The following is a 243,793-nucleotide window of genomic DNA, read 5'->3' on the forward strand; positions in this document are numbered from 1 at the left end:
CTGGGCCTCAGTTCCCTCATAGATCAGATGGAGATAATGATCCTTACCTGTCTCACAGGATGGTTGCAAAGGTTATTAGCCGATGTTAATGGAGCACTCTGAAAATAGAAAGTGCTTTATAGTGCCTAGATCCTGCAGTGATAAAATGCCACAGAGAGACAGGGCCTGATTTTAAATCAGGTTTCCATTCATTCCAGGCCATCCTTAGGTATACGCAATATAGGCAGCTGGGTAGGGCACCTGAAAATTTGGGGCACCACTGGGTCTTAGTGTCCACACTTCTGGCTTTCCTGTCCCTGTTCTGACCCTTCCTACAGGCTCCCACAGCTGGCTGCTGCAGCCTGGTGAGTCTTCCTCCGGAGGGGATCTAGTAGTTAAAAGTGAGAAAGCCTTCCTGCCTGCCAGACCTATTAGCACAACATTGAAACTGTTAAAGAGCAATTCAAGGGGTAATGAAGCCATTTAACAGGTATTTGCCAAACCCCAGGTATATACTGCCAGTTTCTGAATTTACTGACAAAAACAGTTGTGCATTACTGTAATATTTACTCAGAACATGTCAGTCTACAGGACCTTAGTTTAAAATTTGCTTGAAAAATATTTCATTAGTGTGTTGGTGAAGATTATAAAATCACATCTCTAAAAAATCTTTGCATTGATTTTTAGATGCACAATCATCTTTACCTTTAAATGCTTGGATCTTCAGACATATCATTTTTTAAATAAATCCTTCAAAATACCACCCTTATCTAAAATACACATTTTAATTACTATAGTAAAAAAGGGTTCAGAGTAACAGCCGTGTTAGTCTGTATTCGCAAAAAGAAAAGGAGGACTTGTGGCACCTTAGAGACTAACCAATTTATTTGAGCATGAGCTTTCGTGAGCTACAGCTCACTTCATCGGATGCATCCTGTCATTAAAGGGACAAGTTTCAGAGTAGCAGCCGCGTTAGTCTGTATCCGCAAAAAGAACAGGAGGACTTGTGGCACCTTAGAGACTAACCAATTTATTTGAGCATAAGCTTTCATGAGCTACAGCTCACTTCATCGGGACCACACTCCTTTCCTTCCAGATAGCTGGACAAAGAGTTTCCCTTTCTTTACTTCTATCTGATTAACTAGTTTTAAGAGAACCCTCTAGCAAAATCAGTACCTTAATAAGATAAAATCCTTTGTTATGCCTAAAATCTTTGGAAACATATTTTTTAAAGTTGGTGAAATTTCATAAACGTGTCTATTGTTATGGAGATCGTGCAAAGTAAATTAGTGTTTCCTTTTTCTAAAAGCAGTGAACATTGAGATGAACACACTAAACCTCTGTGACTGATAAATTTTAAATAAAGTCTTTGTTTCAGTGAGTTAAATATGTAGTAATCTGGAATGATTACTTTATGAAGGTTTAAGAGTACATTTAAAATATAATATCAGCTTAGAAATACTGATTAAGAAAATGTAAACCAGAGAAGAGCTGCCTCATGTATTCCACAATATTTAATGTTGTGTTCAGCAGGGCAGCTGACTCATCCTTCCTACAAAGTTTTTGCAAATAAATGTCTGACAGACGTCAGGGCATATCAAAAACTCTGTGGCAGGCACTTTTTAATTCCCAAGTTTAGTGCTTTTAACTAGGTACCTTCTGCACGTCCATTCTGCATGAGGGAGAGGGTCCGGGGGTCTCTGCGGGGAACTGTGACTCTCTGCCAGAGTGAGGCAGGCCGGGCATCTTGTTATCCTTTGCTGCCTCGTCCCCCCCACCCCCACCCCCTGCTGGGCTGCGTAGGGCCCCAGACATCCTGAGGACGGCCCTGCATTCATTGATTGTGCCTCCAAATCTGGTATTTGGATGTGCAAGTGACAGTGCACCCATTAATGATTACAGGTGCAAAACTGCACGCACAGTTTCTCCAGGTGCTTATGTGGTCCTCATCATAGTCGTTCCCCAGGATATTAGCTAGGTGTAAAAATGGAGACCAGCTTTTAAAAACTAAGCCCATCGGTCCTAAGCAGAAACATTATTACAGATTAACGCTTGCTTAGCCACAGAAAGTGAGACTTGAGTTAGCAGCATCTTTGGCTCCCCTAGGCACTCGGTGACTTCCAGCTGGTGCTTTAAACGTGATTTATTTAGGTCAGCACATTAATTTAGTGCTCCCTGGCCCCAGTCGCTGTGGAACCCTGGCCAGCCAGGACTGCCGAAGCAACATGAATAACCCAGAAGAAGGAGTAGGGGGGTAAGGGGATCAGGGTGCCTTGTAGACCCAAAGTGCAATATTCATGGGTCTTCTTGCCTTGTCCAGGCATCCATGGCTTCCTGGCTGTGACCTCACTGCTTGAGGGAGGAAGTGTGTGTGCGTGTGTACACACACAGCAGGGGAAAACATAACCATCACCTGGGCTTTAATAGGTATGGGACACAGAGAACTCTGGGGATACATAAACAAACTAATGATCTCTAGTATTGTCAACTCTAAACATTTAAGGATCATGAACCGGCTGCCCAAAGATTGGTTTACAAATCATGAGACTCAAAAGTGAACAGATGGGGGGTTCTTTATATTTACTTTCAGGAGCTGCAGCGGTTAGGGCTCATGTTTTCAAGCTCTTCTCCACAGTTGGGAGAACTCGAAAGTTACTTTTTCTTTTAAATGAAAGCTGAGATTCTCCTGGAATAACCTGATTCCAGCAGCTCAGGCTTTAGGGAAAACACCAACTATCACGGTAAAATCTCAGGAGCTGGCAATGCTGGATCTCTTCCTCTATTTAACATCATGCCCTAAGCCAATGGGTCTCATTAGAAACCACAGGGCACAAGAATCGACCTCCTAAAGGAGCCCTTGACCAGAGACACCCTTAGCACCGTTAACATTCCTGCCACCGTAATCTACATCCTTGCTGGCTGTTCAAAGGGGATAGGATTTAAACCCAGCATGTGTTTTAAATACATTAGTGATGGAAAAGACCCAGAAGGCGATCCCAGCCATCCCCCTTCCAGCGCAACATTATTCCCCTTGGTACGGTCTTCAGTCATTTTCTCCAGTGCTGTTTTAGATCTCCCAGAATGAAGGGGTTTGTACCACTTCCCTTCCGAGCTTGTCCCTGCCCGACATCTAAACGCTGACCTGAAGGTGGCAGCAATTCTGTACTATTAGCAGAGCTGCATTAAAGCTCACCATTAAAGCATGCCTCTTTTGCGTTGCTCAACCCATCATTATTATTCACAATAGAAAAGGCTACACGATGACACAGAAAAGCCCCTTTGGCAAATCTCGCAGCTCTTCCCTGCAAACACCTTTAATTCCACTCACTGTCCCCTGGGAAAAGGCAGCCTCCCCAAAGCAGAGCCAGCATAGAGGCTTGACAGGCGCTGGGTCTGGGACATCTAAGGGTCACAGACCACTCAGGTGCCGGGAGCTGTGGCTGAGCCGTGAGAGTGGATATGGGTTGAGGGGTTAGTACCAGGAAGATCATGGGGTGTCTGAGGCTGCGCTGTGCCTCACCATGTCTGACGCCGGCTCTCGGGATGGTCCCGACTGCGGCCTTGTTTGTCTTGCACCATGCCCTACATTGTGGGTTTGAGTGTTACACCATTCCCTCCCCCACCTCTATACCATCTGCTGGGATGTGCAGGGAAGTGACCTGTCCCCAGAGGCAATTGTTCATGCTGTCCCAGCAAAGGAAGTGGCCACGCACTGCCTGTTTGCACACAGCCCTAGGGGTGCAAGACACCCTGGAGCTGGCAACCTGAGCTGCATGACTGGTCCCTCCGGAACCTGCAGCAGCTGGATGTTTTCAGCGTCCAGCAGGCGCTGTATGGACCCCTCTGCTGCCAGACGGAATTAGACTGATGCTCCAGACAAGCCAGTGTCCCATCTCCTGCTGCCATTAGCCCAGCCAGCTGATGATATGAAGAGTTCCTCCTATGTGTACGGTCCAACTGGGCCATAGACCACAGAACTGGCAAAGGGAGGGGTAAATTAGATCCCCAGTGCCAGCTGGCATTGCCCTTAGGAAGGCAGGCATGTTTCTGCTGCCACCTTCCTTGGATTTCTCTATCACAGGAGCCACAAATAGCATCATTCCCATCTGCCCCAGCCAGGCCTCCTTCCCCACACCTACAGCTGCCCATCAGAAGGGGGCCTCCCCCTCTGGCCACCTTTCTGCTGCTCAGACTCTGTGCTGGGGTTTACAAGGCCGAAGCTGCAGGAAAGCCCAGGATGAATGTAACCTCGGAATCAGCAGTATCAAGCTGGTGCATGACAGCTTGCAATGCTGGTGACTTGATTGTTTCCCACCTGCACTTTGGTTTGGTTCGAGAGCTCATCCGAGTCGGCAGTCGATGAGCTGCAACTTCTGCTTTCCTGCTCGACTCTGTTCATTGTGTGACCTCCTCCGCCCGCCCCTCCCTCACTCCATGCATCTGTTTTATCCTTCTGTGGTGTCTTGTCTGACACATAGTTTGTCAGCTTTCTGGGGCAGGGACTGTCTTCTTTGTTATTTGGCCGTACAGCGCCCAGCACAACGGGGGGCCGGGCCCTGATGACTGTAATTCAAATAACAAATAATAATGGTGCATTTCGGCCCTTCCCCACTCCCTACCCTCACAGAACCCTAGTTTTTCAGGATAGAGCCCAAGTCAGAGTAAAACCAGCCCAGCAGGCTCAATGCTAGAGATTTGTGAGGCAGAACCCGTAGTTCCTGGAGGCTTGACCAAAGAAGTGTCTTGCAGTCCATTCTAATGTGGCCAGGGCAGGCAGACACACATTTTTGAATGAGTGAATTCTTGAGTGGGGCAGGGCACTGGTGAGAAAGCCCTGCCCTGGAGACAGATATCTGAAGCCCTGCAGATGAGCTGAGCTGGGGTGGCAGGTCAGAGAGAGACAGGTAGTCCCTTGGCCTTTGGCCACTTATGGCTTTGCAGAGAGCAAGCCGCACCTCCGGTATCACCCAGAAGAGAGCCAGGCAGCACGTGCAGGCTGGGGAGCATAAGTGTGATCTAGTCTTGCTGGCCTGCCCCACTCAAAAGGTGAATGCTAGCAAAAGCTTCTCAATGGCTGCCAAGACCCAGAAAAAGCCCAGCCCTCAAACCTGTAGGTAATAATGATGCAGACAGTCACCATCCGCACACACTTATACCTCTTTCGGTTGGGGGATAGTTTTATAGCCATACTGACATAATTGCATCCACACGGGGCTTGTGCTGCTTTAACTGTCCTGCTTTCTAACCCAATGTCCTTAAAGGGGTACAAAAACTGTGTGTAGACAGCAGGAGGGATCAAGGGCAGAGAACAGAAGGCATTTTTAGTTACTGAGGCAAAGGCAAAGTCAAGAGCAGTGAGTCGATTCCTGGGATTGTGGGTCACCTTGGGTTTGTCTTGAGTAGGATAAAAGATTTTTTCGGCACGGGTGAATTTATTATTATTATTTTCTACTTGTATTGCACCGAGGAGCCCCAGTCATGGACCAGAACCTCATTGTGCTAGGTGCTGTGCAAACATAGAGGGAAAAGATGGCCCCGCCCCAAGGATTTTACAATCCAAGTAGTGTACATTCTGAATGGGCTACCTAATTAGTGTGTTCTAAGCAACACACTTTAGAACGCCAATGTAGCCGAGGCAGAATAAGCATATTCGTAAGCATATTGCTGGCATTCTCACCTGTATTGACTCAAGCAAGCTCCCCAGGGGTTCTCACAGAAGGTGGCATTTTCTCCTCTACTGACTCACAATCGCCGCGGGGGTTTCTCATAGAAACTGAACAAGTGGAACAAGAGGACTGAGCTTTGCTGGAGGTCACACTCAGTCACAATGGTCCCTTCTGGCTTTATAATCTATGAATGTGTGGCTTGCATGTCAGAGAGCCTGGGGGAAGGGGAGGTTTCAGAGTAGCAGCCGTGTTAGTCTGTATTTGCAAAAAGAAAAGGAGTACTTGTGGCACCTTAGAGACTAAATTTGTTAGTCTCTAAGGTGCCACAAGTACTCCTTTTCTTTTGAGGGGAAGGGGAGGAGTTCTCCATCACCTCCCTCTGCAAGGAGCCCACTTGAAGGCTGCTTCCCTTCCAAGCCTTGCAGCTGCATCAACAGCATTGAAAGCTGCCGTAAGTTCTAATACCATCAGCAAGGACTCCTGAGCTCTGACTAGCCACCAGAGATCATCACCTGCCCAGATTAATGCCATACAAATGCACAGCCAAGTTTTACACTTAACTGGCTAGGATCCAAGGAATCGGGATATTGATGCTGCTGGAGCTGGCTCACCACCCAAACGCTGGAGGAACTGAACAGCTGGTTCTGGATGTGACCTTCGCAGTTCAATCGCATCAGTGTTTTCAGTATGGCTCTGCCTATAAGGGCCTGTCCACAGCCTTTACGTTTTCCTAACTCCAGGACTTTAACTGGAAAGAAAAATGATCCCTGTAGGAACACAGACAAACACACATGCAGAAAGGCATGCCCACACACAGAGAGAGCTGTACATGCCTGCATGAATACACAGGCATATAACCAGGCACACGCATGCCCTCGGGGATCATTTATCAATGATAAAGAAAAGTAAACAATGCCTGGGGAGGCCTGCGTTTCATTAACAGGGCCCCAGGACATCTCAAGAGGGATAAAGACAATCCCAAGAAGGAGGAAAATAGGCACATTTTAAACAGAGAATGGCTTTAAAAGGATTGTAAATGGTAAGGATTGACAGTGAGTGAGTGTGTGTGTATAACGCATGGAATTAGCTGTTACCACTGAAGAAAGAGATCTCGGAGTCACTGTAGATAGTTCTCTGAAAACATCCACTCAATGTGCAGCGACCGTCAAAAAAGCGAACAGAATGTTAGGAACCATTTGGAAAGGGATAGAGAATAGGACAGAAAATATCATATTGCCTCTAGATAAATCCATGCCTCTAGATAAATCCTATGGTATGCCCACACCTTAAATACTGTGTGCGGATCTGGTCACCCCATCTCAGAAAAGATATATTGGAATTGGAAAAGGTTCAGAAAAGGGCAACAGAAATGAATAGGGGGTCTGGAACGGCTGCCATATAAGGAGAGATTAATAAGAGTGGGACTTTTCAGCTTGGAAGAGAGACGACTAAGGGGGGGATATGAATGAGGTTCTATAAAATCATGACTAGTGGTGTGGAGAAAGTAAATAAGGAAGTGTTCTTTACTCCTTCTCATAACACAAGAACTAGGGGTCACCAAATGAAATTAATAGGCAGCAGGAAGTATTTTTTCATACAACTCACAGTCAACCTGTGGAACTCTTTGCCAGAGGATGTTGTGAAGGCCAAGACTATAACAAGGTTCAAAAAATAAATAGATAAATTCATGGAGGCTAAGGTCCATCAATGGCTATGAGCCAGGATGGGCAGGAATGGCATCTCTAGCCTCTGTTTGCCATGAGCGACAGCGAAAGTTTCACTCAATTCCCTGTTCTGTTCTTTCCCTTTGGGGCACATGACATTGGCCACTGTCGGAAGACAGGATACTGGGCTAGATGTGGGGGGCCGTTCTTATGTTCTTATGAACATTCTTTTAAGGTAGATTTTTTTCAGACACTCTGAGAGGCATAATACTAAATACAATAATAATACATAAGAACTTCAACTTAGTCTTTTGAGAATCTCAGAAGACTTTGCAAACCCTTACACCTTTTCATGTGCTATAATATATATTCTGCTTACTGTATTTTTCACTTCATGCATCTGATGAAGTGGGTTTTAGCCCACAAAAGCTTATGCCCAAATAAATTTGTTAGTCTCTAAGGTGCCACAAGGACTTCTCGTTGTTTTTGCTGATATAGACTAACACGGCTACCACTCTGAAACCTTATTGAAGTGTACATTTTGTTCTTAACCATGAATTAAGTCCCACACCTGTGACGTAGGTAACCCCACCAACGTATCATTATCCTCATTTTACAGATGAGGACACTGAGGCACTGCCGGCACATCAAATAGGTGATTGCGCTGGGAATCAAACCCACGAGTCCTGACTTGCAGTCCCCTGGCTGTAACCCCAAGACAGCACTCCCTGTCTGGGAGTGGTAAAACCCCTCACATACAGAGGATGTGCGACTTCTAGATTTTCCGGGAAGAAGTCACCAAGATTGCACACTGCCGTCCATACATGTCTGGCTTGCGTGGGCGGGGGAGCCAGTAGCTGGGTTAACCACACCCTGCCATGGCATCTCATCAGTTAAAGTGAAGTCTTCTCCCCTTGCACTGAAGACCTGGGAGTTGTTGACATACTAACATGTTCCAACACAACCTCGTCCTGCTTCAAGTTGATTCTCTTCTCACTGTGGCCCAGAACCACTGTGAATATTGCGTGAAAGAGAAAAATATAAGAGAATGCCAGAGGGGGTTGTTTCATTAGCAGTAACCACAGTAAAAGCCAGGGGGGAATTCACAGAGGGCAAAGTGTGGTCAGAAAGCGCACAAGGTTCGCCGTGCGTGCACTCTGCCTGCTGCGGGGGAGTTACTGAAAGCCACTTACCCTCAGCAAGAACCATTAGTGTGTGTGTGTATCTGTGTGTGCGTGTGTGTGTATTTTACCCTTGAGACTCTCCCAGCTGAAATCTGACTTCTCCCCGGCTCTCATTACAAGGGACAAGGGAATGTGCCCTTCATTCCCAGACACACCCTGTTATTATCGGGGCCAGTAGGTCTCTGCTGTAGGAATGAGGAAAGATCTTGTGGGGAAGCTATCAACAAGGGGTCTGAAGTGTTTAGAAATGTGCAGTCTGGTAACGGGACCTCAGCCGGGGTTCACCCCAGGAAGGTGGTGGATATTTAATCAGCATCAGATCTTTGAGCACCATTGTCAAGTTGCTGCAGGCAACCAGCGGATGCTATGATTCATGGGGCAGAAGGTCTGCTGAACAGGCTAGCTATCAAACGTGGCGGTGGTTCCAAGACAAGACCTAGATTTGGATCCAAATCCCAACTTGCCAAAAGTTTGGGGTGTTCACAATTGAGCCTGGTTACAGGATTCTGGGGGACCCCGGTCCTCAGTAAAGAAGGGATCCACTCCTGCTCAGATCCCCACTCCTCACACTTTGCGAAAGTGGGCAAGTACTGATATTGTTCCCATATGGGGAAATGATGGCACAGGTCCCTGGAGCAATTTGCCTGAGGTGACACTGCACGTCAGAGGTGCAGTCAGGAATAGAACCCAGGTATCCAGTGTCTCAGTGCGTTGAGGTAGCCACCAGCTGGCACAGCTTCCTACCACTGCTGGTAAATACACTGAAATCCCGATGCACCCCAATAGACTCAATAAATCTCACGCAGCAAAAAAGGAACTGCAAATCAAGTGGAATGATTATCTTTGTCCAAAATCAACAGAGCTCTGCCTCATAAGGACATATGGAGTTAAAGAGGGAACACAACTGATGTGGGATCTGCAAGGAATTTCCCGCAGGGCATATTGGCAGGGCCGGGCCAGTGTGCTGACAGATCATTTTCTTGCAGTTGAAGAGGCAAAGAGAGAGATGAGCAGAAGCTGGTTCTTGCTCCCCATTCCTATTTAATATCCAGCAACCCAAGCCCCAACATCTAATACTAATTGTTATTGTGACGCACCTGCAGGCAGGAGCCTACCCCCAGCATAACCCATAATATGCATCGGCTCTGCTGAATGATCGACGGCGTTGTGTGCCCACCGTCTCCAGTGAGAAAGTAAAACAAACTGCAGAGTGCTCAGGCAAATGCATCTGGTGTTGTCCAACTGAAGGAAGCCCTAGGTCCTGGTCTGAGCAATCTGTTAATCATTACTGTCCCATGAGGTCTGCCGTGGTACTCGCGTTTTGACTCTGGACGAATTATTGACGTGTTGCGTCTGAGTCAACAACTCGTACCTTCCTCCAGTTTCACCCACCCACACCCTTACTTGTTGGGGGGGAAAATGTGTTTGGCCTCACAGTCAAGCAAACAAGTTTTGACAGATCCCTGGTGCTTCAGCTACTCCCCCAGGGTTGCAAAACCATCCTTTGTGGCTTCACGTTTGAATCAACTATCTCCATAGATTGTAACAACCTGGGGTGGAGGTGGGAGTTAAAAAGGGGAATGTCCAGGACAAAATGGCCCTTGATCAAAGCTCTCTTGCCACAAAATAAGTACAGCATAGACCAGAGATAGACCAGGGCCACTCTTACTGACCCTCCAAGCAAGATACACTAATCTTCAGAAGTCCGAGAGCCAGACTTCAGCCCCAAAGGAGGTGCCTGCCAGGGCTCGGGGCTTCAGCAAAAGTGGGGCAGAAGCCCCTAACCCCACCGTTCTGCTGCAGGGCAGAAGCCCGAGCTCCCCTTCCCGGTTGGGTAGGTGGCGAATGGGGATGTGTGGGGAGCTCCACGAGCGGCATTTTAACTGTAAAATAACCATGTGTGGCTTGTAAGCATCAGTTTGGCCACCCCAGGTCTAGACAGTGCAAGTGTCCTGCAGTCACACCAGCAATATGCCAAAAGACTGATGGAGGGGACAGAGAAGAAACCTGACTCTACCCAGCCATGCAGTCCATGGCCTGGCTACTAGGGCTGGCCACAGAGAGCCTATTAGTATTAATTATGATGCAAGTATGTGTTTTATTTGAGATGGTCCAGGGGTGAGGGCACTAGCTTAGGACGCGGGTTCAATTCCCTGCTTTGCCATAGATTTCCTGTGAGACCTTGGGAAAGTCACATCAGGCCCAGAGTTTTAAAGGCATTTAGGCACTGCTGCACTCAGCGTACAGCGCCTACGTGATTTAGGCACCTAGGTCTCTTTTTCAAAGGCAATTTAGACACTTAGGAGCCAAAATCCCTTTGAACGGTGTGTTCAGCGGCGTGTTGTGTATTGGTGGGGTGTTGGCTTGGAGTGTTAGGGGTGTATTTGTGACTGTACATTCTGTTCCCTCACTGAGTCACCCTCCAGCATGTACGCCCCCCGCTGAGCCCCTCGGAGGGATTCAGATTGACACAGTTGACATTTCTCCACACCTGTGTTGCAGTGAGGCCTTTCCCACCCCCACCCCCCATCTGCATCTGTCTAGCCTCCGTCTGGGCCCTACTGCACTAGCTTCTCCTCTATCGATAGTTCTAACTAGAGTACCGCTTAGCTCAGAAACTTCCTGTTGGACTACACTACCCAGAATCCTCCACTGCCCAGGGTGTGTGTCCTTGTTTGCATTGGGGAGATACAATTATTGTTGATAGTGAGCAGCTAATCTTTCCTTGCAAAACACAACCCCTCCTGTGTGCAATACACCACACATGAGGTAGCTGTCTGCCTGGATGTTACTGACCCTAGCAATGTCTCCGCCTGCAGTTTGGGGTGCGGCAAATTCATGACATTCCCAGTTCACCCAAAGCCCTGCACTTTCATGTACAGGAGGCTGAGACAAGTGCTTCAAGTGAGCATCTGAGTCAAATGCAGATGGGAAAGAAACACCTACGGGATCTGGGCCTATGCCCAGCTAGCTAACAATGTCAGCAGCTGGGGTTTTGATTGGGCCTTTGGACAACAAAATACAATGCTATGTTGCCAATGCACTCTCACAGCCATAGCAATTAAGGGTGTGTAAAAAAGGCCAGGAAGCACATTTCCATACTTCCCCCACTGCCCACACACACACACAGAGCCCTAGCTGTGCCTTGTTCATAGGGCCAGATTTTTCTAAAGACCTCAGCACATTGGGTCTTGAGCTTTATTGAAAATAAAAGCCATCAGTGTTGCAATGGGAGCTGATGAGTGTTCGGTATTTCTGAAATCAGGTCTTTCATTGACAGTGGGTGCTGACACTTGGAAATCTGGCCCTAAGCTTTTTTGAAAATCTGCCCTTAGAGCTCATCTCGTCTCCTTGATCCAGCTCTTTGGTCAGAGGATTGGTGCACCAGATGAGTGCAGCAATGTAGTTAACATGCATGTATTTGCAATGCTTCGCTTTCTTGATTATCTAGTCATCTGTCTCGTCTATCAGAGGGTTTTCTATAGTTCCCATCCCCATAGTATCTAGCCACTTCCAAGGGAGATTAGCTTTGATTGGGTCTCCAGTGGACTTAATGAGTCTTCTGTTCTCTTCCTTTCTTTACTTGCTTGCTTATTTCTTACCCTCGTCCCATTTTCCCTCCCGCATCCATCTGGTTTATGGCAGAAGTGCGTGGTCAAAGAGGAATGTTGTGCTGCGTGCCATTTAGGGGATCTGGTTTTTAGCCTGATATCCCCAGGAAGCTCATTCCACAGTGGAACCACCTTGAGCAAGTCTGAATCTTGGTGAACCACATTGTCCCATGGAGCTGATGACGTGAGTCATGGGTGGAGATGTGATCCCTGATGGAACTGAATCACAGATCACTTATGGCCTTGAAGATCAGGACCAAGGCCTGCCACTGGGCAACAGAAGCTTCTTGAGAGCTAGCAGAGGGATTGAAGCCCAGGGTTTAGGAGAAGGCCATCCCATGGAGTAGGTTGGCAGCTGCTTTCTACAGAAGAGTGCCTTATGGATATATATTTGCAAAAGACGAATTATATCTGTACATAGTGATGTGGCATAAAGCCTTCCTATGACCAATTAGGGGCCCAGAGCTGAAATCAACCATTGTTCCAAGCAGAATTAGACCTAATATCCCACTCTATTTTCTCCCTTTGTCACCACCACAAGCTGTGGCCTAGAGCGCTTGTTTGTTGACGGTGCCTGGTGTTGTGTTTTCTACCTGGTCTCCTGTATGGAAGATGTTGCTGTTGGTATAAAATGTCAAGTGTATCAATCAACATTTAAAAAAAAAAATCTCAGCGAAACAAGGTACGGTTGTCTGAGTGAAATGCTGTCCCACGGAAGTTCTTCCACTTACTAAAAGGGAACAAGCACTCATCCCTACGGAGTCACGTCAGAATTTCTAGTACATGAACATCTGTTTGGAAAAGATCACGTCACTTGCTGCGCACACCCTGTTGTTACTACGCAGCACTTCGATGCTTTGCATAAACGGGCCCATTAGTCTTCAGCTCCTGGAAGACGCAATGCAGCTCTGCACATGCCCAAACCACCTGTTTACGGGCAAGAATGACCCTAGTGTTTGGGGGCTCTCTGAGGAAGACTTTGATCACAGCAGTCTCACGGTAAATTGTGGTCTGCTGGTGCAGAGATGAAGGAAAACAACATAAGCAGATGAAAGCTGAAATGTGGGGTTGGAGAAGCAATCCTCTCAACAGCATTCAGTGGAAAGCACTGGGCATATGAAGCATCCAGACCAACCTCACTGCTGGGGCAACTCCATTAGGTTGGGTCTTCACTAGGAAACCGGTGTATTTAACCTGTGTTTTACTACCCCGTGTTAAAGGACCCATGCTGAAATCCTAATGCAGATAAGGTAGTTTCAGTTTTAATTAGAGCCGGGGAAGAAAATTTTTTGAGACATTGAGGAAAATTTCAGTCCCAAATTCGGATGAAAAGTGAAAATCTCAATAACAAAACAACAACAACAAATTGTGAACTGAAAATCCAAAAATATTCTCAGTGTAGATCAACCAATCTGTTCCCTTTTGATAATTTCAAAACATTTCATTTTGATTTTGACCTTTCCTTTTTTTAGCCTGTTTTAGTCTAAATTTACTAACATTTCTAATCAGAAAGTCATTTTGACTCGAAAAACCAAAACTTTCCTGTTCAAAAATGTTGAAATAGGACATTTTGCCAATTTCAAAACATTTCCCCCCCAAATGTATTCAAGGCAGAATATTCACCCAACACAACCCTGTTTCACAAACAGTTTCAGTTTTGACAAATCAGGATTTGTCAGTGAAAAAAAAAATCAACAAAAATTTACCAACTGGCTGTAGTTTTAATCCAGACTACCTGGTCTACGTAAACCCTAAACTCCCTCTGGGGTTTATCTTGACCCCCTAGCATGGGTTATAACTACAACTGCCTTGCCTTTCCTAGAATTATAATACAAGTTAATTTAACATGGGATAAAAATTCACCTTTCTCTTTGTGAGTCTAAGTAGAATTAGAAATAGAAATAGAATTGATTTAGTTGGGGATTGGTCCTGCTTTCAGCAGGGGGTTGGACTAGATGACCTCCTGAGGTCCCTTCCAAACCTGATATCAACCACTTGGTGATTCCCTGTTCTGTTCATTCCCTCTGGGGCACCTGGCACTGGCATTGTCAGAAGACAGGCTACTGGGCTAGATGGACCTTTGGTCTGACCCTTTGTGGCCGTGCTTATGTTCTTATGTTCTTAAATAGACAATTCATTATGTGTGTGTGCGGGGAAATTCCCCAGCCCTGGCTTCAGAAAGAATAATTTTATACCCTTCTGAGCAGCAAGTAAAGAATCATTCTGCAATCTCAAAAGATCTTTCCCAAGATCTGTTACCAACTTTGCCCGTTACTTTGGGGTACGCTCATTTATTAGGGTTGCTCTTCGGGGCGGGGGGAATCCGTACTTCTGTTAATGTCCTGCTTGTGTCACTTGTGTTCTCAGAGGGAGCTCAACTTCTCCCTGCTGCAAGTTTCCTCCCAGTGGAGCTGCCCTGTAGGTACCTCGGTTCCCCAGGGCTGGGTTCTTCCAGCCCCAGAATTAGACGAACGCACACACATTAACAGAGCGTGTCTGAAAGGACCAGGTTAATCAGCACTTCCAAGCTGCCACCCGCATATGTCCCTGGTTCAGCACTTCTCTATCCCCACTTTTACATTACACTTGTTCTGGTAGCCACTGATGAGCCACTGGATGAGCAAACCCCACAGGGTTTTTGGGCACTGCAGGGATCTTTTAGCTTAGGTACGAGGAGCATTGCTGCAGAGCAAATGAGGAAACAAAAACAAAAAAACACCCACGAGGGGGAGAGAGAGAGAGAGACAGAGAGAGAGAGAGAGAGAAGCAGCCAGCTTAATCATGAAACTTATTTATTGGCAGGTAATAGCCATAGGGGAGCCAGACAAACAAAACAGATACTATTAAATCTAACCTAAATTTGATTATAAAAGTCAGGTTTGGAAAACTATAACTGATCACACAAGTCAGGGTCAGAAGGCTATATCGAGAGTGAGAGAGAACTGGGTTCTCACCACTCGCTGAAGCTGGAATCGATCGGGTGTCCCAGGTGGTGGCAGTAGGTCAGGGTCCGGAGTGCTGGAGACAGGCAGAGCCCCCAGCACGATCAGTCAGGAGAAGATGAAGTCCCAATGGAACTGATACAGATTTTGGATCCAGGCATCAGAACACTTGAGCATGGGTCGGGGTTTTTGTAGAGAAACAACAATGGTTCAAGGGAGAACACGAGATTTGTTTGGGCGTAAACAAGGGAGAATACCAGCTTTGGTTTGATCAGGCTAGACATGGGAGCTGATCATTCCTGGCTTTGGGCGGTGTTCCTTTGAGGGAGCTCACAATGCAATTAGGGAGCTTCACTATTTTGGATACCAATGAAGGATTTATTACTAGAATTGGTCTGATAACTACTGAGCTGGATGTGTGCAGGCATGGGTTCATTAACATCTGGGGCAGAGATCCCCCAGGATGCAGTGCTTCCCTGCTTTTCTGGTCCCAGAGTTACTTGTGGTTCTTGCCTTGGAATCTCTGCTCTCCATTCTGTATGCTAATGGAGATGCCTCCTTGTCCTATATTTGATGCAAATGACACTAGGGGAGTTTCCTTAATTCTGACATCCTTATCCCAGGGGTTTAGGGGTATCTCCCACTGCCTTTTCATTGCTTTTTTTAAGTCTTTCTTCTGATGCAGATTTGGTTCAAGCAGAGCCTGCCCTTTCATGAGTCAGACAGGCTGGGTACTGTGCCCTGGTTCCCCAAGAACACAGAGCTGCTAGGTAACGGATCACATTTTAAAAAGTAACACAAGGTTGATGTGATAAAATGTGGTTCTGTTGGCAAAGAGTTAAACTTTGAGCTGCTGTGCTTTTAAGAAGTAAGGCATGAAAGCTCTGTTTTACAGGGGCCCATTTGTCCTAAGAGCTAACATAACATCTGCACTCTAATGTCTTTTCACTCTTATTTAACCCCAGAATGGCAGTATTCTCAGACCAGCCCTTCCTCATCCCCAGAGAAGCTTTGCAGTGACCTCTGAGCCCTCCCACACCTCATAATAGCTGGCCAAGGACAAACAGCTGCATCACCCCCGGAATGAGGCACGGGTCCTAAAAAGAAACCCTGAGCAAAGACTTGGAGATAATTTTCCTGAATGAGTAGCAGAGGAAGAACGAAAAAGCAGCCTGCAGGGAAGCAGGAATGCTATTCTAAACACTCCCGTGACTAGGCAAGGTGAACAATGAACTAAGATATCATCACAGAGAACCCGGAATTGCAACATTGACTCCAAACCACCATCCACCAGCACCTTGGAAAAGTTCAGGTCCAACTGGGGCCTGATTCTTTGCTCTCTTACAACAGGTTTAACACCAATGTATCCTGGCACACAGCTGATATAATGGAACGGAGAATCAGACCACTGGCTCCTTCCAGGAACTCTGATCTCCGTAGCCCCTGACTCTTCCTCTCTCTTTCCACATCACCCGCTAATATCCTGGCTCTAACCAGGGAACTGGTCTGCCCTTAGAAGGTACATCTAAACTGCAGTCAAAGACCCTTGGTATGGCCATGGGTGGCGTGGGTCCGCTAACTCCAGCTTGCAGGACTTGGGCTGCGGGGCTATGAAATTGCAGTGAAGACATTCGCGCTCAGGCTGGAGCCTGGTCTTTCAGGATACATCCACACAGCAATTAAACACCCACAGCTGGTCCAGGTTCACTGACTCAGGCTCTCAGGGCTCTGACCGAGGGGCTAAAAATTGCAGTGGAGACTTTCATGCTGGGCTGGAGCCCGTCATAGAATCACAGAAGATCCAGGTTGGAAGGGACCTCAGGAGGTCACCTAGTCCCACCCCCTGCTCAGAGCAGGACCAATCCCCAACTAAATCATCCCAGCCAGGGCTCTGTCAAGCCAGGCCTTAAAAACCTCTAAGGATGGAGATTCCACCACCTCCCTAGGTAACACATTCCAGTGTTTCACCACCCTCCTCGTGAAATAGTTTTTCCTAATATCCAACCTAGACCTCTCCCACTGTGAAGACTGAGGCAAAAAAAGGATTGAGTTCTTCAGCTTTTGCCACATCATCTGTCACTAGGTTGCCTCCCCCACTCAGTAAGGGTCCCACACTTTCCCTGACCTTCTTGTTGCAAACATACCTGTAGAAACCCTTCTTGTTACCCTTCACATCCCTTGCTTGCTGCAACTCCAGTTGTGCATTGGCCTTCCTGATTACACCCTGGCATGCTCGAGCAATATTTTTATACTTCTCCCTAGTCATCTGTCCAAGTTTCCATTTCTTGTAAGCTTCCTCTTAGTGTTTAAGCTCCCCAAAGATTTCGCTGTTAAGCCAAGCTGGTCGGCTGTCATATTTGCTATTCTTTCTGCACATCGGTATGGTTTGTTCCTGTGCCCTCAATAAGGCTTCTTTAAAATACAGCCAGATTTCCTGGACTCCTTTCCCCCTCATGTTATTATCCCAGGGGATCCTGCCCATCAGTTCCCTGAGGGAGTCAAAATCTGCTTTTCTGAAGTCCAGGGTCCATATTCTGCTGCTCTCCTTTCTTCCTTTTGTCAGGATCCTGAACTCAACCATCTCATGGTCACTGCTGCCCAGGTTGCCACCCACTTCTCTTCCCCTACCAATTCTTCCTGGTTTATAAGCAGCAGTTCAAAAGGAGCATGGCCCCTAGTTCGTTCCTCCAGCACTTACACCAGGAAGTTGTCTCCAACATGCCCCAAAAACTTCCTGGATTGTCTGTGCCCTGCTGTATTGCTCTCCCAGCAGATGTCAGGGTGATTGAAGTCCCCTATGAGAACCAGGGCCTGTGATCTGGAAACTTCTGCTAGTTGTCTGAAGAAAGCCTCGTCTACCTCATCCTCCTGGTCTGGTGGTCTGTAGCAGATGCCCACCATGACATCACCCTTGTTGCTCGTGCCTCTAAGCATAACCCAAAGACTCTCAAGAGGCTTTTCTCCAGCTTCATACTGGAGCTCTGAGCAATCATACTGCTCCTTTACATATAATCCTCTGGGACTCTCCCCCATCACGGGGTCCCACCTGGTCCCAAACATCGACACTGCAATGAAACAGCCCCACAGCCTGAGCCCTGTGGGCCCAGGCCAGCTGACACAGGCCAGCTGTGGGTGTTTCATTGCAGTGTAGACGTACCCTGAGACCGCACAAGGGGGAAGCTCCAGCCTGAGCCCAAATGTCTACACTGCTATTTTACAGCTCTGTAGCCTGAGAGTCCAAGTCAGCGGACTGGGCTCTGCGTGTTGGCACCACAGGCTGTTTTATCTCAGTGTAGACATGCCCAAAGGGTTCAATAAATAGAAGGTGTAAGTGAAAAGTGTCTGTACAAATAGCTTTGCTGCGCTCCGAATATACTTTCACTCATTGTCAGCCTTGTTCCCTGTTTCAAGGTGAAAGATGCTTTGGCAAACTGCCAGGGCCACAAATTCAATCTGGGGTCTGGAAATCCAAGTGATGAGCACAGAATAAAAACACCAATAGAGCGATATAAAACCAAGTGTCCTTTCCGCCTCTTTTCACCAGGCTAAAGATTGACCCAGGTAATTATAGGCATGCCAACCTGACATCAATTCTGGGGAAAATAATGGAATGGCTGACATGGGATTTAATAAAGAATTAAAGGAAGGAAATATAATTAATGCCAATCAGTATGGGTTTGAGGAAAATAGATCCAGTCAAACTACCTTGATATCTTTTTTTGATGAGATTACAAGTTTGGTTGATAAAGGTAATAGTGTTGATGTAATATACTTAGACTTTGACTTTGTACCACATGTCATTCTGATTAAGAAACTAGGATATATAAAATCAACTCAGTTCACTTTAAAAGCATTAAAAACTGGCTAACTGATAGATCTCACAATATAACTGTAAAGGGAGAAGCATCATTGATGAGTGCGTTTCTAGTAGGGTCCCACAGGGATTGGTTCTTGGCCCTATGTCATTTAATGTTTTTGTCAGTGACCTGGAATAAAACATAAAAATCATCACTGATTTATTTTGCAGCTGACAGAAAGCCTTGGGGAGTAGTAAATAATGAGGAGACCAGGTCACTGACTGAGAGTGAGCTGGGTTGCTTGGTAAACTGGACACAAGCAAACAATATGCATTTTAATAAAGCCAAATGTTAAAGGAGACATCTAGGAACAAAGAATGTGACCATACTTACAAGATAGGGGACTTTATCCTAGGAAACAGTGATTCTGAAAGCTCTATCAATGACTATTAGCCAGGATAGGCAGGGATGGTGTCCCTAGCCTCTGTTTGCCAGAAGCTGGGAAAGGGTGACAGGGGACGGATCACTTTATGGTTCCCTGTTCTGTTCATTCCCTCTGGGGCACCTGGTATTGGCCACTGTTGGAAGACAGGACACTGGGCTAGATGGACCATTGGTCTGACCCAGTATGGCCATTCTGATGAAAACGATTGAGTGTGGAGTTGGCTAATCAGCTGAACAGGAGCTCCTAGTGTGATGCTGTGGCCAAAGGTGCTCATGCGATCCTTGGATGTATAGAGCGGGGAATCTATTTTACCTCTGTAATTGGCACTGGGCAACTGCTACTGGAATACTGTGTCTAGTTCTGATGACCACAATTAAGGCAAATGTTGACACACTGCAGAGGGTTCACAGCAGTAAGGATTAGAAAACACGCTTTACAATGAAAAACTCAAGGAGCCCAATCTAGTTAGCTTATCAAAGAGTAGGATAAGGGTGACTTGATCTAGTCTATAAGTACCTACATGCATGGGCAGTGGGTGCCCCTCCCCCCCCCGCCTTTGGGGAGGCTAGCCCTCTGGCCCTGGCCCCCTGAGCTCTCCCCCAGCCCACTCTGCTGCCGGAGCCCCGAGCCGCCCCCCCACACTCCGCCCCCACGGCCGGAGCTCTGAATTCCCCTTCCTGCTCCCCCCCGCCCCACAGCTGGAGGAGCCCCAGACCAGTCCGAGCTGCCCCAGGTGGCCTGAGCCCAGCCAACCTGAGCCCCCCAGTCATGCTGCACCTCCCCTTCCTCCTCTGGCCTATTACACCTGCTGCCTCTGCCTCCATGAGGAACAGAAGGTTGACAAAAGATGGCTCTTCAATCTCGCAGATGAAGGTATCACAAGATCCAGTGGCTGAAAGGTGAAGCTAGGCAAACTCAGACTGGAAAGCAGACACAGTGTTAAGCAAGGAGGGTTGTTATGCGTTGGAACAACTTACCAAGCTTTGTAGTGGATTCTCCATCACTGGCAATTTTTAATCAAGATTGGATGTATTTTTCTAGATCTGCTCTAGTTCAAACAAGAATGAATTCAGGGAAGGTCTCTGGCCTGTGTGATACAGGAGGTCAGCTCACATGATCACAGTGGTCACTTCTGGCCTTATAATCTATGAATCTATTAATTCTGCACTTAGACCTTTGTTAACAAATGCACAGGGCAGAAAAACATCCTGCCTGCCTCCCACAAGCCCTAACAGGAGAAATATCTGGTGTTTACCAGTACCAGGTATGACTTAATGACCCACAGAGAGCAGATCTGTCAAGTCACAAGTTATCTGACTATGTGAGCTGTAGCTCACGAAAGCTTATGCTCAAATAAATTGGTTCGTCTCTAAGGTGCCACAAGTCCTCCTTTTCTTTTTGCGAATACAGACTAACACGGCTGTTACTCTGAAACTTATCTGACTACAATCACTCCTCTGAACATAACCACACTCGAAGGAACTATGTGACCATAATATTACACAACTGCTCAGGACAGATTTACTGAAAAGAGATTATGAGTCATCTGGAAAACCGAGAGTGGTCTTGCATTGTCTCTGAGTAATGTAATACTCTCTACTGTCAGACACAGGGGAGATACATAGATGAAACCTTTGGGAGTTCTGGCTTTCTGAAAAGTTTCTGAAGGTATCGGATTTTTTTTAAATACTGTGATTCCCTCTTTATCTAGCTCTCTTTTGCGGAGCAGCCATATGTGCTCTCAGACACACACACGGCTTTCTCATTGAGGATCTCTTAAATTTGTTTACTCTTGCCGTGGTTTGTTTGTACACAAATCCCAGGGGATGGGATGACTCCTTGGTCCCGCTGTATTAGATGCCAATTGTTGTAGATGATGGATCATGCTCCATGTTCTAATCCCATAGGGTCCATCACAAAGTCCAGGGGAAAAGGACTGAAACAGTAGTAAACCGAAGCTCAAATGGATGCGCTCTGCATACACAGCAATGGGTGGTTGCAACCTGGCGTAGGGACACATCAGTTAAACTGCAGTGCCATGATGCATAGAGTTTAGGGTGACCAGGGATAAGACCATCCAGCCTGATTTCTAGTGTAGCACAGGCCACCAGTGCCACCCAGCACCTGCCCGCTAAACCCAACGACCACAATTAGCCCAGAGCATTACATCCCAGAGGAGACTAGACTATTAAATGCCAGAGGCAGAGCATAGCAGGGACCGAGGTGCACCAGTGCTTGAGGTCCGGCAATGGCAGGGAAGTGATTAAATGAGATACACCCAGATAATCCTGGCAAGTGACCTGTACCCACAGCCTGGGGAGACTTGGTCTCTTGATACGCACTGCAGTCTTTTCCCAGGGCCCCACACCGGTGATCTGGACTTGTCAGAGATTATCCCTTCCGCAGGCGTGCACTGCTGGCATACACACCTTCGTGATAGGTTCCCTCCTGGTGTGAGCTGGGGGGCTCCACACCTGCATTCCTCGAGGCTTACGAGGAAGTCCAAGCTCTTCCCATGCACAACTCTGCTGCCCCTCCAGAGCCCTGAAGCCCTCTCTGCTCAGGCCAGTATGATAGAATCACAGAATATCCGGGTGGGAAGGGACCTTAGGAGGTCTTCTAGTCCCACCCCCTGCTCAAAGCAGGACCGATCCCCAACTAAATCATCCCACCCAAGGCTTTGTCAAGCCGGGCCTTAAAAACCTCTAAGGATGGAGATCCCACCACCTCCCTAGGTAACTCATTCCAGGGCTTTACCACCCTCCTAGTGAACAAGTTTTCCTAATATCCAACCTAAACCTCCCACACTGCAACTTGAGACCATTACTTCTTGTTCTGTCATCTGCCACCACTGAGAACAGTCTGGATCCCTCCTCTTTGGAACCACCTCTCCGGTAGTTGAAACCAGCTATCAAATCCCCCCTCATTCTTCTCTTCCGCAGTCTAAACAAGCCCAGTTCCCTCAGCCTCTCCTCATAAGTCATGTGTTCCAGCCCCCTGATCATTTTTGTTGCTCTCTGCTGGATACTTTTCAATTTTTTCACATCCTTCTTGTAGTGTGGGGCCCAAAACTGGACACAGGACTCCAGATGAGGCCTCACCAATATCGAATAGAGGAGAACGATCACATCCCTCGATCTGCTGGCAATGCCCCTACTTATACAGTCCAAAATGCCATTGGCCTTCTTGGCAACAAGGGCACACTGTTGACTCATATCCAGCTTCTCATCCACTGTACCCCCTAGATCCTTTTCTGCAGAACTGCTGCCGAGCCATTCGGTCCCTAATCTATAGCAGTACATGGGATTCTTCTGTCCTAAGTGCAGGACTCTGCACTTGTCCGTGTTGAACTTCATCAGATTTCTTTTGGCCCAATCCTCTAATTTGTCTAGGTCCCTCTGTATCCTATCCCTAACCTCCAGTGTATCTACCTGGAGGAACCAACTAGGGGCAGAACTCTTCTTGACCTGCTGCTCACAAACCGGGAAAAATTAGTAGGGGAAGCAAAAGTGGATGGGAACCTGGGAGGCAGAGACCATGAGATGGTCGAGTTCAGGATCCTGACACAGGGAAGAAAGGAGAGCAGCAGAATATGGACCCTGGACTTCAAAAAAGCAGACTTTGACTCCCTCAGGGAACTGATGGGCAGGATCCCCTGGGATAATAACATGAGGGGGAAAGGAGTCCAGGAGAGCTGGCTGTATTTTAAAAAATCCTTATTGAGGTTCAAGGAACAAACCATCCCGATGTGTCGAAAGAATAGTAAATATGGCAGGCGACCAGCTTGGCTTAACGGTGAAATCCTTGCGGATCTTAAACACAAAAAAGAAGCTTACAAGAAGTGGAAGACTGGACAAATGACCAGGGAAGAGTATAAAAATATTGTTCGGGCATGCAGGAGTGAAATCGAGAAGGCCAAATCACACCTGGAGGTGCAGCTAGCAAGAGATGTTAAGAGTAACAAGAAGGATTTCTTCAGGTATGTTAGCAACAAGAAGAAAGTCAAGGAAAGTGTGGGCCCCTTACTGAATGAGGGAGGCAACCTAGTGACAGAGGATGTGGATAAAGCTAATGTACTCAATGCTTTTTTTGCCCCTGTCTTCATGAATAAGGTCAGCTCCCAGACTGCTGCACTGGGCAGCACAGCATGGGGAGGAGGTGACCAGCCCTCTGTGGAGAAAAATGTGGTTCGGGACTATTTAGAAAAGCTGGACTAGCACAAGTCCATGGGGCTGGATGCGTTGCATCCGAGAGTGCTAAAGGAGTTGGTGGATGTGATTGCAGAGCCATTGGCCATTATCTTTGAATACTCATGGGGATCGGGGGAGGTCCTGTATGACTGGAAAAAGGCTAATGTAGTGCCCATCTTTGAAAAAGGGAAGAAGGAGGATCCTGGGAACTACAGGCCAGTCAGCCTCACCTCAGTCCCTGGAAAATCATGGAGCAGGTCCTCAAGGAATCAATTCTGAAGCACTTAGAGGAGAGGAAAGTGATCAGGAACAGTCAGCATGGATTCACCAAGGGCAAGTCATGCCTGACTAATCTAATTGCCATCTATGACGAGATAACTGGCTCTGTGGATGAGGGGAAAGCAGTGGACATGTTGTTCCTTGATTTTAGCAAAGCTTTTGATACGGTCTCCCACAGTATTCTTGCCAGCAAGTTAAAGAAGTATGGGCTGGATGAATGGACTATAAGGTGGATAGAAAGCTGGCTAGATTGTTGGGCTCAACGGGTAGTGATCAATGGCTCCATGTCTAGTTGGCAGCTGGTATCAAGTGGAGTGCCCCAAGGGTCGGTCCTGGGGCCGTTTTGTTCAATATCTTCATTAATGATCTGGAGGATGGTGTGGATTGCACCCTCAGCAAGTTTGCAGATGACACTAAACTGGGAGAAGAGGTAACTATGCTGGAGGGTAGAAATAGGATACAGAGGGCCCTAGACAAATTAGAATATTGGGTCAAAAGAAATCTGATGAAGTTCAACAAGGACAAGTGCAGAGTCCTGCACTTAGGACGGAAAATCCCATGCACTGCTACTGACTAGGGACCCAGTGGCTAGGCAGCAGTTCTGCAGAAAGGGACTTAGGGGATACAGTGGACGAGCAGCTGAATATGAGTCAACATTGTGCCCTTGTTGCCAAGAAGGCCAATGGCATTTTGGACTGTATAAGTAGGGGCATTGCCAGCAGATCGAGGGACGTGATCATTCCCCTCTATTCGACATTGGTGAGGCCTCATCTGGAGTCCTGTGTCCAGTTTTGGGCCCCACACTAAAAGAAGGATGTGGAAAAATTGGAAAGCATCTAGCGGAGGGCAACAAAAATGATTAGGGGACTGGAACACATGACTTATGAGGAGAGGCTGAGGGAACTGGCATTGTTTAGTCTGCGGAAGAGAAGAATGAGGGGGGATTTGATAGCTGCTTTCAACTACCTGAAAGGGGGTTTCAAAGAGGATGGATGTAAACTGTTCTCAGTGGTAGCAGATGCCAGAATGAGGAGTAATGGTCTCAAGCTGCAGTGGGGGAGGTTTAGGTTGGATATTAGGAAAAACTTTTTCACTAGGAGGGTGGTGAAGTGCTGGAATGGGTTACCTAGGGATGTGGTGGAATCTCCTTCCTTAGAAGTCTTTAAGGTCAGGCTTGACAAAGCCCTGGCTGGGATGATTTAGTTGGGGTTGGTTCTGCTTTGAGCAGGGGGTTGGACTAGATGGCCTCCTGAGGTCCCTTCCAACCCTGATATTCTATGATTCTATGATTCTATGATACCTCTCCTCCCAGTTTAGTGTCATCTGCAAACTTGCTGAGGGTGCCATCCACACCATCCTCCAGATCATTAACGAAGATATTGAACAAAACCGGCCCCAGGACCGAGGAATGAAGCCTGTAAAAGATGCCTTGGGAGTTTCCATTCCTCAAACCAAATTCACAGCTGGCGTTACTCCGCTGGAGTCAGGGGAGTGAGGCTATCCTGTGCCAGTGGTGAATTTCTGAGATCGAGGGCGACCCGGCTCAGTGCTTCCAGCCACGCAGCTAAAGTCCAAATGCCACTGCAACCCTACAGTGTAGAATCAAAGCAAGTGGTTAAACATCAATGGTCAAATCTTTCCCTTCCGTACCAGGCAGAGAAGGAGTCCAGTTCCCCCAGATCCAGGAGCAGCAGAGGGAACCCCTACCGCTCCAGTATCCCCTATCCAGGGAAGGGAGTGGCCCAGGGTTCTGCACAGGATGCCTCTACTCATCCCACCCTCCCAAATCTCCTGTAATCTGGAACACGTGGAACCCCCCTCCTCCTCCCCACCAGCAACATACCCATGGTTGCAGACTCATGTTGTAAAGTCTCTGGCTTCTTTGTACTCTGCTTAAAAAGACACACGTTCACCCCCGCCCTGTCTTGATCTGTTTGCTGTTCCTCTTAAGCAACGCCCTAAGGGTGTTTTGCTTATTTTGAGAACAGAAAGGCAGCTGCCTAGCACTATTGGACCACCAGTGGCAGGTGTTTTCATACCAACCCAGACTTGTTTCATCTTTGTCCACTGGTTTTTGTCCCTCTGAACCCATCCCTGTAATTGTGCAAGGCTGGCCAGGTAACCACAGGTTTGCTTATTTTTTTTTGCACGTGAAATCCTGCCAGTCGTCAGAAGGCAGCAATCCTGCTGTCCAAGCAGTGCTACGGAGCTCGCACGGCGCCTTCAGCTGCTCTTATCACTTGTTTATTTCAGGGCTGAGGAATTACACTCCGGACAACTGGCCACTACCTCGGTCTGGCTGGTGGTGGATTAAGGCAGCCTCAGCCAGAACTTCAATGCTCTCCCTTGAGTCTACAAGGAGCAAACATGTTTCTTCATCTTTGACCCTCACATTCTCCCAGTGATTTTGGCTCCTTGTGGTGTGATCAGTTCCGATGTTAAGGCCCCAAATCAGTCGGTTTCCAAATTAGGGCTCAGCAGCAGGAGGAGTGTTGTGGTCAGGTGGATAAACAGAGCTGGAAGGCAGCCAGGAGACTTGGGTTCTGCCACTGACTGACGTCACCGTTTTGCAAGTCATTTAACCTCTTTGTCTTCTGAGGCACCAGGAGCAAGTATCCATCATCTCTTTTGTAGAACTTCTGAGAACCGCTGGGGAGAGTGCTGCATCTGATAGCACAAGCTATATCCCCTTCCGCTATCCTGCTCCAGTGAAATTTTCCAGGCCACAAACCCCATGCCCCAATGAGGCCCACAGAATTTCAAGGCAATCTGAACAACCACTTAGAACCGTCAAGCTTACGAAAGCTGGATCTGCCCACTGTACATTCTTTATTAAATGCGAAGTCCAAAGCTCAGAATCCAAAGATTTTTGTTCTGGGAAGCACATGTGTGTTGATGATTGATGGGTGCTGGCTGGCCTGGCTGGATGCCTTTTGGAATACGTATCTTTTATTTTTATTCTCACGCCAGATTGTTTCCAAATACAACTCAGATGCAGTCCCCACCTCCAGTTCCTCCCTACTTCATTGCATGGCAGTGGGGGGACGGGGAGGGGCTGAGGCATAGGCAGGCAAAGTGACTGACCCAAGGCTGCTCAGGGAGTCAGTGTTGGGACTAGAACTCAGCCCTTTTTGGCTCCTAAGTTCACTCTTCTAGCCCCTGCTGCCTCAGTCTAGCCTGCATTTGTGAGGCCCTCAGGAGATTCTGATACTTTTAGTGCCTAATGCAAACCATAGTCATATGTTGAGTTTTTCTGCCTGTATATCCTTGATCTCTAGAACGTGGATCATAATGCCAGCCCCAGAGTGGTGTGCCTTTATTGACGAATGCCGACAAAGCGCTTTGAGAGCCTCATATGGAAGGTGCGCTAGCAGCAGCCAGTATCACTGTGAGATTATTTAGATGTTTCATTGCTTTGGTCGGCATTAGTCATCCTCTCAGCCACCGTTGTTGCTGTGTTCTAAAACCACAGGTGTGCAGCGAACAAGGTGGAGTGTGAAACAATAGTATCTATCATCCACACTCTGCACCCACTGGTTCATGAGCTGTATCAATACACGCGCATTAAACAAGCTGATTGAACAGGGGAGCAAGGTGCTGGAGAAAATCACCTGTTTTCCCACTGAAATAAGTCATAAAAGTCACATGTTCACACGACAGGAGGGGAAACCATGCCTGAATTCTTAATAATTCCAGAGTAATCAGAAGTTTCTCCTGCGAGCTGGGAAGTCAGGTGAAACCACTAGGGGGCGACGTGAAGACTGTACTTTAAATTGCGATCCAGACATGCTCTGCCCTTCATTCAGGTGCTTTCTCAGCCAGCACCACTGATGCCTCTTGCTCCTGGATTATAAAAGAACTGAAGGAACGGAAAGGCTGTTTGTAGGTTATTCACATTGCTGTTACTCTTACTAAGTGGGAAGCAGGCAGATCAGTTGCAGCATTCGGGGTCCTGGGCAGCTCAGTTTAATATCCAGGGACCCTTTGGAGACTTTGAAAGCTATCTGCAAGCAATAGCCTTGTTTGGCGCAGAGATGGCCAGCGGAGGTCTGCAGCTGCTGGGATTCGTGCTTGCTTCCATAGGCTGGATCGGCATCATCATCAGCGCAGCCCTGCCCCAGTGGAAAATGTCCTCTTATGCTGGGGACAACATTGTGACAGCTCAAGCTATCTATGAGGGACTCTGGATGTCCTGTGTCATGCAGAGCACAGGGCAGATGCAGTGCAAGGTGTATGACTCCCTGCTCAAACTGGAGGGTAAGTAGCAACTGGAGGGTTGTGAACTGCACTGTTCTTATACCGGTTGGTTCTATGTTTTCACCCTGGCCAGGGGAAGCGTTGCCAGGAAACACAAACACTTCTTGTATTTTGTTTTCATTGTGGTAGATAAGATTGAGCTGGTGCCACTGGAGGTGCAGATAGGTCTTTCCCGACACAATTGTATGTCTCAATGGGTCTGATTCTCTTCTCACATGATAGTAACTACAGAGTTGCTTCAGTCAGATTCACAGTGTTACTCCAGATAAGGCCTGGTCTACATGCAAAAGGTTTTTTTTTTCAGTAGAACTAGTTTTTTTCAGCATAAGCTGCCTTCAGTCCATGCATGTGCGTTCTTTTTTCAATTTACCTGGTGTCTGCTGCTTTAACTAATCTATTTTGGAAGACAGGGGGAAGTGAAGGGAGAATCTGCCACCATGATTCGCTGCCTTTTCCTACTTGGATTTGAATTTTTCATAGTTTGGGTTAGTTGCCAGAAGATCAATGTGTAAAAGAAACAATTTTTTTTTCATAAGTATCTAATATGAATCTGTAAAGAGTTCAGGATTGCTGTAAAGAGTTCCTTCCTCTTATCCGAGTTTTGGTTTGATTCTGAGGGGCAAAATAGCCCATTTCCTGCAGATTCTACAGGACACCTTGGTTGCTACTGTGGCTTTGAGCAGTTCCTTTGGAGTCTAAGCAATCGCATAGCTCAGGAGAGAGGGCTGGTAGAACTTGGTCTGTGTCCCGGACTTTGACAAAGGAGTCAGAAACAGGAGGTGGAAAAGCAATAATTAATGAATGAGCTCAGTGAGTGAAACATGCCAAGAACAGAGAGATCAGCGCTTTGGAAAACAACTGCTTCATACCGAAAAATTCAGCAAGACGGAATTAGTGATGAGCCAAGGTGGGGGAGGAAGGAATTCGAAGCTCTGGAGGAATCTGCTCAAGTTTTACTGTTGTTTATAGTGTTCTTCATGTAGGGAGTTTCCTATTTATAGCAATCTAGGAAAAGGAGCTTTAAAAACTCCCTACATCAATTGAATGCTATCAATTCTCTAAGCAGCTAAGATAACGTGCGAGGAGACACACTAAAGGCTGATTTCAGAGTAGCAGCCGTGTTAGTCTGTATTCACAAAAAGAAAAGGAGTATTTGTGGCACCTTAGAGACTAACCAATTTATTTGAGCATAAGCTTTCGTGAGCTACAGCTCACTTCATCGGATGCATGGAAGGCTGAATCCCTCAGAGCTGTAAATCTGGAGCAGCCCCATTACACTGGATTTACACCTGCATGGCTAAAAATTAGAATCTGACTCTAAAGTTCTTCTAACCATGAACAGAACATTCTGTGTCAGTTACAAATTTCTCTCCATAAACAGCCTGAGTTTATGTGATGGCAGAGAGGGGTGTGATCCTCTGGGAATGTTCAGAGGAAAACAGTTTCTTAATCCTTTCAGATGCAATCACTTGTGGTCACATCCTTGTGTCTGTCCTTACCCCTCCATTGGGGCCTGAGTCAGCAGAGTGCTGAGCCCCCCCTGGGAAGCACTGAGCACCCTCCACTCTCAATAAAGTTAGGGCTAGGCTGGAGCTTTGTCAGTTTCACTACCCCAGAGTGCTGTAGCTAGATCCATCTAAATGTTCAGTGTAGACCACAGCTCTCTTGATGAAATACAGGCTGATCCAGGGTCCCTCTTTTCAGGAAAAACTCCCACTGACTAAAGGCTTGTCTGTGCTACAGGGGCTACACACCCATAACTACGGCCCCGAAGCTGTGCCACACTGAAACCACGCAGTACAGATGCAGCCTACACTAATGGAAAGGGTTTTTCCATCAAGAAAAGGAGGATTTGTGGCACCTTAGAGACTAACAAGTTGCATCCGATGAAGTGAGCTGTAGCTCACGAAAGCACATGCTCAAATAAATTGGTTAGTCTCTAAGGTGCCACAAGTACTCCTTTTCTTTTTGCGAAGACAGACTAACACGGCTGCTACTCTGAAACCGGTTTTTCCATCAGTATCGGAACACTAGCTCCCCGAACAAGGCCAGCTCCATCAACGGGAACATTCCTCTGGTGACATAGCTGCGTCTACACCAGGAGTTAGCTGCTCTGACCCAGGGCAGGGTTTTTCACACCCCTGACTGACATAGCTAGGTTTTAACTCTAACTTTTTAAGTGTAGACAAGCCTGCGAAGACTGTAGCAATGGAAAGGGTTTTTCTTTCACTGTAGGAGCTCTGTCTCCCTGAGTGGCTGTAGCCAGGTGGATGGAAGTATCTTCCATCAGCCTAGCCGCATCTACTCCAGGGCTTAGGTCTGCATAGCTACGGCCCATAGGGGTGTGGATTTTTCATACCCCTGAGTGACTATAGCTGGGTCGAACTAAATTTGTAGCATAAACAAGATCTTACCCTGAGTTCTACCTCCCTAAGGCCTGAGGGCTGGAGAGAGATTTGTCTGGAAAAGAGGGTGAAATCCTGCAGCCCCACCCCTTTGATTAGCTGGAGGTGAGTGGATCTGTTTATATAATCGGCTGACAAATGGCCTTGTGTTGTTTTGCTAACAGGTGATACTTTCCAACCTTTGCCCCTTTATGCACAATGTTTCCAGCCTAAACTTTTCACAGGGGTGGGAGGAAACTGCAGTAATTTGAGCACTTCTGTCTGTTCCCACAACTCAACATCGGCTACAGAAATTACCAGAGCTGCTGCACACACTTCTATGAATTGGGGACAAAACTTAGTCGAGTCATTAGTCCGATGTGATTCTTATTCTTTGTACAGAAAACATTCTTTTAGGACCATATCCTGCTCCCGATGAAGTCAATAGAAAATCTCCAGTTGCAAGCAAGATCAAAAACAACGAGGGGTCCTTATGGCACCTTAAAGACTAACACATTTATTTGGACATAAGTTTTCGTGGGCTTGAACCCACTTCATCAGATGCATGAAGTGGAGAAAAGTAGGGAGATATAAACATACAGAACATGACAAGATGGGAGTTGTCTTATTAAGTGGAGGTCAGCGCTAGCGAGGCCAATTCAGTTAGGGTGGACGTGGCCCATTCCCAACAGTTGACAAGAAGGGGGTGAATATCAACAGAGGGAAAATTACTTTTTGTCGTGCTAACGAGGCCAGTTCAATCAGGGTGGACATGGCCCATTTCCAACAGTTGACAAGAACATCTTCTCGCCACAAGGACTCCTTGTTGATTTTGCTGATTCAGACTCACACGGCTGCCCCGCGGAAACCGGGCAAAATCAGGCCATTTGACTGTGTGAGCAGAGATTATTTTCTTCCACAGCAGGGGCTCTCACCCTTTTTCTTTCTGAGCCCCCCCACCCCCATGTGACACAGTAACTCGTTTTCTGTATAGAAAAGCCAGGCCCGGCTTTAGGGGGCAGCAAGCAAGGCAGTTGCCTGGGGCCCTGTGTCGCAGGGGCCCCCACAAAGCTACATTGCTCAGGCTTTGGCTTCCGCCCTGGGTGGCGGGGCACAGGACCCCAGGCTTCAACCCCATGCGGTGGGGCTTCAGCTTTCTACTCTGGGCCCCAGCAAGTCTAATGCTGGCCCTCCTTGGTGGTCCCCCTGAAACCTGCTTGCAGCCCCCCAGGGGGCTCCGGACCCCTGGTTGAGAACCTGTATTCTACAGCACCAATGCAACCCCTGGTGCTTAAAATATAATCCACGATGCTCTCCTTATGAGCGAGTACCCGTTCCTTTGGACACTTAGCTATCATGACCCCGATCCTACAAAACAAGTACATAGGTGTGTGATTTTACACCCATGATTAGCCCCATGAGATGCTTCTTCACTAGCTAGCTCTAAACTGGAGTTAGCTACAAGGAGGTAAGATCCTAATGAAGACCAGAGTAGTTGGTAGTTTCCCCAGGAGTTAGCAGGCCAACCCACAGACTACGGGAGAGCCTAGGGTTTACCCTGACCGGCTCACTTGTGATAACAAGTCTTCACTAGGATTTTACCCTGGGTCTATCTAGACTGCAGTCAGAGATGTGCCTGCCACACGTATACACACACCGGAGCTAGCTTTAATGAGTCGTAGATTCCAAGGCCAGAAGGGACCATTGTGATCTGACCTCCTGCATAGCACCGGTCAGAGACCTGCCCAAAGCTTCGTTCTCGCTAGCTTGATCAACAATAGCAGCAAAGACAACGCGGGCAGCAGCAAGGGCTGGATAACCCTGCTTGGGGACCCTGAGTAGTTGCTCCCGGGGCTTGCCCATGCTGCCGCGCCTTCGCTGCTAGCTCGGCTGTATAGTTTATGGTCACCTCTGATGGCAGCGTAGCTAACCGGCCTTAAGGACACACCTTTCCTAAGGAAGCCAAGGCTGTTGAATTCAAGGGGCCTATTCCCTCGCATAAAGCCATGCGCCTATAGAAGGGCCTGGAAGGTCAGGGCCTGTGGTTGCCTTGCTCCCTTGCTGTCATTTGCCTTAAAAGCTGAAGAAGGAAAAATAAATTCCTAAGGACTAGCCTAATGGCCTCCTGTAATCCCGAAAGACACAAGGCGGGTGAGGTAATATCTTCGACTGGACCAACTCCACCAACAGAAGTCGGTCCAATCACAGATATTATCTCACCTGCCTTGTCTCGCTCTTACCCTGTGACCAACATGGCTACAGCAACTCCTTTATACTGACCCCTCTACCCCCCACGCATTGAAAACCATGGAAAGGCTCCCATTGACGTCAGTGGCTTTGGATCCGGCCCTGTAGGGCTCCTTACATTCCTTTCCAGCTGTGATTAACCCTGTGAAACACCATAATAACAATGCCAGCTTGTCATCTCGGCCAGGAGCCCGCATGCAGTTTTCCACAGAGACTCTATAAAGGGATCGTTAGAAATGCTAGTGCAGGTTTATTGGACTCAGTCAGTCACCACCTCGCTCCCCGGGTGCTGCCACTGGACACTCAGGCTTGCAATGACCCCCCCTAATTACTGGTATCCACCGTCCGTTGTGAACTCAGCTTTCCTCTGCCCTGAGACCCCACCCCCCACCCCACACCATACGGTGCATATTGTACAGTCGTTTACTGCTGTGCATCGTGGGTAAATGTGCTGTCAGTCTGATGGGCAAGTGGGTGCAGGACACTATTCTAGCTCTAAATGGCTCCCCTGGGTGTGGGGCAGCGGAGAATCGGGGAGCGGCTACACACCAACCTTGGGCTGGTGTCACCAAAATCCGTTTTGAAATCAATGTTTGGTTTGGTTTGGTTTGTGCATAGATGAGGCCTCCGACCCTTTATATTTAGCTCCCTGGGGACAGGGGAGGCTAGTGGGGTTTGGGGATTTTACAGACTCCTGGAAAGATTAGATTTCCCTGAAAGAACTAGCTTGGATTTACCCCATCGATTTTGCAGGAGGATTTAATTTAGAGTACACGCATCGCCTGACTAATGACTCCTTACAAGCTGAGTAACGACCACAGGATCCGGCCCAGTTATTTGTAACTAACTGATGATTACTGCTCTGCAAACAATGGTTCTTCTGTGACAGTGGGGGATGCTGATGCTTTGCAGTGCCAGGGCCCAGAGCTGAGCCCTCAGTGTCATTCGATCACATGATAAACCTATAACGGGCGGCCCTACAGGCCATACTGCAGGGAAACTCCTCTTGCCCCCCAGAGTCCTTGACATCATTGGGATTTTCTCCTAAATGAGGAGAGCAGGATCTAGCCATAAGGTCCTTTCACCTGTTCGGTGCATGCTGGACTCTGCTGGAGAAGGAAGAGCGCCCTTTCTACCCTCCCCGCACATACAGGCCAGCCTGTGGCTGAAGATAAGCTTGGCAATGAGGCAGGGTCCATTGAACAATGCTGGGCAGCCTCTGAGCTGTTCCAACCCGTACCCGCCATGGGTCGCCGTGCCCAGCTCCCAGTGAGATAGGCAGTGCTCCTCTGCTGCCAAGATGGCACTCTAGAAGTCAAGGGCCGGAGCCGCCTCCAGCCTGTGGCAGTTTTATTCTCAAGTAGCCCCATTGCCTTCGGCGGAGTGAGCCCTGCTCTGCACGTGGGTCAGAGCTGGGAGAATCAGCCCAGAGCATCCATGAAGTGGGACACCTGGCACAGTCACCTGCCAGTTCTCGGCCGCACCTACGCACTCTCTCGCTCTCTCAAAGCAGAGCTCCTCCTCCGGGGTCTTGTCGGGACTGTTCCCGTCCAAGCCATCCATCACCCCCTGTGGGGTGTTGCCGCTGGGAAAGGCACCGCACTTCAGGCAAGTGGAGACTTGGCGGCTGCTTAATTGCTGAAGCCGGGTGGATTCCCCGCCCCATCCCAGAAAATAAACAAGGGCTTGCATGCTTTCCGGGCCCAGCTACGTTATTCCCGTGTGAACCCCCCCTTCCTGCATCCTCGCTGAGGCTGTTCCCTGGTGGAGCGGGGGGGAGTTTTCACTATCAGGTCACAAGTGCTGCACCATGATACTTGACTGGGGGAGCTGCAGGACTGATCCTAGGACTAGTAGCAGAAGCAGCCGGGTTCTAATCCTAGCGCTAACACCAGCGTGCTGGATGGAGTTAGACAAGTCACCCACCTCTCTGCTATCTTTAGCTATGGAATAAGCAGGTGCAGCTCAATGGGATTTGTGCTTTCCTGTGGTTAGGGCTTAATTTGCCCCAGTGTGTCTCATTTCCCCCCTCTGTAAAATGGGGATAGCGTGGCTGCTGTGGGGACTGGTTAATGTTTGCACATTGCGTTGTGGAGATGAAGAGCCAGACGGAATCCCACTGAGACCACCTGTGGGCGGTGCGGCTGCAGCAGAGCAGGCTGAAATCTCTGTCACATAGTATTGGCTTGACAGCAGAACCTGCCATAGCAACCGTCTCCTACGTGGCCGTAGAGGTTACGTGCTCAGTGTTCTTAAGCCTGCAGGTGGGGAACAGTTTCCAGGTTTTATGGAGGAAATGTCTCTCCTGAATCGCCACCAAGCCAGGTGAGAGTTTGGCCTCAGAACAGGGCGGCGTGGATGGGCTGGTTCAGGAGGGAGGCTTTCTCTCTGATGCTGTCACTGAGGGATTACAGCGGGCATTCCTACCTTCTCCCCTGCTTCAGGGCAGGCACAGTATAAAGCTGATCACTGTCCTTATCTCTGTCTGTATTGAACACACCTTGTGGAATTGCCAGCCTTCACCTTTCAGTCGCTAACTAGCCCCCAGCCCAGAGGATCTCCTCACCCTTTTCTAGGGTGCTTTTAATAGCACAATGTCAAATTTAGGAATGGACTTTTCAGAGGTTGGAGGGGCGGCTGGCTCCGGCCGGGTAAGAGGCTTGCCTAGCCTTTCGCTTCCGGCTCACTCACTCAGTTTTGGCCCAGATCAGTGTGAGCAGACGTCGCTCACGCGTCGGACATTTCTTCATCTGGTGATCTTTGTGGTTGCTAGTGGACAGGTGTCTGCATCACATCGCTTCTCGGCCTTTTGGCTGAGATAAAGTGTAGTCTCAACAAAAATCACCATCATTAATCATTCCTTTTCAGCAAGCAGAGTCCAAAACTATATGTGCCCTGGATATTTAAGTACCTCGTCATTACTAGAGGTGGTATTCTTCTGACTGGAGTTGTTAGGTTATGCACCCACATCCGGTGGGGCAGCCTGGGTAAAGCTTCCACTGCTACCACCAAAAGTTTGTGGGATCTGAGACAGAATTTCATTGGCCTGAGTTGCCAGTCTGGATCCTTTATCAAAGACCCTTTTGATCGGAGTTCAGCACCCATCCCTTTTACCTGGGTGAATCATTTTTTAGTGTTTTGCCGTACGTTAGATGTTTATTCAGCATAAGACAAAATCCCTCTCATTTTTTAACCTGCTTGCCTCTGAGGATCCTCCCTGTAGACTGATCTTGTCACAAAGAGAGGCTTTTGTCTGATCTTAAAACTGGGGGGTTGTTTTTCCTAAGCATCCCTTGAAAGGCAATAATGAAAGGAAAGGAGAAAGTTCATCATCACCAGCACGGGTACAATGGCACAACAGCAAGGCAGGTAAGATGGGCCTCGCTGAGTGAATCATTCTTGAAGGTTTGGCATTGGTGGGTAGCTCTGACTTCTGTCGAACCCCAGTAGGAAGTGAACACTCCTGACTGAGCTGTTTGGAGTAGCTTGAGTAACATGTTTCCCATACTTCATGGGCTGTTTGTGACTCATGAGTAGTTACTGTTCTCATAAGAATAGGGAGCAGTGTAGCACTTGTCAGTTTCACCTGCATTCCGCCATCCCTGGGCTGCATAAGCCTTGTAGGGCCTGGTAGCAGGAAACTGACCAGTTATTGTCAGAAAACTATTCTAGCTAAAAATATGCAGACACGTCAGCTGATCAGCAACCCATCAAGGATTGGGGCTGGTTGTGTGGAGAACCAGCACAAGATAAATGTGTGTGCGCACACACAGAGCCGCGAAAGGGAATATGCTTTAAAAGTGCAGGGATTACAAAACGAGCACCAGTCACTTCCCTAACATAGCTTTTATTTAACATGAGGCATTAACAAAATCCAGGCTGAAATGTGAAGGTCTAAAAGAAATCCCACACTTACTCCAGTGAAGCCTTTCTGCTGTCACACCACTTCATATGATTATTTCTCTGCAAGCCACTGATAGCCATGGAAAAATCTTATCTAGGCCGTCGATGAAATTGTACATCGTGTAGTTCATATGTCCAAATCTACGGCCACAGACAAAATCAAATTCCCTGCAGCAGAGAGTTGGCATATTTTGTAAAGGATGTTGCTTTTCACATTTTAAATTCAGCAAGAGCACCTCTAGCATTTGCACGAAGTTACAATATTTTAAATGTAACCCTTCCCAGCAGTAGTCTTAAGACCCAGTCCAATACTTACTTATTATCTCCCATCACTAGGAAATGTTTGCAGAGCTGGTTCGTTATTACTAAACGGCAACAAAAGCCCTTCACTTCTGAGTTAACAATGGATAGTAGAGACCAAATCCTGGTGCCATCTGATGGCTGTGGTTTGGTATCAGTCCAGTTCTTGGTGGACAGCTGGGTAAGGTCAATGTTTTCAAACAAGGGTACCTGTGGTTAGGCTCCTTAATCCTTAGTTGGGCTCTTAAGTAAAAGTGGCCTGTTTTTCACAGGTTCTGAGCAGCTGTACCTCCATTGACTTCAGAGGAACTATTTGCATGAGCAAGGGATTGAGAAACAATCCCTTATTTCTCTAGTAAACAGAACATGTGTCCTAGAAGACCAGTCATCACGGACTGTCACTGGCCTCTGTTTTCTAACCTCTCAAGTGTGTGCAGATTTAGATAATCCTGTATTGAGCCGTCACCTTGGTTATAGGGTAGCTACACACCCGTGTGGTAATTAACCACTATCCATGTACTCTGCAAAAGGGAGGAAGGCACAATCACAGAGAGTGACAGGTAGAGAGACAGAACCAGAAGCATGTATTAAGGAGGGGTTTGAATGACAAGTGGGTGTCATCACAATCAGACCACATCTCTTTCAGCTGTTACTGCTGCCCTGGTTATTCCCTCCCACTGAGCAGCTGGGTTTGAATTCTATCCCCCCCACCACATGGGTCATTGTACTTTTTTTTTTTTCAAATGAAATCTCATTTTGTTGTTTTCTGCCCATGCTTCTAAGCTCACCAAACAACTCCTTCTAGTTTAGTATCATCTGGGAGCTTCCCTGGTAATACTACTTCCTCTTCCAGATTGGGAAGACGTTAAACAAGGCTAGATCTAACACTGATCCATCTGGTACCCAACCAGTTAACTCCCCTAATCTATTGCTGTATATTGTTGCCCTTTGCAATATCCAAGGCAATTTCGGAATTTTTTTTTTCTAGATTTGGGGAGATTCAACTAAACTACTAATAAATGCAATCTATATGAATAGGCCGTGCTACCCAACGGGCCCATGTGAGTAAATACTTTGCAGATCCAGAGATGCTAGATAATTGCCCAGGTTCGCCACAAGGAAGATGGTCCACGGACTCAATTTTGAACCTCAGCTAAGATTAGCAGATTTTGCAGAGAAGGAGACGGGGAACAAACAGTTTAATCATTTCAAGTCACTGGAGCAAAATGAAACAAACGGAGTGTGTCCCTGAGAAATTCTCCATGGAAAGAACTGGAGATAATGGCTTGAAGGTCTTTCTTTGTGGCATTGACCAGGATGGCAGCAAACTCACATCTATTCTATGTAGATTCTTAAACCATGCTCTTCACTGTAATAACCAAATCCTCCATAGCTTCATGCTGCTCCTGCAGCAGGAGGATTCTTTCCTAGCCAATCATAGCCCCTGCAGGGTAAGTGTCCAAATCTGGCTGATGGAGTTTCCCATCAGGAAACCCTTAGCCTGTACCTGGAGCAGTTAAAGAGACACCAGGAGCAGATCTATTGAGGAAGAAGGTGCTATTTTGACACCATTTATTTTCAAATTCCAGCTGCTCTTTAATCATCATTACACCGATCCCTTTCCCAGCCATTCTAGGTCTTTCCCTTTGTCTTTTTATAGAGTCTTTGGAAGATTCCTTCCTTAAAAGCCAGGGAGAGTTGGCCCTGACTAGCCCATCGGCAACAAGGGTTCAGTATTGTTGCATGAGGACAAAAAGGCATCAATATCTTAAGGCAAGTCAGAACCAGACTCTGTGTAAATGTTCAACTTCTTAATGGTGTAGGAGTAGGTTGTGCCATGCAATGAAAAAACAAACAGATCCAGATCAGTGGGAACCGACACACCGTGCACAAGAAAATAAATCTCTGGTCTCTTAGGGGATTTTCACTTTCAGAGTGGTAGGACTTGGCTGGCTTGTGTTTCCCTGCCTTTCCTTAAAAGGGAAATTGCCCATCAAAGCAACACAGATGTTTTTCATTGAGTTTCCTTTGTGTCACCATTGGTCATGGCTTGCAAGCTAAGGATGCAAGTCTCCTCTTGCTTACAGCAGTGTAAATCCAGGGTGACTCCAATGACATCAATGGAAGTTCACGGGTGTAAGGGAAATCAGAATCAGGCTTTAAATGTATATTATTATGCTATTAAACAAGCAGAAAAATTCATCATCTGGCTCAGTGATCAAACATGGGTGATTTCAAACCAAAAGAATATTTTGTAACACTGTTGCTATTGGTCACTTTTTTGTATTTGTCAAGTTATGTTGAATCATTTTTAAACTAATATTTGTCAATAGAATATAGCTTAAAAAGACTGACACAAACATCAGCTTGCATTAGGATACTCATTCCGCAATAGTATCCAAGACCCCACACATGTTTCATGCTAAATTTTGCAACATGTCAGCAGCTTTACAATGGCCAATAGATGAGTGTATAAACTGTGATTTTCTTTGTATGTGAGGAAAGGCTGTTTGTCAGATGTGCTGTGACCATATGTCACATACAACATGTCAGGTCTATTGTGCATAATTTAGGCTCATTCTGATTGTGAAAGAGATGACCCTAAAGGGAGAGAGGTTTTGAAAGCAATGAAAGCGTTTTGCAAGAGGTTCAGAACTGCGGGACGTAATCTAAATATTGGACAACTAGGAGTAAAAGCCCAGTTACTTGACACAAGGGGTAATAAATATAGGAAATTAGTTACAGGGTGAGGTATTTGACAGAGAGGAGCTAAAATGACTTTAGAAGACACTGAAGGTAATTTTAGTACTAATCAGAGTTACAGCATTTACTTCTGCAAACCTTAGCTGATTATCCTCTTGAGATCCCTGCAGAATTGGTAAACCAGGATCACCCTCCAAACTTCACAGATGGGGAACCAGAGAAATCACAAGATTTTCCAAAGCCCCACAATAAATCAGTAACAGAACATGGAGTTAGATGTCAAGGGCACGTGATACCTAGTCAGCGGTTCATTCCCCTAGACCACACAGCTGCCATAGCTGGGGGGAAAAGAGGATCAAGGCATTTAGTAAAGGAGGTGGCTGCTGGGACTAGGTTCAGGATTGTCTGGCTGAACGGACCCAAAGAGTTTTCTGTTGGTCATCAATTATCTGATAAATGAGGAAGGAGCAGAGTGCTTTTACCTGGTCTCTACCTAAAGATCACATTTGATAACGACACTTGCCCGTGAATCTTATAGAGCTCCATAGGAAAAGCTGCTGGTAAGGGTCAGAATTAAGGTTCATGTGTTTGACTTTTCAGCATTTAGGACTTTTGAACTAAAAACTTGCTATTTCTTAGCTTTATTGTTATTTTGTTCTGAACAGCATTTACAATTTTAGCTCTGTCTTAACGAAGGGTGTGCGTGAGAGAGCGAGAACATGGAGGTGGGTTGAGGTTTTTCATTCCTATGTTTGTGTTTGCCTGTGAATACCAATACTGTAGGGGTCTGCTCTCCTCCCCTCAGATTCCTCCTGCCAAAGTGTCCTCATGCTCTTAGCTCTGGAGGTCCCTGGCTCAAACTATGGCATTGTAGCAAATGTATTCTTTTGTAATTGGAATTAAAATGGTTAGGGAACAAAAGTTGTTGAAGATCAAATCCTGCAAGGAGCTGAGCTCTCTGAACTGTCAATTGACTTCAGAAGAAATTTTGTGTGTCCACCGCTTTATAGGATCGAGTTGATGCATGACAGTTCTTCATAGAGTTTAAGGCCAGAAAGTAGTACCTAACAGAGGCCACAGAACTTCACCATTACCTCTATATTAAGCCCAATAACTTGTGTTTCAACGTGTGCCTTGGGTCCTTTTGTGTTTCAATGTGTGCCTTGGGTTCTTTCCAACACACTGATAACCTCATGGTAACTCTAACCCAACACAACGCTATCTTTGTCCTTGCAGGCAGTCTGCAGGCTACCCGGGCACTGATGGTGGCTGGCATACTCCTGGGACTCATTGCCATATTTGTTGCTGTGACTGGCATGAAATGCATGAAATGCATGGAGGATGATGAGGTGAAGAAGATGCGGATGGCTGTCTTTGGGGGCGTGATCTTCCTTATTGCAGGTTGGTAACATTTCAAAGACCAAACACACCTATCGGTGTGTATTTCTGGATAGTATTTATTTTGCAATCGGGTATTTTGGGTGAGAGGAGAGTATAATGTGCTTTTACCAGTTAGTTGTGCTGGAACATCTGGAAATAATTGTTGCCTTCACGTATTAATCCTTTGGAAACTGCAGACACACGTTGCATGTCCTAGGGCCAGTCATTCATTTGGTTGGCCTTTTCCAAAATTTCCATTGTTCAAAGGATTACACTAACTAGCTGGGCTGGCCCCATTCTCTAGTGTCCTGGCATGCTGTGCCATGGGTTGAAAAGTCCCAAGAGTGCTGAGATGCCAGGTTTTTGCCACCAAAGGGACCAGATGGCAGCTGTCCCCGGTGCAAGGGTGCTGAATTAACCAGAGTGGGGTCCATGGCACTGGCCCCTCACCCATATCTCCCATCCAGTGCCGCCCTGTGGCTTCAAGTAACAATTTGGCTTTGAGTTGTGGGTGCTCAGGACCTCTCAGGATTGCAGTTCCTCAATGTACTAATCTTTGCTGTGACCATGTCATCTCTTTGGAGGCTTCCCTATTAACTAACCAGCCATTTAATTGTCTGAATTTCACTGGCAGGTTTTGCCGTCTTGGTGGCCACATCGTGGTACGGACATCGAGTGGCTCAGGACTTCTACAACCCTTTCACCCCCGTCAACACCAGGTAACAGTCAGTCTTGCATAATGACACTGTACCATAAGGCAAATGAGCATTGCAGTGCAGGGTCTGACCCATCTCAGTCAATGGGAATTTTGCCATTGATTTCAGCGGGAGCAAGAGTGGGCTATCATGATTACTGGTGCCCTGCCAGGGTTTGCTTGAAGGAGTTTCCCAGCCCTTGTGAGACTTGGGTGATTGTCCTATGACTCGTGTTAGAAGGGTTAAATCTGACTAATGCAACCGGAGCCGTGTGACTGGATCCTGACGCCCATGCAGATCCTGTCGCAAGAGCAAGGCCTAGAGCAGCATGTTGACATCAGCCGTAATTTCTGTGACTCTCATAAAAGGTCGTGGGGCCCAGCTGCCCACAGCCCTGCACTTTGACATCTGTGCAAAGTGAGGGCAAAATGCTACCCAACTGGAATGGTAGCGCTGTTCACTCGCTCTGCACAGCTATCCATGCCAACACGTGGTTCAATGGTGAACCAAGCCCTTGGTCTCTCTCACTCCAACCAGCCTTCTACTGAGTAAGCCTCCTCCGTGAATGTTTAGGTATTTGGCTCCGTCCAGGCCCCGTGTAGTGGTGGACAGCTTTTTAAGTTGTTTGAAACCATGGTTTCTCCTCTCCTGCTGTACCACAAACCCCTTTTGCATACTGGGACCCTCCTCTCACCTAGCTGGGATCTAGCCGCAACCCATTTAGCAGCATGGGAAGGCCAGGCATGAGCCCCATATGTGAACAAATAGTGAAACAGCATTAAATGATTGTAAGCATTTTTTTTTTTTTTTTTTTTTGGTAAAGTGAGTATTGATTTCATAGAATCATAGAATATCAGGGTTGGAAGGGACCTCAGGAGGTCATCTAGTCCAACCCCCTGCTCAAAGCAGGACCGATCCCCGACTAAATCATACCAGCCAGGGCTTTGTCAAGCCTGACCTTAAAAACTTCTGGGGAAGGAGATTCCACCACTTCTCTAAGTAACGCATTCCAGTGTTTCACCACTCTCATAATGAAAGTTTTTCCTAATATCCAACCTAAACCTCCCCCACTGCAACTTGAGACCATTACTCCTTGTTCTGTCATCTGCTACCACTGAGAATAGTCTAGAGCCATCCTCTTTGGAACCCCCTTTCAGGTAGTTGAAAGCAGCTATCAAATCCCCCCTCATTCTTCTCTTCCGCAAACTAAGTAATCCCAGTTCCCTCAGCCTCTCCTCATAAGTCATGTGTTCCAGTCCCCTAATCATTTTTGTTGCCCTCCGCTGGACTCTTTCCAATTTTTCCATATCGTTCTTGTAGTGTGGGGCCCAAAATTGGACACAGGACTCCAGATGAGTCCTCACCAATGTCGAATAGAGGGGAACAATCACGTCCCTCGATCTGCTGGCAATGCCCCTACTTATACATCCCAAAATGCCATTGGCCTTCTTGGCAACAAGGGCACACTGTTGACTCATATCCAGCTTCTCGTCCACTGTAACCCCTAGGTCCTTTTCTGCAGAAGTGCTGCCGAGCCATTCGGTCCCTAGTCTGTAGCGGTGCATTGGATTCTTCCGTCCTAAGTGCAGGACTCTGCACTTGTCCTTGTTGAGCCTCATCAGATTTCTTTTGGCCCAATCCTCTAATTTGTCTAGGTCTGTCTGTATCCTACCGCTACCCTCCAGCGTATTTACCACTCCTCCCAGTTTAGTGTCATCTGCAAACTTACTGAGGGTGCAATCTACACCATCCTCCAGATCATTTACGAAGATATTGAACAAAACCGGCCCCAGGACCGACCCTTGGGGCACTCCACTTGACACCGGCTGCCAACTAGACATGGAGCCATTGATCACTACCCGTTGAGCCCGACAATCTAGCCAGCTTTCTATCCACCTTATAGTCCATTCATCCAGCCCATACTTCTTTAACTTGCTGGAAAGAATAGTGTGGGAGACCGTGTCAAAAGCTTTGCTAAGGTCAAGGAACAACACTTTCCTCATAATTTTTAATATATTAATTTTTTAATTTTAAATTTAAAACAACTTTTAATGTCGATTAAAATGGGGTGTCCCTTGATGTTAAGCTAAAATTATAGGGTTTTACAATTTTTGCCATGAAAGAAATATATTCAGTGTGGCTCTTACATGGGGCTCTTTGGCTATAGACCTCCAAGTGCTTTACGAAGCAGAGCCAGTATCATTACCTCATTGTACATATGGGGAAACTGAGGCAAAGAACAGTGACATGCCCACCGTTGCACAGCAGGTGAGGGGCAGAGCCAGCACTAGCTTCGCGGCTTCTAGCACAGTAGGCTAGAAACGTCAGAACAATGAGTCTCGAGAACAACTCTTTCAGTATTCCAACAATGCCACACAGAAGCTTTTCGCCTTTGATGTGCACTTCTGTGATGCTTATAACCTCGCTGCTGCCAATTATTTCTAACAAGCGTCCATAGGTTTTGCAAACTGATGTTTTAAGCTACTTTGCTGTATACCGTATTTTCTGGGCATAGAGAAGGTGATCTGGATTCTTCTAATCTGTTTTGCTGTGCCAAACAAATGTCTAAAACTGAGTGATGAACCAGAGAGGCAAGATTGGTAATTTGTAGTTAACAGTGAAACGTAACTCATTCACAAAGTCTTTTGTGATAAATTGCACTTTGAAATCATATGATGGGGTCAATTTTATGTCTATATTTTCACCACAAAACCCTGTCTCCACGCCAGCGATTTTACTTTGTTCACTCTATTTTGAACTGGTTAGCATTTGAAAAAAGAGAGTCAGATACAGATTTTACCATTGTGCCATATACACCCCTGGTGTAAACAGTGCCCTGTTAGTGGCATCACAGGGATTGCATGGGTAAGAGCGAAGGAAGAATTTAAGTTGGTGTCATTACACTGTCTTCTTTACTTTTATCTTTTGGTTAAGCCTTGCAGAATTGGACTGTATGCCATTCCTGGGAGTTAACTGTGACAAGTAATTATTATTATTTGTATTATTGTAGTGCCTAGACGCCCTAGTCATGGGCTAGGACTCTACTGTACTGGGTGCAGTACAAACATAATTAATGCTTGTAATTCAGAGGGAGTCGTGCCCAGTGGTTAGAACACAGGCCAGTGAAATAAGGGTCTGGCGTTCTATTCCTCGCTCCATCACTGTGTTTGCTGTGTGATCTGGAGCAGAGCTTTGATCCTCTTTCTGTGCCCCAGTTTGTCTGTCTGTAAAATGTGAGAAATAACCCAATGTAGTTGTGAAGCTGAAAAAATGAATGTTTGGGAAACACTTTGAGATCCTCAAATGAAAGGCACTAACAAAGAGCAACATACACATGGTACCAACGATAAGCCAGTCTATAAACATATTTCAGAGGAGCAGCCGTGTTTGTCTGTATTCACAAAAAGAACAGGAGGACTTGTGGCACCTTAGAGACTGACCAATTTATTTGAGCATAAGCTTTCGTGACCTACAGCTCACTTCATTGGATGCATAAAGTGGAAAATACAGTGAGGAGATTTATATACACAGACCATGAAAAAATGGGTGTTTATCATACACACTGTAAGGAGAGTGATCACTTAAGATGAGCTATTACCAGCAGGAGAGTGGGGTGGGGGGAGAGAAAACCTTTTGAAGTGATAATCAAGGTGGGCCATTTCCAGTACATTTCCAGGAGTTAACAAGAACGTCTGAGGAAGGGGCGGGGGGTGGGGGGGTGGGAGGTGGGAGGGAATGAATAAACAAGGGGAAATAGTTTTACGTTGTATAATGACTCAACCACTCCCAGTCTCTATTCAAGCCTAAGTTAATTGTATCCAATTTGCAAATTAATTCCAATTCAGCAGTCTCTCATTGGAGTCTGTTTTCAAAGTTTTTTTGTTGAAGAATAGTCACTTTTAGATCAGAAATCGAGTGACCAGAGAGATTGAAGTGTTCTCCGACTGGTTTATGAACGTTATAATTCTTGACATCTGATTTGTGCCCATGCAGATGTGCCACAAGTACTCCTTTTCTTTTTATAAACATATTGCTTTTATTTGGGGCGGGGGGGGGGGGTCACTAACCCTTCCCATACCGATGGCATCTTTGTTTCCAGAAGAGTTGGTAAGAGCTAGTTAGAAAATTTTCAACAACAACAAAAAAATCCATGAAAAAGAGAAACAAAATGTGTCATGATTCCTTCCCCTTCCCCCCGTCATTTTCCAACCAGCTTTAGAATTAATGTAACTCAAAGGGGAGAAATCAGAGGGAGGCTAAATAAACAACACCCCCTGGACCCTAACAAAGTAAATCAAATATTGGGCATAGATAAATTACGGGATGGTTTGGGGTGATATAAAGATTTATTATCACCTGTTTGGAAGACCTAATATCTCATCTCTTATTTAAGAAATTGCTACATTATAATGGTCCCAAACACGAGGGTATTTCCATTGTAAACAGAACTGTTTTGAGCCATTACTATGAAACACCCTCATACTTTGTCCATAAAATGTGGTTCTGCTACTTATGGCTCCTAGGTTTTGTTGCTGACCTGCACCTGCTTTGTTCTTTCATTTATTTGATTATACTTAAACTCCAGCTTAGCACATGACATTAAATAACCCCTACCTGCTCTACAGTACTTTAAATAGAACACAGCCTCATGAACATTTCTACCTGAATTGCCATTGGGTAGCAAAAGGGCATCCCTTGAATATCGAGGGTGGATGACAGTTTGAGCTCTGATGTATGAAATCACTGGAGTGTGACTTTCACAGACATTCTAGTCATGGGGGAAAACCCATAAACCCAATGGGGACCTAGGTACTCAAAATTAGTTCACAGAGCTGCCAACTCTCATGGTTTCAAGTCTCCTGATAGTTGGTGTTTTTCTTAAAGCCCAAGCTCCTGGAGGCATGTGATTAGGTGAGAATCTTGGCTTTCACTTTCTTTATAAAAAGAGTAAGTTTCTAGCCCTTGTGGGAGAAAAGAAAAGCTTGAAACTGTGACCCAGATGTGACCAACAGGCTTAGAAACCAGAAGGCAAGGAAAAGGAGCTCAATGTGTTTTCTATTTTTAAATTGCATGATTTTTTAGCCAATCTTGTGATTTTGGGGAACCTGACTCCATATTTTTAGGACTGGCAATGTTGCTCTACTGAACAAGGATTATGCTGCATGTTGGTTGGCTCTCTGGCCAGAGTTTGTTGGGGGTCTTTTTTGCCTTTGACCCTAGGATTTTTTTATATTTATTACTATTTACTATTTCTCCCCAGATTTGAATTCGGACAGGCCCTCTTCATTGGCTGGGCAGCAGCTTCTCTCACCATTTTGGGAGGCGCCTTCCTCTGCTGCTCCTGTCCACGAAGAGAAATTTCCTACCCACCAACCCGCGCCTACCCAAAGAGTGCCCCCTCAGCAGGAAAGGATTATGTATAATCGAGACGGGGAGGAGCTACCTGTGTCGGCGACAAAGTTCATTAAAGAGAGGATGCAGAGACCAGATCGGAGCGGAGTTCGGACCTTCTGCATACTGCCTTCTTTTTATTACAGCAAATGTGTATATTTTTATAATCCTTTTCATTACTGGACATGAATCTTCCTTTCTCTCCCATCCCAAAGAGGAAGACTAGCTTTGTTCATAGATATTCTCATTGGAAAGGTGCAGCCTCCAATCTTGTGTTAATCTTGATCCTGCAGCTCACTGGGAGAAAAAGGGAAAGTGATACTTTTTTCAGACAAATATTTGTGCTTTATATAAAAAAAAACCCAATTAGATGGTAATAATTCAGCCCCTTTATCCCATTAAGCTGGAGTCCAGTGTGGTGTGTATATTTTTTTCTATACAAAGTGATAGAAAAAGTAGTGTTAGAAGAAATCTCCCGACCGAGGGAAAAGACCTGACCCACAGTACCTGTTCTAAGAGGGTCGCATAAGATCTTATGGTTTTGCTGTGGCTTCCTATTTTATCCCTCATTCTTCTATGTACAGATCAGCACACTAAAGACTGGAGAATCACAAAAATTAGCAAACCCCAAAGGTGTGCTGCAGATTTTTTCCTGATTGTATTTACCCTCAATCTGACTTTGCTCAGTGTTACCCTTTACTCTTCCCCATTACTACTACACACAAACAGCTGTGTGCATGCACACACATACACACACACACACACGCCAGTGGACACCACCTTAAACAATTCCTCTACTCCTTGAAGTTTGCTCCTTTCAAATATGAGTGACCAAATATTACATCCAATCCACCACCCACATCCTTCATCATCTCTGAGCTGAGTTGTACATTCTTTCCTCAGAATCCATCTCCTTGGCCTTTTTGTCATTTTCTTCTCTCAATTTCCCTGTCCCCAAACTGTCAGTTCTGGGAGTGAGACGGCAAGAACTATTCACTGTATTCCAGGTACGTTCTCTCCAGTCTTGCACGGAGGGATTAGCGCCTTGTCAATCTACGGCGTGATGCCTCTGCAGATGCAGCACACAATGGTACTGATTTGTGTTTCAGTACCACCCTGCAAACGCCAGTCCAAGCTGCTGTCCTCTATCACCTGTAGTCTTCTTTCAGCATGGCTGCTTTCTGAGTAGTCTGCTTTCTGGTTCCTTCAGTTTAATTGTCTGCCAACTATTCCCCAGATGGATTAACTTGCAAATTTCTAGGTTGGTTAATTCATTTTTAAAGCCTTGCTCTTACTCCTAACCTCTCTGGATTGCTTTCTGATACTTCTCTGGCCTCGCTGCTGTTTGCAACTCTCCCTGACTTAGCATCCCCCCCCGTCAATGAATTAGCATGTGGTTTGCCTCTTCTTCCAAGTCATTCATAAATATGTCGAACCAAACTGAGCCCAGGGCCAGTGCCTGAGAGATTCCCCTCGGATAACTCACACAGACATACACCTTGCTCAGGACACTGCCGTTTTCACCCTGGATTGTTTTCCTCTAGACGGATCCAGCCCATATTCCAAGTCCCAAAGTTTTGAATCCAAGATCACCAAAGAGAGATCCAGAAGCCTGATGTCCAGGCAGTGATTGCAAGCAGGCATATCTGAGGAAAGCAACTCATGGGAAAAGCTTCATGCACCTTCTCTGAAGCAGTTGGTGAGACACAATACTGGACTAGGTGGACCTGCTCTGATCCAGCCTGGCAATTCCCATGTTCCCAAAAGGGCCAAGGCAGTTCAGTCTGAAACACAAACTCAGTCTGAAAGGAAAGAAGTCGGTGGCTTCTATATACAGGGCTAATCATTTGGCATATGTTCAGAGGCAGTCAAATTGCTTGACATTCTGGTGTGAATAGGGGCAGCCCTGGGGTTGAAATATGTAAGAAGTATTGGTGGGTTATTTGATTGTTGCAAGCTAGGGTTGATCTGACAGCCACCTGTCCTCCAAGGAACACTGCAATAGTACAGCCCATTGGTCAGCTCCAGGTTTAAGTCAGTGCTGGGCCCAGTCCTGCAGCCCTCCCACACCTACAGCTTCCAGACGAGTCGCGTCCCTGGTTTGACAAGTCAGCAGCCCAGGCTGGATCTGTCAGCAGCAGAGCGCAGTTCTTACATATTCAGGTCTGACCCAGAGCAGAGGGAACAGACTTTTTCCATGGGGGACTTGTATAAAGTGTTAAACAATGTTTTCAATAAATGGATTTTTTTTTTAAAGAAAATCCAATTGCACCATTCATTTTTTACCACAGAGCAATAACCACGGGGCGGGGGATGGAAGAGAGAAAGAAGCAGAGATCAGGCCCATGGGATTCAGGCTGACTGAATAAGACCTGTTGTACTACAATGCGTCACTGAGTGGCTGAGGCCTGTTGAATGAGTCGGGCAGATGGAGAGTGCAAAGGACTCTCTTCCCACCGGTGTGGTCTCCTTGGGTATGTCTACACTGCATACTAAGTGTGGGCTTTGGCTCAGGTTTGAACTCCAGCCCCCTTTCCAGCCACACACAAATCAGTCTGACTCAAGTCAGGAAGCTCTTAGCACCTGGGTCCTAGGACCCTGGTCAGGGGTTGGTCAGAGCCCAAGTCCTGCTGTGACTCGCGTACAAACCCCATCATTTTGCAGTGTGGGTGTGCGTCAAGCCGCAGCGCCAAGCCAGAGAGTATGTGGAGTGCAGTACGGATGTGTTAGACAGCTGTGAGATCCAGGTCCAGCCGTTGTTAGCCCAGTGGGGATGCTCGAACACGGGCTTGGAAACACCAAGTCCAGAAGCCCAGGTCCCAGAGACCTAGGTTTAGAATGCTGTGTAGACAGACCCTATAAAGGCCAGGTGCAAATGCAATCAGAAGGGCACAATGGCTGCTCTGGCCTTAATGCCCTGAGGGCACAGTGTGCCCCAGAAAGGGCAGGAAGGGTTGGAGAGAAAGCGGTTTGATGCACATGAGCACACAGGGCATAACCAGCAGGAATGGGGAAGGGAAGGGGCATGGCACTGGGCACAGCGCTCCTGCCGTTAGGGGAGCCTGTGGGTCTGCTCCGCATCGTAGGGCTACCAGAAGAGACGGGAGCAGTGCGAGCTCTCTGCCTTAGAGGTACAACTGAACCCAGAGGAGTTAGAGACCATCCTCCTTTCTAATGGCCTGCCACCTGCTTTCCTACCATTACCTGAGCGATGGGCAGCTCCCTCCGAAGCATCTTGCACTGGCCACTGTTGCACCAAGCCAGCCAGATGGTTGATCCCGTCGATTATTATGTACTTGGCTTATGGGATTGCCTCGAGGCCAGGGCCCCACGGCGCGAGGTGCTGGGCAGCTGCAGTAGTGCGAGGGCCTCTCCGATTAGCACCATGCTGGGAGTATTTCCCCTTGCCTCTAGTTTGGGAGCTGGGTGGTTGGGCTCTCACATCTCGGGAGTCTTTTGACTCCACACCCCTTGCTGGGCTTTTATTGGGTTCATCTGCTTCTTTTATAAGACTCAGTCTCTGGTGTTATGATCTCTGGGGCGAGAAAGTCCGTCCATGGCCGAGACTGCAGGGATGGAAAATGGCTGCAGCCTTCTCTCATCCCGGGACTCATCAGGCTCCGCGTTCCCTTGGAGCCCCAGCTTTCCGCCTGCTGTGTCAGACTCCCCCACAGAGACAGCAACGTTTACCCTTTCTGCTCCCGCTCGAGGCCAGAGCAGGCACCCTGGCTGCATCGCCAGCTCTAATGAGTCTGTCCTCATGCTTTTCTAGCCACAATAGACGATGGAAACTAAGAGGCTGCAGGAGAATCTGAGCGTATTTAATTTTCATCATGGTTTTTTTTCCCTCCCCTTTACTTTTTCAGGGATATATAATGGGAGGCAAACTCTGTGCTCAGTGTTTTGTTCCTTGCTGTCAGCAGAGAAGCTGTCTTCTTTGCTCCCTTTCTGCTCACTGACTATTCACTTAGTGCAGGAAACAAAAGGAATAAAGCTAATTAGGGACCTGTAAAGTAGGCAAAGCAAAGCAGACAGGCATGCTGTTGGCTGAACTAGCTTGAGCTGCCTGGAGCAGACTGTTTCCTTGGCACAGTTTGGGGTCCGGGGTTATCCTCATTTCAGCCTGTCAATTAGTCAAGGCTTTTATTGAGATTAATTTTTTCCCATGTTCTCCCCCCTCTTCAAGGACTTTTTAAGCTCAGCTGAAGTTTCCTGTGAAGACAAGAGCCTCTCCAAGTTCTTGGCAAAACGATAAACAAATCTCCCATCTGCACACAAGGCTGAACTTGCTGATGCTTGCACAAAGGGCCAGGCAGGGCTGTGCGCTTCCAGCAAGATGTCAGATTGTGTTGCAAGACTGGAGAGGAGGGAATTCGGCCATGACCTCTATGCCTGCTATGACTTCACATGATCAAACAGTTCTGCCCATCCTGCAGCTCCAGGCCCAACTAGGAGAGGTTGTAAAATTTCGTGTGATGTTTGCTGCTCAGCCTGATACCTACCTGGAGTGCAGGATGAAGTCCTTCTTCAGGACCACATTATGATCTTACAGCTATGTAAATTGGGTGTATCTCCATGGAAACCAGTGGAGTTACACTGTTGTGGCAGAGGTGGGCGTGAGATCCCTGTGAAATCAGGACATGTTTTCCTTTCTCATGATCCTAGCTGGGGCATATCTCACATTCCTCCTCGCCTTCTATGCAAAAGGAAACCTCCACCCCTTGCTCCCATAACTCCCTCCACAAAGACATAATCAGGATCACATCTGGGCATATTTTCCATGTGTCTTTCCCCACCCCCCACTTTTAGTGACACGGCAAAGGAATTTGGGCTGGGGTGGAATGATGAGGGAAGGTTTCGCATGGGAGCTCAGCCCCCTGGGTATGTGCCACCTACAAGCAACTTACCGGGAAACCCTACCATTTGTGAAGCCACTCAACGTAGGAGATAGTAACTTTGGCTACTAGTCTGGAGACTGGCTGACAATCAGTCGTACTGATATCAGAGTTGTTATACCACTGATGAGATGTGTCTGATCTCATTAGATGGGAAACTGCTTCCACTTACTATTCATTGTTCTCATGGCACCATAGCTGTTTATGGCATTTACCAAACCTTACTGCCACATGGAATATTAAGTTATAATCCAGGCTAGCTGGTGACTTTTCAAGCAGCTAGGAGTTGAGGTGTTTTCTGTAAATCATTAGATCTTTGGTTCTCTCTGCCTCTGGAACTAAATCAGAAGTAAGAGATTCTCCATGTTGAGAGCTTCATCTCATTCTCCGGCTCTTCATCTGGCTGGTGATGGTCATATCAGTGGGTGTGATTTAGATGTTAGATTCACACACGTAAATACACTGAATAGGTTTCACACTCGGCAAAGGGACTCAGCTGGGATATTCAACTTCTGAGGCCATACAGATGGTGACAGGGAGTGCTGTCAGTTACTGGCAGAGCACTGAAAATGCTGTGGAGAGCGAAGCAGAACCAGGCAAATGCTGAAACCAAAAAAGTCATGAACGTTCATTCAGTCAGGAAGCACAAATTCACTTTTTAGCAGGGGTCACAGCCTTTTTATTGCTACCGGTAAAACACGGCATCATGAGGTGGTTGCTGTTTACAAGAATTCACAGTCAGGGAAAGTATCACAAGTAATGCCGTTAATGAACACGCATGAGACTGGTCATTGCATAAGTGAATAATCCAGGCCACCTTCTGTGTGTAAGAAGTTTCAGTCATCCAATCAGGCAGAAGAAGCAAGACCATGTGACTTAGCTGGCCTATTGCGTAGAACTGAGTGAATTATAAGTGATTCATACTGGAAACAATGATCCTGAGGAATAGTTAACTGGTAGCCCACTCTTTTCTGTAAAGCATTCATTAAATCATACTGAACCATGAGCAAATTAATAAAAATAACAATCTGTTCACAGGCAACAGAGAATGGGGCCACTTTTGTCTTATAAATTGTTCCCTGTTCTACCTTTGCCCAACTCCAGAGCAATTTCCAAGTTCAGTTAAAAGGAATAACACATTTTTGTGAACATTTTTGACATTTCCCCCCATTTTGACCAGCAGTGTTAATTACTTTTCGCCAGTGTTTGCATGGCACCAATGTCAAATCTTTTCCAGTTGGCTTCCATAGATCATGAGCCACGGTGCCATACATAAAACATTTGATTTTTTTTTTTAATTCTTGCTAGATACCTGGGTAGCAACCCTCCCTTCAGTGCTTCTCCCAGACACGACATCATTGCTGAGGCTGGACAAGCCACGTAGGAGAAAACACTTCGCCAATAACCGGAAGTTAATCTTTTTTGGAGGTTCAAAATAGCTTCATTTAATTTTTTTGAAGAGCATTTCCCTATGACTCTTCTCTTCCTCTCATGATCCTGAAGCAGAGCTACTAGCTCAGTGGGGAAAGAAGACCTTCTTGTGGTATTTCTGGCCAAGGGCAAAACCAAGAAGTACTGGCAAGCTTATGACAGAGCCTGAATTAAGCAGATTTTTCAGAACAACCTGGCTCAGATAACTATCAAGACTCAGAGGTTTATATTCCCCTCTCACTTACACTGGTGGGCATAGATTCACAGATTCCAAGGCCAGAAGGGACCATCATGATCATCTAGTCTGACCTGATGTATAACACAGGCCAGAGACATGCCCCAAAATAATTCCTAGAGCAGGTCTTTTAGAAAAACACCCAATCTTAATTTAAAAATGACCAGTGAGGGAGAATCCACCATGACCCTTGGTAAATTGTCCCAGTGGTTAAATGCCCTCGCTATTAAAAATGTATGCCTTTTTCCAGGTCTGAATTTGCCTGGATTCAGCTTCCAACCATTGCATCGTGTTACACCTTTGTCTGCTAGACTGAAGAGCCCATTATTAAATATTTGTTCCCCATGTAGACACTTACCAAATGTAATCAGGTCACCTCTTTACCTTCTCTTTGTCATGCTAAGTAGATTGAGCTCCTTGCGTCTACCACTATAAGGCTTTGTCTACACTGGAACCTGAACGACAAAAATTTCTCGCTCAGGGGTGTGCAAAACCACACAGCTCTCTCCCACCAACAAACAGCGGCTACACTGCACGCCTTTTAGCGGCACGGCTGTCACGGCACAGCTGTGTTGCTAAAAGGTGCCTAGTGTAGACAGAGCCAAGTCATGTTTTCTAATCCTGTAATCATTCTCATGACTCTTCTCTGAACCCGCGGCAATTTATCAACCTCCTTCTGGAATTGTGGATGCCAGAACTGGACACAGGATTCCAGCAGCTTACACCAGTGCCAAATACAGAGGTAGAATAACCTCTCTGCGCCTACTCAAGATTCTCCTGTTCATGTATCCCAGGACGGCATTAGGTCTTTTGGTCACAGCGTCACACTGGGAGCTCATGTTCAGCTGATTAACCACTATGGCCCGCAAATCTTTTTCAGAGTCACTGTTGCCCAAGATAGAGTACCCCAGTACTAAACGTGGACTACATTCTTTGTTCCCAGATGTATACATTTACATTTAGCTGTTTTAAAACACATATTGTTTGCCTGCACCCAGTCTACCAAGCGATCCAGATTACTCTGTAGTAGTGACCTGTCCCTTCATTATTTACCACTCCCCCAATTTTTGTGTCCTCTGCAAATTTGATCAGTGATATTTTGTGTTTTCTTCCAGGTCACTGATAAAAATGTTATATAGTGCAGGCCATGAACCCATCCCTACAGGACCCTGCTGGAAACAAACCCACTTGTTGATGATTCCCCATTTACAAATACATTTTGAGACCTATCTGTTAGCCAATGTTTAACCCTTTTAATGAGTTACATGAGGAAGCCATGGAAGCCAGTGGAGTGACATCTGAGTCAAAACAGTCCATGGGAGCTCAAATTCAGGCCCAGAGTTCTGGCAAGGAGTGGGGGCCAAAGAGAAGCCAAGAAGCTTCAATATCTTCTTCTAATATCTTTGTACCTTCAAGCCAATATCTACTGCATTGAAAGATTGCCTGTAAATATGGTGCAGATCTAGTATAATGAGTTGGCCTGGAGAGAGAGGGTCAGCTTTCAGGAGGGATGTAGTTTGGTAGGACACCTAGAAATCTTTTTTAAGGTAAATTGCATATTTATTTATTCATATATTTATTTACTTATGCATGATTCTTACTCAGTAGTTTCAGGGATTTTTTTTCTCATCATTCCCTAGGTTCTTTCGAAGTTTACTGCTGTTCCTGGATATTGTCTCCTCTTTGTTACAGCACTACTTGCGAATATAAGCCATAAGAATACTTTTCTTCAAACTCTCCCTGCCTAACTCACTTCACCTCCAGTGACATACCAATTCAGATCAGCCCCTTTTGAGGCTCCCCTCTTTCAAATACTCCATGAGAAGCCTGCCCTGTTTCGTGTCTACCTGCAGCATGTTGGGGTCTTTGATTTCACTGGTGGTTTGTAGTTAAAGCCCATGTACTATCATTGAAATCTTTTTTGCTACTCTTCTTTTCATATCAGAAACCTATTTGGTTTCTGTTTATCTTCTTTTCCGTAGTTGTTCTTTCGGATCAAGTGGTTTGCAAAAAGCACAGCTTCTAGGATTCTTCTTGATTTTTAACCACACTGGTTCTGTCACCAGACCCAGACTTCCTCCTTTGCTAGCCCACTTCCGTATCTTTACATTTCATCCTGTTCCTTCAATTCAGTCTCAGCAAAATGGTTTGTGCTTCTCCATATGTAGCCTACCATGGGTATCCTGTTTGGTCTGCACCAAGTGTGGTTGAAGAACGCATCACGAAAATCCTCTCTGCAGCCAGATATTCCTAGTTCCCTTATTTTCTTTGTCATGTTTCTTCTATTTATATTCACACACCATAGCTATAGCATCACCAGTGTAATCTTCTTACCACTGTGTCTGAGACGGTATTTCTATTTCCTGAGGTTGCTCTTTCTCTCTTTCATGTGCTATGTGTTTTTATTATTTACTTATTTGTATGACTGTATGGTGTAATAGCTGGTTTACGGACCAAGACTTCACTGGGGTAGGTGCTATACAAAAACAGAATAAAAATATGGTCCCCACCCCAAAGGCTTAGGTTACATTATTTACTCCTTATCCATTTAGGTTAGCTGCTGCCTGTCTCAAAAGGGCCCCTGTATTTGCCAACAATCCCTCCATTCCATTAGTTTAAATTCCTCCATCCTTGTCAGGTGCCCATTTCACTCTTTCATAGCCCATCAAATCTGCAGAGTCCCCCATAGCTATAAGATTTCCCGTCACTCTCATATCCCCAAAGCCTGCCATTTGCGTTAGCTTTTCAGTCATACATTCCAGGGCCTGGTCATCTCATCAGTTCATAGATCATAGAAATGTACCTGGAAGTTACCTCAAAAAGTCTTCTAGATTAGCCTCTTGCGCTGAGGCATGACCAAATAAACCTAGACCATCCCTGACAGGTGTTTGTCTAACCTGTTTTTCAGAATCTCCAGTGATGGGGATTCCACAACCTCCCTTGGAAGCCTGTTCCAGAGCTTAGTTACCCTGAGAGTGAGAAAGTTCTTCCTCACATGTCTAACCTAAATCTCCCTTGCTGCAGAGTAAGCCCATTACTTCTCCTACCTTCAGTGGACCTGGAGAACAATTGATCACTGATCTCTTTAGAACAGCCCTTCACAGATTTGAAGACTGTTATCAGGTCCCCCCTCGGTCTGCTTTTCTCAAGACTAAACCTGCCCAGTTTGTTGAACCTTTCCTCATAGGTTAGGTTTCTAAAGTTTTCATTGCTCTCCTCCGGACTCTCCAACTTGTCCACACCTTTCCTAAAGTGCAGCACTGGACACAGTACTCCAGCAGAGTCCTCACCAGTGTCAAGTGAAACGGGACAATTTCCTCCTGTGTCTTACATACAACAGTCCTGTTAATTGACATGAGCTCTTTTTGCAACTGCATCACATTTTGAGCTCATTCAATCTGTGATCCACTGTAACGCCCACATCCTTTTTTCCAGCAGTGCAACCACCTAGCCAGTTAGTTCCCGTTTTGTAGTTGTGCATTTGATTTTTCGTTCCTAAATGCAGTACTTTGCACTTGTCTTTAATGAATTTCATTGCATGCATGCAGCTACCAATTACTTCAGCAGGAGGTGTGCACAGCCAACTGGTGGGGTAATCAGGCTTGGCTTTTCTAAACTATCCCTGCACCCCGTCCTGATTGTAGCACAAACCGCACTTCCAAGGATCTACCTGCACTCCAGATATTATGTAGTTTATTTCTTAATTCCTCAAGCCTGTACTTTCAGGTCCTGAAGTCTGCTTGGCATCCATATCATCCATCTGAATATAGCTAGAATATGAACGTTGCTAGGAGCTTATCTTTCTGCCATATGTTGCCTTCTGCCTTGCCCATAATTCCCATAGAAGATCTGAGGATCATGACTGCACAATGCTATCTTCATTTCTAAGACTATGAGATATCTGCCACTACTACCCCTGCCTTTTCCTACGTTCCCCTTCAAGAACAATTCTTCTGGAATCCTTGGATCATCAGGTCCATCTGCCTGTATCTAATACGATCCCTTCCAACCCAAATGATTCAGTACTTAGCCTGCATTTAAGTGATGGGTAAACTATTCCTGTATATAACGCCCGGGCAGGAGTTTTGACTGGTAAAGGAGTAAATAAAAGGCTGCCAGATTTGGCCCCTAATTTGCAAAGGGTTCTAACGTACTCTGAGTTGAAAGGCACTCTGTGTATGTCAAATGTGATTACATAAGGGACACGCAGAAAAGAACATCGCCGTGTCTACGCTCAGTCACTCTGCTCTCCTGTCACGGCAGCCAGAGGGTTGGTTCTGGAGGCTGTCGTGCCACATTACATGATTTAGTGGCATGTGTCCGGTTGTGGTGCGTTGACACTGCTGCTACACTGATTTACTTGTAACTCTTTTTCTCCGGCACCTCCCAATGATACATCATTAGCTTTTCTCTGGGGACAATGAAGGAGAGCCGGAAATGATGTCACTGGTATAAGAAATGAACAACGTTCTCCTGCCAGAACCGAAAACGACCCCATCCCAGCAGGCCCTGATGGGTCCCTTTGCAGGCAATCTCAGCCAGAAGGCCAAGGACAGAATGGGCACAGAGACCACTCTCCCCAAGACAGGCCTAGGGCACGCTGGACGAGCTAGAGGGGCTGCTCCTTCTCTTTAGATGATAAAGGCTTCACTGTCCAGGGACATCGAGCGCAGACTTTTCACCAGCACTGAACTGGGAGGCAGCATGGACTAGTGGATAGGGCACTGAACTAGCTATCAGGAGAGCTTGGCTACTCTCCCTGCTCCACCTTCATGGGTGACCTTGGCAAGTCAATTCACCTCCTGTTGCCTCTGTTTACCCACCTGTAACAGGTGGCTCACAGTGCTCTCGAGTCACAGATTCCAAAGGCAGAAGGGACCATTGCGATCAGCTAGTCTGACTCCCCCCCCCCCCCGTGTTACACAGGCCTTTATAAAGTGTCTTGGGTTCTCTGGATGAAACACTGTAGTGAAGCGCTAATGCTGTTGTTATTATTAATTAGTTATTATTATTATTTGTTATTATTTCATTTTACATCTACTAAGGAAAGTGACTATAGTCTATATTCACCATTCCTACCTGGCCAGCAACTGCTCTCTGCTTCTGCCACCCCCTGAGTAGGTGCTACACACCCATCCTCTGAGCTGCCCCCAATTTCTGCTTCCTACTGCTCTGGAGGAGGGGCACCATCCTTGGGACAGCCAGTGATAAGAGCCTCCCTAGCATGCTGGTCCTGCGGGCCTGTGTTGTGGGGTCATCTCCTGCAGAGGGAAAGATTCTAAAGGGTTTTGGTTTTAATTTGGGGTCCCCCGTCCCCCAGCTGCCTGGGGGAGGTGGGAGAAGGTATGAACTCTCAGCCTGATGGTGTTCTCATAGCCAGCTCCCCAACTAGGACAGCAACCGGGGAGCCGTGAAAACGGACTCGGCCAAAGGAAAAACAAAGCAGTAAATAAAATCCAAATTACCAGGGAAGCTGCATTAACTCTGTCTTTGGGGGATCGATGATGATCCACCTGGATGATCCACCTCTCTGACCACATGTCCTGTGGAACATCCCCCTCAGGTGGAACATCCTAACCGCAGCTGCAAATGATCAGTATTTACCTGTGTGCCTTCATCATTTGCTGCTTTAAGAGCTTCCTCCTTAAAAGCTGTTCCCAGTGAGGGTGGCTAGCATGAGCCAAACACAGGCTTGGTGTAACCCCATTCACCTCAGCAGAGCGGCACCCACGATGAATGGGGACCAGTGAGTCATAAAGGTGAAGTGATTAGATCCCAACTGCTTCTGCTATCAAAGCCCCCAGCACGGGGGTGTTTGCTTTTGCAGTGAAAGGAGTTGGATGCCTCATTTTTAATTGTTGCCTTTTCCAGCTCCACAGACTTGCAGAGCCCACAGTGCCTTTTGCACACACTCGGCAGTTCTTCTGAACGGGCAGTGGCTGGCCAGTTAGTTCCGGGCAGTCAGAACGCATCTGAAAGAGAAGCAGAGCTGCTTGTTTACCCTGTTCCGTGGGGATCTCAAAGCAGGAGCCCTGAGAAGTAGGTTCAGATTCTTATTATCCCCATTTTACAGAGGTGGAACTAAGGGCACAGAAAGGGAAGTGACTTGGGCAAGGGAACTGACAGAGAATCAGTGTCAGAACCACTAAATCCAGGCACCCTGTATACCCTGCCACACCCGCTTTAACCACTAGACAACAGCCCCTTCCAGAGCTGAGAATAGACCCACAAGTCCTGGCTCCCACATTGTCTAGCCACGACACCATGCTAGCTCCCAGAGCTGGGAACAGAATCCAAGAGTCTTGGCTTCCATGTCCTCTTGCTAATAGATCACACTCCCGCCCAGCGCTAGAAATGGAACCCAGGAGACCTGATCACTGGTCCCACACTCTAACCATTAGCCACACTCCCTTATATTCTAAAAGCAAACCAAAAAAACCAAACCCCTGCTTTTGTTTTTCTGGCATTTTGCTTTTCTTTCTTACTGATACAACAGAGATCTGTGTTGGCATGTGTAAAGAATCCACGCAAAAAGTGGAGGGATCTGGGTGTGAGAGATCAAACCCTAGACAGCATGTAGACTATTGTGGGCAGACCTTGCCTGCCTTTGATGGACACCTGACAGGCCTGTCTCTTCTTTAGCACTGTGTAACACTTCCACAGCTTCTCATGCTTGGATTGGATTCAGCTGGGGTGGAGGCAAAGTAGCCTCACAACATATTGGACAGTGTCTCTGTCTTCAGAATCAATCACTTTATTTTCCTTATTTTCCTTCCACTATTTGTGCTAATAAAGGTCAAAGTATAGAGGGACCGAGGCACCCTTCCTGCCGGCCTCCATTCTGTGCTAGAAGCTGTAAAATTCCTATAGAAGTATCAGGATTGTGGACACAGAGACAAACACATGCCTATCCCCTCCACGGAAGGGTGTCTAGGCTAGTGCTGGGGGACGTGGCAACAATAAAAAGACCTCCCTGCCTGTATTTTGCAAGGGAGTGATCTAGTTCAGGCCCAGCTTCAAATTCTGCACTCAAGGGAGTCTCAGTTACAGCACCCTGTAATTTTCTGACGCAGTAATGTGTTTAGCAAGGGGAAAGGGTTCTATTGATGTTAACCAGCAGGTTGTAGTTAGGTCATCCTTCAAAAAGAATGGGTCAGATCCACAGCTGGCGTTAAATTGTCCTAGCTCCACATAACTCACTGAACCCACTGACTTCCACGGAGGAATGACAATTACACCAGTTGAGGCTCTGCCTCATTAACTCCAGATACTTTTAAAAAGGAATGGTCAGGTCTATTTTGACCCCAAACTTTAGGATTGGTTCAAACAAGGCTTTCTAGACGCAGAAATGCAGCTGTAAGATTTTGTTTTTAATAAAATCCTTTGAAAATGGGCAAATCAAAACGTTTCCCTGCCGAGTTTGCAGTCCAGATGTCCTAGCACTCTGCTAGTGCATGAGAATATAAAGAAAATTCAGTGGTAAGGTTACAGGTAAAAGAAATTCAAATACATTAGGGTAAGGAATCATAGAATAGTAGGACTGCATAGATAAGACACTGAACAACTTTCACTCTGCTCTGCAGGGATGAGACAAGGGGCAAAATATGAAAAATGTCTAATGTGTTTTTAAAAATCCATTTAATCTAATCTGGGTCCACAAATCCTAAAATGCCTTGTTCATAATTGTCTGGTTGCTGCATGTCGTCACTGAAGGGCAGAGTAAAGGTTGTTAACTAGAGATAATAATATTTACATACAAACGTCACACAAGGATGCGGTGAGGATCTATTAGTATTTTGTTTGTTACAACGATATTAAAGTCATTCATCATAACACTCTTCAACTCACCCTCTTTCTGTGTCATTAGGGGCAGGGCTGACATTGCATGTTGGCCTTCTAGTTATATTGACTACACAACAGAGAAAAATCTGGTGCCAAAAAACCCAGCAGTCTTATAAAAGTTTTTCTCTCTCTAACTGGGCATTAGGAAGTGAGGGGTGGAGGAGCAGGGCTGTTTCTGCTTTTTGTTAAAATTTACATTCCTGTGTCTTTGACAGATGTCAGGATGAATTCTTGGGTCTGGCAAACTTTAGGTTCCGAGGCCTCTCCCACACCTACCAGTGTTCATGGGCTTTTTGATTACATCACAAATGGGCTACTTTTTTCTCAAAGAGTAACAACGAATGGGCGGCAATCAGCACAACCATCAAAGACCTGACCTTCTGAAGTGTGCTTTGCTTTTTGCACCAGATTCATCAGCATCCGCAGTTATTATTTCTATATCCTTTTCTTTACAGCAGTGCCCACTGTGTGCTAAGCACTTTACAGACATTCCCTTCCTGAGAAGCTCATAATTTAGAGACAGACATAGCAACATAGGAATTGCCCTCTGCATCAGACCAAGAGGACATCTACTTCTATCTCCTATCACTAACAGGGCTGGCACCCGAGGCTTCAGGGGAAGATGCAAGAAACCCTGTAGTGGGTAGTGATGAAATAATCTGCCCCTAGGGAATGTTTCCTCCTGACTCACATTCGTCAGAGGCTGGCTCATGCCCCTGAAGCATGATGGTTTAGCTAAATTATTCTTGTTTTAACCCTTTCTGTTGTATCTACAGATTTAATTATCCAGCAAAATGTTCCCTCATTTTTTAACCCTGCTCAGCTATTGGCCTCAATTATATCCTAAAGCAAAGAGTTCCACACGTTAATTGTGCATCATCTGAAAAAGCATTTCCTTACCAGACAAGAAGGCAGACTTTTGGGAAAGGGGGACAGAAACAGGTAATTTAAATGCAAGATCACTTGATTTGTGCAGGCAGCAGGGCAAAAGTAGGTCTTCAAGAGGGACTGGAGTATGGACAGGGAAGGGGCCTGGTGGATGAGCTCAGGGAGGTTCTATCAAGCACAGGGGACCCTGGCAAGAAGGCACAGAGATGATTGTGTGAGTGGCTGACAAATGGCTGGATAAAGTTGGGAATATCGGCAGAGCGGGGTGGGGGAGAATGCAAATTTCAGCAAAGAAGGATAAGCATAGCGATGACTTTGAAATGCTTCCTCTGAGAGCTGGGCTGAGGGGAAACAAAAGAACACCTAATATTGTAAAGGAGTGTTTAGAGCCCCCTTGAACTGTGGTTGGTTACACTAGTTACACGGAATAAAGGTTCTGAGATTCACAGAGTTTAAAATGAGACGGGACCATTAGAGCATCTAATCTCACCTCCTATGTATCACAGGCCATTAAATTTCCCCCAGTTACCTTTGTGTTAAGCCCAGTAACTTGTATATGGCTAAACCATCTCTTACAGAAAGACCTCCAGTCTGGATTTGAAGACTTTACGAGATGGGGACTCTGCCATTTCCCGTGGGAGTTTATTCCGATGGTTAATCACCTGCACTGTTAAACACGTGTGCCTTTCTTCTAATTTGGATTTGTCTGGATTGAATTTCCAGCTAATGGTTCTTGTTCTGCCTGTCTCTGCTAGATTAAAGAGCCCATTTGTACCTGGAGTTTTCTCCCTGTAAAGGTATTTGTACCCTGCAATCAAGTCACCTCTCTGTCCTCTTTTGGATGAGCTAAACAAATTGAGGTTTTATAAGTCTCTCACTGTCAGACTTTTTCTCTAGCCTTGGAATAATTTTTGTGGCTCTTGTTTGCACCGTTTCCAATTTTTCAACATCCTTTTCAAACTGTGGGTATCAGAACTGGATGTAGGATTCCAGCAATGGCAGATACAGAGGTAAAGTCACCTCTCTCCTCCTACCCCTACTCCCATTTGTATAACCAAGAATTGCATTAGTTTGCCACACCATGGCACTGGGAGCTCATGTTGAGTTGCTTGTCCACTCTGACTCCTAAGTCCTTTCCGAAGTCACCACTGTCCAGGGGACCGTTCCCCTGTCTGTAGATCGGGCCTGCACTCCTGGTTCCGAGATGTGTAACTTTGCATTTGGCTGTATTAAAAAGCATTTGGTTCGAAGGGACCCAGTTTATCCAGCAATCTAGATTACTCTATGACTGCCCTGTGCTCCTCAGCTTTTACCACTCTGCAAACCTTTTTCAGCAGCAATTTTACATTTATGTCCAGATCATGGATGAAAATGTTGAAAAACTTCTGGCCTAGGACTGGTCCCTGCGGATCCCTCACTACAAACACCCTCATTCCACAGGGACTCCCTATGGACAATGACTTTTTGGTGCTATGTGACATTATTGTTATTTTGTTTGCGTTGTGGTAGTGCATAGGGCCAGGACCCTGAGGTGCTGTACAAATACAGAACAAAAGACAGTCCCTGTCTCAAAGAGGGGACAGTCAAGAGGTAATTGTTCTGGCCCCATGGTATGGGGCTAGTTTAATATGCAACATCATCCCAGTAATAAACACACCTCTCAAGTTGCCATTAATAGACGGATCATGTTGACATGGAGCCCATGGAGCCATGGGATTGCTCCAGGAAGTCAGCCTTACCTTTGGCAGTAAGTGTTCACAGGACTAAGACACACACACACACACACAAATCAATTTGCTGATGTGCGGTGTCATCTAGCTAAGGTACTTAGCTGGCTCACCACAGCTTCTGAGCACCTCACAATCTTTAATGTGTTCTCCTCACAACACCCCCGTGAGGCAGGGAAGTGCTATTATCCCATCGTACAGGAAGAGAGTAAGTGACTTGCCCAGGATCACAGGGAATATCTGTGGGAGAGTAGGAGCTGAACCGGCATCTCCCATAGCCCAGGCGAGCACACTAACTAGTGGACCATCCTTTCTCTCATCTTTTGCCTGGACTCGGCAATACCACCCACGCTTCTGTTCAGAAACGGAAGGGAGAAATTAGGTAACGAGATTGGAGTTATGTAACCTGCCATTTGGCTAGGATATCAAGGCTCTTTCTACTCTTTCAAAAGTGTTATAAGTACCTTAATGAACAGAGGTGGTTAAGACCTTCACTTTGTGTTTTATGGGAAAGATGGTATCTGCAGCAGCAGTGACTAATGCCTACTCAATTACCAACACAACTTCATCCACTAACAGGGATCTCTTTGGAGGTCAGTACTTGGAGTAGTGTAACCCTAACCCAATTTTGCAATCCCCAGAAGCAGAGCACAAGTTTGAAATACAGGCAGGATAGAGCCAATACTTATAACTTTAAAAACAAAAATGATACATGCATACAGATAGCATAATCATAACCAGCAAATCATAGCCTTTTCATAGACACCTCACATGACAACCTTTGTACAATATTTGCTGCAAATATATAACAGTGGTTGCAACAATGATCTATACGGTCACAGTTTATGTCAATAACGTCACAGATCTGGCAAGTTGACAGCCCAAGCCAGTAGCAAGTTAATGTTGTTTCAGGTAGAAGCCCTGCTTTGCACAGGTTGCGTGAATCATTTAAGATGGAATTATAACCATTAATTAAAAGAACACTATGAGTAGGTAGGTTCAGAGCCAGCATAACTTGTTTGTTATTGTTAGCTCTTGGCCTTCACATTCCAAACATGTGTTTCTTTTCCCAATCAATTCCTGCAGCACTGAGTAATTAAATAAATGAAGGGTGGATGTCTTGGAGCTCCCAACATAAACAAAGCCTAACCATTCGTGCAGGCTTTGAAAAGGGCTAACATGGGCGCACTGTGAAGTTGGTATGGGACCTAAAGAAATTAAAGCTTTTGTTGATGTTTATAATGACACCCCAGTGATCACTGAAAGTAAGGCTCAGTCACCAATTCCACGGATGTTGGCAGTTGAGGATCACAGCAGTGGATTTGGGTGGTTAAAAGGTACAATAATAAACAATTTTAAACAAGGTTTAGATTGAGATTTTGGCAAAGGTTCAAGCTGCTTCTTAAAATATTTTATCCAGTCCGGCTCACCCACGCCTTGTTTGTTGATTCACTGCCTTTCTAGTTTTCAGATTTTAGCCTTCCTTTTGCTGCTGTTATCCAATTGGGTAATCAAACGAACGTTGCTTGGCTGCATTTATAGCTCACAGAGGATTGTTACGCTGACTGTTACCCTTCTCTAGAGCTTTCCATCAGTGGATCTTCAAGCACATTACACACACGTTTTTCAGAATTATGTATATGATGTCACTGCCTGTGGTTCATTCATGCTTGGTTCTGTACAAACGTAGGTTCAGGCACAAGCCATGCCGAGTGTGTCAGAAGATGAGCAACATGCCAAGGGTGGAAGACACTAGGAGCAATTCAACATGTGAAACAGAGTTCCCATATTTATTAATTAAACGTCTTTGCTCGGTGAGACGGCACCTCACCTACATCAAAGACTGAATTAGGATCTCAGAACCCCCATGTCAGCTGCGCTCCCTGGGACCATGCAGAGCTCAGGGCCCGGCACAAAGCATGTGAGAGCTGCAAACACAGCATTCTCCGTCCAGCAAGTGAACAAACTTCCAGAGGCGATAAAGAGAATGCAGAGTATGTGACCCTCTTTAGAAGACGTTTCAAAACCTTCCTCTTCAAAAAAGCCATTCCACTGTAAGAATGATACCCACAACACTCATCCCCTCTTCTACCTCAAAACTGCTACCAACCACACACAAAAGGAAATTAATAAAATCTAAAACCCCTACACAAGTAGAGTTTTGACCGTGAAAAGAGAGAAAGGACAGCGATGCCAGGAAGTCATGAGGGTCTTTGCTGTTGCTATTGATTTTACAGGGAAGGCGCACAGCGATAGGCAGCACTATAAAACCCTAAGGCAGATAGATTGTTACATATAGGGAAACTGAGGCATAAAGAGATTAGGTCACTTGCACAAGGTCTCTCAAGTGAGTTGGGAATTGTACCAAGACCTCCTGAACCCAGTTCCATGCCTTAACCAAAAGACCATCTATGAAGTATTCTTTTTGGAATGGCCACAAATCAAAGATTAGGTGAAGCAGCATTTGATCTCATTTCATTTTGAAGGGGGAGAAGGATCAGAATGGGTCAAAATTTTGTCAAAATATGGGGGGGGTTGTGAAAAATAAACAATTTTGTCAAAAAAAAGCAAAAAAAATCTTCCCAAAATGTGGAAACCAAACGCTGAAAATCATTCCCCAAACCCAACCCTTTTAAAAGCAAAAAATTCACAAGCACTGAAAAATTTCGGCTTTTTGGCTGAAAACCCTAATACTGTTCCATGGGCAATGCTGCTGAAAATGAAACAAACACAACATTTTCTAAATTTCCTCTGCATAATAATAGGCATTTTTTCCCTGCTCTGTGAAAGGCTCCTTAGCACAAATGTGCATTTTCCCCGTAAGAGCACTGAAGACGATGAAAGACTAAAAGCTCTTTGCTGCTCAGTCTCTGTAGCATTGTTTTATTCTCAGAATGGGTGGCCCTGTGTGTTTACTCAGACCACCGGCGCGTTTGCTAATGAACATGCACAAATGCTCTTGTGGGAGCGGTAGAATGCAGCCAGCCATTCAAACACAACATTGGGGCGAGGGGAGCAGCCCTGGTTGTGAGGGTCAAGAGCAAGTCAGAAGAGGCACCTGCTGGGATTGTGATTCAGTATCCAACCTCAACAGCAACCCTCTTCCCAAACTGCTCCGTGGGGTCCTGTCAGTTGCACAGTTTCATTCTATAATTCACTTTAGGAAGCAGAGCTCAATTTCCTCGCCTAATATTTTCCCTGTGAATTAAATGCTGGCAAAAGGTGCTGGATTAACATTCAGAGTCCATGAAGTCCTGTGTTTATGCACAAAGCAGAGAGAACAAGGAAAGTGTCAGGGCAGCCTTCCCCCTCACGGTCTCGTCTAAGTGCTCACCAGGAAAGAAGCAAGAGGTGGTTGATGCTGTCCATTCAATCCCGAATCCCTGTGTGAGACTAAAGGATGGTTACTGATAGCAGTGGTATCCATGATATAGATACCTCCTCTCTGTGTGTATGTGTGTGTGTGTGTTTGTGTGTGTGTATATGTGTGAATGCATACCCCCATCTATATGTAGGTGTATATATTATATGCAAAGTACTAAAGCATTTGCTAGCAATGGCCAAAGCATCCCAGTTTACCTTTGTGCTGCTGCAGTGTTTGGGTAATCTTTGTAGAATTGTAGGGTGCCCCTTCGGAAGTGGACCGACCCCATCTATTCATTGTAAGAAGGTTTCCAAAGAACATACATCAGATAGTGATGACTTGCTGTCACTTTGGACACTTTAGACGGGATTTAAACTGGCATTGGCAATGGGTCCAAACGAGAACCCAAATCCAACCCACTTCCTCTTCCCCACACAATTTCAGAGAGCGGGAAGAAAGGGGGTGGATTTGAATTCCTGCAACCAAAGAAACGCTATTTGATTGCAGCAATGTCCCAAACCAGAAGAAGCCTATTTTCCAACTCAAGCTAGTGGAAATCTCACAAGTATGGTTGATCTAATGAGAGCTCGTCAGTTTTGAGCTGAAATCTTGCAAATACAGCAGTTGAGATTTTGACACCATCGCATCTGAACCCTAGCTCGAACCCAGGCTGTCTAAACCAGAGGCAGACCAAGGCAAGGCCTGGCCAGCCCATTACAACTTTGAACTTCCATCGGATCTTTCAAAGTTGCACGGTCTATGGGCTATACCTCCGCCCCACCCCAGGAACTCTCTGGACAGACCCTTATGTAAATGGTTTGTATATCTAAATGAACAAGCTCTAAGAGTCTTATCTAGAGGCACATTCACTCCTGAAAATAAAATGAACCTAATTTTCCGAGCTCTAAACCAAATGTTTCCCAAGACAAAATTCAACCCTCGAAGTCATCTGAGACCCAGCAAATATGGGGCAGCCGAGGGGACAAACCTCCCATAATAAGAACCATAAGAAAGAATGTTACTAGGTCTCAATCTGACCTCACTTACTGGGTGTATGTCAGGAGTAACTTCACTGAAACCAACAGAGTTACACCACCAGCAATAAAATCGGAATAAGGCCCAATACATTTCAAAGAGGTCAGACTAACAGCATAAACAGCATTGTCTGGAAGCCTTTTTCCCCTTCCTGATGCAAATACCTTAGCATAATGAAAGTGAGATGCTGCCAAGTGTGAGGACAAAATCTGGGTCACAAATGAGGGACAGTCGGGAGCTATGACAGCATCACCTAGTTTTTGAAACAGTTTACTCTCTGTCAGTTACAGCAGTGTGGCATTTTCACTGGCTTCCTACGCTCAGGCAAACTCCGGTTATTCTGCTGGGGTTTCTCCTTCCCTGGAACTTGATGTCCGGAATGCCTGGTTCACCACCCCTTCACGTTCAGGCATGTCTTTAAGCATCTTAGAAATCTGATAAAGCTGTAGCATGCTCTGTTCCTCTCATAATCTTTTTTCTAGCCAAGCAGAGAAAAAATTCACCACACTATTTGCCTCCAAAAGACCCAAACCTTGACAATGCAACGTACTGTAGCAACACTGGGCAATTGAAACTGTCATTTGGTTGCTGATAACTAAAATTGGTAAAAAAAAAGATAATTTTCCAAGAACATTTCCTCACCCACCCCCCTATCTGGGGGGTTTGAAATTTGAAAACTTTTGACCAGGTCATTGAAAAATGGGGGAGAGGGAGAAGTTAATGACAATTATTGTGAAGCTGTGTCACATTTGTTTTACCAGAATCGCTCATTCTTTTGACCACGACACAGTAGAGATCAGATCAAACCAAAGCAAACACCTCTGAATATTGCGAATGTTCAAAATCCAAACTCAGGGCTGAATTTTGCAGCCGGACATTGTCTCCATACTGGGGGTTGAACCATAACCCCAGCTCCAAACAACCCTACAAATTTAGGGCTGTTCAGAATCTGGGTCTTGGTCTGAATTTTATATCCTACAATTAGTGTAACATACTAACCTCATTGGTGATCATTAGCTTAACTCATAGAATGCTAACCACTGTAATTCCCAGATGCAGCATGTCCACCACCTGGTTGACTAGCCATTTTCCTGGGTTTTACTCTCTAATCTAATCTACCTCTAACACACTCATCATTGTGGTATCTGGGCTCCAGATACGCTGCTGGCAAGCTCTGTGATGGATAGGTGGCATGCTGATGGCAGGGATGTAGGGCTGGGTTTGGACCATAGGATGGAAAAAGACCTGATCTGCTCCATCTCCCAGTCCTCTCAATGTGATCTATCTCCCTTGCTTGCCAGGAAATAGCAACTGGGGAAATTGGCTCCATGGGATTGATCAAGCCAAGAGTACTGAAGAACCAGAGTAGCGTGGGCAATGTGCCAGCACAGAGAGACAAGGCTGGTGACACAGTCCTCAGCCTGACAGCAACCCAATGTCTGGCCTCCAGCTGAGACCAGCCTAGCACTAATCCGATTGGCTCACTCAGTGGAAGGCTCACCTGTGGCCTTACCTGCCAGAACTCCTTTCTGTTCTAGGTATGGCCCGTGGCACTGTTCTGGATTCAAGCTCTATGGACCCTGGATGAAGGACTCCAGCTATGGACTCAGTTATGGCTTTAGCCACTGGGGTCAATTCAGAGCTGCACTGCCCATGGGGCAACACCTGGAGTTACTTTACTGAAGCCACAGGAATTAGGGCAGGGGTGGATGTGGCTCCCAATTTTCAGCTGTTCTGCACGAGCTCCTCCCGTACTTTGTGGGAGCAGAATTGAGCTTTCGGGAAGCTCCTCATGAAATGGCTTCTTGTTTCAATTCCTCATTCTTAAAGGGCCAGACTCAGGTTTTGTTAAAGTAAGTCCACTGACCCCAATAACACCAGTAACCCCAATAACCCCCACCCTTGTTACAAGCCCGCTGATGGAGGGGCCTCATCATCTGGCAAATATTTGTCAGCTCCAGCATCAAGACACATTCAAGCTTGGACAGGAGCTAACATGAAATAACAATGGGTGGGGCCTTTTTTCAGTAATGAACAGATCTGATAATAGCTGCCAAACAAGTAGGACCGGACTGTGGAAGCAACTTACTGCAGGGGAGCCAAAAGGCTCAGCAGCAGGGGCTGTAATTATATTTGGCTTAAGCAATGCCATAGACACAGGGAGCCAAACTGCTCCCCAACGTAATTCCAATGGTTTCAGTGACATTACACCGGGGGGAAACTAGATCCAAGTTACCAACATGTTTGTAGCTTTTCATTTTAAAAATCTAACCCACATAGATAATTATGTAACAACGACTGCCAAAGCCCTTCATGTGGCCCCTCAGCAAAGGATAATCGTGCGCTACTGGCATAATGCAGAGGCTGCTTTTGCTGTTAGGGATTGACAGGTTTGGATGCCATCCTTTCCAAAGGGCTGTTTTTAACTGGGTTTGTGCCCTATTTTGCTTCTTCCAAAAAAGTGTATTTCTTGGAGGGGGCAAGGGAGGAGGGGGAGACAGGGAAACTGTATTTGTTTCTTCTTGCTTTACCATAGAAATGTTTGAATGTCACGTCTGTTATTTTCCTAGAGAACTCCTTGGGTGCCTCATCAGATGTGTATTGACAACTGTCACATTTAATTGAAAGGGATCGGGGAACTGAAACTTTAACAAAGACACCTCTTCTCCTGAATGGTCCTTAAGCATCAGAGTTAAATAGATGATACCATATACAAACAACAAAGAGTGTTAAACAGTCTAGTCGGTTTAGACAAGTCCTACTTTTCTAATGCAAGAAAAGGAAAGGAAATTAAAAAGCAAGCAAATAACAATAAAAATAAAACTACAATCTTTCAGGCTTTCTTTATCCATCATAAGGAAGCAAAGGAAAAATAAAAGGAGTACTTGTGGCACCTTAGAGACTAACAAATTTATTTGAGCATAAGCTTTCATGAGCTACAGCTCACTTCATCGGATGCATACAGTGGAAAATATAGTGGGGAGATTTTATATACATAGAGAACATGAAACAATAGGTGTTACCATACAGACTTAAACGAGAGTGATCAGGAAAGGTGAGCTATTACCAGCAGAAGAGCGGGGGGGGGACCTTTTGTAGTGATAATCAAGGTGGGCCATTTCCAGCAGTTGACAAGAACAGTAGGAGGGGAAATAAACAAGGGGAAATAGTTTTACTTTGTGTAATGACACATCCACTCCCAGTCTTTATTCAAGCCTAAGTTAATTGTATCCAGTTTGCAAATTAATTCCAATTCAGCAATCTCTAGTTGGAGTCTGTTTTTGAAGTTTTTTTGTTGACGAATTGCCACTTTTAGGTCTGTAATCGAGTGACCAAAGAGATTGAAGTGTTCTCCGACTGGTTTGTGAATGTTATAATTCTTGACGTCTGATTTGTGTCCATTGATTCTTTTACGTAGAGACTGTCCAGTATGGCCAATGTACACAGCAGAGGGGCATTGCTGGCACATGATGGCATCTATCACATTGGTAGATGTGCAGGAGAACGAGCCTCTGATAGCGTGGCTGATGTGATTAGGCCCTATGATGGTGTCCCCTGAATAGATATGTGGACACAGTTGGCAACGGGCTTTGTTGCAAGGATAGGTTCCTGGGTTAGTGGTTCTATGGTGTGGTGTGTGGTTGCTGGTGAGTATTTGCTTCAGGTTGGGGGGCTGTCTGTAAGCAAGGACTGGCCTGTCTCCCAATATCTGTGAGAGTGATGGGTTGTCCTTCAGGATAGGTTGTAGATCCTTGATGCATTGGAGAGGTTTTAGTTGGGGGCTGAAGGTGACGGCTAGTGGCGTTCTGTTATTTTCTTTGTTGGGCCTCTCCTGTAGTAGGTAACTTCTGGGTACTCTTCTGGCTCTATCAATCTGTTTCTTCACTTCAGCAGGTGGGTATTGTAGTTGTAAGAACGCTTGACAGAGATCTTGTAGGTGTTGGTCTCTGTCTGAGGGGTTTGAGCAAATGCGGTTGTATCATAGAGCTTGGCTGTAGACAATGGATCATGTGGTGTCTTGCAGGTCACCTTTAAGGGATAGATCCTGCTCCCTTACAAGTCAAGGGGAGTTTTGCAATTGAGTTAAAGGAGCAGAAGCAAGCCCAAAGCTTCACAGTGTGTTTTATCCCACATATGTGTAGGAATTGGATTGAGGACCACATGTGAAGTGCAGTTATATTGTCACACGGCAGATTGCTTATATCAGTAATGTCTTTAGGTTCACAAAAGTATTGATATACATAGGACAGCAATACCAAGCTGGTTATCCGTACAGCAGAGACTCATTTTGGATTCATCATGTCTGTGCCATTCCAAACCCAGAGGCTTGAGAGATTCCACCTCAGAGCCAGGGAACTTACCTGTGATTTGTCAGATCAGGACAGTAGAACTTCCTTGCAACATTCCTGAAAAGAACCCAGGGGCACTCCAATTCAGAGCGCGGAGAAGCTAGAAGGGCCGGGAAGAAGAATCCTAGCACATGTCAGATCCAGTACCTGGATACCTAACTGGAGCAGACACAGGGACAGCTTTGGCCTCTGAAAAAAGAAAGACATGGGCCTTGGAAATGGAAAAAGGCAGCCCTCATCAGATCCTGTATGTCTGGATGTAGCTTCCAGAATCGTATCCATCCGATCTTTACCCTTCTGTATTCCTCATAATCTGAGTTCAGCAGTTCTTAACCACACACTGGTGTTTCATTCATTTAAAATGTGCCATGCACCAAACAACCACTGTTTACTTTGTAGAAGGAGTCTGGAAATGTACAATATACCTTGGTGTTATCTAGTGTGATCATTCAGAAGAACAAACATCCTGTATCATCACTGGATAGATGGGCTGGGCAGTTGAGGAAGTGTCTCTTGGAAGCCCTTAGCCCAAATAGATGTAACTATGGCACATGTTTGCCTTTAATGTTCCCACAGACAATATTATTGAGCCCTAGAAAGCTGGGTGGAGCCTTGCTAGATACCAGCAGTTAAGTGCTAAAATGAGGAAAGGTCATTTGATGATGACCTGATCTTGGAAGAGTGATGAGTTTATACTGGTTCTGGTTCCTCAAACTGTGGATTTCAGAGGAAATTATGTTCTTAGTGTCCCTGGGTGGCAAACTACAAAATTCAGCTATTAAAATTTGCTTAACCAAAAGGCTGGAAAAGTCTCTGAACTAGCCAGTCATCCTGAGTCTGAAAATTTGGGCAGCGGGTCTCCCCTGAATGGGATCTCTCATGGTATTTTGGAACTTTCTGACTTACCTAATAGAGACAACTGTAACCTGAAGGCCCCAATCCTGGACTGTGATCTGTTCGGGTGGACTGCTGTGCCTGCACAGAGCCCCACGGGAGTCAACCTCTATCTGCACAGATCAGGGTCTGATTTGCAACGAACACACAATATAACAAAACAAAGAAAATAACAGAACACCACTAGCTGTCACCTTCAGCCCCCAACTAAAACCTCTCCATCGCATCATCAAAGATTTACAATGTATCCTGAAAAATGATCCCTCACTCTCACAGATCTTGGCAGACAGACCAGTCCTTGCTTATAGACAGCCCCCCAACCTGAAGCAAATACTCACCAGCAACCACACACCACACAACAGAACCACTAACCCAGGAACCTATCCTTGCAACAAAGCCTGATGCCAACTCTGTCCACATAATGACAGGTTTCAGAGTAGCAGCCGTGTTAGTCTGTATTCGCAAAAAGAAAAGGAGTATTTGTGGCACCTTAGAGACTAACCAATTTATTTGAGCATAAGCTTTCATGAGCTATACTCAAATAAATTGGTTAGTCTCTAAGGTGCCACAAGTACTCCTTTTCTGTCCACATATTTATTCAAGTGACACCATCATAGGGCCTAATCACATTAGCCACGCCATCAGGGGCTCGTTCACCTGCACATCTACCAATGTGATAGATGCCATCATGTGCCAGCAATGCCCCTCTGCCATGTACATTGGCCAAACCTGACAGTCTCTACGCAAAAGAATAAATGGACACAAATCTGACATCAGGAATCAAAACATTCAAAAACCGGTAGAACACTTCAACCTCTCTGGCCACTCAGTGAAAGATTTAAGGGTGGCAATTTTGCAACAGAGAAGCTTCAAAAACAGACTCCAACGAGAAACTGCTGAGCTTGAATTAATATGCAAACTAGATACCAGTAACTTGGGTTTGAATAGAGACTGGGAGTGACTGGGTCATTACATTTATTGAATCTATTTCCTTAAGTTAAGTATCCTCACACCTTCTTGTTGTCAACTGTCTAAATGGGCCATCTTGATTATCACTACAAAAGTTTTTTTCTCCTGCTGATAATAGCTCATCTTAACTAATTAGCTTCTCACTGTTTGTATGGCAACTTCCAACTTATCTGTATGTATATAAATATCTTCATGTTCCATTCTATGCATCCGATGAAGTGGTCCGTAGCCCATGAAAGCTTATGCTCTAATAAATTGGTTAGTCTCTAAGGTGGCACAAGTCCTCCTGTTCTTTTTGCGGATACAGACTAACACGGCTGCTACTCTGAAACACAGTTTAGAATTGCCATTCTGGAAACTGCTCTTTGATCCATCTAGTCTGTCCTGCTACTGGCAACTGCCAGTACCTGATGCATCGTTAGAAAGTAACAACCCCTTACTCCCACCCAATTTTCACACAAGACCATTGTGCAAAGCTCTAAAATGCCGGTGATTGCTTTGTGCCCTGAAGCAAGAATGAGCCTTCATTATTCTTATCATCATTATCTTAAAGTTCTGTGTTTAATTTCTCTGGGAGAATTCCCACTGTCAGGCCTGCTGCTAGAGGCAGATCTGACAGCTGGACCAGGAAATGTTAATTACTCAGATGGTTTATTTGTATCATTAATAACAGGAAAGGTTGTTGCAACCCTTAATAGAACAAGGCAGGTTTACAAGATGCCCAGCACGCATGGAATGAGGCAAATTCCATGCTTCAGAGAGAGCTGGCAACCAAAATGAGACAGGACTAACCCAGAGGCAAGATAAGACACAAGATAACAATAGTTCAGGGGAGGGAGGGGGAAAGCTGGTTGTTAATGAAGGGAAGAAGGGAGGAGGGATTGGGAGGAGGTTGGAGAAGGATTCAAAGGGACAGGAAGGAGGGCACTCGGCAGATCAGGATGGGGAAGGTAGGGAGTAGGAAGAAGGAATGTAGCTGAGAATGGGTGAAGGAGATACAGGGAACAGCAAGTGAGAGGCCTGGGAAGAGTAGAGGGGCTGACAGGGAGCTGGGGAGAGCAGACACATAGCAGGGGGAGGCTGTGAAGGGCCTTGTTGGGGAACACTGGCAGCTGGCTAATAAGCAGTAAGAATTAGATGCCAGTGGAAGGATTCCGAGAGTTGGTAACATTAACAGCAGCATTTTGGACAGACTGGAAGTGGGGAAGGGAGAGGCTGCCGTGTCAGAAATGGAGTCAAAGAGCCTGTCTACACAGATATTTTCAAAGTGCTGGCTCAAGCCCCAGTCTGTTGTCCCGGGCTAGGAGGCTCATTTCCACAGGCTGTGTCGACAAACCCTAAGGGTATGTCTACACTGCAAAAAGAGGTGAGTTCTTAACTCGACTTAGCTAACTCAGGCTAAAATAACAGTGAAGACACAACAACTTGGCTTCCCTCAAGACTTTAGCTTGAGCTGCTAATCTGAGTGAAAAGCAAGTTGCTGTGTCTTCACCGCTATTTTAGCCTGAGTTAGCTAATTTGGGTTAGCTAAACTGAGTTGAGAACTAACCTTTTCACTTTATATAATTTTTTTTCTTTTTGCAGTGTAGACATACCCTTAGCTGAGCTCCCACCTCAAGTTAGCCCTTCTCTGGATCTGCTCCTGCTCCGTAGTTGGGTTTGTGCCAGATTGGCATCATGTCCACACTGGGTGCCGACCCTTCAGAATGGACAAAGTGAAAACAGCGATGCTTTGTACAGCTCTGTTCTGCATGGGTTACATTCCGCCCCGTTCTGCACCAGGAGAACGTGAATGAACTAACCGAGTCTCAGGATTCACCATAGGACACTGGCCGGTGCTGACAGGCTTTATACCCATCAGGCTGAGCCAGTTTCCAGAGATAAGAGCCTCGTCCCGGAGGTGCTGTGGCGAAGGAGAGGAAGGGTCTGTGGCAGCTTAGAGGAGGGCCTATGTTGGGGTGCCTGGCCTGAGCCATGTCTGACACACCCTAGCTCCCCTGTTCCAACCTCAGTGCAACCTCCTGCTCTCCTCAGCCTGCCCTTGCCACTGTATTCCGCCCCCTGCTTTGTACAGCGTGGCCGTACCAGGGAAGCTGGGCCTATGGGCTGAGACCGCTTGACACAGGACCCAGGAGTGGTTTCGTCTTGACAAGATGGCGGGCGGCTCACCATTTGCAGGGAGAGGGCTTGCTGGAAGTGCGTGTGAGGAGGCAAGGGGGGAGCAGAGTCACCAAGGGCGTAGAAAGAATTGGCAGAGCTTTAGTGGATCTGGCCCTCTGCACAACACTGACCAGGCTGCTTCAAAACCCCGGAGGGAAGTGTGGAGGGGATCTTCCCTGGACTCTGCACTGCAGAGATCTGCAGCAGGAAGGCTTGTAAAGAGGGTCCCCAGCACTGCATGCTAACAAAAAGCAGTGCAGAGCCCTGGGCCAAAGCCTGCTCTCTGGTTCACAGGTGCCAGTCCTGAATAACTCAGTGTGGTGGATGGCAGTAACAACCTACTAGCACTGTGTGATTCTTCCGAGCACTGGCAGTTCTGAAAAAAATCAAAGAATTAAAAAAAATTCATTTCAGGTCAAATAAAACTTGTTGGTTTAAAAAAAAATTAAAATAAAATGGAGGGAATTTTCCAATTGAAAAATCATTGTGAATCGAAAAATCAAAATGTTGCACATTGAAAATATTGAAATGAAAAGTTTCCATTTCTTCCTATTTTTTTTGTTTTGTTTTGGACCAAAACAATTTGGCAAATAGGACACAAATGAGTGAAAAGTTTCGGTTGGCCCAAATGTCTTTTTTTTCCAAAAACAGGTTGGCCTGAAAAATTCCGCCCAACTCTACTCACTGCAGACCAATGCAGCTGTAGCTGAGAGCAGATTCTGTCCTTCCTAGTCTTCCTGATTAATTTGCTTTCAATCTCCCTGCCAAGGATTTAGTGGCCTGATGCTTTGGGGCTGCTTTCAGATGGAATTCCACTCGAAACGTGTCTCCTTCCAAAGCAAAGGTGAAAGTGTCACCATCTGAGCATGTAGAGAACTTCACGTTAGCAAGATAAATCGATGCACCCAGCACTGCACTTAGGGAAGGGATATACATGGGCTACTAACAAATCCCCAGAGGTTCAGTGTCGGGAGAAGCAGGCGTTGATTAAGCAAAGGGTCCTGCTGGAGTCTTGGCTTCTGAGCCCGGTGAGGCAGCAAGAAACCAACCCCCAGATTGACTCCCTAGTTTCTGCTGCACAAATGCATCGACTTCAGTGGGCTTGATGCCTGCTTAGGCCAGGCCTGAATGTTGCTGGAGTTGGGGGTTGGTTGTGAGGAGAACATCAGTGGCAGAAGGCGACTGGAAGAAGGAGTCTGTTGCACAGGGAGTGGAGAACCCCAGTGTTTAGGTGGGTCCCGTCTCTGAAATTCCCAGCTCTGGCTCATATCTACAGCAGGCAACGCAGCAAGTGGATGTGGCCCCCTCGGTTATCGGACTGTCCCTCCCCTTGCCACCTTTCCTTTCTATAAGCCGGATGGCAGAGGATGGAAGTGACCGACCTGCTCTTTCATCCCTGCTGCAACTTTGGGCAGGGTGACGCTGCACAGGGAAAGGTGTTCTCACGCCCCCACCTGCAGGCAGAGAGGGTTGACTCCAGAGCCTTGAATGACTGAAGCAGCCAGCAGCACTGGAGGTCAGAGACCCTGGGATAGATGCAGGTCTGACACTTTTCAGAGGAGGTGTCTTCTGGGCAGATAGAGCGCAGCTCAGCACCCGCTTCTACTGGCCAATTCATGGCTGGAACCAAGTGCCCTCACTCTCAAGGCCTTTCCCACCTCTGCCCGTCCTGGCTGTTCTCTCACTGTCCCTGTTTGCCTCAAGCCCTCGTCGACCCACTTCTCTCTCACCCATTGCTGCTCTTTCACATTCCACCCGGCTGGTACCGAATGCCCCCTGTGAACTGGCCTGCAAGGCTCCTGCCCTGCCCACCATCAAATCCCACCTCGAGATACAACTCTGCTAGGATGCATGTGAGAAATAAACTGGCTAATTAGTTAAGAAGAGAGGAAGGGCTGCCCAGTGGTTAGGATACTGGCCTAGCAGTGGGGAGTCCTGGGTTCCAGTCCCTGCTCTGCCACCAACTTCCTGTGTGACTTTGAGCAAGTCAGTTAGCCTCTCTGTACCTCCATTTCCCATCTGTACTGTGGGGATGGTAGCATCACCTGCCCTCACCGGGGTGCTGTGAGGATAAATACGTTAAAGACTGTGAGGTACTCAGATGCTGTGATAAGGGGGCCAGCTAAGCATCTGAGAGGGGTTGCTTCTATTTAATCAAATATTAAACCCTTTGATTTTGTATGTTATGGCTCTTCCCTTCCTCCCTTGTTTGTCTGAGTGAGCGTTCTTTGGGGCAGGGATGCGTCTGCCTATGGGTGGACAGCACCCACCGCATTGGGGGCAAGGCAATGATACATGAATATTGCTCATAGCTTTATTCCTCTACTTGCTATTTTCCTTCCAGGGAGTCCTAGAACTATTTCTGGACTGGCCCCGTAACTGTGTGTGTTAACAACTGATAGCATGCTAGTCAAGGATGGGATTCAAGCCAGCCCTGCAGGGTCCCACCAGCATCTCTGTTAGGTATTTATAAAGTGTCTGTCACCTTGATATCCATGCGCCAGCCATGTGCTGGATCTTATCAAGCCCCAGCTGATCTCCCATCCTGCAACTTGGCTCAGGAGAATGGTTATATTTTCACCTGCTTCGCCATCAGAACTCTGCTTAGGACCCTGTTCTCCTTCCAGGTTACTGGGATCTTCTCAAATCAAGGTGCTGAGACTCAACAGCAATGTACATATATCTGTGAGCATTGCTGGTTGAGTACTCCCGCAACTCTCACTAAACTCCTGAAGTCTTCTCCCAGCATGCTTGGGACTCATTGAAAAAGGATGGTTGTGTTGGCCTGAAACAACCCCATCGTGATAGCAGGTGCAGGTGCTGCAGGGAAAGGGTTAAGTGGGGTATGGTGATTCACTGAGGCAGGTGGCTCATTAACCCCCCCAGGTAAGATAGAAGTGGGAGTGTCTCTCAGGAAAGATGGGATCTAGGGTGTGGACTGAGTAGCCCTGAGGAAGGAACCTTTAGCAGCCTGTGCTGGCCCTTTAAGAAGCTGATGGATCCAGCATTACCCTGCTCCTGGCTTCTGTTCAGCGGTGAAGCATGCTGGGAGTTGTGGACTGCTGCAGCAAAGCATGCTGGGAGGGGAGCTAGGAATATAAACAGCTCACTTCCCTCATGCCAGGGACAGAGTGGGAAGAGCTGTGGGGCTCTCCTAGGCAAGAGCCTGACACCTGGATAAGAGACCTCAGAGAGGAGACAGGGATGTTTCAGGGACACTGACTCAGCTCTGCTGAGGAGGACAGCAGCCAGCGACCCCAGAGGGAAAAGGAGTTGTGTCAGCTGAACTATATATCGGGAGTTTTCTACAAGGAAGAACCTGTGACCCAAGGGAGAATGAGGTGGAAGGAGCTCTCAGGCTGTGGGTGGTGGTCCTTAAACAGACTGCCTCAGTCACAGGGGACAGGTCAGGTTATAGGTCAGTATCTAGAGGAGGGAGAGTCAAACGTGGCCAAGCCAAGAGACAATGGCAATCCCCCTGGGTTGAGATGGAAAGAAAGCCTGAGCTGGAGGTGATTGCGTTGTGTTCACTATTAATAAAAGCAAAGTTCAGGGTGGGGGATGTGTTTGGACTTTGTGTCCTGAGTGGGTTGTATTGGGAAAAGCTCCTGCTCTCACAGATTGGCTGGATTCTCTGGAGGCAGCCTCTTCTTCGGTTGCTCCAAAGTCCTGCTGAGATGTATAGAGGTAATGCCCCCAGGATGCGACAGACCTGTGTAGAATATATTTAGAGCTGCACTAGACTCTGGAAAGACTGAGCAGCAAGCAAATGAGACCTGCCCATCGTGTTGGTCCCTCCCGGGCAGGACTGAGGCAGTCTGGCCAGTGTTTTCCCCAGGAATTGAAATTAGGGGGGTGTTTGAATACACGGGGTGGGGGGAGGGAGAAGGAGGGCCAGTGAGGGGTGAGACTGTGAGGGGGAAGATAGGCTATATGGCACCATAGTAAAAACTAAAAAATGTTTCACAACCATTTTATTAGATTTAACTCATTTTAAAATCATCACAGAAATTAAAGTTGGCTACTCAAGCCTTCAAAGAAGCACTATATCTACATTCTTCTTGGTTTCTTCTTGTAATTTTGCACAACTCTGTTAATGAACTTCTCAAATGCAATGCATTCATCTTTGGTGGCTTTTTGTGTCTGTTACTTCCAGCCCTTCACGATATGCTCATGATCTGGCAGAAGGTGACTTTTTTCAGAACACAGAATTCTATTTAATGAGGAAAAAGAACACTCAGCTGTCGCTGTTGTGATGGGGAGTAGCAAGAAATGAATTCCTACTTCTTGCATCCCAGGAAACAGAGCACAAAGATCGGGTCGAGCCACTAGTGATGAGAAAGAAGAAGTTGAGGTTAAATCTTCATTCGTTCATCGTATGATATTCCACGCTGTGTTCAAATTCTCTATTCTGTCCTGAGCACATGGCAGCCCCATTGCTGGGAGAGCCTCACTCCACTCAGCTGTCGGTGTTTTATAAGACGTAGAGGTTGAGAAGAATCCGGAAATCACTATTGTAGATTTGTAAGAATCAAGTCTGTGTATTTTTTCAGCTGGTTTAACAAACACTTCTTGTCCTTTTCACATAAGGACTCAATATATGAGCCTTCATTCGTCAACTTCTGGACTAAAGTCTTTGCTTCTCCCAGTATGTTTTCAATGGCTAGCTCTCTGATTGATCCAAGGGTAGCATCTATTGCTGGACAAAGATCTACCACTGTTATAGAAGATTCCTGCATGGCATTGTTTAATGACCCAAGTGGTTTCAACAGTAGACTTACAAGAAAAGTCTTCTCTGAATTTTGTAGCAAAAGTAGTCCATCAGCTGCACTACTTAGATCTGTCCTATCTCAGTAGGCACTTTCCAAAGCCAGTAATAACGGTTACAGTAATTTTAAGACAACAGCCAAGGATCGCTCATGAGAAAGCCAGCAGGTTTTCCCAGGTTGGACTAATTTGAACTTCAGTCTTCTATTTGTTTCCAAGACATTCAGTCCTTTTGGGCTGTTGCTGAAAAAAGAGTATAACAAAGCGATTACATTTATGATTTTTAATGTGTTTTGTAGATTCTGTAGCTCTTACTAGTGCTAGTTGGAGTAGAAGGCCTCTGCAGTGTGTATAGGAGAGATTAGGGTTACACTTTTCTCTGAGCAAAGCTTGTATCCACTATGTCTTCCAGAGAAGTCTGCAGCTCCATCAAATGAACAAGCAATCATCTCTTTAGGGTTCAATTTACAAGCATTTAACTCTTCTAAGATGTCACAGATGCAGCTGTCTTCTGCAACTTGAACATCTAGAATGCTTCTACTGGCCCTGCCATGGACATCAAGATAAGATAAGCAGTGACTTAATACTTGATGCCTATTTGCATCAGTGCATTCATCAGCCATGTACACACATTTTTTGAATGTGGGGAGAGAGTTCTTCACTTTTTCAATTGCTGAGTCTTTCACTGTGACACCGCATGCTTCTAGCCAGCCAGCTGAGTGTTTTGCAGAAAAATAGGGAGCTTTTGCAAGTCTTGTTCGGAAGCAGTGTCCAACTTCAGGATGAACAAGTGACAATGCACTTAACATTGGCCTCCAGTTTGTAGTGTGTGGTATCTCTTGCTTAAAAAGAAAGTATGATGCGACAGCCATGTTGGCTCACATAAACTATGTTGTGTCACCAGCATTCTTAACAACCTTATTAAGTATTTCTAAAATTGGCTTTGGCAGTGACTGGCTTATAAAGCTTTCTGCATGTCAATGCAGTCCAGAGGCATGGTGTTTTGCAGCCTTCTCATGTAGGTCGTCAGTGTTGGCTTGACTGATCAGTCTGTCAAATTAAGCTCCTTCACTTTTACTATATAAATCCGTGGTACACCCACACCTTGAATACCGCATGCAGTTCTGGTCACCCCATCTCAAAAAAGATATATTGGAAAAGGTACAGAGAAGGGCAACAAAAACGATGAGGGGTATGGAACAGATGCCATATGAGGAGAGATTGAAAAGACTGGGACTTTTCAGCTTGGAAAAGAGACGACTAAGGGGGATTTGATAGAGGCCTCTAAAATCATGACTCTCTATGGATCCTTAAACAGGGAATAGGGGCACATCAAATGGCAGGCTTATGACTCTCAGGCAGAGCCCACACCACCAAGCAAAATACCTGTACTCCACCCACTCTCTCTTTCTCTCTGTCTCTCCACTAGGATCTGGCATCCAAAGCCCCTGCTTAGCGAATGCAGTTCAGTTGAGGGTGACCAGTGCTTAATTTGTAATGAAAGAGATGTCGGGGCTCAAGCAAGTTTATTACTTTCATAACTGATGCAGCAAGCCCAGAGGTGCCGGGGCTCAGCCCTGGCAAGCCCTAGCACAAATTAAGCGCGGAGGGAGACCCCCTCATTCAGGAGGGCTAACTGCCCTTTACTCCTACAATAAGGAGAACAACATTTCAGGACCCCCACATTCAGTACTAAAGTGATTTGTAACCCAACACCAGCCAAAATTGGTTACATGGGCAACACAGCTCTGTCTGCTAGCAGAGTACTTACCTAGGCAGAGTAGGTGTGCTCATGTAAATACAGTCTGGTCCTGAAGCGTTCCCCCCTCCCCAGGCTCATCACCACATATCAAGGGAGATCTCATTCAGACCTTGCTTACAAATCATAATTTGAAATTATCAGGTTGGCCAATACAGCCAAAACAAATGTGCCAACATTGTGATAAATAACAGCTGTATGAGGAAGCTAGTTTTTGTTCATACTTTTCAAACCTATATGCTTTCCCAGATTCAAGTATTTTATCATACATTGTATTTGCCTTTAAAGTGTGTATTAATGCTTCAATTTCAATTCAAATTTCCAACCAATGACTACATTGGCAACACTGCATGTAACTGGTTGACCACTGGGAGTGGGGATGTTGGGGAAATTCAGGAGGGGTGTAGAGAAATCCCTCTGGGAAAAGCTCACACTGCAGTTGCTCATAGTCATAGAGTCATAGAGTCGTAATGGTCAGAAGGGACCATTATGATCATCTAGTCTGACCTCCTGCACAACGCAGGCCTCAGAATCTCACCCACCCACTCCTGTAACAAACCCCTAACCTATGTCTGAGCTATTGCAGTCCTCAACTTGTGGTTTAAAGACTTCAAGGTGCAGGAATCCTTCAGCAAGTGACCCATTCCCCACGCTGCAGAGGAAGGTGAAAAACCCCCAGGGCCTCTGCCAATCTGCCCTGGAGGAAAATTCCTTCCTGACCCCAAATATGGTGATCAGCTAAACCCTGAGCATATGGGCAAGACTCACCCGCCAGACTCCCAGGAAAGAATTCTCTGTAGTAACTCAGATCCTACCTCATCTAACATCCCATCACAGGCCATTGGGCGTATTTACAGCTAATAGTCAAAGATCAATTAATTGCCAAAATTAGGCTATCCCATCATATCATCCCCTCCAAAAACTTATCAAGCTTAGTCTTGAAGCCATTCATGTCTTTTCCCCCACTGCTCCCTGTGGAAGGCTGTTCCAGAACGTCACTCCTCTGATGGTTAGACACCTTCATCTAATTTCAAGTCTAAACTTGATGGCCAGTTTATATCCGTTTGTTCTTGTGTCCACATTGGTACTGAGCTTAAATAATTCCTCATATTGTATTTGTTCTGTGAATACACAAGCCTTTTCAGCCTGGTACCTTGCACCGGCTCTGAATACACATTGGGGCTGGGGGTGGAGGGGAAGACCTAAAAAACAAAGCAGCAAAGGACCTACCAAGAGTCAGAGTTTACTGGATTTGTGAGCTTCTTTAAAAACAAAGTGGTCTCCCTAGCTATTTTGTATAGGAGGTGTGCACTGATCCCATTAACCTTCAGACTGGAATGCTGACATATTCCTGAGCACCAGCCAAAGGAACACTTTAAGAGGAAATGTTTATATATCCCCCACACAAGGAATCAGCATGGACTATTGAACTGGGCACAGGACTAAAAGCCAGGATCTCCTGCATTGTAATACCAGCCTTGACACTGTCTCACGGAGTGACTTGGAGAAGTCCCATTGCCTTTCTGTCTCAATTTCTTGCCTGTACACAAAAGGGATCATAATACTTCTTTAACCACCTCTTGGGGGTGCGATGGGGATTAACAAATTAAGGTGCATAAAGTGCTCCAGAATGGTGAATTGTTAATATTGCTGTCCCCCAACAGCAAACAATGTTATTTCACTTCATGAACTGAATACAGACTAGTCTCAGTTAAGAGCTGTTGCTCCCCCTCGTGTGAGTATATGTGAATTGTAGGGATAGTGGAACCGATCTGTGCAAAATTAATATTGACACAGCCCTTTGCACACCAGAACAGAACCAAAAGCTCTCTCAAAGTTTGTAACCACTTCTGTTAGAGCCTCTCCTTCCATTTGGGTGCTAGGATCAGCTGCAGATACTTCTAAGGGGTTCTCAGTAGCACCTCAAATACAGAGCATAATGATCGCCACACAGGACACACATGAGCCAAAAAGCTTTCACATCTGGGGGATTGTGGTAGAACTGTTAGAACATTCTAAATATATAAGGATAAACTCAGTAGAGTTTGTTAATTTCAATTTTTGGATGTATTTATCCTGGATATTCCTATTCCTTAGGAGACTGGCTCACCAAACTTTCCACACTTTTCTTTGCCACAGGTAGCTGGATGAGTCAAATTTTGCAAGCAGTAGATGATGTCCTTTGCATCAGTCAGAAGAGCTCACTAGACACTAACAGAAACATGGTGGAATAGTCGTCATGACTGGAGTACAGGTATTGAAGGGTATGTGCTATTTAGGAAAGACAGAAATAAAGGCAAAGGTGGTGAGTAGCATTGTCTATCAATGATGAGGTAGACTGTACAGAAATAAGAAGTGATGGAATGGATAAGACAGAGTCTGTCTGGGCAAAAATCACATTGGGGAAGAAAGCTACTGCAGCCTTCTCTGGGATAGTGCTTGGAATGTGCTATAGACCGCCGATATGGATATGGATAGAGACCTCTTTAACGTTTTTAATGAAGTAGATACTAATGTGTGGTCATGGGAGACTTTAACTTCCCAGATATAGTCTGGAGGACAAGTGCTAGTAATAATAATAGGGCTCAGATTTTCCTAGATGCGATAGCTGACGGATTCCTTCACCAAGTAGTTGCTGAATCAACAAGAGGGGATGCCATTTTAGATTTGGTTTTAGTGTGTAGTGAAGACCTCATAGAAGAAATGGTTGTAGGGGACAACCTTGGTTTGAGCGATCATGAGCTAATTCAGTTCAAACTGAATGGAAGGATAAACAAAAACAGATCTGTGACTAGAGTTTTTTATTTTAAAAGGGCTAACTTAAAAAAATTAAGGAAATTAGTTAGGGAAGTGGATTGGAGTGAAGAACTTGTGGATCTAAAGGCGGAAGAAGCCTGGGATTACTTCAAGTCAAAGCTGCAAAAGCTACCGGAAGCCTGCATCCCAAGAAAGGGGGAAAACTCATAGGCAGGAATTGTAGACCAAGCTGGATTAGCAAGCATCTCAGAGAGGTGATTAAGAAAAAGCAGAAAGCCTGCAGGGAGTGGAAAATGGGAGGGATCAACAAGTAAAGCTACCTTATTGAGGTCAGAACATGTAGGGATAAAATGAGAAAGGCCAAAAGCCATGTAGAGTTGGACCTTGCAAAGGGAATTAAAACCAATAGTAAAAGGTTCTATAGCCATATAAATAAGAAGAAAACAAAGAAAGAAGTGGGACCACTAAACACTGAGGATGGAGTGAAGGTTAAGGATAATCTAGGCATGGCCCAATATCTAAACAAATACTTTGCCTCAGTCGTTAATGAGGCTAATGAGGAGCTTAGGGATAATGGCAGGATGACAAATGGGAGTGAGGATATGGAGGTAGATATTACCACATCTGAGGTAGAAGTGAAACTCAAACAGTTTAATGGGACTAAATCGGGGGGCCCGGATATTCTTCATCCAAGAATATTAAAGGAATTGGCACATGAAATTGCAAGCCCATTAGCAAGAATTTTTAATGAATCTGTAAACTCAGGGGTTGTATCGTATGACTGGAGAATTGCTAACATAGCTCCTATTTTTAAGAAAGGGAAAAAAGTGATCTGGGTAACTACAGGCCTGTTAGTTTGACATCTGTAGTATGCAAGGTCTTGGAAAAAATGTTGAAGGAGAAAGTAGTTAAGGACATTGAGGTCAATGGTAAATGGGACAAAATACAACATGGCTTTACAAAAGGTAGATCATGTCAAACCAACCTGATCTCCTTCTTTGAGAAGGTAACAGATTTTTTAGACAAAGGAAACACAGCGGATCTAATTTACTTCAATTTCAGTAAGGCATCTGATACAGTTCCACATGTGGAATTATTAGTTAAATTGGAAAAGATGGGAATCAATATGAAAATTGAAAGGTGGATAAGGAACTGGTTAAAGGGGAGACTACAACGGGTCATACTGAAAGGTGAACTGTCAGGCTGGAGGAAAGTTATTAGTGGAGTTCCTCAGGGATCGGTTTTGGGACCAATCTTATTTAATCTTTTTATTACTGACCTTGGCACAAAAAGTGGGAGCGTGCTAATAAATTTAGCGGATGATACAAAGCTGGGAGGTATTGCCAATACAGAGAAGGACCGGGATATCATACAGGCAGATCTGGATGACCTTGTAAACTGGAGTAATAGTAATAGGATGAAATTTAATAGTGAAAAGTGCAAGGTCATGCATTTAGGGATTAATAACAAGAATTTTTGTTATAAACTGGGGATTCATCAGTTGGAAGTAACAGAGGAGGAGAAGGACCTCGGAGTATTGGTTGTTCACAGGATGACTGTGAGCTGCCAATGTGATATGGCCGTGAAAAAAGCTAATGTGGTCTTGGGATGCATCAGGCAAGGTATTTCCAGTAGAGATAAGGAGGTGTTAGTACCATTATACAAGGCACTGGTGAGACCTCACCTGGAATATCGTGTGCAGTTTTGGTCTCCCATGTTTAAGAAGGATGAATTCAGACTGGAACAGGTACAGAGAAGGCCTACCTGAATGTTCCGAGAAATGGAAAACCTGTCTTATGAAAGACTCAAAGAGCTTGACTTGTTTAGCCTAACCAAAAGAAGGCTGAGGGGAGCTATGATTACTCTCTATAAATATATCAGAGGGCTAAATACCAGGGAGGGAGAGGAATTATTTAAGCTCAGTACTAATGTGGACACAAGAACAAATGGATATAGACTGGCCATCAGGAAGTTTAGACTTGAAATTAGATGAAGGTTTCTAACCATCAGAGGAGTGAAGTTCTGGAACAGCCTTCCACAGGGAGCAGTGGGGGAAAAAGACATATCTGGCTTCAAGACTAAGCTTGATAAGTTCATGGAAGAGATGGTATGATGGGATAACATGATTTTGGCAATTAATTGATCTTTGACTATTAGCTGTAAATATACCCAATGGCCTGTGATGGGATGGGATCTGAGTTAGTACAGAGAATTCTTTCCTGGGTGTCTGGCAGGTGAGTCTTGCCCACATGCTCAGGGTTTAGCTGATCACCATATTTGGGGTCGGGAAGGAATTTTCCTCCCGGGCAGATTGGCAGGGGTCCTGGAGGTTTTTCGCCTTCCTCTGCAGCGTGGGGAATGGGTCACTTGCTGGAGGATTCTCTGCACCTTGAAGTCTTCAAACCACGAGTTGAGGACTTCAATTGCTCAGACATAGGTTAGGGGTTTGTAACAGGAGTGGGTGGGTGAGATTCTGTGGCCTGCGTTATGCAGGGAGTCAGACTAGACGATCATAATGGCCCCTCCTGACCTTAAAGTCCATGAGTCTATTCCTCACTCCTGGGGTTGAGCTCAGCTCTTGTGTATTTGGGCTAAAATTGACCGGGGCTTGTTTGAGTGATTGAGACATTTCCATAAAGACTCAACATGTTGTCGATCAATAGATAAACTGCATCAGTCCTCAACGGTGCACAACTGCAAGAGAACTTGGCCCAACATCCTAGAGCAGAGATTCTTGGTGTGGGGGTTGTGGAACCTGAAGGGGTCTCCACCAACTGTCTGGGGAGAAGAGGAGGGTGTTGGGAACTTGTTCCTATTTCCTGTCTCCAATGTTCTGCCAAACTACGTAGGAGAGCCAGCCTTATACAACCAGTGCACTAACCTCCTCAATGTCCTCCTCAAAGGATTATGGGAGGTAGCCAAAGAGCATCTGTTGCACAAGACTGAATACGGAGGGGATCCTGCTATGAAAACAATTTGAATAGAAGCAAGAAAGAAATGTTAGTTCGCTTTTTCTGATTGCAGTAAAGAAGACCACTAGATGTCAGCATAACCTTAGTGCCAGTTTACTGAAAGGCTGGGTGTATTAGATAGGATGGATTGATGCAAGGAGGGCATAAGCGACTGTTCTTTGGCCCATCAGACTGTTCATACAAAGTCTCTCATCGTATATCTCGCTGTAACTCAAAGCACTGACTATACTATTCATTGAGAGCGAGGGGTACAGGACTGGGCCCTATTCTACTAACTGAGCAGTTGGGTTCTCTTAGTCTAAAGGACTTGTGGGGGAGAGGGGTTGGTATATGAAATATGATGTTCAGCTTAAACAGTATAAAATGCTAAGAGGAAAAAAATATACATGTCCAAAAAAAATTAGTAAAGGCAATTAACATAGCTTCCCTTCTTCACGCATACACCCACCAAGGCTCTGATACGGTGGAACTGCTTACAGGGAACTCAGAGGGAATGAGTCTCGGGAAACCCCAAGCTGTGCCAATGCATTGCAATGCACAAGTCCACATAGAGTGAGGCAGTTCTGTGAAAAAGAACAGCTCAGTTCTAATAATTCTACCTTAATTCTGCTTAAAACAGTCAGTTTATGCAGTCCCAGGGAGCTGCTGCCCACTCATTCAAAGTTGTCACCAGTAGAGTCTGCAGAATGATGCAAGGTCACGTCTTGTGACTCATACAGGGCAGGTCACACCAGAAATACTCCCCACGATGGTTTTACAATGGCCTTTCTATTCAATGGATTTTGCTTGCCTTAATGCAAGGTCAAGGTTTCTTATGAATGAAATACATGGACATAACACCTATCCTTTCACCAAAGCAGTATCCTTTCACATTTGACTTTTTTACCTCACTGGAAGCTTCGTGCTTTAATTGGTGTATTATTCTTCCATCAGGTCATTCATTTAAGAGGGAGGGTATCACCACATTTCTGCAGATACACTTAATGTATTCCTTTCTTCTTTTAAAACATCACATATTTAAATGGTCTCTAATGCAAAGCATCAGACTGATTCCTAGCCATGAAAAGTCCCACATCCTGGCTTGCAGCAGCCACTTTAAAGGCAGGTCCCACATTCCAGGGAGCAGGACAGGGGGCTCCTTCTAGCCGTCGCTGTATTTGTGTTGTGCCCGAAGCACACGGAAGAAACACTACTCCGGACTCCTGGTGAAGGGAACTTGGTGTACTGGGTTTGCTGTTTAATTTGCCCGGAGGGCTTACCAAGGCAGGTTGCCACAAGCTGGAGAGGAAACCGGTTTACCCTGGGCTGTAGAAAACATTTCCGTGGGAGGGAGCTGTGCCTAAAGCAAGCCCTGGGAAGGTGGGGGCCAGGGGAATCTAGGCAGAGAGTGATTCGATTTTAAGGAGCTTATGACATTTCCCTCGGCGCTCCTTTCCCCACCTTCTCCGGGTTCGCTGGTGCTGTAAGACCCCGCACTGTGTGGGAAGGGGTGAAGAACCCACCACCCCAGGGGAAGCTCTGGAGGCAGAAAGCTCATAATGTGGAGAGGATCCCATGCTGCTACATCCCTATAAGAGGTGCTATATATTTTCTTCTGCTGCCCCTGGCCAGTTCCTGTTGTAGGGGGCTGAGCCCTGGTCCCACATCCTCTTTGCCACCTCCCATTTGGGGAGCAGCTTCCTAGCAGTCCTGCACTCTCCCAAGAGGGGTAGGTGCAGATCTGGCCGTGCAAGGCCATCTCTTCCCTCAGTACTGCCTTATGCCCAGTGTCTGGCAGGACACTCATGCTCTGGGCCTCATCACGCCTGCCTGCATCCAGCGGGGACTGCCCACTTTGCATCCTGCTGGGCTGTGGGCAGACTGATGCAGTTACTCCCTACTGGCGCTGCTGTCGCATCTGGCTTCAGGTGGCCCTCTCTCTGCTTCCCTGCTAGTGCCAGGCTCACCAGCATCCCCCAAAGCGGTGGCAGGGCGGTGTGGGGAGGAGGAAGGACAGGCCGCACAGGTGGAGCCTGGAAGGGACCAAAAGGGGGGAGCAGAAATGAGGAGGGGGCAGAATGAGGGGGCTGCCTCAGGCTTCCTCTGCCACCTCATGACCCTTTCCCTAGGCTGGCTCTGCCATTCCCAGGAGCCCCCTCCCCAGGCAGTCCCTGCCCCCCACCCAAAGCTCACTCTCCCCCACCAACAACCCCCCCCACTCTGCTCACAGGCCGCGACTCCTTCCAAGCCCCTGTCTCCCTCCTCGCTTCTGAGGCATGCAGAAACTAGACTCCTGCCGCCATTCCCCCACTCTGGCTGGCTGGGGTGGGATGCTGAAGAGATGGTGATTCCTTCTCCTGGGTGGGAGCTGCCCGGAATGTGGCAGCTGAGACCTTCCTTGAAAGCCAGCCCAAGGCCAGTCCTGGACGTTCAGCCTTGTACATCGCTCAGCACTAAGCCACGTGTTCAGTCCCCGCCTCCGTGAAAGGATCCCACTGGAGCAAAAGGCAACGAGAGCTTGGTCTTGCAAACCTGTGATACTCTTGTGAACTGTTCCATTAAAATCAGTGGGGCTGTCTCTGCAGGTTAGGACCTCCTGCTCATCCAGTAAAGGTCCACAGTGGCATCAGGGAAACCACTAGTGATAATGGAACAAACTCGCCTTTCTCTGACTCTGGGCCAGAAGAGTTACTCTGGCAAAACACAGAGGAATAGAACCCACAATGTTGCATATAAAACGACCAGATAATACGTGTGAAAAATCGGGACACTTTTTTTTTTTTCAGGGGTGGGGGGCGTAATTGCATCTATAAGACAAGGCTACTGGTATCGGGACGGTCCCGATACTATTGGGACATTTGGTCACCCTTGTTGCATAGTAGGGACCAAATCCTGGCCCCACTACAATCAATGACAAATCTCCAGTTGATTGGAGTGGGCCAAGATTTGGGCCCAGACCCATAATCTTGCTAATGTTTCACATAGTTGTACTTATTAAAAGCCGTTGATGACATGATGGTCTTGTTAGCATCTGGAAGTCTTCAGAAATGTGCATCACACGTGCAATTAATTTGGGGTCTTCCAGTCTCAGGAACATTGGAGTCAATACGGAGACTCCCAGTGATTGCAGTGAGTGTTGGCTCAAGCCCTAATTGCTTGGCAGAACAAAGTTGTCCAGCCTCATGACCAGTTCTTAGGCCTCCAAACAAAGGTTTAGGATTCCAGGTGGGAAAACAAGCAGCAGCTGAACTGTTAAAGGCAGAAAGGGCAGCTTTCACTCAGGTATCTTTCAGACTAAAACCGTGGGGGTGAGGGGTGAATATTTAATATTTATTTAAATTTTCTTAAAGGCTCTAGGCACTTCCACACCCATAAATCGTGGTCCAGTGCTGCCCATCCCTGATGCCTGCTCAGTGGACCACAAATAGTCTCCTCAGTTCACAACCATTAACGATGCATGTATCAAACGAAAGGCGAAATAGCCCATCCTCCCCCATGTCAACCCCGCCTCGCAAAATATAAGCCACCCATTTCACCCGGGCATTATGAAAGAAAAGAAATGCAGCCAAACCAGAGCCCATCTCTCAAGTCCCCTCAGGAAAAGAGATGTGCATTAAACTGGGCTTTCTTGTGGATAAATTGGAGAGAGTCCAGCGAAGGGCAACAAAAATGATTAGGGGACTGGAACACATGAGTTATGAGGAGAGGCTGAGGGAGCTGGGATTGTTTAGCCTGCAGAAGAGAAGAATGAGGGGGGATTTGATAGCTGCTTTCAACTACCTGAAGGGGGGTTCCAAAGAGGATGGCTCTAGACTGTTCTCAATGGTAGCAGATGACAGAACGAGGAGTAATGGTCTCAAGTTGCAGTGGGGGAGGTTTAGATTGGATATTAGGAAAAACTTTTTCACTAAGAGGGTGGTGAAACACTGGAATGCGTTACCTAGGGAGGTGGTAGAATCTCCTTCCTTAGAGGTTTTTAAGGTCAGGCTTGACAAAGCCCTGGCTGGGATGATTTAACTGGGAATTGGTCCTGCTTCGAGCAGGGGGTTGGACTAGATGACCTTCTGGGGTCCCTTCCAACCCTGATATTCTATGATTCTATGATTCTATGATTCTTGGCCCAAGCTGAGTGAGTTCCAGTCCAGATAAAGCCAGGACGTATATTGTGGCTGCATAGTCTAGGGGACAGAGCAGGAGGCCTGAGCGCTATTCCCAGCTCTGCCTGTCACCTTAGGGCAAGTCACTTCATATTTCTGTGCCTCACTTTCCCATCTGTAAAATTGAGATGACACCTTCCTTTCTAAAACGCTTTGAGAGCCGTGGATGAAAAGTGTTTTATAATAGCTACGTATTGTTGTTATTAGCCATGGCATGGGTGTCATATGTGACACAGATTGCAAAACCCTGCTCTCCGCTCACCCCAGATAAAATGGCAAGTACAATATTAGGTTTTTCATGATCGTCATCACGATAAAGGGCAAATGGATTTTGTCTGTGGTGGTATGTTTCCATGACAGCCTTGCAAGGTTGTATTAGACATAGACACCACTTCAAATAGAAATATTACTCTACGTTTGTTGTAGGATAGCAGGGGCTCTTTAGGGAAATTGCGAAAGAAACCTCTCATTGAGCCTCTTACACAGAGAATTTCACAGAAATCAGAGATGGAACCATCTTGTTAAATGATCTAGTCCTGTATAATCCACCCCTTCCCCACCATTCGAGCAGAATTGTTCCCTATTGTATATACAGATATATTTTATTAGGTTACTTCATCATTTTAATATTCATTGCTGTATTTCTTCAGTTCATGGCCATGGCTGTAGTTACTTTCCTCAACCGTCCCTACAATAAAACGGATCCTATCCAGCCATGAGGTAGCATTCTCGCCGAGTGACCTTGCACTGACTGCGCTGGGTGCCTCACAGATATCGAGGCTATAAAAGAGGCTTTGTGAGCAGTATAAATACAAACACCGTGAGATCACATATTCCAAGAGTCTGCATCCAGTTATTCTTTGGAAGAAAACTGACTCAATGTCCTCTTGGAAAAAAATGGTCAGGGAACACTTCATCAATGTTTCCACAACCCTAAACACGCCAGACATCAGCCAGGCTCCCTTTCGAAACTGGTGCCATTTTCAGAAGAAGAAAGCAATCCCTCTCGATAGCCAGGAGCTGCAAATTACTTGCAAAGCCTCTTTGTGTACCCGGGGCTGGAATATGTCCTTACGTCCTAAGATGTGCTCGGCCCGCTGGTTCAGGCAGAGACCATCTCAGGTGTGGCCCGCAGCAAGTCATTGAGAAGGAGTTTAGGGAAGAGCAAACAATCTGTGAAACAAGTCTGATGACCTCAGTCCAGTTCCCAGGGGGCATGTCACCAAACCCAACATTCTTGCCCTCCTTCTTGGCTGTCCCAGCAGAAAAGCTAGTGACTAAATGGAACCTGGAGCAGGGATTCCCCTCTTCCCAAGCCAAGAGGTTAATAGGATTCAGACTGGCCAAGGGAGAGTGTGGTGGGAGCTGGGCTACACACGTTCTGTGGCTTTGGACTCCAGAGCTGTCAGTCTAGCACCTCCCTCGAGCAGTAGATTTCCATGTGTGTGGTGATCAGTGACGGCTCAGTGCTTCAGGCACTGGCGAGGTTCTGCTTTACTCTGGTTTCGACTGGCTCAGCATCACAGCTTCCCGGCTCCCTGTCTGGAAGCTCAGTCCCTAAAGGCTCAGACCCACAGTGCCGCAACTCGCCCACACCGATTAGCTTTATTTTATTTTATTTTCAAACCCATTTTCAGACTTGTTCGGCAGCTGGAGCATGGACAACCCAAGGAAGGCTCTGAGCAACTTGTCGTCTTCTCCCTTATCATCGTATGGGTATCGGCTGGAGGGCTTCCAAGACTCAGCCAGAGTGAGAGGTTGGTCTAACCAGTCCCGGTCTCTTGCACTGACCATAGGGAGTTCAGATGGGAAGGTGTGTAATGAATGAGCAGGACACTGCAAGAAGAGAAAGGACAGTTTCTTGATTAAGGCAGTTGAAAGTTGCCCTGGAGAAGGGGATGCTGTCCCTGCCTCTGCCACAGACATCCTATGTGATGGGGGGCAAGTCATTTAAAATGAACTGTTCACAGGTATCGCTAATTTTGTTTTCCTCATAGTGATGGTTCTCAGGGTACCCAGGACTGTGAGTCACCTTGTAAGCCCTGCCTCCAGCATGAGGGAGTCTCTCCTGTGTCTGGCGGGGTGTCAACTCTTTAACACCACCAGCCTTTCAGCCCCTCAAGCACTCTCCTATGGGCTATGCCAGCCCTGTCTTCCCCTTCCAGGTTAGCAAGAGGTGCGCCCCAATCCCGAAGTCCCTTTGAATTGTTCCCCTCTGCAATTCAGCTCCTGACACTGACTGTTCACAGAAATCCCAGATCTTCTGCACCCAAAAAGCAGTGCATCCCAGTTTACGAGCTGCACCTTAAATCACTGCTCATGTATAACACACAGTACTTACAATAAAACAAAAATATATTTATTTAAGAAAGAATAGAGATTTACCTAGAAATGAGAGTGAATGTGGTGGAAACAAAAGGTTACAATACAAAACAACCTAAAACGCGAACCTCAGTCTACACTTATTAACTGTTCCCTTTCTTAGCTAATAAAGTAGGTTTTGCCCCCAAAGTTCAGTCCCCTGCAGAGCTGGCTGGCTTCACAAGAAGCCAGAATCTATTTTTTTTTAAGAGAACACCTCATTCGTCAATATGTCTCCTCAGTGAATGGTTTCAGAGGACTTCTATCTCCTCCGTGTTATACCGAAACCGTTTTTTGTTTCTATTCACAGACAGGGTGAACCCCGCTCATGTTGTATTGTGTCTTTTTTACCTTCAAGACATTGCTTGCAGTTGTCTCTGATGGGTTTTCCATTGTAAGTCTTGGGATGGAGCAAAGCTAAGTAGAGTGAGGTGACAGCTCCCTCCCGCCCAAATGGACCATCACCAAGACACATCATCTCCCGCTGACTAATGTCTATTCCAAGTCCATAGAGCAGACTTTCAGTATACATACATTATTCCTTAAATATTACCTGTACATACATCTCACAATGACTAAGAATCTTGACAAGTGACAAGCTTTTTGTAGCTACCTTAGCATGTTACTCTTTATGCATAAAAATCCTGTAAAACATGCTTGGTGTAGAGAGTTTGTCAGGTCTGAGGTAAGAGTTGTTTGCAAAGAACAGGGGACCCTTAGCCTAGGAGCCTCAGTGTCACACACATTTTCTGGGTGCATGCCAGAAGTGCTGAGCACTCATAGCTGTCACTGAAGTCAATGGGAGCTGTGCTTTGAACAGATAAAGAGCTATACAATGCGAAGGACCCTGAAAAATCGGGTCTTTGGCCTCTCAAATTGGCCACCCAGCACTAGCTTGATACTTTTGTCTTTGTGTCTCAGGTCTCCATCTGTAAGGTGGTGGTAAGAATACCCCCTCATCTCACAAAGGTGTTGTGAATATCAATTCATCAATGTTCACAAAGCACAAATACCAGAGCAAGAAGAGCTATAGAAATGCCCACGGGGAAATTAATTCTTCTGTCTTCAGAACAGGATGTGACGAGCCTGCGATAAATAAGACCTGGGCCACACGTTGAACAACGAGGATAAAATGCAATATTGAATAGCTGCGGTAAAAGCCAGCACTGTGCACTGAATGAGGCAGAGTCTTGTGGGGAAAATACCAGGTGATCACGTAATTAATGACTGTCTCATAATTCATACACACAAGGGGTTTGAATTCAGATTGTCTGCACAACACTAATACTGACATTTCCAAACTTTTGAGTCCTTCACTTTGCAACCTTAATAATGTTCTTTAACATAGTTTTGTGTTTTAAATATATATAATATAAATTACAAACGTCTGCCTGCCTACCCAGAGAATGAGGGTTTTTTTGAAAGACAAAATATTTTTTCATTATTTTAGTTCATCCTAGAAATCCAGGACGTGTGTGTGTGTTTTGTTTTTTCTCCATAACCTAATCCCTTTCTGTTACACTACAGACCGCTGTGGCCTGGCACAGCCTTGCTTCCTTGGCCATTGGTTTTGTGTTCTGCATAAAGGAAATGCAATAGGTTTTCTCCATTCTGTTTTTTAAAATGACTGGTTTGGGTCTCTCGGAAAAAAGTAAACAAAGTGCTTTGACAAACATTAGTTGCCCTAATACAGTCATTTCCAAGACCACAATTTGAGTTGAAAAGAATGTAATGAATGGAAAACACCATCTTGTCCTGACCAAACCTCATATGCTCACCCCACCATTCCAATTCCTGGCTGTGTCCCAGAGCTTCTCTTTCCCATGAAGACACCATCTTGGCGCAACAATGATCTTCTTTAGATTCATCCTCTAGTAGTTTTAGCTCACCACCTGGAATAATACCAAGCTTTCTTCTGTCCTCATTCTCCATCTTTAGTTGGTTTTTCTTATAGTGCTACATCTAACATGTTCTCGTATTCTGTGAGGTGACCATTTCTTTCTTCTCTAGTCATGGTTCCTCAAAGCCTTGTGGTTTTGCATTAGTCTGTGAATCTCTAGGATGTTCCTTTTCAGATGCAAGTGGGATCCCTCTTTCAAAATCAATTACCAGCCAGGCCCAATACTGTTGCCTCTTCAGAGCCACGGAATTGCCTCTTTATCTATCTAGTTTCTTGTATAGGTCTCCATCTCCAGAGTATCTGGACACCAAACCCATACAGTGTATGCCATGAGAGGTTTGAATTGATGCTACTTTGTGCAATCTGTCCCTACATAGGAGTTAATGGAATTCCTGTTCCTATATGGAGGAAACATCAGATTTTTATGGTATTTTGGCCCTATAAATGGCTTTTTGGAATCTAGACACTGATGGGTTGTGTTGCTTCGTGATTGTCTCGATGGAGTGGATATTACACTAAAGTCATTGTAAATCTGAAGACTCTGAGCCAGATCTACAGCGGGTGTAACCCCTTGAAGCTGCAAGGACCTAGCCCTGTGTGTAAAGCATTGGTCAGAAGGGCCCTAAAACCATTTGGCTCGAGGTTTCTATCTGAATATTCCTGCAGTGTGAACCTGTCTCTGCTCAAGCCTGTTCTTTACTGGAGTGCATACACCAGCCACACACCTGACTGATTTCTAGCTCTCCCAACCAAGGCTGTAACAAAGGTGTAATGTTGGCACTTGCAATGAGCTCTGAATGTGGCATCTGATTCTGATCTCACTTACACTAGTGTAAATAGAATCAGGCCCATAATGTCTCTAATCATGGTAGCAGGGGGCTCTCAAATTATCCAAACAAAGCTAAAAACAGCCCCCAAAATACATCTACAAAGAAATGGCTGCAACAGCTGAATATCCTTATTAATGATTTAGTCACTAGCCTTTTGATAGCACCTCTCCTGGGAGGCAAAATCTGACTTAGTCCCCAAATGAAACTGAATATACTGCCTCCATCGTGACCCACTGTCCAGTCCCACCCATCTGGCACAGCTGGGAGCTGATGGCAAAATCAGGATGCAGGTTCATTTTGGCTGAACTTTGGTGAGGTGGGAAAAGCTGCCATGGGGCCTATTAACTGGGCTTCCTTCTATCAAGGGCTAGCCCCCATTCGCCCAGGCAAGGCTTCTTTCAGTGCATGTGCTTCATTCAATTCAAAAGTATCGAGTTCCAAATGGATTTTAAACGAGTGCTAAGCAAACCTCAAACAACAACTTTCTTGAACATGAAAGATGACTAAATTCACCCCAAAATGTTTATAGGGGTCAGGGGATAGCCTCACTGTATTGTCTGGGATGAGAAAGCAGATATACCATCCTACTGTAAAGGGGAGTGACATGAACATAAAGGAAAAGAGCCACATTCTCTGCTGGCCAAATGTCACTGATTTTGTTGGCGTTCCCCCAGTGGAGTTTGGCGCACATATTAAAGTGTGTTGGATAAGTATAAAAAGAAGCATCCAAATATTCTCAGATGATTTATAAGATTTCCTACCCGCCCCCCCATCTAATTTCTTCCTTCTTCCCAGACTCCACAAAGTTCTACCATCCGATCCAAGAGTAGATGTTGGCCTGACTTTCCATAAGATTCCACGTCTGGTGGAGGTCTAGGAAATACATCAAACCAACTGAGAAGTCCTTCTCTCCAGATGCCCTGTACAGACAACTAAAAATGACATTAGTGACAGCAAATATGCAATATGATTTTTAAACACCCCCGTGGAACAAGATGGCTTGGAAAACTGGCAGAGTTGAGCGGAGTCTTTCACCTCTAGTTTCACCTCTAGCCTTTTGTCTGCGAGAGACGATGGGAATTGCAGCCTATGATGTAGATCAGTGGTGAGCAACCTGCGGCCCGCGGGCAGCATGCAGTACATCGGGGTAATCTCCTGGCGGGCTGCGAAATAGTTTGTTTACATTGACTATCTGTAGGCATAGCTGCCCGCAGCTCCCAGTGGCCGCGGTTCGCCGTTCCCAGCCAATGGGAGCTGCAGGAAGCAGCTGTCAGCACGTCCCTGCAGCCCGCGCCACTTCCCGCAGCTCCCATTGGCCGGGAATGGTGAACCGTGGCCACTAAGAGCTGCAGTGGCCATGCCTGTGGACAGTCAATGTAAACAAACTGTCTGGCTGCCCGCCAGCGAATTACCCTGACAGGCTGCATGCGGCCCATGGGCCGCAGGTTGCCCGCACTGATGTAGATCGTTTGCAATGTCTCATGTGACTGAATAGTCCACTCCGAGATTTGCACGATCTTTGGCAGTTATTGCAAATGTCTGTATGTTGGCTGTGAGCTGCTTGCTTCCTACAGGCTCTTTTCTCCTCAAGCTTCTGGGGGCCAGCTTCTGTCATGGACTTTGATACCCTGATGGAGACGATGGTGCCGCTTGTTACGGATCACTTGCCAAGATTTCCCACTGGTCAGGATCAATTCCAAATTCCTTCATATCTTGCTTGCATGTGTCTTTATAGCGAAGCTTGGGACGTCCTATTGTTCTTGTTCCCTCTGATAGCTCCCCGTATAGCATGTCCTTGGGCATGCGTCCGTCTTCCAGCCTAGTCAGATGGCCCAGCCAACGCTGTCACAGTTGGTAAATTTGCCCTTTGAAGAACCTCTGCGTTAGTGACTTTATCCTGCCATTTAGTGTTGAGTATGCGGCGTACACAACGTAGGTGGAAACTGTTTAACCTTTTCTCCTGATGAGCATAAGTTGTCCATGTTTCCCCACCAGACATGAGAGTGCTGAGGATGCAAGCTTGGTACACTAACATTTTGGCCTTGAGCTTTGAGTTGTCCCATGCTCTTTTAGTTAGTCTGCTAAAGATGGTGGCAGCCTTTCTAATGCGAACATTTAGTTCTTCATCCAGTGAGAGGTTTGTGGTTACTGTAGAACCTAAATAGCTGAACTTTTGGACTACTTCTAGCTGATTTGTATTTAAGGTAACTGAAGGATCTTGTGGAACCCCTTGTCCTAATACAACTGTTTTCTTGATGCTGATGATGAGAGCAAATGCCTCACAGACAATTGAAAGGCGGTCCATGAGTTCTTGTAGTAGAGCTTCATCTCACTACTAAGTGTAGCAGGAAAAATTTTAGCAAAAGTCATCTTAGTGTGCCTACAACAGCCGGCAAATCTTGTCTACCCTGAATCACAGTACAGATTCAGGGCTGGAAGATCAACTATAGACATGATATTTTCTCTGCAAAAACTCCAAGAAAAGTGCAGAGAGCAAAACCGACCATTGTACATCACCTTTGTGGACCTAGCCAAAGCATTCGACATAGTCAGCAGAGCAATACTAGAAAAGACAGGATGCCCACCAACCTTGTTAAGTCTTATACTTTCATTCCACAGCAACATGAGAGCAACTGTCCAGTTTGACGGGTCCACTTCGGACAGCTTTGAGATGAAAAGCGGAGTGGAGCAAGGATGTGTTCTTGCCCCTACACTCTTTGGAATCTTCTGCTCAGTACTCTTGAACTGTGTGTTTAAGGACATGAAAGATGGAGTGTATCTCTACCCAAGATCAGATGGGAAATGCTTCAACCTGTCCCGACTTAAGTCAAAGACCAAAGTCAAAAAGGTGCTAATTAGGGAACTACTAGGTTGCTGGTGCAAAGCTAACCTAGATCAGCAGGGCCAACAAGCTATTGCCTTCTGATGACTGACTTGAAACCTGAATGAATTGCATTTGCTGGTTTCAGCTCAGTTCCCAATAGACAAATGTCCTTGATCAAAAACCACCATCACAATATGCAGCCTTGGGCACCAACTGACTTTGATGGGGATTTTGCCTGAGCAAGGACTGCAGTTTCAGCAGGAAGGCCAAGGTTTAAATGCATCACGGAGACCACTCTCCCTTTCCACTCTCAGGCTTTGTTTACACTTGGAAAAACCAGGAGCCACGATTTTCTACGGGCTGTAGCAGCAGCCAAAGCTGTAGTGCAGACAGGCTCAGGCATCTGTACCAAGGAGTCCTCGAAACTTACATTGCAGCTTCCACAATTGCTACCATTGCTGCAGCTACACCAGTCAGCACCGGGGAAGAGTCATGGGTCCCAATTTTGCCAGTGAAGATGCCACCTTAGATGTACTCCCTCTAACACAGGCATTGGGCATATTGGCCACCAAGCATGGTGGAAACATACATGACCACTGCCTCTGTTATTGCTACGGGCAAAAGGGGAACTTCAGACTTCAGGGCTGCCCCTGCAGCCCTTGTCAAAAGCCTTGAAATCCCAATGGGTTAGTCAAAAGGATGTATTGTTTGAAAAGCTGGTTTTAATTCATAGCAGCACTAACTCACTCAGCACGAGGCAGCTGCGGATTAGAAAGCAGCTGTAGTTAACAATCCTCTCAGATGCTGCACAGGGCCATCATCGCCAGCCAGCCAGTTGTTAATCCCTAGGAAGTGCCCTACGCCCTGCTCATAAATGCTCAGAAGACCTTTGCTGTGAAATGCTCACCAGCCAGTTGAATGGCTGCCATTTGGAGCAACGCTCTCGGCTTATAACAATTGAAACTGCTTAAAAAGAGAAATATTCTGCCCAGCTAACCATTTGAGCCCAGTTTCACAGAGCCCTTTTCAAATGAATAACAGAGACAGAACCTCCTTAGAGATCCCTGCACCGCGATAAAGGATTTCACATAACTCTTTTCCCATTCCTACCTCTTCTCTCATTAATAACTGTCCCCACGTGAGCCAGCATCAGAATCAAGCCGGTTCCGGAGCCATCGTGAGTTGATGGATTTACACAGTGAAAGATCATTGCAATCCTTTGTTCTTTCTCCCGCTAGGTATGTGTTCTGAAAGCCACCTTTGGCCCGGCATACCAGAAAACCTCACTCCCAACCCCAAGTACCAGCAGTGAGACTTGCTTGCTGCTCCCTAATGAGATTGCAGGGATCACACAAGCAACCACATGCTATAATTCCTAGCCTCTGAGAGAGCCTTTGTGAGGGGGAGCTCTAAAAGCAGCTCTGTCTTTTTATTGTTTTTATAAGAAGTTGCATTCCAATAAGTAGTAAATTAAGAAAGCCAGAGGTCCTGCTACTGTCCCCAGCAATCCTCTCCCCTTTCCCACTTTGTGCCCCTTTCTGGACATGTCCCAAAGCTTATACAATTTGGCAAAATCTATAAGGGATACTAACTGGGATCTATTTTTGGTCACTATTTTAAGGTCAAGTCCTGCTCCCCCAACATCCACACACTGCCAAGTAGGGTTCGAGAGAAACTGATGAGGTTCTGCTGCACAGACCAGAGGAGTCACCCCACCAGGTCCGTTTGCTTGAATGGCACTATGCTGATCACACCAGTCTCAACTGGGGGGGGGGTCTTGCCCTGGAGAGGGGTGTGGTCCAGCTGACAGGCCACTGCAGTGGCATTTAGGAGAGCTGCATTCTAGTTCCTCCTCTGCCACTGACCTACTGAGTGACGTTGGGCAAATCACTTTGTATCTTTGGTTCCTAGACACCCTCAGTATACTTAGATTGTAAGATCTTTGGGGCAAGGTGTTTCTCTCACTCTGTGTGTACAGTGCCCAGCACAACGGGGTCCTGATCCCAGCTGAGGCCTCTAGGTGCTACTGTAATACTGATATTGCAGTCGGTTGCCATGAAATTGGTTTTGATGGCACATTGTATCACCTTAGATTGGAACAATATGGTAAGAGCAGAGAGAGACCCCTCAGGAAGTAAGGGATAGTTTCTGATCTCAGGTACCCAGATGTAAATCTGGAGTCACCCAACTGAAGACACTGAAGTCACTCCAAATTCACCTGGCGGTAACTGAGATAAGAATTTGGCCTGAACACTTCATGCAGTTGTTTCCAGAAATAAGCATCAAGGGGCTTGAGTCTCCTTTCACTCATACCAGTGTAAAGCCAGAGTAAATTCATTGGCTTCACTGAAGTGACTCTGGATTTACTCCAGTTTAACTGAGAGCAGAATTTGGCCACAAGGGAAGAAAAAAACAAAAAGAGAAAAAACATGTGTGTATATTGGCAGAATTGTGTAAGCAGAGTCAGAATGAACTCTACCTTGACATCTGGTGGTGAGCTGTGGAAAAGGACTTCAGGGGCTGATCTCGTTTGCATGGACACACCCACCCTACCTAGCATGATGGACTGCTTGCCCAAATGGTCACTTTGGCTGCTGTGGGATCCCCAGTCTCTTTGTTATTGGGACAGGAGTAATAAAGTGTTGTTATCCTGGTTAAATGAATCAAGGACAGTAGAATGGTACTTGACATTTTATGATGGAGGGACTCGCCCTCAACTAAGGAGCACTCGCTAGGCAAGGGACATGGTTTCCAAAACCCAGTGAACTAAGAGACTGGGGATAGGTATGTGTACTTGGTAGGGTGAGCCCTAAAGACTACTTTGACCTTCTTCCTCTCCGCTGTGTAATAACAGAGCTAATTTTGGTTTCGTTAAGAGTCTTGTCACATGCTGGAAAGCTAAAATCAGGATACCTAGATCAAAGCATTAGACCTACTTTGGACTAGTGGTATGCCAGCACTGAAGCTCCCCTACTGTCAGCTAAAAATCGCTGAAGTTGCTGAGAGCTGTGTTAAGTACGGGGGGGGTGCCTGAAGACAAGTTGGTGAGCGGACAGCAGGATGGCTAGCACGGGGAGCAGAGTGGATAGCCAGGCGGCTGGCAGAGAGGAGCGGCCAGCAGAACAGCTGGTGGAGAGGCATGGCTGGCATTGAAGACTGCAGCAGAACCCCCATGGAGAGGAGTGGCACTCGGCCATCGACCTGAGCAGCGGAGCATGTAAGATGCCCCCCATACCTCCCTTCACTTCCACCCAGGCTGGGAGGTAAACTCTGCAGATGAACTTCTGAACTCTGGGGGGCTGCACTGACCAAGGACAGAAACTGTGTGTCGGGGGGTGACTATTGGGTTGCTGGACCCTGAGGGGAAAAGGACACTGCCAAACTTACTTGTGGGTGTGTCTTTTGCTCATGGTTGGTGTTATGAATCTTGTTTGTGGTGTTTCCCCAACATAATGCCGCATTGTTTCCCTCCTTTATTAAGAGGCTTTTGCTACACTCAGACTCTGTGCTTGCGAGAGGGGAAGTATTGCCTCTTAGAGGCGCCCAGAGGGGTGGTATGTAATTGTCCCCGGTCACTGGGTGGGGGCTCGAGCCGGTTTTGCATTGTGTTATTGAAACGGAACCGCTAGATACTGAACCCGGCCCTTGTTGCTGCCAACTCTGACGGGCAGAAGGGTTACAATTGTTTCCAAACAGGATGTGCTCCATGAGGTGTCAGTGGCTCTACAAACACTCGATATCATTTGGCTGCCATCCATCCATCCCAGAAGGCTGATGAGCCTTTCACTCCTCCCCTCCATGAGGCTATTTGTTCCCTGGGGTGACAGGAGGAGCCCTGAGTAGTACATTCAGATGCCAAAGCCATGTGCCCCAAGCTTACCAAGACAGGTCTATTCCTTTCTGAAACTGACAGCACCAGGTCACCACCAGAGCCTCAGGTCTGGCTGAGCCATGCATATCACAGAACTGAGGTGGGCAGGGGTGGTTTCATGCCCATCTTCATTCCTAGGCACACCTCTTCCTGCCCCTGCCCTTCCCCCTATGCTGCATGGGCAGGTGTTATAGAGGAACTTGTGGGGGACTCCCCAGTTGCCTGTTTCCAGCTGCTTTGTAATGCCTAAGCAGTGCAGAACAACCAGGTTCAGAGGGCTACGAATCTGTGGTTGATACCCTTGGACTCCCTGAAAACAGAGGTTCAAATCCAGGTAAGATTCACTTGGCCCTTCATCCTTCCAGAGTAGAAATACTTGGCCTCGTTCCCCTCACACCAGCGTAGGCAGGCCATTCATCCAGTTTTAAGCTGGACACTCCTGTTTTGTCCCCTGTCCAGACAAAACTGGATGTGATTTTGTCCTGTATCATGCATGGAGGATGCCACTTTGAAGAGCACACTGCTCCACCTCTGCCGGCATGAGCTCACATACATCATGCATGTGTGATCACACCAGCAGGGGTGAGGCAGCCTGCTCTTCAAAATGGCATCCTCCATGCAGCATGCCCTTGCACACATAGTACACGTGAGGTCAAGCCAGGAGGGGCGGGGTCATGCAGGTGGGGACTGGCCCACATTGTTCCTGGAGGTAACTGGAGATGTGTCAATGGCCACCCCCCAGTGTAATTTGACTGGTTTCTGTGGGCGTACTCCTGAATTACACCAATGTGAGAGGGGAATCGGACCCATTGAGTTCTTGGCAGTTTACTGTCTATTGAATAAGACCTTAAAAATGTTGGCCCTGTCTGTTCTCCCCATGGCACTTTCCTTCAGGACAGAAGTTAGCCCTGCTGTCCTTGGTGGGTTAAAGTTTCCTCTTTTCCCACATCTGAGCAGTGTATTATATGCTTGCTGTCTGCCTAGTAGCTGTAGAGAAATTATTCTTGTATATATACAGTTTGAAGAGTATTTTGGGATCCTTTAGGATGAACATTAGTGGCTATATAAAAGAAGCATCTTACTGAAAAAAAATGTTTCTGCCAAATTCATTTAACAATTTGTTTATCCTTACGTTTTCTTTGTGTCCTCCTGAGCCTTCCTCTGCACATGTACAGTAAGTCCAATGACCCGTCTCAGCCTGACTTTGCCATAGTAAAGATTTTGTTTCTGCCCTGGGTTGATCTTTCCATCTTGTATTAGAGGATATAATTATTATGGTCACAGAACAAACACAGAGAAGTTAGATGAAAACATACAATACTCTTGCTGGAAGTCTGAAGTAACACTACTTTATTTCTTAAAATTCAGAAAGATAACACACAAGAACCCCAAAACGGAGAGAGACAAAACAGGCTGCTCCCTAAAACAGAGAAGCACAATTCACTGCACCTTATTCTAGTCTAGACATTCTGCCTGCTGACTGACTGTTGCTAGCCTTGCCAGGCCCAGATCATACATTTCCCTACTGAGTTCCTTGGCCTGCAAGCAGGACCAGGAAAAAAAAACCCTGAGCATTTAAAGCAGGGGTGGGCAAACTTTTGGGCCCGAGTCCACATCTGGGTATCCAAATTGTATGGCGGGCCATGAATGCTCACGAAATTGGCGTTGGGGTACAGGAGGGGGTGAGGGCTCTGGCTGGGGGTATGGGCTCTGGGATGGGGACAGAAATGAGGAGTTCAGGGTGTGGGAGGCGGCTCGAGGCTTGGGCAGGGGGTTGGGGCATGGGGGCGGGGGTGAGGGATCCATCTGGGGCTGTGGGCTCTGGGGTGGGGCTGGGGATGAGGGGTTTGCGGTGTAGGAGAGTGCTCTGGGCTGGGACTGAGGGGTTTGGAGGGTGGGAGTGGGGATCGGGGCAGGGGTGCAGAGGTGTGTGTGATGGCTGTGGCTGGGGGTACAGGCTCTGGGGTGGCGCTGGGGATGAGGGATTTGGGGTGCAGGAGGGTGCTCCAGGCTGTGACCGAGGGGTTCGGAGGGAGGGAGAGGGATCAGGACTGTGGCAGGGGTTTGGGGTGCAGGAGGAGGTCAGGGGTGCAGGTGCTGGGTAGCGCTTACCTAAAGCAGCTCCCAGAAGCAAAGGCACCACCAGGCAGCTCTGCACACCACCCCGTCCATTGGCTGCAGTTCCCGGCCAATAGGAGCTGTGGGGGCGGCGCTTGGGGTGGGAGCAGCATGTGGAATGGAGGCCCCTGGCTGCCTCTATGAGTAGGAGCCAGAGAGGGGTCATGATGCTGCTTTCTGGAGCTGTGCGAAGTGGCCCCCAACCCTGCTCCCTGGCTGGAGCACCGGAGCAGGGCAAGCCCCAGGCTCCTCTCCCCAGCAGGAGCTCATCTGTAGTTTGCCCATCCCTGATTTAAAGTGACAGTTTACATTTTCATAGGCCATAATAATCACAAAGAGCCACTGAGTATTGTACCTCTTAGCTGTAGATCATTTTTCTTATATTTTTTATTATTGCAAAGTAGTAATCCAAAAATAAGGATTTATTTATTTTGGTAGATTTGTTAGAACTGTAGTAATTGGAAGAATGCTGAATCTTGACACACAAATTTTAGGAAACATAAGACATGTTAAATAAATGAACTCATCTTTTCTAGTTTCTCTCCTCTATTTTTATAGAATCATAATTAAAACCAGGAAAGACCTACTGTATTAGATCATTTCCCCTCCCACTTTTTGTCTGTCTTGGCTATTTGGACTATAAGATTCTGATCTGGGACCTCTGTCATACTGCTAATAATAAGCATTTAATCCATCGGTCTCCAGTGCATTGTTCTCTAAAGTACATTATCTAATGCATGTCTAAATTATTTTTAGATTTCCCAAGTGATGGGGTTCTCACTGCTGCCTCCGGGAAACCTAACTGAATAGGTCTCACTGATAGGAAGTTTTCCCTAATATTGGGCTTAAATTTCCCTTATATTCTTTCTGGGTCTTTCATATTTTAAATGTCCCTTTTTCCTCCCACAATCAAAGTGGGATCTAAATCCAGTCGAGAGTTGTGCTGGGAAAGGAAATACTTGCTTTATTTACGAGTCTTCCACTGCTGGGTAATTTGGGGATAAGGGTCGATAGATAAAAGCCTTGCTCTTTTCAGGGTGTGTTTTGGAGTGGAATTTGGAGTCTATTTTAATTGGCTCAGGCGACCCGCAGGTTTCACATGATCTTATTTTTAAACACTGTTTAATTGATGAAGGGCATTTTGGGACAGGACCAAAAGTGACAAAGTTAAAGACAAAGATAATAAATGCACCATGGCAACAGAAATATGAGAAAATGTACAGGAAAAAAAGAAGCCAAATTAAAAACAAACCGGGCCACATTTAGTCTTGGTGTAAGTTTGTTGACTTCCCTTTCAGGGATGGGTTTGGCCCATTAAACATTCTCACCCAGATATACAAACTGATTCAAAACAAACCTCAAGATGTTTCTGAGTATCTTCACCTACTGTCTCATCCCCAGTGCACTAGCAAGGCCTTATTTTCATGGACAATGAGTTGCTCCCATGTGAATCATAGAAGTGAAGGAGTGAAAGGAACCTCAGTAGGTCATCTCGTCCCATCCCCTGCACTCAGGGCAACACAATCCATCCATTTATGAGCTTCCTTGTTTTCCCTCTTTTGGCCAATGTATCCTTGCAGTACACAACCCGTATAGCGTATTACCTCCCTAACAACTTTAACTTGGTGCTAAAATGTAATATCCATTTTATGCCCTGAAGAACGACCTGAAAGCTCCTCTCTCTCACTGACAGCAGTTGGTCCAATAAAAGATATTACCTCCCCCACCAAGTCTCTCCAATATCCACTTTATATTTGTTTGTTCAATATGACCCTGTATGACCTACTCCTGGCCCTTGACTTGTCACTGATAATAACACTTAGTGCTTTGAAGTCAATGGGGCTTTCCTGATTACATCCCCAGAAGATCTGCTCCGTAGATATCAAATCGTGTTACAAAGATACATGAGCAGTATCATCTCCACTTTACAGATCAGGAAACTGAGGAATCCTTGGTCATTCAGTAAATGAGAAACCGAATTGGGACTAAAAGTTTGGTCTCCTTATACCCAGTCTGGTCACTTAGCTACGGTACTATACTGATATGTGGAATCATAGACTTTAAGGTTAGAAGGGGCCATTATGATCGTCTAGTCTGACATCCTGCATAACGCAGGCCACAGAATCTCACCCACCCACTCCTGTTACAAACCCCTAACCTAAGTCTGAGCTACTGAAGTCCTCAACTCATGATTTAAAGACTTCAAGGTGCAGAGAATCCTCCAGCAAGTGACCCGTGCCCCACGCTGTAGAGGAAGGCGAAAAAACCCCAGGGCCTCTGCCAATCTGCCCTGGAGGAAAATTCCTTCCCGACCCCAAATATGGTGATCAGCTAAACCCAGAGCATGTGGGCAAGACACACCAGCCAGACTCCCAGGAAAGAATTCTCTGTAGTAACTCAGATCCCATCCCATCACAGGCCATTGGGTATATTTACAGCTAATAGTCAAAGATCAATTAATTGCCAAAATTAGGCTATCCCATCATACCATCCCCTCCAAAAAATTATCAAACTTAGTCCTGAAGCCAGATATGTCTTTTGCCCCCACTGCTTCCCTTGGAAGACTGTTCCAGAACTTCACTCCTCTAATGGTTAGAAACCTTCATCTAATTTCAAGTCTAAACTTCCTGATGCCCAGTTTATATCCATTTGTTCTTGTGTCCACATTGGTACTGAGCTTAAATAATTCCTCTCCCTCCCTGGTATTTATCTCTCTGATATATTTATAGAGAGCAATCATGTTCTAACTCCCTTTGATCACCCACATTTCAGGGAAATCTCAAATAAGGATTTGTTTTTCTTGAATCACTACTTTGTTGCCATAGACACAAGTAGACTCCCTTCCCCCCACCCCCACGTCAGGCACGCATGTTTTTTCTCTGTCTCTGCCCAAACTCCCTCAAGTTTCTCATGCATATCTCTGAGGCAGTGATTCAGTTCTGAATCTTGTCCCAGAACCATCTCTGTGTTTTATGACAGTTCCAACCTGCCTTCCAGAATCTGTTGCCTATAGAACAACTGCTTGGAGTTAGTGACCTCCTGAAATGGTAGCTCCTTCTTTAACGTATTGATTTCTTCCCCCCCATTGTCTTGGCCTTTGGCCTATCTCCTGAGCAATGGGCAATGTTTTGGGGCATGGGGAGCATTAGCATGAGAAGACATGGATGAGGCAGATCAACCAAAGTACACTGTGAAATCAGTTGGTTCCTGCGCATTATCCACAGTGATGAAGGAGATCTCTCTGTTGCTGTGGGAAGCCAACTGTAGTCAGGTTCACTCTGTGGTTAAAGACAAAGACAGCAGGACAGAAATTTGTGTGAATCCAGGCAAAAGCTTGTACTGCCCAATAGTGGAACATGACTAGAGCATACGCAGCAGCTGCTGGTTGTTGTGGCCACTACCCTTGATTCAAGCCCCAGCAGGGACAGATCCCACCCAAACTCACCCAGGCCAACAGTAACCAGATGTGATTGTTTCCATTTGCATGCATCCAGGGGTACTGGAACAATCTGTACAGTGGAGGTGCTGAGAGCCATTGAACCAAACTGTATACCCTGTATCTGATGGAAACCACTTCAAGCCAGGGGCTACTGCCGCACCCCCAGCACCCCTAGTTCTATGCATGCATCGGCGTGTCTTATACGTGCTGTGCTACCCTATTGTAGGGGATAAACTCGTAGGTGCTCATGGTGAAATCCTACGTCACCAAGCATAAAGCGAGAGGAATCTGGCTTTTTGAGAGTTACAGTGGAGGGACTGGGGCTAACACCACAGTTCCTCTGAGCCACTTGGGCAGGAGTTTAGGCCACTGGCTCTATGGTCGTGCAAATACCACAAGCCCCTTGCAGGCCACATAAGAGGGACCCATTGCATGGCTGCTGGTCCCTCCTCCCCCTCCCTTAGAGGAGGAGCGATGGAGGGCTTGATGCTGTGGTGGGCCTTGGATAATCCCAACCCACCTGTGTGAATTTCATCCTTCGCGCATTGCCAAAACAGAGCTCACTTACTGGCCTCTCACTCCATTCCACTGAACAGACTAACCGGGGCCTTGCCGAAATCAACCCCTAACTCAATGGTGTAGATCACACTCTCACAAACGTACAGCCTGAGCCAGTGTGTGCATGTTTGTGCATATATACGCTTTGGGCTAAACTCGTCCCTTTTGTAATGCTGCTGATGTCAGTGGCATTACACTAGGGATACATTTGGCCCTTTGTGTACAGAATACAACCAAAAAGATAGATAACTGTAGCTAACAGCTTTAGTACAGACAAAAGTTATACAATGAAACCATTCAAGAGCCTCATTAACTCTGGACTATGTATTGAATATATCTGTATCACATGAGTCCAGGAATATATTTTTGCTGTTCCTAGTATCATGTAAGTTTTTTCTGTTAGTTTCTGCAACTTTCTTTAAGTCTGTAAAGCGTTCTGTGACACTAAGGTAGGAAAGGTGCTATGTAAAATGTAGTTTAATTATTTGTTAGCATTAGTAATTGTTAGCACAATAAGTAGCGTGGTGTTTCGGAGTTATTTTAAATCCGTGCTCAAAGACATAGGCAGCTGGCCAACCCCTCCCAGTCACTAGTGAGCCTGTGGTTATGTACTTTGTATGTACTTGTTAAACTTTATTTTTATTAGTTTTTAATTTATAACTGCACTGCAGTCCAAGTTTCTACATAAGCAAAGTGTGCAGGCATTTGGCATTTAATGAAGTTATACAACTGTCTGCACATGGAAACACAGAGAAGCCTCTTATTCATGTTGTTGTTTATTATTAATTATCTATATCTCTATTGCTATCGATATATGGATATATAATTTGTTCCGTGCCAACAGTGTGGTTGATACTGTACAATTCTATTCTCTTGTGTGTAATTTCTTATGTCCGATCCATGCCCCGGGTATCTGAGCACTGCACAGAGCTTGCAGTCGAGATCTAGACACACCCACACTAGCTCCATCACAGCTAGTGCGTCACAAATAGAAATGCAGCTGTTGCGGCGCAAGTGGTGGCTAAGGCTAGCCCCCCTGAGAATGACCCCCCCGTCCAAGGCCCTAGCTGCACACTTGGGGTCGGTAACCCCTCGTACTTCCACGGCTGAACTCCTGTTTTTAGCTATTGGAGCTAGCACAGGTATGTCTACTTGAGCTGGATATTACCCAAAAACACGTCATCAGAAAAGAGGGGAACCCTGGGAGATTCAGAGGAGGGAACAACCCAGAGCTGGCTTTGTTTCTTACTAGGGTATCTTGGGAAGAATTTGGAAGGGGAGAGGATGGTTACTTTGCAAAGTGAGATCTATATGTTAATGCCGCCCTCTTAGCCAACATACCAGGGATTGAACCATGAACTTCCAGAGCTAAAAGCATAAATGACTACAGCTTGAGCTAACAAATCATATCCTCTGTGGATTGAACACAGAGGGGACCTGTAACACACACTTGCCGGTGGGTTACATATGCATACAGGGCAGCCCAGGCACAGGGATGGGAATGGGAGCAATAAATAGAACATGGTCTCATGACTGGCATTGTTAGTGGAACGCAGAGGGTGGGGAAGATGGGTTAAGGGACAACGTCTGAGATTTATACCAGAACAGAGTTGTGTAGGATCTCAAAGGTGAGGACAAGCAGTTTAGATTTGAAATTGTAGGTGGAGGGAAACAAGCGGAAGGGTACAAGGAGCGGGTAGCATGTTCAGACGGACAAGCAAGGAAGCTAAGTTAAACAGGCAAGCTTTAGACAGACTGGAAAGGGTGACATAGGAAGCTGGAGAAGAGATGGCTGTAGTAATTAAGATGAGCAGGGCTTGAACAAGTGTTCAGCTGTCAGGACAGAGAGGAAGTGTCAGGTTCTTGATCGTGTATGTTGTGGAGGAGCAAATGCAGTATTTGATCATGGCCTGCATCTCAAGGGAGAAGGAGAAGTTGACGATGACTCCCAGGGTGACAATGAGGTGTTGTCAGCAGCAACAGAGGAAGGCAGAAGTGAACAGGGCTTGGGAGGAAGAATAAGGAGCTCACCTTAACCAAGGTGAACTTGAGTTGTTGGTGGGGCATCCAGAATGCTACGTCAGAGAGGCTGGAATGCAGGACTGGACAGAGGGAGATGGGTCAGATGTGGAGGAGTAATTTATGAGTCATCAGCAAAGAGATGATAGCTAAACCCACAGGAGTAGATGATGCGGCGTTCTCATCCCTGCTTTTAATGCCATGATGCACCCTGTATTTTCACCTCCATCCCCTCCTGATCTTTTGCAACATGTCATTTTATTGATTTCCTTCTGAGTAAAACAAAGGATACAGAATTAGCAAGAGAGAAGTCATCTTACTGTTCCCTCCCATGCCAATGGTTCTCCCCCTTAGGGGTCTCCAGGGCTTTGATTAGTCTAATTCTAAATGACTCAAGGGGTGAGTTTTCCATAAAAAGATATTCCTAATCTGGACCGCATTTATTTTTGCATTTTGTAAGCTTTGTATTCACCTTGCCTTCATCCATCCATCTTCACCATCACCATTCCTCTGAATACAAAGGGAATTATGATTACAGATAGGTATATGCCACAGAAATCAGATGTTGATTCAGGGCTAGATCCTCAGCTATTGTAAATCAGAAGAGATCCCGTGACTTCAAAAAAGCTACAGTGATGTACCCTAGCTGAGGATCAAGCCACTGCAGTTTAGAAGTATCAGAGCTTACCTGTTGGTTTGAACCTATCTCTACTTACGGTTAATGGCTGCACAGCTTTGAGTGTTTGATTTAGGATTTGCAACGTTCAGTTGTGAATTAAGGTGAATAATCAGGTCAAAAACTGCTAATGAAAACAGAAGGGGAGCTTGACACATGGATCCAGATAAATAAGTTCTACTTAAAATGCATTCTTTGGGGAAAGTTCTTCTTCTGTCATGTTGCCAAATCATCGGGGGGTGTATTTGGGAGGGGAGCTTCTGATGAATCTGTTCATGTAAGAAAAAAAAAACTTTCAAAACAACCTCGCAGGAGCCAGGATCAGCAGCTGCTGAACGCGGGTCGAGTTGTTGCATATTTAGTATTCCTTTCATTAAAGGCTTGAAAGCTGTCTCGGGCATCTTGGGGCCTGGTTACAAATTATGATGATAATTAACTGATATTGGTATTGCTGGAACTAAGGGTGGGATCCTGTTCTTCCTCATTCATACATGTCTTCTGGTCATACAGTGATGTAACTCTGTGGATGGAGCAACGCTGGTGTAAATCTGGTGTGAGATCAGAATCAGGCCCATTCAATGACTAAGGTGACAGGACACGGCTCTAAAATAAGACCTTGTGCCTAAGAACCCTTTTGATTGTTTCAAAAAGATTTTTCTGAAAAGAACATCTGGCTTAGAAAAGGTAACACACTAAAAGAAAACATTTCATTTCACTTCACTCTCTTCCATTCGTTCAGGCTCTGCATTCCTTCCTATTCATGGCCTCAATGCTGACCATGTGCTGTGAGTACTGGTGTAATTGACTTGGGAATAGAGGAAGAAATCAAATACAGCCTACTGATTCTGACTTGTGCCTCTCAGGAGATACAGCCAAGGAGTGGGGGGGCTTTACTCCATCTTTGCACCCCTTTGATTCTGGGACCAATTTGACTCCCAGCATATACTAGAGCAGCCTCATATGCTGTGACTCAGAGATGCTCAGACAAGTATATTGCCCCTGCGTCCACCCATCTTCTCAATATTTCACTACAGACGGGTCGTGCATGGTGTCTGCCAAAAGCTAAGAACTAGCTGATCCTCGTAGTTATTGCAAGATGTTTATATGGGGAATAGTTTGTGAGAGACGTAAAATGTAGACTATTAGGTCTTCAAACTGTTGAAGTGAAACTTGTCCCCTGAGGCAAGGCGGGTCCCAGGGCTAACTCAATCAACTCCAAGAACTGTTGCCAGCCCTGGAGCCAGCCCTAAGTTTACTGTCTGAACCAGGTGCAGGTTTGAGGATTTACAAAGACAAATACAAAATCTGTGAATAGGAGACCCCCGGGGTGGAGGTGGGGTTGGGGGTGGGGGAGAAACAATTGTCTGTAACTGTATTAGAGAAGAGGAAAGGGTACAAGATTTTTTCCATTATGGAGGAGATGCTGCCAGTGGGACTATCTGATGAAAGGCAGATCCCAGCTTCCTGGCCTGGACAAGCACTGTAAGGACTGACCATAGGGTGAAAAACACAGGAAACTAACTTGCTAGTAAATAGATAAGCTATCAACTGTGTTTTATGGTTTTTTTTTTTTTTTTTTTTACCTGTAACCCTATGTTTCCAAACCTTTTAACTTGCTTTTATTTGAATCTCTATCTCAAGCTCTGTTAAACAAACTTTAATTTGGTTTTACAGTAGACACATCTAGGTGCCTTGTGCTAAGGAGAGGCTTGAACTGAGGTGAAACCAGCGAACAGGGGTTGGAGTCCAGAAGATAAGGACTGAGCACTCCAGTGTAACAAAGTGGGGCGTAGCGTGTGCTGGGAAAGGATTGAGTCCTGTACAGCCTGCAGCAGAGTGCTTTTGTTGCCAGCAGTTGAGGAGGGTTTATTCTGGTGGGCACAGACAATGCTCCCTCCTGTTGTGAGCAGGTGGGAGAGAGTCACCCTGAACACCTGGGTTAGCCCACAAAGCCCTTGGTTAACCCCAAGGGAGCATTCAGCAGACCAGAATACCCAGGGCACAATGCATTCCAGCTGTACCCTTTCCCACTCCTATTAAACTAAACTGTAACCCTTTTATATAATAGAAACCATTTCAAGCCAGGAGGTGCAGGTGCAGGTGTGTGAGGAATCAGGATCTGGGGGTTGGGATGGCAGCACCATCACTTCCTCTAGCTGTTTTGGGATCGGCCAAAACTATTTTTGTCAAATACACTGATAGTTTTCAATTGCACTTTTTGTCAAATAAACTATTTGTAGTGAAAGTAGGACAAGAAGTGACTGATTTAATCTGCAGTGAGAGCTTTAGCTTAGATATTAGGAAAAACATTCTAACTATAAAGGTCGTTAAGTTCTGGAATGGGCTTCCAAGGGAGGTTGTGGAATCCCTATCGCAGGAGGCTTTTAAGAAGCGGTTGGACAGGCACCTGCCAGGGCTGGTCTAGGTTTACTTCCATGATTATTATTAAACATTTACATTTCAGCAGCGATCAGTTTGGTGGGCCCATTGTGCGAGGTGCTTTATAAACACATAATCAATAATGAGCCCTGCCCCAAAGAGCTGACAGTCTGAAACTGAATGAGATCCTGGGTTTCTAAAAAAAGGTTCCAACAGACTTTTGCCCAGTCTGCCCTGTGCAGTGAAAGCTTCTTTCCCCCACATCAACAAAACTTCTTTTAAAAACTTTTTTGCTGTCAAGGATTCAACAATATGAGTTGAAATTACAGTTAGATTTTCCCCCCCCCCCTCAGTGTACAGTGCGATTTTTGAATGTTTCATTGAGCTGCATTTGCCAAATACTTCATTGCAAGAATGAGAAGCTTGAACAGAAAATACCGCCTTAAAATGAATCCAAAATGACTAATATTTTGGCAGAGCAGGTGCTGTAGCTTTGGAAGAGGGAACCCTGAAGAGAGAGACCTACACACAGCTGGGAGATGAGGAGGATGCTTCACAGACCTCTCCATTCTGGCTCACTGTGCCCATCCCTGATGATTTATTTGCAAAATTCCTAGAGGTTGGAGGCTTGTGTAGGTGGGAAGGGGGACAGAGAAGCCAGAGACTCAATCCTTTTGTGACACTCTTCAGCAGACTGAAGAGTGTCACAAAATATTTAGCAAATAGTTAGGCAACCACAGGGAAGTCGAGGGAGCAGGAGAGAGGAAAATACATTGCCTGCAGCTGGGAAGTGTTTTTTTTTTTTTTTTTTAATGTTACAGCCATGAAGCAGATCATTTAAGAGGGACTTCCTTGCCTTCTCAACCCCCACCACACCAAACACTGCCCCTGCTAGCTGGGGCATGTAGCTAGAAATCTGTACACAAACTGGGCTTCCTTCCCACAGCACTTATTCATTATCTTCTATCCCCCTAACTCCCCCAGCTCAGCCCGCTCTGACCTATCTTCCCAGGACCCAATGCCTTAAAGGCATCAGAGCGACCCCAGTTTCTTTGCACCAGAGGGGACAGGCTGCAGAGGGGTACTTCTGCAACAAATTGAGGAGACTTTTTGGATTTATGACGAGTCCCTCTCCCCCCCACAACCTAGTCATCAGTTTTCTCCACTTGTGCAGACTGTGAGCTCACTGGGGCAAGGAGGGTCTTTATATCTACACAGCACCTAGCACAGTGGGGCTCTGACCCTCAGCGGGGGCTTTAAATGCTGCTGAACATCTCTTCTTGGGTCGGCTCAGTAGTGACCGGGGCTTGAATGAAGTTCGTGCACCACTTAGGGGGACCCGATGGCAAGGGCGGGCAGTAGGCACCTGTATGAGAGGAAGCCCCGAATCTCAGGACTCTAAAATCGGGACATCTGGTCACCCTGGCGCCACCTCCTATCCGGTAGCAGCTTCATGGCTTCCTTCATAGAATCATAGAATATCAGGGTTGGAAGGGACCCCAGAAGGTCATCTAGTCCAACCCCCTGCTCGAAGCAGGACCAATTCCCAGTTAAATCATCCCAGCCAGGGCTTTGTCAAGCCTGACCTTAAAAACCTCTAAGGAAGGAGATTCCACCACCTCCCTAGGTAGGTCCCTCCATCTTTAAACCTTTCTGTTCTGTTCTGCCCTAGAACCGAACACACCAAACACGGGGATGGCTACTGGCACCTAGTCGGCACTGCCTGAAAGACAACTCGCTGCTTGGCCGGCGACGTGAATTAGAGCCACAGATGGGGCTGGGGCAGCGGGGAGGGGGGGGCGTTCGTCCTTGCTCAGCTGCAGCCGGATGATCTAGTGTGGGCGGCTGCGGGGCCCGATCCAGCTGCCCCTGAAGCCGGCTGGGGGCCCCGCCAGTGGCAGGAGCCGCAGGCTCCCCATTCCCTCCCGTTTGGAAAGGGGCTCGGGCGCGCTGCACTGACCCGGGCCGGCGCTGAGCTCCCGGCTGAGCGCGACCCTGCCCGGCCCCAGCCCCCGGCGGCTCCGATTCCCAGGGCGGAGCCCGCGGCAGTCGGGCTACGCCGCTGCCCGCCCCGCTCCGGAGCAGGAGGGGGGCGTGTGACCCAGCGCGGGTGCCTTTAAGAGCTGCCGGCTGGTGGCCGAGCCCGGGGTGGAGTTTCACGCCCGGGCGGCCGAGCGAGGAGCAGGCGGCGAGCCGGGGAGGTCCCCGAGCAGCACATGGAGCCGGAGCCCAGCCCCGCGGCTTCAGCCTAGGGAGCCCCGCTTGCACCCGGCCCCCGCCTGCCTCTGCCCCGGGGAGCCCCGCCCGGCCGCCCCCAGCGCAGCGCGGATGGCCCCCGGCTGGCGCAGCCGGCTCTGGGGGGCTCTGCTGCTGCCGCTGCTGGGCCAGGCCGCCGGGGGCCCCGCGGAGCCCCCGCCCCAGCCCCCGCCGCCCTTCGACGCGCTCTTCGCCCGCGGCGTGGAGGCGTGTGACGGCGGCGACTACGCGGGCGCGGTGCGCTGGCTGGAGCGGGCGCTGAGCAGCCACCGGCAGCTGCGGGAGGCGCGGCTGCGCTGCGGGCTGGGCTGCCGGGAGCCCCCGGGGCGGCTCGGGCCGGGCGCCGGCGGGGACCTGCCCTTCTTCGGCTCCGTGCTGCGCCGGGCGCGCTGCCTGCGGGAGTGCGAGGGGCGCCGGCTGGGGGCCGCCTCCCGGCACCGCGCCAGCGAGGAGGTGCGGGCCGACTTCCAGCGCCGGGTGCCCTACAGCTACCTGCAGCGGGCCTACATCCAGGTGAGAGCCGGGCCCCGCATCTCTCTCCTCCCCCGGCGTCCGCCCGCGGCCCCCAGCTATCCACCCCCAGCTTCCTTCCACCCCTCCACCATCCACCCCCACATCTCTTCATACAGGGCGTCCTACACCAACTTGTAATGCGTGTACTTCCAGGTGAGAGCTGGCCCTGGCCAGCCCTCTCCACTCTCCATCCGTTCTCCTTCCCACCCTCCCCCCATCCATCTACTTGTAGCAGATGTATATCCAGGTGACAGAGATGCCAGCCATCTCTCCATCCAGTCACTTGTCTTTCTGTTAATTCCCTTCATCCCTGTCTGTCTTCCTCATTCCTTCTACCCATCCCCTTAGCATCTGGGGCCAGATCTTTAAAGGCATACGTGTTTATGAAATCGGTCTGAGTTTGACTCCTCGGTGCTGTTGAAAATCCTACTAGGCACCTATCTGCTTCCTTAGGGTGTCTAAATACCTTTAAAATCTGGCACCTGGAGCCATATGTCTACCTGTGGTGGCATGCATCAGGTGAGACTGAGGCAGCCATCCATTCATCAGGCTCAGGGTGCCCTGTGAAAACAGCTTCAGCAGGTGTGAACCCAAGTCAGGAACTAGCCAGTCCATCCATTCCCCATCCACCCCTTCTTCTGTCTCCCCACCCAGCCATTCACCTGTCTCTACAGTCCCTATCCATCTCATTGGTAACACTATGTACAATGAAGCAAAAATAATGAATGATGTAGGGGGGAGATGAGCCAATGTGAAACCCAAGTGTTTGGCCCCCTAAAGCCTAAGGAAAATTGAAACCCATGGTATTCGAAGGTACTGATAAGTTGGTCCTGGACAATTATCTATGCTAAGACATTAGTTTGTGTCCTGAATTACTATGGTTTATGTCAGTTACATTCCTTCTCCTGTTCTTTGGTGGCTGAGGACTCTCAAACTCAGTACATCATTAAAGCATCCATGTTCTTTCCTCCTAATGAAAGTTTAAAGGGGACTGGGTTAGGGTTGAAAATGACTTGCCTTACGAGGAATGTTTTAAGGAAAACTCAGCAACTGTGAAGTTATGGTACAAGAGGCTTTTTCATTTTAATGCAGCAGTACCTTAAACCCCTGTCACTTCAGTGACACCTCCTTTCTCTGTCCCTGTAGCAAGAGGATACATGATTTCTATTATCATATTGTATCTGCCTCTTGTCTATTTTTTGTGGTATGAAATACTTTACAGTAGAATCAATGTTTTTGTAGCCTCTGAAATCCTGCTGATCTGCCCCTTGTCCAGATAATTGTTCCCAAATCATCACTGTTTACTCTTCATGAAGACTGTGTCTTTAATGAACTTGCCGTGGGCAGAAAATCTCCTGGACAGCTGAGGTTGGCTCTCCTTTTTTTTTTTTTTTTTTTAAATTCAAGGCTGATGCTGTATTTGCTGAGCCACTGGGTACCTGAAAGAAATTGACATTTTATGGCTAACAGTATACAGACTCTTTGGGAAATTATTCTGTGCCAAGCTGAAAATGTAAAACATTGCTGGGACGTTCCCTCTGGACTTTTCCTTATTTAATTGACACAAGGTTGTAGTTGCTAAAGGCGGGTATTAAGTGGAGATCTGCCCTTTCCAATGTAGAGCATGGCTTGGTGGTGGCGATTCTGCGGCAATCCACCAAAGCCAAATGGAGAAGCAAATGTCAGTACTGAAAGCATAAATGCTTGTAATGTATTAACTAAACAGCGACAAAGTGGGTGACAATCATCAATCCCTGTGATTAAGGACCCACTGAAAATCATAGCTGCATTTTGTGCTTTGCTTCCTGTTCTGTAATGTCTTAGTTTGAGGTCTTTGCAATCCACAGGGCTGGAAATGCAAAGGAAAGGATTTACAGGAAGTTAAGAAACCCAGTGTGCATAATATGCAGCTCTAGAACGAAATACCACTGGAGAAACAGGGTTATAGTCTGGTCCAAATTCTGGTGTCATTGAAGCCAGAAGAACTTCCTGCAGTGAGCTCTTCGTGGGTGGATGCCTTCACCTATGTGGAGCTCCACTCAAGTCACCTTCCTGAGAAATATGTAGTTTCAACCTTTCTCCTGCTGAGAAGCAAATCCAGTGACGTTAACTGGGTTGCCTGTGGGTTCAGGGGTCTACCTGCATAGAGTTCACAGAAGGATATGGATTGAACCTATTATGTCTGGCTCCCTTTCAGCAAAATTACTCCATGCTTTAGGGTCTTTTTTTGTGTTTGCCAAATAAGGGCTGCCTTCTATTCCTGCTTCTGCCATCCGAGTCAGTTTTCCTCATTTAAAGGGATACAGTGAACTTGAGAACTACTCCATTTCAAAAAGATGAGCTGAAAGAAGATTCAGATATTCCACAGCAATCTCTGAGCCCCCCCTGCCAATGTTTGTGATTTTACAGCCCCCAGAGCTTATGGCCTAGATCCTCAAAGGTATTGAGGGGTCTAACTCGCATTGAAATCACTGGACATTTAGGGGTCTGAAACCTTTTAAGAATCTGAGCCTGTATTCCTTCTCAAAGCATGTCTATCCCCACCTAATGTAACTGTGGATGTTCTCATTAGCTGTATAAATGTTTGGGTTTCAGACACTGCCTCTGGGGATTTTTTTTTTTTTTTTTTTACTACAGCTATTTTAATTGGAAGTTTTAAAAATCATTTAATGGAAACCTTTCTTCTGATCTCAGGTTTTTCTGCCTTGGCCTCCAGTGAGCCACTCAGTTTAGCACCTTTCTTGCTTAGCAAAACCATCAGTGGAGTATCTGCTAGCTGGAAGAATTTCTCTCCATAACGATGTATCAGGATAGGCCCTCTAAGGTGCAGAGACTGATCCAGGTCGCTTGTGCAAGACTGGATTTGCCTGAGTTGTACTGACCACGAGTCCTGGACGTATGTGTACTGAGAGCCAAATCCTCTTTCTGTGCCAAGTCTGAGTAAACGGGTTTGGCAAATTTCCCCAGGGCATGGGATACACCCCCGCCCACCCCACTAAAACCTGAAGTTGAGGCGGGGGGGAAGTTTGAGGCAGAGAGGAGGCTGGGAAAAGGGTTGATGCATTAGAGCACAACTCACCCCAGCTCTGTCCACCCACACACAGTCCTGTCCAATGCAGCAGACGGACACGGCTGGGGTGTGCAGAACTCCCTCCCCTAATAGCCCCTCTGCACACAGGTTCTGCTGGCTGCTGAGACTTGCACACCTCTCTAGGGAGGGGGCAGGGGAAGGCTTCATTTCTGTTCTGGCAACTGCTGTTTGCAACCCTGTTATCTGTTCGTTCACTTTAGCAAGAAGGGCCTTAAGTTCCAGACTTGCCAAGCACCTGCGGCTGCCAGCGACTTCCGGCTTTACGAGTACAACTCACATTGCACTTGTATGTATGCCGTGTAGTTGTAGCCCTGTCGGTCCCAGGATATTAGAGACACAAGACGGGTGAGGGAATGTCTGTTATTGGACCAGCTTCTGCTGGTGAAAGAGGCCAGCGTTGGAGCCATACAGAGATGAAGCAGAGCTCTGTGTGGCTCGAAAGCTCGTGTCTCTCACCATCAGAAGTTGGTCCAACAACAGATATTCCCTCACCGCCTTGTCTCTCGAATTGCACTTGAATGACATCTGGCGAGAGAGGCAGGCCGACTGTGACACCCTTCTTCCTCCCCCCCCCACCCTAGGTCTCTCTCGTACTTGGCATTTGCATTCCCAGCTCCTTTGTGCCTTTGCGGAGAAGGGTTTATTGGTGGTGGTTGTTGTAATGGACCTGCTGCCTAAACACGTTGCAGACCTTCTGGAGATCCAAGCAGTGTCTTGCTTTTGCTGCTCCTCTCGAAACCAAAGAGGAAATGAGATTAGGTTAAACATCCCACTGTGTACCCTGGACAATTCCTTCCCGTCACTCTGCCAGGAGTGGGTGGGTCACTGGCTGCTGGGTATTTCCATAGATTCCCTTGTGTGGTTGGACGGCAGGATTTGATGTCATTTGCATTTTTAGAGGGAACGAACTGTATGGAATGTGCTTTCTCCATCCCACTCCTAGTGACCTCTCACTTGCTTGTTTAGTTCTCAGGAGGGGAGGGGAATGAACCCTTTGATGGTAATGACAAAACAGAATAAATCAAAAATATAAGGCTTTGCACTTGTACGGTGCTTTACAAAATATGGTGCTGTATAAATACAAACTCATCCACACACTAGCCCTGTAAATCAGGGAAGGCAACTGCTATTATCCCTGCCTTGCAGATGGGGAAACTGAGTCAGAGGGCCAAATGTTCATCTCACATGGCTGTAGCTCTACAGTAATTCCTTTGGGTCAGCACCAGTAAACGTGTGATTCGAATGATACTCAGAGGGCCTCAGTTACAATGGGGTAGCTCCATTACACCATTGTGAGAGCAGAATCTGGCCCAATAATCAATGTCACTTGTCCAAGTCCCTGTAGTGAGTCTGTGGAAGAGCTGGGTTTAGAAACTGAGGCTTTCTGGTGCCCCGTGCTACTTGCTACGCTATCCTGGCCAATTCACTGGAGTACCTTGCCTCTGTCTTTTTAAATATGCGCGGCAAACGCCCCTGCAATGATAGGTGGGGTTTTCTAGGTTCATGGATGATACCGTATAACCCTGTTGGACCATAACCCACAAGCAGATCAGCCTTTAACTCTATGGCAGTTGAGGTAAGGGGGGAAATTCTGGCTTTCGGTAACCCATAAAGGCTTAAAAACGAAACACAATCAAATTCCTGCACAAAATGTTGATACAAGGAAGCATGCCCCAGGCCTGAGCGAACTCCTGCCTGATTCAGAACTGATTGAAGTCAGCTGAAAGCCTCTCATTGGTTTGGGTGGACTTTGGATCAGGGCCCTAGTGCGGGATCTATTTCAGACGTTTGGCCAAGCACCCCAAAGTTCAGATGTGCCCCCTGACCTTCTTTGGAACCACTGAGCTGGAAACCTCCCATGCTCATGCTTCCCCAAGAGATCTCCAGTGTTTCCAGTTGGGCCAGAAATACCCCAGGGACGGCCAGAGACGGCCGTTGCCAGGTGGGCCAGTGTTTGGGAGAACGAATAAGCATAGAGAATGGGGAGGGGGGAGGGGGAGAGGCACTAATGGGAATAAAAGAAGATTTCTAGCCCCTGGAGAAGAGAAGGGTCTGTAGTGTATTCCCAAACGCCCATCTCGTCAGCAGAAGATGCTATATGTTGAACGGTCTGTACTTCTGTTACATACAGGCTGACCTGTCTATTACAGGACATACGGGCTGCTGTCCTTTGAGAGCCTGCTAGGCTTTGGTAGGAGGGGTTTGGGGGATCACTGGTGCTGTTTGCCCTCTGGACTCTGATTTGAATTATGACCCGCCTGCTTTTGCTGCCTTGGCAAGTTTTGGTTTGTGTCTGAATGTAGCCTGGAGGCCAAAGCTTTTGCCCTCTTTAGGGGTTTTCTCTGCTATGCATGTGGGTTGGGGAAGTAGGAAATTGCAAGACATGACCCGGTTACAAACTGCTGAGTCAGTAACCTTGTTGGAACTTGCTGTGGACATTCTGCCTGTGAACAGCACAAGAGAACAGAGCTCCCCATGCCCTGCACGGATTCTCACGAGTCAGGAATCCTTGGCCAAAAATAACTAGTAACTTCCTGGAAAAAACTGACAGGTTGATCAAAAACAATTGCTCCTTCTAACCTCACCCTCCAGCTTTTCTCCTAGCTTCTCATTTCCTCCTTTAGTCTTTTTCCTGTCCCCCTTTTGCCTGCATTGTTTGCCATACGATCTTAATAGCCTTTGCTTCCTTCCACATTTGCTTTTCTGTTTCCAGCTCCTGAGTGCTTGCTACCTTTTTCTAACTATCCATCTCTAAACCATGTCTCTGTCTGCCCGTCTACTCAGCCTCTTCTCTGTTTGCACCATAACAAGCGACACAGTGTAAATCCTATTTCTGTAGCCTGGCACCACTAAATACATTTCAGGTGTAATTCAAGAGAGATTTAGACATAGGGGGTAGGAAGCTCACTGGAGTATTGTCAGGATAAAAAGTGGTTTCTGAAGAATAATAATATCCTTGCCTCTCTTTCAAACACCATAGATCATTAAAGAGTAAACATACATTTGATTTTTAAAACTCTTTCCATTCTATTCTGTTACTTTTCTGCATTTCTTTTGGCTAGGATAACTATTACAGATTAACCAGAATAACTTGTTTCTAGCCAATATTGCTTTGAGGATTTCATGCATTAGTACAATGTGGCTTTCTTTAGGTCACCAATAGAGCAGGAGAAGGTGTTTTTGTTGTTGTTTGTTTTTTGTTTTTTTAAATGAAGTTGCTTCTGTTGAATTTTTTTGTTTTTAAAACTTGAAAAACTTTGTATTGCTCTTCAGTTTTATTAAAAAGGTGTTTAGCCAAATTACAGTGTGTTTACAAATTTGCCCTCGCAATGTCCCTTTAACTACCGCATCCTGCTACCAGTAATCTGCTGTTGTGCACAGATATTACTGTTAGGTTGCTCTTATACTGTATAATGCTCTTCATCCAAGGATTTTAAAACACTTCACAAACATTCCCCAATACAGATAGGGAAACTGAGGCATGGGCAATTAAATGACTTGACCAAGGCCATACAACATAGGAGCAGACGGTTCAGGAAGGGAATTATTATTATTTGTTGTATTCTCATGGTACGTAGGAGTCCCTGTGCTGGGCACTGTATAAACAGAGAATAAAATGATCATCCCTGCTCCAAAGGGTTTTGTAATCTGAGTAATGCAGGAGTCCTGCAGGAGAGTGTGATTAAATCACCCATATAGTCTGTCACTAGCACCAGCGTGAGACTTGAAATGGACCACTTGCAGCCATTAAAGGTCCCCTGGCACTTGTTGCAAGACTAGGAATGTTTACCATGGTCCTTGTGCCAAATTCTTTCCATCTCCTCAAATTACTTTCTGCCTGCCTAAACTTCAAACTGCGTAATTACACTAGGCCAGTTTCTCCTCTCGCGCTGATGTAAAACTGGAATCACTAGATGGAAATCATGGAGTTTTCTTCTGGATTTGCACCAGTATAACAGAGACTAGAAGTTTTAACTCCACACACTACTTTTAATTTCTGGTACTAAGATCGTCTGCAATGTTGCTGTGTGTTCTAAACAGCTGCAGGGTTCAACCTCACAGGGGGATGAATTTCAGTAGTGGAGGAAGTTACCCTTGTGTACTTTGTATATCTGTTGGAGAATATAAAGAACTTTGGGATCATGGTATGACAGAAATGTAAATACTACCATTATGAAAAATCCTAAGTGTACATCTCTGACTGTGATGAATTTGCCAGAACTAGTGGAAAATGCTGTTCTCTTGGTAATCCATTCCCTTTGGATGCCTAGTGGCAGATAACACAAGAAAAAGCCACTGGTTCAAAATCTGTGCTGGCAAAAACGATTTAACTTATTTCTCATTAGAGGTATCACCCACTATGCTCTTTGGGAGGTCTGTCCATTTTGTTTTCATCTGACAGATGCCCTGTATCCCAGACAAATGTTGAAATAGAAATGTACGGTAATAGTGTTAATAAATAGGGGGATGCTTTTATCTTTAATCTTGAAGACTGATTTTGCTCTACCATTGACTAAATAAAGAGATTTCAGAGTTGGGTTCTTGGAAAATCTCTTAATTTAGATTGTCTAAAATAGCACCCCTAGTCCTCACCCAGAGGGTAAACATCTTGGTGGTCAGTGAAGTTAAAATTATTGCAGTACAAAAATAAACAGTATTTGTATGGGATGGAATGCTCTGAGCCTTGTGGGATGGATCTATGAAACACAACTTAGGCCTTCAGCCCTGAAGGCATCATCCCGCTGCCATTGAAGTCAGCTGGAGATGGGAATGTTCTGTCAGTCACATCAGTCCCTGAGTCTCCGAAGAAGGGTAGGAGCTCTGCAAATTAAAGTGACTCGGCCCATGTCCAGACACAGCCCATCCATTCACGCTCTCTGGACAGAGTAGCGATGCAGAAACCCCATGTGGACATGTGTAGAGGGTGCTGAATGACCTTTAAATCAAGGTATTGGACTCTGATCAATTTGTATGAGAAATAAACCTAAATATAAGGACTAGCTCCCCCCTAAATCCATGGACTTAAGAACCTATCGTCTGCTCGCTCTTGATGGCAGTGTCCTGAATGAAAACTACATCAACTCACAGGCCCAGTGGTGCAGCCATGCGGGTTTCTTAGCTCCCCCCATACTGGCCCACTCATGTGTCTCCATGCTGACTTGGGAGGGAGCTTGGAAGGTTAAAAAGGTGACTTGGGTCCTGATTTTCGGATCTCATGAGCACCCAGCACCCGCGCTGACGTCCGTGGGAGCTGCAGGTGCTCTTGGCTCTCAAAATCAGGCCCTTGTTTGAGCAACAAAGTTACCGACAGTGGTGGCATGTTTTTTTTTTTTTTTTTTTTTTTTTTTTATGGTGTGAACATAAAATGTGATTGTTACAAGTTGGGCTGAGACCCACTGAGCTCATTTCACAAAAGCCACTCGACAACCACCAGATAGCAATGACTGGATATGATCCTGCCAGGTGCTGAGACCGTCCTCCGCTCCCTTGCAAGGGGCCTAAGTACCTCCCAGGATTGGGCACCTGGGCTAGATTTGAACCAGGGGCCTGGAGCTGAAATGCTGTAGTCCTCCTTTTGTCAGTTTCAAGGGGAGAGTAAAGTTTCCCCTAAGTGGGTGTTGAGGTCTCCTCTCCCCTCGAAGCCCGTTGCGGGGAGGATAAGGGTCATAATGGGGAGGGGGGGGACAGCTCTGGTAATGATGAGAGAATCAATCCTTTCTTTTCAAGCCAGGGCCCTGTTCCTGCTCCTACTGAAGTCAAAGGAAGCTAGACTGGATCCTAAAGGGGTGTTAATATAAACTGATGTTGCACAGAACTGGTTCCTGTATCAAACCACTTCCCCAAGGAGGTGTTCAGAGGCATTAAGAGGGGATGGGGGCCGATTCTGATTTCTGTTACACCTGTATGAGTTTGGAATGACTCCACTGAAGTCTCCAGAGCTACTCTGCGTTTACATGGGGGAAGGCCTGTGGTCTTTAATAGCAGTTCTGACTGCAGGGAGCACAGCCTTCAAAGTTCCTTGGTTATTCTAGTTTCTGACCAATCCTAGGCAATAATCTCCACAAAGCAAGGACTTTAATTCCTAGGTCTCTGAGGACTGATCTTGGAGAGGGGTCTGAGTGTATACATGCAAGGGGCAGATAGCTAAACAGCATTCCATAGCCACATCATACTGCCCAGCCAAACCACCTCCTCGCCACTGCAACTGGGCATTTAACTGACCTTCCGAGGCTGACGTCCAGGATCGTGGATTCTCCACTGAATAATTATATCAACAAAACTGGTATCTTGATCCCAGATCATCAATGTCCTTTTCTCCTCCCTTGGGTGGGAAGCCAAACCCATGTGTACTAACTGAAATGCAGGGCAGAGTCTGGCTGTGGCCTATCCGATCTGGAGGCCAAATATTTTCTTGTCGCTTCTTGTTCGTTTATATAAGGTTTAAAAAAAAAAAGAGGAAAACATGTTCCTTCGGGCCTGGATAAAAGGACGACTTGTGTTCATAACTGGACTGGAACCAGATGGCTGGCTGTCCCTCGCCCTGAGAATGCCATTGCATTGCTCACCACCCTGCAACTCCACCCTTGTCACATGCAGATGCAGCAGAATTATCTTTGCAAGCTGGTGTGTTCTTCAGCTGCCCCCGGTGTGGTGCGTTTTAAGCTTAATCTTTATTGATGTAAAGCATGCAGATGGGGTGTTCAGAAGTAAAAAAGGGCAGAGCTGACACAAGGCTTGCTTCGTTAACATGATGGGTCTCACAGCAGGTGCTAAGCTTTCAACTTACAACAGGCATGGGCAGGCAAAATTAATAGCATGGTGTTCAAGGATGTAGTTAAAAACAGAAAGCATTGAAGATTGGATGTGAAGGAAGAATCAGACCTACTGGGGCATCATAAGTAACGAAACACATGCAAGTGATGAACTATATGTAAGCAGGGGAATGGTCACACTACTGTGGGAAACTTTCCTGGCTTCTGCACTACCCCGGTGAAGTGGACTAGCGAAAGGATCTGAGTCCTCGCTCCCACTTCCTTTACCCAGAGGCCTCCCTGCCCTTGAGAACTCCCCTTCCACTCTCCTGTCTGGCAGAGTCCTCGTAACCCCAACAAGGCTGGGCCCAGGATTTCTGGGGGGCTCGACCCCCAACCCTGCTGCGGTCACCTAGGACAGGGGCTAGGGTGTCCCCACTCCGGGGTGCTCTCTCTGCACTGGGCACCTCCCTGACCCACTGATCATTACATACAATTTAAAGCAAATGCAAGTTATTTAATCAACAATTAATTAAAAAAAAAAAAGAATAAGGAAAAATAGGAAAGGTGAAAGGAAACACATCACCCCGCTCTGTGGCAGGGAACATCACAAACAGCGTCTCTGGAATGTCAGGGCAGTTCACAGCCTGTGGCCCCTGCCCAGGCCCTGGCTGTGCTACACGGATGCTGCGGGTTGGATGCTTGCAATGGTGGTGGCCACACACCTCTGGGCTTTGGGCGGTGAGACCCTTCTTCACAGTGTCCGCCCCCTGTTGGGTTAAGATCCCCCTCCCAGTCTGGCCTCCAAGGACCCTCGGCTGGGGGTGTCTCTCTGCGCTGGGCCCTTTGCCCAGGGTCCCCCCTTGGCTGGCCCCAGTTGCTCTCCGCACCCGGCTCCAGACTGCTCCAGCCCCAGCTCCACGGTTCGAGCTCTGGCTCCACCCTGCCTCAGCACGGCGGCTGCTGCTCGGCCTCCAGCCCCCGGGCTGCTGCTCTGGCCCCTCTGGCTCTGTGGCTTGAGCCCTGCTCCCAGGCCAGGTCTGCTCTGTGGGCTGCTTCCGTGACTCTGCTCCCAGCTCTGACCTGCGTCCTGGACGGCTTTTCTGGCCCCTCTGGCTGGCCCAGCTCTGCTCCCCAGCTCAGCTTGGGCCCCGGCTCTCTCCTTAGCTCGGCCCCACTCTGTCTGACCTAGGCAATTCCAGCTCACACGGAGGACAGGACCCACCCTGGCCTCCTGACTCCCTGATTAACCCTGTCAATCAGGCTGACCTGGAGCACTGGCCTCTCCCCATTCTTGTAGTACTGGGACCTAGCCAACGCCCCTTCCCCCGAACGTTAGTAAGGGGACGACAGTCCTCTTACATATACATGCAGCCAAGGTTTTTCAAAAACGAGGGACCTGACATCAGGCTCCTAAATCCATATTTAGGCTCCTCAAATAAATAGCCTAATTTTTCAGTTGTGCCTAGTGCTCACAACTCCTGCTGAAGACTGCAGGAGCTGCTGAATACTCAGCTCTTTCAGGCCACTTATTTACATTCTTTTATAGGCACACAGGAGTCTAACGTCCGGCCTCCATTTTGCAAAATCTGAACCCCAGTTCATTGCATGTCTCCTAGTGCGTTGCCCAATGTTTCTGAGGAATGGAGGGCTGGTTTACTGTTGATGGCCAATCCGCTAAGGGTGAGGGGGTGGCTCAGGGGATCCGTATGGATGCCTCCATCACCAGCGCACACACAGTTGTTGGTTTGCATGTGGCCTGGTTCAGAGGTGATGGGGAGTGGTTGACTTGGGATGGCTGTTTGGGGGGTCTCGGTCTGGTTCCTTATGCACAAGTGTCAACATTGTAATAGGATCTCCGAGGAGAGTGCTGAATAGGCATAAACAGAGGCAGTACCACTCCTTTGTGCCTAGAGGTGCCCACATCCCCCTCAAGTCAGGAATTGGGCATTGTGGAGAGACACGTGTGATCCATGCGGTGTATCAGTTCTACGGACTCAGAACTTCAGAACTGGTTTCCAACAGAGCTGGACGCTCACAACTCTAAGTGATGTCAATAGAAGCGGAAGGGACTCAGCACCTCTTGAGACTGGCTGGATGCCTTTTCCCAGGCACTGAAAACAGCATTACATTAACAACATATCTGGAGAGCTGAAATTAGACTCAGAATAATGTTGTGCATAGTATGGAGACTTGAGATGAATGAGCTGGCCTGGCTTTTGCCAATGCACTAGGAGGATTTTGCAGAAGGAAGTGCCAATAACAGAGATGCTGGAGGCAGCTTCCAGGAGTCCCTTGTTATCATCTCCCCTAATTGAAGAGAGGAGTTTAATGAGATTGTGTCATAGTCACTCCATGTATGGCTTCCAACCAGAGAGGATCCGTTCCCAGGGCTCAGACAAATACTTCTGGAGAGCATCTTATTTTACCTTTGGAACATATCAAAGGCCTAGAAAAGCTCTCATTTGAAGAGAGATTAAATAATCCCAAACTTTTCATCTTTGAAAGGACATGAACAAGAGGCAGGGCAGAATAAGATTATGTGAGATAATGAATGGTCTTGAAGGTAGATCAGGAATTTCCCTTCTTCTTGCATTCTAAATCAAGAAGAGCAGGACATCTGGTGAAACACAAAGTTGGGAAATTCAAAACTGATATACTAGGTCTCACCATGCGTAATTAGACTGTGGAACACACTCCCACAGGAAGTTGTTGAAGTCAAGAATTAAAAAGATTCAAAAAGGGATTGAATATATAAATAGCAAGAATATTCAGAATGTCATAATGACAATAAAAATGTTGGCCGGGATATTAAAGCTTGTGACTCAGGACATAAGCCAATCACTAATTATTAGAAATCAGGATGAGATCTAGTGTGGGGGGAGCAGATTATCCAGCATCTACTGCTGTGGGTTTCTTGCATCATCCTCTGAAGCATCTGGTTTAACTCTAGAATTTCCCATGCCCCAGGGCGCTTGAGGCAGCCCATTTCCCCCCCCAGTCTTGTCTATCCGGAGCAAGATGTTTTATCCCATCGTAAGTTGTCCCCAAGATGGTAATATCCTTTTCGATCATCCTCTGATAGGTCATTCTTTGTCCTCCATGTCTTCTCTTCCCCTCTCCAAATGAGATCCCGTGTAAGACATACCTGGTGCTTGTGCCACATGGTAGCCGGATGGCATGGCCAAACCACTGTAGCTGTCTCTGTCCGATTACTGAATCTGCAGTCCACTGACCTGTGTGGTACAACACTTCCACGTGGGTTACACAATCTCTCCTTTGAACTCCCAAGGTGTTTCTTAAACAAAGCTGCATTCAGCTTCCTTTTTATGTACTTCCACCATCTGACATGTTTCCGAGGTATACAGTAGTACTGGGAAGACAATAGCATTGTACAATCTCATTTTAGTACATCGATGTATCTTTCTACTCTTCCAGATGTCTGACAAATGGGAAAATGATCCACTGGCTTTGTCAAGTCTTGCCTTCACTACTTTAGTGAGCTGCTGTTAGCAGATATTGTACTTCCAAGATGGACTAAGTCATCAAATCTTTCATATGCTTCTCCATCAATCACACATCCATTGTTGTTTGACAGCACTCTCTCTCCTAGCTCCATGATCTTGTTCTCAATACAGATATGAAGTCCCATTGTGGCTTCTTTGGCTTTTATGTTCATAAAGAGTCTTCATTCCATCCAAGTTGTCAGTATAAAAATATCTGCAAAATCGAAGTCTCACACTTCTCTTGCTCAAACAATGCCAGAGTTTTCTGCAGCAGCCATCACTCTTCTCATCACAAAGTCTGTAACAGTGCAGAAGCGAAGAGGGGATAGTATGCAATCTTGCCTTGGACCAGTAACCATCTTAAACCACTCAGTGTGTCTGCTCTCTGTCCTCATACAGCACAGGGACTTGTCCTACAAAGCTTTTATCTAATTAACCTCTTTGCTGGAATTCCATAGTGTCTCAGGATCTTCCAGAAGGCTTCTCAGTGGAAACATTTTCATAAAATCAACAAAGTTAAAAACCATCTTTTGCTGGTATTCTAAGTCTTTCTCATTGAGTCTTCTCAAATCTGGTCTGAATACAACCCACCTGATCAAAATCCAGCCAGTTCTTCCCTGAGTACTTGATCAGCATCAATTTTCATCCTATTTTAAATGATAATGCAAAATACTTTTCCAGGAACACACAGGAGTGTCATTAGGGTTACCAGCCATCCAGGATTGTCCTGGAGTCTCCAAGAATTAAAGATTGTCATGTGATGAAACCTCCAGGAATACGTCCAACCAAAATTGGCAACTCTGTCACTGTTCACAAAGAAGCTGGTCCCCCTTTTTTAGGAAGTTTACAGACCTCTTCTTCCTCAGTCTTTAGTACAGTTCTACTTTCCCCAAACCATTCTGTACAACCTGTGCATTTATGATCATTTATGTAATTCACCATCACTTTGACACCAGCTTTTAACATTTCAACCATCTATGTTATCCTATCCTGGTGCTTTACAACTCTATGGTTGGTTTGTAGCTTTAGTTACTTCCTCAAAGGTGATTATTTCCAATGATCTAGGCAAGTCTGCTATCTCTTCTCCTCTCTCAATGTGTGTTAGTGGTTCTGGCTGGTTAAGCACAGCCTGGAGAGGTTCCATCCAACAGACTGTCTTTCTTCTGTGGTTAAAATTGTACCATCTTGAGCCTTCACAATGCCAAAATGGTTCAAGAATTGTGATGTCAGTTGTTTAGCTACTGGAATACACTTTTTTTTAGAATCTCCTCTCTTGTACAGCTCCTCAGCTTGTCTTGCTCTATTTTCCATCCATTATCTCCTCTTAATCGTTTTCAGAATTGGGACCTTCTGACAAGGCAGGAGAACATAGGAACTACCCAAACGATTAAGCACATGAGTAACTTTGCACCTATTGAACTCAACCAGCTAGATTCTGCTCTTCACTACTCCAGTTTCATACTGCTGTAGGCCCAGGGAATTCAGTGGCATTATTCTGCATTTACACTGGTTTAACTAAGCAGAATTTGGCCCAGTGGAGCTACTCTCCTATGTCACGTTATCATGTGCATGAGTGTTTGAAGGATCAAGGCCTTAGTCAATTATCCCTTGTGGAAAAGACCCATGGAGGAGCAAGAAAAACTCTTAAATGTTTTCTTAAAGGAATGTATTACAGGACATTTCTAGGATTAGATACTATTTTAAGGAAACTGGATTTTTATTCCTTTTTTTAAATAGTCAAATTCAAAGAATTCCCCTTTCAATGTGCACTGCAATGCTTCTACCTCCCAACACCGGAGCTCTGGGGGTTCCTCTTGAAACATGGGCTGAGCTCCGAACGTGCAGGGCAGTCAGAGGGAAGTTTGCTTTCAGAACATAAGCCTGCCTCAAACGTGGGCAGCACTGATTCATGGAAAGCGTTCATTTATTCGTGCAAACCTGTTTTATCAATTAAAGCTCTGTCTCACATTAAGCTGAGAATTGTGTAAAGCCTGCTAGTGTTTTTCTTTATCATATCACCCAGCATTACCGCTCCCTTCTATTTCCTCTGCTCCCCAGTAATTAGAGCAGATTGCCCAGCGAGAGCAGGCATATGCTGAAGTCAGAGCAGCCGTGTGTCAAGAATGATCGTGACCTAAATGACTGCATGGTGTGTGTAAACCTGCAAGTGACTAAATCCCTTATAAATCACTATCTCCGCAGTGCCTAAGACCCTGCTTACATGCCTGATCTGTGAGTGTTACCAGTCTAATGCATGTGTGGGCAGGCAGCGAGTAACTGTCTAATCAAGTTAGTACACTGGAAAAGGAGTAACGCTTTATCACAGGGTTGGTACCGTCGATCTAGGAGTTGGGGTTAAGCCATCTCCCTCTGGTTTGGGGAAAGACAGTTGCCTGTCGTCAGTGTGGGAATTTGCAGGGTAGTGGGGTAAAGCCAGCTGCAGGGAATGACTTAATTCTTCCCCCCCCGGCACACTGTAAGACGTACTGTGGCTGGTGGGGAGAGTCCAGGAGTGAAGGATCTCTGAGTGGGCACATGGTGGCTTTCCCTCCCAGGGCTAGGCTGAACCGAACCGTGCTTTACCCTTTGCTTTCGCTTCTGGGCCATAAAGGGACGGGACGGGACATTCTTGGCATTCACCTCTTGCTTCTGCAGTAGCATTCACGCCCTCCCGAGGTGTGGGGGCTCCTTTGCTGCTCCGACTGGCCTGCCTCACCCACGCCGTTGTACCATCCCTGAGACTTATGCCAGCGCTAAAAGCTCCCTTTCCTGCCAGCAGGTTCTTGGCGCTGGCGCGGACGTGGACTGTGCCATCTGCCACTGTGGGGCAGTAGTTTCAGTGGCCGGTAAATCTACGTATTATGGGAAAATGCAGGGCGGGGTGGGGCCGTTTGGCCTCTGGTTCCAGGCACAGCCGGTCAGCAGTGATGAGGGTTGTCGCCAACTGATCGCCGTTGGGCTGTGTGGGATGGGTGCAGGAAGGGCAGGAGTCTGCCTAGTTCCTAATTTCCACATCTCACACACCGCTTTCTCAGCTGGCACTGCATTGGCACCGTTGTAGAGAGATCCAGGACTCGAGAGTGGGCCCTGGAGGCCTCTTTCTGCTATGGGTGGGTCTGTTCGTCCTGGGCTGAGGCATCTTGGCAGGGACCGTTGTGGTGGGCAACTTGTCCGCAGTCCAGCCTGTATCCTGTCTGTGAACAGACAGAGGATGCAAGTTTCCCCAGGCGGTCAGTCCTGCCCCTGTCACCAGAACCATGTGCAGGTAAATGGAAGAAAGGCTGAGTGGAGAAAATCAATATCGCTGTTGGCAGAAACGTGATACTTTTGGGCCTAGGTTCCCTGCGTCCTGGATTTGTAATTCTAGCCCATTTCCTTGACTGGAGGCAGATGTTCTGTGTGTGCCTCTGATCAGCAGCTCATCGCCGGACACTAAATGGGGGTTAAAGTGCTTTACAGAAACTTCCTATGTTGTTCCTGCAACCCCACAGCTAGTGCAGGCCATGTTCCCTGTCCCCACGTCTCCACCCTGGCGTGGCCGCTATGGCCTTTTAAAGATAGCAGTCTGCGTCTCCCAGACATGGTGTAAATAGAGCTGTCACCCACGTGCCTGTTGCTATCAAGGAGGAAACAGGCTTGGGCTTCCTGGCATCACGGCTTTGGAATGTTTGACTCCCGGGGCACAGTGGGTGGCTGGCGCATAAAACCATCATCAGGGCATGTAGCAGCGCACACCAGCTGCACGGCATCCAGGGCGCTAGACTTGCAGCAATGTCCATCTGTAATGGGTAGGAAGCAGCTAGGATTCCTCTTGTGAGTGAGGGAGAGGCAGATCCCCTCCTTTCCTTTTTCTGGCCTCCACCGCCCGGAGACTTTCCAAGGGATTTTTTTCATAGGGATGTTTCTGCTGGGTTATCTGGTCCAGTAGCCCTCAAACTTTTGCCACGAAGAGTCCACAAACCAGCTGAGGATTTTTAGCTGCCCCACAAATCCCCCAGTCCTTCACAGCTGCTAGATGCTTTCGGGTGTGAGATGCGGGGTCGGAATGGAGGGCTGATTTCCCCCTGTCCTCAGCCACTGGTGCTCTCACTTGGCAAAGGGTCAGGTTTTGACGCTATGCCGAAGGATACTAAATGTCTCCTAACATCCTGCAATACCTGTAATCCTAGAGGGCTCAGTCCCATCCTCCTCACATGGGCAGGCCCAGAGGGTGCATTTTGACTAAGCCTTAGAAATCTGAATCCATCCTGTGACCGCTAAAGCTCTGGGAATTGAATGTTCTCAAACTCCGGCCCTGAACTTAGATGAGGAGAGCAACCCATCTCTGGGGACTCATTCTTTGCCTGATTGCTGCATGAGTTTTAAACATTCAGCAGAACATGCTTTGGAAAATGACTTTGCAATGGGGCATGAGGTTATCCAAGGGGTTGTTTTTAACTCCAGTTCACTGTTGTTTTAATCACCATGCTTCTGTTTTGCATGGCTATTTCTAGATCCTCTCTTTGAAATGCTGATGTATGATAGACTTGCAAACATACTTCTTTAGCCCCGTTGAAGTTTTTTGAATTGGAACAAAACTGGTTACGTAGACCTGAATGATCACGTAGGTTAATTTCTGTTCTTGAAAGTTAGAGGGTTTAAAGTTGATTTTAAGTTCTTACAAATCCACGCACTGCCTTAGATCAACAGAAAATATGCAGCGTACAACCATCCCACCCTCCGTGTTTGGAATGAGACCTATTAGATAAGGACTAAAGTTGGGGCATATTTCAGATATATTCTTTACATTCCTGTTTGGGAATAAACTACGAGCAACTTTGAAAATGATCCATGGAGAGCGGAATAAATGAGCACAGTTATCCGAAGAAATGCTCTTAGTTTTTTTGTGTGTGTTTAATATTGGAATGAGCAAAATGTGCAAAAGGAAGTCTTCTCAGATGCATGGGTGACAAGCGCACCCTTGCACATGCTCGGTACGTTTCATGGACCTATTCTACATGTGCACTGAGACTCTTAGAGCCAGGGGTCACAAAGACCAAATTCTCTTCTCACTTGCACCCAGGCTGCACCACTGAAGCAGGAGGGCTTGCTCAGGTTTATTGAAAGCAGAACTTGGCCCAGTATCTGCAGGATTACTTCATCCAGCACTGAAATGCAGCCATCGCTGGGGTGGAGGACAGCAGCTTTGGGAAGTGAAGTATTGAAGTGAAGAGTTTAGCTCTCGGTTTAGCTCAGTTTAGCTCTCTGCTCCCCATACAGGAGTGGTTATAGCTCGCCAATAGTGCTGTAGTTTGCCAAGTATATAAAAGCCTTATTTTTCAAAGGCCAAGTTGGGTGGTTGGCTCAGATTGCAAACTTCCAGCTGAGATTTTTGACTCCCCCGAGGTCTGTGAGTATGTGTTGGGATCTGACTCATATCTAGTTTAAAAACATAAAAAGGACAGGAGGGCTAGTATGTGAAGGGGAGGAAGGAGAAATCCTTTTCTCTTGGATATAGCTACAATTTCCTTTTTCTGGGAGTATCAGTCAAGTCCAAGCAAGGACAGCAGGCCCTCGCTAAACTAGCTCTGTCATTTTCTTTTGCTACAACAGTTGTATGGTAGAGTTAAGCCCCTGGTGTATTCTCCCCTTTCTGCACCAGGAAGCCTGTCTTTGTGCTTATTGCATTCAGAGCTCTCGCTTCGTATTCCTGAACACTCCTTCCTTGGCCGGCTTTTATTTGGACCAATGCAGAACATAACCCCAACCCCACCCCCATCCAATTCTTATCTGGGAACACTGTTTGGCGCAGGCAAAGACTTTGCCCTGCCAGTGACCTATGACAACACCAGGAGGATGTCAGTGCTAGAAAATTTCACTCCAGCCAGACGTACAAACAGAATGCAGCCAGAAATAGCAGTGCCATAGGGTTACTGAGCTGTGTGCTGGGCCCTGGCTCTTGGAGCCAAGGGTGACAAAGACAACAACCCAAGGGGACCTACTCTGGTTAGCTGATATATGACTTCTGAACCTGGTTTTGTAAGTGTTCATTGCCGGGTGCTCAGCTGCGAAACTGCCAGTTTCCTGTGGGGAGACAGATCTCCAGGCTTTGCCGTCTGTACAGTGTAACAGCACCGGTAAATCGGTCCCTATTGTTCTTGGCCACTCAGTTTGAGGGCCATATGTCCCAAAGCTGCTACAGCAAACAGCAGGAGTCTGGCCAGTCCCCTAAGGCTGGTCGGGAAAATGTTTTCTTGCTCCCGCCTGTCGATGGAAACGAAAGCTTTCGTTTGGGTCAAAGGTGTTCCTGTTCTCCTCAAACATTTGAAAAATTTCCCCGAGAATGGCTGTTTTCTGCCAAAATGTCCATTTCGATGAAGACGCTATTTTCAGCCAAAAAATGTCATTGAGCAGCTCTGCAACCCGCCCAGCTGTGAATCCCCTCGGGAAATGGCCGCATCTGCATCCCAGTCCCATCCCCCAGGGTGCCGGGCTTTCCTTCTAAATCTTGCTCTAGCAACATCCTCCCTCCTCGTGCTCAGCTCTGCAAAGTCTAGTTGAGCTGGGCAGGTGTCTCAACCATTTGATTAGCACGCGTGCGTGCGTGTGCATACGTGCGTGCTTATGTACAAGCAGAGTGGGCCATTTGCTGCTGGTGACTTTTTGTTGCGCGCTGGCCTAGCCATTGCTGTTAGTGCTGGATTCAGGAGGGATTCCACAGCATTTGCATTCCGCTCCTGCTTGGCGGTCCTGCATTTTATTGTCTTCCTTTATTGTATTCTCTAGTTAGAAAAAGAAACTGATCTACAACGGCCGCCACAGTTATCTCTCTTTGCACAGGAGTCAGTTCATAGGGGAGCTGAACCTGCTCTGTTACGCTGGTGAAAACCAGGAATAATTCCAGCCAGGTCAGTGGAGCTACATCTGTATGGAAACCCAGATGAGTGAGAGCAAATATTTAGCAGTTCCCCAGTCCTGGATCTTCCAAACAACTTTTCCACCTCAAACCAGACCTATGAGACCCCCTTGCTATTCCAGGCCTGGGACAACCCTGCACTCTACTGCTGTAGTAATGCACTTCAGTCCTCTGTAACACCTATGCTGTTGCAGGATGGGAGAGTCCCCAGGAGCCCTAGATTTTAGTCTTCACAACTTGTTGCAGATTTCCATTCGGTGTGGTGGAACAGACAGATGTCCCCTGGCACTTGATGGAGATCCCGAAACTTATTTCACCTGAGCCATCTATCTTTGCACTTCACTAATTATAGCAGGGAAAATGTATTAAACCATTGCACTCCCGGAAGCCTCCATTCTCAGGCTACACTGACGTGGATTTGAGAAATCCTGGGTCTTGCGCATGCTCACAGCCTTAGGGAAAAAGTCTGTTGGTTGCACTTCATTGAGCCTTTTGGAGTTCCTAGCTGGAGAAGAACTTAGCAACACATGGCTGCCTGAATTTCTAAATGCTTGCTGCTTTGTTCACATTCGCTTTTGTCCCAGGAGGAATGAAGTAATTTGTTTGATTTGCCCTGCTGCTTTACACTGATACCGATGAATGGCAGAAAACAAGACCATGGTGAGTATGTGTAATCTGGGAGCATGTGGTTTTGAAATATGTGATAACTTACACATCAGTACTAGAGTGGCCAGTTTGGAAAACCTATCAGCAAGGCTCTTGAGTAACTTAAGATAATGACTCCTCTAGGAATTATGCAATGTCGTGGAGTGGAAGGAATTTAAAGTAAGCCACTGCTAAAGTCTTACCTCATTGGCCACAGAAAAGCAGCCTGCGATTCAACCGAAAACTTTTCCACACAAAGGTCTGGATTCATCCTTTGTGGGCAGAGCATAGTGTGGTATAGTCTAAATACAAGGTAAAAAACCAGTATCACATATGGATTTGGGTGGGAGCCTTGCTGAAGTTGGAAAAATGCTAGGTCTCATTCACCGATTAAGGCTGTGTGACTTCATTGGAGCATGTATGGAGGAGGAATATTTCGTTGTATAATTATCATAAATAGGAAACTTAGAGCTTTTTTTTATGACTAGCTTTTCTAATGCAGTCACCCATCAGATTTTGCTTGTGAAAGGCCTGCCCTGAGTTGTTGTCAGTTGTTTCCTAGCTTTAAAGAAACCTCTAAGCATCACGTCTTGTTCTGAGGAAAGCTGCCACCTTCTTTTCCTCTTCTCATCTCAGAAATTGTTCTCCCACAAATCCTCAGGGGCTTGCAGTTCCTTCCTAGTTAGATGCCATTAGGTTTAATAAGGGAACATTGACTGAATCAATTGTAGACTCTTTTATAACTGCTGCTGGTGGTGGTAACACAGACCAGAACAGATGCCAAGAAACCAAACACTGTTTGTTTGTTTTTTTCCTTTTGGCTGTTCATCTTTGTGGAAGCCCCATTTCACACTGCAAGAGGGTATGTAGATGACAGCTGAATACCCAGCTGTGATGTACAGATGACTGTTTTTCCCTCGCATTCGCAAAAGAAATACATATGCTGGGTCAGATTGCTTGTGTCATAAAAAGAAAGGGAAGGCTAACCACCTTTAAATCCCTCCTGGCCAGAGGAAAAAACCCTTTCACCTGTAAAGGGTTAAGAAGCTAGGATAACCTCGCTGGCACCTGACCAAAATGACCAATGAGGAGACAAGATACTTTCAAAGCTGTGGGGGGGGGGGGGGGAAACAAAGGGTTCTCTCTGTCTGTGTGTTGCTTTTGCTGAGACCAGAGCAGGAATGCAGGTCAGAACTCCTGTAAAGGGCTAATAAGCAATCTAGTTAGATATGTGTTAGATTCTGTTTTGTTTAAATGGCTGAGAAAATAAGTTGAGCTGAATGAAATGGATATTCCTGGTTTTGTGTCTTTTTGTAATTTAAGGTTTTGCCTAGAGGGATTCTCTATGTTTTGAATCTGATTACCCTGTAAGATATTTATCATCCTGATTTTACAGAGGTGATTCTTTTACTTTTTCTTTAATTAAAATTCTTCTTTTAAGAACCTGATTGTTCTTAAGATCCAAGGGTTTGGGTCTGTGGTCACCTATGCAAATTGGTGAGGATTTTTATCAAGCCTTCCCCAGGAAAGGGGGTGTAGGGTTTGGGAGGATTTTGGGGGGAAAGACGTTTCCAAGCGGGCTCTTTCCCGGTTATATATTTGTTAGACACTTGGTGGTGGCAGCAATAAAGTCCAGGGGCAAAAGGTAAAAAAGTTTGTACCTTGGGAAAGTTTTAACCTAAGCTGGTAAAAATAAGCTTAGGGGGTTTTCATGCAGGTCCCCACATCTATACCCTAGAGTTCAGAGTGGGGAAGGAACCTTGAGATGGTGGGATTAACTTGAAATCATTTTGAGATCAATTTGAGATTTTTTTGAACCAGAAGCATAGATTTTAAAAGGAAATATTTTTTTTCCTTTGGGCTGCTGGAAAGCAAGTTTTAAGCTGAAAGCAGTTAGAGGTTTTTTTTTTGTCTCTGTTTGGGGACCAGAGCAGAGACAAAAGGTAATTGTCTTTTGTGAGTTGGAGTTTTCTCTACCTAAAGGCAGGGTAGTTAACCTCCTGCAGGGAAATTCACAAGTCTTCACAGACTTGAAGTTGTTTTTTACCTAAGAGCAACTAGAAGGGTTTTCTGTCTATTTGCCTGGAGACAAAGGTGTTAGTTTTGGAGGGGGGGGGGGGGTTAAAGGATTTTTCTGTAGGCTGACCATCACGATCAGAGAACACAGGTATCCAGTTACAGCAAAACCTGTTTTTGTTTTGAAAAGTCAAGTTTTTTGTTTGTTTTTAGTTCTAACTCTCGGGTGTAAAGTTAGTTAAAAACAGAGAGGCAAACATGGCAGAAACCAAGGAAACAGCCAAAGAGGCTGCCCACAGGAGAGCTATGGAGGCAAAGGAAAAAGAAATTAAGAAAAAGTAAAAGAATCACCTCTGTAAAATCAGGATGGTAAATACCTTACAGGGTAATCAGATTCAAAACATAGAGAATCCCTCTAGGCAAAACCTTAAGTTACAAAAAGACACAAAAACAGGAATCTACATTCCATTCAGCACAACTTATTTTCTCAGCCATTTAAACAAAACAGAATCTAACACATATCTAACTAGATTGCTTATTAGCCCTTTACAGGAGTTCTGACCTGCATTCCTGCTCTGGTCTCAGCAAAAGCAACACACAGACAGAGAACCCTTTGTTTCCCCCCCACTTTGAAAGTATCTTGTCTCCTCATTGGTCATTTTGGTCAGGTGCCAGCGAGGTTATCTTTAGCTTCTTAACCCTTTACAGGTGAAAGGGTTTTTTCCTCTGGCCAGGAGGGATTTAAAGGTGGTTAGCCTTCCCTTTATTTTTATGACATCTTGTAAAGGGCTTTAATAGGGACCACAGAGATTCTCCTTCAGCAAGGATTTCAACTCTCAGACAGTGGATCACACATGAGCGTTCATAGCTCATGAAATAATTACCTCCTCCTAGCAAGGTTAGCTGAACTGCATTTATGGAAGGATGCTCCGGACTCTGCAGGATTGGGACCTTTAATGCTTTTTGATTTTCATTAAAGTGAATGGGGAAAAAAAGTTACATTTTTTGGACACTAGAATGAGCTCAATTACTCAGCCAAGTCATGACTGGGCCCAGCCTGGCTAGCTGTTAGTGGGTTACAACACAAGGTAGTATGGTACCAAAATGTGTATTAAAAGCACCTATAATTCCAGTGTTACAACACACCCTACATTATATGTACCCTGATGTGTACGTTCTCGGGGTTTGTCATTTTCAGGTTTCTTATTTAAATCCTTGCAAAGCTACTGAATTAGTGTTTTTTGTGCAAAAATGCTCTTTTAAGAAGCATGTTGAGCTTTTGAAAACCATTTAGTTGTTGCGGTGGAAAACTCTCTGGCAGCTGCTGTGGGTTATTATGGAATTTGAGCAAAGTCTTTAGTCCTACAGTCGGGGTATAATGTTTATTAGGAACCTTTTTTTGCTCTCTAAAGGGTCCGTTAATCCCATTAAATTTAAAGCAGCAGGAGGATAGTAATTGGAGAAATTAACTGATTTATTTGTTCAATTCCAGTGCATTTTTTCCTGGAATAGAATAGAAAATGATTGCGTATATTCGTGTGAGGTAAGAAGAGCTGTTGCTAGTGCTCATATTGTATGTAGCCCGTTGGAAGATCGCCTTGGTTAAAGTACGTACATTTCCTTTCATAGCTTTCCTTCTTTCACGGCAGCCATGACTTTTTTCTGGTCAATGAATTCCTAATGTGTAACCCACACTAATCCAGTGTGGATCTTTGTCCCTTGTCTAGTGGCTAGACCTAGTTCCCCTTAGCTCAGTGGCTCATGTTGGATTAATGTGGGTTGCACCAGATGGGAGGGAACCTAAGTTATTTCATTTGTATTTGTCTGGCAAGGTGCTCAGTGCAGTCTCTTGTAGGAGAGCAGTGGTTACCGTAATGAGCGTGTGAACTACTGACCGACTCTAATCTAATGGTGACAGAGGCAGGTCACTGATTCAGAGCGATCTGGATCTCTTGGTAAACTGGGCACAAGCAAACTCCACTTTTTTAATGTGGCTACATGTAAATGTATTATTTGTTTATGAACAAAGAATGTAGACTGCACTTACAGGATGGGGGACCCTATCCTGAGAAGCAGTGACCTTGAAAAAGTTTTGGATGTCATGGTGGCTAATCAGCTGAACGTGAGCTCCTAGTGTGAAGCTGTGGCCAAAAGGGCTAATGAGATCCTGGGATGCATAAACAGGGGAGATCTTGAGTAGGAGTAGAGAGGTTATTTTACCTCTGTATTTGGCACTTGTGATACCACTGCTGGAATAATGTGTCCAGTTCTGGTTCCCACAATTCAAGAAGAACCCTCTCCTGATAAATTGGAGAGGGTTCAAAGAAGAGCCATGAGAATGATTAAAGGATTAGAAAATCCTGCCTTATAGTGATAGACTCAAAGAGCTCGATCTATTTAGCATAACAAAGAGAAGGTTAAGTGGTGATTTGATGACAATCTGCAAGTATCTACATGGGGAACAAATATTTAATAATGGGCTCTTCAGTCTAGTAGAGAAAGGTCTAACCTGATCAAGTGACTGGAAACTGAAACTAGGCAAATTCAGACTGGAAATAAAGTGTAAATTTTTAACAGCGAGAGTAATTAACCATTGGAACAATTTACCAAAGGTCGTGGTGGATTCTCCTTCACTGATTAATTTTTAAATCGAAATGGGATGTTTTCCGAAAAGCTCTGCTCTAGGAATGACATTGGGGCAGGTCTCTGGCCTGTGCTCTGCAGGGGCTGAGACTAGATGATCACAATGGTCCCTTCTGCCTTGGAATCTAGACATCTATAAATAAAGGTGGAATAAATAGGGATGAGGTGAATAGACATGGCTGTGTCACAAATGTTGCCACAGCCCATGTTCACCCGCTGTTGGAAATACGCATTATTCAGTCTGGAGAACAAATACAAAGTCCAAATAAATTATTAGTTATTCATTTATATTTCACCTGTGCAAAATTGTCATGAAGTGTTAGAATTTTAACAGTAGCAAACCAACTGCTTACGGACTGGACTATTTAGCTGTGCTCAGAGTGCTTCTTCATAACTAAGATGGATTCCATTTCTCCTCGTGCATCCTTCACAAATAGTTCCAGTTAGATACACCTCTGCAAACCCACTGAAGGGAATGTGGTGGCACAGGTGTCCCTGAGGGCAGATTTTGCAAATAACACATGGTAAGGAAGGAACCCAGCTTGACTATGAGCCCAGGTTGAATATGCTGCATTGGCAGTTAGGAAAGGACAATCTTTGTACTTGTAAACTGTGCCCATTTGTTACGGAGACAGCAGGCATGGATCACCACATGGTGTTTGTAGAGTCACTTTTCAGAGTAGAACCACTCTTCCAAGCATTGTGATTTAGATGTAATTAGATAACTAGTGCACTTACTGACTCTGACATCTTGGTTAATTAAACTGACTTGAACTGAATTTCTGAGCAGAGACAAGAGCAAGATTTTCAAAGCACACAGCATTGGCCTGATTCTGCTTCCCTTCAAGTCTATGGGAGTTTCACTTATTCAGGGGGAGCAGATTATGCAGACACTGGGTGCTTTCTCTCAGGGCAAATAAACAGTGGTGTCCTACCTGAGGCAAATGACAGACAAAGAAATGAATTTGTCATTTCCTGAGGTGGCGTAACACCGGGAATATTCTCTCTGACAGCTCACATGCTCCATGCTCATTTGGGAAAAAGTTGTTGTACTCTGCTAAATCGGGAAGGCTGTTGATATTTAGCTTCCATTCGGGTTATGCTCCCTGTCTTGGAAACTGGCTGTACGACAATTGCATATTTTCTTGAGGGGAGGGGTAAGGCTCTTGTTTCCCACAGGCTCTGGTATACCCCTTATTCTTTGCTGAGTCAAACATTTGCCATTGCAAAATCCTTTGAGGTCTGACTCCTGGGAGTTTTGTGTATATTCCAGTTTTCCCACCCTGCAAATTCCCCAGCTGGACATGGTGGTTTCTGCCCAGAATAGAACACAGGTCACTGACTGACCAAGAGATATTTCCTTCCGGAGAATCTGGTCTGTACTGTGTGTTCAATTAATGCATGGGACCTGATCAGCCTTACCTAAATGAAGGCTTCTCACCCAAGTCTCTGGCTGTGGGTGGGATTATTTGGGCTGTTATAGCTGTCGGCAAACTCTTAGCCCCTAGCTGTGCTAAGCTAATGGCTGCTGCAGCTGCCACATCTGTGGAAGGGACACTTCTCTTCAGAGTAGAAATAGCAATATAGATCCAGTCTGGCAGGTGACAAAAAAGGCCCTGCCTTCATCCGGATCTACTCAGGCCAAGATTTTAGAAAATGGGCGCTGAAAGTTAGGCTCCTAAATCCGTATTTAAAACAACAGCTGGGAGCGTGCTTCCCAGCGTGGGTGGGCAAGCATGCACTAGCTGTTCTTAAATTAACATGCTAAAAATAGCAACATAGCCACAAATGCATGGCAAGCAGGTTGGACTAGCCACCCCCATAGGTACTCTGGCGGTCAGGCCAACTAGCTCAGGCTTCCTCCCATTCAATTGTGGTCACAATGCTATTTTTAGTCTCTGTCTGCACCGGGAAGCACTCTCCCAGCTGCTGTGGAGACATACCCCAAATAAGTAGCTTGGTCTTCAGAAGCCCTGAGTCCATTAACCTCAGCTTCAGGCTACTAACTTTGCCTTGGCATTGGAGAGATGAACGTATTCTTGCCACACCTCCATATAGTAATGACACAGTCTCGCCCGAATCATAGAATATCAGGATTGGAAGGGACCTCAGGAGGTCATTCTAAACCATTAGGTGTTCTTATGGCTGGTGATAGGTGACCTTATAAAAACCCAGCCAGAGAAATTGTTCTGAGACCCTGTTGTGGGAAGGCCGCAGCGTCATGAAGGTCATCCAAAAGAGAGAATAGTTTTAGGAGAAAGGGTTAGCATTTCTCTCTTCCAGCAGCTCAGTTAGAAGCAGCCCTCCTGGAGCAGACTCTGGAAAGTGTAAAGATTCTTGGCTTGTGTCATTCTTAGTGATGCACAGACTCTTCATTTGGTTGTCAACCTGTCGAGGAACAGTAGAGCCCTCATTAGTATTCCAAGTCACAGAAGTCATTCTAGTCTCCTGAAACTTTTAATCCTTGTACAAGAAGCATGCAGACCGTGTCAGTTCCTTTGCTTTGACTTTATCTTGCCAAGGTGGAGGAGGTGGGTGGGGTAGGGTTACCAGTTTTGGTTGGATGTATTCCTGGAGATTTCATCACATGAAGTTAGTCTTTAATTAAAGACTAACCTTTAATTCCTGGGGACTCCAGGCCAATCCTGGAAGGTTGGCAACCCTAGGTAGGCGGTGGGAAATGATCATCGGTGTGTTATTTACTGATTCATATGGATATTGACTTGTGTGTTCTGGGATAAATCCCAGCACCTTCTGAATGAATCTTTTAGGATAAAAATAACCAAAGAGCCGATGTGAATAACATGATGCAGTTTGCCGATCCCTTGTGCAAAGCAAAGTTTCAGCTAAGACATACCACCTTTTTAAAGCGAGGGAAACGAAAGTCAGGGTTATTGGAGTCCCTGCTGGGGAGCTGAAGACTGGGTGAACATTTGCAGGGATAGGGTGAAATGCAGGCTATGCTGGGAGCTTTGCAACTGCCTGGATGTCTTTTGGGCTAACCTTTGTGCCTTGGAACTAGCACTGCAGACGGACTTTCTAATCCTGCATTTTGAAGGATGCCCATTTCTTCTGCAGCTTCTTTCTTTCACCCACCTCCTCTCCGGTTCCATGTCATTCGGTGCTACGGATGCCAAGGGTTCACTCTCTAAATATCTGCTCTTAACTGAGGTCCTGATCTGCAAGCCCTGGTCTACACTAGGACTTTAGGTTGAATTTAGCAGCGTTAAATTGATGTAAACCTGCACCCGTCCACACGATGAAGCCCTTTATTTCGACTTAAAGGGCTCTTAAAATCGATTTCCTTACTCCACCCCTGACAAGTGGATTAGCGCTTAAATCGGCCTTGCCGGCTCGAATTTGGGGTACTGTGGACACAATTCGACGGTATTGGCCTCTGGGAGCTATCCCAGAGTGCTCCATTGTGACCGCGCTGGACAGCACTCTCAACTCAGATGCACTGGCCAGGTAGACAGGAGAAGAACCGCGAACTTTTGAATCTCATTTCCTGTTTGGCCAGCGTGGCAAGCTGCAGGTGACCATGCAGAGCTCATCAGCAGAGGTGACCATGATGGAGTCCCAGAATCGCAAAAGAGCACCAGCATGGACCAAATGGGAGGTACGGGATCTGATCGCTGTTTGGGGAGAGGAATCCATGCTATCAGAACTCCGTTCCAGTTTTTGAAATGCCAAAACCTTTGTCAAAATCTCCCAGGGCATGAAGGACAGAGGCCATAACGGGGACCCGAAGCAGTGCCACGTGAAACTTAAGGAGCTGAGGCAAGCCTACCAGAAAACCAGAGAGGCGAATGGCCCTTCCAGGTCAGAGCCCCAAACATGCCGCTTCTATGATGAGCTGCATACCATTTTAGGGGGTTCAGCCACCACTACCCCAGCTGTGTTGTTTGACTCCTTCAATGGAGATGGAGGCAACATGGAAGCAGGTTTTGGGGACGAAGAAGATGATGATGATGATGATGATGATGAGGTTGTAGATAGCTCACAGCAAGCAAGCGGAGAAACCGGTTTTCCCGACGGCCAGGTACTGTTTCTCACCCTGGACCTGGAGCCAGTACCCCCTGAACCCACCCAAGGCTGCTTCCTGGACCCGGCAGGTGGAGAAGGGACCTCCGGTGAGTGTACCTTTTAAAAATACTATACATGGTTTAAAAGCAAGCATGTGAAAGGATTGCTTTGCCCTGGCATTTGCGGCTCTCCTGGATGTACTCCCAAAGCCTTTGCAAAAGGTTTCTGGGGAGGGCAGCCTTATTGCGTCCTTCATGGTAGGACACTTTACCACTCCGGGCCAGTAGCACGTACTCGGGAATCATTGTAGAACAAAGCATTGCAGTGTATGTTTGCTGGCGTTCAAACAACATCCGTTCTTTATCTCTCTGTGTTTATCCTCAGGAGAGTGAGATATAATTCATGGTCACCTGGTTGAAATAGAGTGCTTTTCTTCAGGGGACACTCAGAGGAGCCCGTTCCTCCTAGGCTGTTTGCCTGTGGCTAAACAGAAATGTTCCCCGCTGTTAGCCACGGGGAGGGGGGAGGGTTGAGGGGGTTGCCACGCGGTGGGTGGAGGCAAAATGCGACCTTGTAACAAAAGCACATGTGCTATGTATGTAATGTTAACAGCAAGGTTTACCCTGAAAGAGTGTAGCCACTTTTTTATAAAATGTGTCTTTTTAAATACCGCTGTCCCTTTTTTTTTCTCCACCAGCTGCATGTGTTTCAATGATCACAGGATCTTCTCCTTCCCAGAGGTCAGTGAAGATTAGAAAGAGAAAAAAACGCACTCGAGATGAAATGTTCTCTGAGCTCATGCTGTCCGCCCACACTGACAGAGCACAGACGAATGCGTGGAGGCAAATAATGTCAGAGTGCAGGAAAGCACAAAATGACCGGGAGGAGAGGTGGCAGGCTGAAGAGAGTAAGTGGCGGGCTGAAGACCGGGCTGAAGCTCAAATGTGGCGGCAGCGTGATGAGAGGAGGCAGGATTCAATGCTGAGGCTGCTGGAGAACCAAACCAGTATGCTCCAGTGTATGGTTGAGCTGCAGCAAAGGCAGCTGGAGCACAGACTGCCACTGCTGCCCCTCTGTAACCAACCGCCCTCCTCCCCAAGTTCCATAGCCTCCACACCCAGACGCCCAAGAACGCGGTGGGGGGGCCACCGGCCAACCAGCCACTCCGCCACAGAGGATTGCCCAAAAAAAAGAAGGCTGGCATTCAATAAATTTTAAAGTTGTAAACTTTTAAAGTGCTGTGTGGCATTTTCCTTCCCTCCTCCACCATCCCTCCTGGGCTACCTTGGTAGTCATCCCCCTATTTGTGTGATGAATGAATAAAGAATGCATGAATGTGAAGCAACAATGACTTTATCGCCTCTGCAAGCGGTGATTGAAGGGAAGAGGGGAGGGTGGTTAGCTTAGAGGGAAGTAGAGTGAACCAAGGGGCGGGGGGTTTAATCAAGGAGAAACAAACAGAACTTTCACACCGTAGCCTGTCCAGTCGTGAAACTGGTTTTCAAAGCTTCTCTGATGCATACCGCGCACTCCTGTGCTCTTCTAACCGTCCTGGTGTCTGGCTGTGCGTAACCAGCAGCCAGGCGATTTGCCTCAACCTCCCATCCCGCCATAAACGTCTCCCCCTTACTCTCACAGATATTGTGGAGCGCACAGCAAGCAGTAATAACAGTGGGAATATTGGTTTCGCTGAGGTCTAAGCGAGTCAGTAAACTGCGCCAGCGCGCCTTTAAACGTCCAAATGCACATTCTACCACCATTCTGCACTTGCTCAGCCTGTAGTTGAACAGCTCCTGACTACTGTCCAGGCTGCCTGTGTACGGCTTCATGAGCCATGGCATTAAGGGGTAGGCTGGGTCCCCAAGGATACATATAGGCATTTCAACATCCCGAACAGTTATTTTCTGGTCTGGGAATAAAGTCTCTTCCTGCAGCTTTTGAAATAGACCAGAGTTCCTGAAGATGCGAGCGTCATGTACCTTTCCCGGCCATCCCATGTTGATGCTGGTGAAACGTCCCTTGTGATCCACCAGAGCTTGCAGCACTATTGAAAAGTACGCCTTGCGGTTTATGTACTCGCCGGCTTGGTGTTCCGGTGCCAAGATAGGGATATGGGTTCCGTCTATGGCCCCACCACAGTTAGGGAATCCCATTGCAGCAAAACCATCCACTATGACCTGCACATTTCCCAGAGTCACTACCCTTGATATCAGCAGATCTTTGATTGCGTGGGCTACTTGCATCACAGCAGCCCCCACAGTAGATTTGCCCACTCCAAATTGATTCCCAACTGACCGGTAGCTGTCTGGCATTGCAAGCTTCCACGGGGCTATCGCCACTCGCTTCTCAACTGTGAGGGCTGCTCTCATCTTGGTATTCATGCATTTCAGGGCAGGGGAAAGCAAGTCACAAAGTTCCATGAAAGGGACCTTACGCATGCGAAAGTTTCGCAGCCACTGGGAATCATCCCAGACCTGCAACACTGTGCGGTCCCACCAGTCTGTGCTTGTTTCCCGGGCCCAGAATCGGCGTTCCACCGCATGAACCTGCCCCATTAGCACCATGATGCATGCATTGCCAGGGCCCATGCTTTCAAAGAAATCTGTGTCCATGTCCTGATCACTCACGTGACCGCGCTGACGTCACCTCCTCACCCGGTATGGCTTTGCCAGGTTCTGGTGCTACATATACTGCTGGATAATGCGTGTGGTGTTTAATGTGCTCCTAATTGCCAAAGTGAGCTGAGCGGCCTCCATGCTTGCCTTGGTATGGCGTCCGCACAGAAAAAAGGCGCGGAACTATTGTCTGCCATTGCTCTGACGGAGGGAGGGGCGACTGATGACACGGCTTACAGGGTTGGCTTCAGAGAGCTAAAATCAACAAAGGGGGTGGCTTTACATCAAGGAGTATTTCAGGCAGGACTTCACGGAGGGTTCCAATAAGAAATGGTGCACCTAAGTTATTGTTCTTATTGGAACAAGGAGGTTAGTCTGGCCTCTGATACATGGCTAGATTTACCTCGCTGCACCTTCTCTGTGAGTGACTGCAGTGTGACCTAGAGGAATGAGTCCCCTAGACAGGGGAGGAGGCAAATGAGTACAAAACAAATCTGGTCTATTTCTTGTTTTGATCCACTCCATCTATCTTTTATATCTCTGGCTGGCAGCAGATGGTGCAGAAGGACTGCATGCCATCCACATCTCATGGCTGCCCGGCAGAAGATGATGCAATAGGACTGCTAGCCATCCTCATCTCTTGCCTGCTCACCATAAGACGGTTCAATAGGACTGACTGCAGGACTAAAGAGAATGACCTGGTCAAGTCACTCCAAATTTAGTCCCTGCGCCCATGTCTGCCCAGGCGCTCGTGGACGATGTGGCCAGGAGCACTTCAGACATGACGATGACAGCTACCAGTCGTATTGCACTGTCTGCTGCCAGAAGACAATGGGTTGCTGCTACTGTGTAGCAATGCCGTACCGTGTCTGACAGCACCCAGGAGACATATGGTGACGGTTACCTGAGCGGGCTCCATGCTTGCCGTGGTATGGCGTCTTCACAGGTAACTCAGGAAAAAAGGCGCGAAACGATTGTCTGCCCTTGCTTTCACGGAGGGAGGGAGGGAACGGGGGCCTGACGATATGTACCCAGAACCACCTGCGACAATGTTTTAGCCCCATCAGGCATTGGGATCTCAACCCAGAATTCCAATGGGCAGCGGAGACTGCGGGAACTGTGGGATAGCTACCCACAGTGCAACACTCCGGAAGTCGACGCTAGCCTCGGTACTGTGGAAGCACTCCGCCGAGTTAATGCACTTAATGCACTTAGAGCATTTTCTGTGGGGACACACACACTCGAATATTTCTAAATATTTCTAAAAAATCGACTTCTATAAATTCGACCTTATTCCATAGTGTAGACATACCCCAAGAGACTGAGAAGCTATTGGAAAATGCCCAGTTCCCTCAGCTTCTGGTTTCAGTAGAGTTGAGGGCTCTGGGCATCTCTCCGGATCAGGCTCTTACCAGGAACGGTTTGTTTGGAAGGTGGGAGGGTTGTTGTAAATTCCACTCTGATATAGACCAGTTTCATTTGATTTGAAACAAGGTCACATTCCCAGATGTGTATTCTGCAGCTTGCCCTGAAACCCATTCCATGTGTTGTTTTCAGGTCCCTCAGACTGAAAACAAACAAAAAATGTGAAGTGCAACTTGGATACCAAATGAGGTCATCTGACAAGAAAACCCACTTGTCCCAAGCTTTTATTGTAGCTGCTGTTTCTCACCTATATTCTTACCATTGAAGATGCAACTTGTTAGTGGAGTTAGCAAAATAATTTTGCAGACATCTTCCATTACGTCCCCCTTTCTGGGAGGAAACGTGAGGAAAGAGGGTGGTTTTCACGGTCCGTATCATATCAAATGTGAGTCAGTCAAAGGATCCAGGATTTTTAAGTGCAAGTGAGAAGCATAACTGTGAGCAGTAAGTAATAAAATTTCACTTTTCCAGGCCCCAGCATTTCTGGTTGTCCCAAGTTGCTGGACTGGTGGGTTTCTCCTAGTGTGATATCCTCTGTTATTTTGATAAATAAGATTAGTGTCTATTGACATTGAGAAGCGAAGCCAAGCCATTATTTTGATTCCAATGAAATGCAATTAAAGTAACAAGCCTCTTTTCTTTTGTGTGCACGTGCACTTGGAAGATGGTTTTATTCCCCTGGCAGAACCCTCAGGAATCCCTGAGAAAGGAGGAAAGATGCCGAAAAGGGAGCAGATCCAAGAATGAGGAAATGCAGTTGTCGTTACCAGATGGTATCTTGCACAGTGTGTAAACGCTTGGGGGTTTGGGATTTGTTCTGCATGTTTTGTTTGTGCTCAAAGAGGTTTTCTGGACAGTTTGGAAAATTTCTGGGTGCTGTTCCCAGTGCCTTGGTAGAGGGGTGTGTGTGTGTGTGTGTGTGGACTGAGTCACCAATACACAATACATTCTACATACAATCTCCTTCTGGTGTTTTAAGTTCTCTGCAAAATGAACTATGACTCTCTTGTTGTTTTCAAGTCTTCTGCCCTTCCATTGTAGAGCTGTGTAAGAATTTTTTCTCCGCACAGTGCAGTGTTGCATTGGTAGTTGTGGGGTGGTGTGTGTGTGTGTGTGTGTGTGTGTGAATGTGATGGTGAGGGAGGGAGTTACCCGTTTCTTTTGAACCGTCTGCAAAGTAGAGGTAGGGGTGTGTGAGCCCACAGTTGTGCATGAAGTTACATAGACCTGGGGTTGAAAATGTATTTGTAAATCTCTTCGCGGATGAGGAGTGGGTTAAAACTGGTCCTTCCCACCTAGCAATCGTTTATGGATACAGATTGCGGATGAATATGGCCAGTGTTAACATTGACAGAGTGTGCAAGAGGCCATGGGACAAGGCTAAGGGCAGAAATGCTGAAATCACTGAGGAAGTTGCATTGGGTGCCAAAGGATCCCTGAATAATAGCAGGGGAGGCCTGAGTTTTTATTCCCAGATAACACTGACTTTGTTGAGCTTCCAGGACAGATTCCCTGGCTCCCACCACACAGGCCTGTGTGATACCAGGTCCCCACTGAGTGGCAGTTCAGGAACCTGCAGAGGAAATATTGGATTTCTGCATGTGGTATGTAAAAGTGGAAGATAAGGCTGATGTGCCAAAGGGGCATTCCAGAGCGTAGGCTACACATTGTTGGGTATTACACAGCCGTGGTGCCCACCTAAGGCATCTGGCTGAGAAGAACCTCCAAAAGCAGAAAGGCATAGGACTAGATCTCTGATTCAGGACCCAGCAAAATAAGATGACATCACTGAGTCTGAGCTGGCTGCATTCGGAGGGGCTTCAGAACACTATACAGACAGTACCTGGAGTTGAAGACTTTGAATTCCTTAGTGTCTTGCCGAGTTGTCTGTGGTCTCGTATATGTAAGCAAAGTCTTCTCTAGTGGGTAACTTAGAGTTATCTCATCCAGACAGAGGAAGTCTCTCACCATTCTCATCCTCTGAGCTAGCTCGGATTCTTTATAAATTGACTTTATTTAGTTAACTGGAACCTGAGGTTTAGAGTCTGATCTACTGCCCATTGAAATCAGTGGAAAGGCTCCCATTGACTTCACTGGGCTTTGGATCAGTCCTTTTAGATCACACGTCTTTGTCAAACTCCACCTTGGATGATTAGCTTTCTACCGTTCTAAATTCCTTCTGTGTTTTCAAATGTAGACAGCACTGAACTGTGCAGCTCAGGCCCCTTCTAAGCTAGAGATCTTCATGGATAAAACCACTTGGCATTACCAGCTTGTGTGCGGAAGAGGGGACATCCTGTCTGATTCTCCCCAAACTGCCTCACACCTTTAGGAAACTGAGATGGAATTTTCCCCTGCTTCTTTAGGGCCCCCACTACAAAGAGAGGTTGTGAGAGCCCTGAATTCCTCCTGGCCTTATCCTTAAAGCAAGTGATTAATTTGCATTTGCAGATAAATCAAAATGAATGCTGTTGCCTGCTTTATTTCCCCTCTGCCCCTTTGCAGAACAGATCACTAGAATGGATGGGTAATAATTACTAGCATCAACCACCTTGCAGAGCACTGCTTCAAATAGCTTTCCATGTAGTCTTTCTGCTCTGTTTACATGATAAGTTCCCAATGTTTAAAAGTTCTAGTTAAAAAGCTTATCCTATTAACAGCTGTCCACTTTTTTTTTTCTTTTTTTAAGCGTGACGGGGGAGTTGAAGTTCATTTGTTTATGGCTGAGCAGGTTTTGTTGGCCTGCCAAGCAGCAAGGAGTGCTTGGCGGGGTGATGCTGAAAACATTCAGGCCAAAAAATATAAATGTCTCAAAATTAAGGACGTATGCTCTAAATTTTTCTTTCAGTTTTCGTAAAAAAAGTTTGCTTCATATTACAGAGGGAGAGTGGAAGAAGGAATGGAGAAAGACCAGTGTTTCAGACACCAGTTGGTACGAGAAGGGAACCAAAGCAAACACCGTCAATTTATGGCAGTGGCTCTCAACCTTTCCAGATGACTGTGCCCCTTTTAGGAGTCTGATTTGTCTTGTGTGTACCCCGAGTTTCCCCTCACTTAAAAACTGCTTGCTTACAAAATCAGACCTAAAAATACAAAAGTGTCCTGGCACACTGTTACTGAAAAATGGCTGGCTTTTTCATTTACCATATATTTATAAAATAAATCAGTTGGAATATAAATATTGTCTGTACATTTCAGTGTATAGTATACAGAGCAGTAGAAACAAGTCATTGTCTGTACGAAATTTTAGTTTGTCCTGACTTCGCTAGTGTTTCTTATGGAGCCTGTTGTAAAACTAGGCATATCTCTAGATGAGCTGGTTTACCGCCTGGAAGACCTCTGTGTACCCCCAGGGGTATGTGTACCCCTGGTTGAGGACCACTAGTTTATAGCTTCTAAAGATGGAAGAGGTAGTGTAACAGGGCACTGATCTGGGGCATATGCAAGCGACCCAATGCCCTGTTTCAAGGCTCTGGCTGATGAGTTGAGTCAGGTGACAACCTTGAGACATCACTTCCTCTAAGAGGAAACCTACTCAAGAAGGAAGATGGAAGGACCAAGAGGGACTCTCTGCACCAGCCAGGCAGAAGGTCTGATAGGAGACAGAGAGCAAAAATGGTCTAGTGGTTAGGACACTAACCTAGGTCTCAGGGGACCCATGTTCTGCCACAAACTTCCTGTGTGACCTTGGGCAAACCGCTTAGTCTCTCTCTGCCTCAGTTCCCATCTGTACAATGGGGATAACCGCACTACCCTGCACCACAAGGTGCTGTGAGGTTGAAGACATGAAAGATTGTGAGGTGCTCAGATACAGCAATGGTAGGGGGGGGCCCAGACTGATACCTGCAGGAAGCAGTGGCAGAAACCTTAATGGGAAGAGGCTATAGGAAAGGCCAGGAAGGAACTATAGACATTGAGCTGAGAGGGAACTGTTTTGTTAAACATAGAAAATCCCAGCGAAAGGGAGTGAAATCCCTGCCGTTGTTCCAAGCCTTATTCAACATACTGGCCGGGGAGTTGGGCCACCAGCTTGCAAATACCAATTTCACTTTTACCCTACGGGTGTGCTTTGCAGTACGTCCTAAACAGGCATCCAGGCACCATCGGCCATCACTGAAGCCACCTGTTAAACAGGGCGATCAAAGATATTAGAGGATGTTGCCTTCCCACATTGAGGATCATGCCTGGTATTATTTCTGGAACTGGGATTAGCACAAGTTTTCCAAGAAGAAACTTGCTACCCCCATGGCTTTACAACTGTCTGCTTAATTTCATCTTTATGTATTTAAAAAATAGATATGAGATCTCGGAGCCAGCATGTATTCAGACAGTTGTGATGACTGCTTCTGGCATGTTTAAGAGCAAACACCCTGTATCTTGGACCAGTGGCAAGGAAGCTAATGAGGTGTCTGGAACCAGAGTGTGAAAATTTGAAGCTGTAGCAAAGGGCTGGAATTTGATGCCTTTTGAGGTAGTGGAAATTTAGTACTTGGGGGAATAAAAAATATGGATCTCGGTGAAACTGCTTTTAAGGGAACTGGACAGGTCAGGGGATTAGTAATGATCTGTGGCACTTCTTAACCTTAGAGTCCTTCATTCCACTCCTGCTCAGGCCATTGATAATGACTGATGGTAATTTCCACCCAAAGGGAGTTTTGGGGCCCATGTGAAATGAGTTGGGTAATCTTAGTTCTCTTCTTAGTTGTCCCATGTGGTGAAACCCCCATTGCAATTGGCATCATTCCTTGCAGTCTTGCCAGAAAGGAGGTGGGGATCGAATATAGCTGGAGACCGTAACATCACCATCTATAGAGGTGGTATTTCTAGGGGTTGGCATATTTTCAGTGCAGTGAGGTAAAGCTTCCAGAGCGGAGAGGATTTCATTGATCTGGGCTGTCAACCCAGCATGTCTGACAAACACTGGATTTATACAAAGATGTGATACATTTATTCCCCTTCCCACCGAAAGGTTGAGGATTGCCTGTTTTTATGCATTGGCTTAGGGCCTCAGTCTCTAAGAAGAATCTGATTAGGGCATGCGATACGTGTTGCTTGGGAAAGTAGGAGAGTATCTACAGCACCATGCTGTTCAACGGGCTATGAATACGGGCCTATGGCTTCTGTATCCCCACTGGCGGTAATGAGTGCCTGGAAGAGGCTCCTTTACGAGCCGCCCAGTGTCTCCAGATCCTTTCCTTTATCCCAGGTAAGAGCACATAACCCCTCTGCTGTAAGCATCTTGCCCAAGTACATTCACTCATTATCAGGTAGCCTTCCTGTCCAGTCTCCATAATTCAGACTTCTTAAAAACAAGATACCACGGGCTACGCTTGTCTTTGACCTACACCTTTGGTAACCCATATGGGGTTTGGTGTCCGTTAGGTTGCGCCGGTTGAGATGGGGCAGCGTTAGGCTGCACCATCTCAGAATGGCTCGAGGTCCATACTCCATCCTGTCCAACATAAGCCAGGTCTCCGTGCTCTGGGCATTCTTGGCTTCCAGGCTTGATTGTAACAACACACTGTGCTTGGGAATGAAACCAGATACATAAAATAATATCTAGCAAGTACAAGAAGTTGCTGGCTTGTCAGATATGGTCTCTTGTCACCCTAGTTCTCTGATTGCCTCAGTGGTTGTCCATAGTCTAGCGAGTTTAAGATCTAGGTGTTGGTCTTCAGAGCTCTCGGTGTGCTTGGGTTGGGCTCTAGCACCAGACCCCACATCTTTCTCTACAAATCCTTCCATGATTGCTGCACTGCCCAAGAACAATGAGATTCTCAATGACACAGGTAGGACTGGAGATGAAGTCTTTTCAGTGGCTGTCCCATGACTGTGGAACTCCCTTCCACATGACTGAATCCTGGCCATGATGCTCACCCCTTCAGGAACGAATGCAAAATCTTTGCTATAGCTTTCCCATAATGATATAAAATCTTTTACCTGTCCTTGGCGGGGTGTGTGTGTGGGGGGGGGGGGGGGGAGACGAAAGAATTTAGGTCAACATGTGGACCATCCATGTGATTTTATGTTAGTAAGGCATCAGTTGGTACAATTACAGATACAATTACGTAGAAGGATAGAAACAATTATTTTTAAATTTATTCCCATCTTAGTTTAGGGCTCTCACTTTCCCTTAGGATGTTACCGTTCATTATTTTTCCCTTGTACAAGAGGAGCAAGCTCCCTATGTTTTTTTTCTTGCTTTGGCATGTTCATGCCAAATGATGTGTTTGATCTTTAGGGTTTCCTCTGTAGCCTTGTTTCTGGGTCCCATAATTCAAGATGGCAGTAAGATCTCAGAAGTACTATAGATGTTACAGGTAAAAGGAAAAGCTGAATTACGTGTGTGTAATATTTTCTGGGTTTCATTGGCATCCATATCTAGCCTGTCCCACTAAACAGGAGGGCGAGATTCATTCCAGTTTTTAACTAATGTAGAATGTATTGAACTGCCGATGCTTGCTAGGAAAATAATCAGCCTCTCCAGTGGACCTGGCCTCACTTCTGACATAAATGGTCACAATTCCTGCTGTGCTATCTTTGCAGATGGCTTTCAGGGGGCGGTAAACCCTCAGCATTCTCTTCCTTCTGGAGGTCTGGGAAAGAACCAAAAAAGTCAACTGCTAATGTTCTGTATCCAACCAGGCGAGCAATTATTATTAAGAAGTATGGGCTGGATGAATGGACTATAAGGTGGATAGAAAGTTGGCTAGATTGTCGGGCTCAACGGGTAGTGATCAATGGCTCCATGTCTAATTGGCAGCCGGTGTCAAGTGGAGTGCTCCAAGGGTCGGTCCTGGGGCTGGTTTTGTTCAATAGCTTCATAAATGATCTGGAGGATGGTGTGGATTGCACCCTCAGCAAGTTTGCAGATGACACTAAACTGGGAGGAGTGGTAAATACGCTGGAGGGTAGGGATAGGATACAGAGGGACCTAGACAAATTAGAGGATTGGGCCAAAAGATATCTGATGAGGTTCAACAAGGACAAGTCCAGAGTCCTGCACTTAGGACGGAAGAATCCAATGCACCGCTACAGACTAGGGACCGAATGGCTCGGCAGCAGTTCTGCAGAAAAGAACCTAGGGGTTACAGTGGATGAGAAGCTGGATATGAGTCAACAGTGTGCCCTTGTTGTCAAGAAGGCCAATGGCATTTTCGGATGTATACGTAGGGGCATTGCCAGCAGATCGAGGGACGTGATCGTTCCCCTCTATTCAACACTGGTGAGGCCTCATCTGGAGTACTGTGTCCAGTTTTGGGCCCCACACTACAAGAAGGATGTGGAAAAATTGGAAAGTGTCCAGCGGAGGGCAACAAAAATGATTAGGGGACTGGAACACATGGCTTATGAGGAGAGGCTGAGGGAACTGGGCTTGTTTAGTCTGCGGAAGAGAAGAATGAGGGGGGATTTGATAGCTGCTTTCAACTACCTGAAAGGGGGTTCCAAAGAGGATGGATCTAGACTCTTCTCAGTGGTAGCTGATGACAGAACAAGGAGTAATGGTCTCAAGTTGCAGTGGGGGAGATTTAGGTTGGATATTAGGAAAAACTTTTTCACTAGGAGGGCGGTGAAACACTGGAATGGGTTACCTAGGGAGGTGGTGGAATCGCCTTCCTTAGATATTTTTAAGGTCAGGCTTGACAAAGCCCTGGCTGGGATGATTTAGTTGGGGATTGGCCCTGCTTTGCGCAGGGGGTTGGACTAGATGACCTCCTGAGGTCCCTTCCAACCCTGATATTCTGTGATTCTATTGTACCACACCATGGGCCTGATCGTGCTGCTATTGAAGTCAATGGGAGTTCTGCCATGGACTTTGGTGGGAACAGGAGTGGGACATGAGATCAGTACCGCATCACACACGAGGCTCGCAGTGAATAGATATGGATGTTTTGAATGAATGTTAGCACTAATCCTGAACTCTTCTAGTGCGTGTTATGTCAAGAGACAAGCTAGGTATTTTCGAATACTTATCACTACCAGCCTTTGCAGACAAGAATATGACATGATGCCTAACATCCAAGTTCAGCTGTTGCTCTAGGCCAGTGGTGGGCAACCTGTGGGCCGCATGCAGCCCATCAGAGTAATCTGATTGTGAGCCACGAGACATTTTGTTGACGTTGACCGTCCATAGGCACGGCCCCCCGCAGCTCCTGGTGGCCGCGGTTTGCCGTTTCTGGCCAATGGGAGCTGCAGAGGGCCATGCCTGCAGAAGGTCAACATCAGCAAAATGTCTCGTCACCCACAATTGGATTACCCTGATGGGCCACATGCAGGCTGTAGGTTGCCCGCCGCTGCTCTAGCCTGATGATTTGCCCCATCAGAGAGAGAGTAATAATATGGCTAATTTGACTAGAAGCTCCTTGTGCAAGGGAACAGGAGTATTTGTGGCACCTTGTGCAAGGGACCAGATTGCATCGTGTCTCTTATAGAGAACCTGGGACACTGTCTTTGCTTGACAGAACAGTTCCTTTTTGCTGCTGTTGAATAAAAAGAAAACTACAAGTTATCATATCCCTCAGTGTTTCTCAGTGCCCAAGATAGAGAAACCCAATGGAAAGTAATTGAAAAACGCAGAAAGGTGATCAGGATTTTTTTGAATCCCCCTGTAAAATTGAATGGAGAATTGTTTTAGGGGTGGCTTAAAAAAAACCATAGGGAAGGACATCATCGTCTGTTAAATTCTGAATGTATCTGTTGAAGACTGTGCTGTGTTGCTATGCAGGCGTACCATGCTTCACTCTTTCTAGAGGTTATATAGTCTACATTTGTTGATCCTGAATAGCGTGTGTGAATTAGTCATTCTGATGTTTATTGCGCTTCCAAATACGGTTTCAGCACCATGTGCAGCAGATCTGTTGTTCCCATTAGTGTTAGCCAGAATTATGTGTGTAATTCCCTGCATATGGTGCTGAAACATTACCCCTTATCTGTAGGCTTCTTTGACCATAGGAAGTTCATGCAGAAGGTTCAGTGGCCAATGAATTCAACACAAAAGGAGTGGGAAGAGGAATAATATCTCCGATGGATTCTGTTTTCTCTCTGTTAAAAGGGAACCTAAAGCTTTAGGTTCATGTAAATCCTCCAAGGCTGCATTGATGAAAAACAGATCCACACCACACACCTACCTTCTGGTATGTAATACCACTAGATCTGATTGTTCTGTTGCATCTCCTCAGCGTTGAATTAAAAGCTAAGTTAAATTCTTCATTTTACAGCTGCCTCCTTCTTGTCCAGACCTGCGGGGGAGAAAGTGGGAGAGGTGGGGCAGCAGAAATTAATTACAAAGCTGTTTACATGTCAAGCTCCTAGTTTATATCCTGATGATCCTATACTTGCAGAGAGCTGATGACTTAATGATTCAGCCAGCCCTTTCCAAGTACTAGCATTCTGCAAATGTGAGAGAGCCTCTTAACATTTCATTACTTAATTCCCATTGCTTAATTAAGGGAGACTGTAGGCCAAAACTCCTGGCTGCATTACAGGGGCTTTGCAGAGATGGGCTGAGATAAGAGCCATGCAAAACATTTTGCTTTCAAAGCTGGGGTTGAGGCTGATGGATTCTCTGAACGTTGGGGGAACCAGTTCACACAGCTACAGAATTTGCAAGCTCTTCCTCCTCTAGCTCTCCTTTCCCTACCCCGAAAAAGCCCAGAGCACTACCCCTACCCCCTTCCCCACCCCTGCTGTAAATCAGGAGGGATTTTGGCCCAACAGATAGGGCATAGGAGTGGGAGTCAAGAGAACTGAATGCTGATTGACCCTGATGCACTGTGACACCTTGGGCAAGTCAATTTGGCCCAGATTTTAAAGGTAATTAGCCATTGCTGAGCTCAGCGTTGCCATACGTAACTGATTTAGGAGCCCAAGTCTCCTTTAGAAGCCCAAATCCCACTGGCTGAGCTCAGCAATGCCTAAATACGTTTAAAAATGCAGGCCTCTGCTCTTCAGCGCCTTCAGCTCTCTGTGCCTCTGTTTCCACACATGCAATATGGGGATAATGGTACTTGCTCTGCTTGGTACAGTGTTTTGAGATCGAGGGCTGGAAAAGGTGATGTCTGCACAAGCTGGAGGGGGATGTTCTTCAGGGAGGCTGGAGTTTCTTGGAAACCAAACGGTACACTTTGCAGAGCTCTGAATGGTGATCAGTGCAAACCGGAGGTTATTAACAGGTGAGCTCAATAGCTACCTGCCAGCCAGGCTCTTGATAGCATTAACCACCTGCTGCCGTGGGGGCACAAACGGAAGACAAAGATTCAGCATGGAGTTGAGCGGCTGGGCATATTCTCTTGATGAGCTGAGGAGATAAATAGGGTCGGCACCTGTCCCTGCAGGTTCAGTTGATCGTTTACCTCTGTGCAGAGATGCAATGAGACTCCACCATGGTTAAATGTCTGTTTAGGCTCTGTAAGAAAGGAAGGGATATACATACAAAGGGGGAAGCAGATATAAACTGGCTATGTAAGCCCCTGGATTACTCGCAGCCAAGCCAACTGCTGCTGGAATTTGACAATCTACATGTCCCTTGTACAGGAGAATTTCCATTGCCTGAATTACATCATACCCTAACCACGCAGACTTCAGCAGGATTTAAGCCTTTTTCCTGAACATAAATTAATATAAATAATTGCATGTTTCCCAGCTGGGTGAAGGAATGTGAATAGTGGGAAAAGTCACGGAGGCGTTTCTGAGAGAGGCCACTCTAAGGGCTTGGAGAGGCTCTGACTCTCTTCTTAGAGGGTGGTTTTTTAATGGGGATGTGCCTGCTGGCATTGGGGAACAATGGGTACCAAGGGAAGGTGCCATGCAGAATGTGCCTCGTATTAAAGCACTTAATCTCGATCAGGCTGGCTCATGTACATCGTGTGAGATGCAACAGAGGAGATGGTGAGAAATTTTACTGAACTCTCTGTGTGTGTTTACACTTATAGGTGCTGTCAAACTTTTTTAAAGATACTTTTTCAAACATTGAGGTTTCCTCTGCATTGTGTGTGGCCCAGTATTATCTGTGACTTTAACGCAGCTCAGGGAATAGAATACCATAGTTAACATTTGTTCCCTCTTGTGTATGTAGCTGGGAGAGCGCTCCCCACCTGTTTTTTAAGAGCTGAGTAATGAGGAAGTTTCAAGCCACTTACGGTTATTGTGCACGTCATGTCATTTCTGCGTTCCAGGCCATTGTGGCGTGTGCACGTGTTTGTGGTTGTGCTTGTCTTACTCCGTCAGCGTGGTTTGAGCGGGGTTATTCTTAGTTTCAGTTGCAAAACGATCCAGTCTGCCTGCTTCCACCAGGAGAAGGGAATGTAATTGGGGAAATCATCAGCAAGGGCCACTTTCCAACCACCACCTGCCACCGTCTGTGGCTGGGGAAATTCAAGTTTGGGTGAGCTGCGAGATGATGATGAAGGCACTTAATAGCTCTTTATTGGTGAGTGATGCACTCAAATACGTTCAGGAGCTGAAAGCCTCTTCCCTGCCCCCCATGAACCAGAGACAAGACTTTTATTAGGAAGGCAGGTCAGGTCTGGATCTTAAGCTGCGTAGGAGCATCCACTTTGAAAACCATCTCTGTGGTTCATTTATTTACGTGTTGTCCGGAAGGCCAGAGATGCTGCTGTCATTTCAGTCCTGTGAGGGCTGTGCTCGGGAGCGAGCAGAGAACTATTTAAACGGTTCAGATAAAAATCGCTTTCTAACCCCTTGGAGTTAAACTTTGACCGATTGCTGCAGTGTAACCAGGAGCCTTGTCCTGGCGATAGCACCTTGACAGCATCCCTTAGGGATGTGAATTTGGATGTCTGGAAATACCTTTCCCTCTGGGTGATCTGCCCCTACTTGAGTCGTGTTCTCAGGCATTTTCCCATCTTCTGGGATGAGGGGGGTGGCCCGAGATCAGTGGTAGAGGGGGGCGGCTCAGGGTGCGTTCAGTGGTGGATTTGATTGAGGGCTTTGCTACTGGGAAGTAGCCTGGGGTCTAGTGGCGTGTTGGAAGGGCTCGTTAGCTGGAAGGGGAGTGAGACTGAGGAGGCAGGGGTAGGTGGGTTGTTGTGTCCAGGCGCTGCCCATTGCTAGCAACTGAGAGTTGGTGATTCTGGCTGAAAACTTTTGCCTTCTTTCCTCACAACCTGCCTGTGAATTTTGACTTACCGAAGCCGGACTGAGGCAAAGGCCCTCATCTGTCACATTGTGGAGAGGGGCAGGCCAGGTCCCTGCAAAGGCCCTAAGGTTCCCTCTGGATGTTGGCTCACAGGCTGGCTACTGGCCCTCGGGGCTCTAGCCTCCTGGGCTAGTAGGGCTGGGAATGGTGGGGGAGGTAACGTTCTCCAGGCTGGAGCTGTGGGACGCATCCGGCTGTGCTGCTGCCCACCCGCACGGCGGCTCAGAAGGGACAGCAGCCTTGTGGCCTCGGAGGAGTATTTTCACCCCGTAACAACAGCAGCGAGTTTAGTGCCCCGTGCAGAGACACAGCACAGCTGTTCTGAGGAGGCGAAATGGGAGCAAGCCGCTGCCCAGAAGCAGCGAGAGCCTTTGACCCTTCAGATGCGGAGCCAGCCCGAGAGGGGCGCGGTGGGGAGCCTGGAACCTCCAATGAGGTTTCCCTCTGTGCTGGGAGGGGAGTCAGTGATTCCAGCCCAACTCCTACTCTCTTATCCCTGCTGCTCGTCAGCCGACAGACTTGGAGAGGGGAAGGCAGGGGCTGGGGGGCTGAGAACAATGGTGGCTCAGATTTTCCAGCTGTCAGATATTTAATGTAATTAACTCTCCCCCCCTCCCCCTCCCTTCACTACTCCCTGGGGAGCCAGCTGCAGGCCTGCCTGCAGCCAGCTAGACCCAAATCCTGGACCAGATTCCCAGCCTCCCCCGCGCCCAGGGGACAGAGCCTCCGTTGGGCAGGCATCCAGCGGAAAGGGGACTGCTTAGCCGTCTTCCAAGAGAGCGAGTCTGGCAAGGTGTGAGCAGCACCCTGGGGACTCGGGCACAGGGGCAGCTGCGTGCAGAGATGGTCATAGGTGGGATCACTCGCGGGCGACCCCGAATATTTGCCCCCCCCACCCCCGAAATGTACAGCAGGCCGAACAGAAGTGGGGAGAGAAACGTTTCTGTTGTGGGAGCAGGGAAATATGGGAAGGGCACCTCTTCTTGCCGCCTCTGAGTGCTAGGCGCACATGAATCCCGTCCCCTCTGGCTGTAGAGCCATTGTGTAGCTCTAGGAACGAGGCCTTCCTGGAAAGCGAATGGCCTGCAGGCCAGCTGAGAGCCTCCGGCCCCTCAGTGTGCCGGAAAGCAGGGGGTCAGTTCCCCTGTCATGTGGGAGTAGGGATTGCAAAATCCCCAGACCAGACGCCCTGCCTGTTGTCCGGAGGATCTCGAGTTACCCTGTGTGAAGTCACATTTTTCCGAAGCCTTGTTTCATTGCCGCTGTGAGTGGGGATGGAGTCGGGGCGGTCTGCATGAATGCTCTGTGTCCTGGGTATCTACTACCAGAGCAGTGCATAGGCCTGCATGAATTTCAGGCTTTCCTCAGGGTTTGGTTTCCAGCACTTGACTCCCTAAACTGTGTTACAGAATTCCCTTCTGTCCAGGCTTCAAAACCGGTTTTATAACGACTCTGGTTTACCAGCCGGAAAGCAGCTGGCTGCACATTCCTAGAGTCACTAGAAGTCTAAGCCTTTCACTGTTTCATCTTGCAATGCTTCTCTGTCAGGTTCGGCTTCTCTGCAGAGAACTTATCGCTGCTCAGATGGACAGCCCCAGACTCTGACCTCCTCTGGTTACCCACAGATCAGGGACAGCATGGGCAGCAGCAGAGCAAATTGGCTTGCTCGGTGACCTTGGGCTAGTCACATCGTCACTCTGTGCCTCGGTTTCCACATCTGTATAATGGAGATGGCGATATTGACCTGCTTTGTAAAGCGCTTTGAGATCTAGGAATGAGAAAAGCTAGGTATTTATTTTGTTTTATTACCCGGCTGGGCTGGTTTTAAACCAGCTGCCTAGAAAAAGAGCAAATTCCGTCCTCACGTAAGTACAGGTGACTTTTATTGAAGTCAATGCAAGTTGCACCCAGCGATCACTGAGTGAAGGATGGGTCAAACCCAGTTGACATATGGGCTAGGAGCCTTCTCCAGGCCTCCTCCTTGTCCCCTTCCCCTGCTGTGTCTCCGAGAGTGGGATGGTGAAGAGCTACATGGAGCAGTAGCGTGGCCCTTTCCATCCATCCACCCCACCACTTGCTGGGTGCGGCTGGTGCTTTCAGTGCAGCCTGGCCAGCAGTTAGGCTGCTGAAGGCCTGTCTAGACTGCATTAGTCTCAGCGGCTCCCCCTACTTTTTGATAGGGATGAATTTGAGACTCTGGGTTTTTATTCCAGACTGAGAGTATTGCGTTGAGTAAACTGCTCCGGTGGGAGCAGCACATGGCCACTCAAATGGGTCTTTCTTTCTACCTGCGACTGCTTCTCCCCTTTCCCTTGTCCTGGGTGCCTTCTCTGAGTCAAAATGACTGGACTATCTTCAGCCCATGCTGGTAACATGCTTTACTAGCATACTTTAGTGGGGAGCAAAGGTGGGGAGGTCTAAAGTCTGCAGGCTCAGCTCTGACCAGTTTCTTACAAATAGCTGGGCTCAGGTCTCCAATCTTTATTTGTCCACTGCACAAGAATATTTTCCTTCAGGGAGAGTGCCCAGGTGGGGGCAGGGGGAGACAAGAGGTTAAAAACTTCTCTCCCTTAGTTTATTTTTGTTCTTATTTGTTTGCAAAATCTATCTAAAACTTTACATATGTAGGACGTTTTTTAAAATAAAAATAAATACGTCAGGGCTCTCAGAAGATAAAACCTGTCGTCAACCCTACAATAATAAATAGGTGTGTACAGCTTAGTATTCTTGAGCAACCCTACAATAACAAACCATTGTGTGCAGGGCAGTACACTCAGCAGCCCTACAGAAAGAAGCCAGTGTTTACAACCCCGGGTTCTTGTGCAACCCTGCAATAACAAGTTGGTGTGTGCACAGTGCAACAAGAATCTCAGTCATTTAGTTTCAAGGTCCAGGGTGTTTATTTTAAACAGTGTTTGAAGCTAGTTTTAAAAAATGATGCAGAATATCTTGACAAAAATGTCCCCTTTGTCTCCGCTGTTACCCCCCAGCTTTCTCTTATCTCTGTAGTGGCTTAAGGATTTACTGGGTTTGCTACTGCCCAAGGTTCCTTTCGCCAACAGTCACAACTGAAAGGGAGGCAGAAGTTTAAAACGAGTCCTTTAAAAATCGAGATTTTGCACGATTTTCAGAGCCCCAGATGGTTTCTGAGCCATAATCGTAGCTTAAAATACGGCTTCCACTTCTCGAGCTAAAAAGCAAGACATTTTATTGAATGCAGAACTATGTCCAGCTGCCGCTCGAGCTGTCTTTGTTCTTGAAATGGAATTACCAGATATTTTATAAATTCTTCCCCTCGTGGGGGAGTCGGCAGAATGAGAGAGCGGAAAAACACACTAAAAGTCTGGCTGGCTCTTTGAAACTTGGATTTGAGATCCATTCCTGTTTGTTTTAAAGGGACCCTCTCAAATTGGCTTGGGCCCCAAATGTAGACTTTTTATTTAATAATAATAATTAATAATGTTTGTCTAAATAATGTTTGTATATTGCATATGTAAGTGTATCTATATACTGTATATATGTGTATGCATGACTTATCTGAATGTGGGGGGGGTGTCTATAAACACATACCTATGTAAATATCTGTCTTTGTGCTGGTATAAATGACCACACAGAGAAGGGCAGTGGAGAATCAAGCCCTAGGTATCTGCATTCTTTCCCCTGACCTGGCTATTGACAGGCAGCGTGACCTCGGGTGGTCTCTATGGGTTGGAAAGTGCCTGCTCGCATTTGCACACACTTGACATGCAAGTCTGTCTCCCGTGCTCAGCTTGGCAGTGGCTTCCCGGTCAGCAGTGCATGGCCGCGGGTAGGGCTTGGTGATGGGCTGTCCGCGAGAGCCTGGCAGGCTGTGGAATTGCTCGAGGAGCTTGGGAGGTTGACGAGGTGTCTCCCTTCTTCCCTCACCCCATTAAACAGCCGCAGCACGCTTAGACTGTGTACCGAGCTGCAGATTTGCCCCTGGGTGATGAAGAATAGGCACCGTTGACTGTCAGAGGCTGCGTAATCAGGGCTGTTCGATTGCTATCCTTCCCCAGCCTGCTGTCCCCTCTTCAAGAACCTGACATGACTTTGAGGCTGCAGGCTCGAATTCGCCATTGGCGGAAGAGAAGTGCGGAGTTTGACAAGGGGAGTGATCCGAGAATTCCCTTGGGACAGCCTAGTCGCCGACTCCGTGGGTGCTCCGGGGCTCACACAGTCACCGAAAAAGATCGTGGGTGCTCAGCACCGCAAAGCCGGATTAGTCTTTTGTGAGCCCCAGTGCTCAAACCATCGCCCTGCCTGTTGCCTTGCCGCAAGGCCTTGGGGCCCCCTTTGGCCTCTTCACCCCCCAAAGCACCACCTCCACTCGGCCTCTCTTACCTAAGGTCTGCACATTCAAGAGAGCGTCTGTTTGAGGAGGGAGCATAGTTTAGTGGTTACTCTCGGGGGCTCAGTTTCTTGGGTCTTTCACACAGCAAACAGGTGAGAGAAAATGTAAAACTAGAGCTGGTTGAAAAATGCCGTTCCAAACGTTTTTCCCAAAGGAAAATGGCTTTTCAACAAAAACAGAAATTTTTATCCCAAAATTTCCATTTTCACCTAAAATTTTTTTTGTTTTCAAAGAAAATTTTTGACAAAAAAGGAAAATGTTCATTTTTAATCCTCTTTTTTCTTTTTTTTTTGGTGAGGACATTTTTTCCCCACACTAGTTCTAAGCAAGATCACAAAAATTGGCCGGGCTCGGTGCAGGTGTTGAGTCCAAAGTGGGTTAGGGTCCATTTTTATTTTAATATAGGTGGGATTTCAACTTGATACTGTCTCTAATAATTGCACCATAGGAATGGCTCCTGAATATTCTAATCAATGGAGCCATACAGCTTTGTAAAGCAACAGCCCTTGTGATTATAGCAGGTGGGTGTGTACCAGGCTGGCTTCTCCTGATCTATCAGACACATCACATGTGTTTTCTTTTTCAGATTACCTAAGCACAACAAACGCAATGTTTACCCATAAGAACAGCTCCAGAGAAAAGACTATCCCCGTCTCCCGGCTAAACTTCATCCCTATTTGACAAACTCTTTAAGACTGTATTATACATTATCAAGATTAAAAATAAAAAAGCTGCCTAAATACACAGTGACCAGAGAGACCGGAAACGTGGGGGCTTCCCTTAAACAAACACAGAGCAGGAAGTCTCAGTAACCAGGCTAACGTGCAGGGCTTAATTTGTAATGAGAGAGGGGGAGGGGCTCAAGGAATTTTTTTTACTTTCATAACTGACGCAGCAAGCCCAGAGGGGCCAAGGCTACGAACGGCCAAGCCCAGAGGGGCAAGCTCGGGAGCAAATTAAGCCCTGCTAACATGACCTCCTTAACTCTCACTATTGTGCCTCTGGTTTTTTTTTGCAGCAGTTTGAATTATTGGCAGTGTTGGCCCCAGCTTTAGATTTCTTCTCTCAGGATTAGTGGTTTGACTGGACACTGACCTGGAGGGCATCCGATCCTGTACTGTCAGCCAAATGCATACCTGGGTCGGGGTTGGGAAATATTCTCAAGCCAGGCTCTAGGTTCCTTAGAGTTGGCCTTCGCTCCCACGTGATTGTCATTCAGTATCGTGTCCAGCACGATGCGAAGTGCTTCACTGAACAGACAAATCAGCAAAACATGGACCCTGCCCCAAAGAGCTCACAAGCTAAGGCCCCACTCCTGCAAACTCTTACGTGCCCGCTTAATTTAAGCCCAGAAGTAGTTCTGACTGTGACATCAATGGCACTTCTACACAGGGGACGTAGTTGGGTTGGTTGGGGTAGCGGGCACTTGGGGTAGCGTGCAACTTGATTTGCGCTGCAGTGACCCCGTAGTTTTGGAGTGGTGCTCATGGACTCCAAAGCAGCACGCCCCAGTCTGTTGCCATCGACCCGAAGGAAGAGCTCTGCGAGGGAGAAGGCAGAGAGAGGCCACTGAGGGGTGTGTAAACTAACTCCCCTAGTTGATGCATCTAAGCAAGGTCAACAGAAGGATGCTTACATTGACCTAGCTACTCTCGCCTGGGGAGGTGCTGTCCCTACCGCAGTGGAAAACCCCCTTTTATTATTATGGGCTGCGTCCACACCAGTAGCTCTCCATCTTCCCAGACTCCTGCACCCCTTTCAGGAGATCTGATTTGGGTTGCGTACCCCAAGTTACTCTCCGTTCGAAACGACTTACTTACAAAATCAGACCTAAAAATATAAACGTGTTCCAGCACACTCTTACTGAAAAATCACTCACTTCCTCATTTTTACTATATAATTATAAGATAAATCAATTGAAATATAGATATTGTACTTTATAGAGCAGTATAAACAAGTCATTATATGAAATTTTAGTTTGTCCTGACTTCGCTAGTGCTTTTTATGGAGCATGTTATAAAACCAGGCAAATCTCCAGATGAGTTGATGTACCCCCTGGAAGAGCTCTGCGTACCCACAAGGGTGTGTGTGTACTGGTCTACCCTGTGGGGTTATGCCTGCATGGCTGTGTCTCTGCAGCGATGCTACAGTAGTCCCTGGGGTGTAGATGTGGACTAAGGACACACACAGGCAAAGCAACATTAGAGCTGGTTAGAAAATGTTGGTGACACTGAAATTGTACTCTCCCATCAAAGAAAAAATTATTCCAGGGAAGTGTGTGTGTGTGGGGGGGGGGGTGCGCATGTACATATGGTATGTATAAATTTTAGACTGTGTGTATGTTAATTATATAATCACATATATCAAACCATAGACACTGTTCTCCCTTTAATAGTATATGCTGAATTCCTCCCAAGGCCTCTTATTATCTGGTTGAGAGCAGAACCTACATGTCAGTCTGAGGAGGGTTTTTTCCCTCTTCTTTTCCCACTCTCTAATTTAAGTCTTCCTAGGACTTCCTCGATCCAGAGCTACTCCTCTGGCAGTGGCAGGAGAGTGAGTCATGCCTGAGGCCTGTAATCCCATCGCCGGCTTTTGGAAGGCAGCGCTGGGTCTGCTTCAGCAGCGTAAGGCGTTTCAAACAAAACAAACCCATTGTGCCGTGTGTCTTGTGCTGTTGGCCCTTTGACAGGTTCAGCACATTAAAAAGGGGGAGGGAACACTCATTTGATTTAAGGTAATTAATAGCTTAATGAATGCCTCTCCCCTCCCCACCACAAGCAAAATTGCTTGCTCTGTTCAGGTCAGGGGCCAGCCTGTTTTATAACTCACCCCCCTCTATGAGACAGTTGTACTCTGTTGTTAGTTCCAACAAACCCCTTCTGCCTATGCCCCCCTAGATGAAATTATTGTTGTAAAAGTAAAATCCTATGGGAGCCAGGGTATATGGAGAACCTCAGATGCTGTGGGGTGGAAAAGGAAACCCGGTTGTAAGTGAGGATTTAAACTGTGGTTTCTGATTTAGCGGGTGCTGATGTGTGGTTTTGATATCCTGTGAGTGTGGTTTACAGACAATGCTGGTGGCATACTTTTTCATTATAAATATTATTCATTATAGGCCCTTGATCTCTTAGCAGGGACTCTTCCCTAGTACCTTATGCTGGAGTAACAGCATATCATACTTAATGTAGCAAGCAGGCAGCCCACTGATGGCATGGAGCAGCTGAGATCAGAGGATGGGTTCACCTCTGCTCAGACTGCTAGACACAGTCTGAGCCTCCATAGGTGGAGAGGAGAGGCTGTAATATGCCAAGTGAAGCTGTGGATGAATTCTATTAGACTCCTTAAGGGAACAGCACTCAACTTCCCTGGTGCGGGAATGGGGCTATTTTGATTTTTTCCTAGCACCGTAAGGGTATTCATAGAATCATAGAATATCAGGGTTGGAAGGGACCCCTGAAGGTCATCTAGTCCAACCCCCTGCTCGAAGCAGGACCAATTCCCAGTTAAATCATCCCAGCCAGGGCTTTGTCAAGCCTGACCTTAAAAACCTCTAAGGAAGGAAAAGGAGGACTTGTGGCACCTTAGAGACTAACCAATTTATTAGAGCATAAGCTTTCGTGAGCTACAGCTCACTTCCTCAGATGCATATCGTGGAAACTGCAGCAGGCTTTATATATACACAGAGAATATGAAACAATACCTATTCCCACCCCACTGTCCTGCTGGTAATAGCTTATCTAAAGTGATTTCCAGCACAAATCCAGGTTTTCTCACCCTCCACCCCCCCACACAAATTCACTCTCCTGCTGGTGATAGCCCATCCAAAGTGACAACTCTTTACACAATGTGCATGACAATCAAGCTGGGCTATTTCCTGCATAAATCCAGGTTCTCACATCCCCCCACCCCCATACACACACAAACTCACTCTCCTGCTGGTAATAGCTCATCCAAACTGACCACTCTTCAAGTTAAAATCCAAGTTAAACCAGAACATCTGGGGGGGGGGGGTAGGAAAAAACAAGAGGAAACAGGCTACCTTGCATAATGACTTAGCCACTCCAAGTCTCTATTTAAGCCTAAATTAATAGTATCCAATTTGCAAATGAATTCCAATTCAGCAGTTTCTCGCTGGAGTCTGGATTTGAAGTTTTTTTGTTTTAAGATAGCGACCTTCATGTCTGTGATCGCGTGACCAGAGAGATTGAAGTGTTCTCCGACTGGTTTATGAATGTTACAATTCTTGACATCTGATTTGTGTCCATTTATTCTTTTACGTAGAGACTGTCCAGTTTGACCAATGTACATGGCAGAGGGGCATTGCTGGCACATGATGGCATATATCACATTGGTGGATGTGCAGGTGAACGAGCCTCTGATAGTGTGGCTGATGTTATTAGGCCCTGTGATGGTGTCCCCTGAATAGATATGTGGGCACAGTTGGCAACGGGCTTTGTTGCAAGGATAAGTTCCTGGGTTAGTGGTTCTGTTGTGTGGTATGTGGTTGTTGGTGAGTATTTGCTTCAGGTTGCGGGGCTGTCTGTAGGCAAGGACTGGCCTGTCTCCCAAGATTTGTGAGAGTGTTGGGTCATCCTTTAGGATAGGTTGTAGATCCTTAATAATGCGTTGGAGGGGTTTTAGTTGGGGGCTGAAGGTGACGGCTAGTGGCGTTCTGTTATTTTCTTTGTTAGGCCTGTCCTGTAGTAGGTATGTGAGAGGTATGTGTAGTAGGGATGTGAGAACCTGGATTTATGCAGGAAATAGCCCAGCTTGATTGTCATGCACATTGTGTAAAGAGTTGTCACTTTGGATGGGCTATCACCAGCAGGAGAGTGAATTTGTGTGGGGGGGTGGAGGGTGAGAAAACCTGGATTTGTGCTGGAAATCACTTTAGATAAGCTATTACCAGCAGGACAGTGGGGTGGGAATAGGTATTGTTTCATATTCTCTGTGTATATATAAAGCCTGCTGCAGTTTCCACGATATGCATCTGAGGAAGTGAGCTGTAGCTCACGAAAGCTTATGCTCTAATAAATTGGTTAGTCTCTAAGGTGCCACAAGTCCTCCTTTTCTTTTTGCGAATACAGACTAACACGGCTGCTACTCTAAGGAAGGAGATTCCACCACCTCCCTAGGTAACGCATTCCAGTGTTTCACCACCCTCTTAGTGAAAAAGTTTTTCCTAATATCCAATCTAAACCTCCCCCACTGCAACTTGAGACCATTACTCCTCGTTCTGTCATCTACTACCATTGAGAACAGTCTAGAGCCATTCTCTTTGGAACCCCCTTTCAGGTAGTTGAAAGCAGCTATCAAATCCCTCCTCATTCTTCTCTTCTGCAGGCTAAACAATCCCAGCTCCGTCAGCCTCTCCTCATAAGTCATGTGTTCCAGATCCCTAATCATTTTTGTTGTCATTATTGATGACCCATTGCAGACAAAGGCTCAGTGGCAGGTGTGTTTTCCAGGAGTGTGGGTGGGGTCTGCACTGTGGGGTAGGGATGCACCTGGTATATTACAGAGGTGCCGTGTAACTAGTTCTAGCGAGGGTATTATATCATACTGGATCTGGCACTGTGTATTTGTATGTGATCTATGTCTATTGATAAATAAGCTTGTTTTTGCCTGGGGAGGTAGCTGGGTACAGGAGCAGTCTGAGCTGCTTTGCCGCTGGCTGGGGTGGAAAATGTTTTCCCTGCCCACCCCCAGCAGCCAAAAGTGAAAGAACCAAGCGGTGCAGTGGTACTACGCCGTCTGGGAGCCCCTGGAACTGGTCCTGACAGGGTACGTACTACTTGACAGCTCTGTGAAATCGGAGCGCCCCTGGAGATGGCTTCCCTGCATTCTCAGTCCGGGGAGCTTTCCAGTATGCTCAGCCGAGGACTGGCTACTGCTCTCCGGAACGACCAGGGAAAGCAAACACGCAGACCCTTGGAGAAATCATGTTGAGATTAAGTCAATGAAAATGCAAGCTGCTGCTTCCAATAACAAACCCAGAGGTTTAGTGGCGTGTGCATTAAAACTTAGAAGGGAGAGAAAAGTCAAATATTTGTATCCACTCCGGAAGCTGTTCTGAAGGAAGCCATGGTACATTGACTTCTGACCTCTTTCCCCCTGTTTGTTAGCTTTAGATCCAGCGCTGAAGGATCAGAGCTTTGAGACCCTGGCAAATTAAACACAGGGTGGGCGCTGTGCCAAAGCCCTGCGTGGCTTGATTTCATTTTTCATTTACTTTTATTTGTAGACATTTAACTTACTTTCTTGGCCCATGTTGTGAGACTGGGCTCAGACTGAACAATCAGGTAATTATATTAACAGACCTTTGAGTGAACAGGGAACTTTTCTGCCTCCTTTTAAACAATCACAGTAGATGGGGAGGCTGTTTCTAGCGCTTAGTCACTAGCTGGAGGACTTCAGACAGTCATTAAAGTGTGGGTGTAACAGGGGCCGTAGCTACAGGGGGACAAAGGAGCTGGGTCCTAGGGGAGACCCTGTCTTGACCGGATAAAGTCCCTTCAACTCCCACCGCTCTCTGTGACTTCTCAGAAGCTTCTGCTCAGTCCGCTGCCCTCCCTTGCTGTCCCCTCTTTGCACACACAGCAGGCTCATGATGGCTGCGGTCCATGCTAATCTGCCCTCCCCTGTATCTGCTGCCCCCACTTTGTCTACCTTGGGCAGGAGGCTGGGAGAGGAATGTCACTTACCTAAGTAGAATCCTGCCTGTCTGGTCCCTGGAGCTGCTCCGCTACATCTGACCCAGACAGCCAGGCAGGAACCCCTTCCCTCTACTGTCAGTTGAGCAGTGAAGGGAGGGGCTGGAAAGCGGAGAACTGGATATAAAATTAAACTCCCTAGGTGAAATTCTGGCCTTTCAAGTCCACAGGAGTTTGGCCATTGATTTCAACAGGGCCAAGATTTTACCCTGAATTTCAAAGTTGTTTCAAAAGAAAAATGTGGATTTGCTCTATCAATAGTTACAGGGGCAGATCCAGCACCGCTGTAATGGAGTGGTGCCGGTTCATTTGCCCATCGTATGCTGAGGGTCTGGCAAGCTGTTTCTAGACACTGGGGTATTTGCCATCCTTGGTTAAGAAATACCCAGTACATAGGCCATTGTTGCGGTTATAAATTGTGCACATTTTCAAATACAAAGGGGAGAAAAGAACAAATTTCCTTTTCCCTGGTGTGTTTAAAAAAGACAGCTGTACGGTGCTATGGTAATGGGATTGTGTTTACCCCTGTCTCTTAGTGCTGGGAGGAGTCCTCCATCCTGCCATGCAAATCCAATGAAGTCCGTGGACACGAACCTTTCAGCGTGCTGAAGATACAGAGTCCAATTCAGCATTGCTTTGCACCGGACCTCGTCATTCACACCAGTGCAGAGTGGGTGGAAAAATGCCATTGTAAAAGTAGACACCAGGTCCAGGACTTTGTTCCCCTAAGTCTTTGTATCTATCACCATGCTGCACAACATGGCTGTAGGGTTTAAAGCTCATTATCCTGTCTCAAAAAACACAGGCCTCAACCTCTGGATCCCAAGGGAAATCACTATTCAGGTTTAGCTAGGAAGATGCTCTAGAGCTAATTGGAAGATGCTGCTTCATTGAAATTTCAGCTTTTGGTCTCGATTTGGGCCGAGAAATTTTTTCAATATCTCGGAAGTTTTGGTGGGGTGGGAGAATCTTCCCTGCCCAGCTCTAGTGAGCCCCGCAGTGTTAGGCCTCATACGTGCACGTGAGTAATTCTGATTGCGACCAACAGAGGGCAGTGGTGCACATGCACATCACTATTTGCGTGCAATGCCTTGTGCCATGACAGGAATCGTGTCTTCGTAGGTGGTACAGTAACCCACTTGAAAGCACGACTTCATTCTCCATGTTCCCTTAGGTTTATAATGCCGGATAATAGCAATCACAAGCAGTGATTTATGCTTCTGACTCTTACATTTTTATTTTTATTTTTTTCAAAAGTGACCTAGTCCAAATATGAAGGGTTCGAATGTGCAAGGTTTTCTAATGGTTGGTGCCATGTCAGATGTTCCATAGAAACACGACAACTCACAAGCCAGCTTAAAGCACCCAATCTTGGTGCACGGAGGGACAGTGAGACCTCTGAATAGCTTCAGGGGCGAATACCAGTTTTTATGCTGAAATTTCAGCTCCACAGCGGCGTGTGATACAGTCCAGATGCTTTCAGTTTCATAAAAGGCTGTGTATGAGTGTTCCATATGCCTAAACGTGTTCCCAGAGGGCTAATCCAGGCCTGCTGAGCTCTCTCCCTGTGCACTGCGGCCTGATTTCATCCAGGCTACTCAAATCAGTGTGGCTCTATACAGGCCATTTCTGCCTAGCAGTTTCTCAGTTGTCTTGAAGTGAAATCTCTGACCTTTAAAACAATAAGGGACTCTCTGAAATCAGCCCAAGGCAATGCGGATATAGTCGTGTCAACTGTGACATGGCTTCATATTGTCCTAGCTTGTTTCATCGAGAGAAAATATTGTAAGTATTTTTCCGACTTCTATTATTTTCATCCTCCTTTTTTTGTAGTGCTAGGGATTAAAATTCCAGCTAGTCACCTCTGCATCGAGGGGGTTTCACATCGGGCTTAGGTCGCAAGTGCAATGAGTTTCCCCAGTGCTTGAGCGATTAAAAAGCAGACTGAGTAAGGCATTAGAATGTATGTATTATAAAAACGCTTTGAAATGATTAGGACTTTCACATGACAAAACATGCCGTATAGACTCAAGGAGCTCAATCTACTGAGTTCAACAAAGAGAAGATTAAGGGGTGACTTGATGGCAATCTGTAAGTACCCACCTAGGGAACAAATATTTCATAATGGGCTCTTCAGTCTATAATACACTCCAATGGCTGGAAGTTGAAGCTAGACACATTCAGACTGGAAATAAGACCTAAATTTTTAATAGGGTATTAACCCTTGGGATAATTTACAAAGGGTCGTGCAGGATTCTCCATCACTGGCAATTTTTAAATCAAGATGGGACGTTTTGCTAAAACATACAGTCTAGGAATTCTTGTGGGGCAGGTCTCTGGCCTGTGTTACACAGGAGCTCCGACCAGATGATCACAATGGTCCCTGCTAGCCTTGGAATCTACAGATGCACTTGTGCAATAACTAGCATATGAAACTGTGAGATCTGCTGTTTCTCACCCTCCCTCCTCCCCTCTTGTTTGGCACTTGCCTTTTGACTTTTAGATTGGATCATAAGCTTCATGGGGCAGAGACCAGAGGCACTTTGGAAAAGTTTACCTAAGTGGTTTAGGAGCCGACTGGCATTTAGGCACTTATGTGACTCAGGCAGTTCTGAACATTTTACCCCTTGTGCCAGGTGTTTGACAAACAAACAGTGACCCTGACCTGACCTGATTGGTAGCACCCTGCAAATCCATGGATATCCATTTTATATCCAAGGATCATTTTTGCAGATCGTATGCAGATACAAATTTGTTATACGTGCAGGGCTGTACGGATTGGTGCGTTACTGTGATACAAACAATAAGAAACAATCCTGCCCCAGACAAAGAGGTAGTTTAAAGAGGCCAAATTGGTTTGGTTTGGGTTCTCCTTCTCCCCTGCCCCCCGTGTTAATTTCTTTGATTCCTAGTGGGCATCGAACTTGACACTCTGCATAAATAAAGAGTGGCACCAAAAATGTGGTCTGCCTGTTCCATGGCCTGAGAAAGACATGAAAGAAGATGATTTTGCAGTTCCCTCATGGCTTCCATCCAAGGCTCTCAAGGAACTTTACATACATTAATGGATTTCCCCTCTTTCCCTGGGAGGTAGGTAGATTAAGGAGGATGCTGAAATATTTAGTCTTTGTTGTAGGAGGGGGAAGGGAGCCCCTCAAATGGCCGACGCAAGGAATTAGAGTGATCTCCGTGGGTTGCTCCAAGGACCCTGGGGGGTTTGGACACCCCAGCACGCTGGAGCCAGAGGCAGCTGCCCACCCCTAATACAGGCAGTGGTTACAACACCATCAGTCCACGGGTCGCAGAACTCCCTCCAGGCGTTTGACCCTCACGGCAGCCCGTGGAGGCGGGTGGATGCTGTCCCCATTTTACTGAGGAGCAGCGGAGGGCCAGAGGTGCGACGGCCCAAACATTGAAGAGTGGCCTCAGGTTCGTGCCCCTCATGAGGCAGCCTGGTGCACAACACCCCTGAAGGTAAGGCCCAGGGCATGTCATATGGGGCACCCAAAAATTAGAGGCTGCTCTTGAAAACTTGGGCCTAACCAACTTGCGCTGCAGGGTCCGAGAGGGGTAGACTTCAGGCCTTGTGACGCTTGGGCCTGTCCCTCCCTGCTGCCCCCACATCGAATCGCACATTGCAGCACTCCAGCGCACGCGAACACGTCCAGCAGCCCCATGAGTCGCACCCGCTCCATTGACCCAGCCCCAGGGCGGGTTTCGTCCTTCCACCGGGCACTAGCGTGGCACCAAAGGGCTGTGGCCAAGTCCCCTTCGGGGAGGTTCTTGGCAAAGGGGGCTCGAGGAACGTGGCTCAGAGTCGATGCCGAGCGGTGGTGAGGGAGGACCTGTTTGCCATTCGTGTGTGGTCTGGCGACTCAGCCGGCTTCTGCTGCTGCCACTGGAAACCAGCTTTTTGCGTTCGCCTCGCTCCTGGGATGTCTGCCCTGAGCGCGGTCGCGTGTGCTTCACGCCCGTGGCAGCTCTGCCCTCCGATGTCTCCCGTCTACACTGGAATACGTTGCTGAATTGGAGCTTGTGGGCTAGTTATTCCCCAGCTGGGTCGAGCTGGAGCACCGCTCTGGCTCTGGGGCGGTCGCACGAACCTGCTGAGCTACAGAAGGTGCTTGAGGAGAGTGGTCTGGGACTCAGAGGAGTCGGGGTCCCTTCGCAGCTCTGCTGGGGAATTGCTGTGTGACCTTGGGGATGGTCACATCCCAGCTCCGTGCCTCAACTTCTACATTGGTACGGGTGGTACTGTCTTACCCCTGGCTATTCAGGCTTAGTTAGTTAAAGTTTGTGCCGAGGTTCAAAGTCCCGGGTAGTTGTTTTTAAACAAAACCCAAGACAACAGACAAGATGGTGGCTTTACCCCATCACCTGCCTGTCAGCTTGGTATGTACATGCCAGTCTGCCCCATTTTTATGCAGGTTCCCGCAGCTGCTGAAAGTCTGGGGCATCTCAGATGCAGTGACTGAGCAGGTATGGAGGGGAGTCCCCCGACTCTGGCCCCCCTTTGTTAGGCTCCATTAGATCGTCCTGAGGCTGTAGTACCCGGCAGAGAGCGCAATTTCTGGTTCCTGATTGACCCTTCCTGGTTTTGTCTGCACCAGGGGGCACGGGTCCCGAGTGTGCAGTAGGCACCCAGCTCTGCTGCCCGTCGGGGCATCGCCTAGCAGGGCGCTGCTGCCTGACAGCCGCTTCACTGCAAGCACATGTGCTGGGCCCCTCGGGAGAGGCCTGTGGAGTGGGTGGATGTGGATGGAGTTATTGGTTTCCTCTGAGATGCTTTATTTCGAGAGGGTGGATTAGCTCATATTGGTCTCTGCTGTCAGCTGCCATGGTGGGAGGTCCCATGGTCTCTGTCGATGGAAAATGTGGGACACTTGGCTGGTCTCCTTCTGGCCCAGCTGGGCTCTGATCCATCTAGCTCGGGCTGGGTCCCTCCTCGCAAGTACCCCAACAGGGCTGAGCCTGCTCCCTCCAGCTCAATCGGTCTGGACTGGGTTTCTCCTCTGCTCAGTTGGGCCAGGCTTGTCTGTCACAGCCAGCTCTTGGGCGGCGGCTGCTGCTCCTTCTGCTGTCCTGCATTTGCCATGCAACGGTCTCCATCAGCTGTAATGACTTTTGGTGAGCCCCACTGTGGAGACGATCAGTATCTCCTCCATGTCACAGATGGGGAAACTGAGGCACAGGGCAGCTAATCAAGTTGCCCGGGGTGAGACAGAGAGGCTGGAAATAGAATAGACAACAGATATGGTGTTTCTGTGGTAGAAAGTCTTAGTGTATTTTATTAAAAAGAAAAGGAGGACTTGTGGCACCTTCGAGACTAACACATTTATTTGCCCAAATAAATTGGTTAGTCTCTAAGGTGCCACAAGTCCTCCTTTTCTTTTTGTGAATACAGACTAACACGGCTGCTACTCTGAAACCGGTGTTTGTATTGCCTCTTCTCCATTGGTGCTCTGCTCATAGGGCTAAATACAGCCTGGAGTAAATGGGTGTGGAAATTTCTGGGCCAAAGTCAATAGGGACCTGATGATCTAAGTTCTGTGTCACCTACGAGTTGGTCAGAAAGCAGGAGAAAGTGGCCAAGTAAGAGTGCTGTGTGCCCATTTAGCCTTCAGTGGATGTGCAAAAGGAGTGACGCTTACACACAAAGTAAAGCAGGCTTTCCCATGCCATCTCTGGTGCTCCTGGCACCCAATTCAGTCCTGGCATAAGCAGGTGTAACTCCCGCTGACTTCACAGGGAATCGCACCCCCTGCGGCCAGGGCTGAATTGGATCCATGTGGTATGTTAAATTGATGTGTCCGACATACGTGCTTGTGCTCTCACTTACATTGGGGCAAACCAGGGGGAACTCCCTTGAAGTCATTGAATAGCACTACTAACGAGGCAGTGTGGTCTAGTGGGTTTGGAGTCAAGGGACCTGGGTTCTATACCTGGCTCTGGCCTGCTGTGTGACTTGGGCAAATCACTTCTGCTCTCTGTGCCTCAGTTTTCCCATCTGTAAAATGGGGATAAAGACACTTCCACTCCTTTTGTGGACATTTTGCAATTGACAGACAGTGCCATACAAGAGCTAAGTGGTGGCTTAAAAAATTCTGCAAGTTACAGTCAGACCCACAGACTGTAGCATTGGCGCTAGGTACACAACTCTGCTACCTACGCCCCTTTGCCAGCAACTTACACCACCGGGGGGTCCAGCTGAATTGTGCCCATTGGGCTAGGTTCATCCTTGATGTAAACCTATTGACTTCAGTGAATTATGTGAGGGGTGAGTTTGGCGTGTTGTGATTTGCAGGAATGACCACAATATGTGTTTCCAATGTATTTTGTACTAGTTTTTCTATCGTGGCCTTTCCTTCATTTAGAAGGAATCTAGGCTCATTTATTCTTTTTTTTTTTTTTTTTTTGCCATTCCAACAGTAGAATAGGATTGGAACAGACGGACTGGTTTCCAAAAGCATTTTGAAACAAGCAGCCATTGCTCACCTAGGCAAACAAGAGGACTCGCTAAGAAAGGAGTCCAAAGCAAAAACAAAAGAATAAACGTGATATTATGGTGGTATCAAGCATGCCAGTCAGCGGCCTAAATGCATTGATTTGACAGTAGATTGTAACTTACTGAACTCTCCATTTTCAAACTTAAGCTGTCGGTGGCTGGCAGGAAATGTCTGCTTGCAATAGAATATTTTGAAATGGAGCAGGCCCTGTGCATTGTATTCTGGAAAAGGACACGGGGGTACGGGGTTGACAATTCATGAGGTGGTTTGGCTAGTTCTAATGGATATAGCTACGTGCGGCCTTGGGCCTGTCATGAGGCACCTGGCTAAAAGGTAAGTTATCATGCCTTTTTGGGCCGCTGTACCTACCAGCCGTGTTTTAGCCCTAACCGATCACTCAAGCAAAGCAACACTGTACTTGGATGGGAGCCCAGAAATGGTGTGGGTAACTTCTTCATAGTTGATGCCCTTCTCTTTAAGTCATTTCTGAACCAATGCCGGGGCTTGATTTAGCAGATGCTGTGCTGCTGGAGGGACCACCTTTTAGAGAAGATGCAAAATCGGGCTCCTCACTCCTGATGGTCACTGAATATTCTGGGACTACAGAGGTTAGACCTGGTATCCTGGCCAAATTCCAAATTATGTTCTGGCTACCTGAATACCTTTCTGTGTCACCTTTGCATGCCCTGCCCTTCCACAGTTCATCCTGAGCTGGTTCTGCCGCAGAGCCAGCTGTAGGAATCCTCGTGAAATATTGTGGTGATCAGAGCGTTCCAAGAAATCGTTGTTAATATAATTGATAGAAATATTGTCCGTCTTTAATGTCTCTGAAAACTGGTGTGTTTGAGTTTATTTATTGCTATTTCCCTCCCTGAACTATGCTGTGAACAGTGCAGTGAAATTCACGGTACACAGAAAGTAAAATGGATGACTCTGGTTATATTGTTCTTAGCCTTCATCTGATTTACTTTCCCTGCTGTGCTGGCCAAGAAGTTGATTAGATGGCAAACTTATTCTGGCTTCATCAGCCTCAAGTGCTGTTACTGAGCCTGCTTGACAAATTTCCAACAAAAATCTTTTTTGGAAGGAAATTTTGGCATTTTGACAAAACAGAAATTTTTGTGGAAAGTGTCGGAAAACCCGAAAATTGAAAAATTTCAGCTGAAAACTAAAATGTTTTTGCTTCTCGAGTTTCATTTTTTCCACAAAAAGTCAAAATTTTCTGCAGGCTTCCCCTCACCCTCGTTTTCCAGCCTGTTTCAGCTGTTAGGAACAAGGGGAGGGGATTTTCCCTTTTAACTCTCTGACTTTACCTTGGCATCATCTCCCTTTTTCACTGTAAGTATTTCATCTGGAGATGAAATAGCTCTTTGCGCTGCTGGGGACTCCCTCATTGGGGGTAAAACGGGCCCCACCCACACTGGTGACTCTGCAGACAGGCAGACCTTTGTTAGTCGCAGGTCACAGATGTAGGGAAGAGCCACCACTGGCTACAGTTCAGGCTGGCAAAGACAAAACCAGCCTGACCCTATTTGACATCCCCTTGGTGGATTTCAGAGTCTCTCTAAATAGCCTTGTATGGAGTTAGCCATATTTGATTTTCAAAGAAGGACCAGGGCGTGGACAGGAGCAGCAACAAAGAGCCACTTATAAGGGCTGAGTGAGCCCTTGAAGGGGACTAATTAACAATCTTAAGGTCAGTAGGAAATTATTGCAACATCTTAGGCCCTTAAAATAGCATATGAGAGTCTCCAGTGGTAGTGTTCAGCCTCCCAGCGGTCTGGGTCTGTAGGTAAGTGGGTTTTAGACCTATTTAACAGATGTTGAAACTGAGTGACAGGATGGTTTGGAGATTTGTCCAAGAACCCACAGTGAGTCAGAGGCAGGATTTGGAAACCAGCTCAGACTTTCAGGTCCCTGTGCTAAGCACAGACGGCATTGGCCTCTTGCCCAGAGTTCACTCCCCCTGTGTTCTGAATAAAAGCATATACTGATCTTCATTTTCTACGTACCGGGACATCGCTTTGTCCCAGACAGAGGGTAATGTCTCGGTCTTCGGAGGTGATGTCGCAGGAGGGAGCAGCCGTGCTGCACTGAATGAATAGTGGCAGCTTTGTCAGAAATACCAACGTTCATTCCAGGGAGAAATAACCCGGGTTGACATCGCGTGGCGCCTCTGTATTCGGTCGGGTGAAACGCACGCCTTGCTCCCCGCGGGCTCTACGTGGCTGTTTGTCTAGTTCATCCTGGCAACCCACTGGGCTCCGTGACGCAGGACCACGTCGCCTGCTTTCTTCCATGTCCGAGAGAGAAAGTAAAGCAGCAGGCAACTGAACCCTCTTCACTCCTCCCAGTGGCACATAACTCCAGGTAGCCTGTTCCTCCAGCCATTGCGCTCGTGCTGAGAGCCCATCGGCTCTTACAAATTAAGGCGGATAGGAGACCATTAGGGAATGCCCACCACTGACCCTGCTCACGGCTCCTCTCCTGCAAAGGGATCCGCCGGCATGGGCAATGAATGGAGTCCCATCGGCTTAGCCGAGGCCTGGGACTAGGAAAAAGGGTGCTGCTGAAGGAATTGGCAGACGTGTGCGTGTCAGAGCTTGGCTGGGCTTGAGCTGGTTTCCAGCCTGGCACACTGTCTCTCACTTCAGTTAGGACTCTGTGCAGAGTAAGTCTTCACCCTGTGTAGGACCAGGTCCTGAGGGAGTAGCTGTGCCATGTTTGTCCCAGCAAGGAGTATGACGATCTTCATCCCAGTGCACCAGCTCTACAGTGGTGTTCCTTTATCCCACGTGGAAGTCTGTGTAGGGGAGCAATGATCGCAATTCAGTAGCGTCCCTTCCAAGTCGGCACAGAACCAGCACCCCAGCGCTGCTGCTGAAATGAGAGTAAAACCAAGATCCTGACGAATTGGTAATGGAGGGTCCCTTGGCACTTGCTACAAGCATAGTTGACATTCTCCGCTCAAGAAGGCGCCTGGGATAGCAGAGCAGGGTGGGGGCTGCAGGTCAGAACTGAAAGAAACTGCCCACAGCCAGGTGGCTCTCACAAGACTGGAACAGCCTGCAAATCTTCTTGCGGTGTTATGGCTGGGTTAGGTATTAGCAGAGCCGCGCGACTTGCTCAGGACTGGAGGAACTGAAGGTGGAGCCGGTCAGGAATGATGGGAGTTGGCAGAACTGAGGGGGAGCCAAGGCATGGAATAGCAGAGGGTGCCGCAACTCTTTCAAACTTCCTGGGCACTAGCGAGGAAGAAGCTCGCACACGGACTACCCGCGGGAGACCTGCTTGGAGGGCCTAGGGAAAAGATGCCACTTTGGCATTGTGCTGCAGTCTGATTGAGCACTCGCCGTTTGCCGATGGATCTGCGCTACAAGTCCAGCCAGACATTCCAAGAAGAGAGGTCTCTAGCATGGGCAGAGTGCAGTGCCTTATGGTTTTGTGCTGTGGGCTATCAAAAAAGACACAACTGTGGCTGGCTGGCAGTGAGTTTGCTAAAGAGAGGCCCAGGACCGCGCTAGTATAAAAACTCACCTACGCCTCATACCAAGCGACCTTTTGGCTCAGTGTGGTGGTCATTGGCAGTGGAGTAGTTTGAGAAGTGATGTGGCCGTCATGCTATCCCTAGCCTTCTGGATTACCAGAGAGCGAGAGTGTCCAGAAAAGCAAGAATTCAGTCTATGGAAACTTGTAACTTTGCCACCTCTCCAAACAGTGGTATTTTCTTGTGGTATTTCCTAATTTTTTGAGGTGGAAAAATGAGGAAAACAGTCCATATAATTTTCAGAGAACGTCCAACAGGCCGTAGCTTAGTATTGTTAAATGCAACTTAGGCCTGGTCTACGAATGTGTGACAAACTCACCCCACCCCGCTGACATAGCCAAGCGGGCAGAACTTCCAGCGTGACCATCGCTATACAGGCAGAAGGGTGCTACTGTCAGCTCAGTGAACCTTGTTCGGGGAGGTGGTGCGACTGTGTCGGCAGAAAAGCTCCTGTCGGCAGTCACTGGATCTACACAAGGGGCCCTGCTGACGTAGCCCTCCTGGTGCACAGGCTTTGTAGTGTAGACATGCCCTTAGTGGCAATAAACTTAGGATTGCACTGTCCTCTACTGAAACTGAAGCTGCACTGGCAGAGAATTAAGGGTTCCGTTTTTGGTCCCTTCTCACAATGGCTCCCAGCTGGGAGCAGGGTCCAGCGGCTCAGCTTTCCAGGAGAGCAGGGGGCAGCTGGGCTCTAGCTGCCTGGCTTTCTTGTTAGTATCACGGTTCCTGCTGTGAAACTGACACAACGACCAACAGCCGATGTAAGGGACACAGTGTCTATACAGACTCTGTGTCGCCCTAACTACACCGACATAAGCCCTCCGCCGGTCGTGGAGGTGCAGTTATGATGTCGGTGTAGTAGGGCACTTACCAACTGAGTAGTGTAGACCAGCCCCACAGTGTAGATACAGCCTTGGTGGCCACCTTTTCCTGTTGCACAGTCCCTGAAGAGAGTGGCCATACTTGGTGTATGCATGCACAGGAAGAATGAGGGGGCACTTTCATTTGGGTGAAGCCCATTATGTCCCCTGAGGGTAGGGTACAGTAGGGTGGGGTGGGTGCCGCTTTCTTGTAACTGCCTCCGTGCTTCCATAGCTAGTTTTGCCCACCCTAGTCTTGGCATTGTGAGAGCAGGGTTTCACACAAGTTTATCCGTGAGCATCTCTCTTTGTGTACGTTTTCCACCTGCCTCCTCCTTTTCATACCATGATTTGCTGTAGACCCCTTCATCACGAGGAGATTCCCACCCTGAGGTTGACTGGAAGTTTGGAAGGAGGAGATCTCTCGTGCTAAATGGAGGAATTTTCCTCTAGCTCAAGGGATAGAGCAGGTGCCTGTGTAGCCATACTGATTGTATTGTGGTTTAGCAACAACAGAATTATAGCCTTGTAATGCTGTGGTTGTTATCTAACTAAGAATAACCTGGTGAGGCATCAAGTCTTTTTACAAACTGGTGATTGTTAATGAGCGTTGAGATGGTGTTAACGTCACTACGGGAGTGATCGTCCCATGGTGTTCTATTCAGAACATTGTACAAAGAATCTTTAACCTCCCATTGTACTGAATGTCCTAATAAACATGCATTGGAGTGTGGTTGGTTACTGAGAGCCATGGAGTTGGGCGTCAGGACTCTTGGGTTCTACTGCTGGCTTTGCCATTGATTTGCCATGTGACCTCAGTTTCCACATCTGTGAGGTGGGGACAATGATACCTCCCTCACAGAGGGCTTGAAGGGTTTAGCAAAGGTTAATAAAGAACCTTGTATGGGAACATTGCAAAGCATTACAATTTGTTATTCTTGCGTGTTGTGAAGCAAGCCCGGTGCTCTTAATCATCACAGTAATTTGGCCATTTTGGACTCTGGCTGGATTCTCTCCGCGTCAGACAGTAGCAAAGTTTAACTTTGTAGCAGGAGGGCTCGGAGACTGGTGTGCCTCAGTGTCTGAGTCAAAAGCAGGGGGCGTTCTGGACTAATTGGATCCAGGTTCTCAGGAAATGAAAGCCGTCCACTTGGTAAGTGTTTAGTCATTATTACCAAGGCACAGCCCGGGAACGCAAGCAAAGTTTTTGTTGTTTTTTTTTCATTTCAGAAGTAGCAAATCCAGCTGAGATTTGTGGTTCCTGGAGCATGTGGAGGTGATTGTTTGGCCAGCATGAGGACTTTCTTGCTGAAAGCCTGGGCCAAGTTCAGCCCAGTGCAGCTCCATTGAAGTAAATTGAGCTACACCAGGGACGGAGTGGGGTCCCTGTCTGTAACTTGTTGGCAGAGGCATTTCTTGCTGGACACTGGTGCTGGCTCTTCTCTCCTGCTGGTGCAAATCAGGAGTAGCTCCACTGAAATCAGTGAATTGCATTGGTGTAAAACTGCCATATTGAGGGGAGAATCGGGCCCCCTCCAAGGTCCTTTCCTATGCTAGCTTCAGCTATATAGAAACTTGAGCTGATTTATGCCGCTCTGGCTATTTGGTTGCTGTTGGGAGGGAAGGAGAGAGAGAGAGAGAGAGTCTCCTGCTAGCAGACTCTACGGGCACCAGAAGCTTTACAGAAGAAGAGAACACATTAGTGGATCAACTATTTCCCCTAATTGCCCATTGTCCAAGTCCTTCGTTAGATCCCCTTCTGAAGAGTAGTGTGGATTGTTGCTGTGCGTTATTAAACAGCTGAGGTGATGACATTTTATTGGGTGGGGAAAGTGCTTTGGAAACCCTCCGGATGGAAACCACGATATCTATACGAGGGATTGTGATAGGTCTTTTATTCCTGTGAGTCAGCCTTGGCCATAACATTCGTGGGCTGCAGAAAGAGGACCTTTCCTCCAAGGAGTGCTTAGGTTCAATTTTGCATGGGACCATGCACAGGAATCGTTTCAGTGTGAAATCTGCCATGCTGAGACCATTTCCCTCTGCCTGATGAAGCTGATTCCCATCTTCTCCATGCCAGAGCACCTGTCACTCCTCCACCAATCTGAGTGCCTACTCGAGATCAATCTCTTTGATGCTGGTGTGGAACATTCCACTGTGTTTTGGTTTCATGAGCCCTGAACCCAGCTCTTGTCGCTTGTTTTTCCTGGTTTGGTTTCAAAACAATGAAACAACCAGCATGAACTTTGTGTGAAAATCTGCATTGATTTACCCAAATGCTTGTGGATTTCGGTGAAGCTATGGACACGTTTGCAGTTTCACTTCAGCAGTCTGTCTTACTCTGATTCACGCATCTAAACATGTGTGTGCGCGCGTGTGTGTAAGTGTGTTATATTTTCATTACAATCCTCTTTCCTAAAAAAACTATATCGTAGCTTAGCTCTTTACTTATTCCATGGCCTCAGCCAAACTCTAGGGAGAATAATGTACTATAGTGTCCTGGAGTCTTCAAATCCCACCTTTATAGCAGGTAGGGAGTGTCATTTTTTTGTTTTTAGTTTTAAGCGGGAATTCGGGGTGTTCAGTGGAATTCACCCTTCGAGTCAGGTAGAATTTTAATGCTCCCCCTGACTTCAACGTATGTTGCTTCTCTTGCAGTGAGCAAATTAAGGGGGCAGCTGGAGTTCCAGAAGTTAGAGGATTCATGGGATCGGGGTTGAAGTCTCTTGTAAAGAGTTCAGTGCTCTCCAGAAAGAATGATCTTGTAAATTGAGTTAATTGCAAACTCACATCCTCACATTAAGTAGAGCCTTACTCTAGGAGAAATTCCTAGGAACAGCGGTCATAAATCCAGTCCCCTGCTATTGCATGCAAACCCATCGTATAATCCCATTCATAATTTTATCAAGATGAATCTTAAAATTAGCTAGCAGAGATAGCCATTTCCTGCAATATCCTTGGAAAACCCTGTTGAATTAAGTATCTTTAAGGCGCTTAGTTTTAAATGAATGGTTTACATGTTGTTGTGGGCCAGCATTGCATGTAACCTCTCGGGGTGGGAGATGTGACGTGAGGCCTGGGAGGTCAAAGGACTATATTGAAAATGTGCCGGACAGGAATGGACTTTTGAGTCAATAAGTGTTAAGTGCATCCTTAGGTGGAGGTTAATGCAAACGGCCCACCTCTGGTTATGCAAAAGCTTAACCTTTTAAAGCTCCGCCTTGAGGAGCATGTCACTGTCTGCTGATTAACTGTTCCCAGAGACTGGAGATCAAAGGCCCTGGTTTGTATAAAGAAATGGGTGAACTGTCCAGCCTCGGTTCCGGTTCTGAATTGGAGACAATTATGAACGTGTAACCCGGGGTGAAATGCAGTTGTGGGTTTTGAGGGATTTACACCTACCAGCTCCTGAGGGTGGAGCTGGGGATGATCTCTGGTAAGCTTTTTAGCGCACGTGTAGCTTTTTGGAATAGGTTTTCTCTGTAATACTTTCACCTTAAGAATAAATGTACTTGCTTAGAAAGAGCTGTGTGGTGACTAATGCCTGCTGGCAATGACACTGTTCATAACCTTCGAAGAGAAAACAAAGCACCGACTGGCCTGATTAGGCAGTCTGGCTTGCTGGGAATGTCACAGTGTAGGCAGGGAACTCTGCAGCCTGGAAAAACCCTGGTCAGGAGGGAGAGAGACGCAGCTCTCTGACCAACAGAGGTGATGGCTGGGAGCCGGGAGCCAGGAGCCTTTAAGTGGAGGCCCTTGGGGGATGATGGAGCAGGAAGACGGGAAGTTACGCTGAAACTCTGACAGCCCCCATTACCACTACTCTGTCGACTCTAGTGGGATTAGCTGTGGAGTGAGGTATTGTAATTACAATTTTACACAATTACGGGTATTACATTTTGTGTAAAGCAAACAGAATCAGCAGCCTGGGTTAGAGAAGTGTGTAAGTGTGCAGCCTCTCCCGCTCCTCAGCATGTCCGTATCCGCTCTGGACGGCTGCAGGATGGATGAGGAGAGGTTCAGCGATCCAGCCAGGCCACCCCAAACAGAATTATCAGCCCTCTCAAAAATGAATGTTGAAACCGGACCGCTGCTAATATTGGGCCGCCTTTCTCGCTTCCCTTGTTCCCTTCAAAGATCCTGAAGTTGTCTTTTTATTTAAATCCTGTTTAGTTTCTGCAGAATTTCTACCAAATAATGATGGGGGTGGTTATTTAATTAAATCTGCAGTGGCTTTAATGTCTGCCATCCTTGTGTTTTCATGCTTTCAGCACTTGGTAGGCGTAATGAACTGAGCTATGAATCCAGCCCTGGAGGAGCTATTCTGAAAACGCTGTGGCAGGCAAAGCCATTTTCTTAAAGACTGTCAAAGACTCTGGTGGGAATAGTTACATGGGAAGTCTGTTTTCTCTTTGGGATTTTCGAGTTTTAATTTGCCTCTCTTTATTTCCCCCTCTTGCAGGGATAGCATTGCTTGTAGTGTATGCAGAAAGCACCTTCTTTCTAAGATAGCACAGTCCTGTTCCTGGCTTTCCCCTTCGGGTTATTCACGGATTCATTTTAAAAATAAACACTGTTGTTTAAAAATAACAAATGGACCAAACTCACTATTCAGGTCAGCTGATACGTTCCTTGGAAGATAAACTGTCTTTTGTCAGAGAGCCACGTTCGGGCTTGGAGCAGTGCTGGGACAAGCCAATTACAGCTAGACACAAGTCTGTTTTTAAGTCAGAAAAGTGGCTATGGTCTTACTCGCTGGATCTGTTGTGTCTTGGTGGCCTGCGCTTGATGGTTGTAACTAACTCGAGCTCTCCCTTGAAAGGGCATCAGGGAGAAGCAGCTCTTGGAAGTGCCTGGACAATGCTCAGTAATGGCAGCATGCTGGACATTCAGCAGCTCATCATTTGAGTCTTTTAAGAGGTGCTGAGCTGTTGTGGCACTCTGGGGGAAACCGTTCTATTGTTGGAGTATTTCTGGCTCCTACAGTTTTCTGTCTTGTTTTTCTTCCATCTTTTTTTTAGTTACTGCTGGAGAGATTAGCATGAAAACAGTGGCCCTGCTGCTTATCTCTTCATCTGCTCCCACACCTGGTGTCACGCGTCCTCTCCTTATGATGCAATAAACCTCACAAGAGCCAGTGGTTGTGGTGTTTGAAATGGTGTGTTAGGACATTGGATGAGAGACAGGAAGCTCGAGCAGACAAACCCCTCACCTGGAAAGGTCCTGTTTGCATATGTCCTCCCGGAAAGGAAAAAATGAAAAAAGGCAAGAGAAATGGATAAGCTGAGACACTGAGTGAGGATGGTTGATATCAGTGGTCTGTTGTGTCTGATGTATCTTCTGTCAAGGGGACTGTGTTGTGCCCGTAGAGAGACTCTGTGGTCCATTCTCTGACTTCTCTCATTGCACCGTGAACCTCCTAATTAACTCTTACAATACTGCTTTTTGCAGAGATTGCAGGGAGGTGTCAGCGGGTACAGTACAGGCAGAAGAATCCTAGAATCTCAGGGTTGGAAGGGACCTCAGGAGGTCATCTAGTCCCACCCCCTGCTCAAAGCAGGACCAATCCCCAATTAAATTGTCCCAGCCAGGGGTTGGTCAAGCCTGACCTTGAAAAACTTCTAAGGAAGGAGATTCCACCACCTCCCTAGGCAACGCATTCCAGTGTTTCACCACCCTCCTAGTGAAAAAGTTTTTCCTAATATCCAACCTAAATCTCCCCCACTGTAACTTGAGACCATTACTCCTCGTTCTGTCATCTTCTACCACTGAGAATAGTCTAGAACCATCCTCTCTGGAACCACCTCTCAGGTAGTTGAAAGCAGCTATCAAATCCCCCCTCATTCTTCTCTTCTGCAGACTAAACAACCCAGTTCCCTCAGCCTCTCCTCATAAGTCATGTGTTCCAGACCCCTAATCATTTTTGTTGCCCTTCGCTGGACTCTCTCCAATTTATCCACATCCTTCTTGTAGTGTGGGGCCCAAAACTGGACACAGTACTCCAGATGAGGCCTCACCAATGTCGAATAGAGGGGAACGATCACGTCCCTCGATCTGATCGCTGTGCCCCTACTTATACATCCCAAAATGCCATTGGCCTTCTTGGCAACAAGGGCACACTGCTGACTCATATCCAGCTTCTCGTCCACTGTCACCCCAGGTCCTTTTCCACAGAACTGCTGCCTAGCCATTCGGTCCCCAGTCTGTAGCGGTGCATTGGGTTCTTCCGTCCTAAGTGCAGGACCCTGCACTTATCCTTATTGAACCTCATCAGATTTCTTGTGGCCCAATCCTCCAATTTGTCTAGGTCCCTCTGTATCCTATCCCTGCCCTCCAGCATATCTACCACTCCTCCCAGTTTAGTATCATCCACAAATTTGCTGAGAGTGCAATCCACACCATCCTCCAGATCATTCCAGAAGAACTGCTGTACCCTGATAGAAAACCGGCATAGCCTGCTGTTGTGAAGCTCAGTGTGCTCTGCTATTGGTAGGTAGGTAGATCGAACAGCCTATTGTGTACAGCAGAGTTTATTGTGAAGCTCATAGATCTTCCTACGGAACATGTTTCCTCAATTCAACTACACAAGCATGGGTCTGAACTGCTGTTCCATCACAGCAGGAGTCTGCAAACCAGCGGAGGTTCTGTGCTGTAATGAAGAGGATGTTTTAGTGGCCTAGATTTTAGATTAGGATTATATAAGAAACACACATTCCAATCCTGGCATTCTGATCAGCCCTTCATCCTTGCTGGTGTACATATTGTAAATTGGGTTCTGTGCACTTTACATGTCTTTGGGATTAGGCCTTAAAAACTGAGGTCAGCTCTGCTCTGCTTGGACCTTGGAGCCCACAAGCCTTTTAGTAAATGTAGGAGTGTTTCCCGGTTTTCTGCCTGCAAACTCCTTGGTCTGCTTGGTTGCTGCCCCTCATCTCCGAGGAAGTGTCTGCATTTCCGTGGTGGCATCTGAGATGTTTTCAGATCTTTAATGTTGGAAGGTGCGATATAAATATCAAGTATTGTCGTGCTCCCATGCCTAGTGGCTGCAGGGAATACAATAAATGCACAGTCCTGCTTCCTTGTCTTTGTCAGACTTCTATGACGTACGCCACAATTGTTCTTGCTGCACATTAAAATTGTTTTTGCTGCACATTTAAAGCGCCCCCGGGGCTCCCCACAGTGGCTGCAGCCCCCATGGCGCTCCGCTGCGGTAGCGGCGGCCAGAGCCCGGGGCCCTTTAAATCGCCCTCGGGCTCCCAGCTGCCTGTGCAGCTGGGAGCTCCAGGGGTGATTTAAAGGCCTCAGGGCTCCCAGCCGCAGCCGGAGCCCTGGGGCTTTTAAATCTTGATTTTAAAGGCCCCGCCTTGTCCGGTTGAGGCCACGCCTCTTCCAGTCGAGGCCACACACCCCTGCTCAGGACTCCGGAGTACCAGTAAGTCCTTTAAGTTACTTTCACCCCTGGTTTGGTGCTGTATATTGCTGTTCACGTCTGGCTTTAAAGGCAATAATGCCTGGCCACAAGAGACCTCAGAGGCTCAGGAGGTGAACTGGGGTGCATTTGTAAGTCTATTGATCTAGCTTGACCAAAAACTATGTGAAGTGTTTTTTCTTACAAGTACCAAAAGGTAAACTGTTCTTTAGCGTTTCCCAAAGGCTAAATAAAATTCTGCCAGTCCCAATGGGAGTTATGAAAGGAGAACCTTTTGCCACTTACTCATTTGCCATCTGATTTATGTTTGCATCCATTTAAATGCATAGAATACATACATTTTCTTACCAGGCCCAAGCAGGAGAAATTGATGAGGCACCTGGATTGTCAAATTTATAGTGTTTTCCACCACAAGCTCCAGTATAGCTAATTGGTGTCTTTAGCTCCTGTTGATTGATATCTTTTAATAGTAGGTTCTTTGGGCCCAGTTCTACCTTGAGCTGCAAGGGCTCAACTTCGCCAGATGTCCCATTGGCCATGTGTCACCTGGTATGAGTGAATCTTCCTGGTCCAGTACTGCGCTACAAAATAGGGTGGTGGAATTTGCATACTGCCAGATACACCCTTGGCGTGACTTCAGCTTGAGTATGGGCTGCGTGTGTTGCACCTATTGGCATGGAGGAAAGAGTTCACTCTGCACAGCCTTCTGTTTACATCCAGTTTTCAGCTTCAGCCTTAACTATTTGCCAAGAGAGCCAACAGGGCTTGTTCTAGGAAAGTTTTCTTTTATAAAGTGTTATTTAATGCATGACTTAGCCTTCTTCTGAGTGTGTTAAACAGAATCAAATTTTCTTGGGAGAAAATCCCAACGGGAGCAATTTGCATGATCAATCATAGTGAAGGCTCGGTACAAGACCATAAATACACGCAGATCTCCGGCTGCATGCTCCCATGACATATCCTAGGACATATTCAGTGTGTTTGGGATTTGGGAGTGGGAGGTGTTTTTCTTCTGGGAAATGGTTCAGCAAGTAACTTGGGTATGAGTGATGATCCTTTTGCCTGACTTGCTGAATTGTGTACGTGCGAGAGCATAAGGCATGTGATGCACAAGCACAAATATATGTACGAAAGGCTTGATTCTCAACTCCGTCTGAGCACAGCTTAGGCAGCATGGAGAGTGGGGAGCTGCAGGGGGCCAGATGGGGCTCTCTGATTCAGGACTCATCAGCTCTGGTGCAAATCGGGACTGTCCTTGTGCAACCTTCCCTTAAAGCACTGGAGGACGGGGCAAAGCAAATTGTGGTCATACACACCCTAATCTGATCACCCACCACCCCTAGAATGCCCCCAGTGCGCTCCTACTCTCCTTACGCTGGGGATGGGGGGTAGCTAGGTCAGAAGGTAGTACAGTGCTTCCACGGGCCTCACACTAGTGGAGAGTTCCTTGGAACAGGGGTAATTCTCTGATGACCCCCTCCAGCTACTCTGTGGCCACTCTGTGTTGCTTACCCACTACGCAGTGGCCTTATCAGACTGGAGAATCATAGAATGTCGGGGTTGGAAGGGAGCTCAGGCGGTCATCTAGTCCCACCCCCTGCTCGAAGCAGGGCCAATCCCCAATTTTTGCCCCAGATCCCTAAATGGCCCCCTCAAGGAATGAACTCTCAACCCTGGGTTTAGCAGGCCAATGCTCAAACCACTGAGCTATCCCTCCCCCCCCCAAATCTTTTGGTCCATTGTGTATGCACATGAATGTGTGTGTGTGTGTGTGTATATATATACATATATATATAAAAAAACATGGAGATAATCACCCAAGTGAGAGATCCATTAGGACAGCTAGTCTATCTCCCTGCAGCAGATGCAGGATTGTTCCCTGTGGAATATTTTCTCAGAGTTTGTTCAGCCCAGTTATAATTTCCAAAGTAAGGATGCTTCAAAGGGCCACCTCCTTTTGGAGACTGTTTCGAAACCTGATCCAGTCTGGCTCTGCGGTGTCTGCATGCCCATGCCGGTGTGCATACTGGTAAGTATGATTGTGTAGTATGTATCATTTGCCTCTCAAGATAGCTTTTTCAGGACATACCCAGGCCAACCCTCCCTTGTCGTGATGAGCATATATTTGCTCCATTTTGCTCCAACAGAAGCCTAATGTGCTAGTTTGAGACACATTGAAACTATTTAAAAAGGGAACATCCAGAGCAAACTGGAGATTGATTATATATTGGGGATGGAAGAATCTCTCAAAAAAAAAAAAGTTGGGGGGCCTCCAAAGAGTCATAAAGTACTAAGCAGGTTGTAGCACAGAGTCCTGTTGTATATAACCTGAGCGGGTAGACTGCAAATAGACAAGTGTTTTGGGAAGGAAATGGATTTTCACACTTGAAGGCCTATACAGACGTCTAATAATCCAAGACCTATGGACAAAGGCCCCATCTTGGAATATAGTTTTCTAGGGCAAATTTCTCTCTCCAGTGCTGGCATCTCTCTTGAAGTCAAAGCGGATCATGCCTGGCGACAAATGTTGGACTTAGGCCCCTACAGGGTAACTGGGACATAGTTAAAGCAGACTGTCACCTTCTTTTAATATGCTAAAGTCTGGAGTGATATTTTGAGACTGATGTAAAAGAGGAGCTCCTGTCCCAGGGAACAGCAGTATCAATAAGATCATCTCGGACCTTGTGAATATCATCACACCCAGGGCACATTAAATTGGAGGTGGTTGGTTCCCTTCTAATGTTTCCCTCTTCCCCCAGTACAGCATTCAGTAATGGTATGAACAAGCAGTGCTAACTGTCTGCTTCAAGATATGTTTGTCGATGCATAGGATATCTCTCTGCTCTGAAAAGGCAACAAAACTGCTTGCAGACTTCTGAGAAAAGACCGAAACAAGTTTCAATCTGAGCATTGCCAGCAGATCGAGGGACATGATCGTTCCCTTCTATTCAACATTGGTGAGGCCTCACCTGGAATACTGTGTCCAGTTTTGGGCCCCACACTACAAGAAGGATGTGGAAAAATTGGAAAATGTCCAGCAGAGAGCAACAAAAATGATTAGGGGTCTGGAACACATGACTTATGAGGAGAGGCTGAGGGAACTCGGATTGTTTAGTCTGCAGAAGAGAAGAATGAGGGGGGATTTGATAGCTGCTTTCAATTACCTGAAAGGGGGTTCCAAAGAGGATGGATCTAGACTCTTCTCAGTGGTAGCAGATGACAGAATGAGGAGTAATGGTCTCAAGTTGCAGTGGGGGAGATTTAGGTTGGATATTAGAAAAAACTTTTTCACTAGGAGGGCGGTGAAACACTGGAATGGGTTACCTAGGGAGGTGGTGGAATCTCCTTCCTTAGAAGTTTTTAAGGTCAGGCTTGACAAAGCCCTGGCTGGGATGATTTAGTTGAGGATTGGTCCTGCTCTGAGCAGGGGGTTGGACTGGATGACCTCCTGAGGTCCCTTCCAACCCTGATATACTATGAAGTTAAGGAAGGCAGAAAAGCCCATTCAGCTCTTCCAAAGATGCATGAAACCCGCTCAGGTAGCTTCCTTTCACTCCTCTGTCAGAGTTCGTGTACTTTTGAGTCAATTTGTGTGATGCAGGTTGCAATAATATTCAGTCTGAAAACCCCTCTTTGGTTCTGTAACTCTCATTTCTGTCAACACCTGCTACTGTAAGAGTGCATTGACAATTTACTGCAGTATGCATGGCAGGACTTCTTGCTACCTACTGGTAGTCCTAGTGTACAGCTGAGCATCTGGGGTTGGCTCATAGTTTTTTTTGGTGCTTTTTGAAAACTTTACCCAAGTGACCTAGAAACCTGAGTGCTGAGTAGCAATAGACACCCCAGGGATGTGGAGCACATCAGCACAGATAGCAGGGGAATTAAAATGTTCACTTTACTGGACAATGATTGTGTGGTGTCTGCTGCAGAGCCTTCAGCATGAGCAGGCAAAAGCAAGTTGCAAAGCGACAGATGTAAATAGCTTGCAACCTAGTCTCAACAATGGTCTTGTTGCAGATTATGCAGGGGGAAGCTCTCTGGGCTAGAAGTGCAGCTGGCCACTTGATTAAAAAGACTGACTAGATCAGATTTTCCGGTACCAAAGGGAGTTGTCAGTTCTGTGGTTAAAAGGGTCACTACGGGGGTCAGCAACCATACAAGCTTCCCACCGGTTGCCAATTGATGCCACGCAATCCCTGAGCTGCAGGGAGCCAGTGCCCGGAGATCATTCCATTCTCCACCATCAGTTGAGCCCTTGGACTTCCGAGACTCTCTTGGGCAGCAGCTGTGTTGTTGGTTCATGAGACATGGACACCTGGCCACTAGGAACTGGATCGAACCCTAGTGTCGGTACTCCATGTCAGATGGGAATGACTGTCTGTCTCTACTCAGCTGATCTGGCATCACACCATGCTGCACAACCTCTTACCAATCCCTGAGCCAGCCACTCCCCCTGAAGTTATGAAAACTGGATCGATTCATTTTAACTGGTGCGCTTGATGCAGCTGGAATCCTTTCTCAAGCCTTCTGCACAGCACATGCTTGTGTGGCAGGTACCCTGCCCTGGCAGTAGGTCTCTGAGTCCAGCCACTTCAGATGCCCCAGGGGTTGGAGCGGGGTGGGGGGGATGTCCCGTGCCCTTCGAGCCCCCCTCATTTCAGAGGCCTGGGCTCATAAGACACGTTATGGCCAAACTTTCTGGGCACATTTATACGGCAGTGTAAGCCCAGGGTTTGGATTAAAGCTTAAGCCTAACCCCCATTTAGTCTACACACAAATCGCGCTAACCCAGGGCTCGGTCCCAGGACCCTTTGCGGGGGTGGAGGTGAAGAGTCCGACCCTGAGTCAAGCTGGGACCCAGGGTTCAACCTAGGACCCAGGGTCCTATTGCTTTGTAATGGAGACATGGCCCCTTCAGACTCGTGCTCTAGGAGTCCACCAGAAGCGTTCCACAATCCCATGGGCTGACTTTCTTTGTCCTCTGGACAGCCAAGTTTTCCCACACTGCATCATGAACACAGAGCTAAAGTGGCCACATTTTGGGAGTGCCCTAGGAAGTCTGGGATATGGGTAGTTGGACTCGGGGACTCCTAATGGGACTCGGGTGCTGGAGCTCCAGGTTGGTTCCCAGGTTCAACAATCTCTAACCTGGGGTTACAAATGAGTGTAGATGCTCAAGCCCTAGGCTAACAAACCCAGGGTCTGCTCTACTAACCCTGGGTTTACATTGCAGTCTAGACATACCCTCTGGAGCCTCAGCCTGTGCTCCTGAGCCGTGTGTCTTCTGGCACCTCTTCCCAACCCTATGTACTGTCATAGCTACCAGCCGCAATCCAGCCCATAGAGTTTAGCACAGGAAAAGCATCCTTACCAAGGAGATCATAGAAGATTAGGGTTGGAAGGGACCTCAGGCAGTCATCTAGTCCAAACCCCTGCTCAAAGCAGGACCAATCCCCAACTAAGTCATCCCAGCCAGGGCTTTGTCAAGCTGGGCCTTAAAAACCTGTAAGGATGGAGATTCCACCACCTCCCTAAGTAACCGAGATGTATTTGAATGAACAGAAATTAGCATAAATAATTCCAGAAGCGGTCGCTGCAGGATGCTCTGTTTGTTGTATTTCTATGCTGTTGGGTGCCATAGTATCTAAGTGTATCCCTACGTCCTTTCAACCAGTGCCACTCACATCCAGGCTGCCCTGTGTTTGCCCTGGCGGGCGCCACGTGTCATGGAATGGAGTTGTGTACAGGGATGGGTTTGGATGGATCTGGATGCTATGACTTTCTGTGTCAGCCACTGCAGTGAGAAATGTCCTAGCAAAGGTCCTGTGTTCCACCCCAGTGAGCTGGGATGGGCAAGCCTCACGTCTTTAAGCATCCCTTTAGGTCTGGCCTGTGGAATGAAATAAGCTTTGGCCAGCAGTCACTGCACATTCCTCCTCGAGTGAGTTCTCCAATGTTCAAACCGTTTTTTGAAGTACCCGGAAAAATAAGAGCCCTTGTCTGAGTAAGGAATGGTGGCTATTTCAAGGGGAAAGCGGTATATTTAGGCCTTTGAGAGCTACAAGATGGGGGAAGTGCTTGAGTTGTTTGTGTTTGCTTGCCTAGCATTTCTCACAGGGAAGTAGTCTGTGCGGAACATTAAGTGCATTTCATAAACACAAATTGGAGAGGAAATTAGGACTGCATTATAAATTGACCCCGACAGAAGTAGCTGTGTGCTTGATCACCTCTGAAGTGCGCACAGCCATCAGCTGTGCCAAGCCATTTGCAAAATAAAAGACCAAATTCTTCAGGCACAGTTGGAGAACTGTGGCTCTCTCCAAGTTTCAAGAGGCTGCTGAATTTAGGTGTGTGGGGTTTTGGTTTTTTCCCTCCTTTTCCCCCCCCCCCCCCCGCTCCCTCTTTTCTCGCCCCTATCCCCAGCTCCCCACACTGCATGACTGGCTCTGAAATCCATTATGGAAATTGGATGAATTGGGCCAGTCACACTGGACAGCTCACGGATCCTGACAGATGATAATGTATTGAAATAAGAGACAGGAGAGGAAGGGGAGCCTGTGGCAAAAGTCATAGGAGACCATGTAATAAATTTCTGTGTCGTGTACTTATGGAAAAAGAGTTAGAATTAACATTGAATAGGCTACATTCATTCTGGTATTTCCTAACTTTTGAGTCATTCACTTTGCAACTTGAAAATGTTCCTGTAACTCTGTAACATTGTACAGAATACGCACTTTGTCTGTCTGTCTAAACACACACAGAGAAAAATGCAGGAATAAGCCACTATAACACCATGGATTGCTTGCTCCAAAAATCTGGCAATAGATCATTCCATTTTGTTTCCAGCACTGTAGATCTTGATCCCGCAGTCACTTAAGCACATGTATAGCTTTACTCAGGTGAGCCGTCCAATTGCACTCCGTGGCCCTGTTCACCCGAGTACAGTCATGTACATGCCTAAGTGATTGCGGGGTTAGGGTCATAGTTTTTAGCTATTGACCATCATTGCTTTGTCGTTGAGTCTTGTTGCAGATTGCGCAGGGGAAGAGACTGTGTTTTTGTGTGTATTTGAACAGCACTTAGCGACTTGGGATCAGCCTGGGGTTTTTTTTAGGATCTATCGCCATGCAAATGAGTCCAAGTCCATATCAGAATTATTATTACGCACAAGTCCAAGTTAAAAACAGTTCTCCTGGAATGGAGCTGAGCTAGCCAGAGCTGATTGCAGATGGGCGTTCAGGATTGGGATTACATGACACATCCATGATGATTTTATGATGTTATCCTTTTAAAAATGAAGCAGCAGCCAAAGTGCTGCTAATATCATACTCTGTGTAAGATGTGTTCCAGATACCTTAGTGGTACAGTGTTGCCAAGCAAATGGGAAGAATGTAGAGAGTATTATGTATTAAACCTTGCTGGTTGCTAACCTGCAATCATAGAAAGGCAAAGGATTTAGATTGGGTTGCTGGGGAAAGACTGTATTGGCTTCATAATGAAAACCAGAAAGAGGGTGAATTGTGAGCAAGCTGTTTATACTGTATTGATACATTATCATACAGCCTCTGAGAGCAATGGTAGTCATTCCCCATCTAGGATTTTCACTATTGAAGTAAACCAACTGGCTGCACTCTAGGTGCCAAGTGACACTATAAATCGTGCTAAGACCAGGCAGGTACTAACTTGAGGTCCATCCTGCAGTCTGACTTCAGTCCTTACCCTGTTCAAATCTTTCCCATATAAGTTTCCGAAAGTCACTAATTTTGGATGAAATCCTGCCCCATTAAAGTCAATGGCAAAACTCCCGCTGACTATAATAGGGTCTGGATTTCACCCCATTGTGTCAGGAGCTGTACAAACAGAGAACAAATATTTTATTCAGTAGTTTGCCACAGTTTGTCCACCCCCTGCAGAAGTGTAAACTACAATCGGTTGAAATTCTTTCATCTAAACATTTTTTGATGAAAATAGGTTTTCAAACTTCCTTTGAAACCTTTCTATTTGCCAACAAAATGAAACGAGTTTTGGTTTTGAGCTGAAAAATTTCATTTCACTTTTCAAAATTCAAAAAAGGCGCTTTTTTCCTCATTTTCCTTCTCTAGTCATTGCCACAGCTGAGCTGACCCCGTGATAGTGTTTCGGGGCTCTTGCATATTTCTTGATGCTGTGCTCTGTTTATGTGACCTTGCAGCTGAAATGTAAAGGTTTTGATGTAAAACTTTGAAGATATTCCCACAACATCATTCCGGGAGTGTTAGTGTAATTCAAGATATATTGTACTGTAAGGGTCTGATACATAAGAATGGCTACACTGGGTCAGACCAAGAGTCCATCTACCCCAGGATCTTGTTTTCCAACAGTGGCCAGCGCTGAATGGTTCAGAGGGAATGAACGGAACAGGGCATTTTAGAGTGATCCAACCCTGTCATCCGGCTTCTGGCAGTTGGAGGTTTAGGGACACCCAGAACATGGGGTTGCATACCTGACTCTCATGGCTAAAGCCATTGATGGACCTATTCTCCAGGAACTTCTCATTCCTTTTTGAACGCAGCTAAACTTTTGGCCTTCACGACATCCCCTGGCAACGAATTCCATGGGTTGACTGTGCTTTGTATGAAGAAGTACTTCCTTTTGTTAGTTTTAAACCAGTTGCCTGTTGTTTGCATTGGGTGACCCTTGGTTCTTATTTATGCCTTCACATAACACACTACTTCCCTATTCACTTGCTGTATCATATGCCACCTTACTCGTCTCTTTTCTAAGATGAACAGCCCCCATCTTATTAATCTCTCCTCACATGGAAGCTGTTTCACACCCCTGATAATTTTTGTTGCCCTTCTCTGTACTTTGTCCAATTCTAATATATAGTTTTTGAGATCCTGTTTTTCCATCCATTAGTAGTTGTTATTAATAGTATAGTGTCCACAATCAAGAATGGGATTTCCCATATGCTACACACACTCTCTACATACGCTTAGTAAGAGAGGGTCCCTGTCCCAGGGAAATCGTATGTAGAGAAGACCGAGAAAAGGTGGAGGAAAGAAGCATTATTTATTATTATTCCTATTTTACTTTGTGACTTAGCTCTCCATCAGTTTGTGACCTGCCTGAGGCTACACACTGAGTCTGCGATGGCACCAGAAACTGAACCAAAGTCTCCTGAGTCCAAGTCCTGTACTTTAAACCATTCTTCCTCTCCCTTGGGTCTCAAGGGAATTTGGCAGCAGACCCTGGTGTGTTTCATAATACGTCTGTACTCTAGCTTCTGAGAACAGCTTACTGGTTTGGAATTTGTTTATATATATGCTTCTACTTAAACACTCCAAGACAAGTAGAAACTTATCACTGCTTGGCTTCTAGGGCAACTTGAATATTTCAGAAGCAAACACAGAAGGGGATACCCTGAAAGGGTGGAGCTCAGATGTTCTGAGTTTCACCCGGCACTGCTTACACCCTATTTTCAGGAGTTAGGTGCGACTTCTCTATTGTTCAGGAATTATTCGAGCCCTCTGCACAAGAGTGAGTTTCCCCAGGAAGAGCTGAAACCATCACGGGACCTACTGGTGGGTTATACGCCTTTCAAAAAGAAATGGGAACCAGAAAGCACAAGAACAATGCAGTCGCACCACACAGCATTTTGCTTCGCGTCCTGGTGCTGTAGAGAGCTGGATTGAGCTTATTGGTAGAATTAAACGCACAACCTTTGGAAGCAAAGGACTGCAAAGTTAACAAGAATGAGAGAGATCAAGGCTGAAGTTTGCACTGTAAATAGCTCTGAACAGTGCAAAGATTTCCTTAACATCAATCATCGATGTAATCTCAGATCAGCTGCTTCTTTTTCTCTAGTGTCCTCTTGTCACCAATTAACCTGCTGTAATTATAGGCTGAGCTGGTAGCACTGTCGCTAGTTACGATTGCCTGACGCTTCTTACTGTAAGACCCAGTTTTCAGTTGTAACTTTGCCAAACTTCAACCGCTGGGGATGACGTTTTCCAGGCGGGTGCCTCCGGGTGGGTGCGTTTGGGCAGTGTTTCAGCATAAATCTCAGAATGAGAAAAGACCATGTTTTGTCCACTTTAAAAACATTCGTATAAGCATTTCGTTGAACAGCGCTAGTGAAAGCCCCCACGCTTTGGAGCAGAGCTGGTGGGGGAGGAGAGGGTCGCCCTGGTGCCAGGATTATGGCTTTTATGGTTCTCACGAAAATGCACCCAAATTTGGCCAAATTATAAGACTTTGGAAAAAATCTCACTTTACAGATGCTGGCAGCTAACTCTCTGGAGCTTCCATCTGCACGGAGCATGCTCCAATCTCTCACCGCTCCTGCATGTGACCAGACTATGCATGCACCATCCCACACGCTGACCAAGCATGCTCCAACCTGGTGGCTAAGGGTGCTGGCTCTGGAGCTGAGGGCAGGGAGCCTGTCTCTCTTGTATTCTCAATTCCTTACCTTTGGGCAAAGGAAAGAAAGGAAGGGGGAGAAGATTGAGCCTCGGGAGGTGGGGGAAACTGGGAGCTGGGTTTTGGGATATGACGGATCAGACAAGGAGCCCCTGTGGGGGTGACCGAGAGTGAGCAAGGAGACCGGCACAGGGATGAGGATGAAGAGCTGGGGAAAAAACTGGGACAGAGATCTGGGGTTGGGATGGAAAGAGACAGGACAGGGATAGGGACAGAAGGGTCTGTGACCATGAGAGATCACTCCCCTCAGAAGCCAGACTGGACCCCAAGATTCCTGATACTCTGCTGTCATTAAGTAGCTGTTTAATCCATGTTAAAACCATTCTTACAACCAGGTCATTGAGATGCTGTGGTACGGCACCCGTGGCTGGCCTGGGTCAGCTGCTCAGGCTCGCTGGGCTCAGGCTGCAGACTGTAAAATGGCAGTGTAGACATTCAGTCTCTGTCTGGAGCCTGAGCTCTGGGACCCCGTGGTCGGGAGGGTCCCAGAGCTCTGGCTTCAGCCAGAGCCTGAATGTCTACACTGCAGTTTTTAGCCCTGTGAGCCGAGCATCACGAGCCCAAGGCGGCTTACCCAGGCCAGCCGTAGCTGTGCAGCGGGTCTTTTATTCCAGGGTAGATGTACCCTCTGTGGCGAGGGTTTAGGGGAGACTTTGAGTTAGGACTCCTGAGTTCAATGCTAAGAATTGACACCTATTTATAATATGACCATGGACACATCACACTACTTCCCTGAACCTTATTTTTCCCATCTGTAAAATGGATAAAGTAGAATTTACCTGATCAACTAAGTTGCAAGACATAATTCTCATTCTCTCTCTCTCTCTCTCTCGTGCTGTAGTGTAAACTCAAACTTTCTCTTCTGTTTGGATTGAATACACAAACGGGAGAGCTATTGTTTTGCAGGAAGAGCAAAGCCAGCCTCTGTTTCCTGCACAGGTTGTAACTACAGGGTTAAAGCCAAAAATATTCTCAAGTTTGCACAGGACAAATTGTTCAAGTTCCTCTGGGCATTGCTGTGCCCTGGTGCTTTGCTGTTCAAAGGACAAAGCTGGAGCCTGTTTTGACATGCCCTCTGACTGGGGCTTACATTTTCTTTTCAAAGGCAATTACACATGCTCCTCAGGCAGCCCTGCTCTGGGTCTGCTGTGAATTGGACCTGTCAGTGGACTTTGGCTGAGTTAGGGCAATAGAACAAAATCTTAGAGTTTAGAGGTTTTATTGTCCGAAACTTGACTACAGTGGTAGAAATCTCAGTGAGCTTCAGTTCCCAGGCGAAGTGCCTGTGTTGATTTGAGGGCTGATTCAGCCCATTGTTACCAATGAGAAAAGCAGGAGTATGACAGGATAGGCGAAGTTCATGGAGCATGCCACTGGAGTTGATTCCTATCTTCATCTGAAGTGTTTTTCCATGTTAGCATTTGCCAGAGCCAGGAGGATTCTGAAGGCGACTGGGGGGGGGGACACCTGCTGTAGGATTCCAGCCACTGGAAGAAAGTTGTTTTCTCCCAAGTTTGTATCTCAGCCTCCACGTGATCTGTAGCGTCCCTTCCACATGCCACCCAGGGAAGGTAGGGGAGTGACAGTAAGGACACGGTTTCTGTTCCGAGCTCTGCAATTGATTTCTGTGCCCCCAGGCTAAGTCCCTTAGGGCATGTCTTCACTGTGATTAAAAAACCTGAGGCTCCGTCAGCTGACTTGGCCTTGCAGGGCTCGCACCCTCCAGGTACGTCTACACTGCAATGTAAGCCCAGGGTTCGAACTCGGGTTCAACCCTAAGCCCCCTTCCATCTACACATAAATCACTTTAACCCAGGGCTCAGACCCAGGGTGTAGAGTTTGAGCCTAAAAAAGCTGCCTCAGAACAAAAATATACATCCTCATCGAGCCTGGTATTTTCCCAAGCCCCACTGAACCGTGCATACAGTGCAGGGGGAGGTGTCGATCTGCTAGTTAAACAACTGGCCTCTTTCATGAGCCCTGGCAGCCAACTCCAGTTTCCGAATGGGAACAGGTTTACAGCCACTCAGCCGGGCCTGCTGCTTCCAGAGGAATTCTTCTGCTCTAGCTGAATTCCAAGGCTGCCACTCTTACTCCGCTCCAGGCCATGCCTGCTCAAAGCAGCATTAAACATAAACACGGGGCTTCTTTACAGTGCTGTTCTGGTAACGTACCGGGAACAAGCCCTCTCTAAAGCCAGGAGTCCTGAGCACTGCAGCAGTGCTAGGCAGAGGACAGCTGTATGCACCATCTGGCCAGCTGTAGCCAAGCCCAATTACCACTGAGGGTCTGTCTACACAGCAAGGAAAAGCCCGGGGCTGGCCTGTGCCAGCTAACTTGTGTGCAGGGCTTGGGCTGTGGGGCTGTTTCATTGCTGGGTAGACTCTGCACCGTAGGAGCCCCGTGAGCCTGATTCAGCTACCATGGGACATCTGCAGGTGGCTAGTTACTGGGCAGACATGCCAATCTGGCTACCTCTACACTACAGGTGAGGGGTGTGATTCCACTGCTCATGTGTGCGTGCTCATGCTTGCTCTCATTGAGCGAGCACGAGTACAAATAGAAGTGCATCAAGGGTCACAGTAGTGGATGTAACCGTAGTTATCTTTGAAAACTCATGGCGATCGGGGGAAGTCCCGGATGACTGGAAAAAGGCTAATGTAGTGCTCATCTTTAAAAAAGGGAAGTTGGAGGATTCGGGGAACTACAGGCCAGTCAGCCTCACCTCAGTCCCTGGAAAAACCATGGAGCAGGTCCTCAAGGAATCAATTCTGAAGCATTTAGAGGAGAGGAAAGTGATCAGGAACAGTCAGCGTGGATTCACCAAGGGCAAGTCATGCCTGACTAATCTAATTGCCTTCTATGACAAGATAACTGGCTCTGTGGATGAGGGGAAAGCAGTGGACGTGTTGTTCCTTGACAGTAGCAAAGCTTTTGATACGGTCTCCCACAGTATTCTTGCCAGCAAGTTAAAGAAGTATGGGCTGGATGAATGGACTATAAGGTGGATAGAAAGCTGGCTAGATTGTTGGGCTCAACGGGCAGTGATCAATGGCTCCATGTCTAGTTGGCAGCCGGTATCAAGTGGAGTGCCCCAAGGGTTGGACCTGGGGCCGATTTTGTTCAATATCTTCATTAATGATCTGGAGGACGGCGTGGATTGCACCCTCAGCAAGTTTGCGGATGACACTAAACTGGGAGGAGAGATAGATATGCTGGAGGGCAGGGATAGGATACAGAGGGCCCTAGACAAATTAGAGGATTGGGCCAAAAGAAATCTGATGAGGTTCAACAAGGACAAGTCCAGAGTCCTGCACTTAGGACGGAAGAATCCAGTGCATCGCTACAGACTAGGGACCAAATGGCTAGGCAGCAGTTCTGCAGAAAAGGACCTAGGGGTTACAGTGGACAAGAAGCTGGATATGAGTTTATAGTGTGCCCTTGTTGCCAAGAAGGCTAACGGCATTTTGGGATGTATAAGTAGGGGCATTGCCAGCAGATCGAGGGATGTGATCATTCCCCTCTATTCGACATTGGTGAGGCCTCATCTGGAGTACTGTGTCCAGTTTGGGGCCCCACACTACAAGAAAGATGTGGAAAAATTGGAAAGAGTCCAGCGGAGGCCAACAAACATGATTAAGGGGCTGGAGCACATGACTAATGAGGAGAGGCTGAGGGAACTGGGATTATTCAGTTTGCAGAAGAGAAGAATGAGGGGGGATTTGATAGCTGCTTTCAACTACCTGAAAGGGGGTTCCAAAGAGGATGGATCTAGACTCTTCTCAGTGGTGGCAGATGACAGAACAAGGAGTAATGGTCTCAAGTTGCAGTGGGGGAGGTCTAGATTGGATGTTAGGAAAAACTCTTTCACTAGGAAGGTGGTGAAGCACTGGAATGGGTTACCTAGGGAGGTGGTAGAATCTCCTTCCTTTGAGGTTTTTAAGGTCAGGCTTGACAGAGCCCTGGCTGGGATGACGTAGTTGGGGATTGGTCCTGCTTTGAGCCGGGGGTGGGACTAGATGACCTCGTGAGGGCCCTTCCAACCCTGAGATTCTGTGATTCTATGATGCCTGAAACTGGACTAGCACGTACGTACCCGCTGGTTTCAGGCTCAGCCGTGCGTCCGCTGCAGCTCCCTGCCCTCCACCAGCTGCATGGCTCTTCATGCTCACGTACGTGTACACGAGCAGGGGACCCTCACTCCCAGCATGTCGTGCAGACATAGCCTTAGTCCCAGACAGGGAAGGGAAAACCAGTGAGCACCAACTTACGGAGTTTGCCCCTCCCCCTGTAGAATGAGTTGCTGCTTTGTCCCCAAATCCAGTAGGCTCCAGGGGATCCCAAAGAGCTGGGATGGCTTCAGGTCTCCATGCTGAAGGGAGCCACAAGAAAAGAACCAGAGCCCCAGATGGACACCCCTTCTAGGGAATTGCCACAAGGCAGCCAGGACCGGCTCTAGGCACCGGCAAAGCAAGCACATGGTTGGGGCGGCACAATTCCCGGGGCGGCGTTCCGGCCATCCCTTTTTTTATAACCCCGCTGCTCCCAATCTCCTGCTGAGATCCTGACCTTGGGGAGAGCCCTCTGCTGGATGCCAGGCCATGGGGGCTAGTATCACGGAAGCAGCTTCTGCGCTGAGCAGAGGAGATCTGCATGTGGAGGTCTCCTGCCTTCAGGTTTCCCTGGGATGATCTAGGCTAAGATTAAACATACTTGTTCAGTTTGGGACAATGTTGTCCCTCAAAGCATCAATATCTCGTGGGATTTCACAGTACGGTTTTTTTTTGTTTGTTTTGTTGTTTTGTTTGGGGAGGAGTTTTTTTTTTGTGTTTTTTTTTTTGCATTTGGAACATAAAAACGTGACTCTTCTTGCGTGTTCATCGCTCAAGAGCGGGCTGACCTTTGCTCAATATGTGGCTGGTTTCCTAGTGGAATGGAGCACGTCCCAGCTTGCCAAAGGGTCTGTTTTCTTCCAGTGTGAAGTTAAAGCATCACAGATTCCCCCTCCCTCCGAGCAGTTTGGGTTTTGATTTCTTTTGCCATGAGACGTGAAAATACATTTTCAGTTTGAATGTCACGGCTGCATTTTGACAAGCCTTTGATGCAAAACTGTCAATTCCCCATAGGGCGTAAACAGTCTGCTCCGAGATAACGCCCTGCTGCCCGCTGGCCCGTGTGGCACGTCCGTTACTCTCACCACTAGCAGAACAGCGTGTTCCTCAGGGACTGGCTGGAACGTGCTGTAAACGGATGGAGGAAAGGGGTGAGAAATGTGCAGAAACGGTGAGCGAAATACAGAGACAAGAGTGTCCTGCGGTTAGGGCACCAGGCTGGGAACTTGGAGCTCTGCCACCTTCTTCCTGCACGGCCTTTGGCAAGTCACTTAGGCCCAGCTCCTGAAAGGGGAATTAGGCACCAATTGAAATCAGTGAAACTTAGGTACCTAATTCCCTTTACGAATCTGGGCCTTAACCTCTGCATATCTGCGCTCCCCAGTGGATAAAATGTAGCTGATGATACTCACAGGAGAGTCGTCAGGGCAAACTTTATGAGGGGTGGGGATGTTACAGCGAGGAGTGTCTGTACATAAAATGGTCACAATTATTATTTAGGTTCCATTGATGAATGTTTTAGAAAGGATTGATAGCTGTTAGACACAAGTAGTACATGTTAAAGAGGGGTATGAACCTGTTGCCGGCACCCAGTGCCGAGAGGCTGAACAACAGCTTGAGTTGGTTCGTTACCCGGTGTGCTGCACCCAATAATCACAACAGGGTGGAGAAACAGAAAAGTTTATTTGCAGCTGCAAAAAGGTACAGGGAGAATAAAATCTCAAATCCTGCACAACAGAGCAGGAAGTTACACTGGCTTTTATACATCCTTTTTCCCAGCATACTTATCCAATAGCAAGCTGCCCCAAGTATCCATATAGCCAGCCAATCCAGTTCCCAGCTAGTTCCCTGATTCTCTGTATCATTTGTTAAACTATACATAAAGCTGCTTTATTCAGCATTGTTCTTCCATATCTCCCCTGTTTGGCCTTGCTTAGTTTCAGGCAGTCTGACTCTGCAACATATTGTTGCAGATTCTCAGCATAACTGCTGTGTGTGCCTCCAGGCGGGGGGGCCAAGGACACTTGGGCCTAGTACGCAGAGCTGCTGCGAGTGCCTCCAGGCAGGAGGGGGGGCCAAGGACACCTGGGCCTAGTGCGAGGGGGCTTCATCGACACTCGTGGTCTTCCATCCCCTCGAGTTACCTAGTGGCCATGCCCCAGTGTCCCCAACAAACCCCTGTAGAAGTGCTATAAATTCCCATAACCCATGTCACAAGCAACCTATAGACCAGGCAGACATGCTGACAATTGCGTTATCATTTGTTGAAACATCTGTCAGTCATGTACTAACCCTGCATCGACTGTTGCTAAATGGAACCGTAATATAAAGTGTGACCGGTCACACAAATCAAAGTCCGACCGGTGCAAGCTGGTCCAGCCGTGTGCTGGGCAGACGGCCTGCTGAGTTAGGGTGTGCTACTTCGTTGTGACCTACATCTTGAGCCACAGCGTAGACTAAGAAAGAAGGCAACAAATGGAAGGACCCCCTTGCCAATTATCTGGTCTGGGAATCTGAGCAGCAGACAGGACCAAAGCAAACAAACCAGTGTGGTTTACCAACAACCCGCGGTGCTGGCCAAGTGGCACGCGGTTCGTGTTCGCAGCCCTACAGCACTTTACCCTCGGTCATGCTGTGCTGTGACACTGTGTGCGGCTTTGAACTGGCCAGCGTCCAGCACGGTCTCTTGTTCTCTCCCGGGTGAGTAACATCCTCCGGGAGCCGGCCAGGCTTTGTGGTCCCTCTGGGAGGAAGGCTGGCGTGCTCGGTCTCTGTCAAATCATTGTAATTGAGACTGAATTTCCCACATGTGCACAAGTGTGGCTGGAATCTGCTTCCTAGTGCCGTACGCAGGCAGGAGGCATTTCAGGGAGACAATGTCCGATCATGGCGGCAGGGCAGTGTGCCTGGGAAATCTCTCCTCCTAACTCACCTCTCCCGGGATGCCTGAAAACCACAGGCAGTGGCCTGGCGGCTGGGGTGCTGGGCCTGCTGCGTACAACACTTCTCGGACCATCGCACTGCTCCCTTGTGCCCCCGCCGACCCCCCCATCGGTTAGGCGCGGTCCCCGGTGTGACGACTCCTCCGCTCGTTGAGGGCAGAGACCCTTGTGCCATTATGAGCTGTCTGTGCCGAGTGGCTTTGATCAGCGGAGGCTGATCGTTACAAAGGTTTCGGGCTGGAAGCTACAGGCCCCATTGCTGAGGAGGGGGGTGCAGAGGTGGGAATCCCCGGGGGGCTTTCTGGTTGACTCAGACAGAATATCCAGTGGCCGCCACAAGCTTTCCCGGTGTGCGTCCCCTCCTCCCCCGCGCTGAGACTGGTGCAATAAGGGCAGGCTGGGGCTAAGTCCACCCTGCTCCTCTCCCTCGCTGCAATCTACTTCCTCAACCGTGGGCCCCCACCATTTACTGAGTCGGATGTGAGGGAGCGGAGACATGAGGGAGCGTCGGTGAAACCACCGCCAGGGTTAAGTGGGATTTCCGTGCTGGGTAGGCCTCTGGCGGGCATCCGCCCCCTGCCGTGGGAGGAGAACCAGGCCCTGAGAGTCTAGCACAACTAGTAAGCAGCCTTCAGCTTGGACAGCCCTTGGGCACCCGTGGAGAGCTGGCTCCCGAACTGCACCAGCTCTTCCTCTATGGTGCTGTGATTAATTTTGGGGGCAGGGGCCTCAACCAGTGAAGCTGTCTCCTATCCTTTTCTCTCCCCATGATGGTGTGTATGGCTGTCAGCAGGCAGATGTTTTACCACATCTGCCTCTTTCCCTGCAGATCCCGCAGCTGCAGCCGGTGTGCGCAGGGCTGGACTCTCTACATGTGTAGGAGGCCTTGACCAGTGCAGGGCCAGCATCTGATAGCAGTTACACCAGTGTAAATCTGGAGTAATTTAGCTCAGTGGGATTAACTGCAGATGACATCGGTGTGATTGACAGCAGAATCTGCCTGTTTGCAATTTAAAATAGCCTGGCAAGGGCTCCATGGTCGCCTGTGCAAGCCAAGGAGAGCCTGGAGCCCTGGGTCTGACTGCAGGAAAAGCAGATGGGTAGGGTACTTTCACTGCAGGATGTTCCCTCCTAGTGCGGGGCTTACATGGGGATTCAGGTCAGAGAGTTTAGAGGGGTCTAGAATGGGAGGGGTGGCTGGTCTTTCATGTTTCCCCCCCCGACCCGCCCAGATTTCTTCCACACGTCCCCTAGAGCGGTGGTCCTCAAAGCCAGTCCACCGCTTGTTCAGGGAAAGCCCCTGGCGCGCCGGACCGGTTTGTTTACCTGCCACATCTGCAGGTTCGGCTGATCACAGCTCCCAGTGGCCGCAGTTTGCCGCTCCAGGCCAGTGGAGGCCGCAGGAAGTGGCGGCCAGTACGTCCCTTGGCCCGCGCCACTTGCCGCAGCCCACATTGGTCTGGAGCGGCGAAACGCGGCAACTGGGAGCCGCGATCGGCCGAACCTGCGGACGTGGCGGGTAAACAAACCAGTCCGGCACACCAGGGGCTTTCTCTGAACAAGCAGCAGACGAGCTTTGAGGACCACTGCGCTAGGGTTTGTGTTCCGTGATGTGTCAGGGCAAACGTGGCAACAATGGTTTAGGCATAGCCAGTCTTGGCACCAGGCTGTGTGTATTTACTGGCTCCAAGCAGCAGTTATTGTTGCTCTGTGCCTGTACCCACCTCTGAAGGAGCTGCTATCCCATAGTACACTTGGGGAAACTGAGTCGCAGACAAGCAAAGTGACTTGCCCAGGGTCACGCAGGCAGGCAGGAACAGACTCCCTATCTTCTAACTGCCCTGCACCAGGCTGGCTCTGGCATTGAAATCACTTCCTTCATTCTGCATGCTCCGTTTTTCCTCGATTTCGCCCATCACTCAATGTTGATCTCATTTGCTGCTGGTCCCTTCCCAGTCCCTGCTTTTGGCCATTGATGCACCCTTAGGACAGACGAAACGGCAGGATTTCCTCCCTGTGTTCAGCAGCAGTGGTAGCTTGGTCCCAAACGCCCCCGGAATGCTGAGCAGTGGTAGGTGGCGAAAGAAATCTTGAGTGTGGTGCCTTCATACGGAGGGCGGTTCTGGCTTGGGTTAGCAGGGCACTTACCAGCTGCCTGTTTCTTCCCTTGTTTTAGCTGAACCAGCTGGAGGAGGCAGCAGATGCAGCTCACACCTTCTTCATGGCAAACCCTGAGCACATGGAAATGCAGCAGGACATTGAGAACTACAAAACCATGGCTGGGAAGGTCCATCTGGTTGATCGAGAGGCCAAGCCGCACATGGTGAGTTTGGGAAACCAGCTCTGTCCACTGAGCTGAACACGTACGTCAAGTGTCAGCCAGCTTGGGGAAGAGTTTTGGGCCTGGAGGAAGGTAACACAGGCTACTGGCCAAGCTCGGTTGGATGGCGTATACAATGCTGTGACGTGAGCTCGTGCTAGCTAGAGAATATCGGTGCGTGAGCCTTTGGCCATGTCTATGCTGGGCATTAGAAAGGCAGCATTTGTCAATTCCCACCCCATTAGCATCTGCCTGGCTGCGCCATTACCCTGTGCATAGCCAAGAGATAACCACAGTGTCTCTGATTTACGTCAGTAAACATAGACTTGGTAGCATGGTCATTTTGCATTCATTTACACTTCCATTCAGGCATCTGTGCACCTGTATTTTCACTGTAGTCCAGCCATATGCATTTAGCCAGGGCACTTATTCACCCACCTGTTTTATCCATGTACATCCAAGGCAATGCATCAAATGTGCAATTCTGAGGGCTAAGCTCTGGCTGGCAGTGGACATGCCAGTGTTCTCTGGTCGTGAAGGTTCAACTGGAAAACAAATCTGTCAGAATTCCCTTTTGTTTTCGGATGCGTGTCCTCTTGGAGCTGACTGCACATCCTCGGTTATACGTATCCCCTGTCGTATGCCCGGTGACGCAACCCTCCAACCTGTCCTCTCTGTAGAGGAGCTGCTGACTCACACGCTGACTGCTTTCAGTATCCGCAATGGCCTGGTTTGACGGACGGCTCAGTAAATGGCTCTCTCACATTTACATGGGGGCTGGATTCTCCAGACCCCCTGAGATGTACCCAGCACAGGATGGTGTGGGTGAGGTGGGGGTGACAAAGGGGGATTTAAGCCATCTTCATTCCCGGACTGATCCAGAGCATAGGTGTCTCTCTTTTCCCAGCTATGCCAATGCTGGGAGAGGTACCGGTGTTATGTCAGGTCCATGAGCATGATCCAAAGCCCATTGAAGACAATGGAAAAACTCCCATTGACTCAGTAAGGTCTTGGATATGGCCGATATTATCTGGTAGTGCCCAGCCGGTTCAGCCAGCTTTACAACTGCTTTGTGAAGCAACCAAAATGAACCCAAAAACTGGGCTCATCGCAGTCACTGGTTAATGATTTTGTAGCGCTCTGGAGAATTTACACACAGGAGGTTCGTTAAGCAAACATCACTGTTCATTCAGCATAATGTGCAGTTCTACAGGATTCTCTTTTAGACCAGTGTGCCACATGGGCACTGATTTAATCCCAGCGTTACAGCACCTACCTGATTTAGGAGCCCAAGTCTTACTTTCAAAAGGGGGTTAGGCATTTGGGAGCCTAAATCCCTTTGACAGTCAAGGCTGTTCAGGCTCCGGAGTTCCTAAATCCTTTTTGAAAACGAGACTTAGGCTCCTAAATCTGGTAGGCGTGGGTGGCGATGCTGAGCACAGGAGTGCCTATACCCTTGTAAATCTTTGGGCCTCACTGCCGGGCACGTGGCCTGTGTCTGTACATGTTTGGGCCTGGTTCCCAGCTGCCTAATGAGCCTGTCGGGCTTCTTTGCAGGAGAACTACAGTGCAGGGGTGAAGCACTATGATCAAGAAGAATACGTGCTGGCCATCGAGTCCTTGGAGCGAGCGCTACGGGGCTACTACACCGCAGATGTGGAGTGCCGGGTCATGTGCGAGGGGCCTCAGCGGTTCGAAGAGTACGAGTACTTGGAGTATAAAGCTGACCTCTATGAAGCAATTGCAGGTGAGGTCTCTAACCAATCCCCAAGTCCCTTTAAGACGCAGGACATGTATGTGCCTTGGCTCCTGGGGTGTTTTTAACTATAAACTTTCACACCGTTGCTGAATTTGGCAAAGCGGCTTCCCTTCAATAACCGGCAGCGCTGAACTGTAAAGCCAACTGGGACCCAGGGACTCCTCCTTTTAATCCTGAATTGAAAACCATCTCCTTCAGTGGGCTTGGGGCTCACGTTCAGAGGTGCTGAGCACCTGCAGTTTTCATTGATTACAGTTGGTGTTATGGGTGCTCAGCGCTTCTGAAAATCAGGACCTCCACCTCTCTGCCTCCATTTTCCCCTCCACCAAAGGGGGACATTAACATCTGCCTTACCAGCGTGCTGCATGGCCATGCACTAGCTAGCTGCGTGTAAAGTGTTTTGAAGATGCTAAGGGGTCTAGAACAATGTGCATAAGGACACAGGACTGAAGAAACCTCCTGGATCATAGCTAGGGCCCTGTCAATTTCACGGTCATACGATTTATGATTTTTTAAATGTCCTTATTTCAGCTATTTGAATCTGAAATTTCATGGTGTTGTAATTGTAGGGGTCCTGGTCCAAAAGGAAGTTGTGGGGTGGTCGCAAGGTTATTGTCGGGGGGTGGGGGTGGGTTGCAGGAGTGCTACCCTTCCTTCTGCACTGTTGCTGGGGGCGGTGCTGCCTTCTGAGCTGGGCAGCTGGAGAGCGGTGGCTGCTGGCCGGGAGCCCAGCTCTGAAGGCAGAGCCATCGGCAGCGCCGAAGGAAGGATGGCACGGTACGGTATTGCCACCCTTACTTCTGAGCTGCTGTCTGCAGAGCTGGGCCCTGGGTCAGCAGCCGCCACGCTCTGGCCGCCCAGCTCTGAAGCCAGTGGAGAAGTAAGGGTGGTAATACTGCGACCCCCACTAATATAACCTTGTGGCCCCCCCACCCCCCGCAGCCCCCTTTTGGGTCAGGACCCCCAGTTTGAGAAACGCTGGTCTCTCCCATGAAATCTGTAAAGTATAGGGTAAAAGCACAGAAAAGGCCAGATTTCATGAAGGGAGACCAGATTTCATGGGCCGTGACGTGTTTTTCATGGCCGTAACTTTGGTAGGGCCCTAGTCATAGAGTCCAGTGCCCTGCCGTTGGAGGCAGCCCTGTCATATGACCTCATTCATAAACTTAGCATGCTCCATCTTAAAACTAGCTAGGTTTCGTGCCCACCAAATACTGATTGGAAGGCTGTTTCTGAACCTGTGCATGCAGGGGTCCAACTTTATCCCTGAAGTCCATGATGAGTCTGCATCTGAATTTCACGACTGGTCCCTGTCACTGTGACAGGCTGAACCAAAACCCCAAACGTCAGGAATCCAGATTCTGCCAATTGTGCACTTGCTGACCTGCTCCAAAGTCTGGCACGCAGGAGCCTGCAGTTGGGAGCAACGAGGCCCCTGTGTCAGGATAATGTGTTCACAACCCAGTGAGTGATAACAGCTCGACATTGCCCTTCTATAGCTCTTTCCAGCTGAGGGATCTAAAAGCATTGTGCAAACGTTGCATAGCACCCTGGGGAGAGGAATTACCACCCTGTTTATAAAGAGGGGGAAACGGGGGCACAGAGAGAAAGCAGCTTGCCCGTGATCAGTCAGCGAGTCATTAGCAGAGTCAAGAATGGAACACAGAACTCCTGGCTCCCAGTCCTGTACTTTTACCAACGTGAGCATCATACCTTCCAGCTGCCTAGACTTCCTGAGATTGGGAGGGCTGCACAGCTGGGTCCCGGGATGGGCAGGAATGATAAACAGGCCCAGCACACTTCATCCCTTGTTTTCATTAGTTAGGTAGGGAGGAAAGGATTTTGCCAGGTCATATTCTGAACAGCTCATTGTCTGAAAAGGCCGGGGACACTGACGAAAAAAAATAGGATAGATGCTAGAATAATGCGGAAGCGGCAAAGAATTACTAGAGATTAGAAACCTGTGCAGGGAATTGAACACTGCTGCTCTACTGTCCTTTGATTTGCATGTGTGGCCCTGAGCAAGGCAGGGTTAAGTGGGAGCCCTCTCTCCATAAACTTAATTGCCTGTAATTAGCAGTAAGGGAAAGCATAACAATACATTTGAGCCCACTTGGCCTCAGAAGTCTCATATATCTGCAGTTGGCCTGTCAGCTCTGAGAGCTGATGCATGGTTTTGGGGGGATTGTTTTTCTTCTGCTGCTATGGAAAATATTTCCATTCAAATGCAGATTAGTTTTTATTTGTGTCAAAACTCATTTGCTAGTACAAAGTCGAGAGCCTAACTGAGAGCAATGAGATGGGAAACCATGAGCACAACAAGAGGGAAGACTCTTTGCCTGATGATCTATCGATTGATCGTTTTTGGAACGAGACAGCAGATTGTTTGTTTGTTTTTTTTAATATTTACTCATGCAAGAAGAAAAGAGAAGTTTTCAAAGGCCTGATCTGCAGGTAGATTTCATACCTGTATGTCAGTTAGGGATCTCATTTCCCCACTCCCAACCCCAGCCAATGTAGATACACCAGTACATACCCTAGTGTAGATATAGTTATAGTGGCATAAAGGTGTCTTCTTCTGGAATATCTTATTCCCCTTTCCATACAGGAATAAGCTATCGCAGTGTAAGCAGCTTTTTATAACTGTGTAACTCTATCCATACTAGGAGGCTTGCAGTGCTTTAACTATACCAACATAGTTAAAACGACACCGGTATAATGAAAGTACCACTTTTGTGTGCAGATAAGCCCTAAGAGTCTCTGTGTGATAGGTTAACACCGCTCTGCCATCCATCCTCTCAGGTTACCTATACCAAACCCTGGGCATCATCATGCATGAGACCAGGAAAATCTGCAGCTCCTCCTGCCCCTGGAGCATGCGCCCAGAGACCAGCACTGCTGAGTTCCCACCTCTTTCCAAACAGAGGGTTCTGTGCTGTGAGTCCCGAGGAGACAGTCCCAGCGTCAGACAGCTTTGATCACCTCCTTTGGGGAGATCATTTGGCAAAGCTGCAGGTGGGACTCATTCAAAGTTGGCAAAACTCATGCTGGTTTAGTGCACGTATGTTGCTCTTGCTGCGTTCAGTGGCTTTGCACTCTGATGGCAATTGCGTGTGTTTCGGGGGGGGAGGGGGAGTCATTTGGGGAATAGTCAGAGCAGCAACAGAATCAGGTCGTACCGGGAGGAGGAGGAGCGTCGCCGTGACGTTAGTGAAAGGTGCTAGGCTTGGAGCTCTGGAGAGTGAAGCCCCGGAGCAGATAAAGTGTGGGCAGTGCAACCTCCCTTCACCCTGTTTCTCACAGTGGACGCGGAGGGACCTCATCTAGACTGAGAAGATTCTTCCGTGTCCTTGACCAGCTCAGCCCTTGGCCTTGCTGCCTACTGGAGCCAGTGCTGTGAATGGTTTTTGTGATGCTGTCCACTGGGAACTCGAGAGTGACCAAGAAACTCCCTTCCCAGAGGCTATTGAACAGCCATCCCATGGGAAAGGTTTTCAGTTCTCACTGAGACTTAAATCCGTGACCAGGAGGTGAAAGCGTTTATAGCCCATTACCAAGTCCCAGAGCCATCCAGCCACCCATAGAAACCAGCTTGACTGGAGCAGCTTGGCAAAATAACGTAGACTCCCGTTGCTGTTACGTGTCTTTCTACAGAGGACTGAGAGTGATACATGACAGGATGTCTTACTCCATAATTTACTGACAGGTCTCTGGTTCCCAGCCTCATTATATTTAGTGGAAAGAGGGAATTCTGATGCTATTGAGAAAATGGTTTTAAGTTTCTCCAAAACCATGTTTCATTCCCTATCCTGAGCTATTTTGTGGTGCTGCCACTCTCCACCCCAGAGGTGGCTGCATTTCAATGGCAGGTAATGATTCCTGCACGATCGCCGTAAAGTTTTGAAGGACGCTTTGAGAGCATTGAGGGGAAGCACTGTATGTCAGTGATGATTGATATTAGGATTTGCTGCCAACCTTCAGATCTAGGATGCTCCCAGTAGGTTTAAAGTTTAGCTTTCCCCTCCCCCACTCTCTCTTTAGTGCACGATGCAGAGTGTGTCTGGGAAATCAAATGTCCACTCACACTAACAGTTCTTTGAATCCCCAGAGCAAGACGGGGCCTGTTTTGAGTTTCCACTTGATTTCAGTGCAAGTTCCTAAAGCCGGTGTTTTGGCAGCTTGTGGGGGTGCTCTGGTAGCAGAGCTCATGTTTTGTTTCAAACCTATGTTTGTTCCTTAAAGGTTTTAATTGCATACAGAGGCACAGCAAGCAAAGTCGATTTGTAAGTACATTGCAGAAAAGGTCCCAAAGTGGAATCAGATGTCCGCTTTGGCTTGTACTGTGTGCTGTCACCAGTTAGAAATCTTGTTTATGGCAAGATGCTTGCCATTCAGTTAAACTAACCGGAGAAATGTGTCCTCTTTAAGAAGCGATGAACAGAAGGGTTCTGTCGATAGCATTCCTCCCCTTAATATTATTAGTACACATTCCGTCTGGCTTAGCTTGAATGGTTGCATTGAATTTCCCAGCCTGGCTTGCAGCAGTATTAATCTCAAACTGTCACTCAGCTGGGATGTGTCCCGTATTGTGCGTTTTGCTCTTGCAATAGAGAAAGGATCAAAGATCCAGTTCTTAAGTCTTTTGAAAGAGTGCTCCCACAGAAGTATATTCCGCTGTCAAGGGGGGAAATTGAACACAGGAAATTATGGGCTGTGCATCAGTCAGAACTTTCGAATAGAGCCTGTTATTTTATAGATTAGTCTCCAAAAGGAAGCAGTGGAAACCTTGTTGCAAGACCCATTTAAAAATGGTTTGAACAAACCACTGGAAAATATGTAGTAGAGAGTAATCTTACCCTGTTCCTCACCCAATTGGCTAGATGACTTCATAAGTCTTTCAGATCTCAGGTTTCTTTGATCTCCTTCTTGGTGTCCCTCCGAATTTTGACCCTCCGAGTCTGACAACTTCTGTTGATTCCCATTGCAAAGATCTCTCAAGAGGCCTATTGTATGTTGAGGTGGCTTTGCTGTGGCTTTAGACCGAAATAGTGGTTTCTGCAGTACAGTCTCTCCTCACCATGTGTGCAAAATTAACACCCTTGGAAGTTAACACAGAGTAAAACATCAGACACCTGCAACCAAGCTGTGCCTGAAGACTATGTGCTTGCAAGATGTTCAAGACCTGAGTTGAGTTATGAGTCCTGTTAGAAAGGAACATGACAGAAGGCCCAGATATTGGGCATGGACAGCATGTTCCCACTGACTTCTCAGAATATACTCAGCAGCTTACAGGATGGGGCCCCTGTGTCTTTGGTCTACTTGTGCCATGAAAGTTGTTCTCCATAAACCCAGCTGAGTCCATCTCTCAAGAGCTGATCATCAGCCTTCTGAGCACAGACATTGTCATATCTCTCTCTCCCTTGCAGATCACTACATGCAGATCCTGGTGTGTCAACATGAGTGTGTCCGAGAACTTGCCACCCGTCCTGGGCGTTTATCACCCATTGAGAACTACCTTCCTCTCCATTATGACTACTTGCAGTTTGCCTATTACAGAGGTAAAGCTGGGTTTCTCCATTTCTAGCAGCCCTTGCTTGCTTTTGTTACTCTTTTCGGGTTAGTGGGGACTGCTTTAGTTGGGGATTTAAATATTCTCCTGTAGGGTGTATGCCATCACAACGTAATGGCACTGGCTAGCTTATGAAAGGAGACTCAAAGAGCTTGGCTTGTTTAGCCTAACCAAACAAAGTCTATAGGGAGATCTGATTGTTCTCTATAAATACATCAGAGGGATAAATGCCAGGAAGGGAGAGGAGTTATTTAAGTTAAGTGCCAATGTGGGCACAAGAACAAATGGACGTAAACTGGCCATCAACAAGTTTAGGCTCAAAATTAGACAAAGGTTTCTAACCATCAGAGGCGTGAAGTTCTGGAGCAGCCTCCCAAGGGGAGCAGTGGGGGCAAAAAAACTAACTGGCTCCCAGACTGAGCTTGATAAGTGTATGGAGGGGATGGTATGATGAGGCTGCCTATGATGGCATGTGGCCCATTGGCAGCTGCCAGTAACAAAAATCCACCCTGGCTGGAGATGGGACAGTAGATCGGGAGGGCTCTGAGCTACTGCAGAGAATTCTTTCTCAGGTATCTGCTTGGTGGGTCTTTTCCACATGTTCAGGGTCTAACCAATCACCGTATTTGGGGTCTAGAAGGTTTCCCCCAGGTCAGATTGGCAGAGACCTCTGCAGCCTGGGGTGTGGGTCACTTGCTGGTTTAAACTAGTGTAAATGGTGGATTCTCTGTAACTTGAAGTCTTTAAACCATGACTTGAGGGCTTCAGTAACTCAGCCAGAAGTTGGGGGTCTATTTCAGGAGCGGGTGAGGTTATGTGGGCTGCAGTGTGTAGGAAGTCAGACTAGAATAGATGGTCCCTTCTGACATTAGTCTATGAGAGCATGAGAACCAGAAAATAAATCCAGTTAAAAACTGAGAGTGGAAGAGCCCTGCCTAGTGTTACTCTCCAAGCTGAATGAAGTGCAAAGAGTGAAGGGCCATATTTTTAAAGGTTATTTAGGTGCCTAAATAGGCACCAGGTGGGGGAGTTGGATGCCAACGCACTGTTGAAAATCCCACTGTGTGCTTATCTGTGTCTTTAGCCCCTAAATAAGCTTTAAAAAGTCTGGCTCTAAGTGCTTTTATAAAAAGCAGCATCACCAGCCTTATTTGCTCACAACCAACCACCACAAACTCATGACATTGGCTTAACAATCATGAGATTCTTTTTTTAATGATACGTTTTGGGATCTTTTCATTGGCTTTCTGGTTTCTGAGCCTTTGGAGTTTGTGTTTCTGAGCTTTTTTACTGCAAACGCTAGGGCTATAAACTTCTCTTTTAACAAAAGGTAAACTGAGAATCTCCTGTAACAACCTAAAATAAACAACAAAGATCGCGAGAGTCGCAACAAAATCGCGAGCATTGGCAAGACCATAGAAATAATTACTTGTGCTTATTGTCGATAGTAAAACAACATGTAGGATAAGACAATGGTCTGTTTATTAAAAGCACCTACAATCGGTGTCCTAGAGAGGAATATACTAAGAGCCCGAGAATAAGCAAATGTGGCAATAAACAACATGAGAATCATAAATCCGACTTAAAACTGGGAGCTTGCTCATTTCTCATATTCACTGATTTCCATCCCCCTTATTTTCTCTCAGGGACTGTGGTCTGCTGCTGATTCCAGGCTTCTGTCCTAGCTCCGTCCCCTGATTTGCTGGGTGGCCTTGGAAAAGCCACATAACTTCTCTGTGCCTCGGTTTCCCCCTATGTAAAATTGAGATAATAAGACAGAGCTATTTCAGAGGGCTGTGGTGGAGCTGATTCATAAATGTCTATCATGAGCCTGGGGGCCATCAGGTGAAAGTCTGTACGAGTGAAAAGTCTCATCCATCCGTCTCTGGCTGGCTTCTTCCTTATCTCTCCTCCTAGTTAGCTGCAACACACCTGTCACCTCTGAGTCCTCTGGATCGGTCATGCCATGTAGTCTCCATGCCGTCCCCAACCTCTGCTCTGCTCCCTTGCAGTTGGCGAGTACATGAAAGCCCTAGAATGTGCCAAGACCTACCTCCTGTTCCACCCGGACGATGAAGCTGTCTTGGAGAACGCGGATTATTACAAGAGCCTTTTGGAAGAGGCTATGGACCCGGAGACCATCAAACCCAGAGAGGTAAGAATACATAAATGTATTGAAATTACCCTGCATGGCACCACAACTGAAGCATTGTTTGGAAGTAGCTCAATTGATGCAGCAATTTGGCAATCTCCTAGTACCATCACCGATGTTGAGGAAAGGTTAAAGGATTGTGGCCAGGTGGCTCTCTTGGTCACGTTCGGGATTAATGCCAGTGGCTGGTGTGACCGTTTTTAGCCAGATGACAACCAAGCAGGGGGGATGTGATGCCCACGTAGGTGTATGGCCCAAGGAGGGAGAGGGATTGTTTAGGAGGACAGGAGTAGGAGCAGTGTGATGAAATAGGATAAGGAGCATCCGGAGAACTCCAGACAGTCCCGGCTGTTAGTCAACTGGGCAAGTGGTGAAAGCCAGTCTTACCGCTTGAGTCATTTAAAGCTAAACTGGGCAAAGCACTCCAAACTGTTCTGCAGGGAACAGCTCTGCAGTAAGTGGGGTGGGGATTAGCCTTGTGTCAGATGACGAAACAGGACTTATTGAGTCACCACTGGAGGAAATATCTTTCTAGCAATAATTTTCCCATAGTGGGTCCCTTTCCCATGCTGGAGAATGTTCCCGTCACAGCCCTGAGAGACGTCTCCTCCTGCCAGAGCTGGATGTGTCTTAGATACTTATCTGGCTCCGATTTGCATAGTGCCCCACAATCGGTAAGGAATTTAGCCTCACAGCAACCCTCTGCAGTAGGGCAGGGCTGTTATGCCCATGTACAGAGGGGAAGGAGGGGTGCAGAGAACCTGAGGCCTGGTCTACACCTAAAATTTAGGTTGACCTAGCTTCTTTGCTTAGGGGGTATGAAAAATTCACACCTCTGAGAGACCTCGTTCAGCCGACGTAAACCCCAGTGTAGACGCCGTGTGGTCGTTTCTTCCAGCAGCCTTGGTACTGCCTCTCGGGGGCTGGGGCGGTTCCTCCAGCTACGGAAAACCCCTTCCATCACTGTGGCAACTGTCTGCACTTGTTGCCTCAGTGAATCGCCCGCGGTCATGCAGGAATCCTGAATTGGAGGCTCATGCCCTGACCAGCCTCACGCTTCCTTCTCCCTTCCCTCGGCTATTGCAGGAGGCTGCCAAGTTTCTGAGGCGTCATAAGCTGGAGTCTGACCTCTTGCAGACGGGAGCAACTGGCCTGGGATTCGCATACACTGAGCTGGTAACGACATGTAGCTCTTCCTTGCCATTGCAGTTTGTTAGTTCCAAACTTTGCCGCCTGATTTCAGTCTGGTTTTCTGTCCCCATTAGCAAGGCCAAGCATGTGAAGTGAGGGATGAGGTATGTCTCAAAGCAGTCTATCAACGTCCGTTTAAGTCCAGAAGAATGTATTGGCCTGACAAGCCATACAGGTGTTACCAGTGTGTAACAGAGACAGACCCCACCTGTTAGACCCCTGTCACTGTAGTAGCTGGCTGTCTCACATTCTTTAATATGGGCCCCTTTTCAGTCTAGTTACAGACCTTTCAGTGATGCTCGTCATGGTTTTGTCATCTGTGAAGCACTCAGTTAAAGAACTAAACCTTCCAACATTCTTGTCTACTGGGGAAGTCATGTTAGCCATGTTTTGCTGTTGGGGAAACTGAGGCAGACACAGAGAGGCTAAGTAACTTGCCCAAGGGTACACAGGAAGGCTGTGGCAGAGTAGATGATTGAATATGGGCCCCAGGCCAGTGTGTTAGCCATTGGACCATCCTTTGTAAGCAACTGAAGTAATGGATTTGCAGATTAGAGAACATCCTGAATGCCACTGGACTGCGACAGTGCTCCAAAGCCATGCACCCATGACTCCACCCATGTGGAAGTGCAGAGTGGAATATGCATGCAGATTCTTCACTCCTTTCCCTTCTGCCTCACCTTTTCTTTGGGAGAACCAATGCCACAGCCATTACGTGGGCTTTGTGCCATTTGCTGACACTGTGACCTGTGTACCTTTCCCTCACATGTGGGGAGAGGGAATGGTCCTGATAGAGATACGAGGATCTGAACCCTCTCGGAGCAGTTTGAATGTCGATGTAGACTTCATAGCATGGCTTGTGGCACCTTAGAGACTAACCAATTTATTTGAGCATAAGCTTTCGTGAGCTACAGCTCGCTTCCTCAGATGCATACTGTGGAAAGTGTAGAAGATCTTTTTATATACACACAAAGCATGTATTTTTTCATCGCTGGATGGAGAAAAGCGTGTGCGCGTGTGTAAGGCAGAGAGACCACTGCAGAGACGGTCCGAGAAGGGGAGTGTAAACGTGCTCCCTGGGCCACGCCAGCACAGACATCACCTGCGCGTTCCCAGGAAGCTGGTTTTTCTGCATTCCCATCTCCAGTGTTTAAAAACTCCAGTGTTTTGTTTTTCCTCCCGAATTGTTTCCGTGGGTCACTTTGATCATTCCGTGTAAAGAACCCACCCCCCTCTCTTGTTGCAGGGCTACTGGAGCCGCTCCGGTGCCCGTCAGGACGAGCACAGGTAAGTCCCTGACCAAAGGCACAACCTTGTTTTCTGAACTGAAGGTTTCGCAGGAATGAGCACAGGGTTTTAAAATGGCCGCTGCTGTGATCGAGAGACCAGTCCGTTTGCTGAAGAGAGCCGAAGCGGTACCTGATGTTTCCAGTCCTGAACTCCACATAGCCCAGCAAGCTCAGTAACTCAGTGGAAATGACGGGTCCCTTTTCCATCTAGTTACAGACCTTTCTGTAGCACCCATCATGGTTTTATCTGAGTGTCTCACAAACATTCATGAATTAAACCTCCCAGCACCCCAATCTAGTAGGGAAACGGTGTTAGCCAGGTTTTACTGATGGGGAAACTGAGACACGGAGTGCCCAAGTGACTTGACCAAGGCTACCCAACCAGCCAAGAGCTAGAACCTGGATCTCCTCAGCCCCAGTGCTGTGTGTGAGTGCAGAGAACATGCTGCTCTCCTTAGAACACAGGGTTCTGAGACGCTCACATCTCATGCAAAGGATAGCACCTCACCTCCATGCTGGGCCATGGGCGCCGGACTCCTTCAGAGGGGGGAGCATCACCTGTGGAAGCACTCATAGCCTTCCTGCAGCATGGAGGTGTTCCTGGGAGGTCCTAGTGTGTTTAGCTTGTGAGACCTGATGGGTGCATAGAGCAGGGTGCGGGGCTGCACATGTATCCCTGCAGTGCCTCTGGGTCACAGATAAGCTCCACTGATGAGGCAATATGGCATAGAATCATAGAAGATCAGGGTTGGAAGGGACCTCAGGAGGTCATCTAGTCCAACCCCCTGCTCAAAGCAGGACCAACCCCCAACTAAATCATCCCAGCCAGGGCTTTGTCAAGCCTGACCTTAAAAACCCCCATGGAAGGAGATTCCACCACCTCCCTAGGTATCCCATGCACAGCTGCTGCTCATAAACCTAAGGAACCTGCTCTGGGGAGCTTCAGTCTCTTTGGTGTGACTATTTGGTGGTACCTTTCAAAAGCACAAAATACTACCCCAAAGGTTTGGTTTTTGTTTTAAAAAGGTAGTTTGAATGGATTGTGACCCATGACCCCGGGGGCAATCCCGTGGTTCGCTAGGAGCTGTGCTGTTATAGGGACAGCACTGGATATTTGAATTATTAAACATGTCTGCCATGCTGTTCTTTTCCTCAAGTGCTAGTTTCTGGTGGTACCGGTTTAGACGTCAAGATCGTGCAACCAACATACAAACACTGAGGCCAGCGTTTTCAAAATGACTCATGATTTTAGGGGCCCAGACACCATAAAGGGTTTCCAGCAAGTGCAGAATTATGCCCTGCCAAAAAAAATCTGGTCTCTTTTTTGAAGGTGTCTCAGGTTGAGCACCCCAAATCCCTACTCTGTTTTGAACAGCGCCTCCTTTCCTTTCCTTTCCTTTCCTTTCCTTTCCTTTCCTTTCCTTTCCTTTCCTGTGTGCGTGTGTGTGTGTGTGTTACTGATTTTTCTGGTGGCTGCAAAAAAAGCAGCATTCCCAGAATCTGAAACCCACTGAAAACTCATGGCTTTTCCTCTTCTCTCCTGCTCCCCAGAGTCCCCTCGGGTGTTAACAGTGAGCTGGCAGATGGTCCCGCACTGTCTCTGGAAAAGAAGCCTGCACCCAAAATGGATCGAGAGCTGCGGGAGGGTAAGTCTGCGCCAAGGGTCTCCACCCAAACCAGAGGCTTTCTGTGAGCCATGAAGACACGTATTCTGTCGCTAGAGGGAATGAAGCCACGGAGTCACATCCTAGTGTCAGCTGTGGGATTTGCAGTTCTGTTTGTTACAACCCTGCGTGACGCTGCCAAAGTGAGGGACCTATTGCTTTTGCCATCATGATGCCCTGCAATTAGGGCCTAATTCTGCAAGCTGCTGAGTGCTCTCCACTGAGCTCAGAATTTGGAGCTAGGAGACTGGATTAGGTGGTGCTCTGAAATGGCAGTTCCCGTGTTGTGATTTATACTGATCCTGAGCACTATGTACCCTTAGTGCTCTGTGGCACCTTTCACCTTCCAAACATGGTCCGGCTATTAATCCTCACACGTTACCCCTGGAGGCGAGTATTTTCCCTGTCGCCCGAAGTCGCACGCTGAGTGACAGTGAAGCATTAGACTTTTGGGGGAATTCCCAGCCCCCACCACTTTGCTAGCAGCCCTAGGCCTATCCTCTGATTCCAGTGAACACTGCATATTTGTTCTCCTTGTTCTCCTACAATTTCATATCTTGGCTTAGTTCAAGTTATTTCCTTTTAAAGCCTGGTAGGCACATTATCTGCAGGGGTTTCAACTGGTTCAGTGATTGTTTCCCAGTCAGAGAGACTAGCCATCAATTATTATACTAAGAGCTGAGCTTTTCCCTCGGATGATTTTGAAATCAGGTGTGCTCTTGCCAAATTCCAAAGCCATTCCTTCGCTTCAAAGCAGTCTGACAGCAAGCCAGCCATAGCAGATCTCCTGTCTCCACTGCTAAGCCGGCTCCATCTTGCTTGCTTGGGAGAGAAAATCATGTCAAATATCAGGACCTTTGCTCTGCTCTTTGGATGGGGCCAGGGGAAGGTTCTGCCCTCTGGCTGTCATTGTAACAAGATCTTGCAAAGTTTCCCGGGTAATCCTGGCCATTGCTCCCTTTGGAAATCATAGTCAGTGGTTGCAGTCAAAAATGATGCAGAGCATTAATAACACTGTGTGATCAAAACTAGAGGAAACCAACATTTGCGCTTGCCAGGGCCACATCAGCTATTTATTCAGATCATCAGCGGCTGAGCCCAGTTTGCGTGCAATGGAGCACATCGCGGTCACCGTCTTCCTTAATATCAAGGCACAACTCTCAGCAGCAACAAATCTCCCCCCTCCTGAGCTGAGTGTCCTGGCAGCCTTATACCACGTTGCATGTCCCTCCAGGGGCTGCGTTTGGCCCACCGTCGCCGTAAGTGATCAATCTATTGCTCTCAATCCCCGGCACAGCACAAGCAATGTAGGAAAGTCTGGTATTTGAGAGCTTTCAAGCAAGTTGCCTAGTACAAAAGCTAATTGGTTTGGTTTTTTGTTTTTTCTTTCTTTAATTTTTGTGCGAAATTTTCACTTTAGCTGAAATTCTCCAAGTTTTCAGGAAAAAACACGTACCAAAACTAAAAGATTTTCAGTTTCTGTCTTCTCCCCCCCCCTTTTAATTCCCTTTTTATTTTCCTTGTTTCCAGTGAAAAAAGGAGAGAAGAAAAGGAAGAGAAGGGGGGGCACGAGGAAAAAGGATTGGTTTTTGTTTGTAAAAAATCTGAAAAAACACTCTCCAAAAATTGGAAAAAATGGGTGTTATTTTTCATTCCTTTCAGAGATTTGCCCAGAAAAACCCTTTGTGACAGACTCTGTCCGGGACACATTTGGGACCTGATTCTTTCCTGTCCTGGCTTTGCATAGGCATAATTTCACTGAGCTCAGTGGACTTGCTGCAGATTCCCACATGTGTCATTTAGATCAGAATCTGGGCCCCCATGGTGTCTAGAAAGAAAATGCCAGTGACCTTGTTGCCCTGTTCCATTCCAGCTTGTTTTGATGCCTGAGATATCGGAGCCCCTCTGCTCAAGAGCATATAAAGTCTCGGGACACACTGGAGGCCAAACAAATCATTAGTGCAGTCACTGTGTATGTGTGATCAACAGCTTGATCCCGCTGCAGTTGTAACCACAGGCCCGGGAGGCTGGAGGAGCCTAGCCAAGTACATACCTACGGTGTGATACAAGGATGCAGTGTTTGCATTACAGCTCCCAAGGCGGCTGCTGTAAGTTGGCTGGGTCAGCTCTGTGCAAACTGGCTGTTAGGAACCTAAACACGTTTGTAAGGCCTTTTATTCCTTCAGGTTTTTTTTTGTTCTTTGATCTCGACCCACACTGGGCTCCTCTCTGCCAGGATAAACATCCCAATGTTGTAGGGTCAGCCCTGGCAGACGCCAAAGCCAGCCAACACATCACGAGCCTCTCCAGAAAATACTGCTCTTGAGGATGGGCTCCCAGAGTACCGGGAGGAAAGGGACGGCAGCTTCAGCTTCTCCACGCACCAAGCCACCTCCTGCCATCCTCGTTTCAGCCCTGGCCACACGGAGCAGGCACTTGGGGTGCAAAGATCATATTTGTTTTGAGCTAAGCATTCACCTGGCTTTGAAGTTACAGGCAAACCTTAATTCACTCGAATTCAGGTTTTACTGAAGATTGGTTGTGTCCCCTGAGCCTGGAGAGGGCACGAAGCAGGGCAGGAAGGGATGAGGATTGCCAAAGTTAGCCAAACTCCCCACCGTTAGCATTATTCCAGAAGCTGCTGGTTTCATTGCCTGTGGTGGGGAGTGCGCATGGTTTCCCCAGTCCTGAACATGATGTGGAGCTGCATTGCTGCAAGGCTTAGAGGCTCCACAGGGCTAGAGCTGCTGGGCTATGCAGAAATGGAGCTGCTGGATCTCCAAACAGCTGATCCTCAGAAGGTCTTGGTGTCTCCTGAGAATTTGAGGACTTGGGTTTTGCCTCTGAACTCTGATGCCAAACTCCTTTGGGTTGGCCACCCCCGTTTGTGCACAAAGTTGGCCAGAGGTTTGATTGAATGAATCTCAGAGCACATATTAGCTGTCAGAACTAATACGGCTCCTTTTTATTTTTGGCTGCAAGTGATCTGTTGTAACTGTAGCATACAGTTGGCATCATTCGTGGCTTTCCCCAGTGGATGGCTGGAATTACAAAAATATCGCCAAAAATTAAAAGCCTCCCAAAGGGACAACCATTATGGCTCCACTCCTGAATGGCGTGGGGTGGGGATTAGTAATAAAATCAAGGGATTAGGGACAGAGCCTTTCACTGCTTGGGACCATTGGTCTGACTCAGCTCCATGGAACTTGCATGGAAAGCTCCCCACTGATTTATGGTCAGTAGATAAGGCCCCAAATCTTGTTCACTTTACTCCCAGAAGGACTCCTGTTAGCTTCCACTGGTTGTTCCCTTGGGTGAAGCAAGCAGAATTGAGCCCTCGGTCAGCTGTTTGGTGGCTTATATGGGCCTGTCTGGGAAATATAACCACTGGGACCCCTGAAGTTAGATGACGATGACAAGGACCGGTCGCGTTCAGCATTGTGTCTGCTGGTCCTGGTTAAACTCAGAGGACTGCGAGTCAGAGCTCCTGGGTACCATTCCCAGCTGCATGGGACCAGTTAACCCCTTTGTGCCTGCCTTTGCCCATCCTCTAAGTAGTGGTGATGATGCTTCCCAGTGAGAGGCTCGGTGGATGTCTGTAAAGTGTTTGGAGACCGCCACGTGAACAGCGCCAGGCCAGGGCAAATCCTTCGGTTTTGTAAAGACAATCTAGCCATGGGCAAAGCCCCAGCACTTACCCGTTTGCACTGTAGAGCTCACCTGCATGGTACATGCTGGGACCTGGCCCAGAGCAGGCGCCAGGTAGACCAGCACCTACAAACAGAAGGAAGATGAAGTTTCATGTTTGTGATGTAGCAGTGACCCTCCTTTCCCTGGCTGGGGCATGCAGCACGGCCATGTCAACTTGCTGGCTGTTTGTGGTTCACTTTTTAACAGCTCCATCCTGTTGAAGTTGATCTTCTGCCAGCAATGGGGAGCTACTGGAAGCACACCCAGAAGGAAGCAGTAACAAAAGCTTTCTTAGATGTGCCCACTGTATTGTGTATGTATAAGAGACGAACCTGATCCAGGAAGTTCAGAGCCCGGTTGGATAGTGCCCCGAGTGTGTGAGGTTTTGATCCAGGCCTCTCTTTCTGATCCATGCTGGTTTGTAATAAATATTATCCTCAAGCAACAAAACAGACCGTGAGGGATGCTCCCTTTTCCAGGAAACCTAAATCTTCTTCGCAGATCATTCCTCGGCAAGCAATGGGATCTCAGTATCGTGTCTCCTCCATTGGCCTGGGGCCCTTCCAAAACAGCAATGTGCTGCAGCTGACAAAAAAAATAAAAAGCAGCATTTAATAGTAATGTTCCATCGTGCCGAATTTCGAGAGAAATGCTGTTCTGCCACGGCCCGCTTTTTATTGCGGCGTTCCAAGAGCAGATCTGTTTCCCGTGGCTCCGAAGCGTTTCACCTTCCCCCCAGAGAAACATCGGGGTGAGGGTTTAGTTTTCGAAACACACAGACTTTTGTTCTCATTGTCTTGTCTTGTTTTTCCGTTTGAATGAGGGCGGCCTCATCCCATGTCCGTGCGCAGGAGAGAGAGCCAAATGGCTAATCACTTCCCCGCTCCCTGCAAGGTAGGCGTCTGATTCGCCAGCTGCCTAGTATTGATTTGTGTTACCCTCGGAGCTAGGCGCTGTACAAACCCAGGACAAAAAGCCTGTCCTGGCCCCAATCTGCAGTGTGGAACGCTGGCCCATGGCAGACTTGTGCCAAGTGATGATGGCAGTATCTCCATACTATCAGGACAATACATTGCCCAGTATATTTCATAGAGGACCTCAAAACCAACCCAAGATATGACCCATTATGAACAGATATGAACCGATGGTGTAAAATCCTTCCACAAAAAAGGGATCTTGGCTGGAATCTCCAGGGAATACCACGTGAAACCAGTGTGTGCGCCCCACGGCCCAGTAAAACGTGCAACGTCTCGTGAGCTGGTGTTTGACAGCGCTCCCGCAGCCAAAGGATGCCGCATCACAGCGGCATCGTGCTGAGTCGCAGCAGGGCTGTGTACGGCTGCAGCGCCGGGACACCGTGATGAAGTTCTGCTGGCCCGAAATCATGTTAGTGCCCCTACGAGCTTGCAGGCCTGGAAAATGGGCTCTGCCCCAGAGCATAATGGGAGGGGGAGGTGCAGGCCAGCCTTCGTAGAGCAAATCCCAGCCAGGGGCTCTTCTAGCAATAGATAAACTAGGCAGCAGATACAGCTCCTCTGTCAGGACAATTTGAGTGGCATTGCGACCCTGCGTGCCAGGTTGCAATGCCACTCTCTGCAATTTGGCCCGGCCGCCTCTCTGGCGTGATGGAAGGGCGGCTGGGCCAAATCAAGCCTACGAGGAGGGGGGCAGAACATTGGGGTTCGAGCAGCCTGCGATCACAGCCATTGCCTTTCTGCCTCCAGCCCTTCCCAGGGCCTTTAGGAATGACCCCTTCAGTAATGGGACCTTGGGACGAGGAATGGTTTGTGATGCGCTAGCCCATGGAGGCTGCGTTTGGGAAGCCAGGCCCTTTTGTGCGAGCTGCTGCACACGCCTCGTGGGATGGTCCCTGCGCCAAGGAGCTTAGAACGTGGAAAACGAGAGACAAGAGAAGGATACAGCAAACTGGAGGGGACACAGTGTAGGGGTGAGACTACTGTGAGCAGCACAAGGGAATGGTCCCCAGCGGCACAGAACCGTCTCTTCCACAGCTTCCCTGTCTCCCAGGAGCCCTGCGTGGGGTGGGGGGAGGAGATCCGCTCCGTGACCGCAGATTGGCCCTCAACGAGAGCTCCTGTCAGCAGCCTTGGGCTGGAATAATGCAGCTCGCTCCCAGCAGCCACAGAGTTAAAAAAAAAAGACAGAAAAAATGCTGATGACTATTCCCGGGGCCAGTGCGTTGAGAACGAACACAGTGGAAATTTAGGGTCGACTTTAAAATAGGAATTGGTTCTATTGGCTGCTCTGAAAAAAGCCAGTAAGCTGGTGTCCGGGGCCCCATTGCATCTCCGTGCAGCGTTTTAGAGTCTGGCCCGTGCATTGCCAAAGAGCCTGATGAGAAAGTGGGAATCTCTGGCACTCTCGCAGGGAGCGGATTTCACCTCTGTGTCTTTGTTATTGACACGAGGCCAGGTCCTGCTCTCCGTTACACGGCTGTGAAGCCAGGCCTCTGGAATCCCACCAAGGTGACCTCAGCTGGCCTGGTGCCTCCGTGTGACTGACAAGCCAGGGAAGAGGTGTCATGTTCAGGGTTGTTTTATATCTGTCTTTCCCGTAGGGGGTTCTCTGCTCTACAGCGACGTGAAGTTCATCTATAACTCCCAGCAGCTGAACGGCACGCAGCGAGTGCTACTGGATAACGTCATATCGGAGGAGGAGTGCCGAGAGCTGCATAGAGTGGCCAATGTGAGTATCGGAGATGGTGGGGATGGCTGCTGGGTGGAGGGCAGAGAAGGGGGGTTGCTGGTTGCAGGGAAGCCACGTGGGCAGAGGGTCTGGGCCAGGGAGCCATGTGGAGTGGGTGTAACTGTCTGATTTTGCCTAACTGCACAAGGCCCCCAGCAAACACAAAGAACGTGTCTCCAAATTCCACCCTCCCACATGCACGTAACCGCTAACGAGGTCTCTGGGAGTTGCGTGTGTGTATCCAGGGTCAGAGCTTGGCTTCTGCAACAGAACTGTGTGATCCAGGCACTAGGGGAGCATATCAAATGCCGTCTACAATCCCCACTGCCGGCCCGTGCTTTGACACCGATAGACACCAGCTGAGGATCTGGCCCACTGTGTTTGCCAGTTACATGAGAAGACCAGTTAGGGAATAGCCCACTCCTAAATAATCTCTTTGCTTGTGTTCCAAGTAACCCCTGAAGTGAGTCGAATCAACTCATTCACTTTTCCCCTAGTGGTGCAGTTTGTTTACTTTTTGCATTTCACTCAGAAGGAACAGCGATAGCAGCCAGCTGTTTTCACTAGCTATCTATCATTTTCTTCCTGTTTCTCTCTGCACACAGGGCCATAAGCTTTGAGTTCAACAAGACTTTTGGGGAAGGGGGAAACAGGGGGAGCCTTGAATCCCACAGCCGATATTTTCATTTTAAAAAACTGGATGACATTTAAGGAAAGTTCATGAGTTGCGAGGATAATTTTCCATATTTCTTCCTTAGCAAAACTGAGCTGTGTTCTCTAACAATAATACCCAGCTTTTACATGGTGCTTTCAACCCATAGATCTCCAAGGACTTCACAGAGGAGATAAGACGATCTGATTTAGAGAGGGCACGGTGGTGGAGTGGCTTGCTCGAAAGCAGGGTAGTAGCTGAGCTAAACACAGAGCCCTGCACTCCTGAATCTCCCTGGGTTGTCATAGACCCATGGCGGCTTAATTGTCATTTCAACCAGTAACAATGTTGCCATCAGCCCTTAGCTGACGGTGCCATTGACGGTGACCAAAGCAGAATGGAACCCACCTGATTTCGTCTGTAGTTCTTATTGGTGAGGGTTCAGTATTTAGGGTGGGGAGAGCAGGATGAAGAATAAAACTGATTTGGGGTTTCTGCTCAGGATAACCGATATCCCTGACCTCTGCTCGTGTCATTTCTTCCAGGGGATCATGCTGGCTGGAGATGGCTATCGAGGGAAAACCTCACCCCACACTCCCAACGAGAAGTTTGAAGGGGCCACTGTCCTCAAAGCTCTCAAGGTGCGGTTTGCCCCTCTCTCCAGCCCCCGTGGCTCGGCGGGTGGCTCCGCCACCCTCTGGGCGGCCAGTGCTCACTCTGGTGTGTGATTGCCCTGCAGCTCGGCTACGAGGGGCGCGTCCCGCTGAAGAGCGCCCGCCTGTTCTATGACGTCAGCGAGAAGGCCCGCAGGATCGTGGAGTCCTACTTCCTGCTGAACTCCACCCTCTACTTCTCCTACACGCACATGGTGTGCCGCACCGCCCTGCCGGGTAAGGGGGCAGGGGCCGGCCTTGCGGCTCAGTGCTTAAGAAGCAGTCAAGAGGGAGGGAACGGAGCTGTTGTACGTACAACGATTTTGTACTGTCTCCTGCCTCAGAGATCCCTGCCCCACGTCCTCCCTGGAGGAAGCCACCTGCAGGGGGCATGAGTTGGTTCATTCTTTCGCTCTTCATCTCTCCTCGTCTGCCTCTCCTCCTTCCTCTCTCTCTCTCAGTGCCCCCCCTTGCTCTCCTTCACCCCAGATTGGGGTGTCTGTTCCATCAGGCTCATGGTGTTTCAAGTGAGCGCAAGGCAGGTGTCAATTCTTTGTCTCCAGGCTCCCCAGATTCCCCCTTTTCGCCCGCTGTCTTTGCATTTTTGCTGGCAGCGAGAGCCCTCCAAGTGCAAATGCCCCTGGGGGGAGCTGAGCTCTGAGACCCTGTCATGCTTATCTCATCTCTTCCTCTCCCCCCGCGTGGTACTGCCTAGGCCAGCAGGAGAAAAGGAACGACCTAAGCCACCCCATCCATGCCGACAACTGCCTGCTGGATCCCGAGGCCAGCGAGTGCTGGAAGGAGCCCCCGGCCTACACCTTCCGGGATTACAGGTAGGAACGCAGGGCTGAGATGCCGTGTGCCAGATGCAGGTGCCTGGCCAGGGGAAACAGACAGGGCATGTTCCTCGCTGGGCACCAGGTCGGTGGGGCGTGACCACAAGAGCCCACTTTGGCTCCGATGCCTGGTAAAGTTAGGCTGCCCTAGAGCCAGGTAAATCCCAGCCAGTGATGGGCTGAAGAGGCAGGCTCTGGATCCATGGTATGGTCGTGGTTCTAGGAGGAATTGGGGGCCAAGTTCCAGGCAGCGGTTGGCTGTGGCAGCCCCATGGTGTTCTTGGCTGTTTCGCCCGACGTGGCGGTCACCTCGCAAGGCTGGCCAGTCTGGGGAGATCGTCAGCACATCGGTGCCAGGAAGGAAGGATGCGTGTCCCTGCTGGGCTTAGATACAACCCAGAGGAGAGATTACCCACCCCCACCCCTGTATCACCGTCCCCCACATACCTGCCCCTGCTGGCACCCACAGGGCAGGCGGGACTCGAACCCCTGAAATACTGTGGGGCCAGCCACCTCCCATTGACGTCAGTGGGAGCCTTTCCCCTGACTTCCCTGGCAGGCGGAGTGGGCCCTGGGAGAGTGGTGAGCATTCTTCTTCCCACGGGCCAGATCTGCTGATGCAAATCCTGTGTTTGTAGCTGCCTGGGGTAGGGGCAGCCAGCCAGCCTCACCAGGGTCTCGTCATTCTTCCCCCAGCGCCCTTCTGTACATTAACACGGATTTCGAAGGCGGGGAGTTTATATTCACTGAGATGGATGCCAAAACTGTTACTGTAAGTAAACTGCCTTGGCTGGCAAAGTTGATGTCAGTGGGTTGGCTGGGGGGATCCATTTTGTTTTCCTTCCTAGTCCACTCCTCCAGAGCTGGTGCCGTGTATAGCTAGGGCTTTTCAGATAACTTAAGCTGTGACCTCAGACCAGTGGGCCCCTCCATAAAACAGTTACATCCCTAGCCTCGGTAACCTTAGACTAGAATCCATTCTAGGTGTAATCTGAAAAGACATTCACCATCCTAATGGTGCAGAACAAGGCTACCCAGAGTGTGAGGTCTTCAGTGTGGCTCACAGCCGCCCCTCTACAACTGTCAATGAGGACAGCCTTAACCGGCTGGAGGGTTTTTATTGTTACCGAATTAAGCTAACAAGCAATTTCTGTTCCTCTGTCATGGGCGATACAAGTGGAAGCAAATTTTAAATTTTTTATTAAAGCTAATGTTAAAAAAATTATATAATACATAGGTTGGGAAAAGAGTGTCTGTACATCTGGGTATAGTGCTTAGATTATCCACAGATACAAAGTTAGTTTTTAAAAGTCATATGATCCATAGAGTACATAATCAGCAGTAACCCAAATTTAGGTGAATAGATTTAACAATACAGTTTAGATATTAGAATCCAAATACTCGGGTACATCACTCATGAAAAGTTGTACGGAGGTTTGGTTGTGGAAAGCAAAATGTATCAATGAGAGGGGATTGTCCCTCAGTAATTGAGAATTAGATTGGTTGTCCATTTAGAAAATACAATCTATGAGGAAAGTATTTGTTACTTTCCCTACTAAAGCCATGTCGTAACCCTGCTGCTGGCATCCTGTGTGCCTACAATCACTCAGGATTCCTGACTTCTGCAGAGAGTGGATTTTTGGAATCTCTGATCCATTAAGTAAAAGGTTTAGACGAAGACACACAGTTTATAAAAAAAAAAAAAAAAAAAAAAAAACCCGGACAGGCTGGCCGAGGATCCTGCTTTGTGTGGTTGCCCAATTCACTGAGCTTCTGCACCCCCTAGTGGTCAAATTTGAAGCAAGCGAGACAAGGTGGGTGAGATACAAAACTTTTCCTCTCTCGCCAACAGAAGGTGGTCCAATAAAAGGTGTGACCTCCCCCATCTTGTCTCTCTAATATCCTGAGACCAACATGGCTACAACAGCACTGCATTGTAGAAAAGTAAGGTCATCAAATCCGGCCCCCTGCGCTGAGGGAGGACCAAGGAAACCTAGGGCCATCCGTGTCCACCCTGGTCTTGAAAGCCTCCAGTGACGGGGATTCCACAACCTCCCTGGGAAACCTGTTCCAGAGCTTAACTACCTTGAGAGCTATAAAAAGTTCCTCCTAATCTCTAACCTACATCTCCCTTGCTGCACATTAAGCCCGTTGCTTCTGATCCTATCTTCAGTGGACGTGGAGAACACTTGATCCCTGTTCTTTTTATAACAGCCCTTCACATATCTGAAAATTGTTATCAGGTCCTCTCTCAGTCTGCTATTCTCCACACTAAACATGTCCAGTTTTTTTTTAACTTTCCTCATAGTTCAGGTTTTCTAAACCTTTGATCATTTTTGTTGCTCTCCTCTGGCCTCTCTCCAGTCTGTCCACATCTTCCCTCAAATGTGGCACCTCAAATGGGGCGCAGTATTACAGCAAAGGCCTCATCAGGGCCGAGTAGAGTAAGACGATTCCCTCCAATGTCTTACATACGACACTCTTGTTAACGCACCTAGAATGATACAAGTGATATCCTATTAAAGAAATAAGCCAATCACAGTGTAGGGTTGGACAGTAAGTGTGTCCCCATCCTTGTCTTCTCCACTCTACAGCCACCTTCATTTAAAGACTGAACATAAGCTTGCTATGAGTCCTTTGAATTCAATTCAGTGTTGATAAATGCAAAGTGATGCACATTGGAAAACATAATCCCAACTATACCTATAAAATGATGGGGTCTAAATGAGCTCTTACCACTCTAGAAAGAGATCTTGGAGTCATTGTGGATAGTGCTCTGAAAACATCCACTCCGTGCGCAGCAGGAGTTAAAAAAGCAAACAGAATGTTGGGAATGATTAAGAAAGGGATAGATAATAAGACAGAAAATATCACATTGCCTCTAGATAAATCCATGGTACACCCACATCTTGAATACTGCGTGCAAATGTGGTTGCCCCATCTCAAAAAAGATATATTGGAATTGGAAAAGGTTCAAAAAAGGGCAACAAAAATGATTCTGAATGAAGTCTGGAACAACTTCCGTATAAGGAGAGATTAATAAGACTGGGACTTTTGAGCTTGGAAAAGAGACGACTAAGGGGGGATATGATAGAGGTCTGTAAAATCATGACTGGTATGGAGAAAGTAAACAAGGAAGTGTTATTTACTCCTCATAATGCAAGAACTAGGGGGTCACCAAATGAAATTAATAGGCAACAGGTTTAAAACAAAAGGAAGTGGTGAAACACTGGAATGCGTTACCTAGGGAGGTGGTGGAATCTCCTTCCTTAGAAGTTTTTAAGGTCAGGCTTGACAAAGCCCTGGCTGGGATGATTTAATTGGGGATCGGTCCTGCTTTGAGCAGGGGGTTGGACTAGATGACCTCCTGAGGTCCCTTCCAACCCTGATATTCTATGATTCTATGAAATGTTTTTTCACACAAAGCACAGTCAACCTGTGGAACTCCTTGCCAGAGGATGTTGTGAAGGCCAAGACTATAACAGGGTTCAAAAAAGAACTAGATACAGGCAGTCCTTGGACTTACGACACAATTGGTTGCGGAAAATTGCATCGTAAGTCGAACTGTCGTAACTTGGAACTGCAATCCATTCCATTGTGGGACCGAGCATCATAAAGTCAAATCAGGGTGTCAATTCAGAAATGTATAGTGTTATGGCTTCAGAAGAGGGAGAAGAGGAACATTGCTCGTGGTTCATAGATTCCTGGTTTCCAAGGCCAGAAGGGACCCTTGTGATCATCTAGTCTGACCGCCAGTACAGTACAGGCCAGAGAACTGCCCCCAAATAATTCCAAGATAAGATCTTATAGAAAAACATCCAGTCTTGATTAAAAATGGTCAGTGATGGAAAATTCACCATGACTCTTGGTAAATTAACCATCGGAGCAGTTACCCTCACTGTTAGAAATGTATGCCTTATTTCCTTATATCAGTCAGAGTGTGAAGGTTAACCTGATCTCATTGAAGGGACATCTAATTATTGCCTAGTTTGAACACAGCTGGTTTGCAATGATTCAGTGTGTTGCATTGAATTTTGCACAGACTTTGCACACTGCCTCATCTTTTCTGGGTTAATCCTCTGCAACAGGACAGAGCCCTTTTTCTGGAGCAAAATGCCCATCTCAGCAATGCTCTGCGTTTTCGAGTATCCTGGAGCTATCCAGAGAGATCCATTAAAGTCAAAGGCCTGAACTGACGGGAACCCAGGGCAACACAAGAGATCTGCAGTATGCTGGTTCTTTGCCATGAGCCTAAATGCTGGTTGTGTTTGCAATGTTTGACTTGGTGTTTTTTACAGGCCTCTATCAAGCCAAAGTGTGGGCGCATGATCAGCTTCTCCTCTGGTGGGGAGAACCCCCACGGGGTCAAAGCAGTCACCAAAGGCCAGCGATGTGCTGTTGCTCTCTGGTTCACTTTGGACCCACTTTACAGGGAGCTGGTGAGTTCTTCCATCGTGACAGCAGCAGAGACGGTCATGAATGGCGCGGGGCGGTACAGCGGGGAGCTAGTGAAAAACCAGGGAGCTCCTTGTAATGCTCTGTCATCTTTAGCTAAGAGGCCCTTCTGCCTAGCCACAAAGATGCCTGCCTAGGCAGAAGTGCTGGGTCTGCCTCAGAACCAGTGGGTGTTTCCATAGCTAGCTGGAACCTGTCTTCAGGGCACTGGATACTGTCATGCTCAACAGAGCATAGGGTTAGAGATGGAAAGGGACTTACAGGATCAACCAGCCTCCCGCAAGCAAAACGAACCCTTCCCCCCACCCCCAATGAATGCAATAAATGCATTGTACCAGGCCTAGACTGGGAGTCAGGAGATCTGGATTGAGCTGTGTGACTTTCACTTCTCTGGGCCCCTATTCCCATCTGCATGGTGGGGACAGTACCCTGTCCTGCCTCTGAGGGACTTGTGTCAGTAAATTCGGCCATGTTTGGGAGCTGCCCATTACGACACTGGGGGGCTGGGCAGATTGTGGTTATACTGGAACCTCCACTAAGAGGGTGGCTTTCCCGTGTGACCCTTGCATGGGCTCCGTTTTTGGCCAGGTCGAGAAACAGGACCTGCAATCTGGGACTGGCTCTTAGGGTGCGTCTACACTGCAGACAGACACCTGCAGGCCAAGGTGTGGGAACCTCCCACCTCGCAAGGTCTAGAGCCTGGGCCCTAGCCTGAGCACGAACATCTATAAGGCAATTAAACCACCCCTTTGCTCAAGCCCCATGAGCCCCAGTCAGCTGGCGGGGGGCCAGCGGCATTTTTTTATTTGCAGTGTAGACACCCCTTAGAGCAATGTTTCTGCTGAGCATTAGTGACACCTAGTGGACAATTCCGGTAATGACCAGTATCCCAGTGGAAATCCACAGCAAGGGGGAGGACCAGGAGCACACCCCTGTTTGTGAGCACATGGTTCTTTCAGCCAGTGATCTCAACCATTCGTTACTTCAGCCTGGTGGGGCCCTTTTCACCGATGGCAAAATTCTGGCACAGGGGCTTTAAACAGCTCCCCCAGGTCACACAGCAAGTCACTGGCAAAACAGTATAAAACCCAGGAGTCCTGACACCCAGTCTACCAATCCAGTCGCTAGACTGTGCTTCTGCTTTCTGGATTCCTGGGGTCTGGCACCCGCAGCCTGTCCATCCCTTGGGGCCTTAGTTTAGGACACATGTACATGGCGGTGCTGTAGTTATTTGTGTTACGGTAGCACTACAGGCCCCGTTGTGCTCGGTGCATCGGACGAGAGCTGCCCCAAAGAGCTTAAACTCTACATAGGCAAGACAGTCAAAGGGTGGGAGGGGAAACTGAGGCACCAAGCGGTCAAGTGACCTCCCCAAGATCACACAGCAAGGTCGTGGCAGAGCTGAGAATGGCTCTCCCAAGTGCCAACATAATGCCCAATCCATTCGGCCGCACCGTGTCCCCAGGTGAGTTGTGCCTAGGTCTTATACTGGCCTTCCGTGCCAGGATGAATTTCCTCCTTGATGGAGAAATAGCTCAGAGACGAGAGGAGACATCGACGCTGCTGCTGCTATTTACTCCTCCTCCTCTTTTCTGCAGGAGCGAATCCAGGCAGACGAAGTGATAGCGACGTTAGACCAAGAGCATCTAGGAGCCAACGACCTGAACATCAACCCGAAAGACGAGCTCTAAACTAGGCCAAGGACTTCCGATTAAATATTTATTTAATATTGTTAATCCTATTAGAACCCTTTTATTTTTATACAGAGCCTCGGTATAAATGAATCGGTTAATATGAACATGGTGCCTCTGTGTTTTGGCACAGCTCCCTCTGGGCCCCATGTGCGCACCTCTCCTGCTGGGGCTGACTCTTCCTGCTGTATTCACTGGCCTTCCCCAGCACTTTTTCGGGTCCCTCTATTCCCCTGACAGGCTGTCTTCCCGTTCCTCAGGCGGGGGTCTCTCCTCAGACCCAGACAAGGAGAACATAGCGTGGGGGTTCCTGGCGGATCTACAGGGCACTGACCGCAGATAGAGGGGAACTGTACAGTTCTTTTGTTGTCCCGGGTTCATGCAGTGCATGTCAGACCTGGCTTTTCTTTTTGTGGTGGCTCCCTTTCCAAAGCCGTTTGAGGAGTTAGGTCTGAATCCTGCTCTGGGACGTGTACAGGCTCCTATTGCACGGCTGAGATCTGGCCATAAATTCCTGAGCACAGCCAGGGGGTTGGAGCTGTCCTTTAAGAAATCATGTCTGCTGAGCCCATGATGGAATTGCTCTGCAGAGGGCTCCCGCATGTGCTTTGCACAAGACCCAGGCAAAGTGGTATGAAGAGAAGGGGCCTAAGCCAAGCAGCTTGTTTTCCAGCTGCTCCACCGTGAGATTGGCACTCTCCCTGATTGCATTTTCCCCATTAACTGCTTGGGGCCATGAAAGAAACGCAGCTTCATGCTGTCATCTTTGGACTTCTGTTCCGGGGCAGGTGCCACTACCGGCGAAATGTAAGGTTAGAAGGCCCCAGCCCGAGGTCCATGCAGTGCAGCATCTGGCAGGGTCGGGGATGTTACGGTGACCTGCCGCTGGGTGTGCATTTTGCATCTGTTCCTGTGGAAGACCCTGGCAGGGGGAGCGGGCACATGCCCTGCAGCACCTTTGTGCTCCTGTGCCGCTTTCAGTGTGAGGTGCTTACTGCATGCTTCGCTCTACGACATGTAATGCCTCGAGGGATCTGGCTTCTGCTGTGGGTAGCATGGGCTGTTTGTTAAGCTTGTGAGCTCCAGTAGGCCACTAAGTCCGTATCTTGCTGTGTCGTCGTCTTCTCTGCTCGTAGGGTGAATATAACCCTGGGGCCCGGATGGGGGCTATACGGTCAGATCCTCGGCCGCTCTAAATCAGCGCAATCCTTGAAGCCAGTGAGCATCTGACCCTCCGCGCTGGCCCCAGGCACAGGGGCGATTCTCGCCCCAATCGGTCAGCTGCAAAGCAAAGAGCACCTTGGCAGGCTGGGAGCTGTGAGGTGGGGTTCACGGTGACTGTCCCATTGCCAAAAAGTTCTGCTGGGAACTTGGCTGGTGCTTGGCCCTTGCTCGGAGCCCTCTGCCCCTCCCCCCCCGGTATTGCCAGGGCTTGGAGAATCTGGAACCAGTCACTTGTTCTTGCTCTTCTATCATGGAGCTCATGCTGAACCTGCCCCA

General features: G+C 47.2%; 2 protein-coding genes across 4 annotated transcripts; both read left to right on the plus strand.

Moving 5' to 3' along the window:
• Positions 1 to 27,572: 27,572 nt before the first annotated feature.
• CLDN1 (claudin 1) lies at positions 27,573 to 48,577 on the plus strand. The gene is made up of 4 exons (XM_084639857.1): positions 27,573 to 28,014; positions 40,788 to 40,952; positions 41,566 to 41,650; positions 46,887 to 48,577. The coding sequence occupies exons 1-4, from the start codon at positions 27,792 to 27,794 to the stop codon at positions 47,047 to 47,049; spliced, it is 636 nt and encodes a 211-aa protein (XP_084495983.1). The 5' UTR covers positions 27,573 to 27,791; the 3' UTR covers positions 47,050 to 48,577.
• A 69,686-nt stretch (positions 48,578 to 118,263) lies between these two features.
• Positions 118,264 to 242,338, plus strand: P3H2 (prolyl 3-hydroxylase 2). Of its 3 annotated transcripts, none has more exons than XM_084639140.1 (15): positions 118,273 to 118,941; positions 213,843 to 213,989; positions 215,544 to 215,733; positions 221,172 to 221,303; positions 223,327 to 223,469; positions 224,553 to 224,642; positions 225,904 to 225,944; positions 227,498 to 227,592; positions 233,879 to 234,006; positions 235,204 to 235,299; positions 235,398 to 235,548; positions 236,027 to 236,144; positions 236,844 to 236,919; positions 240,446 to 240,586; positions 242,201 to 242,338. In XM_084639140.1, exons 1-15 carry the CDS (start codon positions 118,501 to 118,503, stop codon positions 242,291 to 242,293), a joined length of 2,082 nt encoding a protein of 693 aa, XP_084495266.1. In that variant the 5' UTR covers positions 118,273 to 118,500; the 3' UTR covers positions 242,294 to 242,338. The 3 variants fall into 3 exon arrangements, 2 of the variants coding, with proteins under 2 accessions (XP_084495266.1, XP_084495267.1); XM_084639141.1 differs by lacking the exon at positions 118,273 to 118,941 and adding an exon at positions 163,422 to 163,442; XR_014712983.1 differs by lacking the exon at positions 242,201 to 242,338 and having other exon boundaries at positions 118,264 to 118,941; positions 236,032 to 236,144.
• Positions 242,339 to 243,793: the final 1,455 nt, after the last annotated feature.

Source organism: Lepidochelys olivacea, assembly GCF_965140295.1.
Source record: "Lepidochelys olivacea isolate rLepOli2 genome assembly, chromosome: 9".
Lineage (NCBI taxonomy): Eukaryota > Metazoa > Chordata > Testudines > Cheloniidae > Lepidochelys > Lepidochelys olivacea.

Coding starts and splice junctions, on each gene's coding strand:
- P3H2 (XM_084639140.1), top strand. CDS start 118,501: ATGGCCCCCGGCTGGCGCAGCCGGCTCTGGGGGGCTCTGCTGCTGCCG. Junction 236,920..240,445: donor TGGATGCCAAAACTGTTACT/GTAAGTAAACTG, acceptor TGTTTTTTACAG/GCCTCTATCAAGCCAAAGTG. Junction 240,587..242,200: donor ACCCACTTTACAGGGAGCTG/GTGAGTTCTTCC, acceptor TCTTTTCTGCAG/GAGCGAATCCAGGCAGACGA.
- CLDN1 (XM_084639857.1), top strand. CDS start 27,792: ATGGCCAGCGGAGGTCTGCAGCTGCTGGGATTCGTGCTTGCTTCCATA. Junction 28,015..40,787: donor CTCCCTGCTCAAACTGGAGG/GTAAGTAGCAAC, acceptor TTGTCCTTGCAG/GCAGTCTGCAGGCTACCCGG. Junction 40,953..41,565: donor CGTGATCTTCCTTATTGCAG/GTTGGTAACATT, acceptor TTTCACTGGCAG/GTTTTGCCGTCTTGGTGGCC.